Source organism: Plecotus auritus, assembly GCF_963455305.1.
Source record: "Plecotus auritus genome assembly, chromosome: 12".
Classification (NCBI taxonomy): domain Eukaryota; kingdom Metazoa; phylum Chordata; class Mammalia; order Chiroptera; family Vespertilionidae; genus Plecotus; species Plecotus auritus.
This window is the reverse complement of record NC_137778.1, coordinates 29,647,761-29,917,092: the sequence shown is the minus strand read 5'-3', so window position 1 is coordinate 29,917,092 and position 269,332 is coordinate 29,647,761. Positions and strand designations below refer to the sequence as shown.

The following is a 269,332-nucleotide window of genomic DNA, read 5'->3' as shown; positions in this document are numbered from 1 at the left end:
AGTTTCGTGGGAAGAGTGGAGAGTTGGGTTATAAATATACTGAGTGTGTGGAGGGAGGGGAGATGTGGGACATTCTCCTGGAGACATCAGTGGGGTGTGTTCTGAGCTCAGGAAAAGGGCAGAGCCATAGGTGTTAATTAGAGAATTGGCTACAGCTGTCCTTTGAATTAGCCCGTAAAGGAGGCAGCACAGCTGAGTTGAAGGAGCATGGACTGGGGAGTCAGGCAGAACTGAGCTTGGATTTGAATTCATCTGCTTTGCTGGCTGTGTGACCTTGGGTGAGTGATTTAATTTCTGTGAAACTCGGTTTCCTTATCTGTAAAATGGGCATGATACTCTTCTGCCTTGCAGGGTGGATCCTTGTTCCAATTTAGATGAAATGAGATATGTAAAGTGATGAACACTGATGGGCCCATGATACATTGCTCAGCAAATGTTAAATACTACTATTACTATGATTACTGTTATTGCTACAAAGTCAAAAGATACTCACCATTCAGTAAACACAGATAGGGCTTTGCCATGTGGTCTAGGTATGAACATATAGCAGTAGACAGGCAAGATCCCGGCTCTCTAGCCTTTGTTTTCTAATGCAGAGAGTTAGAGACCAGACCAATGAATGACCAGAAGAGTGACTGGTAAGTATTTGAAGGAATTAGAGTAGGGTCATGTGGGAGAGGAGGACTGGGGTCACTTTAAGTCCACTAGTCCAGGGAGGTCTCCTGGGAGGCAGTGTTTGAGCTGAAATTTGAAGAAGAGAAGGCAGGCATGGCAGGAGGGGAAGTGCTTTCCAGCAAGGAGAGCAACAATCTCAGAGACGCTGAGTGAGAACAAAGATGGCTGGACTAGAACTAGGAAGTTAATGATATCCTGGCTGGGCTTATGGACTTTGAACCCCAGCTCTGGCAGCTGTTAATAGTGTGACTTAGCCTGGATGTACTTCAGTTTCCACATCTGTAATGTGTAACTCATAATAGTACCTCCCTCATAAGGCTGGTGGAAGGATTAAGTGAGATACACGAAAAGTGCTTAGAATAGTGCACAAAGTAAGAACTTGGTTTTTCGCCCAACTGGTGTATTCAGTGGTTGAGCATTGACCTATGAACCAAGAGGCCACGGTTTGATTCCCAGTCAGGGTACATGACTGAGTTGAGGGCTTGATCCCTGTGTGGGGTGTGCAGGAGGCAACCAATCAATGATTCTCTCTCACCGTTGATGTTTCTGTCCCTCCCTCCCCCTTCCTCTCTGAAATCAATTAAAATATATTTTAAAAAATAACTTGGTTTTTCAAAAATGAGAGGGGATTATTATACCTTGAGTCTAGTGAAAAAAGAGAGGGGGTGGTAAGGTAGGCGGCGAGGCCAGTGAAAAAAGCAAGGGCTGGATTATAGAGACCACAGTAAGTGTCTGGGTTTTATTCATAGTACAGTGGGAAACCCTTGAAAGATTTTAAGCTGTGAGTGACATGATCTGACTTTAAATTTTAAAAGATCATTCTGGCTGCTGTATGTAAAATGGATCATAGAGATTTTTTTCTTCTAAAGGTCATGTGTTATCAGGATAAGCAGATGCTCTTATTTGGGGCAGAGTGAGCATCCCCTCTGACTTGCTCCCAGAAGCATAGCACTCTGACACTGACCTACAGATATGGCCTGAGCACTTGTGCTTTGTCAGGAACTATAGTGGGCACTGGGGCTGCAGAGACAAATAAAATACAGTCCCTGTGGGTAGTGCTTGGCTTCCTTCCTGGCACACAGGAGGGGCTCCTTCCATGACAGCTACTACTCATCGTTTCTGTTGTATTTCTTACTCCTGCCCTCAGGAGCACATGGTAATGGGCGAACTGGGGCCAGAGATAATCAACTGTGGTACAACATGGCAAACAATAATAGGGATGAAAGGTAAGGGCCTTGAAGGGTGATATTACTCAGGATTAACTCCCAATAAAGAATGTGACGGAAGTTACTTAGATGGAAATGAAGGGATATTCTGAAAGAACTGGGCCTTAAAGTAGAAAGAGGTTCGGAAGACAAGGAGGAATGACTTAGGAGAAAAGAAGAGAAAGACAGGAGGGGGCTCAGCATAGACAAGATTGTAGAGATGTTGGCCATCAGTGATTTAGGCTGAGGCCCCCGTGTAACCCTGATAGTATTAATTCTCTGGAGGTAGAATAAAATAAGTATTTAGCAATAAATAATAAATAATCAAAAAACTTTAAAACCTTTGGCCCAGCAATTTCACTTGGAAATTATTAAAGACATATGCAAAAATGTATCTACAGTAGAATACTTTGTAAAAATTTAAAAAGTCATCAAAGAAAGAAAAGCCATCAAAGAATACTCATTGGTATAAAGAAATATTTGAGAAATAGTAAATGAAAAAGGAAGGTTACAAATTGTATTATAGCATACTAGAGGCCCAGTGCATGAAAATTCATGCACTGGAGGGGGGGGTCCCTCAGCCCGGCCTTCCCCCTTTCACAGTACGGGAGCCCTCAGGGGCGGGAGGCGACGCCCCATCACACCTCTGCTGCTGCCACTGCTGGCAGTGCAAGCCTCGGCTGGCCCTGGTTACCTGAGCCTCGGCTGGGTGGCTGGGCAGCTGCCATCCAAGGCTTGCCTGTGCCTCAGGCCAGCCCTGGGCGGCTTGGGGGCTGAGGGGACTGGGGGACTCCGGAGGCAGGTACGCGGAGTGGCTGGCACCTGCTGCCCCTGTGGGGCTGAGGGGACTGGGTGCCACCATCTTGTGGCTGTGGGTGCTATCATCTCTGAGGGCGTGGCAGTCAATTAGCATATTCCCTCCTTATTGGCTGTGGGTGCTGCCATCTTTGTGATGGCGTGAGGGTCAATTAGCATATTCCCTCTTTATTATATAGGATTCCTTTTAAAAATAAATTAAGATGTACACAATTTAGTTATGTACCAAGCAGAAACACATTTTTTATACAACAAGAAATTAACAAGAATGTTCATAAAAATATTTTTAATAGTCCAAAATAGGAAACAACTGTCCTGGCCAGGTAGCTCAGTTGGTTAGAGCATTGTCCCAATAAGCCAAGGTGTGGGTTCGATCCCCAGTCAGGGTTCTGACAAGAATCAACCAATGAATGCATAAATAAGTAGAACAACAAATCAGTGTTTCTCTTTCTCTTTCTCCCTTATTCTCTCTCTAAAAATAAAAAAACAAGACAAAATAGTAAACAACCCAAATAAGTGATGGTATATTCATACAATGGAATATTCTATAGCAATGAGATGAATAAACTACAACTGCATTCAACAATGTCAATGATTCTCATTAACATAACGTTAAAAATACAAAAGATCATGACTCCATTTATATGAAATTCAGCAGGCAAAGTTGATTTGTGCTCTTAGAAGTCAATAGTGGTTACTTTTTTTTAGTCATTTTTTTAATTGTGGGAAAATACACATAACATAAAATTTACCATTTTAACCATATTAAAGTGTACAATTCAGTGGCATTCTTTACAGTCACAATGTTGTGTAACCATGACCTCCATCAGTTCCAGAACTTTAAGCAGTACCCACTGAACATTCACTCTCCATTCCTCCCTGCCCCCATGATGTTACTTTTGAAGAGGAGAGAATAATTACGGGAGTGTGGGGGAAGGACATAATGAGGGACTTCTGGATATTACTAGTGTTCTAGTTTTTAAAAGTCTGGGTGGGAATTATATGGCTGTGTTCGTGAAAGTTTACCTAGCTGTACATTTATGATTTATATACTTTTTGGATGTATGTTATATCTAAGTATACATAAATGTGTAGATCAGTTGATTTATAACGCCTTTAAAAGAAAATGTTCCTTACCATCAGAGGCAAAGGGAGTGTCACACCCAACTTGGCCTGGTCCCTGGTTTGCCTCAGGGCTGATACTTCTATATCTGTCCATCGCCCTGCATGGTTTCGGACCTGCCCCCTCTCTCTGGCTGCCTTTCTTCCTGGTGGGGATGGAGGGAGTGTGTGGGGGAGAATGAGGGAGAGAGGATGTTCCAGCTCTCCTTGGCCACTGGGTGGTTGTGCTGGGAGGACTCACTCCCTGCCAGGCTGGAATTCATCTTCACGTAAAAGCTGGGGAATGTGAAAAGATAAGGTAAAGGCCAAGGGTAAGGATAAGGATAAGGATAAGGAGCAGACTGCCTGGACTGGCCTAAAGGAGCATCAGGTAGCAACCAAGGGCTTCAGGAAAGCAAATGTCCCTCTAGTCTGTCAAACCAGAGACAAGCAAGTACTCCAGAAAGAGATTTTCTTTTTTAAAATACGTCTTTATTTCAGAGAGAAGGGAGAGGGAGATAGAAACATCAATGATGAGAGAAAATCATTGATCAGCTGCCTCCTGAACTCCCCCTACTGGGGATTGAACCCACAACCTGGGCATGTGCCCTGATTGGGAATCGCACTGTGACCTCCTGATTCATGGGTCGATGCTCAACCACTGAGCCACACCAGCTGGGCCAGAAAGAGATTTTCATAAAAGAAGCCCTCTTCAATCACCCACATCCACCAAAAGAGGAAAGTACTAAGTTTTATCTACATGCAAGCTCCCTGTCCCTCTCAGGAATTCAAAATGCCTTTAAGCCACCTGGTCTTACTGGCTTTCTCATCTTTCAAATCTCAGTTTTTACCTTCATCCCCTCTAGGCACGCAGACATTACTAACCTCTTCCTCCTCTGTGCTCCCATAGCACCTTGTTTATACCTCTACTGAGCAGCCACCATATTGTGTCATAAGTCTTTGTTGCCAAACTGTGGCAACAAAGCTGGGACTAGGTCTTTTTTTTTTTTTTTAAATATATTTTATTGATTTTTTACAGAGAGGAAGGGAGAGGGATAGAGAGTTAGAAACATCGATGGGAGAGAAACATCGATCAGCTGCCTCCTGCACACTCCCTACTGGGGATGTGCCCGCAACCAAGGTACATGCCCTTGACCGGAATCGAACCTGGGACCCTTGAGTCCGCAGGCCGACGCTCCATCCACTGAGCCAAACCAGCTAAGGCTGGGACTAGGTCTTTTTGATCACTTCATCTCAACACCTATGCAGTAGATACCCTACAAACATGGATCTGATTGTTGGAAGGTGGGCCTTCTTCCTGCCTTTGACCTTTTCCCCACGTGATGTGACGGCATACATTCCTTTCCTTTTCTGTAGGCTTTTGTTCTTCAATCCTTTCCTTGGTTCCAAGATTTTTTAAATTCTTCAGATAGTTTTACATGTTCCTGCATGCACTTGCCTTGGAGCCTGTGGTGCAGGTTTATGGCCCACGTCCATGTGCAGTACAGAGCCTGCAGCCATCCCACTTCTCTCCAGTCCTTCTTTTTCGGGTACTTGTCCTGCTCTTCCTTCACAATTTCAGGAACTGAGCTTTTATTTATTTATTTTTCTAGTTTCCAAAGGCTTTATTAGTAAATATGCGTTAGAAAAGAAGGATAGGTCCTATTGCTCCCAAGTCAACGGACTGAAGAGCCAAAGGGGACTGATGCTTTGTCCACCTCTTATTCATAGATCCAGCCAAACGCACAAGACGTGTAGTCACCCATTCTTGGGGCTTAAACCATAGGCTGATTTCTCTCTCAGCGCTTTTTACTGAATCACTGCAGTGAATGATGTTTCTGCCAACCTGAATGCAAAGGTCTCCATGAATGGTGCCTGGCTTAGAACCTGCTGGATTGGTCTTCCCAAGCATCGATCTCCCTGTCTTCACCACATTCAGCCCTTCCCAGACCATGGTCACCACAGGCCCTGAGTTCACGTACTTCACCAGCCCAGGGTAGAATGGGTGGTCTTTCAGGTCAATGCGGTGCTGTTTCAGGAGCTCCTCAGAGGCCCGGTGGAACTTTATGGTGACGAGGCAGAACCCCTTCTCGAAGCACTTGATGATGATGCGCATCAGGCCGCACTGCATGCCGTCAGGCTTGATGGCGATGAAGGTGAGCTCCATGCTGGCCATGTTCTGAGAAGCGGGCTGGCTTGGCAGCTGTGCTGCACTGCGCAGCCAGAGCCCAGGAACTGAGCTTTTAGAGAGGAATGTCCCTCTCCACGGTAAAAAGTGTCAGTCCTGTACTAGCCCTTTCCTTATTTGTTGAGTCCTCACAATATGCCAGGCACTGTGCTGGCTCATGGTCTAGCAGGAGGGACAGTCACAGCCTTAGACTGGTTCATTTACTCATTGGACATCCTCAGGAAACATACAGCAAGTCATCTGATTTAGTCCTTGGTCAGGCATAGCTTCCTTAAGGAACTGACATTTCTGCCAGATGTTCAAAGTTAAGTACATGGAGGTTAAAGGGAAATGGGTAACAAAAGAGCCAAGTGAACTACATGTTTAAAGGGCCGTGAAGTATAGAGGATGGAAGGGAAAGAATGTTCAAGGATCTTAAAGACATTGCCAATATTTGAAGTGTGGAGCCAGGGGTAGGGGTCCCGATGAGGTTGAAGAAGCAGGTAGAGATGGAATAAGACAGAGCCTTGATATATGATAAGCCTGCTTTAGTTAAGAATTTTTTTTGGTTGAAAGTGACCAAAATCCACCTAAGAAAAAAGGGAAGCTTTTATTGGCTCAGAAGCTATAAGTTCAGGGCTTTCAAGATCAAAGATGTCATTGAATTTTGACACCTCTCTGTGTCTCATCTTTGCTTTCCTTTGTGAGAGCTTCATTCTAGGACTGGTCTCTGTGAAATGGTCTTCTGATCCTCCTTGTCGCACAGAAGCCGAAGACTGGAGTGGAAGGGAATGGGGGGTGAAAGGCTAACTAATGAAAGCCACTAGTCTTTCTTCCACTCTTCAAGGCCTTTAAGGTGACCTTTCCAGGCCGTGTCCAGAGGTCCGCACCTTAGACTTCTTGGGGGAGGACAGAAAGCTTGGCCTTTTAGGGAACTTATGGAGGGAGGTGGAGAATGGATAGGTGAGGGACCCTGCTCCCAGACTCCAAAGCTGTTCGTTTTCTTAAGGTTAGCAAACCCACAGTCCCCTGTCTCTTATCCTTAGGGCATTTTCTCTGCTGCATCCTCAGCCCTCCGGGGAGGCAGGATCGTCTGGGTTTGATAAGAGAAAAAAGGAGAGCGGGGACCCAGAACCTCCTCCCGACTTCCCCGCCCCTCATTCTGGCCTTCCGATCCTCTGCGCTAAGCCGGTCCTGACCTATTTGTCAGACTCGCACTGTTTCTCCCTCCCCTTCTCAAACAACCTCCACGTCCTGCCCCAACTTCTGGCTTTTACAACTCCTCCACCGTCGGCGAGCCGCCCTTCTTTTGCTTGACACACACCCTAACTAACCAGGACCAGCAAAAGAAGATTCCCATCCCGAGACCCCTTTTTACTGGGTTCCGGCGCTTCCGCCTCCGGGGCGAAGACTCCTCCCCCTCACTGTCCCAATTGTATTCCCTGCAAGAGCAGCCGGAAAAGCCTCCGCCGCTCAGAAGCTGGTACCTTCTCTCAGCCCACTGCACGCGCACCAGAATTACCGCAGCATCCTGGGCCAAGCTCCCGGCCCCAACCGGGCGGCGCGGGCTCCGGTGAGACTTCAGCACCACGGACAGCACCCCAACCGCGGCCCTTCGCCCTCGGCGCGCTCCCGCGGATCTAGGTGAGGTGGCGAGCTATGCCCACAGCATGGCCTGGCGCTCTGAGCCCAAGGCGCTGCTCCTCGGTTTCGGCCTCCTCTGGCTGTGCTCAGGTAATCACAGGTCACTGCGCTCTGTCTCACCCCGGTCAGGCTCAAAGGTGGAAGGAAGGGATTCCTAGAGATGGAGGAGTGTGCTGGGAGTTAGGGGACAGACCTTTGGGCCTGCAGGGAGGCCCTGGGGTACTACCCTGGGAGGAGGACATACCCTAAGGAATAAGTGATGCAAGGAAGAGGTAGAAACCGGGGCAGTGGTGCTGGGAAGGGTGTGGACACACAAAGGAAGGAGGGAGGGAACCCCCCCAGGCCAGCAGGAGGGCAGTCTCTGCAGCTCAGGTGCCATGTGAAACATTGTATCAAGAAATCTATCTGGTTCAGCACCCTCCTTTGTCTCTCCATCATTCCCTGTTCACCACATTGGGGTCCTGATTCTGGTCGCTCCACAGGGGCAAGGCGGAGGGGGAGAGAAGTGACTCTTCAACGCTCTCCTAGGGCAGGACAGAAGACTTGGGAGGGCATAAGCTCTGCCAGGCTAGGACCAGGGAGGAGCACTCTGAGGGGATAGGGTGTGATTGTGCAGAGCTACAGAAGGTGATAGAGTATATGAAGGGCAGGTACAAAGGAAATGTACATCCTAATGAGACTTCCACATGTGGAGGCACATCATGTGACTTGCATGCATAGATGAGCACTGATGGAGGGGAAGGGTGTGTGGTGTTCCTTTTGACCACCCTCCAAAACGGCCCCGGAATTGTAGGTATCTTCTAGGAGAAGCCATGGCAACATGGATTTCTCTTGAAACCACCCTCCGAGACCTTGCAGGAAGAGCAGGTCTCCACTGATGCTTGCAGAATGGTTTCTTAGTCTGGAGGAATCTGTGTTGGGCTGTCTGGGCAACTTGGTCAGTGATGCCAGGGAGTGACTTCTCTCTGAGGGGCCTCCATGGGGAAACCTAAGCATTTTGATGAGACCTTAGGGATGGAGCGTTGGGAAGCTACAGCCTCCTGTTTGGGCCTGGGTTGCCCCATTTGTCTAGGGAGAGTGGGATCCTGGATGGGCCTTTCTTGCCTACTTATTTCCTGCCCCTCAACCTACTGCCCAGGAGTCTGGGGTACGGACACAGAGGAGCGGCTGGTGGAGCATCTCTTGGATCCTTCCCGCTACAACAAGCTTATCCGCCCAGCTACCAATGGCTCTGAGCTGGTGACAGTACAGCTCATGGTATCACTGGCCCAGCTCATCAGTGTGGTGAGTGGTAGTGGGGGTGGGGGTCCCAAACTCTATGCTCAGCTGCTGAAATCAACACGCCAGAATGTGTTCATGTTTGTGCTTACTCCTCTGGAGTTCCCAAGGCTTGGGAGGTGTGGGAGGAAACATGGGTGGGTGTGGTGGGCTGAACACCTGGAGGGCCTTCTCAACCGCTTCTCTTCTTTCCTGTAGCATGAGCGGGAGCAGATCATGACCACCAATGTCTGGCTGACCCAGGTAGTGCTCTTCCTGCCCACACCCCTGGTCTTCTCTTTCCTCCTTTTCCCTTTCTTTTCATGTGTCTTTCCCTTCCTTTAATCTCCTGAAAAGAGGCAGAAAGGTATAGACTTTGGAGTCCTAATTAACTGGATTTGCATCTTGGTTCTTCCACTCACCAGCTCTGTAACGTGAACATGTTAAACTCTGCAAGATTCATTTTCTCATTTGTAAAATGAGGATTCTCATATCTTGGATTAGCTGTTAAAATTAAATGAGAAAGTATTTTATGATTCACATTTGCTGGGCAGAGAAGTCACTGTGGGAAGGTGATGGCTTGAAAAGCTTCCTGAAGCCAGATGGGCCCCCTCTTGTCCCTATTCTTGACCTTGAGCCCTTCCCAGGATAGAGGTTGATGTTGCCTCCCTCTCTCCCTTTCTCAGGAATGGGAGGATTATCGCCTTACTTGGAAGCCTGAGGAGTTCGACAACATGAAGAAAGTTCGACTCCCTTCCAAACACATTTGGCTCCCAGACGTGGTCCTATACAACAAGTAGGTGACCCTGGAGTAATGGGGAGGCTGGGGGAGACCATGGGAGTGCTCAGGGAAGGAAGGGGTCTTGGGGAAAGTAAGTCAGCTCATGCTGGGTATAGAGAAGATATTTTTCTTTGGCACAGATTCAGTCAATACCCAGATAGACCCAGACCAGAGATGTATAATATGGACGGCCAAGGTGACTTGGCCCATGGTCAGCCCCCTTTCAGCCAGTTAGGAGTCCCAGTGTTTGGAGCTGCAGTGGGATACAAATAAGGATTGACAGCCCTCAGTGCCTAAACTGATTCACAGTTCAATTCCCGGTCAGGTCACATGCCTGGGTTGTGGGCTCCATCCTCAGTCGGGGGCATGCAGGAGGCAGCCAATCAGTGTTTCTCTCTCATCATTGATATTTCTGTCTCTCCCTCCCTCTTGCTTCCTCTCTGAAATCAATAAAAATATATATTTTTAAAAAGGAATAGACTTTTTCCTGGAGGCTTAGGCAGGATCAGAGAACATGGAGGTCTCAGTTTCTCCTCCAGGTTCCATACCCTCTCCTGAAATAATAAATAATCCCTCTTACCCCCAAGATCCAAAACCACCAGTGGGACTATCTCTTCCTCCCACCTGCCTCTGTCCCCCCTCCATTGCTCCGGGAGCCTCATTCTGGCCTCCCTGGCTCCCCCAACTCCCCCTTCCGCATGTGAAGCAAACAACTTACACAATGCATGACAAGTAGCAGATGTGGCCCTCACTCCCTTCATCCAGTTCATCTCTGAGGCCTCACAGATCTCCTCAGAGAACACCTCTTCTCCCCACAAACCCACCCAGATACCATTCTCGCTCAATTCCTGCTCTGCCACCTTATACTCTGGACGTGGGTTTCCTCTCCTCCCAGTGAGGGCTGGGTTGGTGGGTGGGGGTGGAGGAACACTGAGGCCAGGGCTGACGTCTTCTCGTCCCTTGGCAGCGCTGATGGCATGTATGAGGTGTCCTTCTATTCCAATGCCCTGGTCTCCTATGACGGCAGCATCTTCTGGCTGCCGCCTGCCATCTACAAGAGTGCCTGCAAGATCGAGGTAAAGCACTTCCCGTTTGACCAGCAGAACTGCACCATGAAGTTCCGCTCCTGGACCTACGACCGCACCGAGATCGACCTGGTGCTCAAGAGCGACGTGGCCAGCCTGGATGACTTCACACCCAGCGGCGAGTGGGACATCGTGGCGCTGCCAGGCCGGCGCAACGAGAACCCCGACGACTCGACCTACGTGGACATCACCTATGACTTCATCATCCGCCGCAAGCCGCTCTTCTACACCATCAACCTCATCATCCCCTGCGTGCTCATCACCTCGCTGGCCATCCTCGTCTTCTACCTGCCGTCCGACTGCGGCGAGAAGATGACGCTGTGCATCTCCGTGCTGCTGGCGCTCACCGTCTTCCTGCTGCTCATCTCCAAGATCGTGCCGCCCACCTCCCTGGACGTGCCGCTGGTTGGCAAGTACCTCATGTTCACCATGGTGCTCGTCACCTTCTCCATCGTCACCAGCGTGTGCGTGCTCAACGTGCACCACCGCTCGCCCACCACGCACACCATGGCGCCCTGGGTCAAGGTGCTCTTCCTGGAGAAGCTGCCCACGCTGCTCTTCATGCAACAGCCACGCCACCATTGCGCCCGCCAACGCCTGCGCCAGAGGCGGCGCCAGCGGGAGCGCGAGGGCGCCGGAGCCCCCTTTTTCCGCGAAGCCCCGGGGGCCGACTCCTGCACGTGCTTCGTCAACCACGCGTCTGTCCAGGGCTTGGCGGGGGCCTTCGGGGCGGAGCCCGCGCCCGCAGCCGTGCCTGGGCGCTTGCGGGGGCCTTGTGGCTGTGGCCTCCGGGAGGCAGTGGACGGCGTGCGCTTCATCGCGGACCACATGCGCAGCGAGGACGAGGATCAGAGCGTGAGTGTGGGGGTGGGGGGACGGGGTACTCAGGGCGTGGGTGCTGCGGGATCTGGAAAGCAGTCGCGTGGTGTAGAGACCCGCAAAGCTGGTCGGGCGGGATGAGGGAATGCAAGTCAGCTGGGGGCTGGGGGCTTGGGTGCTGGCCAGGGTTTTGGGTTGGCTTCCGGGATGAGGCGCCGCCCAAGCTGGGGTCCTACAGGATGACCTTGCGGCTTCCTGAGGACCAGCACCCAGTGGGGAGATGCCCCATGTGGGGCATCACCAGTGTCAGGAGGGCGGCCAGGAAGGGGAGGAGGCCCTTCTGAGTTGGCAGTCGGCCTGTACCCGCTGCTCGCATTCCCAAGTCCAAGTTGTTAATCTTCAGCTCTTAGCACAAACCGAGACAGTTCTTTGTGTGCCCCACGGGAGAAGGGAAGGCAGAATTAAAGGCAGTGGAAGGAGTGTGGGGAGGTGTGGAGAGGTGGGTGTTCAGAGGTTCCAAGGGCCTGCTGGTGGAGGAGACAGTCCCAAATCAATATACTGTTTCTGCTCTTCTGGGTCCAGGGGAATGGCCTTGTGAAATATTTATGGAGGTAGGGGTAGGTAGGGGCTAGAGCTTCTGAGACTCGCCCCCCAGCTTTCTGCACAGCTGGCTTTTTCTGGCAGCTTCCCAGAAAGGGGACTCCCATGGTTTCCCAATTGGAGAGCCAAGCATGAAGAGTTGACATGCCCCTACTTTGAGTGCCCCCGCGCTCAGTCTTTGGGTACTTGGCTAGTTCCAGGCAGCTGCTCAGCTGTTGCCCTGGTGACCAGTGAGGTTTCTGCTGGGTCACTGCCATTCCAGTTTGAGGGTGAAGAAGGGCGAGCTCCTGCACTACTGTTTGGGGGAGGGGGAAGAGGACTTCAGAGCCTGGCGTTTGAGCAGGTCCTGATGGCAAAAGAGGTATTGCCCAGGCTGGAGGTGATGGGGTGGAAGCCTCCCAGCCAGCAGAGGCCAAGTAGAGGCTGCATGCGTGGGGGCGGAGGTGCAGGAATCCAGCCAGCTTCTCACAGCTCCGCCCCCTGCTGCAGTCCACGCATGTCATGTGCATTTACCCAGCAGGGTGCCGAGGATGCCGTGACCTACTTGGCTGCCTCACAGGCATCTCCAACTTAACATGTCCCAAACAGTGCTTGATCTACATCCCCACCTACTCCTCTTCTCACCTCCCATTTTAGCAAATGGCATCACCTTCCACCTGATGGGTTCAGACTAAAAACCTGGAGTGACTCTCGACTTCTGGAGTAATTCTTTAAAAATATATATTTTTATGGATTCTTTTTTAGAGGGAGAGGAAGGGAGAGGGAGAGAGAGAAACATCCATGTGAGAACACGGATCAGCTGCCTCATGCATGCTGCCTATGGGGGATCGAGCTCGCAACCTGGGCATGTAGCCTGACGCGGATCCAGCTGACAACCTTACAGTGCGCAGGATAATGCCCAGCCAACTGAGCCACACCGGTGTGTGTTTTTCCTTGTTAATCCTCATCTGAGGATATTTTTTTAAAAATGTACTTGTGTTGATTTCAGAGAGGAAGGGAGAGGGAGAGAGATAGAAACATCCATGATGAGAGAGAATCATTGATCGGCTGTCTCCGGCACGCACCTCACTGGGGTTTGAGCCCACAACCTGGGCACGTGCCCTGATTGGGAAATTGAACCATGACCTCCTGGTTCATAGGTCAGTGCTCAACCTCTGAGCCACACCAGCCATGCTCACCTGAGGATATTTGTTCCTTTGCTTTTTTCAGAGAGAATGGAAGGGAGGGAAGGAGGGAGAGAAACACTGATGTAAGAGAGACACATTGATTGGTTGCCTTCCTGCATGCACCCCCAGAGGGGGCAGAGAATGAACCCACAACCCAGGTACGTGCCCTTGACCAGGAATTGAACCTGAGACCCTTTGGTGCGCAGGTTAATGCTCCAACCACTGAGGCATGCTGGCCAAGGCTGCTTTTTTTTTTTTTTTAACCTCACCTGAAGATTTGTTTTCATTGGTTTCAGAGAGAAAGGAAGGGAGAGAGAGGGAGGGAGGAGGGAGAGAGAGGAAGAGAGAAAAAGAGAGAGAAACATTGATGTGAGAAACATGGATCGGTTGCCTTGAGTACGTGCCCCACATGGGGGTTGAACCTGAAACCTGGGCATGTGCCCTGACTGGAAACGGAGCCTGCAGTCTTTTGGTGCTTGGGATGGTGCTCCAGCCAACTGAGCTGCCCGGCCAGAGTGTAATTCTTCTATTTTTATTTACTTTGTGTCCGTCTCCTTCAGGAGATTGTAACTCACAGGATGTGTTTGTCTTGCTCTCGTTATATCCCCCGTGCCAGCATGGTGCCACATAGTAGGCATACCTGTGACATGAATGAGTCATTATTCAGCTGCTGACTAAATGAAGGTGCACAGGTGCCTTCTTCCCATCCCCCAGCCAGCTGGGCTGCAGATGAACATGTGTGCTAAGACCTAGACTCAGGCTGGAGTGGAGCAGCTCTGTCCCACAGGGGACTTTGTCTTTTTGACTAATTTGTTCACATCTGGGACTTAGTCCTCACCGTCTGGGGCCTGTGTGCTCAAGATGATACTGTTGGACGGGGCTCCCCATGCAGTCATGTAAGGAGCAGAGGGAGCCATTCATTTACTAACAACACCCATTTACTGGTACTCTGTGTCCCATGTGCTGGAATTACAAAAGTGAATCTGACGGGCCCTTGTCGTTTAGGAGCTGAAGGAAGAGGTATGGGGCGGGGGTGCGGCGCAGATATGCAAACTGGAATGGTAACACAATGCAGTGAAAATACTGTGCTAGAAATGTGTACAGAGTGTTAAAGGAACCCAGAAGGGACAAAGGTTCATTCTTATCAGGGGCATCAGGAAAGCTTTCATAGAAGAGGTGACATTTGATTTGGGCTTTGAAGGATGTATAGGAGTTCACCAGGTATAGACAGAGAGGACAGGAATTCTAGACAGAAAAGAAACCCAAAGGCATGGAGAACTGAGAGAATATGTGGGGTTTGGTAAACCTGAGGTATAGCATGGAAGAGGATAGGGGGTAGGCTCATTTGCCATGGGTGAGGCTTGACTCCAGATTTGGGAGTTTGGATAGGTCCTGAAGGCAGGGGGGCCACTGCTGGAGGCTTTTAAGCATGCTTTGGAAAGGTCACTCTGGGGTCATGAGGGAGAGGCGTGGTGTGTGTGTGTGTGTGTGTGTGTGTGTGTGTGTGTGTAAGGTGGGACCTGCTATACCCATTCCGTTCCTATCTTTCATCATGTGACTGATATACTTGGGCATCATTTGTCTCCATCCAGGTGAGCGAGGACTGGAAGTATGTCGCCATGGTGATGGACCGGCTATTCCTTTGGATCTTTGTCTTCGTCTGTGTCTTTGGTACCATCGGGATGTTCCTACAGCCTCTCTTCCAGAACTACACCACCGCCACCTTCCTCCATGCAGACCACTCAGCTCCCAGCTCCAAGTGAGCCTCCCTCACCCAGCTCCATGGCCCTTCACCCCTTTGCCCTCTGTTGCACAATAGTTTTGGGTGGAAGAGGATGAGCTATCAGGAAGAGGGGCGCTGCCCACAAAGATCCATCCTTCCACGTCTCCTGGAGCCCCTCCCCCCCACACCTGGGCCCACACACAGCCAGCTGCACCTGGAAGCTGGGCCAGCCGCTCTCCTCCTCCTGCACCAATAGTGCTGCTGGTTGAGGATGAAGGCTGAGAAAAGGAGGATGGAGAGATCAGCGACTTCCAGCCTGAGGAAAGTGTGAAGGGGAAGGGCCCAAAAAGGGGCCAGTATCTTCCACTGCCTTCCAGTCATGGGAAAGGGTGTGGAGGAGGAGGGGAGAGGGACAGGGGCTCCAACTCTGTGCTGGGCTGGCCCAACACAATGGCAGCTCAGAAGGGAGGAGCAAGAGGAGAGAGGCCTGGGTGTGACCTGATGCTTGCCTTAGCTCTGGTGAACTGCAGCTGGGCTGGGTGGGCCTCACAATGGGCACAGGTTCCTGCCCAGAGGGTTCGTCTGCTGCTGTGGTCAGACTCCTGGAGGAAGCTTGCAGCCCAGTCCCACAGCCCCAGCTCCCCTCCTCCTGGTGAGGAATTCTCCACACCCCTGGACTTCCCTTCCTTTCTTGCCCAGCCAGGTGTGATGGTCAAGACTGGGGATTGGGAGCCTCTGAGTTTTGAGTCTTTGCGTGACCTGCTTGGAGCCTGAGGTCCTGAGTATACACACTTTGTGAGAAGGGCAAGTTCACAGGCTGTTTTTTACCCCCAGTTGAACTGACTGGTTGTTTGAAGTAAATGAAGGATGCTAGCTGTAAGCAGACCCAGCTTTTTGACATTTTTTAAATGTATTTTTTATTGATTTTAGAGAGAAGGGAGAGGGACAGAGAGATAGAAACATTGATCGGCTGCCTCCTGCATACCCTACACTGGGGATCCATCCTGCAACCTGGGCATGTGCCCTGACTGGGAATCGAACCATGACCACCCGGTTCATAGGTCAACTCTCACCCACTGGGCCACAGTGGCCGGGTCAGAACCAGGCTTTTTGCTTCAGCAGAGCTGGCTGCTGGGAGCGGCCACATCAGGATGTAGGGCTGCTCCTGCTCCGCCCTACTCTTCAGGGCTCTGTTCTTCCTGCTCTCGCCTCCTCTTACCCCGCCCACCCAAACCTGAGCAAGGGTGCAGGGGACAGGACTGCTGCTGCCAGTGGCTCCCAGAAGGCATCCCATCCTGTGAGTCTGTGGAGGCTGTGTGCTGACACTACTCCCAGGGGACAGCTGGAGGCCACCTGGCCTGTTAGCACAGCAAACAGACCTCTGATGGGATCTTCTGTCCCCATCCCTGCCACGGGACTGGCTCTGATTTATGGTCCCAGCCTGTGCTCAGTGCTGGGCCAGCAGGTGGCCGGTCACAGAGGGGTCAGTCTGCCAAGTGCACAGGGGTCTGGCCCGCACACACCATGCTATTCTCAAGCCTAGCTGGACTCCTGTGCCTCCAGGCCCAGCACAGACTGGGGTGCCAGTGGGTGAGAGGAGACACACGGCAATGCAGAGCGCTGAACAGGGGTCACGTTCTGGATTCTAGTCCCAGCTCTGCCACTTAACCATCTTGAGCAGTCTCTGCCTTGTTAGGTCTCTGTTCCTCACCTATGAAATGGGGACAGTGGTGCCCTCTTTATGGGGTTGCTGAGAGGATGAAGTGATGTTTGTGAAAAAGCCCATTGCTCTCGCGGGCACAGAGTGGATGATCTATTACCGTGGAGTCAGAGAGGCAGTCATAGCTGGTGGGAATGGGGTCACCTGTCATGTCAGTCTCCCCCTAGACCAGGGGTGGGCAAACTTTTTGACTCGAGGGCCACAATGGGTTCTTAAACTGGACCGGAGGGCCAGAACTAAAGCATGGATGGAGTGTTTGTGTGAACTAATATAAATTCAAAGTAAAGGAGCGGAGGGGAGAGCAAGAGAACCGGATAGAACAGCCGGATCTGGCCCGTGGGCCGTAGTTTGCCCACGGCTGCCCTAGACCCTTGCTTACCCATTTCTCTTTCTTTTTAGTTTTTATGTACTTTTTATTTTATTTTAAAAAAATCTTTATTGTTGGGAGTATTACAGATGTCCCCCTTCCCCCCCCACCCACTGCTCCCCTCTACCCAGTTCCTGCCCCACCCCAGGCCTTCACCACCCTATTGTCTGTGTCTGTAGGTAAGATCTTTGGTTAATCTCTTCCTGCCCCCACCCCCCCACCCAGTTCCCTCTGAGATTCATCAGTCTGTTCCATGCTTCCATGACTCTGACTCTGTTTTATTCACCAGTTTATTTTGTTCATTAGATTTCTTGTTCATCTTGATTTTTAGATTTAATTGTTGATAGATATGTATTTGTTGCCATTTTATTGTTCATATTTTTTATCTTTCCTTCTTCTTCTTCTTAAATAATACCCTTCAACATCCTATATAATAAAAGTCTAATATGCAAATTGTCCCCTCGACCAGGAGTTCGACAGGGAGCGGGGCCGCTGGCCAACCTCCCGTGGCCCCTCCCCTCGGCCATCCCTGCCCCCCTATCACCCCCCCCCCCAATCAGGGGATCTCATCTGTGCATGAATTTGTGCACTGGGACTCTAGTTTCATATAATACTGGTTTGGTGGATGAATTCCTTTAGCTTTTTCTTGTTTGTGAAGCTCTTTATCTGACCCTCAATTCTAAATGCTGTGTAGTGTAATCTTGGTTGAAGGTCCTTACTATTCATCACTTTGAATATTTCTTTCCACTCCCTTCTGGCCTGCAAAGTTTCTGTTGAGAAATCAGCTGACAGTCATATGGGCACTCCCTTGTAGGTAACTAACTGCTTTTCTCTTACTTCTTTTAAGATTCTCTCTTTGTCTTTAAACTTTGGCATTTTAATTATGATGTGTCTTGGTGTGGGCCTCTTTGGGTTCTCTTGTTTGGGACTCTCTGCGCTTCCTGGACTTGTAAGTCTATTTGTTTCACCAGGTGGGGGAAATTTTCTGTCTTTATTTCTTCAAATAGGTTTTCAATATCTTGCTCTCTCTCTTTTCCTTCTAGTGGCCCCCACCCCCATAATGTGAATGTTGGTATGCTTGAAGTTGTCCCAGAGGCTCCTTACACTTTCTTCATATTTTTGGATTCTTTTTTATTTTTTCTCTTCTGATTGGGTGTTTTTTGCTTCCTCATACTCCAAATCATTGATTTGATTCTTGGAATCCTCTACTCTATTGTTGAATCCCTGTAAATTGTTCTTTATTTCACTTAGTGTATGCTTAATTTCTGACTGGTCCTTTTTCATGTCTTTGACATTCTCATTATAAGATCCTTGAGTAACCTTATAACCATGGTTTTGAACTCTGTATCTAGAAGTTTGCTTGCTTCCATTTCTTTCATTTGTGACATGTTTCTTTGTCTCTGCATTTTTAAAATATATTTTATTGATTTTTACAGAGAGGAAGGGAGAGGGATAGAGAGTTAGAAACATCGATGAGAGAGAAACATCGATCAGCTGCCTCCTGCACACCTCCTACTGGGGATGTACCCGCGACCAAGGTACATGCCCTTGACCGGAATTGAACCTGGGACCTTTCAGTCCGCAGGCTGACGCTCTATCCACTGAGCCAAATCGTTTAGAGCTGTCTCTGCATTTTGGTTGCTTCCCTGTGTTTGTTTCTATGTATTAGATAGAGCTACTATGTCTCCTGGAATTGGTGGAATGGCCTTGTGTAGTAGGTGCTGTAGGGCCCAGTGGCTCAGCCTCCCCAGTCACCTGAGTGGGCACTCTAGGCGTACCCCTGTGTGGGCTGTGTGCACATTCTTGTAGTTGAGCCTTGATTGCTGTTGGCGTCTCTGGGAGGAGTCGACCTCCAGGCCAGTGGGCTGTGAGGACCAGCTGTGAGAACAGTGGGAGAGCTGCTGTGCTAGAGCCGGGTCTTGGGTCTTTTATTGATAGGTTTGGGGCACGTGGTCACCAGCTGCAGCTTGTCTGAAGCCTGAGGAAGAACAGGCTATTCATAGGGAAAAGCTGCTGCAAACAGCTTAGGGTGAGCCTGCAAATTGGATGGGGCGGGGTCTCAGGGAATCATTAGGGCGGAGCAAACAGTGTGCTCCAGGCTGATAGAGACTCCAATATGCCTGCCAGTCAGCCCTGCAACAGGGGAGGTCCCCGCACCGGGACAATGACCCTTGCGAGCACCCCTGTTTGGGAGGACGCCGCCCGGAGTTCCTGCCCCGATGCCAGACAACCCAGTTCCTCCCCGTATGTGTCTGGGTCCCCAGCGCTGGAGCTCAGGAGAAGCCGACCGTGTAAGTTTGTGCGCCGGCCCCTCACACCTGGGATTCCACCAGCCTCGGTGTCACTCAGCCCCAATCCCTGACGGTTTTTACAGCCTGTGGTTGCGTGGACTTCTCTTCCCAGCTCTGGAACGCTGGGCTGGGGTTTGGTGTGGGGCTGGGCTGGGACCCCTTGCTCCTCACGGGCCGCCTCTGCAGAGACAATCTCCCTCTGTATTAAAAATACAGCACACATGGGTGTGAGACCAGCCGGTTCCTCGCCTCCACCCCTCCTACCAGTCCCAGAGTGCTTTCTTCGTTACTTTTCTAGTTGTGATGAGAAGTAGGCCTTCCATTCAGCCAGCTTTCGTGGTGGTTCTGCATTTTAGTTGTGATTTTGATGTGATTGTGGGAGGCGGCGAGTGCAGGCATTTATTGATAGGCTTGGGGCACGCTGTCACCAGCTGCAGCTTGTTTGAGGATTTCAGCGAAGTCTGAAGCCCAAGCCAGGACATCTTGGTTCTCCTCTACCCCATCTCTTTCTCGAACAAACCAAGTCGCCCCAAACAGGGCCTGTGTCTGGGGGAACTGAGAGCTGGAGGGAATGCTCTGGGAGTCCAGCGGGTGGGTCTCTCTGGAGCATCTTCAGGTTGGAACTGGCCTTGGCCCTGACTTCCCTTCTGGGTCAGCTGCTCCTGATGCAGGTGTGCTCAGGGCTCCCTGATGACCGAGGCCTCACTGGTGGTGTGTGCGAGGTGTCCCCAGCGCTCTCACCCGCCTGCCAGAACAGGCTTCTGGACAGCTCCCCTCAGGGGGTAGTGTCTTGGCTCCATGGAACGCACTTCTCCTAGAACAGCACATTGCTAGTTGCCAGTGTTAATGCCTGGCCTCACCTCAAACTCATAGCCCTAAGGAAACACCTGGAACCTGAAACAGCAACTGGAAAGGAACTCCGTCTGAGGGTTGGTGTCTCCCTCTGAAGGGAAGGGTGCTGGCCTGGGGCCCGCCCTGCTGGCTCTCCCAGGCTCCTGGCCCATCAGCGGCTGCTGTTGGCTGCACTCGCTTTTAGTCCTTCCCCCGTGGCTGTTGTCCAAGGAAGCCAGCAGACGGTGCTAGAGGGACTTAGAGAGCAGCTCCTCCGAATCCTCTCCACACACATAAGGAAACCGAGGCCTGGAGATCCTTTACTGCCTGACCTTGTACAAGCACCTTACTCAAATCTGCTCATCCTCATCTGTAAAATGGGGTGAGAGAGTGGGCTGGGGGCTGCAATAAGGAAGAGAGGGATCGACGTACACGAAGGGGCTAGCTAACCAGGCAGGGTCCCTGGGCAGTGCCATTCCCTCCATCTCTGGCTTCAGCCCTCTGGGGACCATCCCAGTGGGGAGGGGAGGGGAGGGCAGAGGAGGGGAGAGGAGACGAGACGCCACTCCGTGAGCCAGGTGTTAGGTATCAGTGCAGGGTCTGAACCCTCCAGGGCACCGGGAAGCTTTGGAGAACCAGGTTCTCCATCCTCGGGTCGTCTGTCCTCGTCCCTTGGTGCTGTCTGGGCAGCACCTTGCCCCTTCCTTGGTGGGGCTGTTTCTAGAGAATCAGGTGCCCGGCTCAGTGCTGGGCACGGACCCGAGGCCCCAGATCTGAAGAGGGAGGGAGACACCGGATTGCAGCCTGAGTGAGGTGGCCTGGGAGGGGGGCAGTGGGGGAACGAGTAGGGATGGTCTCCATCAGAAACGGCAAGACCACAGGTGACCTGAGAGCCGTTTCTGTCTGAAAAGAGCGCCTGCAGGCTCTCTGCTTTTGACAGTTGGCCCTGCAGCAGGGGGAAGGCAGCTTCCTGGCCGCGAGGGAGCTAATACTGGAACAGCTGGTACCAAGTTATTGAAAATGTAAAAGCAAACGAGACACGGGCAGCCCCCAGCTGGCATTTTCTGCAGAGCAAGGCTGTCTGCGGAGGAAAGGCTGTTTCCCTCTGAGGAACTAGGGGTGCCCTAGGGATCTGGGGAGCTTCGGCCCCTGTTCGGTCTCCTCCCAACTGCAGTATTAACTACTGTTTACTATGGGCCTGCTCTGTGCCACGTGCACGTGCTTCAGATGCACTGTCGTTATTCCTCACAAGCACCCTGCAGGGAAGGGGCCTGTGGACAGAAAACAGGGCTCAGACGCCCAGTGACAGCTGCTGAGCAGGGCTGGGCCCGAAACCTGACTCACGGCCCCCGAGGCGGTGCGCTCCCGCGGCTGAGGTGGGTAGAAGGAAAGTGAGGGGCTCTCAGGGTCTTTTCTGAATTCATTCCCAAGCCAGGGTGGGCCTGGGTCCAGTTGCCACCCTCTGCTTCTAGGCTGGTGTCACAGCCTCCCACTCACCCACCCAGACTAGACAGAGGACAAGCAGCCACCTGTTTTTTTTTTAATGTAAGTACAGATTTATTTGTACCCACATAACGAAGAAAAGCAGTCTTCTGACAAATGGAGGCCATTAAGATTCTTAAGTAGCTGACTTTGGGACCCACTACAATGGGAAGACTTGCTTTGTTGCCTTGAGAGGTTGGGTCTATGGACCTAACACTCAGCAGGCTTTTTCAATAGGGCCTCCTCCTCCTCTAATTCCTTATGATGTACAAGCCGGTGCTGCAGGCAGTTTGTGTTACTCTTCTGTTCCTCCAGGTACTTTCCCCTGAAGCATGAGACATTGTGTCCTTGTTGGCAGAAGCATGGTCTTCACGTAGCAGGAGCTCAGTTAATCGGCTCTCCAATTCCAGAGCAGATGCTAGAGCTTGCATGCTGGTTCCCCAGTTCTCTCTCAGGCCTCAATCCCCGGGAGGCAGGTTGTACTCTCACGTCCTCTGAGATATCATAGGAATCGCTTTCCATGTTCCCTCTTCACCTCAGCTTGATTTTCAATGCATGTGGCAACACGAGGTTCTTCTGGCCTCCCATGTAGTAACGGGCCACAGAGAGGTGGGCATCACTGATGTGCAGCTCATCGATGCCACGTGATTCATAGCAGCCCTACACGCTCAGAGAGGGGGTGCTTGGCTGCCATCGCAGCTCTAGAGAAAACCAGGCATAAACAGTTTTAATATTCATCCCAACAGGCCCAGGAGGTCAGTGTGATAGTCACATGGTTCCCAAGGGGCTGTAGGTCTAGGACACTCACTGATCTGCCCTTGGTGCCCATCTCCCCGACATGCCTTGCGTGGCCTCCCTTGTCTGTGCTCCTGGTCTAGCCCACTCCAGGCCAGACTCATTAGGAACTCAAGATTCCTTTTTTTTTTTTTTTTTTTTTTACTTAAAAAAAATCTTGATTGTTGAAAGTATTACATATGTCTCTCTTTCCCCTCCCTCCCCATTGACCTTCAGCCACCCCCCTACTCCTGCCCCAGGCCTTTACCACCCTATTGTCGGTGTCCATAGGTAGGTTATATATATTTGCATACAAGTTCTTTGTTTGATCACTTCCCAGCCACTCACCCTCCCCCACCTCCCCTCCGAGATTCTGCACTCTGTTCCATGCTTCCATGTCTCTGGATCCACTCCGTTCATATGAGTGAGATCACGTGATACTTGTCTTTCTCTGACTGGTTTATTTCACATAGTATAATACTCTCTAGGTCCCTCCATGCTGTCTCAAAGGGTAAAGAGATCCTTCATTTTAACTGCAGCATAGTATTCCTTGGTATAAATGTACCACAGCTTTTTTATCCACTTGTCTACTGATGGGCACTCGGGCTGTTTCCAGATCTTAGCTATTGTAAATTGTGCTGCTTTGAACATAGGGGTGCATACATTCTTTCTGATTGGTGTTTCAGGTTTCTTAGGATATATTCCTAGAAGTGGGATCACTGGGCCAAACGGAAGTTCCATATTTAGTTTTTTGAGGAAACTCCATACTGTTTTCCATAATGGCTGCACCAGTCTGCATTCCCACCAGCAGTGTACTAGGGTCCCCTTTCTCCACGTTCTCGCAGTCATTTGTTGACTTGTTGATGGTAGCCATTCTGACAGGTGAGGTGACAACTCATCGTCGTTTTAATTTGCATCTCTGATGATCAGTGACTTAGAGCATTTTTTCATATGTCTCTTGGCTATCTGTATGTCCACTTCGGAGAAGTGTCTGTTTAGGTCCTTTGCCCATTTTTTTTTTTTAATATATTTTATTGGTTTATTACAGAGAGGAAGGGAGAGGGATAGAGAGTTAGAAACATCGATGAGAGAGAAACATGGATCAGCTGCCTCCTGCACACCCGCTACTGGGGATGTGCCCGCAACCAAGGTACATGCCCTTGACTGGAATCGAACCCGGGACCCTTCAGTCCGCAGGCCGATGCTCTATCCACTGAGCCAAACCAGTCAGGGCTGCCCATTTTTGATTGGATTGGTGTCTTCCTTTTGTTAAGTTGTATGAGTTCCTTATATATTTTGGATATTAACCCTTTATCAGATATATCATTGTTCTCCCAGACAGTGGGCTCCCTTTTCGTTTTGTTGGTTTCTTTTGCTGTGCAGAAGCTTTTAATTTTGTAGTCCCATTTGTTTATTTTCTCCTTCATTTCCTGCCCTAGGAGATGTATCTATAAACATATTGCTATGAGAGATGTCTGAGATTTGCTGCCTATGGTTTCTTCTATGAAATTATGGTTTCCTGACTTATATTTAAGTCTTTTATTCTTGTGTATGGTATAAGTTGATGGTCTAGTTCAGGGGTGGGCAAACTTTTTGACTCGAGGGCCACAATGGGTTCTTAAACTGGACCGGAGGGCCGGAACAAAAGCATGGATGGAGTGTTTGTGTGAACTAATATAAATTCAAAGTAAAGGAGCGGAGGGGAGAGCAAGAGAACCGGATAGAACAGCCGGATCCAGCCCGTGGGCCGTAGTTTGCCCAAGGCTGGTCTAGTTTCATTTTTTTGCATGGATCTGCCCAATTTTTCCAACACCATTTATTGAAGACTATCTTGTCTCCATTGTATGTTATTGCCTCCTTTGTCAAATATTGAGCATAATGGTTTGGGTTGATTTCTGGGGTCTCTGTTCTGTTCCATTGATCTATATGCCTGTTCTTGTGCCAGTAGCAGGCTGTTTTGATTACGGAGGCTTTGTAGCATAATTTGATATCTGGTATTGTGATTCCTCCAACTTTGTTCTTCTTTCTCAAGATTGCCGCAGCTATTTGGGATCTTTTTTGGTTTCATATAAAATTTTGGAGTATTCTAGATCTGTGAAATATGCTGTTGGAATTTTAATAGGGATTGCATTGAATCTGTAGATTGCCTTGGATAGTATGGACATTTTAATGATGCTAATTCTACCAATCTATAAACGTGGTATATTCTTCCGTTTGTTTATATCTTCCTCTTTTTTCAACGTCCTGAAGTTTTCTGAGTACAAGCCTTTTACCTCCTTAGTTAAGTTTATTCCTAAGTATCTTAATTTTTTTCTTTGTTGCAATCGTAAATGGGATTATTTTTCTTTCTGAGAATTCATTATTGGTGTGTAAAAAAGCCATCGATTTTTGCGTGATTTTGTAGCCTGCTACATTGCTAAATCCATTTATTAAATCTAGTAGTTTCTTGGAGTCTTTATGGTTTTCTATGTACAATATTATCATCTGCAAATAATGAGAGTTTTACCTCCTCCTTTCCAATTGGGATGCCTTTTATTTCTTCTTCTTGTCTGGTTGCCATGGCTAGGACTCCCAGTACTGTGTTGAATAAGAGTGGTGAAAGCAGACATCCTTGTAGGAACTCAAGATTCTTGTAAAGACAAGTTGTTTCCAAAGACATCTTGTCTGTTATATTGGGGGGCAGGGAGGACCCAGGTTGGCAAATATGGGAAAATCAGAAAATGCTGGGAAAAAAGCGTCATGAGGTTAAAGACAGTAGAAGAACCTGAAGAAAAGTTCAGTGGTAATTGTGCAATTAGTGTGGTTTGTTGCCTTCCAAGTCTGTCCATTAGATGGAAATGAAATGATCAAATGGCTAGGCCTGTAGTAGAGCCGAGAGAGCGCTCCTGGGGAGGACCCTGGAGGGCAGGGCAGAGGCGGGTGCCGGGGCCTCCTCTCACAGCCCCTGCGCTCTGGGAAGGCAAGGCCATAGTCTGCGTGGAGGCCAGACCTGCTCCTGGAACACTGGTTTGATCCGGATCCAAGTCCTGGAAGAGGCATTGAATTGTGGGCCTCCTAGATGAAAGGCAGGGTGAGCAGCACTAAGGAAAATCCTGTGGTCCCGCCTGACAGGTGGGGTGGGGAGCACAGTCCCCACGCCTGGCACTAGCCTTAGGCAGGTAGGAAACTGCCCCCTTTCTCAAAGTCCCGGACACTCCCTCCCTCCAGGTGGAGCCGGGGGCTGCCTGAGAACAGGACAGCGGCGCTCGGGGTTCCCGGTACATCCCGGCAGCAGACACGCAATCCTTCCCTGCGTTTAAAGCTGTCTAGCTCAGCCAGCACCACTTCAACATGTGAGCAACACCCAGAGTTCTTCTGGTCCTTACTTAGTGTGCCCCAAACACAGACATGTCCTTGCCCCCGCCCGGCTCAGCTGCTGCATCTGTGTAATGCGTGAGGAAGGAGGCTTTGCTGTGACGGCCTCGCCCTTGTGTCCTCTGGCTTATCATTCTTCAAAGGTCAAGCATGAGTCTTGTAAAAATTCTGGACTAAATTACAGTGTGGCAAGTGGTGCATTCTCTTTGAAATTCAAGACGAAGAAATATTCTGGATGCCAGCTATGAAGTAAAAGGCAAATGGCCCTCCTCCTGATACGGCCACCCAGCCAGTCCTGGTTCAGGCGGCACATCCCTGCAGGCGAAACACCTTGTGGGGCAGGGTGTGGGAGGGAGGGGCTGTAAAAACCACCCTCCAGGAGAGGTGGAATTCTGTAGGTAATTTGTGATACTGTCCCGTGGCGTATTTTCTTACCCCGGGCTTTGAAATCTTGCCTATCAAGTCTCTGGGAACAAGACATTTAAGGGCGGGCTCTGAGGGGGGGTGGGGGGATACCTGATGTATCTCACCCCGCCCCACAAGCTCAGCTCCCAGGTAGGTGCACTGAAATGGCACCTTTCTGCAGGCGGGGGTGGCCTTTCCCCGTGTCAGAGGCAGCTACTGCTGGTGCCAGAAACCCCTCCATCCCCACTCCCACCTCCCCCAAGAAACCAAGACTTGAAGCTTTCTACCAATTCAGATTCTTTATTTACTTAGAAGGAATGTATAATGTTAGTCACGTATCAGGGAGACACATAAAAGCGGAATTTAAAAACTGACTGCAGCCTCATGGCACCCAAGTCCAGGCTCGGGCTCTGCCCACTCTGCTCTTGGAGTCACTGCTACGACCCCAAAACCCAACAGAGTCTCTTCCAAGTGAGTAAAGGAAACAGCGTCAAGCAGTGACAATTTTTACAAGTGATTACTCAAGGAATGCACAAAAGCCACAGTTCAGACAAATCAACTACAAAGATCATTTAAAAAAAGAAGGGGTGGGGAGAAGGGGGTCCTGCTTATTAAAAACAAAGATTGGACAGGAAGGTGAGAACACTCTAGGCAGGGCTCTGCCTCCTGTGTGTGTGACCCCGAGGGGCACGGGGGTACGGCCGTGCAGGGCCTGGCACAGGACTGTTTGCAGCAGACACGGGGTCAGGGTGCCTTGCTGTCTTCCTACAGCAGAAACCAAACACTGCAAGGTTGCCAGACAGGAGCCTGGGGTGAGCGGGGCTCTGGAGAACCCCGTGCTCCTGGTGAAAGAGCGGAGTCGGAGCTCTGCAGGGGGTCCCAGTGCCCAGAGGGGCCCATGTTCAGAGGCACAGTGGGCGCCACCCTCCAGCCTCAAGAACCAGGTCGGCTGCCTCGGAGGCAGGACTGACCCATGTGCCTTCAGCAGAGTCAGAGGGCCGGGGTGGGCAGGCGCCTCCCTCCCGAGGACAGCACTGCTCCCCGCCAGCTCCTCGGGACACCTGGGTGTCCCATGGAGGCGTCCTTAGTGCACCCATAAAACTTGGGTTTTCGCATTTGGTCAATTTTGGGGAACAGTAGCCACAAGGAAAGTGTGAATGTGGATGTGTCCATTGCTGAAGAGGTGGGACCGATGGGAGTTCACTGGTCAGTAGTGTGCAGGGCGAGGGAGGGTGAAAGGTCTGTGAGGCTGCTGGCTCAGCATGTTCACAGGTAAGGATAGAGGGAGCCTCTAGAGCAAGCATGTCAAACTCGTGGCCAATGGGCCGCATGCCTCGTAAACACGCGTTTGACATGCTTGCTCTAGAGGGAAGGGGCGGCTCCGGGTTGAGTGTCAGGGCCTTTGTGCTTCTCGGGAGCATGAACATCCGCCTGACATGGGCCCAGAGCCAGGCTCCAGAGAGGCTGATGGCTCTGACCACAGGCTCATTAGCTTGAGGTGTAGACCCGGGGCTCCACCTCACTCTGAAGACAACCTGCCCTTCCATCTACAACTGCAGTCCTATGTCAGCCCCTCAGATCCCCCGACAGGCAGGGAGAGAGACCTCGGCTCTGTGACCTGCCCCCCCACGACCCTCTGACTCTCCGGCAAAACAAAAGCACTTGAAAAATTACCTCTGAATCTAAATCTGTGCAACTGCAGGTTATCTGTAGCAATTACCAGTAAGACTCAACTCTCACGGCATTCTTTTAAATACCCCCACTTCACCTGCGGCTCCGTGAGCTTCCCTTGTTCAGGGAGACCTGCCAGGTGGGAGAGGGCTGTGACCACGTCACTTCCCGCCTTATTCCTGCCGAGTCCCAGCAGAGGCGCTCTGCCCTGAGGCCCTCACCCCACCGCAGGCACATTCCTAGGAGGAGGGCAGCGGGGGGCCTGCCTGAGCTCCCTGCGAATGGCCTGTCAGCCTGCAGGGCGCCTGCGCTGCACCTCCCTCAGCTGTCTCTAAGAAGCTCTGCTCCTTCCGGGGCCGCAGGGCTCCCCTCCTGCTCTACCCTCTTGGAGGAAAACGAGAAACCTGATCACAGGAAGATCTCGAAGGGGCGGAGGAGCTTGCAGAGTCCGCAAATGAAATCATCAGTCCCCGACGTGACTCACAGAGTTGGCTGGAACCTAATCAAGACCTCAAGAGGCCAGGGTCACACACTGAGGGGCAGGAAATGGAAACCCCAAACAGAACTGATGAGGAAACGGGCTGCGGGTGCGCAGTGACTGCTTCCGCGCTGGTGGAAAGGAGAGAGACCCCTTTTCTCTCCCATGTCTCTACCTCTTTGCTTTGGAGAAGAGAAGGGGCCTGGTGAGATCTGGCCTGGAATTCCCAAAGCAGGTTAAATAGGAACCCCGAGGTCTCAGTATCACCAATTGTGGTTCCGTAAAAAAAAAAAAAAAAAGAAAAAAAAAGAAAAAAAAAAGACCCCTTGACTAATATGAGGAGGAATGCTACGACCTGCCTCTCTCACCCCAGTGTGAAACGCCCGCCACCCATCAGTCCCCGGGTCACACTATACTGGGCAGAGGTGAAAATTCTTTTCCTCCTGAGGTTTGCTTATCCAGTTCCCATAGCCCATGTCCTTCAGGCCTTTTTTGAAGTAGTTCTTGGCTATCTCGTATTCACGGGCAGCTCTCTTGGCCTCACCATAGGAGAGTTTAAGTAGATCCCTGCGGCCCCGGAAGGAGCAGAGCTTCTTAAATAGGAGGAAAATGTTCTTTTTGGAGACCCGGGACAATTCATTCCGTGGCCTGGGGAAACAGAAACGTTACTCAGCCAGGACCGGAAAAGGAGGGCTGGGGGCCGCCGTGGCGGGTGGTAGCTAGGAAGCCTGGAGGTTGGCAACCACGCCGTCCCTGCGAGTCATTCTGTGCTCCCTGCTCCTTACCCGTCCACGGTGCCCCTGGTGCCATCCAGGATCTCCAGGTCATAGCCGTCAGCCAAACACCAGTTGACGCTCGTCTCCTTGGTCTTCCCGGACTGCCTTTTGGAATCATAGACGCTGACCCGGCCAACCTAGGAGTCCCAGGAGCAGCGGGAGAGAACGGATACCTCTCAGGAAAAAGGTTCTGAAGAGACCCAAGTCTCTCAGAGGGCAAAGGGCGTGAGGGCTCGGGACCTTGCCCCTCATTTATGTAGGATTCTATGTGGCTAAAACTCGGCATACTAACCCCACTTTGATGGAAATTAATTCCAGACTTAAAGGAGGAAAGCTGTTGGCATTCAAAAGGGTAAGTTCTTGGGATACCAACTAAGGCTCCCCTGGGCCACACCGGACTTTTCTGCTCTGCAAACAGATGGCTTGAAAAGGAGAAAAGGGCGAGGGAATAGCGGACAGGGCTATAGCACCTTGGGGTGGTTGACAATAAAGGGATAGCGCAGTCCATTCTCAAACGCACTCCCATCTCTCGTCACACGACAGCAAATGGCACGAGTCAGATGCCCTTGGCTGAAAAGGTAACCTGGGTATGAAAAGAAAGTACACATTTTGGCACCAGGAATTAACTGGAAAGGTTGCGGGCCGTGGAGATCAAGAAAAGGAGGACACTGGAGCTTTAGCTGCTGTGTTTCAGGGACTCATCTGGAAGAGACCTGCCTGGCACGTCCCTTACCTGGGCTTGCTGCCTAAACCATCTTCCCACCGTGACAGATGGACGCTCAGAATCAATTACTGACTCAACACACTTTGAAAAGTGGAGACACCGTGCTAACTCGTGGCAACGAAGCGTGCGGTTTGCTGAGATCGGGGCTGGAATGACAGGCTGGGCTGGCCCCCAGGATGGGCCCCTTACCCAGTGTGACTGACTTGAGGTACACGGGCTGCAGGAAGTGGGTCAACAGTGCCCCTTGCAGGCCTAGCACGTTCCAGCGGAGGATTTTGTCACTACAGGACATGGTGCGGAGTCTCTCCCCGAGCCGAATGCCGTCCCACGTGGGCACAATGTCACTGGACTCCACTGGGATCGTGCCTTCCCCTGCATGAGAGCTTGGGTCAGACCACAGCGGCCCTGGGCCAGAGCACGCTCTGCGATGGTATCCATTCCCATGGCTGTAACGAGCAGTAACCGGGAGGCTGACTCCCACACTGTCACTTCCAGCCCAGCTCTCTCTAAGTGCAGGAGTACCTCTGCCTCCTCTCTGATCCTCATCTTCCTGCGCACATCCCCCCGCCCCGGGCCTTCCCTCTCACTGCAAACAGGACCCTCCAACCCCTGCAATTGATGGCAAAACCCCGGCAGCTATGTCCCGGGGAGGAGCCTGGTCTCAGCAGAGCCCTCGTGTGGGGGAGGCGGCGTGCCACTCACCGTTCTCCACCTTGGTGCGGAGCTTGCCTTGCTTGGGGTTCTCGAAGACGGGGTAGTGGCGGTCTGTGCTCTCCACCGCGCGGTCGCTGCAGGACTTGTCAAAGAGCGCGCCATCCCCGCACGGGGCCGTGCTGCAGGACAGGCGCCCGTTAACACTCGCCCATGCGGGTGCTTCTCTCCCTTCCCTGGGATCGAGAACTGTCCCGTGAGGTGGGAGCTAGGGACTTTTAGGGAAGCCTGCCATGGGAGACGGGGGTGGGTGGGCAGAAGTGTATGTGGGAGTCATTCCATTCCAGGTCCGTACAGAGCGGAGTGGGGCCCATTGAGTTGGCTGTTCAGGGACTAGGAGAGCATTCAGCACCCCCACCGCCCCCCCGGAGCCTGGCAGGCCTGGTCCGGCGGCGACGGGCAGCACAGACCTGATGTAGAGGTGGAACGACACGGTCTTCTTGATTTGGAGCCTTTTTCCTCCCTTCGCGAGCTCAAATATGCTGTCCTTTGCCGTCTGGGGGTTGTACTTCATCAGCTCGCTGTAGAGAAACCTGCAGGAGGGAAGGCGGGTAAGAAGACGGTTGGATCCTGGGGAGCAGCTGCTTCTGTGATCTGACCTCCAGAAGGAGAAGCCTAATCTGACCCTTTCAGTTTCTCGGGTAGAAAGGCACCGGGAAACTCCACGGGGGCCTCAGCATTTCTTAGAGCCAAGTTAGCCTTTCGGGTCAGGCTCATTTCTGCCCAGAGCTCCTGCTCTGGCAGGAACAGGGGTTCCGGGCAGAACAAGCGGCTTCTCCCTGGGCCTCCCCGCCAGAGAAGGAGAGGAGGCAGCTGGCGGGCCAGGGCTGCTTAAAGGTCCTCGCACACAGAGGGGCGGCTTCCTCATCGGGAAGCGCAGGACCAGGAGGCCATTTTGTGCCTTTTTAAAAAGGCACGAAGCAGAGTGGGCCGCGAAAGCGAGAGCACGTGACAGCAGGCTGAGCAGTGGTGTAGCCTGGGACCCCGGTGCCAAGGCTGACTCTGTGGTGACAGCCTGCCCGTCGGGGGGTGTCAGAGCCGCCGGGCGGGCGGTGCTGGCCCCACCGCTCACCTGATGAAGCCCCTGCGGGAGATGATCTCCGCGTGGCAGTCGTTGACGGTCTCGCCCTTCAGGCTCAGGGAGTCTCCTTTCACACAGCGATTGCCTGGAAGGCACCAAGGACGTGGGACACTTCCAAAGGACAGGACGATGAAGAGGGGGAGGCTGCTTGTTCTTAGGGCAGCCGTGGGCAAACTACGGCCCGCGGAGCCGAAAGAGCGGAGGGTTCTCTTGCTCTCCCCTCCGCTCCTTTACTTTGAATTTATATTAGTTCACACAAACACTCCATCCATGCTTTTGTTCCGGCCCTCGGTCCAGTTTAAGAACCCATTGTGGCCCTCGAGTCAAAAAGTTTGCCCACCGCTGTCTTAGGGCCTCACTTCATCAGATCCCGACTCCCATCCTCCCTTCCCTGGGGGATGAGCATTCGCCCCCCACTCCGAATGATCTGGAGCTAAAATGCGATATAATTGTCTGTTCCCATCTTAAACTCGCCCCAGGGGACTCCAGGAGGGAAGGACAAGGACACCCTTCAGGCACCGTGGGGGGTGGGGGACAGCCTCACCGACCTGTCCCGAGGCTGACCACGACTCCCAGGTCTTTGGAGTCTTTCTTCATGATGATGGCAGCCAGGATCTTGCGGCCAAGCAAGGAGGGCTGGAAACTGTTGGTGAGCGCGTTGAAGCACCGGTGGCTCAGCATGGCTATCTGGTCGTGGAAGGTGCTGCCGGTGAGAGGGAGCTGCGGGGACAGGAGGCCGAGTCAGGGCCCCAGAGCCGGGCTGCGGCCGCCACGCCTCAGAGTGGGCGGGAGAGTGCGCTCACTCGGCAGTGAACCGTCCGGTCCCCTCGCAGGCCTAGTGTCCCATTCCACGTTCTAGGAGGCTAATATGAAAGCCCAGGAATAATTCACATACTAGCAACTGAGAGCTAACTCCACCCAGAAAGGAGCTAGCTGGGCCCCCAAAGAAGATAGCACAAAAGTAGACGTCTTAACTGTCTTTGGCTGTGCATCTGGGGACCTCGAGAGGAGGAGCATAGTTCTTCTGAGAGTGGCCCCTGTCACTGGGGTTACCTCTGTGAAACCCATGCGCTCTGCCTTCTCGTTCTCCCCAATCAGGACGCGGAGAGCGGCGTCCGCTGCCTCCTGCTTGCCTTGTTTCTTGCTGTGCGCGCAGACGGCTGGGAACCAGCGACCCCCAACTTTTGCTTGGTAAACAAACCTTTGGGTGAGAGGCAGGGGACAAAGACAAGCATCTGAACTGGCCGGCAGTTGTAGGAAACACAAGTTTTGCTTAAGATGCAGCCAACATAAGGCCCCACCCCTGCCACAGCTCTCCAAGGCAGCAGTGCCTGGGCTGTGGACGGTCCTGGGTCGCAGTGCCGTTTTGCTAGATTCAGATATAACCTGGACTGTCACTTAGGTCAGGATGCCGAGTCTGCCTTAGACCAGGGAACCAAACTTTCATGAGGAGCTGGTTTTCGATTCCTGAAGCCTTGGGATGGCTATGGGGGATGGAGAGCACCTTGACATGTGACTCTACTTACTTTAAGGGCTTGAGCAGAGCAGGGAGGTGGGCAGTACCGTTGCCGGCCCTGGCGGGCCCTCCCTTTCTGGTGGGGGTCTCACACACATAGAGGGAAGAGTAGGATGGAACAAAATGGGTGGAGCGTCTGTCAGACCAGAGATCAAGAATCCTAGCTTTCAAGCACCCTAACCTGCGGCTTGGGGACCTTGCTTTGGCTAAACCAACTGCATATGGGAAAGGCTTCGGGATCGAGGCAGGGCAGCTCAGGCGGTAACGGGAACCGAGCTTCTCGCTATTCCTTGCTCATCCAAGGCACTGAACGCCTTCACTCCTATTGTGCTGATGCCAGAGGGGGTGCAGGGCGGTGGGCTGAGGTCCAGTGAAGACAGAGACAGTGGGTTGAAAGACACTGGAGAGGGGGCGGGGCTAGCCATGTTGGGTCTCTGCCAGGTGGAGAATTGCACGACTGTTCATGTGTTTGCACATATATCATATATGTATCTATGATAAAACTTGTGAATTATGCAGTTAGAATCCTTAGAGCTGCACTGTCCAATATGGTAGATACTAGCCACAGGGGGCTATTAACTTTGATTAAAATTCAATACAATTAATAATTCAGTTCCTCAGTCACACCAGCCACATTTCAAATGCTCAATAACCACATATGGCTGGTGGGTAGCTTTTGTAAGCAAAACGCTGGGGACAAAAGCTCCGTTGGAATGAGTTAAAGTGAAGACAGAGACTACAAGTAATTGAGAGGTTTGGCTGGGAGGGGAGCAGAGAGATGATGTGGGCTCAAGGGGGAGGGGGTGCCTAAGTCGGGCATGGGCATGTCTACGGGCTGACAGAAGTCCCAGCCTGGTGCCGAGGGAGGGAGGGAACCGGAGGAGCGGACGGGAGGGAAGGGGCCCAGGCACAGCGATGGAGGAAGGCTGCTGCCCGCAGGTGGTGCAGGCAGAGGCACAGATGCAGGTAGGGAGGTGGGTTTGCTGATGGCAAGGTGAAGTACTTGTCGTATGACTATTGCTATTTTCTCAATTAAGTGTGAATTAAGATCACCACTTTAGAGTGAGGAAGAGGGATTTTGGTGGAAATCTGAAGAAAGAGGCAAAGGTCTGAAATGGTTTTCTCGAGTAGGAAAGAAAATTTAGTACAAACATGCAGTAGGAAAAAGGCTGGGAAGAGAACGGGGGTGGAGGCAAGTGGCAGTCCCACACTCAGAACCTTTCAATGGCTTTCCACTGCTCGAATGGCAAAAGCATAATGCCTCCGGGGCCCTGTGGCCTCCCCGGGGCCCTGTGGCCTCCCTGGGGCCAGGCGCCCTGTGCTGTCTGCTCCGACTATCTCCTCCGCCTAGAACCCTCCACTTCTCTCTTAATCCCCCTCACTTCTCAGCGAAGCCCTCTGCCTCTCCTGACTCAGTCAGGTCATGCATGGAGATCCTCATGCACATGCCACTCGAGCCCTTTGTCATACAAATCGAACATGAGAGCTCACATTACTTTACGTGACTATTGATTACTACCTGGCTCCTGCACTAACAAATAAGACGTACTCCACAAATACTGGTTGAATGACTAAAGTAGGGAGATCAGGTGACTACTGCCCTGGGTTACCTGAGAGAAGACAGTGCTTAGCCTAGAGGGTAACCGGAGCTGGAAAGACGAGGAAGGGATTTGGGATGGAAACTGTAGACATAACAAACAGAACTCAAGGATGGAGAGTGGTGTCACTCACTGAGCAGGAAAGACCAAGGGCAGAGACGGAGCAAAAATCAAAAGTGCTGCTTCTGAGATGTCTGCCGAGAAGTGACAAGCAAGCAGCTGGGTCGAGGAGGCTGGGGCTCTGAAAAGGTCTCCAGCATTTCGATATTAAAAGTCATAAGCCATAGCCGGTTTGGCTCAGTGGATAGAGCGTCGGCTCGTGGGTTTGATTCCAGTCAAGGGTGCATGCCTCGATCTCCAGCCTGGTCAAGTCCCATGCAGGAGGCAACCAACTGATGTGTCTCTCTCACATTGATGTTTCCGTCTCTCCCCCGTCCCTTCCACTCTCTCTAAAAATCAATGGAAAAATATCCTCTAGTGAGGATAAAAACAAACAAAAAAGGTAAAAAATTAGTGAAGGTTGCCAAGAAGGACAGAAAGGAAAAAAAGAGGACCCAGCATGATTCACATTAAGAAGGAAGTAATGTGTGTTATTGAACCAGATGTTCAATAAATGTAGCTTCTAAATTAGTATTTCCCCTCAGTGCAACCTTCCTCGACTCCCCAGGGGCCACAGTCCCGTGCATTCACCTCCAGTAAGCCCTGTGCTGTGCTTAGTGTCTGCAGCCCAGTCAGGGGCGCTCTTCATATCCTTGATTGAGTTCAGAGTGCGTTCTCAGGTTCTGAGTGAATGACTGATTTGAAGCCCTAGAAAGGACTGCGTGGAAAATTTTATAGAAGAGAAAGAGGAAATGGACTAAAACTGCCACAGATGGAGGAGGTTAAAGAAGGAGGCGTTGAGTGTGAAGGGTGTGAACGAGGAGCCCGCACCTCTCTTTTTCTGAGGTGGCTTTAACAAAGGGTGGAGCCCCATGACATATCCTAAATGCATCGTGCCCAGGAGAGGACCTTTTCTGGCCCCCTCAAGGTTGACTGTTCTAAAGTGGGGTGCACGCTGGTCAAAGTACTAGGTTGTTTTTTTTTTAAATCCCCACCCAAGGATATTTTTTTCCATTGATTTTTAAAGAGAATGGAAAGGAGGGAGAGAAAAACATCGACGTGAGAGATACATCGATTGGTTTTTCTCCTTTGATCTATTAATATGGTAAATTATGATAAATATCTGAATGTAGAATAATCTTTGCAATGCACTGACGTGCCATTTTTCACATTTTAGAATGGCAAAGATAAAAATGTTGATAATGCCATACCGGTCATGGTATAGGGGAAAAGCCATTTTTATATATGGGGTGGGGCAAAAGTAGGTTTGGAAATAATACAATAATTAATAAAATAATAATATAAGAAGAAACTCTGTGTACTCACAGCTATAAACCTACTTTTGCCCACCCTGTATTGTTAGTGTAAGCATAAACTGGTATAATTCTCACTGGAGGAAAGTTTGCCAAAATTTTGTGTGTACATAAACATGTTATTCATTGCAACATTGTTTATAATAGCAAAAGTTTGGAAACAATCCAGGTAGTCATCAATAAGGGCTGGTTGAAGAAATCATGATAAACCTGCAACATTGGAACACTGTATTTTGAAGCTATGTACAAAGAATACAAAGTAACATGGAAACTCTCCAAGGTAATACTGTTATACGTAAAAAGCAAGCTGGAGATCAATATGTATACTTCCTTGTATTTATATAAGGATACTATGAAAGGATACATAATAAAGTCATTACATGTGGGAGTGTTGGGTGGGTGTACGTGCGTGTAGGTGAGAGCTGGGCCAAAGGGAGAATGGGTGAGAATGAGCTTTATATATTTTTTTATTTTTAAATAATTTTAATTTGGATAGTCTATTACCAATTAAAAAAAAATTAAAAAAAAGTACACGACCCATGTTTGCCCAGAAATTCCTGAAAATGTGTACTGCAGACGTGTCTGCACATGTAAGCAGACATACAGTAGAAGGACAGTTACTGCAGGAGTGTTTTTAATAGTAAGACCAAAACCAACCTAATGTCATTGGAAGTTGGTTAAATAAATTATGTAAGGGTGGGTGCTTCAATAGCAACATTCTCTTTCTTAAATTAGGTAAACTACATGGGTATCTGTTTTAGAAAAGACCTTCCATATCTCTGGTTTAATAACAGCGTCTATTCAGTGAAATATTACGAAGCTGTGCAGGAGTCTGACAGATCTATACATGCTGATTTGTAATGATCTCTAAGATACACTGGTAAGGAAAGGAGTCAAGGCATGGCACAGAAGATATGTTATATACTTATTTTTAAAACAAAAAGAAAAACATGCTAATATATGCATGGAAATTTCTAGAGGGACTCAATCAGCTGGTAATAGTGTATGGGGAGTGAACCAGAAGTCTGAGTTAGAAATAATACCTTTCATTGCATACTTTTTGAATCAGCTTGAGTGATTTTCTTGAAAATTAAAATTAAAAAAAATTAAAAGGCTCATACTCATTAGAAAAGTGACTATACTCTCAGGATGGCTGATCGTCTGGGCAGGGGTGGGGAACCTTTTTCTGCCAAGGGCCATCTGGGTATTTACAACAGCGGGCCACACCAAATTATCAACTTAAACATTACGTTGCTAGGAAAAAAGCTCCTAGGTTTATTAAATTTCCAGTTCCACTCGTAACGGTTGCCTTGGCAGGGCCGGACCTGATGGTACAGCCCGTGGGCCGCATGCTCCCCACCCCGTTCCAGGGAGTCACAGAGACACGGCTGGACTTGTTTCCTTCAACTCGCTCTCCCTGCGCTCGTTCACAGCTAACGCACATCCTTTCTCCCCTGGGTTACAGGCGGACCCCACCTGTGACACCTGCTGTAGTCAGGCCAGGAACACTCACTTGGGCTCGTGAGGAGGTCCGGACTGGTCAACCAGCTTGAACTCGGCAGCAAAGCCGTGGGAGCGGGCGTACTCCAACAGGCCGCCCACCGGGTTGGTGTTCAGGTATCGGACGAGCTCGCCGATCTTCCTAACCTTGTTGGGCATCATAGATTCCAAGTTATCAAATGATTCTGTGCTGGTACCTCCGGACTGAAAGAGAATTAGCCAAACAAAGAGGAACCGTAAACAGTTAAGGAAACCGAGGGACTCCTGGGCAATCCTAAGCCGTCCTGCGGCTAAACATGACCAGTGTCTTTGGAGTCGGAAATGACCTCACCTGGTTATCAGAAGATGCCGAGTTGGTGGCCTCCTCGTGCAGGGCCTTCATGGCTTCCTCGGCAGCCATCTGCTTTGCCGCTTTCTTGCTGGGGGCACTCACAGTGGGGAAAGTATGGTTTCCCATTGCAACACAGTACTGGAACCTGGCAGGAGATGCGAGGGTTAAAATGGTTTTGATGGAAGGGCTTTACCTAGCCTTTGAAAGGCGGCCGTCCTTCAGGACTTGCAATTTCCTCGCGGCAGTCACTTCTGCCTTGAAGAGCTGGTGCCTTTCTCCCTCCTCCTGCCCCTGTCTCTCTGAGCCTGGCTGACCCCTACTCAACATTTAAGCATCAGCCTTGTTTCGCCACCTGCTCCTCTTGAACAGGTAAGTCTGCAGAGCCTCGGAGCGGGCTTGTCGGGTATGCCCAGGTCTTGTACCGATTTGTCCCACCAGGAACCCTCCAAGCCGTGCACCTCCCTAGTGCTTGGTCCCTGCTGCGCCCTTTCCATTCCCAGTCCCAGATTCTCTGCTCCACAAGCAGCAACCATGCCCTCACGGCCCCCCATCTCCCACACTGAAAACAGGCGGGAGTGACTGCTCCGTGAAATAATCTGCCATCGCGGAGGAGGCAAGGAAGAACTGCATCTCTCTCTCTCTTTGAGAAAACCTCGGCAGAGATACAAGATACAAAGATGTACTTGGGGTCATGGGCAGGGCCTTCTCTGGATAGGAGGCGGAATTCGCAGGAGCTCCCCAACTTGTGCACACACTCAAGCAATGTACTGACGGGGTTCTTCCCGGATAAGAAGGAAGTTGCTGAAGGGGTGGTGGACTGGGACTCTGCAGTCTGCAGGAAACGAGAGAAAAAAACACACAGCACAAACAGTAAGAAAACACTGGCTAGTCCACCACAGCAGAGGGAACGGGGAGGGAGAATTCTTCTGGTCAACTACACACTAAGGCAGGGGTGGGCAAACTTTTTGACTCGAGGGCCACAATGGGTTCTTAAACTGGACCGGAGGGCCGGAACAAAAGCATGGATGGAGTGTTTGTGTGAACTAATATAAATTCAAAGTAAAGGAGCGGAGGGGAGAGCAAGAGAACCCTCCACTCTTTTGGCTCCACGGGCCGGATAGAACAGCCGAACGGGCCGGATCCGACCCGCGGGCCGTAGTTTGCCCACAGCTGCACTAAGGGCTGGCTTCCAAGGGAAGAGGGCTGTGGGGATTCTTTAAGCATCACAGGAAAGGGTGAGTTAAAGGTTCTGGGTCTCTTAAAAAAAATTTTTTTTTATTGATTTCAGAGGGGGGGAGAGAGAGAAACATCAATGATGAGAGAGAATCATTATCAGCTGCCTCCTGCACGCTCCCTACTGGGGATCAAGCCCACAACCCAGGCATGTGCCCTGACCGGGAATCGAACTGTGACCTCATAGGTCGACGCTCACCCACTGAGTCACTGGGGCCTGGCGAGTCTCCTGTCCTATCTGCGAGAGGAGATTGGACTTGGTAACCTGTCATATCTCTTTCAACCACTGGTGAGGGGGTGGTGGAGGGCACAGCAGGCAGCTGACTCTGAGACACAGCATCAGTTGCTAGGCTGAGATTGCTTCTAGAAGGCCAGTTAAAGGCCTGCTCTTCACCCACAGGAAGGTAACGGGTACCCTGGCAGAGGGCGGACACCTACCTTCTCGGAGTCTTTCTCGAGGGAAGAGTAGTAGGATTCCTCTGGTCTTCCGCTGTCCTTGGCTTTCGCCTCCTCCAGCAGAATGGTCATGGCTTTCGTGGCTGCATCCTGCTTGGCCACTTTCTTGCTGCCAGCTTCAGCCGGGGGGAACTCTCGGCCGCTGATGACAACTTGGAATTTAAATCTTGATGGAAAGTGATTAGATGTGTGAACACTAGTCTAGGCCTCCCTTCTGCCCGCTCCAAAGAGATCTTCACCCTGCAATTCCTGCTACTCTAAGGGGCTTTCTGACTTGCGGAGACATGGAGGGCAGGCCAGGGACTCCTGTCCTTTGGAGGATCAGCCTGTCCCTACTCTTCAGAAACAAAGCAGCCAGTGACTCTCTCCCCATAGCTCTTTAGAGCAAACATAGCCACAGGTGACAGGAGACTAGTTCAGGGACACCCACGATCTCTCAGCAATGACTTGAGATAAAGTCTATAAAAATGATGAGCTAGAGCAGTGGTTGGCAAACTCATTAGTCAACAGAGCGGCAAACCGTGGCTCACGAGCCGCATGTGGCTTGTGAGCCGCAGTTTGCCGACCACTGAGCTAGAGTCACCATTACAGTCTTGTTAGCACCCAAGTCTTCTTCCTAAAGCAGCTGCAGCAGACTGGCCACCACAAGGGCAGGTCTAAGGCAAGCGAAAGCTCTCACAGTGCAGTCTCCCTCCCCAGACACCTACAGGCACTGGAACACCTGTCACTTCTCGGGGCCTGTTTCTGTCCCCAGCCTACCCACAGGACACACCACTCTTACGGTGTAAGTCACTCTAAAGCTCTGTTTGAAGCCTGGGATGAAAGGAATTTCCCTGTAATGTAAAAACCAAAAAGCACTTGTTCTGGGCCTCTGGACTGAGCTTAGACTTCCTTTGTTCAAGCTTTTAAATTTGTTCAGCTCTTTGCTCAATCTGGGATTTCATTTAGAAAAAGTATGTCAAATTCTTATTTCCTGGGTCTTCTGAAATATGTGAACATGGCATCCATGTTTCTTATAGCTGGAGTCCAAAGAAAGGTTGGCCACCGAACCCACTGCTTGTCCCCAACCCTGGGGACAGGGACGGAGGACGAGAGAGCATGACGGCCACCCAGTCTCTACCCCAAACTAACAAGCCAGCCCAGGCCCTGTCACTTTGGACAGACACACGCCCTCTTCCTAACAGCTCTCCTGCAATGCCATCGCCGAGTCATTAAGACGGGCACCAGGAGGGAGAACGGTGAAGCTGGGAATCCTGCCCTTAGCAAACAGCCTAGGTTAGCTCTCCCGTCCTCCCTAGCAGGTGTGCAGCCACTCAGCGCCAGTGGGTTCAGCTCTCTGCCGAGCCCTTCAGCAGCTCCCTCTGGGCCTGTCTTCCTCAATCTGCCCGCTAGCCTGCAGGAGCCAGCCAGCTGTCTGAGTGAGGTCACTTCTGATTCACAGCTCAGGAGCAGCAGCAAGTGCGAGCCCATCCATTGCACAGGGGTGTGAAATCAGAACCCCACCCGGCTGGCAGGCAGCCTTGTGCGCTCTACACCGTCCTTTCCGTGCGCAAAGGGGGCGGGGGCGGTTCGAATCCACTGCTGCTGGCAGCACAGGCCGCCCTTGCTCTTGTGTGCAGCCTGCCCCCACCCACCTGCTCCTGGACCTCCCTGGGACTTAGATGGGGAAAGCGGGAACGGCACATGAAGAGGGGGTGGCAAGGGAGTCACGTCTCCATTACCTCTGGCCTTAAGAGGCAGACATGACATTGATGCATGAAAGCTAACCATTTCCCAAGAAGCTTCATTTTAGCCAATGGGGTCAACCTTCCCTTTGCTCAGCCAGGATTCTGGCTGGTCTGAGGTCTACATTCCTTGCTTAAGATCTAGAGCAGGGGTGGGGAACGTCTGGCCCAGGGGCCTTATAAGGCCCTCAAAATCACTTGGTCTGGCCCTGCCAAGGCAACCACAGGCGGGACTCGAAATTCAGTAAATCTAGGAGCTCTTTTCATAGCGACATAATTTATATTAAGTGAATTATTTTAAGCAAATGATGCTATAAATATCCAAATGCCTTTGGCAGACAAAAGGTTCCCCAGCCCTGATCTAGAAGAAGGGCCAACAAAGTTGCGTTAGCCAGAGGGCAGAAAGGAAGAGGGAAAAGTCGGGGGCCACCACACAGCACTGCTCATGAGTCAGCCAACTGTCAGGAGCAAGAGCGCCTGACCCAACCCTAGGTACACAGAGTTCCTGGGGTCTCTTACCGAGGTTCATGGGGTGGTCCACTCTGCTCTATGAGGTTGAACTCACAGGTCTGACTAGCGAACTGAGCATATTCTAACAGCCCGCTGATGGGGTTCTTCAGCTGGCACTCTGTCAGTTTCTTGTAGGGTGAACACCGTGGCAAGCCATGACTGTAGAAGGAGGGCATCTCCATGATGGCGCGAAACTCACCTGGGGCTGTGTGGATACTATTCAAGTCATCTGGGATGTCATCGGTGGCCCACTGGCCATTCTCAAAGTCAACATACCCTGGTTTTGAGGGGCCATTGTCACAAACAGGTGGTTTCGGTTTCACTGGTTCTGGTGGGACCTGTGGACTACTTTCTGCCTTGACCTCCGGCTCCTGCCCATTCTCCATGTTTTCTGTGGCGGCTTCGTTTGAGGCATCTGGAGCGGGCGAGTTACAGGCGGGAAGCTCTTCGTCTGTTTTGGTCTCTGGGACAGCAGCCTGAGTGGCTTCGGGAACACTGTTCATATTTCTCTTCATTTGTATCCTCTCTCGCTTCTTGTCGGTCAGGTACCAGATTGGAGGGGTTGTCCCTTCCCTGTACACGTCCCCCTGCCTTTCCAAGTCAATCAGTACAGCATTGACATCGCGGGCTTTCGAGAGGCCGATATTTTTAGCCAAATTCAGGGCGGAGGACTTGAACACGTCAAACAGGTGGTTGCAGATGTCTTCCTTGATCTCGGCCATGTCTAAAGGCTCAGGGGGCTCTTCCAAGGCGGATGGGGGGTTCCTGCCGGCGGGTTCCCAACTGGGGCCTGAGTTTGGAGCTCCCTGGCTCCAACCGTCAGCTGTCGCTACTTGGCTGTGCTGGTTCAGAGCCTGAACGGAAGCTGCAATTCTCCACAAAGGGGGCGTTCCCACCTCCCTACGCAGCGCACCCCTCTTTGCCAGACAGTATAAGATGCGGTTGATTTCCTTCTTTGGGGCCTGGAGCTTCCGAGCCAGGTCATGTGCTGTGGTGGCCTTCCCCTCGCCACGCTCCTGCAAGAGCTCTAAGACCCTTTGTTCCTGATCCTGGCTGATGCTCAGCGCCTGGAAATGCGAGGAAAGCCTATCAACACCTCCCCATGGCAGAACCCCGCCACGTGCGGAAGGAGGCCAGAATCCTCTGTGGAGTACCTGGCTTCTGAGAGGCACACCCCGTGGGACACCCCAGATCTCCTGTTGCCAGCCTCTGGCAGGTGGTCCTGGAGACCTTGGCCAGGGCTCAGGGAGGAAGGGTGACGGTGGTGTCTGCTTTCCAATGAGGGGTACTTCTGGGAGCCGCCCCTTGAGAAACTCTATTTGCTGAAGCTGGAAACTCTGAGGGTAAGATCTTGGCTCTGGCTGCTGGTGTCTGCGCTTGCTGTGCTCATGGCCTTGAAATGGACCGGGGTAGTACCTGCCGAGAGAACACCCCTGCAGAACAAGAAGGTGAAAGAGGAAGTGAGTTAGGACTGCAGTGGTGAGCCTGGCCCTTCCCCCTGCGGGGTGGAGGGGAGGGGGGTGCTGCCCTGATTTCTAGTGGCTGGGGACCCAGCTAGGATGGCTTGCCCACCTCGTAAGCACTGCTGTTGACCGGCCAAAGGTAAGAGAGGAGCAGGAAGTGAGCACACAGAGCTCCCAGGAGCAGCACGGCCGCTCCAGCAACCTAACTCATTCTTTTCCCTTTGGCAGAATTTTAGGGAGCTGACAATGAATCTTCACTCAGCAAACACTTACCCTTTAAAAATAAAAACCTTTTCTTTCCAAAAGAAACAAAAAGAGCCCTAGCTGGTTTGGCTCAGTGGATAGAGCGTCCGCCTGTGGGCTGAAGGGTCCTAGGTTTGATTCCTACCAAGAGCACATGCCTGCGTTGAGGGCTTGATCTCCAGTAGGGGGCGTGCAGGAGGCAGCCAATCAATGACTCTCTCATCACTGATGTTTCTCTCTCCCTCTCCCTTCCTCTCTGAAATCAACAAAAATATATTAATAAAACAAAAAGAGAACAATAACCTAAAGTGCAAAGGGGCCAGGGGACCAGGGAGGACTGCAGCACAGACCCCTTGTGTCTAAAATCTACCCTTTGGGTGATTAGAACAAAAAAAGATGTAAGTGGAAGCCAGTCCTGTGAGGCGATGACAGAGAACCGCCGCCCCCCCCCCCCCCCCCCACAAGGGCAGCAGGAGCACACAGGTTCACTGGCTCATCACTGCCAGAATCTGGGTTTGGGGCCGATGGAGGATTCCTGAGAAAACAGACACGTGTGCTCATACCTGGCGTGGTGCTCAGTCTTGGGAGGGACACCGGACACTAGCTTCTAACCAAACCACCCGCTCACCTGGATGAGTGGAGCTGGCAGGACCATTCCTGGAGACCTCGGCCCCACACTCCCTTAGCTCCCTCCCAACAGCTGTGTCCACGGTTCCCTTCTGTGTCCTTCAGAACCCAGTTCCATGGGCACAGCCACACCATGTCCTCACCAACTGCCACATATCTACCAGAACCCCCAGCACTTGTGACCTCTCCCCCCACCACACACCAGTGCTCATCCTCTCCCCCTGGTGGGGTGGAGGTGGGAGATCCAGGGAGGGGCTGTCAGACAATACTTTGGTACCTTCCTCTGGGGCTCGCAGACGTGTGTGTGTGTGTATGGGGGGGGGGGAGAGGGAGAGAGAGGGTGTGAGGTTGAGGGGGCAACAGCTGGGATCAATGCTTCCTCATGCTCATCCCCTTGTCTGATTCTCCTGAAGGGCCAGGACCTGCAGGCTGGACCCTTTTTCAATAACCACATCCTCTGTTGCAATGAGGGGTTTAGCACCCTTGCCAAGCCCCCTCACGGTCTCCTGGCTGTGGAGTTCCCCAATGACCACCTCTCATCTAGCTTCTCACTCAGTCTCACTGTTACTCTAGCGGGGCCACCACCAAACCTCAAACCCTGAGACTCTCTTCCAGGGGTCAGCAAACCTTTTTCTGGAAAGGGTCAGACAATCATTTGTAGCACAAACCAGCCGCACACAACTTGAAAACTGTTAGGACAAGGGTCTCAGGGTCTAGGAAGCTCTAAATGTTATTTCCTGCTGGATGTTAAAATGCAGCGTAGCATTCTGCAGCTGTAACTGAGACCTGAAGACCAGCGGCAAAGGAAAATTAACATGGAACTGACCAAACAGTGTGGCTAAGCCTTTCTTTGGGGAGGCAGAGCCTGGATAGGAACCTGGCCCCTTCACTGGCTGCAAGGCAACACCCTGTGACAACCACCTCTGTGACACCCCTTGAGTTCGGGAACAAACTTCACTTACAAAACAGGCTGCCCTTGCTGACCCTGCTCTTTACTGATGGGAACTCCCGTTTGTACAGCTTCCTCTCCTTGCTTATGTGACCCCACGGCGGCTGCAGGTCAGCCAGGCCCACTCATCCCGTCCTGGTGTCACACACCTCCTCATTCAGCCTGGATGCCACGGCCCGATTCCTTCTCCACCCGAAGCCCGCTGTCCCCTTTTCCTGTTCCAAAGGCTCCACGTGGTCCTGGAGAAGGACGGTGGCTCTTGCTAATGGGGCCATAAATTCCTTCTCTTAAACGTCGTTAGGTTTTCACTGCTGTTTGGTGGTCAGTTCAGTTCAACACTGGTTCACTGTGGACTGAGCACTCTTTATGAACCCTCCTCCCACGGTTTGGTGACAGCACCAAAGGTCTCCTCTCGCCTTTTTTCCCTTATGTCTGCCCCTATCCCTTTCTTCCACCCTTACGTATTAGTCTCCAAGGTTTTAAGGGCCTCTTCTTCCTTCCCAGGTTGATTTCATCCACTCCCTCAACCTAAACTAGCCTCTTCAGAAACTGTCAAATCTATTCTCTCCAGCCACCACCTTGTCCTGAAGGTTAAAACTTGAATTTCCAAACACTAGATAATCTGTTCACTAAGATATCCTACCATTACCCCAAGTGCCGCATATTCCAACCAAATTCACCTTTCCCCTCAAGCCAGCCCCCTCTCCTGCTGTTCTTATTACTGATAATGGCACCTTCTGCTCTTGGTTACTAAGGTGAAAAAACCTGAGTCATCTTTGCTGCCTGTCTGCCTTCCTCCATCTGAAAATCAGGTAGTTGCCAAATCTTACCTTGTCTGCCACCTCCGCATTTTCCCTTAAATGTGTCATTTACAGTTCCAGCCCCTCGGTACCTCTCACCTGGGCTATGTAAGACAAGAGCCTCTAATCTTCCCATGCCTCTACATCCTAATCCAATGGGCCTGCTTCTCCCTCTGTTGCCACCTATTACAAGTCCAAACTGTCCTTACAGATCTCCTTAAATGCTGCTCTCCAGGAGACTTCTTCCGACTTCCACCTCCCTCAGCTTCCAGACTTTGAACTCCTCCTTGGCACCTGTTACACTGCTCACTTTAGCTTTTATCAGAGCTATCGGTTTTTTAAATGGCGCACATAGATTGTAGTATATCTGAAAGGCGATTAACAATATTAGGTATTCTAGAAATTATGCTCAACTCTCCCCTCCCAATATTCCCATGTAGTACTGATGGGGGTCTGCAGTCGACTCCACAGGAAGCTCCTGGGGACAAGGACTATGTGTCCGTTATCTCTGCATCCCCAGCACCTAAGAGAGCTCCTGGCACAAAGCTGATCCCGAAACCTTTGTGGAATTAATGACCATGAACAAGACATCCCCAGACACACCGTCCCTTCTTTTCTTGCTGCACACACTCCTTTCCCCAGCACACTGCTAGGGCCCAGGTGTGCGTGTATAGAGCGGGAGTCTGGCTCACAAAAGCTGAATTATGGGCATTTCAGCACTTCCCTGTTTGGTTCTTTGACTGACCTTGGTAAAAAAACTGTCTCAAAATGGCTCAAGTCAGTTCCTGGCCAAATGTTTTCTAGATCTAAAATGCTTCTACTTGGCCAAAGTCTGCAAAACCTTTTAATGTCCATCTACATAAGAAGAGGAGAGTAAATTATGACACGTTCATGCTATGGAAGAGTACTCACAATTAAAAAAAAAAAAAAGTGTTGTGATCTATTTGTATTCACCTGGAGGAAATTTAGGCATGATAGAATGTTAAATTAACCAACAAAAAAAGCAAGCTGCAGAGAACATGCATGCTAGAATGCCCCGTTTTGTAAACACAAGAAACACCCATGAATATGTGTGTGGGTGTGTGTGCACACGCTAGAATGAGTACAGAAAAAAGGATACATAAATTTGTTAACAACTGCTATTTTAGGGAAAGATTAGAGGGAGATTATTTTTTCTTGCTCGCCCTCCACAAGTTCCCTGAAAGACAAGCCACGCCAAACTACCACTTGAGAACAGGCATTTGCAGAACCACTGAATGGGAGTGAGAGCAAGAAAGTGGGAAACCACCTCAGGTCAGCCATTCTTAAATCCCTCATTGCCACTCACCCACTGTGGTCTGTGTATTATGAAAACCATGTAACAAGCCATTTAACATTCACTGCCCTATAAAATTTCACTTCAATCTAGTCCAGTGGTTCTCAACCTTTTAAAATATTTTATTGATTTTTTACAGAGAGGAAGGGAGAGGGAGAGAGAGCTAGAAACATTGATGAGAAACATCCTTCAGCTGCCTCCTGCACATGCCCCACTGGGGATGTGCCCACAACCAAGGTACATGCCCTTGACCGGAATCGAACCTGGGACCTTTCAGTCCGCAGGCCGACGCTCTATCCACTGAGCCAAACTGGTCAGGGCAGTTCTCAACCTTTCTAATGCCGCGACCCTTTAATACAGTTCCTCATGTTGTGGTGAACCCCAACCATAAAATTATTTTTGTTGCTACTTCGTAACTGTAATTTTGCTACTGTTAATGAATCGTAATGTAAATATCTGGTATTTACACAGAGAACCCTGTTGCCACCCACAGGTTGAGAACCGCTGCTGTAGAGCCTAAGACCATCGGAAAACACAGACATTTACATTACGATTCATTAACAATAGCAAAATTACAGTTACGAAGTGGCAACGAAAATAGTTTTATGGTTGGGGGTCACCACAACATGAGGAACTGTATTAAAGGGTCGCGGCATTAGAAAGGTTGAGAACCACTGATCTAGTCTCATATATTTAGGATCAAGAGATGAGCCCCCACTTTTACTACATGGGCTCCATAAAGAAATATATTGATATGTGCGAAAAACTGCTTTTCCTTAAGTGCCTATTCTTTTAAAGAAAATATAAAAAAGGAAGATATATATGTATATACATGTTTGGGTTTGTGTGTATATATATGTATGATCATGGTTATAGTTATAAGGCCATATGTGTTTCGACTTTAGTCAAAACTCAGAATTATACACTAAAAAGGGTAAGTTTTACTGTATAAATTTACCTCCACTTTTAAGATATATATAAAATGCATATACACGTATGTATGTATATACACAAGGTGGGCGAAAGTAGGTTTGCAGTTGCAATACAAATAAATAATACAAGAATAAAGCCTGGCTGGTGTTGCTTAGTGGTTGAGCACTGACCCATGAAACAAGAGGTCACTGGTTGGATTCCTAGCCGGGGCACATGCCGGGGTTGTGGGATCAATCCCCGGTTGGGGGCCCGTAGAAGGCAGCCGGATCAATGTTTCTCTCTCATTGATGTTTCTATCTCTCTACCCCTCTCCCTGAAATCAATAAAGGCATTAAGCCCTGGCCGGTATGGCTCAATGGGTAGAGCGTCAGCCCTCGGACGGAAGGGTCCCGGGTTTGATTCCGTCAAGGGTCAATGCTCTATCCACTGAGTCAAACTGCTATGGCTGTCCTTTTATCTTTGTGGTTTTTTTTTTCCCTCAGAATAAAGCGAAAGGGACGCATACAGTATATATGCAGTCTTTGCTTAGCATGATGCGTTTGCGATTCACCTATCTGTTGCATGTATCAGCCCTTCCTTGTTTTTGGCCAAGCAGCAGTCCATTACGTGGATGCATCCCACTGTGTGTGTCACCACCTGTTTAAGGACTTTTGGGTTTTCCAGTTTTTAGCGACAATGAATAAAGCTGCTATAAACTTCCTCCTACAGGTTAAGGGTGGGTTTTCATTTCCCAAACGCCTTCAGGAGGTGCAGAGGATGCCAAAACAAAGCATGTGGTCCAAGTGGGGCTCCAGGAGGGGTGCGGGCGAGCATCCGAGGTCCTAGCGGAAAGCGGGGGCGGCTTTGCCTTGACCTGGGCTCCGGCCTTGCTCTCAGCCCACAAGCCCTCTTCCTCCTGCTGCTCCACACGCGGCGGTTACCACGACAGAAAGGACGACACAGCCATTCTGCTCGGTGAGAAAACACACAACACACACACGCATACACACACACACACACACACACACACACACGAGCGCGCACACTCTCTCACACTCACACACACAGCGCGCACACAAGTCACCGACTGAAACGCGTGTGCGCGGTGGGCCCGCGGTGAACTCGGGGCCCGCCCTTACCTGCCTCAGGTCCATGGCGCCCCCCGAGGCATGTCTAGGCAGCGCGACCCTCCCCCCGGGTGGCCGTGGGTTTCCAGGGGTCAGGCTTCTGCTCGAGGCTTCGCAGGCGCGGGGGGCGTCCGGGTAGCCGGACCGTAAGCGCTCCTGGGCAGGGAGGGTGAGCTGGGCTGCGAAATGGCTCCGGTTCAATTTCACTTTCGTTTCCCCGGAAGGACAGCCCCTTTGGAAAGTTTGGTCGAGGGGCGGGGCTTGGACAGCTCGAGGGGCGGGGCTTGGGCAGCGCGGCCTGGAGCTGCTGGTTTCGCGGGGATCACAGCCTAATGCCTCCTCGCAGAACTGGGCAGGGTGCTCTCTCTTTAGGAGAACAGCAGTCAATACCGAGCTCATGATGCCCCTCACCGCCCTCTCAGGACTCCAAGGGATAAAGCAAAGGAAAACAAAGGCACCAGGAAAGAAGCGGGGCCAAGTTCAAATGGCTGACATCCCTGCGGTGCACACCTTACTCCTACTCCTTGAGTATTATAAACTGACACCAACAGGAGAAAGCTGCTATAGACTGTGTCCTGCGGGCTAAGAAGGGTGTGGTTCAGAAGGGAAGCCCTCTCCATGCATATCCCTTTAATCTTCACAACAGCTCTGCGGGGCAGGCATGATTCCCAAGTTACAGATGTGGAAACCCAGGCCTTCCAGGTCTGACCGTGGAAAACTCATGGTCACACTCGGGCTCCGCTATGACTTTCTAAAAGAGCACTGTGCTATCTAGAGGAATAATTCAGCTGATTTAATGGTCATACTTATGCACCTGCTCTCTTTTGTTCAAGATTCTATAGCTCAATTCTAGTGCTCAGCAAACCCTCACATGTGAAAAATTTCTTTTTCTGTTTAATTTTATCCCCACTACTTTTGAGATTAACAAGGCAGTCCTTTTACAGCATTATCACCAGATGTCCTTCTCCACTGTCCTCTTTTTAAAAAAAATATAATTTTTATTGATTTCAGAGAGGAAGGGAGAGGAAGAGAAAGAAACATTAAGGATGAGAGAGAATCATTGATCGGCTGTCTCCTCCATGCTCCCTCCTAGGGATGGAGCCCACACCGGGAATTGAACTGTGACCTCCTGGTTCATAAGTTGAGTCTCAACCACTGAGTCACGCTGGCCGGGCTATATATCTGCCTTTAGAGCTGTATAGTCTTCTCTGGGCAGGGAGTATGTGTTACATCCCCATATCCCCGGCATGTGACTTTCTAAATAAACTTCCTCTTATAATTGGAGTTTCTTAGTTCTGAATTCTTTCTTTGCTGAACTCAAGTATGGAGGTCTGGTAACATTCTGGTATCATTTCACCACTAACAACAACTGAAATGTCTATCAAAAATAAAATGCATAAATGGTGGCAAATGTCTATGATGGAATCCTACACAATAAAAGGCTAATATGCAAATAGACCGAACAGCGGAAAAACCGAACAACTGATCTCTATGACGTGTGCTGACCACCAAGGGGCATGCGCGGAACATGGTGGGCGTTGGCTGCAGCGGGATGGTGGAGCAGGTGAGCGGAGGCACCAGACCAAGGCGGGGTGCCGGTGGCTGTCATCGGGTGAGCCTCTGGTGGTTTCTGCAAATTCTTTGCTCCCACGCACTGTGTTTTCACCCAGCGCAGGAGCCACTGCTCGCACCTGCTGCCGATGCCCGGTGCTGGCTCTGATTGCTCGGTGCCATCAGCGAGTGTGAGTGGTGGCTGCTGGCCCCAATCATCCCTCAGGGCTTCTCCACCTCCCTGCTCGCACCCACAGCCAGCACCAGAGCCATCGGTTGCACCCACTGCCAGCTGCCAGCCCTGATCGTCCCTGAGGGCTTCTTTACCTCCCCCCCACCCCCCCACCCCCCGCCACTCTTGAGGAGTGATTGGTTGGGGCAGCAGCCGCTGCTCGCACCCGCTGATGGCATGGAGCGATTGGGGCCGGCACCAGCAGCGGGTGTGACTGGGGCTGGCGCCATTAGTGTGTGGGAGCGGGGCAGCAGGAACGGGGCTGCTGACAGACAGGAGACTGGGGGCTGCAGTGGGGGTGTGGAGGATGGGCCGAGACCCACCCCTGTGCCCACCGCAGCCTTGTGGCCCACAGTTCCTGTCAAGGTGCATGAATTTGTGCACTGGGCCCCTAGTATTATATAGCAACAAAAAAGGAAGAACCAGAACCACATGCAACAAAATGAGTAATCATCTAAACATGATATGGAGAGAAACTATAGACATATTATATGGTTCCATTTACATAAAAGTCCCAAACCAGGCAAAACTAAACTACAGTCTGCACTGCATAAAAGACAGGATGGTGGTTACCTGGAGGGAGGAAGGGGCGGGGGTTTGACTGGGAAGGAATGTACTGGGTGCTGGTAATGTTTTAGCTCTTGACTAGGGTGGTGATTCCATCTATGGTTGCTTTCCAATAGTTCATTAAGATATACACTTATGCTCTAAGCTGTACGTCACAATTTTGTAAGACGAAAAACAAGAACAAACCCTCACTACAACCATTCCAGCCTCTGTTCCCACATTCTATTTTCCATTTAAGTCAAATGAGTTATGTCTTACCTCTCCTTCCTTGCCTCCGGGCTAAACAATTCCACAGCCCTTAATCCTCCTACAAGAATGTTCCAGAAAAGTCTTAATCACTGCCGTTGTGCAGGGGAAAGCGCACTGCTGCTGCCCCATCCCTTTTAAGCAGATGGAAAATTTGTTTCCTAAGCAGAGGGTCAGATTGTTCCTTGAAAGAACAACTACTCTTGTCATTTAATCTTAGCAGCTCAAGTAACTGTGGACAGTCTTATTCATAAACATTTCAGCCACCCCTCCCCCTGCCCGCCCCAGTAATTGTTCCAGCTCCCACAGGGTTGGGAGGTAGTGACATAAACCTTTGTGCTATTCTACTGTAGGGACTTGATGCATCGGATGAAGCTCTTTACACCACAAATAACAAAATGATTAGAGAAAATTTCAGAAAATACAGACAAGCAGTCAAAATGGCCCTACTCCTTCCCTGTTAGTTCATCAGGGCCTTCCCTTCCTGTGCTCCCGGTGCATAGCGGCACCAGGTGCACGCTGGGCTCCTCTCCTGATGCGGGTGCTCACCTCCCAGGGGGTGAGTGCCTGCCGCCCCGCTATGAAGGAACCCAGGGCTATTTACTAACAACCACCCAAATGGCTGAGCATTCCCATCTAAAATGAGGTGTGCATAAAAAGCCCCTCCCTGGCAAGCAAGGCTTTCCCATAGCACTGCGCTCTGGCTCCATATGAGCGAGCCTTCAGGGCCCTGGACTCCCCCGTTATGGAGAAGGACGTTTTCATCTGGCTACTGAGCTGGTTTTAGTTTCCAATTCCTGCTATTCTTGCTTCTTCACTATAAATAACTGTTGGTCTGGCTTGTTGTGGCTCTTCTGTTTAATCGCACTGTGTGCAGGGATGAGGCTCTACAAGTCTTTTCAGTCTACAATTTCCTATAACCAGACTACTGCACATATGGGCTACATCCAATTGGATCAGCTATCTCCCTATGGTGACGCAGATGTCTGCAAACTCCTTCAACATTTGCTCGTACAGTGATCCTGCAACAGAAATGTATTGCCTGTGAATGCGAGCTACTAAACTTGCAACATATTATCAAAGAAAGTAATAAGTAACTGTTATTTTTATTTACTAGGCCATTATTTTAGAAAGGACATGCACATAAATAAACTCATGTTCTTACCTTGAGTCCTAGGAAATACATAATAAGCAATTTGTAGAGTTGCGAGGACAAATTTAATGGCTTCCTTTTTTGTTGTTTCTTTTCGCTTCTTTATCATTGGGTTTTATTCTACTGCAACAGTTACCGCTACATCAACATAATTTCAAAATCTCAGGGCCTCCCACAGTAACCCATCTGCTTTGATAAACTGTGAGGCTTTCTGCAGACAGACCAGTGAGTTGCCTAATTGGCTGAGTAGGGCTCCACAGCTGTATTTATGCTGATATATATACTCTATTGATGTTAATGATTAGACCGGCGTTTTCTTAGACTGGCTTTTGAAGTTACAAGAAACAAGAGATGCCTCAGGTATCCCCAGAAGAAACAGGTCTCCAAAAGTGGGTAAGTGCCTGTACCCCAAGTTATCTGGTAAATGAAAAAAGGAAAGTGGTATTTTATAATTACCTATAGGCACCAGGCATTGTGATAGTAGGTATCTATAATAATAAAAGCGTAATATGCTAATTAGACCAGACGACCTTCTGGACAAAGCCGGGGCTGCGAGGGAAGCCTGGGTCCCGGGTGCCTGCCGGCGGCCAGAGGGAAGCCGGTGCCGGCAGCCGGGGGAAGGAAGGCCTACTCTTGCACGAATTTCGTGTGTTGGGCCTCTAGTTATCATATATTAAGGCTATCATATTAGTAATAGTGTCAAAACAATACTACTAACAATGGCTAAAAGGCCTCTGCTGAATATTTTACATGTAAGTTTAAACAATTCATGTACACTTAGCCTCATAATAACCCCACAAGATGACCCTGCAACTTATGATTTTATGCATTAAGCCCTGACACCCTTCACCTGCCCTCCTATGCTAGGTTGGTCTGGCATATACCACCTGACTGCCCTCTAGTTTGGCTCTGACCAGCACAGAGAGGTTCTGCTACAGGCCCACATTTGGATTCTGCTGAGTCAGGGTCCAAAGGGGGGCCTCCCACTCACTTTTGCCTTCTCTCCCTCTTCTCTCTGACCCAGCCTGTGAGTGGCTGGGCTGAGTCCCACCTTCCTGCAAGGGCAATGCTCCCCTGTCCATGCTTGCAGGAAGCAGTGTCCCGCGAACAGTCCTGTTGCAGGCAGGCCTGCAGACAGCTGCTGCCCGAGTTCTGCAGTGCTTTCTAGGGAAACAGGCTGATTTTACCAACAGCTAACTGCAGAAAGCCAATTTGCCAAATGGCCAATTCTCTAAATAACCAATTTACTAAGCAACCAATATGCTGAATTAATTTTTTCTCACAGCTCTTGTCTTTGTCTTCCTTAAAAAAAAAAAAAAAGGCATTTTAGGATTAAAAAATTTTTTCCCCTTTATTGATTTTGAGAGAGAGAGGAAGGAAGAGGATAGACAGAAACATCAATGAGAGAGAAACATCATCAATTGGCTGCCTCCTGCACGGCCCCCAACGGGGATCGAGCCTAAAACCTAGGCATAAGACCTGATCGGGAATCGGGGAATGGAACCAGGGACCTTCTGGTTCAACTGCTGAGCCATACCAGCCAGGCTCGCCTTCCTTTTTTCAATTCTGCCGTCATAATAGTATTAGAGGAAACGTACGCTGCCCGTCTCCTATTGCTGTAGAGCTGGACACGGAAGTGGAGACTAGGGGACAGAAGAAGGGGTGAGGTTGAGGGGCTCTTGTAGAACTGATTCTCTGGGAACTGACCTAGAGCCATTTCCAGGTGTCTACAGTCTTCTTTCCAAAGGGAATGAACAAGGCTTTGCTATTCCTAACATCAGTCTTTTTTTGGTTAATCCTCACCCAAGGACATTTTTTTTCCATTGATATTTTTAGAGAGTGGGAGGGAGGGAGGAGGAGGAGAGAAAGAGAGAGAGAGAGAGAGGGAGGGAGGGAGGGAGGGAGGGAGGAGGAGGAGAGAAAGAGAGAGAGAGAGAGAGGGAGGGAGGGAGGGAGGGAGGAGGAGGAGAGAAAGAGAGAGAGAGAGAGGGAGGGAGGGAGGGAGGAAGGAGGGAGAGAGAAACATTGATGTGAGAGAGACACATCCACTGGTTGCCTCCTGCATGTGCCCCAAGGGGGGCCGGGGATGGAACCTGCAACCCTTTGGTGCTCGGGTCAGCGCTCTAACCACTCAGAACACTGGCCAGAGCCTAGCACATATCATTAAAAGCACTGCCTTCAGCATTGACAAGTTCACAAAAACTTGCATCTACACACATAGAGGAGAAGGCGTGTGAAGACAGTGCAGGGAGAGATCTGAAGATGCTGCCCTTGAAGACTGGAGTGATGTGGCCACAAGCCAAGTAATGCAGGCAGCACCAGAAGCTGGAAGAGGCAAGGAATGGATCTTCCCTAGACAGAGCCTCTGGAAGGAGCGCAACCCTGTGACGACACCTCAGTTTCGGCCCAGTGATACTGACTTCTGGCCTCCAGAACGTGACGGAAAAATTTCTGTTGTTTTAAGCCACCAATTTTGTCACTGCCGCTGTATGAAACTAATACACCATCCTTGACAGGCAGTGCGACCAGGGAGCTCTGAAGGCAGGGCTAGGTTAGCACAGGCCGTGCTCTGCAGCCAGGCAGGCCTGCATTTGAGGCTTTCAAAGGGAAAGGGCTGAAACAGACCAGTTGTCCTAGATGACACAAGCGCAGCTACAATTTCCACTTTTCAGTTAAGTCAAATAGTACGGCCTTCTCACCACTGGCCAGCAAAATTAGAGTTTTTATTTGAAAAAAAGGGATATTCTTAAATACAACAGACTAACATAAACCAATAGCTAATGCCATATTTAAAATGGAATAGTTAGGCATTCACACTTACCACTATTCACCATTACCACTATTATATTATTTCCTTAATTCTGAGATGTTCTCCAAACATTTATGACATTGGGATGTGAAATCATACATTTCACATATTAGTCCCCAAAAGCTATTATTAAATTGATAGCATGTTCTCATGCTCAATGGTCTTAGAGAAATATGGCATTTAACATTGTTTTGGAAAGTCTTGCATATCTGTAACACAAAACAAAAGATAAACTATTAAAAAAGGGGGAAAATCCAGATTATTTGCAGATCATAACCCTAATCAATACAAGATTACCTAAAAAACTCTTAAAACCAACATCAATCAAGGAATATGGCTGGATATAAGAGAAATATACAAAACAAAAACAAATTCCTTATATGAAAAATACTATATTCTTAATAGCAAATAAAACATTTTAAGAAAGAGAAACATCTATGTACATCTTAAGAAATGTGAAGAGCCTATAGGAAAAGTATGAAACTGCTGAGAAATAATGCCTTAAATAGGACAGACCAGCCCCAAATGTGATAGCCAAATAGTTTATAAAGCCAATTAGTGCCAAATTAAATAACAGTTTACTGCAAACTGTAATAAGGGTAAGGGAAGTAAGGAGTGGACAGCTAACAAAAATGATTAATCTAAAGTTTGAGTGCAAAAACAAACTGGCAAGAATGGCCAAAATATTTTGTTAAAAAGAGGACAGCTATACTGATTAAGTCAAGGCAGTACTGGCATAACACAGGAATGGAGCTACAGACTAACGGAGCAGCAACAATTCCCCAAAATAGACGTGTGTGTGTGTGTGTGTGTGTGTGTGTGTACACGTGTACGGATTTAATGCCTGGTACATAGGGAAAAAACACAGTAGGGAGGGAAAGAAAAGTCAGTCAATACAGAGAGCTAATTGGTTGGCTTTTTGGGATAAAATCTATTTAGAGCCTTGCCTTATATTAATAAACCAATATAAATTATAAATGGATTAAAGGATTATTTGTAAAGTATTTTAAATAAAAACACTAATAAACACAGTCAGTGTGTATGACTTGATCTGTTTCACAGCAATGGAAGACATCACAAAAGAGAAAACTGACATCTGTTCGCTGCAGTTAATGGCCAGATAGCTCAGTTGGTTAGGGCATCATCCCAATACACCAAGGTTGCAGGTTCCATTCCCGGGCAGGGCCCATACAAGAAGCAACCAATGAATGCATAGATAAGTGAAACAACAAAATGATTTTTTTTCTCTCTCTCAAATCAATAAACTAAAAAAAAAAAATTTTAATTCTGTACTTCAAAAAAGTGATGTAGAGTTTGAATATGTTCATAGTAAAAAGTTAAAAAATATTAATAAAAAGTGAAAATGGACATTGAATCACAGTTAAAACACATATACAGGACATAGTTAGTCTATAATAATAAAAGCGTAATATGCTAATTAGACTGGATGTCCAGAAGCCAGGGCTGCAAGTGAAGCTGGGGTCCCAGGTGCCAGAGGGAAGCCAGTGCCAGCAGCTGGGAGAAGAAAGGCTTACACGAATTTTGTGCATCGGACCTCTAGTACGTATATAATGTATAAAGCCCACATACTTAGACAAGATAGCACATACACAGCTCTATGGGTCAGCACTATAGTTTAACTTTTAATGCTCAGGGCCATCTTATGAAAGATACACACGATTACTGTCCCCCTATTACAGAGCAGGAAACTAAGGCAGAACAAAGCTGTAGAGGTTGTTCAAGGTAACAGTCGGAGCTTTGACTCCAAAGTGGGTGCTCTTGGCCATGGCACTGAGCTCCTCCACTAAAAGTGCAGTCAGCAAAAGGCAATCCACAAAAAAGGAAGCACAAATGCCCATCAAACATTTGGTGAGATGTCCAATTACACTAATAATTAAGGACACGAAAATGTGATACTATTACATTTTCATTAATAAAATCAGCAATTAAAGAAATGCAATTTCTCAGTGCTGGCTGGCGGTTCCATGGCTGCTTTCACAATCGAATCTTGCACTCTAGGAACCCACCTGGCCCCCTCCAAAATGTTCTCACATACGATCAGGTCACCTCCCAACTACTTTCTTTAAACCCATTAGTGTTTACCCATTGCTCTTTGGATAAAGGCCCAAGTCCATAACAAGGTCTGCAGTGTGCCCCCACTCCATGGCCACGCCTACCCTAATCACACTTCACAAAAGGCATCGTCCACCCTGTTTGCCCACTCCTGCAGCCTTGTAGGAAGCTTTCTTCATAATCCTTAGCACTAGTTGTAGTTACACATTTGTATGATCATTTAAGTTGTAATGTCTTTCTTTCCTGAGCAGAACAAGTCTTGTAACCCCATGACCCAGCACAGTGCTTTGGCTGTAGAAGGTGCTCATCAGCCCAGCCAGTGTGGCTCATGGGTTGAGCATGGACCTATGGACCAGGAGGTCACTGTTCGATTCCCAGTCAGGGCACATGCCTGGGTTTTGGGCTTGATCCCCAGTAGGGGGCATGCAGGAGGCAGCCAATCAATGATTCTGTCTCATCATTGATATTTCTATCTCCCTCTCCCACTCCCTTCCTCTCTTAAATAAAAATATCTATTTTTAAAATGTAAATACATATTGCATAAAACTTGCCCTTCAGAAGCTCAGTATGGTAATAGAAACAGTCATGTAAACAAATTAAAATATGATGTGATGAAACCACAAGATACCACTTCACAACTATCAGAATGGCTAAAATAATAACAACTCGAGATAGCTAATATTGGTCAGAATATGGAGCAACTAGAACTCCTGCACACTGCCGGTGGGAACATAAAATGGTACAAGCAACTGGAAAACCACTGGGCAGTTTCTTCTAAGGTTAAATACATAACTACCCTAGGACCCAGCACCTGATACAGAACAATGAAAAGAAATGGCATAAAAAGACATACAAGAATTGCCATAGAACCAGGGCTAGGAGAAAGGGAATGGGGAGTTGCTGTTTAACAGGTACAGAATTTCAGATTTGCAAGATGAAAAAGTTCTGGAGATGTGTCACAATGTGAATAAATGTAACACTACTGAATGGTACCTTTAACATGGTTATGATGGTAGCAATAATAAAGTTCATAGAGCTTTATTCTTAACTAGTGACCCGGCGTGTGAAATCGCGTGAGACCTGGGACTCTGGGGCTCCTTGATGGATTGCCCCAAAGAGGTAGGCTGGAGCTGGGGGCCCCGCGTCTCTGCAGTGTTCGCAGCCGTGGGACCCCCCCCCCCAAGGCCTCCTTGTGACGGCGTGAGGGCATCACGGTGTGAGGGCGTGACAACCACCTAGGCCTGTGGTCGGCAAACTGCGGCTCGCGAGCCACATGCGGCTCTTTGGCCCCTTGAGTGTGGCTCTTCCACAATACACAACGGCCTGGGCGAGTCTATTTTGAAGAAGTGGCGTTAGAAGAAGTTTAAATTTAAAAAATCTGGCTCTCAAAAGAAATTTCAATCAACGAATGAGTTTGCCGACTACTGACCTAGGCTATTATTAGTATAGATAGATAGCCTCAAACTAACTGAATGTCCATCAACTAACTGAAGAATGAATAAACTATTGAGGTATATTCATACAGAAGATATTGACACATGCAACATGGTTTAACCTCGCTGGAAGAATCCATGCACAAAAGTACAATTCCATTTACTTTAAATTTTAGAACAGGCAAAACTAACGTACGATTGACATTAGAACAGTGGTGGCCCTTGGGGATGGTGGTGACTAGAAAGGAACATGAGGGAACTTTCTGGGGTGTTGGAGATGTTTTATGCTCTTGATTTGAATGGTGATTAAATGGATAGACTATATATTTGTCAAAACTCACTGAATGGCACACATAAATGACGTGCTATTTATTGCAAAAAGAGTCAGGGAAACAATGGGGTAAGGGCTCCGGAAGAGGCTAAATTCACCATCTTGGCTACCACTCATCATCTAGGCTACACACACATTCAGCAGAACAAGAATACTTCCTTAAACCAGATCAACAGACACAGATAAACACTTTCATGCAGCAATTTATGGAAATGCTAAGAACATTAAGATCATCATGAGAAGTATACATGTAGCTGAATCTCAGTTTTGTGGAGCAAGCTTTGATATTTTGATCAATTATTTTTTAAAATATATTTTTATTGACTTCAGAGAGGAAGGGAGAGTGAGAAAGAAAGAGAAACATCAACGATGGGAGAGAATCATTGATTGGCTGCCTTCCGCACGCCCCCTCCTGAGAATTGAGCCCACAACCCAGGCATGTGCCCTCGACTGGAATCGAACCTTCAGTTCGCCGCTCTATCCACTGAGCCAAAACGGCTAGGGCTTGATCAATTATTTTAAAAAGGAAAAATATGTCATGTAGCACTAATGCAAGGATCTTTAAAATGAAATACAGATCTTTATCTAATTCAAACGGATTTTATGTAAACATTACATAATATTTCCATCAAATATCGTCATAATCTGAAATAAAACTGAAAATTAGCTTTTTAAAGTAATAGGTCAAAAAGCAAACTATAAGAGACTAGAATACAGAATGAGGAAAAAATATTTTAAAGCTTACAAGCAAAGGAAGAAAAATATAAAAACACAAAATATGTCTACATAAAAATGAAAAATATGTATGTTTGATGATAAAGCCAAAATTATATGGCAAACACCAAACTGGAAAAATATTCACAGCAAATAGTTTGTTTGTTTTTTATAATGAGCATATACTCATGTTTTTTTTAGAAAATCTGTATAATTTATAAAAATAACACAAGGGACCAGACAAAAATTTTAAACACAAAAATTAAAAAAAAAGATAAAATAGTTAATAGGCATATGCAAAGAGTTCAAACATAAACATAACAAAAATGCAAATTAAAATGAGATGCCATTTTTCAATTGATGAACATCAAAAAGATGTTCCTTTTTTAGTTAAAATACCCAGTCCTGGAAAGGCAGGGAGAGCGAGGGCCAGTGGAATGGGTGGGCATTCGGTGTATATGGGCATTCACTTTTTAGGGAAGCCAATCAGGACTAAGCACTACGGGAGGGTGGGGCCTGATGTTTGGGGGTAAATAGCAGCGTGTCACCTCAAGTCTTTACATGAGAACTTTTCTTCTGTGTTAAAAGAAACAAATGGGAATTCCCCACCTCCTTTTGTTGTTGGTGGTGGTGAGCATGAGACGAATGGCATTCAGCAAGGCACCACAATAACCAGGAAGATGGAGGTGAGTGGGAGATAAGGGTTTGGGCCTCCCTGGGAGAGCGTGAAGAGCAGTTGAAGGACAGAGTTCACTCCGGGCCACTGCCCCCCGCCCCCATCCAGCTCTGCACCCCCCAAGCAGGGCCGCTTTGCCCCGGGAGCAGTGGTGGGAGCAGCGGAAGCACCCCGAAGGGAAGCACCCCAAGCAGCTTTGGAAAAGGCAAAGTGCAGATCAGCATGTAGAACGTGGCTGCATTTGGAAACGAAGCAACAACCAAATTACATATATAATATTTTATTTTATTAGTAGCTATAACTGTACAATCCTAAGAAAAGGTCAGGAAGGAGACACACATCAAGCTATTATCAGTAGCTCTACCTCTGGAGGATGAGGTGAGCTGGATGGAGAGAGGTCTCCTTTCTTTTATACTTTTCTAACCTGAAATAATAATAATAACAATTAAAAAGAAAAATGTACTGGTACTTAAAAAGAAAAATGTTTGGAAGTGCACAAGCTTTGATCCCAAAACTCTGGTCAAAGAATGAGTTGTTATTTATGAAGGGTTTAGAACAGTGTCTGGAATATTGTAAGTGCTCAATAAAATGTTTTAAAAAAATAAATAAGGAAAAAGACTCAAACTATAGAAAAAGCCTTCATATTACAACCCATTGTAGTTTGGAAAGGTTTGAGGGAGTGTAACATCTGAAAGGGAGGAATTTCCAGGCGGCCTCTCCTGGGGCCTGACCCTCGGCCTCTGCAGGTCCAGACAGATGCACCTTGGGGAGAGGCTCTGCCCTTCCAGGATGGGCCGCGTGGTACTCGAGTTCACGGACATTTACGGGATGGGCCGCGTGGTACTCGAGTTCACGGACATTTACGGGATGGGCCGCGTGTTACCCGAGTTCACGGACATTTACGGGATGGGCCGCGTGGTACCCGAGTTCACGGACATTTACGGGATGGGCCGCGTGGTACCCGAGTTCACGGACATTTACGGGATGGGCCGCGTGGTACCCGAGTTCACGGACATTTACGGGACGGGCCGCGTGGTACCCGAGTTCACGGACATTTACGGGACGGGCCGCGTGGTACCCGAGTTCACGGACATTTACGGGACGGGCCGCGTGGTACCCGAGTTCACGGACATTTACGGGACGGGCCGCGTGGTACCCGAGTTCACGGACATTTACGGGATGGGCCGCGTGGTACCCGAGTTCACGTGTAGCGTGCCAGCACAGCCAAGGGTTCGGTGAGCCTGAGGGAGGGCCGGCGAAGGATGAAGAAAAGACAGACAAAGAGAATAAGCTGGGTCAAGGTGGATCTTCTGTGCCTGGCTAAGACCACAGAACAGGTCCACACTGCAAGCTGATGTTTTATTTTATAGTCAGAGGTAAACAAGGTAATTTACAATGTTCTTGTGAGTTTCACTTGTTTTGGCAGCACTTGCTGCACCTCCCACAGCCCATTAGCTACCCAGGAAAGATCTAGGGAGCAGTCACAAGATCAAGCTTAATTATGCTAAGAGGGCTGTGCCCTCTAAGCTGGGACTTGTTTGCGGCTTTGCCAGCAGGTCAGTCCGAGGCTTAACCCTATAACCGCTCCCTACATCTCGCCCTTCTTTTAATTTTAAGCTACTAATAATGGAACATTAAACATTAAGAACAAATTTCTGACTTAAAATATTAACAAAACAATGCCAATGCAAAACCCAATAACAAAACAATGCCAATGTAAAACCTAGACATGGTTATTAATAAAACAATGCCAATGCAACACTACAATAATAGAGAAACTACAGTAACATTTTTCTAATAAATGAAAGTTTCTTTTGCTGATTTACTCAAGAGTCCTCGGACTTGGCTGCGCAAGAGTTTGCAGAAGATTGGCAGCTAACCAATGCTAGCATGGCCAGAAACATGATTGAGGGAGTAGCTTCCACTTCTTGCTTTTCTGCCATCTGCTGGGCCTCAGTTGTTAACTTCTTCAGCTGACCCCATGTTGGCACCTCGGTCTCTTGCATAGCCTTCATCATCTTCCTTTTCCGCTTTGCTGTCATCGGGGCAACTCTCAGTCTTTTGAACGATGGGACAAGGAGCTTCTCTGGGTCCACTGCGGTGACGCAGGTAATGCTCTGGCACCCAAATTGGCTGCGCTGCTCCTTCTGGAAAGATACAAACACAACCTCTTCCCCACATCATTACTGGATCTGGTCCAAACCATTGTCCAGTTTGTGCATCCTTCCATCGGGCTAACCCTGTGGAGGCTATTGTACTGGAGGCCCTATGCCTTTCGGCTGCTGTATGACCCTCTGCATCGCAATTCAAAAAATTTAAAGTATAAAGAACATGACTGAGTTTGTTTTGAGGTGACACATAACATCCGTCTCCCCCTTTCTGTTTTAGTAATTGCATTTTAAGAGTACGATTTGCTCTTTCCACTATTGCTTGACCTTGAGGGTTGTAAGGGATACCAGTTTTATGACAAATTTGATATTGCTGACAAAAATGTTGAAAAGCAGAACTGGTGTATGCGGGTCCATTGTCTGTCTTTAGCTCTAAGGGAGGACCTAGTACCGCAAAGGCAGCTAGGCAATGATTAATTACATGCTGGGCACTCTTTCCCGTTTGGGGAGTCGCAAAGATAAAGTGGGAGCAGGTAATCTACATTAACATGTACCCATCTATGCTTACAAAATTCCGGTATGTGGGTGACATCCATTTGCCAAATTTGATTAGGTTTAAGACCCCTAGGATTAACCCCCAACGATTGTACAGGGCAATGAATTCCACACCGAGAGCATTGCTTAAAAAATTTGACGAACTTGCTCCCTAGAAATACGGAATTGTTTGCATAAGGCAGCAGAATTTTGATGATGCGAAGCATGGGAGGACTGGGATGCGTTTCATTTTTATGAGCTAAGAGAATGTCATCCATATAATGAATAATAGAAGCCTCGGGATATTTTTCCCTTATAGGATGTATGGCTGCAGCCACAAAATCCTGACATAAGGTAGGACAATTGGCCATCCCCTGAGGCAATACTTTAGCATATCTCCACCCCCATCATTCCAAATCTACCAGCGCTGTTCCCTTGCTTCCTCCAATCCTTGCTCATATTTGGGAGGAAGTGCATTGTCCAGAGGGCTCTCTCCCACAGGAGCTGTAGCCCCAGGTACTGGAAGAGGCAGCAGAGGCACCGATGGTGGAGTCGGAAGCCTTTGGCAACCTTCCCCCATCTGTCTTGATTCCCTGCCACATTCCTCCACTCCCCTTCTGGAGTGGGCTCTAGGCAGTCTCGAATCAGGGACCACAGACTGAAAGTAGAGGCAGGCATTTCCTCTGGACCTTCAGCTATATAATGATCGTGAAGTTGTTTTCCTACCTTCTCCCATGCCTCTATATTTACCTTTTTTTCCTCAGAAAACCATGGGCAGGTTTTACTCACAAAATCCAAAAAATTGAAAAGCTGTTCATACCTCACAGAACCGCCCCTTGCTTGGAGCATAGCCTTCAGCATGGATACGCAAACACTCTTTCCCTGCGATCCTGAATTTCCCATGTTTTACACCTAGCTAGTACTACACCCCTACCTTACTTACTGCGTGCGCACGCCTTGGGCCCCCTTTCACCTGACAATTGCAGTTCCCTCACACTCAGGTCCACATTGAGTGCCACTTGGGCCAAACTCAGCCCCCCGTTGGGCGCCACTTGTGCCTAACCAGCACAGCCAAGGGTTCGGTGAGCCTGAGGGAGGGCCGGCAAAGGATGAAGAAAAGACAGACCAAGAGAATAAGCTGGGTCTGTGGATCTTCTGTGCATGACTGAGACCACAGAACAGATCCACACTGCTAGCTGATGCTTTATTTTATAGTCAGAGGTAAACAAGGTAATTTACAATATTCTTGTAAGTTTCACTTGTTTTGGTAGCACTTGCTGCACCTCCCACAGCCCATTAGCTACCCAGGAAAGATCTAGGGAGCAGTCACAAGATCAAGCTTAATTATGCTAAGAGGGCTGTGCCCTCGAAGCTGGGACTTGTTTGCGGCTTTGCCAGCAGGTCAGTCCGAGGCTTAACCCTATAACCACTCCCTACATCCACGGACATTTACAGGATAGACCATGTGGTACCCGAGTTCACAGACTTTTACAGGGAGAGCAGTATCAGGTAGATCGGCAGCCTCATCAACACCATGCCAGCATTTTCTCGCTGTGGGCAGATTTTCATTCATTTGTTTAATAACACTTATTAAGCACATACTATGTGCCTGGCACTGTCCTTGGCCTTAGCGATACAGCAGTAAACAAAATGAAAATTCTTTTCCTATTATTTTCATGAAGCTGATGTTCTAGTGAGAAGACAGGCAATAAGCAAATAAATATGTCATGTCAACTGGTTGCACGGGCTATGAAGAAGAAGCATGCCAGCTAAGCACAGGAGGCGGGAACACAAAGCAAAGAGCACCTCTGTCCTTGAGGGCTCTCGGTCTAGAGAACTGACCAGTTTAGACAACGAACAAACAAATTAAACCCCGGGTTGAGTTGTGCTGAGGTGTTTATGGGAGCACAGAGAAGGGGCGACTAACTCGTTGATGGAGGCCAAGGAAGGCTTCTGGAAGGGGAGGCCTCACCTGAAACCGAAAGGAGACAGCCATTGGCATCTGGGGGGGGGGGGGCAGCCCAAAGGGCAAATGCGAAGGCATGGAAGGGACAGAGAACACGTGCGATGCCGCAACAGGACAAGTGTGTGATGGACAAACAGCAGCAGGTGGATTCCTTTCAGCTGGAAGGCTCTGGAAGGGCCTCAAAGAAGTGGATGCACATATAAACACATGCATGCCTGTAGACACACATGCTTAGTGTAGTCATCTGCTGTTTTCGCCTGCTGAGTACTTCTGTACGTCCCCATCCCATGTGGCTATAGAGAGGCAGTTTATTCCTTCGTCCCAGGAGTGGGCCTGTGACACAGACCTGTCCCATCAGTCACAGATCTTTCCCAAATATTTAATTTTGCAACAAACTAGTATCTACTTGTCCACAGTCATTAGTTTACAATGCTAGAAGACAGCGCTGAGGTCACAGGCTGGGGACTGCCAGGAGTCAGACTTTTCAGTATGTGTAGCGAAAACAGCAGGAGAGACTCAGGCTAATAAACCAAAAGGAGAGAAAGGCAGGCCCAAGAGAGTCCTCATGATTTCATTTCAGCCTCATGATCCAGCCAGGCCTGAAGCTCATCTTCGTATTTCCTAGTTCAGTGGTCGGCAAACTTCGGCTCTGCTGACTAATGAGTTTGCTGATCACTGACCTAGGCTCTCGATTCCAGTAATTACAGGCTGTTGTTGTTCCTTGTGATTAAGCCCCTACCTAGTTAAATGCTCCGAGAGGGGAAAATAGCCCGGCTGGCCTGGCTCAGTGGTTGAGCATCAACCTATGAACCAGGAGGTCATGGTTTGATTCCCAGCCAGGGCACATGCCCAGGTTGCGGGCTCAATCCCCAATGGGGGGCGTGCAGGAGGCAGCCAAGCAGTGATTCTCTCCATCATAGATGTTTCTATTTCTCTTTCCCTTTCTCTTCCTCTCTGAAATCAATTAAAAAATATACATATATATATATGGGAAAACCCATTTTTGCTCGTTAGTTTACATTGGTTTTCTGCCATTTGCAACTAGGTTAATATACCCCCTTTTGGGGAAAGCACTTTACTGTGCCTGTGGTAGTGGTGGGGTACAGAAAAAAGGGAGGATGGATTATGTCAGAGGGTTTCTCCCATCAAGCTTGATGATGGCGAAACAGGCGGCTTCCAGGCATCTGAGAGGGCATAGAAGCAGCAACAAAAGCTCTTTGGTGTGTAGGTCGCAGTCTATATGGATGGGTTCTATAAACCTTGTGAGCTCCTAATAATTCACCATACAGCCTTAAGTCATCTTCACACAGAGCCAACAGAAAATATCAAAAACACTAAAAATATCACCTATTTAAACCCACTTTGCTGTTCCCACATTAATGTACATCAGTCACAGATCTTGCCCAAATATTTAATTTTGCAACCAACTAGTATTTTGAACTCTTTACCCCTGTTACCAAACATTCATCCAGTCTTCTCCAGCTTAACTCGAGCAGCTGTGGCCATTATGGTCCAAGTCCAACAGATGTTACAGCGAAATAAACGACTGTATCTCAAGAGATCACCACAGAAGCCCAAAAGCTTAGGTCCTGTTGTTCACACATCTTAAAACTCTAATCAGTTGGTCACAGATAACAAGATCAATCTTGGTCTCAAACACAGCTTCAAATCTTTAAATCCACGCATCAGAAAGATGTTCATATTACATATAGCTGGGCTTAAGGGAGCCTTTGTGTATTAAGAAATGGGTCTCCCTCTGGCAGAAAGAACACCTTAAGATTTTTTTTTCTTCTTTCCACGGGCATTTACCAACTACCTGTTGTGTGCCCGTGGTCCCAGCACTGTGTGCCCACAGGCCTTTCCTTGTTTTTCTGGGTGAAAAGGCCAAATCTGGTTTCACATCTGGACAATGCTGGGCAAAATAAAAGATCATTTATCACTGGACAATTTGCGATATTATTTTTGCGGCAAATACTGGCCCTCTACTCTGCTTATGCCTCCCTTCCACCACCTACACAGGTCCACATTTCCAGGACTCTGGCTGCTGAAAAATAACAAGACCCAAACACAAGCCTGAGGGCCTGGGTTCGAGTTCCCGTTCTGCCATTAGCTAGTATTAGAGTCTTGGCCAATAAAAATTATTGCTCTGGATTGCTGCTTCGATTAAATCAATTAGCACCTGGAACGTGCTTGGTACAGTGTAAGGCACCTAACAAGTGCTCAATGAAAAGAAGCTACAATTAATAAGAATAAAGTGAGGCCTTAACCTCTTTCCATTTCTAAAATGTTGCGGTCTATAGTAGAGAGATTATGTGTTTTGAGATTCACCCTTCCACCTAACCTGCACCTGTCCCCCTAGCCCGCCGAGTCTGCTTTATCATATCTAGCGGAATAGCAAACATCCAAAATAGCAAAAAGTCACCCCCATTTCTCAAGCAGCTGTAACAATGGGAAACCTTCGGAGGGAGGGAGCAAGTTCAAGTGCCTGGGGGCTGTGCCCTTACTAATAATAGCTAGACACTTCAAATTCTGACAACAACCCTGCAAGGTAGATATAATTATCCTCCTTTTGTAGATAAGACCACGTAGGAGAAGAGTGGCTCACTCAATGTCACACAGCTGGTAAAGGGCGGACCGACTCCAAAGTTCATGCCCCTTTCCGCTGTGTCCCAGCACCCCCTTCCCCAGCAAGCACTCAACTGTTTGTCAAATAATGAAAAAGTGAAAAGGATATTCCAGGACCTTTGAAACGATGGGAACAAGCCTTCTTTGGTAAAGAAAGAAGTTGGCATCATCACTCACATTTGCTCGACAATTTAATGCTCCTGTGTTCTCTGCTTCCAATGTCCTATTCCAGCAAAACCGGCCTCCCTCGGCGGCCACGGCCACTGTGCAGGCCTGTATCCTCCTCTAGCTGCTCAGACTCTGCTCCCTCAGCTAATCACCCACCGTGTTTAAAATCCAACGACAGGTGTCTCCTTTTGAAAGGCAAGTTCCCCCAACTCTGACACCAACTCGCAACACCTGAGGCAGGCTTACCTTCTAATGGGCGCAAGAATCAAGCCCAGCAGATGAAGGAAGGGGAGGTGACGCAACGAGGCCTCCTGCATCAGGGCCAGACCCAAGCGGAGCGCGGCAGCCGTGACCCCGCAGTGGGCTCCCGCGGCGGCCGCCTACGCCATCCCTGCGTAAGGCATGCAAGGGCGGCGGATGTTATCCCAGGGGCGCGGCGTGGGCCTCTGCAGCGAGGACGACCCGACACAGGAAGGCGCGCACCAGGACCAGTCCCGGGCGCCTCGCAATCCAGTCACTCCCCGAGGCGAGAGGGAAGCAAGGGCCTGTGGTACCCAACTGTTGGGCACAACCTGGCACGCGCGCCCGAGCATCCGTGCGCAGCCTCTGCTGCCCACAGCCGCGCACACACACGGGCGCGCACACGGCACACGCCACCCGGGCCCAGGCGCCCGCTTCCCCGCCAGGCTGCAAGCCCAGCCGTTGCCCCCAGACCCTGCATCCCTATCCGACCCCGCATCCCTACCCGGCCCCGCGACGACCCTCGGAGGCCACGCGGGAGGCCACGCGGGAGCCTCCGCGCCACCCCTCCCATCAGTGTCCGAGCCCGGACAGGCGGCGCGAGCCGGGCGCCCGGCCCGGGGGGTGATGGCGAAGAAGGAAACAGGCCTCTTACCGGGTCTTGTAAGTCTCCGGACGCAGCCCACGGCGGAGGCTGCCACGGCCGCCCGGCGCTCCCCCCGCCCGCCCCCACCACGTCGCTCTCTGCCGTCGGACGGGAATCAAAGGCCCGGGCGCGGCTTGCTGACATCACTGGCGCGCCGCGCGTGGGAGGCGCACCACGTGATTCCTCCCTCTTTTGTTTGCGCCCTACTTAAGCTGGGATGTTGTTGCCCTGTCTGCCTTGGGTTTTTACCGATCTGTTAATGGCATTGTGGGCACGATGGGGAGTAGGTGCCTGGGTGCATTTTTGCTCAGAGCCTTGATTAAACTCCTCAGTCACTTATCACGTAGTTGGGCCAGAAGGCCTGGGAGGTCTGTGGGTACCATCAACATTATATAGATTCTATAGAGGGCCCTCAAGTACACAGAATCAGTTAATAATGCACTATACTCAGTAGTCCTTGGAAGCCCGTTTATACTAAATTAATTTATTTTAAAAGTGATGTGATGAACACACCCCCTTAACTCTCCACTTCATCACCCCAACCCAAGAACTAAAATATTAACCAGTAACTTTCATCTACTTATGAGTGGTCCCATCCTTTATCACTGTCTCCCCCTCAGAAGTAATCTCCATGATTTGCGTTCACACAAAACTTAGTCAACTCTTAACATTAATTTCGTTTCACATTTATGTGCGTTATTATTATTATTGTTAATCCTCACCCGAAAATATTTTTTCCCGTTGATTTTTAGAGAAATGGAAGGGAGGGAGGGAGGGAGGGAGGGAGCCAAAGAGAGAAACACCGTTTGGGATCCAACCTGCAACCCAGGTATATGCTCTTGACTAGGCAGGCATCAAACCGGTGACTCTTCAGTGCTCTGGCCGAGGCTCTAACCACTGAGAACACCGTCCAGGGCTGATTTTCTTCCCTTGAGCTCAAAGTACTTATCCATGCTGTTGTTATTTAGATAAACTTTAGAAGTGTGGAACTGAACGTCTGCTTTGGTCTGTCCCATGTGCTTTCTGTCCCACTTGTAGCAGAACCCCCTCTTTCTTGTGAGGAATCTATGTGCTTGGTCAGTTTAGGCTGACCCGCCCCTCTTCAAGGTGGTCTTATGACCTAGATCTAGCCAATCAGAATCCTCCTCCACTCTTCTGCCACACAGATTCGTTGATGGCTGGGCATGCAACTGAACATGCAGGGAACCAATTAGAGGCTTTCCTAGTTTTGCAGGTGGAGCCAATGAGGAAGATGGCTTTTTCTCCCAGGGTAACCTAGGGTGGTATGAGAGGAGGCCTTCCTGAGGCCATCTCACCACCCTGTGGGGAGTTACTGCCTGGAGAATGAAGCCAAGGAGGGATAAATAAGACTGACAGATGAAGCGAGCAGAACCCTAGGACATCTCTGATCCACACCCAGCTCCATTAGAACCCAGAGGCATCCTTGGCCTTCTCTCAATTTTGGGAGTCAGCAATTTCCCTTTTACTGCTTAAGTTTCTGTCATCTATATTCAAAAGAATCTTGTCTAATACAAGTATTATATTGACCTTTATCTGAATTTAATACAAACAAGGCAAAATAGAAGTGAAATGGAAGTGGAAGAAATGCTGAATTTGAGATAAAGCTTTTTGGGGAAAACAACAGACAATTTCTGAAAGCTCTTTTTTTAAGTTAAACAAAACATGATGAATACATTTCAAGGTTGAGATAATTGTGTTTTATAGTTTAACTTGAGGTTTCTTAATAAACACAAGTTTAAGTTTCTAGAACAACTTAGTAAATTGTCTCAAGAACGAAAAGCCACCTCTGATGTCTAACCCAGTGGTCGGCAAACCGCGGCTCGCGAGCCACATGCGGCTCTTTGGCCCCTTGAGTGTGGCTCTTCCACAAAATACCACGGCCTGGGCGAGTCTATTTCGAAGAAGTGGCGTGAGAAGAAGTTTAAGTTTAAAAAATTTGGCTCTCAAAAGAAATTTCAATCGTTGTCCTGTTGATATTTGGCTCTGTTGACTAATGAGTTTGCCGACCACTGGTCTAACCAATCAACCCAACCAACCAAACAGAACTCCTTAACCTTTCTTCGTTTTAAAGCAGAACAAACATCTTTTAAAATGTAAGCCTGCAGCCTGCATTTAGGGCCATTCTTTAAATTGGTAGGGGAAGAAATTAATATGGAAGTGACTGATCTATAAGCAAAATATTCTTTTATGTGAAAAAAAACTTTTCAGGAAAAATAAAAAACCCCCAAAGAGGGGAAATAATGATAGCTATACCTACAATAGATCTGCAGCGGACTGCATTCAAATGGTCCCAACGCACCATGCAGATGATTCTCTCCTCACTCGCTTGCATGTAGCCTGTGTAGAGGAAAGCCCATTGTTACTGCATTCATGGCATCCAATGTCTTGTAATGTCCCAAGGGTTAAAATACAATTCTTCTTAGGAACGTTTCAGCATTTTTGGAGAAAGATTTAAGCTAATTTGGCTGCTGGCACCAAATACTCCCCAGTGCATTTTATTTCGGGAAGAACCACTTAGTCAACATGCTACTGAAAGTAATGTGGTTATCCCAGGGAAGGACCTACCTTGTCTGGTGGCATATTTAATAAAAGTAAAACATGCTTGCCGAAACCGGTTTGGCTCAGTGGATAGAGCGTCAGCCTGCGGACTGAAGGGTCCCAGGTTCGATTCCGGTCAAGGGCATGTACCTTGGTTGCGGGCACATCCCCAGTAGGGGGTGTGCAGGAGGCGGCTGATCAATGTTTCTCTCTCATCGATGTTTCTAACTCTCTATCCCTCTCCCTTCCTCTCTGTAAAAAATCAATAAAAAATATATATATTTTTTAAAAAAAGTAAAACATGCTTTATCTACCTGTCTTCCCATCCTGAGAATGAAGGATGCTTTGCAGGGGAAGTGTGATCTGTTCCCTGTTCCACCAACCCCAACCTGAGCAGTTGTATGCGGCTTTAGAGCAGGGGCGGGGAACAGCTATTGGGATATTTATAACATTTGTGGGCCCTACAAGATTATCCACTTAAAAATTAGCCTGCTCTATTTGGTCAAACATTAATGAACTCACCCCTACTGCCTTGGCAGGGCCAGACCACATGATTTTGTGGGCCTTATGTGGCCCGAAGCCTGGACGTCCCCCACCCCTGCCTTAGAGAGTGTCCGGCTGAGGGTCCTGGCTCAGTGAAGTTTATAGATCAAATGCCAGGTGAGGGGAAATTCTCTCATGCTCATATCTTTTAGGGGGGGCTAGCTATTCTGAGAATCCTTTTTTCAATGAACTTTCCCATGACTTCATAACAAATGGGGCAAACCCCTTCATTAGGTTAGCAAAAAAAATTTACAGTTATACCTGTCTTTTAGTTTATTCCTTGTCCTCTACCCCAGCAAATACTTATGTTTACAAGCTGGCTAATAGATTTCTGTGTGATCACAGGCAAAGCTAAAGGGCTGTTGGTGCCGTCAAGGATCTGGTGGCCTAAGATCAGGCCTTTGAGTCCTGGCTCTTCTGGGTGCCAGTGCTATGACCCTCCTTGGTCAAATCCTGAAATCGCCAGAACCTCAGTTTTCACATCTATGGAATGGGACAATAATATGATTGGTAGGAAAGGGCTTTGGAAATCAAAAGGGGCTAGATAAAAATGCTGTTTTTTTAAAAAAAACAAAAAAACCCACATAGCATTCTGAACTGTTTCTGAAACATCCCTTCATTTGTTAGAACTTATACACCTAATTAGCAAAATACATACTATTTGCACAAAGCTGTCACTTCTATGCAGACTCAACAGAGCAGCTGGTTTTCTTAAAGAAATCATCGCCACAACAAACCTCGTTAGTGGAAGGTACAAATGCACAGTTTTAGACTTCCACAGGTAAGTCTATGCCTTTGGAACGAGGTGTAAGCCAAAGGCCTTCCTCGGTGCCTGATGCGAATAAGCTACCTGGTAGCGAAGAGCCCTCCTTTCTGGAGAGAAATCTCACAGCGAGCTGCTCTTTTCCTGGTGTTGGCGGTTTTTCTCACCCACCTTGGAGGTTGTGATCAGAGCTCCCCCTGCAGTTGACTACAGCTCTGGCACCTGCTGCGGGCTGGTGCGGTGCGGCTGTCTCTGAGGACATATTTGGCCCCTAGATCGCCTCCCTGGATCATGCGGGTCTTTTTCTTTAAATGCTGGCATCCCAAAGTGGCTGAGCATTTGGCCCAACTATAAAACAGGTCATTTTGCTAATAGCTGCCTTCCCCCCCTTCAGCTTGGGAAGAAGAATTGAGGCTTTAAGATGCCATTTAAAATACCGAGACTTGTGTTAATATATAGGAATAAACAAAAGAAATGTAAGCACTCTATGAAGAAAATGGTAAAATATTACTGAATGACAATAAAAATAAAACATTCACGGATAGGATGACGCACTATCACGTCAGTTGCAGTAGGAATACATCTCCCGGCTCCCTCTCTTTGGATACTCAAAGCACTGATCCCGCGAGTCCTGCTTCCTTCTCTTCCATCTGCCCACTTCTCTCTCTCACCAATTCTAATTTATTCCAAGTCCTTCTTATTTCTCTCCTGGATTTATGAAACCGCCTCTTAACTGTTGCTCCTTTCCAAAACATCTTTCCACAACTGCAGCGAAGTTTAGCTTTAGAAAATGCGTGTCTAACAGTGAAAAAAGAGATAGAGGAAAACACAAACAAGTGGAAGCATATGCCGTGTTCCTGGATTGGAAGAATTAACATCCTTAAAATGTTCATACTACCCAAAGCAATCTGTAGATTCAGTGTAATCCCTATTAAAATACTAACAGCACTTAGAAGAAATAGTCCAAAAATGTATACGGAACCCAGAAAGTCCCCAATAGCCTCAGCAATCTTGAGAAGAAGAACAAAGTTGGAGGGAATCACAATACTGGATATCAAACCACACTACAAAGCATTGTATTCAACCACAAAGAAGAATGACACCTTGGCATTTGTGACAACATGGATGGACCCTGAGGGCACTATGCTCAGTAAAATAAGTTATACAGAAAGAAAAACACCGTATCATTGCACTTATGTAGAATTAAAAAAACCAAACACACTAAACTCATAGGTACCGAGAACAGACTGGTGATTGCCAGAGGCAGGGTGTGAGTGTGGGTGGGGACAAAATGGGTTAAGGGAATCAAAAGGTACAAACCTGTACTTATAAATCTATCACGGAGATATAATGCACAGTATTTCAACTATTGTTAATAATATTGTGTTGCGTATTTGATTGCTGCTAACAGAGTAAGTCTTTAAAGTTCTCACCACAAGAAAAAAAATCCTATAATTATGTATGGTGATAGATGTTAACTAGACTTATGGTTTTGCAGTATATAAATGATTGAATCATAATGTTGTACACCTGAAACTAATATAATGTTGTATGTTGATTATACCTCAGTAAAATAAATTATTTGAAAAATATCCTACTCTTTATATATATATATATATATATTTTTAAAAAAATACATTTTATTGATTTTTTACAGAGAGGAAGGGAAAGAGACAGAGAGCTAGAAACATCGATGAGAGAGAAACATCGATCAGCTGCCTCCTGCACACCCCCCACTGGGGATGTGCCCGCAACCAAGGCACATGCCCTTGACCGGAATCAAACCTGGAACCCCTCAGTCCGCAGGCAGACACTCTATCCACGAGCCAAACCAGTTAGGGCACTATATATATATTTTTATTGATTTCAGGGAGGAAGGGAGAGGGAGAGAGAGATAGAAACATCAGTGATGAGAGAGAATCATTGATTGGCTGCCTCCTGCCCACCCCCTACTGGGGATCGAGCCTGCAACCCGGTCGTGCCCTTGACCAAATTCTAACCCAGGACCCTTCAGTCCACAGGCCGATGCTCTATCCACTGAGCCAAACTGGCCAGGGCAAAAATATCCTATTCTTCATCAAACTTTCTATATATTTAGATCAGCCTAGACTCAGGTTTCCTATTTTATTCAATGAGTTGTAATCATTATTTTGGTGCTTAATTGTTGTTAGATTTGCCCACTGGGAGTGCCTGCAAGCTGCCTTTCAAATCTTTTGACATGCTCCACCATTCTTTTAGCCAATTTCTCGTTCTGGTAGACATATGAGTCTTTTTTATTTTTCTGAAAGACTGAATTAGGTACATACAGAATTCAAGTTAGTTATATTTGCTCTAAGGACGGCATTTTGAGTTAAAATGAAATATCCTCCCAGAATTTTAAATCATGCGGCGTGAACAGATACAAATGAGAGTCCCAATTTATCAATGAGAGCGTCTGTTCTATCAGGAGAAATGAACCCGTTCCCCGTGTTCTCCATCAGGAGACTATCATTAGAAGAAGCCTTTGAATGGTATTTTTTTAGTGACTCAGTTTTCAGGTTCTCATTAAAAAAAAAAAAAAAATCTGTGTATTTGTTGTTCTGTGAAAAGTTATTAATAGTTCTGCAAATTCTCTGCTGCCCTGAGCGGACAGATTGTGTGTTTAAAGAGTCTACTCAGGCATTTGAGAACGAGCACCTCCCTCCACTGGGCACAGACCTGTCTCTTTATGAACTCCCCAGGCCAGGCGCTGCCATGGCTACACCCTGTACCTGCCTGATCCCAGACTGGAGCCTGGATTGTGATAGGTGCTCAGCGTTGCCAGTTGGATGACCAGGTGGTCACGCTCTGTGTCTTGCTTCTGCCCACAGGATGGCAGCATTTAGTCGAGGCTTCCGCCCCACCAGTGGCCGGACTGTCTGGGAATGGGAAAGTACCTGGTTTCCTCCTGACATGAAGAAACCTCCTCCTAGGAGGGAAACACATGAAATCATGCACCATGTTACCTGCCCACCCCTCTTCAATGTGCTTCCTGGAAGATGACTTCTTGGAAGTGAATTTCGTGAAGTTTTGGGACCCCAGGCATCCATCCCAAAAGGACTGTCTATGTTAAGAGTTTGTGTTAGCTGAAAGCGATCAAGGAGGCTGGAATCACCAGCTCATTTCACCTACGAGTCCTTAGGTGCAAAGAATTGTTGTTGCTATTTAAAGAGGAAGGAGGAAAGCGAAACTATTGAGCACGTGGTGCATGTCACGTTCTTTAAACCAGCCACTCTCATATGGGGGCTGGCCCCGCCCACAGGGCTTCTGAGTCAGTAGGTCTGGGGTGGGGGCCTGAGGTTTTGCATTTAACAAGTTCCCAGGTGTTGCTGATGCTGTCCAGGGAACCACTGCTTTAAAACAACCACATTGCCCGGCCAGGGTGGCTCAGTGGTTGAGCGTAGACCCGTGAACCAAGAGGCCACCAGTTTGATTCCCGGCCAGGGCACACGCCCTGGTTGCTGGGCTCGATCCCCAGGAAGGGGCATGCAGGAGCAGGTGATGTTTCTCTCTCTCTATCCTTTTCCCTTCCTCTCTCTAAAAATCAATTAAAAAGCATATCTAAAAACTGTTTAAAAAAAACAATCACTTTGAATCCTCAGCAGCCCTTTCTCGTATTATTGTCTTCATTTGCAGGTGAGAAAACTGAACTTCAGAAGCTTGAATAACTCGCCTAATGGTACACATAGTAGATGGAAGACTGGAATGTGAACCCCCGTCAGTCTGACTCCAAACCCGGGCTCTTCCGCTGCATGGTTCTGTAAGAAAAAGGGAATGAACCTGAACTATTGGTGGTGGTGGTGGTGGGGCGGGTTCTGTAAATCGTGCGACTCCAAAAATATGCAACAATGTCCAATGGCAGTGTGATGCTTGTAACTGTTTAGAGTATAGCAACAACAATTCATCCGTGCAATTCCTCTGGGATGAAAGCAATGAAGGAACCTGCCCAGCTGGAATGAACAGGTGCACTTGAGTCTGAAGGGACACAGCACTTTGCCCTATTCATTTAAAATCAAAATGTCCTCGGAAACGCAATATTGATGTGATAGGTATTTTAATCACCAAACTCCAGCTTTGAAACTAGAATAGGATGTGAAAATAAGGCAGAAGTAAGTGATTATAGGACCCATTAGCTTGCCGGTGGGGAGGACGGACACCGTTCGTCTGTGGAAATAAACGAGGAAATCAAAGCTGGTGGGCCTTCTCTGGGAGTGGATCAGCAGATGAGTGAGCTGGCTCCAGGCTCCAGCAATTGTTGAGTCCCTGATGTGTCCGCCTAGGACAGTGGTCGGCAAACTCATTAGTCAACAGAGCCAAATATCAACAGTACAACGATTGAAATTTCTTTTGAGAGCCGAAAACCGACTTCTGGGCATGGGCCACGAAGTTTCAATCACACTGTACGTGCGCACCTGCACGTGGTATTTTGTGGAAGAGCCACACTCAAGGGGCCAGCGAGCCGCAGTTTGCCGACCACTGGCCTAGGATGTGTTGAGAATCTGTTTTGCATTTATTACTCGGGCACCAATTGCCTCCAACTCTCTTCCCCCAATTTTATGTAAAACATTAAACCTGATATCTCGGATTTTATTCTAAATATTTGTGGAGAAGGGGTGGGACATGGAGGAAGAGGATATAAAGAGAAAGACGACTTTGGCTAAAGCTGAGGCTGCCAGTCTGGCTGAATCAAGTGGTCCCCTCCCTTTGATGGCTCCTATTTCTCCTCTGCAGTCACGTCTCACCTGTCTGGTCCAAATGGAACAGGTATGCTCATGCTGGGCTTTCTAAAAAAAAAAAAAAAAAAAAAAAAAAAAAAAAAAAAAAAAAAATTAAAAAAATATGTATATATGTATATATTTGTATTGCTTTCAGAGAGGAAGGGAGAGGGAGAGAGAGAGAGAGAAACATCAATGATGAGACAGAATCATTGATCGGCCGCCTCCTGCACGTCCCCTACTGGGGATCGAATCTGCAACCTGGGCATGTGCCTTGATCGGGAATCAACCACTGAGCCACGCTGGCCAGACATGCCGGGCTTTTAAATGCAGCCAAAGAAGACTTAGTAGTAGCCCATGGAGGGGCAGAGGTGGGCAAGCTGGGGGCCTTTACACTTGGAGAGGATACGGCCATGCTGCCCACTCCCAGCCACCTCCAGGTGAGTCTCGCCTGCTACCTGAAGCAGTGATTCTCTCAAGAAAAACTCATTTGTGTAATCTGTTTGATCTGAACTCCCAGAGCCTGGCCCACACCTGAGGGCTCCTGAATGTTTCCTCCTCCTTCCTTCCCCAAAGGGGTTATAAGCAAACACCTGCAGGAAAGAAGTGCCTCTGTTTGGGGGCAGGGTGGTTCTCTGAGAAGTGGGGTCACCTGCAGGGCGCTGGGAACAGGGAGTGAGGAGAGAGCCCATGTGCCCCGTGGAGCATCACCCACCCTCCCAGCCTGCCCCACGGCCCCCGAGGGTCCCAGGGCAAGGGCTGGGGTTCAGTCCCTTCACCCTCACTCCATGCACTTCCCAGGGAATCTGAGCTCCCCAGGGAACATAGAGGCTCCTGGGGAACAGAATGCTGTCAAAGAGAGACTATAAACTGAAAAGCTTATACCAGACAAAGAAAAAAATAATGCTTGAATATATCACTTGACACCAGAAGGTTGTGGGTTCGATTCCCAGTCAGGGCACGTGCCTAGTTTGAAGGAAAGGAACATTAGCAGGAAAAGGAAGATGAAAATGTATAACCCCTGAGCCAGAAGCATCCTAGCGCTTTTGGTGAGAGAAGAGGGGAGATTGTTGAAAACGGAGAGCACCGTGCAGCGGCTGTTTCACAGACTGACCTCGTTTGGGGAGAAAGAGGAGGAAGAAGGAGCCTTTTCACAGCACAGGATATGGAGGCACCAGTGGGAGGAAATCAGTCTCTGTGCCTGGCCTACCCCTAACGAAGGGGGCGGCCCAGGAGCCAGAGCCTTAGCGGGGAGCTCAGTGCTGCGGCCTGAGGACCAGAGTGTGTGGTGGCTGCAAGGGGCGGGGTGCCAGGGAATCAGGAATGAGGGGCTGCTGCTTCCCCGGGACCCCCTGGTTTTCCCGAATGTTCTGTGCTTCCCTTTGAATGTTCTTAAGAAATGCAGACCTCCGTAAAATTAGATTGGGAGGAGGTATTTGTCAATGCGCATTGCTTGTTGATTGGGAGGATTGTCACGAATGTGCTTTTGAGGCAGTAAAGCCTCTTTTTAATCACATGGCGTGATGTGCTTTAGACCCGGGAGTGAGATGAGCCACGTGAGCTGCATTCTTGATTTGCAGCCCCCGGGGACAGGGTGTTGGGATTTCCAGCTCTCTTTATGTTATGCCGATAGAGTCCGCTGCAGCCAGGCACGGCAGCGACTAGAAAGACCTGCATCCGATGGAAAGAAGCGATGGCTGAGCGAGCCAGCTCCCGCAGTAAAGCACAGAGCTTGGAAAGAAGCCACCACACCCGCAGCTGAGCCCACCCCCCAGGTTCTGTGGGAGGTGACCCCGTGTGCGACTGCATGTTGTCTTCACAGCAACCCTCCAGCAGGAGTGCTGTTGGTGTTCCCATCTTACAGATGAGGAAACTGAGGCTCAGAGTTCTTTCTCAGAGAAGGTAACCAGTTAGCAGGAACCTAAGTCAGTGTAAGAACCCGGTCTGGCTGACTACACCCAGGTGTTGGTACTTAGGTGGTTCTTGATTCAACAAGACATCCTTGTCCTCTGTGAAACCCTGCAAGGATTGCTCTCTGCTGTCCCTTCTCAGCTGTGAGGAGGGTCTGCCATGTGCTCAAGGTTACAGTTCTCTGGAGCTGAAAGCTCTGCTCCTAACTGAAGATGTGTGCGTGTCGGCTCTGGCTGGGTGGCTCCATTGGTTAGAGTGTGGTGGTGATAGGCCACGGTTTCAGGTTCAATTCCTGGTCAGGGCACATGCAAGAAGCAACCAATGAACACATAAATAAGTGAAGCAACAAAGCTTTGTTTCTCTCTCTCTTTTACCCTCTCTCTAAAATCTACACTAATAAAAGAGAAATATGCAAATTGACCGTACCTCAGTGACACCCACGGGCCATCAATCAGGAGTGAGCATGCAAATTAACCCAACAAAGATGGCGGGTTAATTTGCATACGCAGGCGCGGAGCAAAGACTGAAGGCTCTGGCCCGAGCGAAGACTGAAGACTGAAGACTGAAGACGAAGAGGCTTGGCTTCTCCACTGCGGCTGGAGCGAAGGCCTGGGCCCTGGGTGCCGGAGGAAAACCGGTGCCGGCAGCCAGGGGAAGGAAGGCCTATTGCACAAATCTTTGTGCAATGGGCCTCTAGTCGATATATAAAAAATAAAGACATGGACATCGTTTGTGGGCATCTCTTGTTTTTTAAAGTCCAAATCAGCCTGGGCCTTCCAGTGGTTGTGCTTCAGCTTTGTCCTGCTTTCCAGGATGTTGGGTCTGACCTGAGGGTCCTGAGTGTTCCCCTACTTACCTTGGATGCTAGGTTGCTCTTTCTGCCAACCAGTTGGACCAGAGGGAAAACCATGCATATTTTGGGTGCTGCTTTATTAACAACTGTTTTTTAAAAAAAACCAAAACTATGAAGTATAGCAGATATACAAAAGAGTGTGATGCATACATCTTTCTACAGGTTAAAGAATAATAAGAAAATGAATGTCTGTGTCTTATCCACGCAGATGGAAATCTAGAGAATGTTCAGGAGCTTAGAAATCCCCCAATATCCCTTCCTAATCTATCCCCGTCTCTTCCCCATGACACACCAATGTCTGTATCGTTAAGCAGGATATTGTTTAGTTCTGCCTGGTTCTGAACATCATATCACAGGCACATACAACATGCGTTCTTCCTTGGCTTGCTTCTTTCCTCAGTGTTATGTGACTGGGAGTCATTCTGCTGATGCACCTGGCTGAACTTCATGGTTTCATTTTCACTGCTGCATCATATCCTACTCCATGACTATCCATAATTTACCTACTCATTCTATTCTTGATTTGTGTTGGTTCAAGTGCCATTTTGTTGATTTCTTTGTTTCACAAATAATACTGGGTCATTGGATATGCACATGCTTAACTTTTCTAAATAATGCCTAATTGTTGCCCAGCTGGTGTGGCTCAGGGATTGAGCATTGACCTATGAGCCAGGAGGTCACGGTTCCATTCCTGGTCAGGGCACATGCCCCAGTTGCAGGCTGGATTCCCAGTGTAGGGCGTGCAGGAGGCAGCAGATCAATGATTCTCTTTCATCATTGGTGTTTCTCTCTCTCTCCCCTTCTCTCTTCTTCTCTGAAATAAATAAAAATATATTTTAAAAAAATGCCAAATTGTTTTCCAAAGTGGTTGCACCAATTTATATTTCCACTAGCAGTGGGTGAGAGTTCCAGTGGCTCCACATACTAACAACGCTTAGCATTATCTGATTTTCAGATTTTTTTCTGTCACTCTAGTAGTGGGTGCGAAATAGTAACTTGTGATTTGTTTGCATTTCCTTGATTACTTATGAAGTTGACCACCTTTTCATGTTCATGGACATTTGTGGTTCCTTTTCTGTGGACTTCCTGTTCCTGTCTTTTGCCTGTTTCTGCCTCCTCCTTCCCCACTTGGCTTGCTTGACTTCATAAGTATAGGAGTTGTAACTCACTTCCCACTTGCAAAAAAATATGGAATAAAAGGTCTTCATTTTAATAGACTCAAATTTGTCAATCATGGTTTGAGCTTTTGGAGTCTTGTTTAAGAAATATTTTCTATTGTCTTCTGGAAATGTTGCACTTTTTCTTTACATTTATGTGTTGAATCTAATCAGGATTAATTTTGTGTATCATTGTTTCAATGCTATTCATTGAATGGTCCATTTTTCCCCAACTGATTTGCAAAGCCAGCTCTATAAGAAACCAAGTTTCTGTAAATATATGAGTCTGTCAGCTCTCTGTTGTGTTCCATTGTTCAATTGTCTACCTCTCCCCACATAAGAGTACATTGTCTTAGTTACTAGTTTTCTGACAAACATTTTTTAGTTATGGTTAAGTCCTTCCACCTTTTTCTGCTTTAGAAGTGTCAAGGCCTCTTTTTGTTTCTTTTTAAAAATCAGTTTTACAGTCAGTGTGTCAATTTCCACAAAAAAAAACCCCTATTTGGATTTTGATTGGCATTGATTAAATTTGTAGATTAGCTTGAGGGAGAAGAAACATATTTATAATCCTGAACATGAATATTTCCCCATTTTATTTATTGCCCTTTAATAATATTTTATCATTTTCTCTGTAAAGCTTTAGTATGCCTTTTGTTAGTTTTTTTTTTTTGCTAAATTTTAATATTTTTGCATGCTATAATAAATGGTTTTACTTTTTAGCTTCTTATTGATAGAGTATAGAAATGTAATTAATTTTTATCTATTGAATTTGTATCCAGTAACTATAGTCTCATTAATTCTAATAATTTATCTTCAGATGCTTTTGGGTAAACAAGCAGACAATCATATCAGTTGCAAATAATGACAAAATTTTCTTCCTTTTTGATCCTTTGCCTCCTGTTTTTCTACCCATACTGCACTGTTCGGGCCTCCACTGCTGAGGTGGTAATAGCAGGCATCTGGATTTCACCATGAAGGATGTTTTAGGAAGATAATATTTTGTAGATGCCACTTATTGGGTTAAGGAAGTTCCCTTTTGCATTAATTTCCTATTACTGCATAACGATTACCACAAATTTAATGGCGAAAAACAACACACATCTATTATCTTGATTTCCATGGGTCAGAAATGTGGGCACAGCTTAGCAGGGTCATTGGCTCAGTCTTACAAGGGTGTGTGAAGGCTCCATTAGAGAAGGGTCTTTTCCCCAAGGTCATTCATTGTTGACAGAATTCATTTCCTTGCAGCTGTGCGACTCAGGGCCCTGACTTCTTACTGGCTTCCCTCCGCCCCTAGAGGCTGCCCACAGTTCCCTGTGCCATGACCCTCTCCAAAGGCAGTTCACAACTTGTCTGTTCGCCTTTTTTTTTTTTTTTTTTTTTTTTTGATAACACTCACCCTTTTCCACTGATTTGTAGAGGGAGTGGAAGGGGTGGGGGCGGGGGAGAGAAAGAGAGAGAGAGAGAGAGAGAGAGAAACATTGGTTGCTCCCACACTTTCCCCGCCTGGAATTGAGCCTGCAGCCAAGGTATCTGAGGTACGTGCCCTTGATGGGAATGAACCTGGGACCCTTCAGTCCATGGGCTGATGTTCTATCCACTGAGCAAAACTGGTTAGGGCTCTGTTTGCTTCTTCAAAGTCAGCAAGAGACTCGGCTCCACTAAGAGAATCTTCTACAACAAACCCTAACGATGAAAATGCTCTTTCCTCACCTTGGCCATACTCTACTGGCTAGAAGCAAGTTGCAGGTTCTGCCCACACTCAAGGGAGAGCGGTATACGAAGTCTGAATTTTTGGGTGATTCCATCCCACCTTCTATGCCTAGTTTGTTCAGTTTTCTTAAAAAAAAAAATAAAATTAGCCAATGTTGAATTAATTAATCTTTTAAAAATCGATTATTATTAAATTAATTTTCTCCTTTGAGAAAATGTTCATTCATCATTTGTTTTTTAACTTCCAAAGGAATTTTTGTTACACTTTTTTGCTTTACTGATTTTTAGTATACTAATATATTGCTTTGTAGTCAGAGAGTGCTGTTTGTACGGTACCAGTCCTTTAAGATTTGCTGAACTGGCTTCGTGGCCCATTAAGTGGTCAATTTTTATGAATGTTCTGTGTACTTGGAAAAAATGTGTACTCTAAATTTTGTGATGATTAATTATGTTATTCCAATTTTTGTCCTTTTGTATTTTTTGGCCTGCTTTATCTTAATCAGAAAGATGTGTTAAAATTCCCTACTATGCTTGTGGGTTTGTCTCTGTTTCCTTGTAGTTCCATGGGTGTTTTTGTGTTTTGAACTTTTAAATGTCAGAACTACCGAGTGGGATTTAATGTTCACGCCGGCTGCTCCCCTAGGACAGCACACGCGGGCACAGAAGTTTGCTCCCGCTCCTTCGGGACCCTTTATGTGGCACGTGGCAGAAAGCCCACCTCCAAATGGCTTAACTAGAAAGCAGAGTTACTGGCTCAGGTCATTAGATTCAGTGGCTCCAAGGATGTCACCAAGGTCCCCGTTTCTTCCTTCCTCTCCCCTCTGTTTTCTGTGGTCTTGGCTTCAACCTCATGTTCTGCATGGTGGCCCCCTGTCAACTCCACCCCCCCCCCCCCCTCACGAAACAAATGGTCACATCAGTTCCTGACAAAACCCTTACACCATAGCTTCCTGGAAAAGACCGTCTTTTCTGGTCGCTGCTGCCCAAGCTCCGGGATTCCTTTGCTCGTGTTGGCCGGATGCGGGCCACGCGTCCCCGGTTGAGGGTGACAGGGCTCTCTAAGTGGCGTAAGCCTGCCACGAACCTCCCTAGGTCTGCAAGTAGGATTAGTCCTACCCAAATGCAGAGTGGAGGTGGGCGAGCGGGAACTCAGGCACACTGTTGCCTGGGCATTGGAGGAGTGGGTGCTGTGGAGGTCATAAGGAAATCCTCTGTAGCTTTCTCTCACTACAGCCTCGAAGCGAGCACGGAGGATGTCAGACGTTCAGACAAAGCTGGATGCTCATTTTCTCATTCAAACCCAAACTAAACAGGGTCCCAGGCTCCCAAATTTGTGAGTCAAGTAAACATGGCATTGTCATTCTTAGAAAAAAAAAAATCCTTCAGGAAATCCTACGTGTAAATCAGCATCCCTACATTCCAAAGTTCTGACTGAGCCATGGATCTACCTTCTCGTTCCAAGAGGTGGGAGGTGAAGAGGGTGTTGGCGGAAAGGGCAACTGAATCACGGGGCACAGGAGCACACAGAAGACCTGACATCTCCCCCATGAGTGAGTGGGGTGTGGGTGCCCCGTTGCTGAACGTGTTCTTTCTTGAGAAATACTTGATTCTCTTAGCGATACCCCACTGCTGGAAGTGGGAGGCAGAGCAGATTTGGAAAGCAGCTTTACCTAAGGAAAGAGGAAATTGCCTGTAGGCAGCGCTAACATTTGTGTTTTCCACCTTTCCTTCTCCAGGGGACAGGATTGCATCTTAAGAAATGCTATGGAGTGTGACTTGTCCCCAGAAAAAATAAAGGGAACATTTCAAATTCATGCTACAGAAAAAAAAAGATTAAGCTAATTTGGGCAAATCTTTATGTACTATTTTCAGTAGTGACTGAAATAAAGATTAATAACCTTGACCACCATTAGCATAATCCACTGTAATGCTGGCTATAAAATTACATTATTTTAATAATGTGATTTAATGTTTCCTAACCAGTGTGTGTTTTTTTGTTTGTTTTTTAGATTTGCAAGCTCCAAATTCTTTAAACCAAAGGCAGGTAAATTTGAAAATGATCAATGCCTCTGGAATATAAAAGACATGACACATTAATTTAGCCTTTTACAATATGCACATCTTTGTTTTCAGTGAGAGGCTGATGAGTTGTGTATGTGCGGGGGGAAGAAGGGGCCTTTATTTTTATCTAACATTTGCAAAATCTATGAATCTAGGAAGAACATGGCGAGGCTCTGGGCAGGCCTCAGCTTCCACACCACCACAGAAGGATTCTCAACACGGCACACAACGCTCCGTCCACTTTCTGCTCTAATTGTCTCCTTGGTTTTGGGCCAATCACTTCCCTTGGCCTTCCATTGCCTATGTGTAAAGTAAGGGACATGACATACAGAAGGGCGTTTCCCCAGGGGCTGGAGAAGGCTCATGCCCCTGGAGTGGCTGGATTTCTGTCTGAACTGCAGGGGTGGTCTCACTCAGGGGCCCTGAACTTCGCAGAATTGTTCAGTTCAGAGGACCGGGCCGCCGTTGCGTTCTAAGGTCCTGCTTTGCCAGCGATCCCCGCCATGCATCATGCAACAATGGGCCAAGTGTTCTTGAAGACTGAAGGCAGCATTTCATTTCACGGTTAAATGTAGTGAGAAAAAGATCAATGCGAGTAGCCTGGCAGGTCACCCTAACTGTTTCTGTGTTAGGTTTAGTGAGACACCTGCCAGCAAGGACGTGTTTGATCTGAACGTTGGTTGCCTGATGGGATCGGTCGGGATGGCCCTCCCCGTCCTTGCCCAGAGCAGAGGCCAAGGAAAGACACGGAGCCCAGACACAGCGCCGGCCAGGAGAAGGCAGGAGGCGGCGGCAGCGAGCAGAGAAATACCGAGTGAATAATAACCCGGCAGCGTTGTTTGCCAATAAGTGTGGAGCCTGAATGCAAATCAGCACAGGTTCCTGGGGCCAGAACCGGAGAGAAACGAGGGCAAGATGAAAAGGAATGGAGCTTCAAGCAAATCGCCATCTTTATAAAAACCTTGCTCCCCTCCCCTCGACTCTCCCTTCTCTCACCACCCCTCGCCAACTCAGGGGAGGGTAAACATTTTGGGGAGCACTTGCCAGGCTGGGAGCTGGGGGTGGGGGTTTCACCTCAGCAAGCTCTGGGTCAGTGCTCAGCTCTAGGTGCCCTGAGAACGCCCTGGGGGGCTTCAGGACCATGCCCAGGAGCCACCTCGCCTCTGCCTGCTGAGTCTGCAGGGGTTGAGGGCACTGGCTTGGGTGTTTTCAAAAGCTTCTGAGCTGATTCTAGGGTGAAGCAAAGGCTAAGCGCTTCTGCCCAGATGAATGAAACGACTGTGGTGTTCAACTGCCTGATCCGTGATGCGAACATGGCTGCGAGTCTGCCTTCGCACACATCGGCGTGTCTGTACCTCCTTGCTGATGAGCAGCTGCTCATCTTAGGAACAGTTCTCACTTTCTCTCTCGGTTGTCAAAACTGAGTTCGGGATTAAACCCGATCATGTGTCTGTGTGTTGACAGGGCCAGTCTCCTGAGCCAACTGCCTCAGCTCCAGGGCATTCTGGCCTCGCTAAGGAGGTCACTGTTCCCAGGGGCCTTTGTCTCCAGTCTCAATAAAGATTTCCTCCTTTAAAATTCCTGTTTGCACAACTGTAGACACAGAGAGGGAAGGAGATCGAAGCCACTTGCATTTTTGGTGTTGGGTTTGAGTCTGTTCCCTTCTTGGATGCCAACCTATTGCATCAGCATTGGCTAGAACATGTTTTCAATGCCCTTTCTCTCTAGCTGCAGTTCAAGAAGGAGTGGTGAAGGCCCTAGACTCAGCCCACCCTCGATGACACCTCCCACACTTTTCACAGAGAAGATGCGGTCTCCCACCCAGACCTCAGAACCAGCCAGCCAGCCCACCACCCACATTCCCAACACCCCAAGCCTGGGTCTCGACCACACGTGGTCAACACAGTCTCGGCCTTACTCATCCAAAGGTGACAAACAATAGAAGTTGAGCCACCAAGTTTCTATTCACTCTTGAAATGTGCTGAGAACATAGGTTGAATTTTCTCCAGCTCAGTTCTCCCATTTGAATAATGGGAATAACATTGTCACTCAGCTCATAGGGTGACAACTAACTTATTGACAGTGGAGGTCCTTGAATGAAAGGTATAGTTTGTAAGTACTAAATATTATTATTTAGCAATCACTGTGTTGGTAAATGTATCCATTCATAAGAGATTTTTGGAAGAGAGCTTTAAGGAATGAACAGCAGCAGACATGTAGCTAAATATATTTTTGAAAATATTTTTGGGTCTACTAACTTAGAAAATGTTAGGTATTGTTTCTGAAAGCACCTAAATTGCATTCTTCTTCACATTATTATTATTATTTCTAGAGCTACAGAAAAATTCTTCAGGAAAAGTGAGGGTATGGGATTTTAATTCCGGGGACTTGATTTCCCTCCCCTTGGCCAGGAATGTGGCTGCAGCCATGGGGACAGCTGGAGAGACCTGTTGACTTTCTGGTCCCCTCTGACATCTTGCAGTGTCTTTTCTGATTGACACTGTGAATGGCCATTGCCACTGGGGCAGGGAGCTAGAGAGAAGATTGAGTTGGTTCAAAGCATGCCTCTTTGAGCTCCTGAGCAGAGCAATGGAAACCTGGTGACACCCCCTGGAGTCCTGAGGGCTTCTGACCAGAGGGGTTGGTCCCTTACAAGCTGTCAGCACAGAAAGAGAAGACCTTTGGCTAACAGAGAGCCCGATTGATACAGGTGATTGTATTACTGTGGAAAGGCAGCGTGCAGGAGCCTAGCAAGTTCACTGGGGCCCCCTGCTGGTCTTGTAAGACAGGCTCCCACCTGGTCCAGGGAAGGAACGCCCCACTTGTCCTCCTGGGTGCGCTACTGGGAAGAAGCAATGCTTACAGCTGATTGAAACCCCATTCCCTTGAATTGAGTCTGCCTCATGCTGACAAAACCATGCACAGCATGGAAAGGGAAGGCCCTTCTGATGCTGATGTATGAAAGCAATCAGTCACTAGACTGAACAAAATTTCCGCTGTTGGGTTATGGGGACCGCAAAAATGGATTATAATGAAATTACCAAGTCACTTTGACCACTTTTGTTGATGCACTCCCGCCAAGGGGAATCAAAGTTGCTGGAACAGAAAAAAAAAAGTTTCCCAAAGGAAAAACCAGTTTCCTCTTTGTTGACCTGAGAAAGTGTACCACAACTCCATTGAAAACCTTCAGGCACATGACTTTTTTTTTTTTTTAATATCCTTTACCTTTTTAATAAAAAGTAAAAAACAAACAAAAAAATACATCGATGTCCTGAATAGAACCCCTCTATGTAAAGGTCTCACTAAACAAATAAACATAGAACCAGACAAAAGAAATGGAGCTGCGAATAGCAATAGAATATATTATGAAGCGCTTATATATGTATGTATATGTCATATATGAATGTGCGGGTATATGTGTGTGCACCTAGGTATGTACACATATGTAAATATTTGCCTACATACGTCACACACACATATTTATACTGACCTCTTTAGATTGAAGTCCAAGGCACTTTTTACAATGAACAGGTTAAAGCCATTAACTTAGAACATAACTGTTTCTGGGTACATATCGATTTATGGCGCCAATATCACAGTTCGCAATATCTCCTCGCTCAGCTCGGAGTGTCTCCGGTTGGTGTAAAGGGTACGAGAATTGGCTTAAGAAGAGATTGGGAATGTTTCTAGATGCTTAGACTCACTCCTCTTGCTAGTTTCATTAGGGAGGCGGGTTCCCGCTCCTGGGATGCTGGTCCCCAGGGAAGGAGCACTATGTCCGCGCTGTGATGGGCAGACCTTCTCGGACCTGCGCTGCGGGGCCGGCGATATTCTGAGGGCCCGGCCAGCACTGGCTAAAACGAAAACCCTGAAAGAGGGCTGTGAGGGGGCTCAAGGCTATGAAGTGAGCATTTAAAAAACTAAACTGGAGGAAGACCTGCTCTTTGTACCCACCACCTAACCTAAACGACCTCAAGTGGAATTCTAAGGTGCATTTGTTTTTATCTTTACGATCACACGGGACCTTAACATCATCAAATCATTCTGCAAAAGGAAGGAACGGTTTGATTTTCTGACTATTAGTGCTGTTGGTTACCATTGCTGTGTGGTAAGGCCAGTGCTTCTCAATATTTAAAGTGTGTATGGATCACCGGGGGATCCTGTTCAAAGGCCGAATTTGATTAAGTGGGGCTGGCGTGGGGCCTCAGATTCTGCATTCCTAACAAGTTCCCGGATGAGGCTACTACCGCTGGTCTGTGGACCACACTTTGAGGAGCAATGGTTAGCATACAGCCATATACCTGAATTCTTGTCGGGGGGTGGGGGGGCCTGCTTTCCCCAAATGAGGAATTTGTGTTGGTTTCCTTGGTCTAGATGGAATAATAACTTTGAGGGGGAAAGATCAGAATATATTCACTTACTATGCATGCAAAAGTCTTGGTCTGAGGAGCGCTAGAAGGGAAAGCAAAAAAAAAAAAAAAAAAGACATTTCAGTCCTATTTAGTAGCAGAAAAATAGAAAGAGACAAGTCAATTACCCCCAGTACATTCATCAGTCAATTATGAAACAGAATAAACTAATCCCTATTACCCAGTGAGCGAGTAACCGGCTAAAAACAGGTGCCCTGGAGTTCTGATGGCTTTGATGGAGCTCAGCCTAACGTGTAACTGAGAAGCAGCGCAGATGCTGAGTGAATGTCGTCCAATCAGAACAAAATGTGTGTTAAGTTAGGTCTCAGCTGCACACGCAGGTGGAAGCTGGGCATTTAGAGATTTGCCCGTCAGATGACACGAATAACTGATATCAGCGAGGCCCAAGCCTTAACTACATTTAAGCTCAAATACCTGGAGCTCTGAGAGCGTCCCGGGAGAAAGCCCGCTGCCTGGCACTATCAGTATACCTGTGTGGGTTTGCGGAATTTGGGAAAGGAAGAGGTAAGCACACCCAGGTAAGTCTACCCTGACGCTACTTGGTTTGCAAGGTTATCCCAAAGGGATGCTAACAAGGAAGGGTCCTCCGTGGGGGAGGCCCATTGCTTCCGGGAAACCTTCGTTCTGGAACCCACACACCGTATTTCCATCGAGTCCCCCCGTCATTCAAAGGAGGGAAGTGAGAAATTCTCTGTGTGTCTCAACTGCCATGTCAGAGAAGGAGGGCAATGGACTTCGTAGGTGCTTAAGTAGAGACTTTCCCCCAATTTTTCCAATAAAGGAAAACATCTGGATCGAACTCTCTTTCCTCCCAGCTGGAGTCAACGAGTCGGAAAGGAAGCCTGGCTCCTTGCGGATCTTTCTGCACAGGGCCTACCCCCTTCCCTCTTTCCCCGAGGAGCCGAGCGCCACATTGTGGATAAACAGTGGGGACCTCGCTCCCTCCAAAGGTGCCCCCAACTCAGGAAAACACATCTGCACATTGGGCTCAGAGTGAGCCCCGTGGAGGCGGGACTCCCATCCAGCTTTCACCCTGACATAGAGAAACCCACAATGCCTAGGATTTTGAGTCTCTTGTGTCACAGGAGAACACGACTCTTCCTGATGCCCGATTCTGACACAGCCAAAGGAAACACTGGCTGAGTGTGAGGCATAGCATTCACATCACGGGGCATTGACATAGAAAGAGCCTGCACTCGTATGAAACCGGCTTTGCACAGCTACTAAAGGAGTAATGGCTTTTAAAAAATCTCTTCTGGAATGGCTTGATAGAATTTAGGGTAGAATTATTCATCTAAGCCTGCAATAATGTTCTCTGGTTTCTAATAGTCAGGTCTCAGAGAATTAGACTATGGCAGTTCTGTAGGCTGAGGGCCTGGTTCTGGGGTTCGGGCAATCACTCGCAGTGATGTGTACTCAGAAACAGTCATTGGGAGAGCAGGCTGACACTTGACCTGCCAAAGACTAGTTTGATACAAAATGTTAATGGAAAGTTACAATATATTTTGTAATATAGCAATATATTTCATATTTAAAATAAACTGATATGCTTTCTCCTATCATTAAAAAATAGCAAGCAGTACAGAGAGGCAAGATGCAAATTCATATTGAAGCTCATCTGATTCTGAATATAAACACTTCAGTTTCTGAGTTTGCCATGAAAATGTTTCCTCCACGAACATCCTGTCATTCTCTTCTGTCGCTCGCTTCTGGTCAGTGCAGAAGGAGAGTCTGGGACCAAAACTGAGTTGCTGTGCCATTAAACGCGGTGTCCGATGAAGGTGAATCGGTCTTGGTTGAGATTCAAAAACTGAAATAATATGACACGGTTAGAGAATGTCATTTATTCCCTGTCCTTCTGTGAATCTGGATGTGGGCTGTTCCAATCAGATTCATATTGATTTGTCATTGATTTTTTTTTTTTTGGCTATAAATTCAGCATCTCTTTGGGATCCTAACTTCAGGTTGATATTAAATTTTGTGCTTTTCCTCCATCAGCTTGGTTGGTCCCAACGTCTCTTTTGTTTGTTTCAACACACGGTCCGGGTCCAAGATGACCGCTTCCAGAATGCGATTCTCAGGGGTGTCAATCAGTGTCTCAGGGCACTTGGCACCTAGATTGGAGGTCATACGTTGAAGATTGGATAATGGTTTTTGTTCAGAGGGAACTCCAGTTCGTGTTTGGGCGCTTCCAGTAATAGTGTAAGAAAAAAAAGATCACAGTTATTTTCCCCTAGTCTATGTAAGAATATACCATTGCACTGAATACTTTTTAATACGCTTCAGTCTATGCCAGTAAATATCTACATCTTACTTGTCTGACAGGAGTTGAACGTTAATTTCTACTAGCGCAACCTGGCACAAGCCTTCTGGACGAAGAGCACTCACCTATGTTCTATGCCAGAGGCAGACAGTGACTATTGCTATCCTGGGACACTCCTTTCTTAGGGGGATCAACAGCCGCGTTCCCATGATTACTTTGGTGGCAGTAGAGAAGGAAGGGAGACTGTCCAGAGCGTCATCAAGCTGTCTGACTGCAGGGGGTGGGAAGGGGCTGTTCCGTGCCTACCAGGAGACCACCAGGTAGCTGTCTAAGGTACTGAAACCGGACGCAGCGGAGTCCATAGGGACAGCAAAAACGACCACTCATGATCCTTCATCTGCTTCCCAGCAACTTCCAGGGAGGTAGAAACACTGGATGGAACTGGGGACGTAATTTAGGATTTAAAAGCAGTAACTTACAAAGAGTAGTAACCTACTGGTAGTGCAAGGCTTTCATCATGTCCCAGTGGTGGTGCTGTGATGGTGGTGCAACACTGACTCTTAAATGGGATGCCCTGTTTGTCGGGGTGCACTCTGAAGAGCAGAGAGGTCCTGGAGCTGTGTGCTCCCCCTCTGTTTCTCCCTGCCTCGTGGATAGATAATTACTTTTTGGTAACTACTGGTTGCCTTCAGATGTAACATCAAAGTGTGGACTGGAGAGATTTGGTCTGGCTTGCTGTTGATGGCAATAGTGATTCCATTTTTTTAAAAAAAATCTATTGAATACCTGGTACTTAATAACATTAACTAGTATCTTCATTTTAAGTACAGATAAACTGAGGTATGATATGGTTATATTAATTGGCCAAAGATGGGGATCCAGTGTTGGAATTTTATTCTGATTCGGAATCTCTAGTTTTCTTCTTTTCCAGGATCACTCATTTACAAGGAAATTACTGAAATCTAAGGAGGGGGGGAATCCTCAAATATATGAAAGTCGCCATTTTTCCATGCGGTTCCTTCTTATCCTTAAATAGAAAATAGCTTGCAGTTGCTCGGCACTTTGGGATTTACTTGCACGTACATTTCCCCCACCTCCTAAGTTATGCAATAGTTGTTACACCACAGGTCCTTGCTGAGGTCACTAGTGATGGTGACTCAGGGCCTTACGCCTCTGGCTCACTTGGATTATATTAAGCATTTCTGGAGATATGAACTCATGAAGTTACATATTATGAGGATTGCAAGAGCAGCTCATAGATACCTTATGACAATTTATTCATGATGATTCATGTGGCCTTTGAGCCAAAGGTGATTTTTATTTGGACTTCAATCTAAGGAGGAGCGAGCCCCTCGTCCGGTATGATTTACCAACTGATGCTATATCCTGAAGTTCCACTGAGATTCGTGGTCTCAAAGTATCACAGTACATCCCTGACTTTACAGTACATGAGGCTATAATATGGCTTAAGCGATGGGGAGGGGGGTGGCCCTGTGTTTTTTTTTTTCAAGTGTCTAGATATTTTAGGGAACATTAGGGTACTTTGACCTGTCACTAAGTTATCGCGAAGGTTATAGTAGGGACTTTGCACTGGGTCAGCCTTCCAGGAGCGGACAGAACTCAACCAGTTGAGCATTGGAGGTTATCGGAATGCAGTTTTTACAAAGAGCCAATTCTTGAGCAGGTAATTAAACCTCCTCCACCATCAAACTTGAAAATAAGGAACAAGAGGGCGTGGTATGAGAGTCCACCTGCCCTCTTTCCCCCTCTGACTGTGATGCTGAAGCAAAGTGGGATTAGCCAAAAGACTGGCTGTAGGAGGAATACCTGGGTAACATACCCTGGATCATCCTTACCTAAGTCATCGAGGGTTGATTGTACTTGCAGGAGAATGGGTAACTTCCCACATAAAGCTGATTACTAGCACAGAGAAGCAGCCTTCCATTTACCACTGTAGGATCAACATGCAGATTTGATCACTTTTTCTTGGGGGGGGGGATATTAAGTATTCTTTTGCCAACAATAAAATCCATACATAGCAATTGCACTACCAATAGGTCCAGGCATGCTCCGAATGCCCATGTGTTTCTAGAATGCCAGTAGCTACTGCTACTGGAAATAACTCCAACCACACCCTTTACTAGGGTTGCTAGCTTGGTCTTCAGCGCTTCACTAAGTGTACAACATTCATGATGGATTCTAGAAGATTCGTCCACAGACTGGGATGGGTCAATGATAGTCTGTGCATACTTTTGGGCAGGGGGAATGGCAGTGGAATCTTGCACATCATTTATTTGAAATGAAGAATAAATTGCTATTTGTGTGCCGTGTGTGTGTGCGCGCACACACACACACACACACACAGCGTTGAGCAGAGTGGAAAGGGTGAATAGGAGAGAATAGCTGAGGGCTGTAGGTTAAATGATCAGGGTTGGCACCCTCAGCTTGGCCTGTCCGTGGTCTTCACTTTGTGAAATGGAACTGATGCTTTAAAGAGACTGCACGGGCATTTCATCTGTTTACACATCGGGTTATCTGTGCAGCGGAACCATCACTGAACACAGGGGCACCGTTCTTGGGACACAAAAATGGGGAGAGATCTTTCAGAGAGTCAAGAGTTAAAACATAAAAAGCCAACAGCAAGGGCGGCATCTGGGCTGTGCCAAACAACCAACGAAAACGTTCAAATGGATTATCAGAATGAACACGAGACCGTTAAAGGAACAGCAACACCAATTAAAATAGGTGAAAAAAGAAAAAAAGTTTAGCAAGAGTGGCCTTAGTTTGCCCTGGCTCAGTTAATTGGAGTGTCATCCGTACATCAAAAAGGTTGTGGGCTCAATCCCTGGTCCGGGCTCATATGGGAGACAATTGATCAATGTCTCTCTCTCACATCGATGTTCCTCTCTCTCTCTCTCTCTCTCTCTCTCTCTCTCTCTCTCTCTCTCTCTCTCACTTCCGTTCTCTCTAAAAATCAATAAAAACATATCCTCAGGTGAGGATTAAAAAAAAAAAAAAAGAATGGCCTTAGTTCTAGAGTCATCTACCTCTTATTGGTTCCCTTGTCCTTAGGAGACCAGGCCAGCACAAAGTGAAGGCCAGCAGGGCAACCATACTCCAGGACACCCTTTTGTTTTACCCTAAACAGATAAAATACTCCATGCAGCACCACATACCTCCCCACAAGCAGAAGTCAAAGACCTCAGAATGAGAACGTGATGAGTGACACGACGGCTTTCACATGACAAATGTGATGTGTGGTTAGGTCACGGAGCACTGGGAAGATTTTTGCTTCCCGCAGGCCCCCTCCTCACAATGCCTGTCCCTATACTGGATAGTAATGTTTCTGAAGTCTCTGGGAGCTGGCGAGATATTAGAATAGTTTTTGCACCAAGGTTAACATGGCACAGTTGGAACAGGCTACTGACAAATCCATGTCATCTCACCTGACCCACAAGGTTCCCTAAGGGCTCCCTTTATTCTCATAATTTCATGTGGAGGTGATTTCAGGTCAGGTAGAAGGGACCGCATGGGGCACTTGATCGCTTTGTACTTCTAACATCTGGACCTGGAGACCTGTTGCAGGACAAACCTCACTGAGCAAATCCCCAGACAATACGTCTATTTACTCAGGTGTCATTGGGTTGCATCTGCCTGTGCCTGTGTAGACCCCATCCCCAGCCCCCACATGCACACCCCTGGTCACGTGCTCCATAGGAACAGGACTCGTTTGGATATAAGAAGGAAACTCTGCAAAGCTTGGCATCACCTCAAACCCAGCCACCCGGTGCACTTCCAGGATGAAGCAACCTGTATTGTGTCTGAAGGGACCTGCCTCTTCTGTGAAGCTCAGCATGTGGCCAACGCCAGCAAGCTCCCTGAACGGAACGCACCCACACTGGGACCCAGACCAACTCAACACACATTTAGAGAGTGCCTACTGTGTGCAGGGGAAGGTACCAGGCCCCTTTTCATTTGGGTCAAGTTCAAACAAGAAAATACCTGGGTTGAATGGTGTGTGTGTGGGTGTGTGTGTGTGTGTGTGTGTGCGCACTCTTGCAAACACACAGGTTTATATGGGTATTGATACTGGATGGAAAATCTGGCTTTTTATTTTCCTGGGTGTTCTTTTCCTTTTTCTTTTTCCATCTCAATTGGGCTTTATGATTGTATAAGCTATGGGCGGGAAGAATGACTGTTTTGGCAAGCCGTGGGCAGCTCTCTTTTCCTTTTGCCATCCAGCGGCTTCCTCAGACAAAAGGAAAAGAGAGAGGTGTGCTCGAGGACCCCAGTGGTGAGGAGCCCACTCCCCAAGCCTCACACGCCCCCTCCCGCAGCGGGACCCTCTTCTGGGCGGTTCACGGTTGGCCGCCTCAGTGCATGGGACTCGCGCTCCCGCTGTGAACACCTGAGATTGAGCGTGGATTTCTGTTCTCCACCAGCTCTGCAGCAAGGGCCCTGCCAGAGGTGTCGCTTCCTGTCATCTCAGCTTCCTGCTTCCAAGTAGAGGCACCTAAACAGAGATTAGATTTCTGGTTTCAAGGCATATCGAACCAAGCACGCTGAATGAGCATGAGTTAGTTAAGTAGCTCGGACTCTCTTCTTTACATTCCCTGGTCTCCGTGTTCCTTGACGGCAAAGGGACCAGGAGAGAGTTGATTTGCATCTTAAGACCTATGGGTAATGCTTCTGGAGTGGGGAGGTTTATTTAGCAACTGCTTGAACTCGTGTATGGGGTCGGGAAGGAGGTGGAGCTGACCCCGATCGGGCTGTCGGAGAGTGGGGTGTGGGTGGTGCCCACTGCCACGCTGACGCCCCGGGCCTCGATGATGGCTGAGAGCAGCTGTTGCTGCTGCTGGCGCAGCGTGTCCGCGATGAGCACGGGCAGGGAATTGAAGCTGGCGGTGAGGTGCTCCAGCTTGGACTCCAGGCTCCCAATCTGCTTCTCCAGGTCCTCGCTCCGATCGTTGAGCTCTGTGATTAAGTCATACATGACGTTCTGCATCTGGAGGAGAGGCAGAGGGACGAGAGACAGGAGACGACAGGTCATCACTAAGCAATCTGCAGTGGCAAACGTGGAAAACTCCTCCAGATTCCAAAAGGAGTAACTTCCACCCCAGCCATGCCCGACCTGGCCAAGCCAGTGGCAGCTTACTTTCCTGGAGACACGGAGACTCAAGGGGAATGCTGGATTCCCTTCCTCCCATTACAAAAGTAATGCATATCCAAATAATAAAAGGGTAATATGCAAATTGACTCTAAGGGTGGAACGACCAGAATGACCGCTCGACCAGTCACTATGGGACACACTGACCCCCTCTTGGTCTCTTTCCCCAGCTGGCAGCTCCCATTGCCCAATGGCGAATGGGGAACTGGGGGTGAGTGGCAGGGGATGCGGGTGGTGCCAGGCCAAGGCCCCTGCCCCACCAGTTGCCCCCACACACAGAGGGCGACCTGCGGCGAGGGCAGGGCCGGCGAGCAGGTGGGAACGGCCGACCTCTTGGTTCCTGCCCCTGGCCAGCAGGCTCCAATCGTCTGATGATGAATGGGGAACCGGGGGTGGGTGGTGATGGGGGGGGCGGGGCTGGCTGCCGGCAGCCGGGGAAGATGGCCCTGATCACAGGCCAGGCCTAGGGACCGTACCTGTGCATGAATTTCGTGCGCCGGGCCTCTAGTTCAGCCGTGGGCAAACTACGGCCCGCGGGCCGGATCCGGCTGTTCTATCCAGTTCTCTTGCTCTCCCCTTTGCTCCTTTACTTTGAATTTATATTAGTTCACACAAACACTCCATCCATGCTTTTGTTCTGGCCCTCCGGTCCAGTTTAAGAACCCATTGTGGCCCTCGAGTCAAAAAGTTTGCCCACCCCTGCTCTAGTTAATTACAAAAAGACTAGAGGCCCGATGCACAAAATTCGTGCAAGAGTAGGCCTTCCTTCCCTGAGCTGCCAGCACTGGCTTCCCTCTCGCACCCGGGACCCAGGCTTCCCTCGCAGCCCCAGCTTCGTCATATTATGCTTTTATTATTATAGATATTAGAGAATATGTATAATGGGAAAGAAGCAGCACTTTTTTCTTAACTGGAGAGTTCTCATGTTAATACACCCAACCTTTTAGTTCATATGGTGCTGGCCCCTGGTGATTAAAGTGATGCCACTGGTGGGGAGCGGACAGTGCAAGACTTGGGAGCAAGGTTCCTGGGTGTCTCCACACTCCCAGGTGCTCCTGAGGCGGCAAGGGCCGAGGGCCAGCTTGCCGGTCGCTCTGTGTCCCTCCCGCCAGGTACCGCAGCTCTCGGGGCTCCTGGTCATCTGCCAGTGACATCCTGATCCTATTTCATCAGAAATTTCAAATTACTCTGAAAGATGCAGAAACACTGGTGCCCTCAGGGGCCCAGGGAGTAGGAAATAAGGTGAGAGAGAGAGAGAAAAGGAGTAGAGGAAGGTGGCAAATATGAGAAACCAGAGAGAAGATGGGGGAAAGGGAGACTGAAAGCATAACACCTTCCCAGACGGCACCCAGAGGGAGCCGTCGGAGGGGGGATGAAGGCAGGGCTGCCCTCGCGAGCAGGACCCTGTCCTGGACGCCCTCGGAGGAGAGGGCGGCTTTGGAAGTGACAGTGCTTCCTCCATTCACTAGCAGGAAAGCACCTCCTCAGGTGCCCGCCTTCCCAGAAGGTGCAAAACCACAGACACATCTGACCGCAGGGCACCCCAATGAGCTGGGCTGCGTCCGGCCCTGGGCCTCGGCCCCAGCGCTGCCCGTCGCCTACTCTCTGACCTTGGGAGAGTCGGTCGCTTTGTTCCTTTGGATCTTGGGTTCCTCATTCACGTTCCTCATCAGAACTACCATTCGCAAACCCTTTACTAGGATAGTTTACGAAGCATTTTCACAGATCTCATTTGATCACTTCTGCCTCGGAGGTTAGGAATTGTTTTTACATCCCAGCTGAGGGAGTGGAAGGTAGCAGAGAGCCCAAGGCCTCCCAGCCCTGCCACCCTGCATTCAACACCACAGCCACCTGGCGTTCCTCAGCTGGAGGGGAGCAAAGGGCAGGGCTGGGCGCTGGGGAGCTGGGAGGGAGCCGAAGCACAGAAAGGAAAGGGAGAGAACACAGCACTATCTTCTCCCCTGTGCGTTGCCTGGTGACTGGAGGCCAGGGAATGTGGACAAATGGGAAACATGCTGAGCTGCTGCCAGGACCTCGGGGGAGTCCCCCGGGGAAAAGACACAGCCTGGATGGCTGCCAGGATTCTCCTCTCCAGGTCTCACAGGGCGCCTGCCCTGCAGCCGTCTGCCTTGACCCTCTCCTCTACACCCCTTCTTTCCAGGTAACTCACTTCCAGATTATTCACGTTTACTTCCCCACCCCATGCACATGAGCCTCTTTCCAGTTCACTGAGGTCTTGCTTCACCCGGTCTGTCTGTGCTGGCCCCACCTCCGTGAGAGGCTGCAGGTGGCGCTGAGGAAAGCAGGCTTGAAAGCCTGATTTGCCTGATGGTCCCAGGAGAACTCCTACGAGGTGAGAGGTGAGGCAGGAAGCATTGCTGCTTCTAGAAGAAATATCCTGGGGCCCGATGTTGGGCCATTCCTGCATGGCCCAAGCCCTATTGGCCCTACAAGACCCTCTTCCTGGCCACAGCGGATTGGTCCCAGGGTGGACACATAGCCCAAACCAGCCAGTCATCTCATCTCTGTGGGAGTTTAGCATGAAGATCCACAGGCAGCCGATTGCCTTTGCCTGTGGCTAGAACCAGAAGACTTACTCTCTGGTCAGGGGCCTGCCACGGTCTGCTGGGGAGACAGGGGGCAGAGGAAGCTGTCAGGGGCGAGGGGCGGGGGAGAAAAAGAGAGAGAACTGAAGTGGGCACTTGGACAGGAGAGAGCAGAAAGGGTAGGAGGGCTTTCCAGGGCGGGCTCCCGTTAGCTCCTTCCTCCAGCCTGACCACATGCCTGCTTTGAGGTTCTGCCTGGAATGAGCCTTCCTTGTAACTTTATAACAAATGCCTCCATTTGAAAACTGAATCCTAGTGGGTTTCTGGTACGGGACACACCCAAGACCCCAGGGAGCTCCCTCCAGCCCTCCACATGCCCCCTCCTCCAGGCTCTCAGGAGCCCTGCACGCCACCTCTGCACCCTCCAGAGGCACACAGGCCTGTGGCTTCTCCCTGTACAAGCCACGCATTCCCTGGTCGGAGCCCCCCACTCCCCTGGGGCCTGGGAGGCCCTTTCTCTGGCTGGATCCCTTCTTTGAACAAGGCGCCTGCACGTGGTGCAACAGCCTGCCATTTCTCTGATTGCACCCTCTTTTCAAAGGGTGTTTAATTTGCCGGAGGGAGTTTCTCTTGCTTAGCCGGGGAACATGTGCCATTATGGTAATTGACATCTGCTGGAATATCCTGCTAGTCTGGCCCTGGGCTGTACACCTGATCTATAATTTCTGTCAGGAGTCAGTGAGAGGGCCTGCAAGGGGTGGCGGGGGGACGAGGGGGGAGGACAGAGGTGGGGAGGCCCTCTGTTCAATGGTGCCCATACTCAGCCGCACCAGTGATTTGCAAGAGGAGCGAGTTTCTTTACAGTATTTACAGCAGTTCAGGGCCAGAAACGCATCTAGCCCTGGGGTTCTCAAGGGCGGATCTCGTTTTTTAGCATCTTAACATTCATCATAGGCTATTTGCCTCTTGAGAAGTAAAGAAATGCACCCCACCCCAACATGGGGCGAGCAAAGCTGGGCTAGAAGGACCGGAGGATGCAAGAACATGCATGTCCAACGATACCAGCAAACCGGAAGGATTTTCCCAGGTGGGACCTCGGCAGCATGGTGGCCATCATCGCCCATCGGTTCTCATCCGTGTGCTTTTCCCTGTGCAAACTGGAGCTCATCTTAGGAGCCCTCAGGGTACAGCTAATAAATAAAGCAACGCACTTTATGAGAGGGAGAGGTCGGCTAATTAATTCCAAGCCAAGACAAAGCTGAGAGATTGAACTTAAGAAACAGATGCCAGGTTTTAAAAGGCATCAAGACGCACGAGTAGACTGCAGATGGGAAGGGCTTGAACCTAGACTGTTTCTTACCGGAGGAGGCACTGCCCTTTGCCTCCCTTGTCCTGCACTCTGCAGTGTGGACGTCAGCCACGCCGGGGAAGTCTAAACGCCCGCGTCTGAGAACTCTTTAGGACGGCTTCAGGTTTTGCCACTCACCTTGGAAAGGTCCACCAGGGTGTTGGCTTGGTCGCTCAGCTTTCTCTGCTCCATCTTGACGCTCCTCAGTCTGCGGGAAAGAGTTGGAACGGCCGCGGTCTTCAAGTGCATGTGAAGGTTTAGCCCCACCAGCAGATTCCACTTTCCCATCAGTTCATCTGGTTTTGGAACCCAGCACGGGAACCTCGAACATGGGTGACGACTGACCAGAATCAAGGGCTTGTCAGGTCCCCAGAAAGCAGATTCTGGTCTCCATGCATGCTTGCCTTTCGTCACTTTGGCTTCTCACTACGCCCAGATCATTTTCTGGCATCTGTGCCTTTGTCTACCCAGCAATGGAGAACCTTTGTTTCTGCCAAGGGCCATTTGGATATTTATAACATCATTTGCGGGCCATACAAAATGATCCACTTAAAAATTAGGCTGCTCTATTTGGTCAAACATTTAATTAACTCACCCCTCATGCCTTGGCAGGGCCAGACCAAATGATTTTGCTGGCCTTATGCGGCCTGAGGGCCGGACGTTCCCCACCCCTGGTCTAGGCTATGCCTTCCACCTTGAACGCCCTACTCTCGGCCTTCCAGGGTTTCCCCAGAACTTCTAGGTCAGAATAACTGTTTTCATCCTCTATTTTATCACTATGCTTAAAAAAATATGTCTCTTAGAGGAAGCACTGACCACAATTTGTTCTGCTTCGAGTTGCAATGTGGTGTGTGTGTGTGTGTGTGTGTGTGTGTGTGTGTGTGTGAACTGTGAGAACGCTTAGAGCCTCTTACTCTAATTTTCATCTTCCATGGCAGCCTGCCCAATGTCTGGCAGTGGCAGGTGCACCAAATGAATAAACAGACTGGCCTGGGTCCCCTTTATCGCCCCAGGGCTCACTGAGTGGGACAGAATGGATTTCTCCTATCCTCTGAGCACACAAGGAGGGACTGACCGAGCTGGCGGGCCCCACCGCTCCTAATTTGGCCGTCTCATGGCCCAGCTTCCCCGCATACTCACTGGTGGATAGCTTGGAGGAACTTCCTCTGGTGTTTCCTGACTTTGGCATGGTCAATCTTCTTTAGCAGCTTTGTGTGTTTATAGATGAGCCACGTTTCCCGGAGGACATTGGCTGCAGCATTCTTGATCTAAGGAAAAGTAAATAAAGCAGGTTGCTCTCTGGCTCATTTTCCTAATTTCACATGAGCCATTTTTCTGTGTGCTGATATAGTCTATCCTATAAGGAAACGACTCTGCAATGATCTAATTCCTTAATCAAATCATGACCTCTTAGGATGGGTGATTAACATTCATCTCTTACTAATCCTATGCTGGATGCAGTGCACTGGAGCCTGAAGTTGGGGGGTGTTTCTTGCTCTTTCTTAATTATTTCGGGACTGCCTCTGACTGCTGTTGCTGGTGCTATATTTAGACAAGCTGTGTTAACAAGACCTGGGGGCCTGGGGCACCTTTTGAACAGATAAATATATACTGTTGCTGCTCTCGCACACGGAGTTCCAGTTCTGAGACTCCCATGGTGCATTGCTTGCATTCGGAGAGTAAACAGAGTTCCTATCAGCTGGAGATTTTTAAGGGCCTTTGAGGAAAAGTATTTCCCATCAAACGGAGCCATAGGTGTCAGCAAATCCATTGTTTCCTTTCCCAAATGGCCAGAAACATTTACACCGCAATTTTACATGTAACCGTAATTGGCATGAAACTGAACGAATTGAAAGCAGTATCTGAAAATTGGTTGAAGACATTTAGGCGTGAAAACAGAGCTGCCTCTTTCCCTACCCTGGCTCCTTCACTGTGCACTGCGATCACACGTTTCAACATACGACGCTGTCATCGACTGACATGGAAACCACTGATGTCACCCGGCCCGAGACTGAGCTGAGGCATATCAATGGCATCCAGATGGCTGGGGACAAAGTTTTAGTGCAAACACAGATATCTTCAGCCATTAGTAACAAGAGCAAGGGGAAACATCTCTTATGAAGCACAAGCTCAACAGATTTTTGGTTAACCGTTCCCATTTCTGACAGCCACGCACATTGGCACAGGCCCCTGTACAGGCCCAGGGCCTGGAATGCGCAGGCCAGCCTAGGAGAAATCAGGTTACTAGCCAGAAAGCGTTTTAATAAAACTGGGGAGTCCAGGCTCACTTCTGCAGACTGACATCAACAGATGGGACGTTGTTAAAATACTGGGACATGTGGGAAGGCCTAGGAAACATTGTTTTGCAGGCTGAAAAGTTTTGTGTGTATGTGTTTTAAAAATTTATTACTAAGGCTGGATTACATTTTTCATTGGCGCAGAAGTGATGTTCTTAAAAGAACAGCTAAGTCTTCTCAGAAATGTCTCAGTGACATAAATATGGCTTTTTTCGTTCAATAAAAATCCACTATGACAACAGTTTTAATGAGTTAATTGCCCAACTTTGGTAATTTCTTGCTTGGAAGGAAGCAGGTCATGGTGAGTATACTAGTAAGCTGGAAAGTGAGTGTCCAGGTGACCGGGGGAGGTAGGGGGAAGGTGGGGAGGGGGTGGAAGAGGGGTGGTCTCTGGGGTTCTGTCCAGGCCGCAGAGAAGGGAACCCCTTCTCTCTGCATAGAGCAGTCTTCAGTAGGAAGAGGCCATTTGGCACATGATCTCCTCAGTTTCCCTGGGTGCTGAGCCTCCACGGAAAGCCTCTCAGGAACACCCTGCCCTGGCATCGAGGAGACCAGCAGAGCCCTAGCTCCAAGTCTCCTCCTCCCGTGGAGTTAAGGAAGAAAAGTGCCATGGGCCTCTGACAATTGTCTCTGTGTCCATGTGGAACGAACATTTGCATTTGAAAAGCCTGCAGGTGGATTCTGGTTCCAGCAGTTAGTCAGCAGTTGAGGATTAAATGCTTAAATACCTGTAAGAGGGGAAAAAGAAGTCCTTTCTTTAAGGTTGATAGGAGGCCCAGAGGAAGCCACGATGGTGGTGCTGATGGCCTGAGGCTATACGGCACCAGGCACAGGTCTGAGTACCTCATGTGGGTGAACTCAATCCTCACAACCACCCCCTCAGGCAGATACTAATATCATCCCCATCTTACAGATGAGGAAACCGAGACACAGACCGAGACCATGAAGTTCTAAATGGCAAACTGAGTCAAAATGGATTTGTGTTACATATACAAACTGATATCAGTTATTATCATCTAGCCCAAACCCCTATTTAAAAGGAAACCGCTTTAGCCCAGCGGGTGGGGCTCAGCGGTTGAGTGTTGACTCAGGAACCAAGAGGTTGCCAGTTCGATTCCTGGTGAGGGCACACGCCCGGGTTAAGGGTTCGAGCCCCAGTACAGGGTGTGCAGGAGGCAGCTGATCAATGATTCTCTCTCAACGTTAATGTTACTATCCCCCCCTTCCCCCTCTCTCTCTAAAAAACTCAATAAAACATATTTAAAAAAAAAATAAAAGGAAACAGCTTCAGAGATAGGCTTTGAGGGCCAGAATCACACAGCTAGCAAATGGCAAAGTCAAAACAAGAGCCGGGCCCAAGAGGAGCAGAAGGTTTTCATGTGGTCTGAAGAAAGACCTGACTAGATTTTATCTCTACACAAACAAAATTATTTCCTGTTTTCCAGGACCAAGGAATTGGAAAGGACATTAGAAGATTTTTTAATCATCTTGGCCTCCACTTAGCAATATGACAGAACAGGGAGTCCGTGTCCTACACTTAACTTCAGCCCAAATGTGAGGGACTGAAGTCACAGCGCAGCCCGGGCGGCTGAGAGAACCAGTCGCATCATCTTTATGGGTCTGAACAGGAGGCCCCTGTGTATTCGGGAAACTGATGCTAAAGGCAAGCTTTGGTGCTGGCTCTGAAATGAATTGCCAGCAAACAGCCTGGCACAAAGCTAAGCAGATCAATATCTGCAAGAGAAAAAGAAATAGGCTTTTAACTGCTCTGTGCGTTCCCAGGTTGACAGTAACTGCTACTGTGACCAGGGTCTCCCTTCAATTCACCTGGCAGATGAGTATCGTTAGGATGGGGAGCAGCTGAGATCACGTGCCTTTCTTGAGGTTCGCTGAGCCCCTGATGGGGCTTGGGTGCCCCCTGAGCTCTCCTGGCAGATGGGGGCACCAGGGCCAGAGGTGCTCCTGGGGGTGGGATGGGTCAGGGCACTGGGAGACCCTAAGTAAGGTCGGCCACGATCAGATGGGGTCAGGAATGGTTAGAAGAGGGCCTTTGTGTGTGGAAGGGGGGCTGTTCTGTTCCCCGAATCCATAAGCCTATGAATTGATGGTTTTCTCTCCATAGGTTCTCCACCAAAAAAAAAAAAAAAGTATGCTTTCATTCTGATGAATGCCAGATGGGCTCAGTGACCTACATGCTTTAGGAAGAGCTTTAAGACTAATGGGGTTGAGCATCCAAAGAAGATCTTGCAAGTAACAGTGACGGCAACATTTACTGAGCACTTACTGTATGCCAGGCTCTGTGCGAAACACTTCGTGTCTGCAGTGTTTTATTCGCTCTCAGGAAAACCTCACAAGTGGGTGCAATCATTATCTCCTCCTTGGACCTGTTACTAAATCTCTCTGAGACTCGATTTTCCCATTCATTCCTTCAAAAAACCTTTGCCAAGACACTGTTCTAGGAAGTGAGAATACCAAGATGCACAACCCCATAACATGCAAGCCCTCGTGGAGTTTATCATCTTGTGGAATCAGTATATAGTTTGTAATATAATATCGGAGAAAAACACAGCAGGGAGCTATCTAGAGGGGATGCAAGTGCCACAGATCTGCAAGATGGGGTTGTCGTGTTGATTAAATGAGAAGACACTCCAAACGCGTAGCATAGAGCCTGGCCAGAGCGCTCTTCAATGTAGCTTCATGAATACCCGCTCCCCCAAGTAAAGGTCAGCTGCTTTCTCTCCACTCCCTCCGAACAAGAGAGAACATTAAACAGAACACAGAATTCTGTCCCTCGAGCTCTTGGCCGTATCATCCTAGTCCATGGCTGGCTCTGGCCACCCCTCTGCCAGGGTAACCTGCCACTCAGTATTCCAGAGGGATCGTAGGTTGCAGAAGGAACACGAGACAGGGATGAGAGAGGCACCTTGTTGGACTCCCCATGCCTCCAGAAGCCACAGGCAGACCTGGGCGCTCCACTGGGGGACATCTTTAGCATGCCCGCTATGCTGCCAGGAATCCTGCTGAGGGAAAGGGTGTCCATGGGGAGGCTGGAGAAGAGGAAGGGAGGTGGGAAGGTCAGGCTGCGAGTTAAGTGCCTTAACTTTAAGAAGTACTCAAGTTGCATTTAGATGAACCGAGGGCTGATGAACATCACAATCTGAGAACCTAAAGCCAGCTCCATTGGACACATGGCTGGGGAGCAAGGCCAGCCCTCTTCCCCCTCTCGAACCCCTCCCCCTTCACCCTCAGCCACACGGACTTCCTGCAGCTGCCATCTCTTTCATCTCCCTCCTCTTCCCTCTCTCCTTCCTTCCCATCCCTTCTCAGGCCTCCCTGTCCATCTCACCTGGAAGCGGGCCTGAACTGGGGCTCCACCCCCATGGCTGGCAGGAAATTGGGGCAGGAGCGAGAAGAGATGTATTTCTGTGGTTCAAAGTTGGAGTCTGAAGCTCCCATAGCAGCTTGGTAATGAATGGTGGCTATTTCTATAATGCTATTCATGGGACGCTCAGTGAGTTTGGAGGTAAACCGGCTTTTCTCTCTAGCAGGCGCGGAGCCCGAACCACCATGCTGAGTTCCAAGGAGCTGACGGCTCTGGAAAACCCACTGGGTGATGGCTGGAGAGCTGCCCGCAGGCCTGAGGACGAACTGCAGCCCCGGCTAGGACCCGGCTAGCTGTGATGGCCGGGCCACCGTTGCCCTCACTGGGCTGGAAAGGCAGGTTCCTAAGGATGCTCCCAGCTCAAAAGCTGTTTCTATGACTACTGTCCCATCCTTGTCTGGGACAGAACCCTTGTGGGTAACAGAACATACAGTCCCCTTCTGAGGAGAATTAGTATTCCTGACAACGGCACCATCGATCAGCTAATAAATTTTAAAGAGATTAAGACCGGTTATGGGAATCCACTCTGGGGACCAACCAGTTGTCAGGCACGAATCTAGTGTCCCTGAACCGACCTTCTGTACCCAGTACAACAATGACGACTTGTCTTTTCCTATGAAAGACCTGACCGTGAGTAAATCTTTGAATCAGAAAAAAAAATAAATAAATAATAATTCTGCTTTTCCCAGCAGGCTTGTGATAACACTCTGACCTATGCTCATAATTAAAAGTTTTCTTTCGCACTGTTCAGTAGGTACACAGGGATTACTGAAGGTTTCTGAGCAGAGCTAAGCCTTGGAGTCTAAGGAGATCCAGGGGGAGGCAAAGTAGAGGATGGCCTGGTTAGAGCGGTGATGGTGCAAGACCGAGGTGATGGAGGCTTTAGGTATGGCGGGGCAGAGGCCCCGGAGAGGCCGGCGGGCATGAACAGCCGTGGCCATGGCAAGGTCAAATCAGGCTCGGAAACTGCTGGCTGCCCTGTGGGTCCAGATGGTACTAGTTTTTCAGGCCTGGGGAAGAGTGACGTCATTAGCTGACCAGGGAAGTCAGGAGAGGGAACTAATTAGGGAAGATCTGGGTATGGTTTCATGGGGGGAAAGGTACTTGGATGAAGTATTGGGAGCAAGAACCCCTTGTGGGAAGGATAAAGAGACACAGTCCTCAGCCAGTGGCACACGCCGGAGACAGGAAGAGAAGGTGTGGCAAACACAACGGCTCCTGTCCATGGTGCCTCTGAAGCCAAATGTGTACCCCTAGGCAGCGTATCTTGCCTTTAGAAAGGAGAGGTGCTCTGTGAGGGCAGGCAGTAAGGATGAGGGCAGGGACCAGTCCCCCCAGAACACGAAGGGTGGCGGCCAGCAGCTGACCTGTGATGGATATGTTTAGTTACATAACACAGAGAGATGGGGACCTGGAGCGTCGAGTGGGAGAAAAGATGGGGAGCCAGCATCTTCTTCACAGTCGCTCTGTGTGTCATTTACATACATGGTATCTAATGGCCTAGCGGTTGGCAATACTTTATAATTACAGAATAACCATGGCAGTAACCTGCAAAGTCCGTGTGAGAAGACCCGAGGGCATAAAGACAGACAGGATGCTGCATCAGGGTGACAAGTTATACAAGTGAAGGAAGAAGAGCCGTGGGATTCGGGAGAACCAGAAATGGAGTTCTTTCTCCCCACCAACAAACACATAAAAATCGTGTGACTCTCATGGCAAAGACAGGATGATCAAACCCTGGAACAAGCTGAGTATTTTTATGATTAACAGGTTACAGTTCTCTTTTTGTTTTCTTTGGTTTTTGTTTTTGTTTTGCTTAGGTGGTTGAGGAATGAAGGTTGCATGTACTTGTAAGAGGTGGCTTTTAACTGTGAAATTGAACTGTCCACTCCTCAGAGTCACAGCTGGTTCCTCCCACAGCTGGATGCTTCTCTGAGATCTTAGGAATAGACTGAGCCTCGCGTCGCTTTGACCCATGAGCCACTCCGGCTGGACACGCGGGGCCATTTGGAGGGGACAGAGGACAGACGAGGTGACCCCAGGGAGACGAAGGTGGGCTTCTCTGAGCAGGCCAGGCATGCAGCCCATCTCCTCACTCAAGGTTGTCACAGAGCCTGTGGGAGTCCCAGCCCCTCCAGCTTTGAAAATACCTCTCAGTCAGACCATTGCTTTTGTGTTGCTTGGTTCCCTGGGAAAAGATACTGGACATGAAAGGGACATCTCAACAGATTAAGAGTTTTCAGAGAAGCGAGACGTTATTCGATTAAAACGGTGCCTTGCGCTCATGAGCGAGCAATAAATATTTGTTGGTTTGATTCTCAGGCCTACTTTTCAAGGAGAAAGTGGACTGACTTGAGGAGGATGGTGGAGAATTGTTTCTGAAAGATTGAAATTAGCCACCATAATCTCATCTCCTTTGCAACTGTGCTGCAGAAGAATTGTTTATTTTCCTGTCATGGGAGGGAGCTGGCTTCCCTTGGCTTTATTTTCCTCTAGAGTCTGATATACGGAGTGAAAAATGGAGGACAAAGGGATAGCATGAAATACAGAGTATACCCTTGGTTTCCAAAAGCAAACCAGAGCAGAGAGACTGTCTCAGCTTCTGAGGAGGTTTTAGAGGCAAAACTCTTTGGCAGTGACTCCTGCACTAAATTGTTTCAGGGAAATAGATGCAATATATTTGAGTAGAGGTGTTCCGATCTCCTTTGTGATTTGCTCCGTGCCAGGCATGGCTTCTGCTTGTGTTACAATCACGGGGCTGAACGAGAGCAGCCGGGTCCCAGGGTTGTGGGTGAAGCCCAGATGGCCTACCCTTGGGTACAATCTTGCCATGTTGATGTTATGAGTTACGTTTTTTTTTTTTGTACAATGGACAGCTCAGGCCCACCATGTACCATATACAGTAAATCCTCACTTAACACTGTCGACAGGTTCTTAGAAATGCGACAAAATGACATGTAACAAAATCAATGTGCTTGGCCGGAGTGGCTCAGTGGTTGAGCATTGAACTATGAACCAGGAGGTCACGGTTTGATTCCTGGTCAGGGCACATGCCTGGGTGTGGGCTCAATCTCCAGTAGGGGGCGTGCAGGAGGTAGCCAATCAATGATTCTCTCTCATCATTGATGTTTTTCTCTCTCTCTCTCCCTCTCCCTTCCTCTCTGAAATCAATAAAATATATTAAAAAACAACAACACCAAAATCAATGTTACCTTAGCACAAACAAGAATTAAGTCCCTATGACATTACAGCGACATTATAACAAAACATCATCATCCAAGGACCTGCTGTACAACCATCTGTATGTCACCAACATAAGAGTATTTGCCTGTACCCGTTCCTTTTAACATCTGTGGAGGCTCTTAGAGAATCCGATACATGTAATCAAAGACCAAACAATCATGCACCATAAATAATTCTGCCGAGAAACTGGAGAGGCCTTGGCAACAGCGCACCCGCCCCTGCCTTCCCCGGGAGCTTGCTCATCCTTGGCCATCCTCCTCTCTCTTTGTTCTCCCCTCCTGCCTTTGTCTCTATTTCTAACACATCTTTCCTGGGCTGCGACATTGGTCACTGACGTTTTTCTCTTGCTTTCAAAACCTAAATCAGCCTGGCTGGCATGGCTCAGTGGTTGAGGGTCAACCTATGAACCAGGAGGTCACAGTTCGATTCCCAGTCAGGGCCCATGCCTGGGTTGCGGGCTTGATCCCCAGTGTGAGGCGTGCAGGAGGCAGCCGATCAAAGCTTCTCTCTCATCCTTGATGTTTCTATCTCCCTCTCCCTCTTCCTTCCTTTCTAAAATTAATAAAATTATTTTTTAAAAAATCAAAATTCGGTTGGGCCTTCTAACCCACTTCAGTCCTAAATGAGAAGCACCTGCTATGGCGGCCAAGCCCGCACAAAGGGTTTGGATTCTCGCTCCTCTCAGAAAGAGGAGATGCTGCAGGGACTCCTTCGTTCAGCAGGCAGCTCTACAGAACGCTCCATCAGCGCTGTCATGACACGGACGGCGCCCGCCTGCCTGCTTCTGTCTCTTCTAAACGGGCCTTTTCTTCCCGGATGATGCAGTGGGGTGTTAGACTCAGTGCTCTCCCCCTTCCTGCACATTTCCAGTGTTCATCCTACTAAACCATTCGCACAGGGTACAAGTGAGAAACGTTAGCCAGAAAACCCAAAAGGGGGCAGAGCCGGATACTGACATTGTTCGGGAATGTGAGCTCTCCAGCGATGATCATCTTTAATGACATTTTTTAAAAGGATTGGATTTAGATACAGTTCCAATTTCGCGTTTAAGGCTCTCGACTGCCCTTCCTAATGAGGCTCATGAAAATATTTGAGCATAAACAAAACCATTGCCTCACGCTGGGTGATTTATTCAATTACCACGAGGCAAGGGAGCGGGTGGCACCACTGTGCGCTTTGGATTTAACTATCGGCAAAGTGATTTGGTTGCCTGAACCATGCGCAGCCATTTAACAGAAGGCAGGACCTGGAGTGCTGAGCATTTGCCACACATTTGGTGGAGGCTGTTCGCAGGGGCCTGAGGCTCCCTCTAGCCTCCACGGCAAGGAGTCGGCCTGGTCTACACCACGTGACCTCTGCCGTTCTGCCCAGCTTCCGGGCGGGTCTAAGGGCCCCAGGGAGGCGTGGGCAGCGGCGCTTTACCCGTTTGGTGAGCTGAGTGTCCATCATGAAGTTGTGCACGTGCTTCTCCGCTTTGGTGAGCTCCAGCTTCCGGGCCACCACGGCCACCACCAGGGCAGTGCAGCCCGCACCCTGTGGGGGACAGCAAGAGGGCCGGGGAGAGAGCACATCATTACGAGGCAAGGTTCAGGCGGGAGACTCAGCGTTCCCCGAGACCACTGTGGGGTCCCGGGAGCGGAGCGGGGACCTGAGCTCTATGGCCGGTCAAAGGCACCAAACCCGCCCGGCCCTGCTTCCTGCCCCATGAGAAGGTCGGCATCGCTTAGCTGCAGAGACGGACTCTTCATAAAACTCGCTGGTTCTTAAGGGAGCAGGACTCCCCATGGGGCTGAAGCTCTTGGGGAGCTTAACGTCCAATCATGCGGCCGCCTGCCAGGCTGTGCAGGGAACGCGGCGGGGCTGGCCCACTCAGGCCCCTCTCCCTCATGCGTGTCCCAATCCCCCTGCCGCTTCCAGGCCACACCCACGCTGGAGCCCGGCTGCTGCTGGCAGAGAGTTTTCCTGAAAATAACCTAACAAAGAGGGGACACATCCCCCCTGGGTCGCCTCCCAGGGGAACACTGGTTGGCCGGAGTCTGTTCTCTCCACTCTGCTTGCTCCTCAGGTGGGGCTTTTTCCCTGAAGATCTGAGCTCTGACTCAGCACAAGGAAGTAATTCTTTCTTGCTTTCCCTACCAGTGGTCGGCAAACTGCGGCTCGCGAGCCACATGCGGCTCCGAGCTGCGGTTTGCCACTCTGTTGACTAATGAGTTTGCCGACCACTGCGTAAGGCATTAACCTTACCCAGAAGTTTTGACTTCAGGTTAAAGACATTAGTACATTATTAAAATGTTTTTTAAGTGTTTTTCCCTAAGGTAGTGGTTGGCAAACTCATTAGTCAACAGAGCGGCAAGCCGCGGATCGCAAGCCGCAGTTTGCCGACCACTGCCCCAGGCGGCTCGTGAATCCACCGTCATGCGGAGATTTTTAAAGCTGCCGACAATCTTTGCCTCCAACCAGGCTTTTAAGGGAACTCACGGGGGGCCTCAGTATTCTGCAGAGCAGCTTTCCTATTCTGCCCAGGTAGGTCCATTGCAGGGGTAGAGGGAAGGGTGAGTAAAAGCAGCAGGTTCCCCAGGACGCATGCTCGCTCCTAACCCGCCGGGCGCATGCTTGCCTGTCTGAGCTCACTCCTCCCCTGCAGCCACCACCCTCTTCCTGCAACCGGCCAGGACCGGCCCGACCTCCACGCCTGGAAGGAGATGGATGACAAGCTCAGCAAAGCCAACAGCTAATCCTCGGCTGCAGCAATAGAGTTGCCACAGAGGCCAGCGTAGCAGTGAGGTTCAAGGACTGAAGGGCTCCGTCAGTGACAGTTCTGGCTCACTGGTCTAACAGACTGTGTGAGAAATGGTGAAGACTGTTCTCAAAGGTACACGATCTGTGCCCGAGTTGGGAGGAATGGGTATGGGTAGGTCAGTGCCTACTGTCTCCGTTACCATCTTTCTTCCCTTGTCTACAGATTGGCAAAGGCTAGGGTAAGGTTTTGGCATGGCTGAAGTTGGCAAAGCTTTCCCGTAGCTTTGCACCAGGTTCCCATGAAAACAATCTCTTGTTTCTTGGTACATTTGGTCATCTGGTCAGCCACCCATTGGCCACCCATTTATAGCACAACAAACGGAGCCTTTCTTTTCTGACCTCAATTTCCTCTCTTGTTCAGGGACGGCTGTGTTTCCTTGGCCTCTGTAACTTAGAAGAGACTCTGTGCCCACTGTTCAAAGGATATGTAAGGGCAGTTGGACAGCCTGGTCTGTAGCTGTAATCAAGTCAGCCAGGCCTCCAAACGCAAAAAAAAAAAAAAAAAAAATAGCTTAAAAGAAGCCGTCCTAGAGGGCATAGGTGTGCTCCGTTCCGTTCAACCAGATCAAGTATAATCACTCTCCTTCATATGGAGTTCCAAAGATACTTTGGGGCTGAAGGCCAAAACGAGGGATATACTAGTATCATGGTGGTAAAAATGGAACATCGGATGGAGAAAGCTCTCCCAGGCTCCACCCTCCCTCCTCTCCCTGGGACCAGGCAAAACTCGATTTAAATCACCCCTGAGAGCTGGGGGCAGAACAAGCCTGAAGGAGTTGCCCTGCTCAGGTTCCACTTAGGGAATTTCATCAAAACCACCTCTCCTCCTCCTTCCCGAAGTTCCAGGGTCAGGGCGGAGTGCTCCGTGGTCTTGCCACAGCTCACAGTACAGCAGCTTGAATGCCGGGGGCTTCTAATGAGAAGCTCGAGTGTTTTCACCAGGAAACATACACTGTATATGATTAAGATGAATTCCTGCATGGAGGCAGGAGGGTGAACTAGATGATGTTTCCCAGTTTCTTTCTGTTTAAAAATGTCAAGACTCCCTTATAGATGTCTCTCTGGAGGATGCTGGGCTCTTAACCCCTAGTTCTAACTTGAATAGAGAGCAGTGCTGGCTAGTCCCAGCTTTATTTTTCTTTTAGAAAATCCATCATCTGGATGTAATTAAGGAAGTAGCCAATAAGGAAGCCTAACTTGGTCATTTCCATTAAGAAGCAGCCTTGTAAAGATGGGGCCAGACATCCGCAGCCTTCGGAAGGTGGTGGGCAGTGTGCTGAAATCCACATTGTAGTCCTCTCCAGAGAGAGAGGGGGGGGGGGAAGAGAGAGAGAGAGAGAGAGGTGAGGGGGAAGGGAAGGGGAAGTGAAGGAAAGAGAGGGGATGCAGAGAGAGAGAGAAAGAGAGAGAGCGAGCCAGCTGGAGTAGAAACCGAGATGGGGAAGAAGTTGTGCTCCATCCTAAACAGCATGGGACAGAGAGGGAAGGAGGAAAGGAAGAAGCAGAGGCATCATGGGCCCATGGACTGAGAAAGGAAGACTGGAAGAACAAGGAGCCTAAGGCTGGAGTACAGTTAATAGCCAACTTTGGCTCTTCAGGGGGAATAAAGGAAGTGTTAGGGGACCCCCTCCCTGCTGTTGCGCTCACCTCTAAGTGGTATAATGATCACCTGTGTTCCTCTGGGGATCATGAGCCTTTTTACTCACAGCTTTTTCCGTTACAGCTTATCAGTCTGATGTCCCCACAGTGGCAGCCTGGGAATCCTTGTGGGATGCGGCAGTATTGTGGGTTGGTATTAAGAGACAAATTGCCAAGGACTTGGCTGATTTTGGGGTGTGGCAGTGCATGCTGTCCTAGTGTGGAATCTCAGAACTGGCTGGCGGACAGAGGGGGCGTGTGAGGAGAGGATGGACGGGGGCAGACAGAAAAGGACCAGCAGCTGCTGGTATGACTTCCATGGGGTCAGACTGTGGAGATAATCCATGACTCAGCCCGTTGCCTTCAGATGCGCCAAGCCCCGAATCACAGTTGACACCAGCTGGATTCCCTGGGCCGTCTCTAACTCCTATTTCCACGGGAGGATGGGAGGAGGAGGTAGGGTCCACCTCTAATGAGATCACACTGTCCAGGGTATGTGCTGAGCAGGAGCACAGGAGTGAGCGAGCAGAGACAGAGAGTGGCTGGCAGGGGGTGAACAGGCCTAACTCATCCATGGATTTGGACCCAAATCAGAGACCCAGGCTCCTCTACACGGCTCCTCCCACTTCTTGTTTCCAAGACACATTTTCCAGCTGGAAAACCTTAGGCTCTGGAAAAACAAGTATCCCAAGGGGAAAAGTATGAGGTGTTCTTCACTGAAGGAGCAGAAAAGAAAAGAAAACATAAATGAAAGTGACAAATGGAGGAGGGAAGCCTGGAGGATGTGCAGTTGGATTCTATTTCTGCCACAGATTCCATGTAACAACTAAAATAACATCAATTGGTTTGAAACCAAGGTGTTTTAGGGAGAGGCTCATCTAAAACTGACATTAAGCAGATGTCTCGCTGAGCCCTCTCTTCCCTCCTCCCCAAATGACTCAATTTGTTCTACCTTGTGCTTCATCACCGCTTTCCTCTGCAGTTCAAAGGAGCGTCCCCCATGCAGCCTTGGGGGACGCTCAGGGTCCCCGGCGGACCCCCTGGGAGCTTCGGTCTATTTGTCCAGAACGTATGAAAGGCCCACAGAGTGAGTCCGGTTTTAGAAAATGGCTCCATTGAACCAGGGCTCCTACCAAGCAGTCTTGGGGGGCCCAAAGGTTTCCCCGATGCCTGCAGAACCACACCGCCTCCGAGGGCCTCGCTGTAAGGTGTGCTGTGATTTCCAAGTCCGGAGACTAAAGTACGGAGAGCTTTCTGTCTGCGTGGGAACGGTCATCGTAAAATTCTCGGTGGACTCCGATAAACCTGCGTTTGCAGTTGAAGTCTTTCAAGCGCACGAGGGCTGTGCCAACAATGTCAAGTTGCTCAGACAATTATATACCCTGCTTAATGGTTGATAATTACCCCGTTATGGGATTGCCAAGAGAAAACAATGATTAAGACTATTTACAGCCCGCACACACAAATCTTTCCTTTCCCTTCCCAAGCAGGCCTTGTCTTGGCCTGCCTGGTGTCCATGGTAACCAAACAGGAAGCCGTACCTTTCGTTAAGGCACTTGCAATAATAATCCCGAGATGCACACAATGATGCACACAATGCTGGGAGGTGGGGAGGGGGAAGGGGGCGAGAGGACTTTCAGCAACCAGAAGCCCGGGAAAGGAGTGACTCAGCTAGAAAGGTCACATTTGTTAGAAAAATGACCCTGGGGCTCCACACGGTGGCTGACCCCCGAGTGAGGCCACGGACTTTAATTTGGGTAAAAACCCTGGGATGAATGGAGGACGCCTCCCCGCTCCTGTGTAGAGAGAGGTGTAGGATTGTGCATCAGGGTCCATGCAAAAGGAGAAGATGGCAGTTGTGTTGTGTTTTTAATATGGGAGGTGCTATGGGTTCCTTCTGGTCCGTTCGTTCTTCCCACTTTGATCACAACTGTCTCCGCGAGAAGCAAACGCTCCCCTCCAGGGGGCTGCTGCGGAACTAACTGGAGCGAACGCGGATGCTGAGGGCCACCCTCTAAGGAGAAGGCCAAGGCCGGGAGGGGCCAAGGGCCCGCCTGCCACTCAGCTTTGTCAGAAGCCAGGAGGTGCCTGCCAGAGGGAAGGAAGCAGGGAAATGGCGGTGAGGGGGCCGCTTCTTGGATGGGGCGCAGCTCCTTGCTGAGAGGGAGAATGGCTGGTATTTAAAAATAACAGAGGCTCCCAGCAGGTCCCTGCACCTCCGGCCACCCACCCCTCCGCCTGCCTGCTTGCTCCGTGCGCCCTGGCTCCGCGCCCACAGCCCAGGAGGGGCTCTAAGACAGGAGAGCGCTGGCCTCCAGTCCTTTCTGGAGGAACGGATCGCTCCCTGGTTTCCTGGTGACAGCTGGCGCGGCGCCAGGCAGACTCCTACTACCAACGGGAGGGACTCGTTCCAAGGCCTCACACGCACCCAGGATTTACCAGCCCTGTGCTAGACCTCTGCCGTTCACTGCCGTGCAGGAGGGCCCGCCTGCTGGTGTGCACCTGGCCTGGATTTCAGTGGCAAAGGGAGAGGACTGTGCCCAGTGGTGACATGGCAGCCCGGGCCCTCCTGCTCACAGGGCCATTGCCCAGGCCTCTCTCTGCGCTCCGCTGCCTTGACATGTGATCAGTCCCAGGAGGCCCCCAGGCTGCGGTGGGTGGGAGTGGGCAGCCCCCGCCTCTGGCGAGGAGTTAATCCCTTTCCACTGCAGAAAGAAAGCCCTTTTCATTTCCGAAGGTGGGTCGTTTTTCCTCCTGGGAGAATGAATGGAACCTGAGGGGCTCTGAAAGGAAGGCTCTCCCCGGGTGAATAACAGGGCTGCAGAGAAGGCTCCCCTGGGGAGGGCTGGGCAACCACCCACAGAGGCCTAGGACAGCTGCCAGCATCCTGTCCACCCTCACCCCCCACCACGACCCCCATGGTGCCCAGGCTGAGGGGTGCTTTCTTCTCTGGAGCCTGTGTCTAGGATTCTAGGAAGGAGGCCCAGGAGCAGGGGCTGCCTGGCCTGGACATAAAGCTCAACCAGGCCAAGGAGGCTCATCCCCTGGCCAGGGAAGGCAGGGTGGAGGCCCGGGAGGCGAGGACCCGCCGATCCCGACGGCGTGTGCAGCTCCTCATGCTGACAGAGCATGTTCACCTAGAGCATCGCCATCCCTGGGAGGGCAGGGCGGGCCTTCCGTCCTCGCTCTGCCCTCGGGGGGGCTGAGGCCCAGCAGGCTGAGTGCCCTGCGCAGAGTCCACTCTGAGCCTGACTCCCCCTCAGGTCCTCCACACACGGTGCCTCGAGGGCCCTGTGATGGGCAAGGGTGTGTGTTGGGTGGGGGTGGCGGGCGATGGATGCAGCCCAGCTGCTGGGCACCTGCAGGGGATGGGGATGGAGTCACAGTCCCGCTGATGCCAGAGCTGGGAGAGACCTGGCACTGGGGGCCCAGTGCCCCAACAGGCAGATGTGGGAACCAAAGTCTGGAGAAGTCGAGGGCTTCTCCCCACCAGTGGCACCCAGTCCAATTCAGGCCCCGTGTGGCCTCTCCGCGCGTTCCCCATCCCTGCCTCCCTGAGCTCAGCTACGTTTAGCAGACGCCACGCCAGGTCTGGGGGCAGGAAGGACAATTAGCTGCAAGCCTTGATGCTCACTGTGGGGAGCACACTGGGCTGTCGGGTGGTAGAGGGTCAGACCCATGGTCAGCTTCACCCAGCCCATTTTTTTTTTGGGGGGGGGGGGGCATGGACGGAAGTGGGGACTGTGAAGAGACTATCAACTGTCAGGAACCAGGACCTGTCCCTGTCCCTGCCTTGGAAAAGGAAACACGAGCGTGAGAAACCATTGGATTCACATCTGCCTCTGTGTGCACAGACATGCACGCTGGTCTGTGAACGAGCAGCCGCCCCGCACCCTGACCGGAAAGGCCCCGCTGTGCTCGCAAAGAAGGGCTCTCGCTCGGAGGGCGGGGAAGGGGGACGGGCAGAGGCAGGTACTCACCATGATGCCGGTGAGGAGGCACACACCTTTCCCACAGTATGTGTGGGGCACCATGTCCCCATAACCAATGGAAAGGAATGTGATGGAGATGAGCCACATGGCACCCAGAAAGTTACTAGTTACGTCCTGCTGGTCATGGTACCTGCCAAGGGGAAGACAGGAGTTAGTTGGAGGAACTGCCATTGCCGAGAGCACGGGCTGCGGGCAAATCCTCAGGGGAAGGAGGCGAGACGGTTGGCTGAGGCGGAAGCAGCAGCGATGGCGACACGGAGATCTCTTTAGCGACTGCAGGTGCCAGGACTCTGCCCGCCCAGGTCCTGCCTGCAGCTCCCGCTCCCCCAGCCCCCACGGGCTTGCCCCAGAGGTAAATGCTGGGTCACGGTTTGTACCAGATTGGAGACGTCCCTTTGGTGCTGGTAACATAGCTTTGAATGAAATCATGAGGTAATAAAATTTAGATTTTTCCCTTTCAACCGACAGTCTAAATGCATGTGGATGTGATTAATTTGAAAGCACAAGCTCCTGAACAGGGAAAATGTAAAAAAATAAAAAATAAATCACCAAACATATTTAGCAATTTCCTGAAGGTTGATGGATCCCTAAGACTGGCACCTCCCGGGGCCTGGAGGGGGGCCCTGGTGGGTTCTCAAGAGCTGTTTCCTGGGGTGCTGGGCTCTCTGCTGAGGGGTGTCTATACCTCCAGGGCCTCGGGGCTGCCCCGCCCGGAAGGAGCCAACTGGAAACATATCACACCATTCCCTCTGCCCGGTGCCCAGTCCACCCATCCTTTTCCTCCCTCCCTCCACCCCAAACACCAAGGCCCCCTGTAGTCAGGCTCTGTGCCAAGTGCTGAAATACGGAGATCAACAGGACGCATCCTCTGCCTCGGGGCTCTCAGCCCAGGGGAGGGTCTGTGGGAAATGCAGACATTTACAGGAAGGTCAGTGAGTGAGTAGACGAGGCGTCTGGAGACAGGAGGGAAAGGCCAATGACCTTGGTCCCAAACACAGGAGGGTTAGTCTAAGGCTTCTGCTCCCTGGCAGGCCGGGGAGGGTTCCAGGCGGACCGAAGGCCTTCGGAAAGCCCAGGGGCTGACTTGAGTGTGGGGCTGGCTTTCTCAAAATGCTCTCCCACAGGATCCGCCTGAGTGACACACCAGGGACCCTGCATTTTATCCTGCAGGGACATCGCTCCTGGATGGAATCTCCCCACAAGGCTCTGGGTGGCCACCGGATGGGAAAGTTGAGGTGGGTCTGGAGGCCACACCAACCCGGTTGGAGAGAGCAGAAAGCCACTTAGGAACTCTGATCCTCAGGCTGAGTTACCAAGGCGCATACGTGGGTCAATGCACGGGGCGTGCTGGGGACGGGGTCCGGCGGAGGGAGGCCTCCAGAGAGCGTTAGCTACTGTGGCCAGTGCCCTCCCTGCCCCCGCAGGGCCTGGGGCCAGGTGGGTCGTTAGCAAATGTTGCTTTTCCTCCCTCTCCCCTAGGTCGGTGTGCAGGGAAGGCTGCGGGCACAGGTGCATCTGGAGATGGCCTGGCGGGGGCAGAGCTCTGCTGGTCAGAAGGAAGATGGTGGGCACGTGAGTCCAGAACCCAAAGGGACAGAGTGACCAACACCATTTCTCAGCTCCTTCTGTGCTAGTGGGAGTCCGGCAGCACAACCTATCATGTGACTGGCACTTTGTACACAAACACTCTCATTCTCACAACATCCTGTAAAATATTTTTAAAAAATGGGTTTTTATTGATTTCAGAGAGAGGAAGGGAGAGGGAGAGAGAGAAACATCAGGGATGAGAGAGAACCATCGACCACCTGCCTCCTGCACGCTCCCTACTGGGGATTGAGCCTGCAACCCAGGCATGTGACCTGACCGGGACTCCAACCGTGACCTCCTGGCTCACAGGTCGATGCTCATCCACCGAGCCAGGCCGGCAGGGCCCGTGTATTTTCACGGTGAGTAACCGGGAGCACAGAAACTCTGGGTGACTTGCCCGAGGACACACAGGAAGTAAGCAAAGCGAAGCCCAGGCTCTTTGCCCCGCTCCACACGCATGAGAGAGGCGGAAGCAGCTGCTGAGTGCCTTGGGGAATGGTGAGGCGGTTTTAGCAAGCAGAGGGCGCCGGGCGCCAGGAGCAGGCGATGAGATGGCTTTGGAGACCAGGGGTCCGCATTTGGAAGGCCTTGAATTCCAGGAGGAGAGGTTGGGATTTTGTCTTAGAGATCTGGCTCCTGAGCATATGAATGACAAAACGACACGGGCTGCTGGGGAGAGCGGTCTGCAGGTGGGGAGCAGGATGTTTAAAAAGGTGGGACACAGAGGCGGGGTAGCCAGGGCAAAGCAGGAGCGCGGTGCCAGGAGGGAGGTGCAGGTGCAGCCCTAATTTGAGTCACCACCAGCCCCAGACGGCGGGGGCATTAGCCTTTCCGTAGCTGCCCTCACAGGACAGGCAAGCCTGGAACCCCAGGGACCTCTGAAGAGCAGACATCCCCCCTCCCCCCAAAGCTCACTGGTGAGACACCTTCCCTGCCCTCTCCTACCTGCTCCACTCACTGCCCAGCGAGGTTCTGTGGCTATCCCGAGGGCACCCTGCTCCTGCCAGTTGCCTCATTTCCCCGGGATGGGGCCTACCCCTACTCATCTGGTCACACTGGAGCAATGTAGATGGTGATACCAGACTTTTAAATATATATATATTTTTATTGATTTCAGAGAAGAAGGGAGAGGGGGAGATAGAAGCATCAATGATGAGAATCAATGATTGGCTGCCTCCTGCAGGCCCCACACTGGGGATGGAGCCCACAACCCAGGCATGTGCCCTGACCAGGCATCGAACTGTGACCTCCTGGTTCATAGGTCCGATGCTCAACCACTGAGCCACGCTGGCTGGGCGGTACCTGACTTTGATCTCCAAGATGGAGTGCGCCCTTCCCCTGACTTAAGGTGCCAGCCCTATCCCAGCTCTGACATGGTTTTGGAGGGGCAGCTGCCCTGCTCATCCCATTCCCCACAGCCCAGGGCTCTGCCAGGCCCTCAGGCCACTACAGTCCCCTCCACTCCCAGCATGCTCTGGGCTGGGAGGGATGGTGGCCGACCCTGGCTTGCAGGGCCTGTGCTGAGGTGTGATGGGACATCCCTCCCTGGAGGGGTGGACTTCGGAGCCTGTGAGACCACCAGACTCAGTGACAGCTGAGTGTGGGGGCCCAGAAGCGGGGAGACTTAAAGGTAACTCCATGCCACAAGCCAGCAGCACGTAAACACATGTTGCAGAGTCAGAGTCGGGCATCAGCGCATCAGATGCATTTCTTGGAAGAAGTCTTGGGTCAGAATGGCGAGGTGGGGATGGTGGGTGGGGAGGAGGTGAGCAGCTGGTCTAGGGCTCGGCTCGCCTGCCTTCAAGCCCCAGCTCCACCTTAAGTAATTCCATGGCTGTGGGCAAAGGGACGTAACCTTTCTGTGACCGGTTTCCTTATCTGCTGATGGGAGGATTAAGGAACATAATCCACAGTGCTCAGCCCAGAGGAGGTGCACTAAATGTCAGCAGAGCTCAGAGTGGGATTAGCATACGGCAGCAAGTCATCTGTCTCTCTCTAAGGTTGATGTTTGATTTACTGCTTTACTTTTCTCTAATTTCCCAGTCCTTTTGGGTTTCCTTTTCGTTCACCATATGAAATCCGACTGGTGCTAACTATGTGTGCTGAGGAGAGAAGAAGTAGATCTTGAGCTTGTCACTCACTCATTGTAACACTTCACCCATCTCTGTCCTCGGGAGGGGGCTCTAGAACAGCGGTCGCCAACCGGTAGTCTGCAGACCACTGGGGGTCCGTGAGGTCCGAAAGGTTGGCGACCGCTGCTCCAGAAGATGCCGAATCAGACAGACACCCTACACTCCCGTGACTTGGGGCATCGTCATAGACGCAAGACTCACATGCGACTCGCCAAGCAGGAAGTGATGAGCGAGAGAGCAGGCCTGGTGATTCATACTGTGGGAGTGGGGAGGAGGTAGAAATTATATCCAAACCTATTCACAATTTTAGAGTGGTTTACACTTGTCACAAATTCACATACAAATTTCATGCTATTTTTTTACAATTGAGAATTTTTGGGGAAAAATAGTTCCTTGTTTTTCATTAAGGGCTAAGAAGGAAAAGGCGTAGTTTTTTTTTGGGGGGGGGTCGGTTATTATGCTTATTCATTTATCATTAGGGTGTAGACTATGGTTTTTCACTTTTTAATATTATAAAAGAAATGTATGATGGTATAAAGATGACAGATTAAACACACATGCTGCTTTTGCCCCTTCTCAAATCCCTCTACAACTAACCTTGTTAGTTCCCTGCTTTTAAAAATCAGCAGAGACCCAGGAATCCCCAGACAGCTGAGTAACGTCTCTAGCATTCAAGACACACGCCAAATCAGTCACTTAAACAAAGAAACAGAACTCTGGATCAGATACAGATCATTCGCAGAGAACGCTTGAAAAATCCTATAATTAACATTGTAAGAGAGATAAAACAAGGTATTGGGCCCGTGAGACAAGCATGGCATGCTATACCAAAAATTCTTCCTGAAGAGCTGGAAGATAAATTGAGGAAGGCTCCCAAAAGATAGAGACAGAAATGAAAAGAGGCGAGAAAATAGAAAATTAGTCTACCAACTCAAATATTAATAGCGTCAGAAAGAGAGAACCGGACAAAAAGGAGGAGGAAAAGGAGACAGAGAATGAAGGAGAAGAAAAGAAGTAAATACATAATTTTTTTAAATTTCCCATAAGCGAAGGACACAAGTTTCTAGATCAAGAGCCCACCATCCCTAGCAAAGTGGATGAAAATAGAGTCACACCAAGACACATTATTGTGAAATTTCAGAACACCAGGGAAAGGAGGTGATTCTATGGAGCTTCTAGGGAGAGGGAGGAAGAGGGAGAGGGAGAGGGAGAGGGAGAGGGAGAGGGAGAGGGAGAGGGAGAGGGAGAGGGAGAAGGAGAGGGAGAGGGAGAGGGAGAGGTCAAATACAAAGAATCAGAAATCTGAGTGACTTTGGACTTTTTTACAGCAACACTGGAAGCTAGAGGGCCATGGAATAGCCTTCAAAATTCTGAAGAAAAATGATCTCCAAACAAGAATTCTACACCATGGAAGCCAGAATCCCAAACCAGCCAAAGTGATCAGTTAAGTCTGAGAGTGGAATGAAGACACTTTCAGATGTGCAAGGCTCTCCAAGATTTGCCTCCTCTGTCCCCTTCCTCAGAAGCCACAGGAGGGTGCGCGTCACCCAAACAAAGGAGTAAGCCCCAAAGAAGGAAGCCCCGGGGTGGAGGGCACAGGAGACAGGCGGTGGAAAGAGGCCCAGGGTGAAGGCCATGCGCCAGGCACAGAGGGCCACCAGTCCAGACGGGAGCAAGTCCGAAGCTCGGGAGACATTTCTGCAGGAAGATGCATGGCTAGAAAACCTGATGTGCCTAAACATCTGGAGAAGAGAAGAGACAACCGCCAGAGTTTGGAGTTAAATTAGGGATCAATACATAGAAAAGTGAGCAAATGAACAAACATGACGATTAACCAGAATAAAATAAAACTTCTGCAGGAAAAAGAGAAGTTATCATCCTTGACGACAAAGGCTCAACTATGATTAGAGTCAAATTGGTGTTGACCGAGTAATGCAAATAGTGATTACTGATCTAACCAAAATTATGATATAATTATGAAAGGAGAATGGGGGACAGGACGAGTTCAAGAGGCAGAAAGGAAGCCAACTCCTCATCTTCCCGGGAGGGGAGGGAATAGATAATGCTAAAACTCACGCATCGAAAAGTAGCAATACAAGCCCGTTATTCAGAGACATGGAGGTAAACAATTAGCAAAAGGAGGTAAAAAGATTAGTTATCTGTGGCTGTACAACAAGTTGCCCCAGGACTTAGCAGCTTAAATATCCTTTGCTATTTCACCGTGGCGTTGGGTCGGGAACTCAGAGGCAGCCTGCATGGGTACCTCTGGCTCAAGGTCTCCTAGGAGACTGTAGTCAAGCTCTGGAGAAGGGTAAATGGGAAGGACAATTGACTCTAAAGTGCACGCATGTCTATAACTTCCATAATACAAACATAAAATCAAGCCTGAGAGAAAGAAACCAAAAACACATGTCATGTGAAACAAAGCTAGGAAGCACGGAAATAAAATAAGCACTCCCCACCCAAAGCCCTCCCCTTCCCCCCAGAGATCATCAATATCCTTAATGTTATGCTTTTCATGACCTTGTTTTTCTTCAGATGGTAGTGTTTCCACACGGGTGTGTCCACCTCAACCACAACCACGTGAGTGAGCTCAGACACAGAAACCCTTTACGTTGAGCCCTGAGGTGAGGTCACACCCCTGTGTGACAGCTTGACTACAATCCCCCTGAGAGACCTTGAGCCAGAGGTCCCCCTGCACGATGCCCCTGAGTTCTTGACCCTTAGCAACTGTGAGATAGCAAATGTTTTTGGCTGTTTGTGTTATTGATCTTAGAGAGAGGAAGGGAGGGAGCGAGAAAGAGAGAGAGAAACTCCGGATGTGAGAGAGAAACATCGATTGGTTGCCTCCTGCATACACCCTGATCGGGGACCGAACCGCAACCTGGGTATGTGCCCTGACTAGGAATCAAACCTGCCACCTTTTGCTGTACCCAGTGATGCTCCAACCCCCTGAGCCACCCAGCCAGGGCTATTAGAGTCCTCTTGGTAACCTGTTCTAAGTATCACCTCGGCGCTTAACACATAATAGTTGTTCCGTAAATACTATCTGGAATGAATACGGCCTGCTGTTGCTTTCCCTGCCTCCCCGGGAAAGTGATGCTTGCTTCAGTAACTCAGTGAAGCATGTTAAGATCTCTTCGGCAGATAAACTTTTGTCCAAGTGGCTGCCAGATATCACAGGCTGGGAGTCAGTTCTCGCTATTAAGAGGAACTCAGCTTCTTGACAGTAGCTGCGATCTAACTCTTTTCCCATGAATCTCAGCGATGTGAGGTCTCTAGCTACTTGTTCTGGGGCTGGTTTGTTTGTTGGAAGTCTTCAGGAATCCAGCCAGGCCTTCTGCAGGACTCTAGCCAAGTGGACAGCTTTGTCTTCACCTTCCAGTCACCCCCCAGCGCCACACAGTCAAACCGGGGCCCCTGCTAAGGTGGGGTATTGCCATGGAGTCCTGGGCTTTACGCCCACTCCCACCTCTCCCTTTGCCCAGTCCTTGAACATAACCAGCTCCTAAAGATCAAGTGCCCGCAGTGCACCAGGGCAGGCGAGTCCCGCTCCGGGGGGAAAGGGACATTCCTTAAGGGCCTAATAAAGGTTAGTTTAGGATTTCAGACTTTTTTGAAGTGTGTGCAAGAGTACCACTGACATTCAAAGTTAGCTGAGGAGGAAACGGCTATGGTGACTTCAGAGCTACTACTGCGTGTTTCGGCTAATCAAGACAAAAACAACAAAAAAAGTCCTTTCTTTTCTTAAAAACAACTTCCTGTATAAACGACCTAGAACGTGAGATAAATGGCTCTGAGGACTCAGGACTGACCGCATGTGGACTCAGGCATGGCCCGCATGCCCACGGTGAGACAGGCGTAGTGGAAGTCACTCCTCGCCGCTTCGTTCCAGTGGCTGTGCCCTCTATTGGGTGCTGGCTTTGGATTTAGGAAAGTAAGGACGTCTGCTTCTACCGGGAAGTTCAAGGCAATAGCCCTGGATCTTGCTTGCCAAGGCCAATCTAAGCCTAGTCTTTTCTATCCGGCCCCAGAGCTAACAGCCTGGGTGCGAGGCCTCAGCAACTTTTAAAAGGGGGGGAAAGCCGCCATCACCAAAACACGACAGTTCTAAAAAGCAGGCTGCACCTCGCCCCAGACAGACATGGGGTTCTCTTCCTGCGAGCACAGCTGGGGTCGGCTTCTCTCACGGAGGCGGGGGCACGCGTGCACGGTCAGATGTAGAAGAGTCAGGACATCTGGCGGGTGTCACACATCTGGATGCAATGTCTCACAGGCCATGGTGCGAAGTCTAAACAAGACACCAGCTCACCTTTTTTTTTTTTTTTTTTTTTTAGTGTGTGTCTCTGTTCTCTTGTTTAGCGAAGATGTTTTGTTCTAAGTCTCCACTTCACAAATGGATACGCCGTTAGAGGGGAGCCAGCTGCCGTCCCTTCCACAGCCCATTCTCTTCAGCAAAGCGAGCGCTGGCAGCCTCTCGAAGGGTTATTGAGTTAAAAACCAGATGGCTCATCTGGCAAACCCTTCGGAGTCCGTTTCTCTCTTCGCAATGTTTCCTTTCTACTTATTAAAAATATTTCCATGTTTCCTGATTTGGAAACAATTAATAAAAATGCATGAACACGGAGAACAACAATATGTTTGGAAGAAACCCTGTTCCCACGGGAAGCGTGTCTTCCACGGGACTGGGAGGTGGCGCGGCGGCGGGAGGGGCGGGTTCAGACCCCAGTCCTGCCGCTGACCCGCGTGGCCTGGGCCGGGGGCTCACTGCTCCACGCCCCGGGCTTTCCTTCTGCGTGAAACCTCTCATGGGATCGCGCTGGTGGTTAAAGGAGGTGACACACATAAGACCAGGCATAGCACCTAGCGCATATTTGGGGTTTAATAAATGAGATTATTCAGCTAATAACTACACGTGAGGCCCTACTATGCGCTAGACTTCACGGACCTTACAGTACAGTGAAGGAGGCCTACAGCAAGCAACACGAAAGGAAAAAAAAAAAAAAGAAAGAAAGAAGGGAAAGAAGGCTGAGATGAGTGCCCAGGAGGGATGTGGGTGCACTCAGCAGGGACCTCCTCTGAGGATGCACCACTTACACCACCCAGGACTACAAGGGGTGGGCTGGGGTGGAGGCGCTCCAGGTGGAGGGACTAGCTTGGGAGGAGGCCAGGGGGAGTGGAACGCCCGTGGAGGCAGAGGGACCACGGGGGGTGGGGGGGAGGTAAGGAGGTGCTTCACAAAGCCTCAGCACTGGGCTGCCATGAGTGGAGCTGAGTGAACACCCCGGCTGTTGGCCTGCACGGTCGCCTGCACCCCTGGGCCCTCGCTTTCCCTCTGCCCCTCCTCTATTTTTCTTCCTGTCACCTCTCTGTCTGTCTTCTCTCTCGTCCTTCTTTGGACGCTGCCCTCGCCTCTCCTCGCTCTCCTCTCCAATTTCCCTTTCACCGGCTCAGCCTGTCTCCTTCCCTCCTGTGAGGACGACAGTGGGAGCCCCACCGGAGGGGCTGACAGTCCCGGTGGGGACCCTAGTCTTTGCTTCAGGTTGGTTTTGCTTAGCCAGCAAGCTTGCATATGGCACCTACCAGGGGCCAGCTATCAACGGCATAAGATGCAGCCCCGAGGGAAGGCAGCACCTATGATGTGAAGTGGGAGGGCTGCGCCGAGTAGGAACACACATCCTCGTCCTCCCGGAGCCACAGACCACAGCGCCCTGCTCTTCTGGGGACCATGTGCCCCTCGGGTTTCACTGTCACCACCAGACTCTGAAACAGGCCCGACCTCCCCTCTGAGCTTCAGACCCGCACAGCTGTCCGCCCGCGTGGAACATCTCCGGGGGATAGCAGGCCAATGAAGCTCAACTTACCCTACACTGAACCCTGCTCATTACCTGCCCCTTCCCAGGTCCCCTCCACACCCGCCCCTCTTCTTCCTGCATCTCCTTTGTGGGGACAAGACCACCATCTAGCCATGTCAGGACACTGGGCATTTTCCTCCAACTCCCTCCACCATCACCCCACATCCCATGAGGCAGTCCTATCAATCTGGGCTCCTCCAGCTCTTTCTACCCTGTCCCCAGTGGAAGCAGCATTCGGTCCCCTGGACATCACTACAGCCGTGTCCCCAACTGGCCTCCTTGTCTCACGGTCATCCCAGTGTCCCCCTCAAACCACCCCCCCCCCCGCCCCTGCAGCCAGGGGAATCTTTCCAAAACACAAGACCCTCCCCTGCTCAAAGCCCGCCAGTGGCTCCCCCTAGCCTAGGGTGGGGCGGGCAGGGTGCTCCCAGCCTCAGTGGGGCGACACTGCAGTATACAAACCCTCTCTCCAGGACAGACGGCAGTGGAAGATGAACGTTTGTGAACGATCACTGTTTGGGGTCAGGGGCGTTTCAAGGCTGCCCCGAGATTACATCGCTCTCGCTCTCCTGCAAACGGATTTGCTTTCTGGGTGGCAAGGAGGGGTGGCTGCCAGCTGGCCCCATGGGAACGATCTATAACCTGGGCACACCCACTGCGCAAGCCAGGTGTCTGAGGGCCAACTCGCCCGCGTCACCGGATTAAAAGAAACACGGAACTAGGTAAGGCTGGGGACTGTTGGCTTGATGAAGGGATACATCAAAACTCTTTCCACTGGTGAAAGAGGCCTGGCCTCTGCCTGTCCTTCTAACCTGAGTGTCCCTGACCTCATGGCAAACAACTGCCGATCCTCTCTCCCACGCCGTTCTTCTCCCACCACTGACCTCTGCTCATGCTGGCCCCTCTGCCTCGAGTCTCCTCTGGCCCCCAAATCACCTCCTCCAGAAAGCCTTCTAGATCAAGCATGTCAAACTCAAAGGCTAACATGGGCCAAATAAACGAGGCCTGTGGCCCGTGGGCCGCGAGATTGACATGCTTGTTCGACATCAAAGGCTCTTTGCAGAGTTCCCCGAGCCCCCTGTTCCTCTCTGTCCCCTCCCACCACGAGGACCGATCATGTGCTTCTTCCCGGGGCTCACACTTCTGCACGGCAGGTGCCAGCCCAGGTGGCCAGGCGCTTGGAGGAAGCTCAGCGGACGTGCTGAAGGGGGCAGGGTGGGTGGAAGGGCTTTAAGCCTGGTCTCATCTCACACTCCTCTTAGGGCCTCTGCTTTCCCTCACAGCCGCTGTCTTTGATTTTCATTCAGCTCCACCTGACAGGGGCCTCAGCCTGCCGCTGGTGAGCTTTTCCCTCCCGACCGAGGCTTTTCCAACATCCATCATCAGCCACAGAGCGTGACTCGGAAGCAACGGGGCATCACAGTTCCTAGTTTTTCAGATCCAGAGACAAGAATAACTGGTTGGAACTCATGCAAAATATTTCCTCAAAGGCCTGAGAGATGATCTCTTTCTCATCTCATTTTATTTCTGGGACTGCTTCTGGGAGGCAGGTAGGACGATAGACATTTAGGCCTATTTGAAGCGATAACAACCATCATCATTTGTCAAGCATCAGCCATGCGCCACATGGACCACGCCTGCTGCGCATGATCTCATTTCATCCTCACAATAACAAGATCAGGGCTGTCCTTTCCCGTTTTCTTGAGTGGGAAACACAGGCTCAGCCAGATTAGGGAACTTGCACAAAATGAAACATCCACCCAGGGAGAGAGCCTGTGTGCATGCGAGCTTGGGCTTGGCTGATTGCACATCCCCGTCTTTGACCCTATGACACCCTTGAGGAGGTGCCGGCTCAGCAAGGCCGAGTGGAGAGAGGGCTGGGGCGCCGCCCTTCCTCGTGTATCTGATCCCGGATCAGTATGCGATCCCGGATCTGTATGTGATCCCGGATGTATGTGATCCCAGATCTGTAGGTGATCCTGGATCTGTACTGCAGCGAGCCAGCCTCACAGGAGTCAGCCACAGCCAGGGCTGCCCTGAGCAGCACGTTGATGGTGCGCAGTGCAGCTCCGGGAGTGCCATTCACCGTGACTTCCGTGTGAATGGCGCCCCCTGGAGGGCAGTGCTGCGTAGCGGTGGTCCTGGCTGCGCCTGGAGGGGAGAGAGGGTATTTTCCTCCTCTCGGCCATGCTTTCTAAAGGGAATTCAAGGCAGGCAGCTCCCCGGGTGAGCAAATGTTGAAGCTGGCACAGAGCTCCGGCCCCATCTGGGCGGTGTGAGTGTGGGAGACGGGTGGGGGCCGTCCTGTGACCAAGAACAAAGAGAAAGAGGCTGGGAAAAGCTCCCTGGGAAGGAGTTTCCTTGACACTGTATTCTAGTGGGGCTTCCAGGGCAGGACGTGGGCACTCTGGTGGCATGGCTTCCCCTGCCCCTGAGAAGAGGGGGAGCCCAAGAGGAATCCGGACTCAGGGTGCGTGGGAAGAATTCCGACTCAGCCGAGGCAGCCACTGGATCTGGGACATGGCTGCAGGGCTCGGGGGCGGGGGGACGGGGGGCACTGCTGGGTGCTCCCTGGCCCGAGCAGCCTGCACGTGGAGTGCGCTTGCCTCTAACCTCTAACCTTTCCACAGGCCTGGGCGTCCAGGCGGCACACTTCCCTGGACTTCGGGAATGGCCTTTGGCCATGTGAAGGGTGACAAAGTCTGGGGCAGGCAGGGTCTCAGGGACTGGTCCAGGCCCACCGCTCACACAGCCAAACCACCCAGACCTTGGTGTATCTGATTAACCAGAAAGTCCTGTTACACATCCGAAATCATGCTAATTCTGAAGCCCAGTAGTAGGATGGAGAAAAGAATGGAGCCAGCCAGCACACACCCAGCTTTCCGCCCCAGGGGGCTTTGCACCGAAGGAACTTCTGAGCCTCCAGAGCTGGCATGCCCCGAGGTCTTGGAGCAGCAGCTGGAAGGAAAGGCCGTGTATGGGGCTCAGGCTGGGGGACCTCCGCACCCCTCCCTGCTCATCTCCACAGCCCAGAGCGGAAGGAAGGGGTGCAGCTGGGGCCAGACCGCCCCCAGCATCAGCATCACTTTTTTTCTGCCTCTTGAACGGAGAGATTCTTACTGGAGGAAAAGAAGGAGCAAGACAAAGAAGAGATGACCCATCTGGAGAGCTCTTCTTGTCTGCAGGGCCTGCAGAGAATGGCAGGAAGTCCCCTAGTGTCAGCCGCCCCCTCAGAGCTCTGGGCCACAGGAGCTTCCGGCCCTGCCCGCTCTGAGGGCTGTGACTCTCCAGCACTTGTCCTTCCCCGTTGCCCACCCAGGACGGAGAGCAGGCAGGTGGGGAGCGGCAGCCCCATCCTGAGGCTCTCAGAGGCCTCGATGGAAGGCCACGATGTCCAGAAGGCTTCCCTGTGAGAATGGGGGTTCTCCCAGGGAGCATCAGCCCAGAGGCCAGGACTCCCCGCCACCTCTGGGCCTTTCTGGGGAGGGAGAGAACAGCACGGACACAGGTCCAAGGCCTGGGCAGGAGGCGCTCTGCCTGTTGGGTCCGCTTTGTCTCTGGGAGTCCCCGAGTCCTGGGCTACCTCTACCTGACCAACCTTTCAGGTAAGGAAACGGAGGCCGGGAGGAGCACCCTGGGCCCAAGGTCACTGTGCTTCTCACCCCGTGCTGCCTCTGTATACCCCGTGAGGCACCGGTCACGTCGGCCCGGCCGGGGCAGTGGCCCCAGGAGAAAGACCCTCACCTGGGAGCTCAGACTCTCCCACTTGCTGTGTGACTCTGGACAAGTTGCTTCCCTTCTCTGGGCCTTCGTTTCCTCATCTGTAACATGTGAGGATTTGGTTACGTAAGCTCTAGCGCCCCTTCCAGTTCTAAGGTCGGTGTCTCTCTGCTCACGCTCTACTGCCTGCCTCCTCCTCCCAGGCAGCTTCGCAGACGGCAGGCCTTTGGCACCCCACCGGGAAGAAGATGAGGTGAGACTTAGGCTCAGGTGGGAACCCCCTAGCAGCTGTCACTCAGGGCCAGCCACACCTTGGGGAGCCACAGCAGGTGACCACCAAGCTATACAGAACCTCCGGTGGACTCTAGCCAAGACTTCTGACCACAGAACACCTGTAATTCCTCAATCAGCACAGGAGAGGGTGAGCTGGCGCCTCCGCCATTATACAGCAATCAGCATGGCTCTTCGGTCACCACGCAAGCCAATGCATCTGCCGGTCTGTCTCTCTCCTCCCCGGCTGCGCGCCCCCCCCCCCCCCCCCCCCCCAGAGAAGCCTCTGGAGGCTCCTACATCCCAGGGTCCCAGTCCTGGCTCTGTTTTACAGGAAGCAGCCATCACAGAAGGCACTTGTTACACGTTGCCAGGCAACAAAATGCTGCCTGCACACGGCAACCCACCTCTGACACTTCATAGGACTGAAACCAGCAGATGAGAGGAGGCTGCCAGAACAAAGGAGAAGCGTCGGGAGGGGAAACGCTGGAACGCAAAATGAAAGAGCCCAGACAGTTGCAGAAAGTGCCAAAAAGCAAACAGATGGGGAGAAACCCTGACTCACTGACAGGAGGGAGACAGAGAAGGAGCCATGGAGGCAAGTCCTCGGGTGTCAAGTCCTCAAAAGGCCTCTTATTTGTTTTTCGGTCAAATGTGTCACGATTAGAGTGGAGCTGTGGATAAAGAAGGTGATGGATATGATAAGGATGATGGTTCTCCTCGCTAAACACTTGTCTCTGAGCTTCTGCTTTTATCTGATGAATGGTTTTATTAAAAACACCCTCAAGCAATGGCACAATTCTCCACAGACTTTCCAAGAAACACAGTTATTCTCTGAAACAAAGATCGCCACTGCCATCCTCATCATTCACTCACCCAAATGCAGGCCATTCATTCGCTTGTTAGCTTAAGCGACCGTGGGCTCTGGAATTTGCAAGCACCGAGTGGGTCAACGAGAATCAGAGCCAGCCTTGGGGATCTCAGGCTGGACGACACCCCAGCCGGCCGCCAAGGGAACGTGAGAGGGAGGTTTGGGGACAGCAGGGGCGTGACCCTGGTGGAGGCCTCTCCCTCTCCGGGCAGGAGCCCTGGGCCAGCAGTGAGATTCTGCCTCACTTACCTCCATTCCCTAGTTTCTAAAATAGGAAAATGACTCCTGCCCTGCCCACGTCACAGAGAGCTGGGCCCCGGAGGAGAAGCTGCGTCGATTGTAAAGCTGCGAACTAGAAGATAGTTTTCCTTATTTATTAAAAAATCATCACTAACCTCCTCCAAGCGCTGGGAACTCGAGAAGATGGCCTGTTACAGACCTACCATCTGCTGGGGGCCAGCAAGCAAACAGCAACCTCCCACAAGGGTGAGCGAGTGACCCCGCGGCCCTTGGCGTCAGGGTTTCCATCCGCGAAATGGCGATAAGACTGCAAAGGCGTGTGGAAGGGTTAAGTGGGATGATGGATGCAAGAAGCACTGAAATGCACTTAATACGGGATGGCTCCTCCTCAGGTTGGAGGTCATCCTTCCCCAGGCTTTCAAGACCCTGGCTCAGAGTCTCCCCAGCCTCCAGGCGTTGCCTAATTTGGCCGCAGGGACAGTCTGGCAACCTTCAGGAGAGAACAGTCTAATTTCTGAAATAATGAAAAGCCTCAAGATGCATGTATTCCCTAAGCAAAAGGCAACGTTTCAATTATAAATAAGAACAAAACAAATGAAGAATGCTGGTAACTAAGTGGGAGCAATTTCATATGTTAAACTTGACAAAGTAATACAAAGCTATTGCCCAATTAACTGTGTTCACATTTACGTGACTCTGTATGTAGGAAAATAGTTGTTTACTTTATTAATTTTGACATGTACTTTCTCAGAAAAGGCCTAGCCAGTCTCTAACCCTGCCCCTCCCCATAAAACTGACGTGGCATTCAAGGAAATGGGCTGTTCCTACCTGCACCCACTAATGGGAAGTGGCTCCCAATGTAAAATTACTGGTTTGCGCCCTGGCCAGTGTGGCTCAGTTGGTTGGGCGCCGTCCATGCACTAGAGCAAGCATGTCAAATTCAAAGGCTAACACGGGCCACATAAACGAGGCATGTGGCCCGTGGGCCAAGAGTTTGACATGCTTGCACTAGAGGGTTGCAGGTTCGATTCCTGGTCAGGGCACAGACCTGAGTTGTGGGTTTAATCCCTGGTCAGGGCATGTGTGAGAGGCAACTGATTGATGTTTCTCTCTCACATCGATGTTCCTCTCTCTCCCTCCCTTTCTTTCTCTCTGAAAACAAATCAATTTTTAAAATTACTGGTTTTCTATACCACCAAACACAACTTCTGTCTAGGAACCAGATAGCATACCCTCAAACAAATTACAAAATGACATCATAGCCCAAAATAAAAGAAAAACTTTTTTTTTTTTTTTGCGCATTATGCTTTCTCCTTTAACCCCTACACAGTTACATAAGACAACTCCCCAATTTAACAGATACCCCAAGAGTCCTATGGCAGGCAGCTAGGGTCCTGGGGTCCCAGGCCTGCACTGCCCTGCAAGTCAGGGGGTGGGGCCAATCCCTGAGCCTTGCTGAGTCGCCATGTCCTAATTCCCAAAATGTGGACTCGGGACTCTGTTCTGCCCGGTCACTCCCAGGGCCATTGGGAGAAACAGAGGAGCAGTGTTGTATTGAATGGTTTCCCCGGCTTCTCATGCCTTCTCTTGTCCGAATTTCACAGCCCGCCTAGGAAAGCGCGTAAGACAGGCTCTCCCGCCAACTTGCAGGTCAAAAGAACGAGGCCCAGGGAAGGAGAAGACCCAGTGTTTGTCAAGGACCAGCTACAGTCACAGCCGTTTGATTTATTCAGTGGAGCGTAAGTGCCTGCCCACGGTCATGCGGCTGGTCCATAGAGCTAGAAGGTTTTTAAGGCGCTGGAACGTATGTAGTGGTAGCATAATTTGAAGCCAGAGAAGTGGCTTCTGTAGCCTGATGTAAGATGACAGGAATCTACATTAAGAGGGAGCAGGAAGAGATGACTTTAGAGATATCCTATATAATAAAAGGCTAACATGCAAATCGACCGAACAGCGGAACGAGCAGTCGCTACGATGTGCACTGACCACCAGGGGGAAGACGCTCAACATAGGAGCTGCCCCCTGGTGGTCAGTGTGCTCCCACGGGGGAGCGCCAGGCTCACGGCTGGCGAGCGCAGCGGTGGTGGCAGGAGCCTCTCCCACCTTTGCAGCAGTGCTAAGCCGTCAGTAGGACGTCCCCCGTGGGCTCCTGGACTGCGAGAGGGCACAGGCTGGGCTGAGGGACCCCCACAAGTGCACGAATTTTGTGCACCGGGCCTCTAGTTATAGAATAAGAACCACGGGACTTGATGCCTGAATAGAAGGCTGAATGGAGTTGGGTATGGGTACGAGAATGGTCAGTGGTTTTGAGCCTAAGAGACAGTTAGGGCCCAATAGTCCTTGTCCCCTTCTTCGTTGATAAAAGAACCCAGGAGTGAGCAATGGTTGCCAACAATAAAGATTACATTTTTCCCAAGCATGTAAATGCCCAAGGAATTAAATGGAAACAACATGTGTTACTTTCAGGAGATGTCTTTCAGGAAAAAGAGCACACCTTATTGTGCCCCTTCCTCCTTCCTTCCGGCTAGCAGGTAGATGGGATGGCTGGGGCTCCCGCAGCCTCCTGAACTGGGAAGGAGAAGCCATGTTCCCAGGCCGGCAGGGCAGCGAGGGAGGACGGACCTGGGCCCACCCCGGAGGCCGCGGAGCTCCGTACCTGCTTTGGACGGACCCTTTTCCAGTCTTTGTTTGCGCAACAAAGAAACTTCTGTTTGGTTTAAGCCACTGCTATTTTGGGTTTCCTGTCACTTGCAGCCAAAAAAACAAATACTAACTGATAAAATTCCTGAGAAAAAGAAGGCAAAAACAGAGAGGCAGAGAGAAATTAGGGGCAGCACCATGAGGATGAACACAGGCTTGGCGCACGGGGTATTCCGTGCACGAGAAGGTGCATACACAGCTCAGCCTGGCGCCTGGGCTGTATCGGAGAGTCTACATGGCCACTGCCAGTCTTCTAAGTCACCTTTGTCTCCTGCCCGGCCTGCAGCAATGGCCCCCTAACTCATCCTCCTCGTAGTGTTCTGACTCACTTCCAACGGCTTCTCCACAAATACACCAGGCGATCCCCTCTGTCCCCAGGTCCTGCACATGACCGTCCACTGTACTCTCCTCTGCGGACTCCACACACCCTGCTGTCCATCAGCTCGGCATCTCTGGGCCCGCTGGGCCCTCTTCCCGGAAAGCCTTCCCTCTCTGTCTGTAAAAGGCTCAGCTCGTCTTACCCTTCGCGTCTCGGCCGAAACTCTAGAGAGACCTTCTGAGCAGGTCCCAGGTGTGTAGGGTCCCTCTCCAGCCCCATACTTTTTAAAAAATCACTTGCAACCATGTTTTTTAACTTCTTCACAGATTTGAAATGACACACTCATTTGTTTCTTGACTGAACGGCCTTCCCAGATAGACGATAAGCCCCATGAGGAAAAAACAAACCTGTAGTTTATTCTCGGCAGCGTATTTAATTCCTAACGATATTGGCTGGCAAATAGTAGGGCTTAATAACTATTAATAACACTATTGCTATTTTGCAAGCTCTTCATAATTGAGCACTGCACCCCAGGGAAGAGGCCTGGCTCCACATGTTGGCTGTGGTGTGGTGGAGTCTCTGTGAGAGGCTGCGTTCTCCGGGGCAGGCGTGACGGGGGGAAATGGCAGAGCATGGCCAGCTAAAGGAAGCAGAAGCTGGTGGCACAGAAGGTGATGGGGAGGGACCAGCCGGAGGGGCAGGGGAGGCCATCTCAATACCCGGTGCTCAGGCGAACCCTGCTGAAGACCTGCAAGGGCTGACAACCACTGCTTTCAGCAGCAGGAAAACGGAGGCAGAGAAATGACCCTCCCCTCCCGCCCCCCAGGCCAGAACCCTGCCCCTTCCTAAAGCTGGACACGAGTCTCTTGACACTTCCTTCCTGGTAGAGTTCTCTCTGTTCCCCACATGGCTTAACACCCTTCTGTCCTTAATTCAGCCGTGGCTCCTATGGGTGGGGGGCCATGTGGAGTGGGGGTGCCAGTCACCCCCCACGGGGCTCTGGCTAAGCGGGTTCTTTGCGGTCGTATTGAGGAAAATTTAACAATAGAGCATGTGGCCCTAGCATGAGGGCTGGCGAAGAGCCTAGCCTAACCAGAGCTGGGCCCTGGGCCTTCGTCCCCAACTCCCAGGCCATTATGCCTGCTCTGGGAGAACCGTTACCCTTCCTGTGGGCCCCTTACCCCTCCCGGGGCCCCTTACCCTTCCTGTGGGCCACGCTCCTTCCTGCATTAAAAGGAGAACAATGCTGAGAAAGTGGGAAGTTGCCTAACACTTGGGCACCATGTCCACTTTGTGTGACACAGGAGACCAGGGAGGCGGGTGGGCAGGGTGATGGCGTCTGACAGGGTCCTGTGAGGACTTGTGGAAGGATGGAGACCATTCGTTTGGAGACGAGAAAACCTGTCCTCAAACTTTAAGGGACCTGCCGTGGAAGAGGGGATCCCAGCCTGCTTCACTGGGCGCCCATCGCACGCCAAATGCTTCACCCCGTGCTAGGGACTTTCTGTGAATGATCCCATTTCCCGATGTCCTGAGGCCAGCTTGGCCAGGGTCACCTGCTGGTAAGAGCATGGTGAGACCCCACGTCCATACCTGCCTAGATGGCAATGGCTAACCCGCCAGCCCATGTGGTGGCCCCTCTGATGTGGGGGTGGCAGCGCCTCTCAGACCTGTCTCCCCAGGTCTGGACCAGCCTGCGGGGGCTTGGTTAGCAGGCTGCTCCCGTGAGCCTCTTGGGAGAAGGCAATGACCAGGCATGCTAGGGTTGGTAGGTCCCCAGGGCCACCAATCTCAAACCACCAGGAAACTATGGTTGTGCCTAAACTCCCGGGCAGTGCGCAGAGCAGGGTAGCAGGCCTCGAGGCAGAGGGGAGTGTGTGTGTGTGGAGGGGAGGGGTACTCAATGAGGTGCCATTGGAGTATGGCATACTCTCGCCCATACTCCCTCCCCGCCAAGTCTCCAGATGAAGGAGTTGGGACTTAATGGAAGGAGAAAAGCTTGTGAAAAAGTCCTTCAGTGGCTGGGCTGTGCGAGGTGGGAGTGTGGGCTCCACACCAGCCAGGGCGGTGGAGGGAGCCCACGCGAGACAGCCGAGGCCACCGAGCAGGTGAGAAGGCCTGTGGGGGAAGGTCGAGTCCCTTCCTGGCAGATGCCTGCCCTGGAGACGCAGGGCACAACGGGATCACCTGGTGCAAAGAAAACATCCCAAAGCTGACATCAGTGGATTTCCTGCCTTGACCAATGTCCACCATAAATAGATGTGGCTGGTGTGGCGACAGGAACCCCTCCCTTTTCCTTATCTCAGCGCTCTCCAGAACCCCACCCTCGTAGGACTGTGGCACTGCCCCCTCCCCGTGGTGCAGCCCTTTCCACTGGTCCCACGGGATGAGAAGTCAGCCCAGATGCCCTTAGGCATCCGTGGTAAGAGACAAGCAACTTCTCTGTGGTCCATCCAGCATGGCACGTAGCTGCGTACCACCCTTGGCAGATGGGGAGATGGCCATTCCAGCCGTCTGTGTAGGGCTTGATTCTCTCGGGATCCCTGGTGGGGAAGGTTGGATAACCCTCACCAGCTGGAGGAAGAACCCGTGGTGGGGAAGGTTGGATAACCCCCCACGCCCCAGCTGCATCTACCGAAGGCCGAGCTCCTGAAGCAGAAAGCACTGTTGGTCACTTCCCAGCTGACAGAGTGGGGAGAAACCCAAGGTTTCATGTCATACAGACGGGAGTGACTTGGGGGTTGACCTGACTGGGAAAATGGAACGGCTTCGCAGCGCAATATGGAGTTCCTTTTGCACGACACTGTCCCAGACTTGGTGCTTCAGAATGGTAATTTTACGGAAACGTTCCTCATATTCCCAATTCTTGATTCTCCTAAGAGGTGTCAGTCATTCATTAAAATATAGCCCTGGCCGGTGTTGCTAAGTGGTTAGAGCGTCGGCCCACACACAGCAGGGTATGGGGTTTGAGTCCCTGTCAGGGGCATCTATCTGGGTTGGGGGAGCAACCAATCTCTCTCTCTCTCTCCCCCTCTTCCTCTCTCTGTCTCCCTCCCTTCCACTCTTTATTAAAAAACAAAGGAAAAAATATCCTCAGGTGAGGAATAATAATAATAATAATAATAAAAGGAATATGTTATTCATTAATATAAATCAAAGAAACTTGTCACAAACGAATAGTTTCCATGCTTAAGTGTCACTGAGCACAAAGTTACTGCAAACGAGAAGGAGGAAAGAAGTGTTGGGTCAGAAACAACAGAGAAAGGGAAAGTGGGCTGTGCGGGCGCAGGGGTGGGAAGGGTGAAACCTGCGCAGGTAGAGACTGGCAGGCTCTAGGGCCCTGGAGCAGAGCATCTCGCAGGATTGAGCCTGAACTCCCAGCGGCTGGCCCCGCCCCAGGACCACCCACCCCCTCATTCGTACTCCCCAGCCCGCTGCCCCCCCCCCCCTCGACGGAGGGAGCCTCCCCCAGCCTCGAACCAGCCGCCTCTGGACCGTGGCTGTGCGGAAACCCCGTGGGACATACGGTTTTCTCCCGACCGCTGGGCCACCAGAGCCGGGCCGGCCCCAAATGGGTGCTGCAGAGCTGCCGCCAGCGCCCTTCACCTGCAACATTCCGCCTGCCTGGACGCTGGTCCACCAGGGCTCTAAGTGACACACGGCGGGGGGCGCCCCTCCCTATGCTGGCTCTCCTGTCCTCTAAGGCCACACTGGCTGCTGGGACCTTTCATTGCGCTTTTCAGAGAGAATTATTTGTAAAAACTATGCCATTGATCATTACTTTCCAAGCCCTGTTGATACAAAACATGAGTTCCTGTGGAAGATGAAAAGCAGGGCTTTGTGGGGGGGGAGGGGGGAGGAGAAAATAACCCTTTCCATTCAAAAACAAACAAAACAAATACATATATCTGGTCACTGTAGAAAATACAGTGCAATGTAACCAAAAAAATCACATGTAGCCTCCCACAGAGAAAACAACGTAGTATTTACAGTTCTTTTCCAAGCACTTTCTATGCATATTATAATATTTACATATTTTAAACGGACAACATCCTACATAATACTATTTCGTACGCTCCTTTTTCAAATATCACATCACTATCTTCCTACCTTATTATAGTCTTCAAAAGGCTGCTTTTTTAAAAAACTGTTTCCGAACTACCCATCGTACGGATACGCTATAATTCCTTTCACCATTTAAATCCTGGACAGTTACTAGGTTTCTGATCCTCCACTGCTGGAGACAGCATCATGCTGAAGAATCTGGACAGAAATCGATTATTGCGTTAGAATAGCTCCCTAGAAGAATCACTGGGTTAAAGTCACAGACTTGTACGGGTTGGCATGGCCAACTGGTGAAGTTTCCCAGACAGGTGGTGCTGGTTTCCTTCCTGCCAGCTATGGGAGAAACCCCACCCCCAACCCCCACACCACCATCATACAACCTTTTAAGCACTGAGTTATATTTCCTGGAGAAAAGGTCACCCTCCTTGCAGTTTTAACTTATAGTTCTTTGATTAGTGAGGCTAGGTATATGTTTCATTTTCTTTTGTTTTTTGTTTTTTTTGTTGTTGTTGTTGCTAAGCTTCACCTGAAGATAATTTTTCCATTGATTTTTAGAGAGAGTGGAAGGGAGGGGGTGGGGAGAGAGAGAAACATCAATCTGAGAGATTGGTTGCTTCCTGCACGGAGCCCATACCAGGCCGGGGATGAACCTGCAACTGAGGTACCTGCCCTTGACCAGGAATCGAACCAGAGACCCTTCAGTGCACAGGCTGATGCTCTAACCACTGAGCACTCTGGCCAGGGCTTCATTTTATGGCCTTTTTGTATTTCTTCCATTGTGGTTGTCTATTTTTAGCCTTTTTTTTCTTCTGAGAAGTTGAGTTTTTCTGATTGGTGTCTAAGACAGCTTTGTATAATAGGGATATTTACTTTTTGTCATGTTTACAGCAAATATTTTTCCTAGTGTAACATCTACTTTTTACATAAGTTTATGTTTCTGGACAGAAACCTAAAATGGTATATATGATGTTATCAACTACACCAGGCTTTTCCTTCGTGTTTTTTTCTCTTCTCACATTTTATGCTTACCAATTCTTACCCATCTCAGAATTGATTAAATATTCACTTTGTTTTCTAGAGCTTGTTCATAGTTCTTCTTTTATATCTGACTCCAACTGGAATTTATTTTGGTGGCTAGTGAGAGATGGGGTTCTAATTTGATTTTTAACCCAAATATCCTACCTCCCCATTAACATTTATTGAATAATCTATTGCTTCCTCATTGGTTTTTTTTCTCATATGTTGGGTTCTTACATTCTAGGGTTTATTTCAGAGTTTTCCATTAGGTTTCATTGATCTGCCATTACTGATTTTTCAGTAGTGCCACAGGGACTTCATTACTTGAGTTTTATAACACATTTTAACATCAAGTGGATCAAGTTCCCCTTGGTGTTCTTCTCTTAAAAAAAAAAAAAAAAAGTGAAGTGCCCTGGCTGGTGTGGCTCAGTTGGTTGGGCATCGTCCCATGCACGGAGAGGTCATGGGCTTGATTTCCAGTCAGAGCACATGCCTGGGTTTCGGTCTCTATCCCTAGAGGGGACATGCAGGAGGCAGCCGATCAGAGTTTCCATCTCTCCCTTCCTCTTTGTCTAAAATCAATAAAAACATATTTTCAGGGGAAAAAAAGTGCTCTTCTCCCTTAAAGTTTCTAATATTGTTCATGTTTCCTTTTTTTCTTGATTAGATTTATTAGACATCGGTATGGTTTAGATTTATAAGTTCTGTTCTTCCGTTTTTAAATCCATTAATTCCTGTTTTTGTGTTATAAACTTAATCTGCTCTCCTAAAGTTTGTTTAGTTCTTTTAATGAATTCAATTTATTGTCATGCTTTTTTTTTTTTTTAACTGAAAAACTTTAAGGATATTTTTCATCTGAATACAACTTTGGTCATACCCTAAGTTTTGACATACAGAGTTGACATTGTAATCTTTTTTTTTTTCCTTTCTAAATACATTTTTATTGATTTCAGAGAGGAAGGGAGAGGGACCGAAAGAAGCATCAATGATGAGAATCACTAATCAGCTGCCTCCTACACGCCCCCTACTGGGGATCAAGAGGCCAAGACTCGGCACCTACCCTGACTGAGAATCAAACCAATGGAACCTTGACCTTTTGGTTCCATTGAGCCACACCAGTTGGGCTCATTGTAATCTTTTAAATAGTAGTTTGAATAATTCTCTTTTGACCAAGTTGTAATTGAGAAGATTGCTTTAAAAATTCCCCCCAAAAGTTTTTTTAGCTGGAGTTTTATGACCTTGTAGTAGAGAATATATCTGAATTGTTTTCTTCTGATGTTTTGAAATATGTGGCTAAGCAGTTAACTGACTTTTGTCAGTGTTCCATGGTGCTTAAAAAGGAGATGAATTATTTTATAGGCCACAAAGTTCAATATTTATCAGTTAATTAAAACATTTTATAATTTAGATTCTCAACCTCCTTATTTATTCTTACATAAAAGTTTGAAGTTTTACTGTTTAGTCTTTTTATTTCTATTAAAAATGGTTCCTTTGGATCATTTAATGGTTTTTGCTTTGAATTCAACTTGATTTAAAATGGTGATTTCTACTCAGTTGCCCTTATCTAATAAATCTTTGTTATTCATTTATTTTTCTTGGTTCTTCCATTTAGGGTACCTCTTTGGTAAACAGCATGAAATTAAATTTTGCTTTTAAGTCCTACTTAAGTAAGAGGCATTGTCTTCTAATGGGAGGAAAACTCAATTTTGTTGATTGTTATAAATGTTAAGTTTGGTTTTCTCTCATTGTTTCATGCATTCTGTTTTTAAATTCTTCCTTCCTGCTTCCTTTATTTTTTCTGTCTGATGTTTGTGTGTCTCACACATTCTCGGGGTAGATAAAAGCGAGGCTTTCAGGCAGGGTGCTGGGGCCTCAGGTCTGCCGCTCTGTGACCCTGGCTCTGTGACCCAAAGCACATTGCTTAACCTCTCTGTGCCTCAGTTTTCCCACATGTGGAATGGAGATAATAATAGCCCCTGTACCTCACAGAGCTGTGGTATGGATTAAGTGAAATAACACCTGGCTGGTGCTATTGTTATCAATACTGTTATACTTTAAAAATTCTATCTGTAGTCTAAAAGTGATTTAAATTATATTGCTGTAATTATTAAAATCTAATGATAAGGCTATTTAAATTCTCTTCTGCCTAAGATGAGGACTTTAGCATGCTTTTACTAATCCTTTCTAACCTTCTCTCTCAACTTTTTAATTAGAGGGTTTGCAACCCTCTAATTACTATGGAATTACTGTTTTTATTTCATGCTGTTACTCTTTCCAGAATCTACTTTCTCTAGAATTTGGTCTTGCAACCATGCTTAAATGTTGTCTGGATTTTGTACCTGATTTCCATGCTGTCCACCTGTCTTTCTTGCACCCTGTTCCATTCTGGAGATCTTAACTGGGATTCACTCCTCGGTCAACTGGTAGGCAAACTCCCCCAAAAGTGTAGGTTGTTTACCTTCTGAGTCCACAAAACTCCAAGAATGACAGTGTTTTTTTTTCTTGTTTCCTCATGTGAATGGCAATAAAACTAATGTCTCCTGGGATTTAGGGTTCCTGAGGAAAAGTCTGCATTGTGTTGCCTGCGTGCTTCTAGATTGCTTAACCTGATGATTCAGTACATTTTCCAGACCCCCCCCCCCACCTGCTTCTAACGGAAAACGGAAAGCCTTTCTGATCTGCCTGATCTTCACCTCCCCACTACCCCTCAGCTGGCCAATTCTGGAAAAGTTTTCTTCACGCATGTTCTTGATTATGCTTTTATCCAAATAATTCTGGTTTCTTCCTCCAAAAATAACTCTAATTCTTGGACCTGGTCTTAATTCGATAGCCTTCCGTTTTGTCCCATTAACCCTCTTCTCTCCTGTCTTTGTTCCCGTCTTCTACATTCAGAGAGAACTTTTGAGTTGGTCCTCCACATCCCATGTTCTTAAAAACTCAGGGCCCCCGATGTGGGTTTTCTTTCTGCTAGAACAAGTTTCGTTTTCTGGAGCCCTGTGCTTGTGTGAAACAGACACGCTTTCTTTTCACATCTCCCCACCCTTCTCCATCACAGAGACCACATCTGCTCGCACCCTGTGAGGGAGGCCCAAGAATCTTCGGAGGTTGCTTGTTGTTCCTCATAATTAAACATTCTTCTTCATCTCCAGGATGATTTTTCTCGTTCTTAATGCTGCAGATCTGTTTCTAAGGCCTCATTGGGATCCCCTCCCCTTGTGTCCTCTCTCCCTTCCTCACCCTCCTCCCGCCCCCTGCCGTGAAATTCATCTTTGAATTGCAGTGATCTGTCCGGAGCTGGCACGGGGCAGCAGGATTGCCATAGGCAGCTCCTCTGCCCTACAGGGTGCTGACTTCCTTCTCCAACTGGAGGGCAGGGTTTCTGGGTCTAGCAGGCTTCATCCAACACGGCAGGATACAATCCTCATTAACTAGTCCCCTGACACTCCAAACCAGTGGTTTGTGACCTTTAAAATCATAGGTTCCTACTAGTCAAATTTTTTGAGCATGCACTCTCCCCTTGCTACATGTATGTTCATCATCAATTACACCCACGTATTACTGTCTACCTGCATATTAAAATATTAGCAGTGCTAATTTTTTAGGTAAAAATAACTGTAACTAGAAGTTCTGATCATTTCTTCCCCTTCTGCGTTCCCCGCCTGGGGTCCACATCGGAGGTCGTGCCTCAGATACAAGAGGCCATGAGAAACTACAGTCCTCAGCCCCTGGATCTCGGGACTCTTCTCACAAGCCCTACTTGGGGCTCACATACCGCACCCCCCCCCCCCCAGCCCATGACATGTGCTGCATCCCGTAGATGGTCTCCCTACTGCTTCCTGGGAGTTGAAGGCCCTGCTAGAGGCGGGAGGAGTTTGTGGGAGGAGGGAGGCTTTTGCTCCCAGCCTTCTGGTTGGTGCAGAGCTGAGTGTCTGAGATGGAGGCAGAGGAGAGTGGAAGGAAACCTCTTTTGATCTCCCTTATGACGGGGGCAGCTCTGTTTTAATGAGAGAAAGAATGGGCCACTGATTGTTTTTCTCCAGTTCTAGGGGCCAGGTCTCCAGAATCAAACTTCTCATTCCAATGCAAATATTCAGAAAAAGATGGAAATTCATAACCTCATCACCAGAGACCTGGTGACAGGCTAGAGAGCCGGAGACAGCCCACGTGTACCACTTCAAGCCTCAGCGGGGGACAATCCACAGGGAACCCATTCAAGAGGCTGTTAGGCCATTTACAAAACTGGGCTCAGCCCACTTCATCAGTGTCCGGGGAGGCCCTGCTGCTCCTCCAGGAGAGAGAAACACACACCTGGGAGCTGGCCGACCTCTCCTCGGGGCGTGCCAGGAAGGTCACTCACCCCCCTTCCCCCCCGCCCCGCTGCCGCCTTGGGACCGGGGCTGTGGAAGGTCCCTCCACCAGCAAGGCGGCTCGGCGTGTGACAGTGTTTAATGAGGAGGTTCCTTCGATAGGCTCTGGGCGGCCTGTGGGAGGCGGGCAGGCGGCCAGGAGAATCCCAGAGTGCCACGGCTGTCAGGCCTCGGAAGCCATGATGTAATGCCTCGCTGGGGTCCAAGCAAAACAAGCCTCTTGTTGTCAGTGCCTTCCCAGCAACCAGCTGCTGCCCTCCCAACAGCGGGCTGTTCTGGGTAATTACTAAGTCCCCTCCCTTCCTGGAAGGAGGAACTGTGAAAAACCTTTATCGTCGCATCAAAGCCAGCCCAAGACACGAGAAATGTCTTTCAAAATGCGACTCGCTGATGCGGGATCTCCATAGCAACTTCAGAAGAGTGAGTATACAACCAGGCTGCAGGCTGAGGGAAGCCGCCGGGAATGTGAACTGGCCCTGCGCCGGGTGCAGGCGGGAGTTGTCCGGGAACCTGTCGTGCTGTGATGTGACCTTGGGCAAGTCATTGACCGTCTCTGAAGTCGAAGGTGACAGAATCTTGATCAGATCAGGCTGAGAGAGATTGAGGTCATGTTGCCCACATCACCCTCCCACCCCAGTCCGATGCGCTGGTCCCCCAAAGCAGCCCCTCTTCCCGTCTCTGTCCAGTCTTGGGTTGATAAGTTCCTGTCTCGAGGTTCCTGCTCATCTTGCTTATTATTTGACACTGGGTAAGGACAATGGTCATGTAAGCTTGACTCTAAAAGAACTTGCTTGGTCTTTTTAAGAGAAGCAGTACAACTCTATGCGTTGACGTATTAAGGGTGACTACCAGGATCCATGCAAATCACACAGGAGGTTTGAGCAAGCCAACATAGCAAAAATAACCTCTCAAGTGAGCATATCTCCCTTTTATCTCAAGATCCTCATACTATCTAATAAAGACAGAGTATGCAAATTGACCATCACTCCACGACAAAGATGGTGGCACCCACAGCCAATAAGGAGGGAATATGCAAATGGATGCAACAAAGATGGCAGCAGCCGGGCCAGGACGTTCCGCCCTGCCCTGGCCGCTCCGGGCCTCTGGGCAGCGTGTGCGTGCAGGCGCGGAGCGGCTGGGGTGGGGCAGGACACCTGCTATGGGGGGGAGCAGGGGGTGGAGGGAGCTACAGGAGGGCGGCAGGGCCAGAGCGAAGGCGAGAGGCAGCTCCGGCCAGAGTGAAGGCCGGGATCCCGGTGCCGGAGAGAAGCCGGTGCTGGCAGCCAGGGGAAGGAAGGCCTATTCTTGCATGAACCTTCGTGCATCGGGCCTCTAGTTTTAAAATAAGAACATTAAAGCCAGAGATGCTACATGACGTTCCAAAGGTCTTGCAAGTACTTAGAAACAGGTTCTAACCTAGGTGTTCAGACACAACATGAGAAATCAGGTGAAAATGAATACCCAGGGTCGGCCTGAAATGGGGAGGAGTCACCAGGAGCTAGTCCTCCCCTTGAGCTTGGCGGCGGCAGCTCCGAAGGGCTGTTAGAGCCCGGATCTATGAGGCCATGTGCCCCTTCTCTCCTACCAGCTGCTTCCCTGAGTCACTGCCCAACCACCAGCCTCCTTAAAACAGTGTTTCCCGAAGTATGTTCCACCAGTACAGGGCTTCTCACATTGTAAGGTGCGTGCAGATCACCCGGTGAACTTGTTAAAATGCAAATTCCATTCAGTAGTTCTGAGGTGAGGCCTGAGAGTCTGCATCCTAACAAGCTCCCAGGGCTGCCGCTGCTGCTGGTCTGGGGCCCAAACTTTTGCGTAGTGAAGCATCAACAGTGTTACCTGTTGAAAAGGGTTCCTGGGCAAATACTTTTGAGAAAATCTGGGCTAAACCACATCAAACCAGTTTCATTGCTGCAGGACTTCTCAGAGCCTTCAAAATGTGAGCATCGTTCATCTCCAACAGGAAGAAATAATTCAAAAGTTGCAGTGTTATACCTGAGAAAGGCTAACGATGTCACCAGAGTGTGTCGATACATTTTGGTTTACCAAGATGGAACAGCGAATGAGTCATATTGTACATGCGTCTCCCCCAGCTTACCTCCGTTGCAATATTTCCACGTTGCAGTTCGCATTCAGCCTAGCCGGGCCCGCCCCTTTCCCACATGCCCACGTCCTCCCTCAGGCATACACATTCTGCCCCCCCCCCCCCCCCCCGCTCCTCCTCCCTCCCCTACCCCATGAGGGCTCCGTGCTCGGAAGACAGGGGCTGAGTGGAGAGCACGACCCGCCGGAATACCTTTCACAGACGCGCACGGTCCAGGCGGCGATGATCCACAGCGAGATGCTGAACACCAGCAGCACGGTGCCGGGGCAGATGGTCATGAGCGTCTTCATGACGAAGCGCGTGTTGAAGTTGATCTTGTTGAGGGCCCCGATGCTGCGCGACGAGGCGTCGGTGAAGAGCTTGCTGTGCAGCAGCATGACGCGCGCGATCAGGTACAGGCGCAGGAACATGGGGATGGACAGGATGATGTCCACGTCGGCCTCCGCCCGCGAGGGCGTGTAGGAGAAGGCCAGGCGAGCCGTCCAGAAGAACTTGTACTCGCCGGGGATGGGGTGGATGGCGCACACCAGCATCTCCAGGCTGATGTAGAGGATGCGCTCGTAGGTCATGGCTATCCGCCAGTCATCCGCACCGTTGTCGATCACGAAGAGCTGCGGGAGCAGAGAGCCCGTTAGTGTGGCCAAGACAGAGCCCCCGGGGCGTGAAGGAGGACGGGCAGCTGGCCCGCCTCAGGGCCCTCTCCGGAGCCCTCGCTTGTGTGGTGAGCGCCCTGGAGGGGGAGTGGGGAGACCTGGCTGAGAAATGCCCCCATTTCTGCAAATTGCTTCCCAAGGTCCCGTCCTGCTAGAAGCTGCCCCCAAACTGGCTATTTCACGAGGAGAAGGAAGAAGAGCTCGTTTGTATTCAAACCAGGTCCCTGCCCAGCGGTGTGGCTCAGTGGCTGAGGATGAATCCATGCACCCCGGGGTTTGATTCCCGGTCAGGGCACATGCGCGGGTTGAGGGCTCCCTCCCCAGTAGGGGGAGTGCAGGAGGCAATCCATCCACGTTTCTCTCTCACACCAATGTTTTTCTCTCTCTCTCTCCTTCTTCCTTCCTCTCTCTCTAAAATCAATTTTTAAATTATTTTTAAAATAAATAAATGAATAAAACCAGGTCCCTAAGTTCCTGCCAAGCCCTGAGCTAAGCCCTGGAGGGGAACCTGGAGATGAGAAGTTACGTCTCTGCCATGAGTGAGCTGGCGCAGGCTGGCACAGACTCCTCCGCCCAGTCGGAGAGGGACCCCGTGTTTGGGGCAGGGCGTTGCCCTGGCACAGAGCAGCAGGCGCTAATGGTGTGGGTCTGGATCCTGATCGTCACACTCACTAGCTCTGCCACCTGGGGTACCACCTCTCTGAAGCTCTCGGCGCCTTGGGGTGCCTTATGGGGACAGTGATAATACCTGTGGCTGCACGGTGGTCACCGCGAGCCTGCAATGGGTTCGTATATACAGAGTGCATGGAATCCTGCCTGGCACCCAGTACATGCTCTGTACGTCGGAGCTATTATTATTTTTAGCTTTACCAATGGGTGGGATCTCCGCCTTTCTATAAAAGAAGGGCTGGACTCAGGGATGTCTAAGCTTCCTTCCAGCCCTAACCTTCATGAAGCTGAAACAAGCATTTACGGAGCACCTGCTGTGTGCCCAGCCCTGGCGTGCGCTGGGCTCACATACGGGGAAGGGCCCAGACTTGGCTCTCCAGGAGGTCCCCTGGGTGGGACTCAGGATTGAACAACACAGTTCTGAGCGTGAGAATCATGGAGGGAACTATGGGAGCAACTGGCTGAGGGGCTCCCCGTGGCTCAGGTGGCTCTAATTAGGAAGGTGTGATCTAGAAACAGGAGCAGGTACCCCACACAGTACGGGGCCTAGATTCCCCATCCTCCTGCCCCGGTGCAGCTAAGCCCGGGTGTCCCCAGACACAGGTGTCCACCATCTGTGGAAGAGAAAGGACCTACTGGCTGCTCCTCACTGCCGCCAACAGGCCACGCCATGGCAACGTAACTGCTGGACAAACTCTTCAAACACAAAGTGAAAACCACGACCCACCCTATCGATTATAAAGAATTGCATCAGGTTACTATAGCAACTGGGTTCACTCTGGGCTGGACCCGAAGCAAGGAGTCGCCGATTCCTCTGAGTCCCCGATGGGGAATGAGATGGTAAGCCATCCAAGTTAAAGGGCGGATGCGTCATCACTGCCTGACCTGACAGGAAGGTTCTGGATCAGGGTGGTGTCGACACTGCCCCTCAGGCACCCTGCTTCTGTTTCAGTTTCCTGGTGCAACGTGGGCGGGGCAACGGGCAGAGTGGGGCTAGAGGCTGGTGAGCTAGACTGAGGTCTCACACTTCCAGATCAGCTGTGTGACCTGAGGTGGGTCACAGGACTTCTCTGCGCCTGTTTCCACATCTCCATCACGGGACTATTGACCTTGGCCCTGCTCACTCATGGGATTAGCAGTAGGATCCAACATCACAGATAATAAGAGGGAATGTGCTTTACCAACTATTCTGAAAATGGGAGGGGTTATTAAGCCGCCGCCCTGGGGACAATTCATCAACCGTGTGTGGAGGGGTGTTTGGGTGGGATTGGGGGTGTATGAATGGCAGATAGCCAGTTTGTGTTGCAGATTAAGAGCTTCTGCTCAGTGGGGCTCCCGTGCAGGGATTTGTGGGTCTGCAGGGTGGGCAATATGTGCCAGAAGATTCTATTGCTGTCCCATATGAGACCATGCTGTGCCTGCTCCCACCTGACCCTTGGAAGCCCAGCTCTCTAAGCATATCAGATGACAGACACCCCACCCTGCTGTGTCCCACTCAGCATCTAAATCACAAATCTCAGCTGTGCAAGTATTCCCGTTTACTGGGTTTTTGGCTGTCTCTCCCCCTAGAGCAGTGGCTCTCGGCCTGGCTGCATCCTAGAATCACTTGGAGAACGTGTTTCAAATACCCATGCCTGGGCCACCCAGATGAAGCAAACCTGGATCTCTGGGCATAAGGCCCTGGCACTGGGTTTTTTCTTAACGCTCCCCAGCTGATGCTAAAGTGTGACCTGGATTGGGACTCACCAGTCACAGCTGAACTTGCAAAAGGACAGGGACTGTGTCTTCTTTGTTCTGTGATATCCCGAGTGCCCAGCCCAGATCTTAATACGTAGGAGGTGTTCAATAAACGCTTGTCTAGTGAATGAATAACCGCCACTGACTGTGTGTTTCTAGACGTCTAAGCTCCCTCTCTTGGGCTCCGTTTCCTCCTCTAAGGAATGAGGGGTGGATCTGAGGAGGTGTCTGCTGCTCTAAGGTGCCTTTTTTTTTTTTTAATCCTCACCTGAGGATATGCTTATTGATTTTAGAAAGAGGGAAGGGGGAGGGAGGGGGGAAAGACAGACAGAGAGAGAGAGAGAGAGAGAGAGAGAGAGAGAGAGAGAGAGAGAGAGAGAGAGAGAGAAACATCAATGTGAAGTACACACTCGATTGGAGATCGAACCCAAAACCTAGGTCTGTGTCCTGACCGGGAATCAAACCGGCAGCATTTTGGTGTACAGGATGACACTCCAACCAACGGAGCCACACTGGCCAGGGCCATGATTCTGTAGTCTTATATGGCCCATCTGGCTTGGTACCTCCCACATGTATGTTCTCGGGGTACTGCACTCTACGGAGACAGGACCCACGCCTGGCTCGTCTCTCCTCTCTCCAGTGCCTGAGACTGTGCCTGGCCCACAGGGGGCAGTCAGTAGAATTCTAGTGAATAAAGTAGGGAATCTGACTGTGTCATATAAAGAAAACTCATTCCTAAGCCTATGACCAGTGAAGTTCCTGACGACTCAGCTTATGCCATGGGAAGGGCATCTTCCTATTCCCAAAGAGGGGTCCCACCTGGAATAAGTTGTCCCAGGTGATCTTCTGGAATAAATTGTCCCACCTCAGCCTTAGGAAGTTCTGGAGTTCATCTAGAACCAGGATCTCGAGTAGCGCTGCACCAGAGGAGTGAGGGGGGCTGTGCAAGCAGCTCCAAGAAGGGGCTGTCCCCTACATTTGGTCTCAGCCACCCTCCCAGCCCTGGTTCTACAGCAGCCCGACTCTTTGCCCTGATGAATTTTGGAAGAGAACCAAGGTGACGCGGACAGGATCTGGCATGTTCTGGGCCAGTGGTCGGCAAACTGCGGCTCGCGAGCCACATGCGGCTCTTTGGCCCCTTGAGTGTGGCTCTTCCACAAAATACCACAGCCTGGGCGAGTCTATTTTGAAGAAGTGGCATTAGAAGAAGTTTAAGTTTAAAAAATTAGGCTCTCAAAAGAAATTTCAATTGTTGTACTGTTGATATTTGGCTCTGATGACTAATGAGTTTGCCGACCACTGTTCTGGGCTCTCATGGAGCAGAAGCCCCAGAGGCCTGGGCCTGGCAAACAAGGTTCCTCTGGACCTGGCCTGCGTTTGCCCCTTGCGTGCTGGCTTCCCTGGGTGGGAAGGAAAGCCACATTCTCCAGGTTTCTGAGTCTTCCTACCTCCTGAGCCTAAAGCAGTGATTTCATGCAGGGGGGGTAAGGTCAGCCTGAAGATGCTTCGGTGCCGGGGCTCATGGTCTCCTGCAAGTCCCACACTTCCCCAGACAGTGCCCTGGACAGAGCTGGCGCCAGACCTCATCCTCCTGCCCCTTACCTGAGAGCCGGTAGGATTTCAGTCCAAGAGTGGGAAGGAGATTTTATATGATAGAACAATTCCAAACTTCGCTCCAAGGAGCTTATAATTAGAAAGGAGAACCAACTCAATTCAATTCAACGCAACTCAATAAAAACAATTAATAAGAACAAACTAGCCCTTGAAATTTGCTAAGAGAGTACATCTTGTGTTCTCACACACAGACAAGGTAATGATGTGGAGTGATGGATGTGTTCATTAACTTGATTGTGCTGATCAAGTACTGCACAATGTATATGCATGTGAAATTATCACATTGCACACTTTAAATATATACAGTTTTATTTGTCAGTTAGACCTCAATAAGAAAGAACCAACTAGGTGAGGACCCTGTGGTGGTATCAATACGAATCAGACTCATCTCCCACGAATCAGCTCATAATTTCAAGTAGCTCCCCTTAGGCCCGTCTTGGGAAGCTTTTCGGGGACATGGGGGTTCAGGAGCCTGGAAGGCCTGGATCAGACACACCTGGTGTGGTGGCTCATCCAAGTGGCCACAGCGTCCTCCCATCGGTGTGTTTGCTTCTTCACAGGTGACTGCCTCTCCTGGCAAGAGGTTCAGTGTATTGAATCTGAACTTGGTCGCGTGCCCTGCGTTGGCCAATGGGACATTAGAACATGGGATGCGGCAGAGGTTCGAAAAATGCCACTGCAGTGGAGCTCACTGTAGACACGTGGCCCAGTTTCCGGCCAGGCATGCGAGTGAGGCCATCGCTGACTAGCTGCATGGCAGAAGCGCACCTCATGTGAGAACAACAGAACGACGGAGCTGAGCCCAGCCAGGTGGCTGACCCACATCATGAGCTAAATGACTATTGTTTTAAGCCAGTGGTTGGCAAACTACGGCTCGCGAGCTACATGCGGCTCTTTGGCCCCTTGCGTGTGGCTCTTCCACAAAATACCACGGCCTGGGCGAGTCTATTTTGAAGAAGTGGCGTTAGAAAAAGTTTAAGTTTAAAAAATTTGGCTTTCAAAAGAATTTTCAATCGTTGTACTGTTGATATTTGGCTCTGTTGACTAATGAGTTTGCCGACCACTGTTTTAAGCCATTAATTCTCAGGGTACTTTGTTATATAACAAAATGCATGTCTAACAGCACCGAAAAGTTGCTGGTTCGATTCCTGGTCAGTGTACACATCTGGGTTTCAGATTTGATTCCCAGTCTGGGAATGTCCCCCTCCCCCCACTCTCTCTCTCTCTCTCTCTGCATGTTCTCAAGTGAGGGTTAAAAAAACAGCAATGGCCCTAACCAGTTTGGCTCAGTGGATAGAGCGTGGGCCTGCAGACTGAAGGGTCCCAGGTTCGATTCCGGTCAAGGGCATGTACCTTGGTTGCGGGCACATCCCCAGTGTGGGGTGCGCAGGAGGCAGCTGATCGATGTTTCTCTCTCATCGATGTTTCTAACTCTCTATCCCTCTCCCATCCTCTCTGTAAAAAATCAATAAAATATATTAAAAAAATAAAAATACAGCAACAAACAAAACACTAATGCATACCAAAACTAGCTCATGCACTTACTCAGCACGTGTATTAGACGAGTTGGGTGACTGGACCAACATTTCCCTTTTAGCTTCTCACGCCTTAGCCTCCAGAAGGAACTTCCACCTTCACACTCCCACCCTCACACTGTTGATTAGTCAGGGCTGGTCAGTCTTTCTCAAGGAACTGGGTAACTAGATGGGGAGGAGGTCATGATCAACAGGCATGCCAGCTGCCCCACCCAGTGGCCACAGCACTTTGTATATTAAAGGGTTGAAAAAGTTACTTTGCAGGCCATTGAATGACTTTGCATGCAAAGTGTTTCTCGCACGTGAGGAAGTCGGTTGGTAGATTGAACCAGGGAACAAAGGCACAACAGAACTTATTGCATGCAGGGAGTCAAGGAGCAGTGAATCTTGCTGAGAAATTCTGGGGGAAATTGATTAGCTGGCAGCTAGCAAAGAGGTCAGTTGTGGGCATTCCTTCCTTGAATAGCTGACTAGAGGCATCAAAGAAAACAAGTTCAGTTATTTAAGGATTCTCCAGACACCCTGGAATTATAGCTGTGGCACATGGGTGTGTAACATGTTCTCTCTCTCTCTCTCTCTCTCTCTCTCTCTCTCTCTCTCTCTCTCTTTCCCCCCCTTCCCTCCCTCCCTCCCTCTCATCTTCTGGGCCCTTCTATCTGCACCTCCACCTCAGCCAGACCAGGTCTGAATGCTTCCCTTTTAGAGTTTCTCACAGCGCCCTGTGGGGGCCAACTCTGAAGGGCCACCTGTCTGGTCACCTCAAGACAGGTCAGTTCAAGTGGGATTTCTGGAGTCCACCATGCGTTAGCTTCAGGGCCAGGGACAGGCTGTCTTGACAGGGAGACAGCTCTCCCGGAGCCTCCAGTGTCACCCTGATGGAGGCTGAGCCCCAGACCCACACTGCCTGGCATTCTCCGTGGAGGGAGGCACACAGGAAACCCGCCTTGCTTTCCTCCTTTCCTGGTAAATCGGTTTGGAGTTGATTCATTGGATTCACTCGTTTTCCCCATTCCATTTTGAAAGCCCGTGGCCTTTCAGGTTCTTTATTTAAGCAATTTCTTTAATTAAAATGTTCTTGGCTATTAGGAGAGATCCTGCTTAGACAATGTGGCCAATCTGAAAAACTTTCATTCTTGTGCAACTACGAATTTTTTCAAATTACAGGAGAGAAAAATGGAAAAGGCCTTTTGTGTTCTCTATTGTTCTCTCTCTGTGAGAGAAAAACTCCAGGGAACATTTCCATCATTAATATACATGTATATGTGTGTGTGTATGTGTGCAGAAAAAATCAAAAGGAAAAAAATTAAAGATTTTCTAGAAATCCAGTAACAATATATTTATTTTTTCAAACTCCCTGGAGCATATATTCTGCATGTACACGATTACTACAGCGGTTTCCATGGAAACGACATCAAAAGTCCTGTAATACCTAATTAGGTTTCCCTGAGGACAAGAGCTGATTGCCAGTGATGCAATGAACTCCTGGGTTTGCAGCCATGGTTAACATGAAATTTCCAGTCAGCAAATGCACCTGGAACCAGCTGAGAAAAAGGGGGCGGCGGGGGAGGGGCAAAGGTAGAAAAAGGTCCCTCTAAAGGAGGCCAGCAAGTAAGCGGGCTGTCACAAAAAAGGTGATGATTCTACCACCAACACTCAGAGGCCTGGGGTCCAGGCTGGCCAGCTCTGTGACTTTCTAAACATGCTTTTATTTTTCATATTTTTTAAATTGATTTCAGAGAGGAAGGGAGAGGGAGAGAGAGAGAGAAACATCAGTGATGCGAGAGAATCATTGATCGGTTGCCTCCTGCCCGCCGCACACTAGGTATCGAGCCCGCAACCCGGGAATCGAACCGTGACCTCCTGGTTCATAGGTTGACACTCAACCACTGTAGCCACGCCAGCAGGGCAGCTCTGTGACTTTCTAAGAAGAAAGCCTCGCCATCTGAAACTGCTGGGGTTTGCTGAGCCAAATGGCGCTTGGCCATGTGGCTCTTCATGCCCCTGGCAGAGTTCACCTGTGGCCTCCTGTGGTGTGCAGGAGACCCCGCGGGGACTCTTGAGTCCGAAGTTTGTTTGGGACAGCCAGAGACCGGTGGTGACCCCAAACCCTTCCCTGTCCCCAGTTCTTAGGGAATGAAAGCCAAGTTATGGCATTTGAGGAAGCCAGTGTTTTTCTCTCACATAACGAGCATTTCTTGATCCCTGACCATGGCACCACTTGGGGACATAGCACTCTGCCTCTGACCCTCTCTGTGTGGGCAAGTCTGGTTTCCGTGTTCTCCTCCGGCAGAGATCTCCCTCTTCTTAGAAGGCCACAGTCCTATCAGATGAGGCTGCTCTTGTGACGTCCTTGAATCTTAATGACCTCCTGAAGATCTTTTCTCCAAATATGGCACATTGGGGTTAGGGTTTCAACATATGAATTTGGGATAAAATAGTCTGCCTGTTACCGTAAACTGCCTGCCTAAAGGCTATAGGTGTATCCCAAATTGAATAAAAGGATGGCAAGGCCGGAGCCCAGGCGGAGTCCTTCCTCCTGAGCTGGGCTCCTGCCTGGTCCCCCAATATTTCCAAATTATTTTTTGTCTCGTCTCTTTCATTTGCGTGCAGCCCCTCTTCCAGAACCCGAACCCTGAACCACGCAGAACGTGGGTTCATTCACAAATCCATAGTAGAGTCCTCACGTGTCAAAATTACCCCACAGCCCAACTACAGGCCAAGCCCGGTGATAGTGCACACACTGTCTCACTGAAACCTTAAAACCTTCCACAGGAAGTGATATTACGCCCATTTTTCACATGAAGAAACGAACATGCAGAGAGGTTAAATCCTCTTGCCAGGGCCCTGCAGCATCCACTGTGCTCGCAGGCCCCAGGTCCTCTCACTGCCAAGCAGAACCATCTGCTGGGGACCAGCCAGTTTGGACTTTACTTGGTTTTATTCTTAAAAAAAAAAAAAAACACCTCAAGCTCACTCTTCAAAATGCTCCTGTTTCAGAAGCGTCTTCACTGACCACAGAACCAATATATAAGTCAGTGGGCTGGGTCTGCACCGCCTAGGGGTTAGCAATCCAGATTGGTCTGTTTGTGGAACTAAGACAGCTGCTTTCCTGTCACAGACAGATTATCCAGGTACCATCTCTCCCAAGCCCCTCGCCCCACGCCCTCGGGGTAGACCGGCTGTTGGAGCTCCCACTGGGGAAGGAACCGTCTTTGCTTAGGAGCCACCTACATACCGAAGCGTATTTGCTAAGGAAGATATTCCTTTTGGGTGAAGTTGGGGTGGGGCCAGAGGAGACCAACACGGGGCTTCACTGATCTGCCCCAGAAATGAACAGGAATATTGGGGGTTGGGCACTGAGAAGGGGAAATGGCTGAGGAGCACCTGGGGCCAGTCCCGAGACAGGAGGGAGGATGGAGTCCACTCAGAAGCAGCAGAATAGTCATTCGACTTTCAAGAACAAGAGTATGAGAAGTTCAATGCCGTGTTGTTTATTGTGCCATCAGCAACATCACCGCTTCCCCTTGCCTTCAACCCACAGAGAGTCCCCTAACCCCAAGGCCTTGATCATGGGTCCTATGGGGATGAAGGGACAGGCTCTAAGGGGCATATTATTATTCCCATTATACAGATAGACTGAGCCTCAAAGAGATTAAGTAATTTGCTGAAGGCCATACAATTCATAAGGGGCAGGCTCTAAAGCCAGGGAAGATATGTGTCAAAGTCCACAGTCTTGACCACTGTGTCCCGGTCCCAGGCTGTGCGAGGTGGTTTGCCCACCTCAGGCTGGGCCAGTGGGTGTTTCTGGGTGTCTACGTGCCGTGGCAGGTCGGGCAGGTGTGGGCATCTGCTAAGTCTTGGGGGAGAAGAACGGTTTTCTCAACAGGAAGTGTCTGGTAAGTTTTTATTTCGTTTTGACATGATGGGTCCTGTTGAATGTTTGTGGGGTAACAGTGTGATCTCTGGGGCTGCCAGACCCCTGACCCACTGTACCCCCAGCCTGTTTGCCACAGCAGAGGGTTTCTCGAACTCTGGCTCAGAGGGCGTTTTGGCAACCAAAATTAAGGAGGTTTCTGGGTCTTGCAACAACCTGGGGTGCTGAAGAACCGGGTCCAGACCAGGTGTTAGTGGTGGGTGGGGACTACTGGCTGTTCTCCTGCTGACTAAAGTGCCCTTCAGTTCATGCTCAAGGACCAGCTGACACCCTCAGAGGAGCTCCCGGCCCGCAGCGGAGGGGGCCCTGCAAACAGCAACGTCAGCCCCCTGGCTGTTCCCACCTGCGGCGTGGTCCAAAGCGCCTTTCTTACATGAACCCTCCGACGGTGGTTTCCCCGGCTTCCTAGATGAACCAACGTCCCCAACATTGCACAGCAAGTGAGTGGTGGTGACGGGATTTGACCCCAGAGGCCCCACCCCCCCATGCTCAGCTATTAAGCCGCTTGCACTCCCTGCCGAAGCAGGCCTGCCCACCTGCTGGTCGGTGCCCAGGGCCAGGCGCCCACACTGCCACGGGGCTCTTTGAAGAAACAGGCCGCCCAAAGGCATGCGTACATGGTGGCAGAGAGTCTGAAAACGTGACACGTTAAGGAGACAAAACTACATCGGTGTGACTGTCAAGATAAACATTTCAATTGCTCGCCATTTCTATGGTTCTCCCAAGGCAGAGTCGTCTTTTGCAGCAGAGGCGCAGGATAGAGGAAGAAACCAAAGAATATCCAGAAGGAAACTGCTAATAGAAACTGCTAAGAATCAAAGAAAACAAAGCAACCTGGATACACGCCAACGGAAAACGGTTGACTACAGAATGGTACTCACGCGGTGGGACATTATTGGCTGTTTTTTAAAATGGAGTGAATCTATCTGTATTGACTTAGAAAATGTTCATGATATGTATTAAGTAAAAAGAGAAAACTGCAGGGTAATTGGTATAGTGTGATTCCTCTTTTAAAACAAAACAAACACCAACATGTTAAGAAAATCCCTATATGTGTACATATAGGTTCGTGTGTTTTTGGGTGGACACGCACACATACGGAAGGCGGTGAAGCCTTCTGGCTAATCACTAACTGCTTAGTGCCAGAACCTCTGGGGACGTGGAGGTGGGGATCAGGGAAACTATTGATTAACTCTCTTCTGAAAAATTAGAACACATCTCTGTGTTACAACAAGCCCATATTGCTTTTGTAATTTTGAAAAACCCAATAAAGTATTTTTTTTTCCCCAAAAGAATTGTCCTGGGGAAAGCCTCTATGGAACTTAATGGGGGTGTTTCAGGCGCAGCCATTCTTGGAGGAACAATGATCTCCGGAGTCCTCTGCCCACTCTGTAATTCTCTATGCGGAGCTTCAAAGCCCGCAGGAGGCGCCACCCCGGGATTCTGTGAGCAGAGCTCGGCTGGGAGATGTTAATTGCTGGGCTCATCTCACAAGGCTCCCCCCCACCAAGGCCCATTTCATTACCTGTTCCCTAGCCCTTCTGAAATACAGTTTGACTGTACAAAAATTGAACAAAAACACTAATTTCAAGGCCCACCTCCCGTGCACATTTACATTGCAGGCACGGAAAGCCATGTTCATCAGCAGAAGGCTCGCTGGGACTTGGCCACAGCATGCCCTGGGCAGTGCCAGACGCCCTGGGTTACCACGGAGATAAGGATGCAAGTTTCTGCCCAACTGGGAGTTAGAAGTCCAGAGAAGTAAACAAAGATAAGGCTGTGAAAGTGACCAGCTTGGCAATGCAGGGCAGAGAAAGGATGATGGCCACTTGTAATTCAGGGTCCTGTGACAGTGGGTGCTTCTGGGTGTCTACGTGCCGTGGCAGGTGCCACGTGCATCGTCGGTGCCCACCCCTGGGACTGCTCTGGACCCAGACACGGCTCCTGCACTGCCCCCTCCCCACTTGAGGTCGTGCTCCATCCCTCCTCTGGCCACACCTCTCCCCATGGAGCCAGGAGCCCTGTCCACGCCCCACCTTGTAATCCATCCTTCAAATATCCAGGACCCCAAATGGCCTATCGAGCCTGCTTCCCAAGGCTCCGGCACCTCTTCCCGGATCGGTCCTGCAATAGGCAGACCATGGCTGCCTGGAGGGGTAGCCTTAAGCCTGAAGGTGGCCAAGGTGCAGCTGGGGGAGGGGTTGGCTAGACCTTGGGCCTGCGGGCTGAGGAATCCACAAGAGTCTCGGGAATACAGGATGCGCCAGGGCAGGAAAGGTGGCACCTGCTAGGGGCTGAGAGATGGGGCTCGGGTGCCTCCAGCTGAGGCTAGCCCAGGCCTGAAGATATCGGGGGACGGGGGTGGGGGGGTCCTGTCCCCAATCCTTTGACTGTCTAGCACATATGTATACAGCAGCAGCAGCAGCTATATTTTCTAGATGGTTCCAAGGTCAGACAAAGAAAACCCTGATATTCCTGCTCAGACAGCCTGTCTACCTCCCTCCCCTTCTATGCAGTCCGGGGCCCCAGGCTTGCTCTGAAGGGACTTCCGCAGAACACTGGTCTCGCAGGAAGTGCCATAGAAAGGGGGCCCAGGTCAATGTTTGGGAAACGTCTCAGGGAGATGCAGCCGGCTCCGTCACATGTTAAAGGTTCTGAGAACTCCTAAAGGGAAGAAAACCAGTCAGCTCTGAAGTGTAATTTCTCCAACTTATCTGACCATGACTCTTCTTTTGGAAGAGCAGCTGCTAATGTTTGGAGGGAAACTGGGGAGCAGAGTGTGGGGCGTTCACCGTAACAGACCCTGGAGCTCAGCCTTGGGCATCTGTGCTTTATTAGAACCAAGCAGCCATCCTGAAAGGCACCAGCTCCTCCATGGGCTCTGCCGGGCATCTGGGAGCCACCCCACCGTCACGTCAGCCAGCGCGGTCCCATCGCCCCCTGGGCCAGGCACATCCACATGCCTCGTGGGTATCTTATTGAACAAGCATACGATGCTTACTAGCGTTATTCTCAGTGCTTTACAAATACCAACTCCTTTAATCCTCTGAACAGTGCTGTGTGGTGGGCCTTATTATTTTCCCCATCCTATATAATGAAGATGTAATATGCAAATGGTCCTTACGCTGTGAAGTGTAACAACCAACCATGTAACGACCAGATCACGGATGGGCAGGAGGGTGGGGCAGCGAGCTACAAGTGGGCGGTGGAGAGCTACAGGAGGGGGCAGGGCAGCAAGCTACGAGGCGGGGGGTGGGGGGGAGCTAAAGGAGGGTGGGGCAGCGGGCAGAGAGCTACTGGAGGGTGGCAGAGAGCTTCTGGTGAGCTACTGGCGCATGGATTAGTGCGCAGGCTACTAGTTTAAAGATAAAGACACAGAGGCACGATGCGGTTAAGTGAGTTGCCCAAGGCCACACAAGCTGGTAAGTGGTAGAGCCAGGCAGTCTGGCTCCAGAGTCCATGTGTATTAGTTTCCTGTTGCTGCTGTAACAAATTAGCACAAAATTAATAACTTAAAAAAAATACAAATTTATTCTCTTCCAGTTCTGGAGGCCAGAAGTCTGAACTCAGTCTGACTATATCAAGGTTTTCAGGAGGGCTGATTTGGGGGGGACCCCAAGGGGGAGTTAGTTTCTTTCTCGTTTCCAGCCTCCAGAGGTGCCTGCATTCCTAGCCTCCCAGCCCTTCCTCCCATCACTCCAACCTCTGACTTCATTTGTCACATCTCCTGTGTCCTCTTCTGCGGTCACATCTCCCTTTGCCTCACTTTTAGAAGGACACCTGTGACTGCAGTGAGGACCTGCTCAGACAATCCAGGAATCTGACCATGTCTGCAAAGGTCCTTTTGCCATAGAAGGTAACAGCCACAGATTTCGGGGGTTGGGGCCTGGATATTTGGGCGGCCATTATCACCCAATCACACCATGCTTTTTAGCATTGTGCGATGTTAGTTTAACTTTCCCAACAATTCTGGGGGGATGCTGTCATTATCCCTACCTTCCAGATGAGAAGACTGGGCTCCAGGAAGTCACACGAGCGACCAAGGGTCACCCAGATGATAAGCAGCCCGGCTGAGAGAGCCATGGGAGACCTCCTCCTGCCCCTCTGCTCCCGCTGCTGGAGGGGGCACAGGACAGGAGGGGCCTCGGGCCTTCTGAAGCAGGTGCTGCCTTTGTTCCCCGCAAGCCCACACCCTGGGGCATCCTGAGCCCACGGGAAACCTCCTGGGAGCTATGGATTTGCCTTCCCCAGAACAAGACCTGCGTAGGCACCGCATTTGGCAGATAGTTTCAGGGAGGTAACAGGCCCCAGGTTACAAGCGCTCGCCCTAGAAAGCAGGATCCCAAAGAGGTGTTTGCACACCCGTGTTCATAGCAACATTGTTCCCAACAGCCAAAAGGCGGAAGTAACCCGTGTCTGTCAATGGATGAATGGATAAGTACAATGTGGTATGCACCTACAATGGATGACTAGTATTACTCGGCCTTGAAAAGGAACAATGTTCTGACACATGCTATAACCTTGTGTTATGCTAAGTAAAATAAGCCAGTTAGTAAAACGTCACAGACTGTATGATTCCACTTGTAGGAGGTACCTAGAGTAGACAAATTCATAGAACGGTTGTTGCCAGGGGCTGGTAGAGGAGGAGATGGGGAGCAGAGCTTCTGTTTTGCAAGATGAAAGCAGTTCTGGAGCTTGGTTGCACTACAGTGTGAGTGTACCTAACATTACTGAAATGTCCACTTAATATGGTTAGGATGGGCCCTGGCCAGTGTTGCTCAGTGGTTAGAGGTCGGCCCAAGCACCAAAAGGTCACAGGTGGGCCATATATTTCTCTCTCTCTCTCTCTCTCTCTCTCTCTCTCTCTCTCCTCCCCCCCCTTTCCACTCTCTCTAAAAAACAATAGGAAAAATATTATCGGATGAGGATTAACAACAACAACAAATTGCTAAGATGGTACATTTTATGTTATGTGTATTTTATCACAATTTTTTACAGAAAACGCTCACTTTAAACTGTGAGCTCTTGCAGGGCAGGGATCAGTCTCGCCCCTTCTGTGGCTGGTGCAAGCAGGGGCTCAACAGATGTCTGCCTGTGACCACTGAACAGGCCGGACAGGTGACTGTCCTGCTGCCCCGGCGGAGGGTGGGCACTTCCAGAAGCCCTGCACACTGGCAATGACACAACTCCCCCAAGCTTCGTTAAAACACAGAAACAGTAAAAGCACTGAGAACTGAGAGTGGGTGAGGCAGACAGGACGAGAACAAATGCAGTCGCAGCTGTGGTAAAGAACGGGTGGCCGTCACCCATTCTTAAAAGGGGTCTCGAAAGCCCTGGCTGGTGTGGCTCTGTGGCTGGAGCATCAGCCCGTGCCCTGGAAGGTTACAGGTTCGATCCCCGCAGGGAGGCACCTGGTCGATGCTCCTCTCTCACATTGCTATTTCTCTCCCTTCCTTCCTCTCTCGCTAAAATCAACGTATCCTCAGATAAGGATTTTTAAAAAAATTTTTTAACAAAAAGGAATCTCAAAAGGGAACGAAAGACCCTGATGTTAATTTTACAAATAACTTGAGGCCCCTCTAACTCGAGCTTGACTCCGTGCCTCTCCCGTGGCTTAAAGTGACCGTGCGTCCTTCGTTTGCTAAACGAGTGGGGTGATGAGATTTCTTACACTTCTCTGCTGTGTGCATGAAGTCAGGAGGAAGAGCCAAACCGCTTCCAAGAGCTGACTTGCATGCCTTTGGGCATGATGCCAACCCCTCAGCCATCACCTCCTCTGCCAACCTGTCTGTAATATCCTGTCTATGAGAGCAGCCTTCCACCGAGCCAGGGAGGTGGCAAAGGAAACAAGGTAATGGCAAGAACACCCTAGCCAGGGTGGCAGGCGGCCCCTGTGCCATAATCCATGGAGAGTGACACCACCGAGGGTTCAGAATGGAGAGTGGGTGGAGGCAGCGGGCCAGAGGATAAATCCTGTCACCGTTGTGGCAAAATGGGTGACGCTCACTGTGGGAATCTTCAAAGGGAACAAAGGGCTCTCATGTTGCTAATGGGTGCCCCTTGGCAGAGGGTCAGGTGACTCATGCAGCGCCGTGGCCGGGCTAGTCCCTCCCTGTCCCGCTCTGCCATGCTCCTCTACCCGCGCCCGTTCCCCTCCTTCAGCGGGGATTGTACTAAATGGCCTTTCCACCAGCAACAGAAGGAGGCGGGCTCTCCGTGGAGCCGGTCTATAAATACAGGGCAACAATCGGAACCAGCAAGCCCTGCAGGAAACGGCTGGGACCTGCCCTCCCCGGGCAGAGTCTGGAAGATGTTCGCAGGGATTTCCGCATCTGTGCTCCCCCATTACCATCCCAGATGGGTGATAGCAAACTGATGAGCTTATTCCTGTAATATCCACGAGCCATGGTTCTCTTTAAAAGGAAAGGGAATTCGCATGTTCTGTTATCGCCATCCTTCATTCCAGTTTAACTGGTCCCTCAGAGGCTTTAACTATAGCGAGAGGGGTTTTGGTTACAGAGACTGTCAAACCCTGGGGGAGAGGAGGGCGATACACACACACACACAGAGAGAGAGAGAGAGAGAGAGAGAGAGAGAGAGAGAGAGAGAGAGAGAGAGAGATATGTTGGAGACATTGCCCCCCGGGACGTGTTTTCCCTGCCCACCTGGGGAAATCTGTATGGTCCTGAAGCCCTTCCTAGGCTGTTTGGACGAACTACCTTCCCTTGCCTGTGATCCAGGTAGAAGTTTCACGCTTTTCTACCCCTGAAAAGACGGCAGAACTAAAAGGAGGTTTCTCTGCGCACACTCCCTCCTTCAGCCAGGTCTCCGGCAGCGACTTCCCGTGTCCATCACTTTCATTCCCAGCCAGCCCCAGGGGAGTCCCTGAGCGCTGGTCTGTGGTCCTGCACCAGGAGCAGGAAGCCTCGGACCCAAAACCATGGCACTCAGGAACGTTCCCACCACAACACCTGGAAGCCAACCTTCTCCTTCCCAACAGATGCGGACAGTCAATCCAGAAAGAAAGGGCTATTTAAAAGCTGCAGTACATCCTGTGCCAAGTGAGGTGTCAGACAGCAAACCAGTGGGTGAAAAGTCGTAGAGCCGCGAATAAAGCGGTGTGACGAGGCGCGCGCAACTCTGAGGCCCTTTCTGCCCACGGCAAAGGCCCGAGGCGGGGGCAGCATGGCAGCCTCTCGGCCGGGGGCGGCGGGGGGGGGGGGGGGCACCCAGATGTCTGCTCCTTGCCTAGAGGCTGGCGTTGAAAAGCCCACGCCTAGATGTCCATGCCTGCACCTTCCAGCAAAGGAGGTGGGTGGTCATGGGGAGAAGAGAGCAGCCAGTGCGGGTGGCAGACCCCAACGCAGCCCGCAGACAAAACCACCGGGCGTGGGAACTGACAGACCCCGTCGGAAAGTTACAATCCGCAAAAGGACTACCTTTAATGAGCGTTATCAATGCAAACTTTGAATTCTCAACAAATCATGAATAATACTTTTCATGGAGAAAGAAAACAAGTCCATTTTAAGTCTTATAACTTAATTCAAGGTGCTGGAGACTATTATCCAACTGTTGAGGGGGAAAAAAAAAAAAGCAGAAATTGAGCATAAAATGCCTCTAGTGAAATACCTATAAGACCGGCCGGAGCAGTAACTTAGCTGACTTCATCCGGGAACGCCCAAGACCGGACGTTAAGATCTGGCCTGCACCAGATCCCCGGGTCAGCACGCTGCAGGGAGCCATCACAGGTTCTCTCGTGTCAGCTCCATGTGATGGGGGCGGGCCCAGAGTGCTCTGTGAGGATTCTGGGAAGACACCTGAGCTCATCTACAAAGAATGCTGGGATCGACTAGTCATGTCTGCTCTGGGCCCTCTGGGACCCCGCGGCACACCTGTCATGGGTCAGCCAGCCCTGCTCTGAAGAGGCAGGGAGGTTGTTCCTTGACCTTCTAGAGAGCTCCGAGGGCCCGCGGCTGTGTGACAAGGGAGGCCTTTTCTTCACGGTCAGCGGCCAGGGCGGGGCCTCCCCCAGCTGGAGGGCTCCTTAGGTAGCCGCTACTTAGATTACGGAGGCAGGCGTCACCTTCGCCCGATCCTATTTCTCACAGAACATTCTAGGAACTGCTGCCAATGAAACCTGGTCAGAGGATGACATCCTCGTGTGCGCAGGGGGACAGGGGGCCACAGAGCCCGAGTGCTGGTCTCCGTGGTCCCAGGACACTCGTGCAGCTATTGGCTAAACCAAAACGGAAGTTCTGGCGTGCGGTCCCCTGTGTGACCTGGGGAGCCACGTCCCCTCTCCCGCTGGCTTCTGAGGAAAGAACTGGCCGCCTTGGTCGGCTGACCACCTGCACGAAAGCACTTTGTAAACGTAAGAGGGGACATGAGGGCATTCGAGGGAGCCACCGTGTCAGTGACAGTGGCAAATCCCTGCCTACTGGCCACATCATGAGAGGCTTCTCTGAGCGGCTCTGGAAGGCCGGGGCATTCAGAGGGGCAGGGGCCTGGAATGCCCCAAAGAGCTCACTAAAGAGAAACAGTCCTGTAAGCAGAGGACGGTTTTACACGCGAGAGGCATAGACAGGGCTGCATGCAGGCGCCGGAGCGAGGCTCCGGAAGGAGAAGTCAGCTCCAGCTCGGGAAGTCGGGGCGGCCTCCCAGCATGGGACAGCTCAGGTGCAGAGACGAGTAGGCGTCCGCCAACTGAGTGAGTTGGAGAAGGGCACTCCGGGGAGGCGTGGCACGGGCAAAGGCCCAGAGATGCAGGACAGTGGGCACAGAACTCCAGGGGGACCGGCACAGTGTTCAAGGAGGAAATGGCACAGGTGTGGCTCCGAGCAGGGCAGGGCCAGCTTCCAGGGGGCCCTGGATGCCACGCTGGGGAGTCTAGACTATACGCTAAGGACAGTGAGGAGCCGCTGAAGGTTTTCAGCCAAGGACAAGGTCCGACGTGTGTGTCCGCTGGATTTCTCGGCAGCAATGTAGGTGGGATGGGGTGATGGGGGGAGGGCGAGGAGGCAGGGGTACTGGTTAGAGACTGCTCTGGCTGTCCACATGAGACCTGGTGTGGGAAGATGAGTGGAGACAGCAGCCGCTGCAGTTAAAAGGTGTTCTCTCTTGGAAGATATACACTCAGCAATGATGGAGAAAGAACTCATAAATTCTTGGAGATCCCAGCCTCCCAGGACGCTTTTCCTGTTCTCCATGTCTGAATTCCTGCCTCTTTTCCTGGTCACCATAGCTCCTTGAATTACATTTCAGCGTATCTTCTCCCACCCCATCTGAGGTCAGGTTAAGGGCAAAGCTGGCAATCTATACATTTCTGTGTTCCCCATCAGCCCAGCACAGTGCCTGACACCTAACCATACACACACACACACACACACACACACACACACTAGTGGCCCGGTGCACAAATTTGTGCACAGATAGGGTCAGGCCAGCCTTCCCCAATCAGGGTGGGGCCAGACGGGGGGAGGAGCCATGGGCAGTTGGTTGGCTGGGCCCGCCCCCTGGTCGAACTCCCGGTTGAACTTGCAGTCTAACTCCTGGTCAAGGGGACAATTTGCATATTAGCCTTTTATTATGTAGGATAATTTCATGCATACATAATGCTTAGATCTAATTTTTAATTGGATGAATTTAGGTGCATGGACTTCTCGGGCTCCAATTCATCTGGCTGCAAAGGCCCACAGTGAACTGGTTGTAAATTTGTGGTCTGGGAGACAGGCATGATTCAGAACTCATCGTGCCCATAAAGCAGCAGGTTCTGAAGTGTCTGAGGCTGGAAGCCGGGGGCTGGGGGGGGGGGGGGGGGGAGGGGAACCCTCCCGCCAGACTCAACCCACACACAGCCCAGCATGATGGCCCCACAGGTTGGTGTGCACAGCAGACCCTTGCCCAGGTGTGCTTGGGGCTCCTGGGAATTGTCCACCGTGGGGCAGGAAATGAGGCAGCGCCGGAAGACGGGACACGGCCTTTTTGATTGTGTGGTTTGCTTTTGTGATAAATGAAAGGGTTTTTCAAATGGAGCTGGTGGAATTGAAACAATCACTAAACCAGAAAATGGAAAGGCATTGGGGAGCTGGGACTTGAGTCGGCCAGTCTCTGTGTGCCTGTGGGGACAGGGAGTGCCCGGCTTCCTCAGGAGCCCGGGGCAGATTATTACCTACAAAAGCCAGCCCTCAGACACTGCCATCTCACCCCTCACGAGGACGTCCCAGGAGAGGAGGGAGAAAGGCCCCCTGGGTAATCCACCTTATCCCTTCCCCTAGGACAGAAGGCAGAGAGAGCCTGCAATGGGGTCACTTAAAGCTCAGGTGAATGGCCGCCATATCACCGTGAACATTGGGACAAGGATATCCTACTTCCTGGAGAAGTAAAAGAGGGTGGGAAGAACCTGAACTTTGGAGTCAGGCAGAATAGGGGTCACGTGATCTCTCCTCCCCTGACCAGCTATCTGATCTTGGGCAATTTAATGAGCCCCTCTGAGCCTCACTTTCTTGAGAAGATACAATGTAGCACACAGAGGAAGGAGCTTATGTTAACAGAAATAAATCTCACAGCCCTAGCTGGTTTGGCTCAGTGGATAGAGCGTTGGCCTACGGACTGAAGGGTCCCGGGTTCAATTCCAGTCAAGGGCATGTACCTTGGTTGCAGGCACATCCCCAGTAGGAGGTGTGCAGGAGGCAGCTAACTGGTGTTTCTCTCTCATCGATGTTTCTAACTCTCTATCCCTCTCCCTTCCTCTCTGTAAAAAATCAATAAAATATATTTTAAAAAATTAAAAAAAAATAAAGAAATCTCACAGCATCAGAATCATCACCTCAAAGAGGTCTTTCTTGGAACCCCAGCCCTAGTTAATTCCCCTCCATCATCACTGCCCCGTTGGCTCACTGTCCTCGTCTGCAGGTACACTGACCTGTCTGATTCTTGACTTGTGATTCTCCCTGCTCCGCCCCGCTAACCTGGAAGCTCTATGAGGGCAGGGATCCTACCTGTCTTGTTCCTTCTTGCATCCCCAGGACGGGAACAGTGTAAGCACCCTTTAAATCGGGGGCAAACTGAACAGGGAACACAGTGCCCGGCATACGGTCGATGCTACAGGGATGGTGGTCAGTACGGCCAGGCACCTGGAGGGCCTAGCGGCCTGGAGCCCAGCCCTGGCCTGGAGCAAGTCTTTGTAACTTGCTGCGTGGACGCGGGGGAGTCTCTTCCCCTGTGGCCTCAGTTCCCTTTCTGTCCGATGAGGACGATGATCGCGGAGGCCCTCTCCAGTCCTCCCTGGCTCTAGTGGCCTCTGATTCTCACAGGGGCTCTGAACCGAACAGGACCAAGGGAAGGCCAGGCCCGTCACCGGAGCTGTGTGAGACATGCTCAGCCCCAGGGCCACCTACAAAATGAGTACAATTCTGGGGAAGAGGTGGGAGAGACGAGTCCGCCAGGTCCCATCCCTCACTCCTCCCCGCCCCCCCGCCCCCGGCCTCTGCTGTCTGGCTGGCGGGTACACCAAGACTCGCCTTTTAGCCTTAGACCTGGTTTGAAAACATAGGAAGGAAGGAGGGTCAGAGGATGGAAGGGAGGAAGGAAGAAAGGGGGACTGGTGGGCATGGACATGTGCCAGGCCCCATCCAGGTCCTCTGGTAGGTACTGGCTGATCTGATCCTCACACAGCCTGGGTGACATCCTCATCCTCATTCCCAGGCCAGGAGGACATGGTAGTAATACCCACAGACGCAGCGAGAGACAACGCAGGGAACAGCAGAGCCTTTGACTCGAAGACTCCCACTCTAAAGAAGTTGGTGGAGTTCAGACCCCAGGACTCTCGTCCAAGGCTGTTACTCAGGATACACCCCCAGTGTGGTTTATGGCAAGAAGACACTAATTCAGGGGCAGCCTCTACCGGTAGCACCGTAGCCCTAGCGGGAGAATAAAAGCAGTGAAAGGCGCGAACATTCCCAGCCTTTCCTAGGGGTGACAGAGGCGCAGCCTGAGCCCCTCCGAGCACTCTCCTTTTTTATCCTCACCACAGCGAAGCAGCGCTGACACCCTCCCCACTTTGCAGATGGGGAGCCTGGCGCTTAGAGAGGCAAAGCAACTGAAGTGCCTGAGGTCACGCAGCTAGGCAGAGACGGAGCCAAAATTCAAACCCTGGCCTCTAGTTCCAGGCGGTGGGTCCCACCACCTCTCCACACCCTGGGCCGACTGGTGAGATAAACTTAGTTATATGACGTTGCCATTTACTGTATTTGTGTTACATTAATATAATATTTTCCATAGACGCATATGCAAAGTATCTATATATATAAAAGGCTACTATGCAAAGTGTCCCCTTGGGAGTTCTGCTGAGAGACGATTGGGCGGGGGGGGGGGGGGGGGGGGGGTCGATCACTCGCTATGATGTGCACTGACCACCAGGGGGCGGCGTGGAACAAAGGAAGGCCCCGGTCACCGGCCAGGCCTAGGGACCTTACCCTTGCAGGAATTTCGTGCGCCGGGCCTCTAATGCCATATCTAATGATTTATACCAATACAGTGCTTACACGATGATCAAACCCAGATGAAAAGAGGTGAGTGTCTCCAATTCAGCCAGCACTGACACCAAATGGATGAGGACAGTCTCTGGGGTTAGTCAAAGGCTCAAGGTCACTGTCACTGGTGACTGCACAGCGGTGCTAGGATCTGCCACGCGGTAGCCAGGGAGCCTGCATGGACTGTCCATGCAAACCACCCAGATGGTATAGCCAGAGTCTCCGGGGAACGTGAACAGGTTGACCTGCTTTTGGAGCCCAGGCACTCCAAGCTCATAAAGTGAAGGTGCCAGGGGTCGCATCGCCTCCCTGCAGAGGGTCGTGTAGGAATTCAGCGGTAAATGCCCTAAGGGGTGGCAAGCGAAAGGGCTTCACGCCTAAAGACAAAGAGATCCTCCACCATCTCCCAGGGACACTCAGTACCCTGGGGATGGGGAGACGTGGCTGATAGCAAGCAGGTCATGGCCTGGAGCTGCCTGGTCAGCATGGCGGCCTCACCCCTCCAGGGATCAGGCAGCAAAGCATAGGACCTTGGGAGGGCTGAGATGCCTTCTATAGTTGACCTTAAAACCACTTTGCATGCTTGGGTGTTTGGGGCTCTGCTCCTCAGATCGGAGACAGCCCCCTGCCTTGTTTCTGGATAATTCTGGGCATGCCCCTTGACCTGTCAGCCCGTTGGCTGCCTCATCGGTGAACAGTCTAGTCATGTGACTCCCCGTGGGAAGCAGCGTTGCAGAGTCCTGACAGATGTAAAGGACGCTGACTTACTATTTTGGCCCCCAGATCATCACTGGCATTGTGCTGTTTGGATGGCTTTATTGGCTGTGTTCTTACAGAAGGAACCATATAAGAAACAAAAAGAGGGCCTCTTCCCTTCCTGTCCCTGACCCAGCCCAGGGCAGGTCACTGCTATGCCTGGAATCATGAGTAATCCCCCACCCTCAGGAGAAGATGCTGTGAGTTCCTTCGGTCGTGGGTGGGTCTTTACTGAATCCCCACTGGGCATCGAATGAGGGCCCTGTGTGCTGGCGGTACCTCCCCTACCCCCCACCCCCCACCCTCACCCCACCCCCGTCCTCAAAGAGCCGTGTCCTCTACCACAGGATACACACACAGGAGCCAGAGTTGGCTTGGGGGGTAGGGGAGGGGGGTCTGACTCGCCTTCACCCAGGAGATGAGTGCTCAGGGCCAGGGTCTGTCCTGGGACCCAGTGCAGAGCTCCAGAGCTGGGCTGTTACGCTGGCCAGGACACAGGACCCACCAGGAGAGCAGCCCCCCCCCCCCCCCCCAGCCCTGCGCAGAGCAACTTCGGGCCCGTGTGACGACAGCCAGTCTCAGAATTCCGTCCCCAGACTCTGGGCTTCACCAGGAGATGCCCGTTAGGGAGAAACAGATCACGACTCCACCCACAACGCCGTCCTGGGCCCAAGCTGGTCAGGGAATCCAGCCTCCGGCCTCCTCTCCTTGAGATTCTAGGGGAGCCCAGGAGCAGGGCGATGGGGGAGACCCCACTCCGCAGCGGGGAGGCCCTTCTGCTTTCCGGGGAGGGCCCTGCTTCTTGGCGAACTCCCTCCGACCAAAGAGAACCATTTATCTCGGCAAAGTGGGAGAAGGCCCTTCACATTCTGAAATGAGGTGTCAGCAGGCAGTGACAGCGAAGGCCCGGAGATTCCCCCAGAGTCACTTCTTATTCTTTTCTCACCACATCATTAGGGGACAACTCTGCAGCATCTGCAGAATCTATTCACTGGAAGAAAACAGATCAATGAGAACGCCGGCCCAGAGAGGCCGTGCCGATGACCGAGCCAGCGCACGCGTTCCTGCCCTGAGCCCGCGCCCACAGGACCCAGGTGCTCGCTCCCAGCCCTGGAAGAAGAGCTGCCGAGATGCAGTTTCCCTGGATATCTCTTCCTTACCTTTTGTGCAGGCAGAACAGAATCTCTCCCTGAGAGTGACGTACCTTACACTTCACACAAGTGCAACGTTCCCACCTATTTTAAGTGCACTCGCCTGCGAAAGTGATAGCAAAAAACCCAGGAAGGACAGGCAAGATGGTGGAGGCAGGGCTTTTCCCACGGCTGGCAGCGCTGGCCAACAGCGGCAGGACCCGGGAGAGGTTCCCGAGCGGAGCTTGAAGAGCTGGCACCCCGGAGGATGTGCGATCCAGGTACGGAGCACTCCCCCTCCAGCGCTCGCTTTACCCCGGCAGCTCCCAGGTGCGCGGAGAAGGCTCAGGGCAGCGCGGTGGGAAGGCCCAGAAGAGGAGGGGGCCACACCTGTGAGGGGGCGAATGAGACCCCCGCTCCATGGTTCATGCGCTTGTTGATGGATCCTGCCGTGATCAGCAGCCACTGGGTGCCCAGCACAGCAGTGAGGGTGGGATGGAATGAAAACAGCAGCGCAACCAAGAGCCGCTACCACCGTGAGCTCCCGCCCGGGGTCCCGGCTCTGCCCAGTGCGTTCTGTGCGCTGTCTCGTCGAACGGCCACAGCAACCCCTCAAGGGAAGTCCTAATAGGATTCTGCTTTACAGATGAGGAAACTGAGGCAGGGAAGCTTACGCAACTAGCCCCAGGTTTTATAGCGAATAAGAGGCAGAGCTGGGGTCTGTCCCAGACCCTCTGGACGCCCTCGAGAGAGGGACCCATGGCCCGTGTGTACTTTCTGAGCTTGCCGAGCCAGCAGGCCCTGCCCTGCGCCCGGAGCCCACTCCCCCGCCGGGAAGGAGCACTCACATCCGTGCAGGGAGGGGCCTGGGCGAGATGGAGTCCATCCTCAGTGACCACAGGGCAGCTGGCCCGGGCCAGCCCCGCAGAGCACGGAGCCCAGCCACACGGCGGGGCCTTGAAGGCTCGGGGGTTCAGCGTTATCTAGAAGCCCCTGAAGGGTGAGAGTAGGTGGGGAGAGGATGACCTACTCCACGTCGAGTTGTAGGAAGACTGCCAGCTGCAGATGAATATTTATCACCGAAGAATACAAGGCAAAACACAGTCCCTGGAATATTACAGGAAAAAAACGGGATCCGTTTACTGAAACCCTCCAGCCGGACTCAACCCCAGGAACCCGGAACTTGCCCGAGGCCCTCCCTGCGGACAGGCGTGCACCGGCCCAGGTGACGAGGAGGACAGGGGTCCTCGTCCACCCTGCAGGTTCCCTGCGGCTGCCACCCCGACGCTCCTCCTCGGCCTCAGCCTCGAGACTTTTCCCTCAGCCATGCCGCCCTGTTGGGAGGGACAGCCTGCCTGTGTCGTGCGGACCCTCGTTTACATGACGAGTCACCGCCCTGTCCTCTCTCAGGCCCGCCAAGGCCAGAAAGTGCCTCTTGCTGGGAACAGAGCGCTCACGGCGGGGCCTCTGCTCCGGCTGTGTGCGCGGGGCTTCGGTCCGAGGCCAGGCCTGTGATATGGCTCAGACATTCCCTGGGACCCGACCCGCCGTGAGCCCGAGGGCCCGCCTCCCCTGTGCAGACTCCTAGAGACTGCGGTGGTTCGGGGACCAGCAGGGACATTTGTGATCACCAGCAAGGCGCACGGATGGGTTAGGGGGCATCCAGCAGGCCCCAGGCAGCGGCAAGCCTGTTGCCAGAATCACATCAGGGCTGCGGAAAGGCCGGCAGCTCCGAGCGGGCTGCTCCCGCAGACGTGGGTCCGAACGATGTTTCTGACAGCAAAACCCTCTGAGCTGCAGGTCAGAATTGACGCCTGTCGCGCGGAAGCCAGGGCATCATGACTGGCTCGCAGTGTGAGCCTTGCCGACTCTCCTCAACACCTGTCTGCCCTGACACAGGTGGATTGCTTCAAACAGGAAAACCCACAGCCTGTCAGGCTCCCCCACAGGCCTCCGCGCAGCCGGGAGTGAGCTTTTGTCTTCTGAACGCGTATTTCACGGTTCGAACCCCAGGCGTGTTGAGTCCTGCTTTTCAGTATGTTCAACCAAGTGGGGCCCGGGCAATGTGCCAGGGGGTAACGAGGCCCCGCGGCGGTGCACAGCTGTTCCCACAGCTGGCAGATATGCCACAGCTACCAGCAACGTGGGCCACCATGGAGCAAGGGAGCGGAGCGGGTAAGCCAAGGCAGGGGGGCCGGGAGACACCAGCCATTTGGCTAGAGGGGATGGGGGGACACATCTGCCAGGACTCACACCAAGGCGATGGATACAATTCATTTCTGCGGATAGACATGCAAAAGGGCTTGACAGACACAGGATGGGAACATGCCCCGACCCCAAAGGGGACACTCCTCTGTGCACCTTCATGCTGCTCTGCACACAGCCGGGACTCTAGGGAACGGCCAGGAAGAAACGAGCGAGACAGGCCGTGGGGCAGGGCCCAAGTGCCAAGTCCCGGGGGTGGGAGGGGCGTGTCGGGGCTCTGTCAAAGGAGAGACTGTGCTCATCATGGTGGGGCGGGAGCATGGCGGGGCTGTGAATTGGCTCAGAGCAATGACTCCCACCCTGTACTGGACTTTAGCATCAATCACCTGGGGAGCTTGGAAAACCCCTGGACCCAGTGCCGCCCCAGAGCAATTGCACCCCAGGCTCCGGGCTGGGGCTCGGACCCCGGTATCCCTGGTGATTCCAGTGCACAGCCCCGGGCGAGAGCCACTGGCTCAGTCTCCGCACCGTCATTCACCAGAGAAGCCTGTCCGGTCAGTACTGACTAAGACGGTGCTGCGAGGGGATCCAGCCTGCGTGAGCACCTTCCGCCTCCCCTCCCCCACGGGAGTCGGCTGTCCGGAGGCCGTTCTGCCTGGATTTGCCTGGTTTTCTAGGGTGCCCTGCAGAGTGGGGTGGGTTTTAGACCAGGGAGCTGCAGTTTGAATGCCAGCCTTGCCACTGGCCAGCTGCATGCCGACCTAATAGTCAGGCCTCACTTTCCTCATCTGCACACAGGGAACCTGGCAGGCAGAATAATGGCCCCTCAAAACGTCCACATCTTAATGCCCAGAACCTGTGACTAGGTTACGTCATGTGACCACGAGGAATGAAGGATGCAGATGGAATTGCAGTGTCGAATCAGCCGGCTTTCCCAGGGAAATGATCCCGGGTTATCGGGAGGCACAGAGCAATCACGTGGGCTCCTCCCTGTGGAAGAGGAGGCAAGAGGGGTCCGTGCGAGAGGGAAGCGAAGCGAGAAAGGCTTGGCTAGCTGGCTGCTGCGGGCTTTGCAGCTGGAAGAGCAGACAGCTTCTAAAAGCGAGAAGGCAAGGATCTCCATTCTCCCCTAGAGCCTCCCGAAAGGAATGCAGCTCCGCTGACACCTTGATTTTGGCTTAGTAAGACTCATTTTAGCCCGGCTGGTGTGGCTCAGGGGTTGAGCGTCAACCTATAAGCCAGGCGGTCACGATTCGATTCCCGGTCGGGGCACATGCCCAGGTTGCGGGCTCCATCCCCAGTGGTGGTGGGGGGGGGGGGGTGCAGGAGGCAGCCAATCAATGGTTCTCTCTCATCATTGATGTTTCTATCTCTCTCTTCCTCTCCCTTCCTCTCTGAAATCAATAAAAATATATTTTTTAAATAAACACACTAATTTTGGACTTCTGGCCTCCAGAACTGAAAGATAATAAATTTGTGTTGTTGGAAGCCACTAAGTCGGTGGTAAATTGTTACAGCAGCAACAGGAAATGAATACAGGACGGATGGGAATAAATCGGGGAGAGCGTGAAGATTGCATGAGATAAATTCTGTGAACCATGTAGCACAGTTCCTAGTGCTTTGCTGCTATTATTATTTTCAGCATCACCCTCCTGTCAGGGAGCTGCCAGCTGTGGTCCGCGCACCTGCCCACTCTCTGCCCACCATCCCAGATCCACTCCTGGCTCCTGAGGCGGCTGAGTGGCCCCAGGCCTCATGCGCCAGCAATAAGCCTGGTTTCGTGACCTGCGCCCGAGCTGGTAGGAAGCAGCCAGTCCTTCCTGAGCAGGGCAGCAGGCTCCCTAGGGCCCTGTGATGCCCATTAACGTGGCACGCACCGTGTTTCTGCTTCCTGACTGTTGGTGAGAAACAACAGGAAATGGGGCGGTGGGCAGGGGGCGGGGGGAAGGGTGGGAAGGGAGGCCCCCAGGGAGTATTCCTGACCACCAGCTGAGAAAGGACCGTGGGAATGGTCAACAAGGGCCTCAGAAACGTCATCTAACGGGGCTACAGGTGTCCGACGGCTGCCTCCAGCAGGTAAGAGCTGGAGCACCGTGCCATGCGCGCAGGGCTTGGGTTGGCGATGTGATCAGCCTGGCAAGGGGGGTCCTAGGTTAAATATGACCAAGCCCCTGTGGTGCCAGGCTCTCGTGGGCCCTTCACCAGCTCCCTCAGCTGATGTTCTCAGAGCTCCTGTGTGGCCACTGGATCCCATTGCACAGGGGAGACGTCTCAGGGGCGTTCCGTGATTTGCCTGAGTCACCTGTCAGCAGCAGACCTGGATTCAAACGCTTGACTCTGAATCTCAAATGCTCCCCTCTGGCCCAGCTGGTGTGGCTCAGTGGTTGAGCGTTGACCTAGGAACCAGGAGGTCCCAGGTGGATCCCAGTCAGGGCACATGCCCAGTTTGTGGGCTCGACCCCCAGCAGGGGGGCGTGTAGAAGGCAGCCGATCAGTAATTCTCTCGCATCGTTGATGTTTCTATCTCTCTCTCCCTCTCTGAAATCAATAAAAATATACTTTTTAAAAAATAATAATAAAATGCTCCACTCTGTACCATATTTCACTTTCTTCTCAGAAACTCCCAGTTAATATTTCAGTTCCCACTGACTTAATCCTAAGAACAGGAGAACACGGCTAGCACAGCCTATTCATCTGGATTTCCACCTTGCAATGTGCCAGCCATAAAAATGTAGAAGCTTCCAGAACTGCAAACAGCTAGAAAGGGACTGGAAGGAAATTGGATGCCAGATGAATAAATCTTGTGTCCGCTCAGGGTTGCCGAGACGGCACTTCTGCATCATGGTCGTAAACCTTGGGTTTCCTGCGGCCCTGAAGTGGACAGGCAGGGGCAGGAAGACATGTCCACTGCCCACCACGGGTGCCCGAGGACTCCCACCAAATTAGAATATTGCACCAGCCCTGGGGACTAAATTTATCCCGCAGACTCATCCAGATCAGAATGTTCTCTGCTACAAGAGGTCCTGTCCCTCATTGTCCTCCTCTTTCTCTTTTTCCAGAGCCAGGCAGTATCGGCGATAAAACTCTTTTCGGCTTGAAAGCCGCACACACGGAGCCAGCCCCCGGCAACAGACACCACGGGTCCAGATATGAAAGAGAGGAAAGATTGAAGCGAGCCAGAAAGGAGAGCCAGGTGGGAACAAGCAGGGTCAGGTGATGCTGAAAAGAGGCCCAGAGGAGCGAGAACGGTCTCGGGGCAGCTGCTGGGAAGCTGTCCTGCTGGAGCCAGCGGCAGCATGAGCCACCGGCGGATGCTTCCTGTGCGACGTCAGCTGCTTCTGTACACGCCGCGGGCAGCTCATCTACCTCCCCTGCACTTGCACCTGTCAAGCCCACTCCACGCTGAGAAGCCCCCTCCCGTCTTGGGTGACATCACTGCTCCCTCAGGCAGCAGCCAAGCCTTGGGGACAGGGGCCCAGCCTGCCAGCCCCCTCCCCAAACCTGCAGGGGGCATGCTGCAGGCCCAGGAAGAACCACACGCCCTACTTGGGGGGGGCTCGGCCCCCCTGACCGCTTGGGAACGGAGTATTTTTTGGGGGTGGGGAGGCTGCGTTTGGGAACAATAAGAAAAGATCAACATTGTAAAATCATGAGGTTCTCATGAAGGCTCAGGGCAGCTCCCTGCTAACCATCTAGAAAGATCCGACGGAGCAAGACAAGCTGGGCTCCTTGCAGGCCCCGGTCCCGGTGGCTCCTGTTCCATCCATGAGCTCACAGAGCTCAGCGGCTGGGGCCGGGAGGGGAGCTTTCTCATTCCTCTCCCTGTTTGCTGTTGTGGTTAATCCTCACCTGAGGATATTTTCTCCATGGTGTTTTCAGAGAGAGCAGAAGGAGGGGGAGAGACAGAGAGAAACATTGATGGGTTGCCGCCCCCATGTGCCCCGACCAGGGATCAAGCCTGCAACCGAGGCCCGTGCCCTTGACCAGAATCAAACCCAGGACCCTTCATTCCACAGGCTGACGCTCTATCCACTGAGCCAAACAGTCTGGGCTCCGTCCTCTCACTCTGGAACGAGGGTGCACCAGGCGGCTGTCATTCCTACCACTAAAGACCCCCTGAGGAGGGAGCTTTTCTCAACATTTCTTCCAGCCCAACCGACCCTGGGCTTTAAAGTCAACCCCGGCGCCCAAATTGGGGAGGGGGTGGGCCTCCGCCATCACCTCCACCACTCTCCCCACCCGGCCCACCGCTTGGTCTTACTATTGACTAGTGATGTCTCCTCAATCCTACGTAAAACGCTTTACCAACACGACTTGGGGTTCAGCCCCCGGACTTCCCTGTCCCCCATCAGATTGCCATCCCTGAGCCCCTCCTGACAGTTACGCAGCTACTGCTAGAGACATGGACCCCTGATCCCTTCGGCTCCAACGGGCCAGGACCTGACCCCGGCCTCCCTTTTCATTCTCGCTTCTCATCAACGTCTGTATGGCCAACTGTGTCCCTCCCACCCCCCAGAAGCTCTGCGCTTCCCCGGCACCGCCCCCCCACCATCTGCTCCAGCAGATCCCTTCCCCTGAAGCACCCTCACCCTGCCTGCACCTTCGAGAGCTCTGCCCAGCCGCCAGGGCCCATCTCCAAGCGCCTGCGTGGCAGGGCCTTGTTCCCACCCAAGGGAAGCTCTTCCCTGTGCCAGCCGCACCCCTGCTCCACAGCTCAGCTCAGCACTTGGCAGCCGCGGCGGAGCCTGAGTGCTTATCTCCCCGTTAGATCACAGGCCCGTTTGGGGCAGGGACCTCGCCAACCCCGAGGTGCCTGGCTCCGAACAGACCTTCAATAGCTCTGTGTCCAATGAAAGAATCACCTTTTGTCCAGTCCTCAGGGGAGGTGGACAACAGTGGTTATTTCTAACAGCAGCAGGAAGACAAATATCACCCTGCCCACCTCACCCCCACCCCCATTCCACACACACACCCAGTGGTGGTCATTTCTCTTTGCTCTCAAATCAATAAGGTTTCCAACACATTCTAGCAAGAGGCACCGGAGAGAGAGCCCGGAGGAGCCTTGGGGAGCACTCAGCTCCCTACCCAGGTTGCACAAATGAGGGAAGTGAGGTGAGTGAGGGGCAGGGCCTGGGGTCACTAACACAGAAGACGCGTCAGGGGCCTGCCTCGTGTTACTGAGCTCAGAGGTCCGGTTGCTCTGCACCTGATGGACAGCTCCATGGTGACTTGTCACTGACCTCTGGTTTGTGGGCGTGGTCCGTGGTGCCACAGGTCAGCAGTCACAGCCACCGCCAGCAGTGGCTGAGAGTGGCTCTGGGAATGCTGAAGCCACAGGGACACGTGGCCACGCAGCAACACTCTCCTAAGACACAGCCTGTCGGAGCAATGTTGCGACAGCCCAGCTCTGCCGGGTGGGCAAGCGCCCACTTCACCCTTCCTTTCCACAGACAGGGTGCAGCGCAGAGATGGGGTCCCTCTGTTCTGAACTGCGCCAGAGCGTGGGAGGGAGGGAGGGAGGGAGCGTGTAACCACAGTCCCAGGGGAGGCCACAACGTGTTTAGAATGAGAAAGACTTGCAAATCTTTGAATTTCCTTCCTCCATCCCTCCTGTCTCTCATCCAGCAAAAGGAAGTTGACTTCCCAGATTCTCTTTCTGGTTCCGCATCTGGAGTGAGGCTTTGGATGGAGCTGTCATCCTCAGACCCACCCAGTGTGGGAGGACAGGAAGCTGGAGGCCCAGACACGTGTTGCTGAGTGAGAGGCTAAAAAACCCGACAGACGGAACGAAGGGCTGAAATGGATGCGGGGAAACCAACAGAGACGAAGGGAAGGGGCAGCTCTTGCCCGAAAACGCCAGCTTACAAGCAAGGGTGGGAGATGGGCGGGGCCCGTGGCTCAGCAGCTCTGGGAAGAATGCAGAGGGTTTAGTAAACATCTGATCAATGTCAACTAACAGGCTGCTGTGCCAGCCGGGGGCACCTGCTGGCTTCGGCTGCAGGGAGGGAATGAAACAGCAGGGAGGTGGCCCTCCGTACGGACCCCCTCACCTCCCTGGTAGAGCAGTGGGGCCAGGGCGGAGACAGGGCTCCTAATGATGCCAGGGAACTTGGGGTGTTTCATCTGGGGAGACTTGAGTGTGAGATTGCTGGCCCCTCACCACAGGGACAGTCAGAAAAAGGAGGAAATGAAGGTGGGGAGACACAGGGGGCTGCCAAGGTCTGGCCGGCCCAGGCCACCTGCAGCCCAAAGCTCAGTGTCTGAGGGGAGCAGGTCAGACAGCCTTGGTTGCAGGTGGAGTCAGGTGTGGTCCTGAGGGCCAGGTTACTGGCAGGGACATGTGGCTCCAGGCGAGCAGTGAGTGAGCCAGCCCTACCGAGAGCAGGAGGAGAAAGAAAAAGACAGCGTGGGGCCAGCCAGGCAGCCAGGGCTCATAGGAGACCAGCCCAGCAAGGATCAGGGGCGAAGGCAGGGGAACCAGAGCCGTGTCCAGTGCTGATGGCTTGAGCTGCTACCCTGAGACGGCAACCCCAGCTCCTGACAGTGCTGGGCCCCCCGCTGGGGCCAGACCTGGGCCCAATGGGGGACAGCAGGGAGACCAGGATAAGAAGGGGCTTTCTAACGGGCAGAGGAGCCTTCAGCGGGCAGAGCACAGGCTGCGGTCTCGTCAGGAGGTGTGGCTGGGAGGAAGGCACAGGTGCTGGGGTTGGACGGACAAGGTCTCGGTGGCTCTTCAGCCCTCGCTCCGTCATCTTCACCCTTCCCGCCCTGTTTTGAAGGGCGTCCCCGGGGCTCAGCCCAACTTCCAGGGGTGCTCAGGGACGGCAGGAATGGAGGTAGGAGAGACGGTTTGGGGATGGAACTCTATCCCCAAAGCAGCGAAGCCTCATGGGCTTGGAAACCGTGGGCCTGGCCTGAGTCCAGCTCTGCCTCTCGCCGGCCATGTGACCTCGGCCACGTCGCAGAATCCACCTCACAGGACGGCTGTGAGGACTCGGTGAGGCCATAAAGTAAAGAGATCGACAAATGGCTCATAAAGCCATTCTCCAAATCCACAGTTGGAATCAGAAGCCAGGCCTGATGGGAGAGTACCAGGAGGGGGTACAGGTGAGTTCCGGGGCTGAGCAGTGGGGTCCGCTGACAGGAGATTAGTATGAAGAAAGTCCATCATGGGCCTCAGTGGGCCCCCACACCCAATAGCCATCCCATGACAGGTCACCTAAGAAATGACCAAGTCCATTCTGGGACGGACGGTGGTGATGACTCCACCGCAGAGAGGGTGTACTTGCTCCCACTGAATCGTATACTTAAGAAATGGTTAACACGGTAAATGTCATCTTACGTCTATTTTACCACAATTTAAAAAAACATTTAATGACAAAGTCACAACGTGGCCCCAAGTCTACTGATCACAACCCCAGTGTCCATCCCACCACCAGACAGGTCTGTATCAGGGATGTGCTCAGAGGAAATGGAACTCTGAATTGCAGTGAATTTTTTACTTCAAAGATAAACATCCGTATCTTTTCCAGTGATTGGGCTTGGGAGATGTTGAGCAGTGGTGATTTTGCTCCCTTTTCTCTTAAACACAGGAAAATGGCATTTTACCAGATTCCTATCGAACAGACTAGAACTATCAAAATGTTCTTGGTGGCACAGTGCAATAATAATGGTGAAGAATCCTCCAACACTAACAATTAACAGTGCCTTCCGACTTCCCAGAACCTCAGGGAGCCACTTATCTGGAGCCCAGATTTGGAATCACTGAGCTCCCACGACGTATGTACAAGCCCCTTATTGGCTCAGCCGGGGTGGCCATGAAGATGGCTAAGAGGGGCCCTCCCGGGGCTTATCAGGGAGCCCGGTGTTTCTTCATCAGGTGCCCCGGAACCCCCGCGGGGCATTCAAAACACACCTCCCCAGCAGTGGGCTCGCTAGCCTGCGGCCGACATCACAGATGATTCTGATGCCCACCTCATCTGCTGCCCTGGGGACAAGAGCACCATTTACAAAGAGTAACAACAACAATTCAAAATAGGATGGATTGACAGAAAAAGGGACGCCGTCTACGCCGGCACGCTCAGGGAGACAGAATATTCTGCTAAGGTGACACTTGTTCCCCAGAGACTTTGGGAGTCTGTATTCAGGGAAGGAGGTTGGAACTCAGCACGGAGGAAGGGCACTCGGACACTGACTTTAATTATCCTAAAAGCTTTAAGATGCCAGACCAGCTTATAGTGACAAGAGTCTTTAAAGAAAAGTCACCTCTTTAAACTTTAAGAGGTTGGAACCTAAGAACTCTCTTTTTGATTATTTACTGTTTCAAGTTCAAGGTGAAATCCAGGGGACAGCCCGCTCCCTTACTGGACAGAGAGGCCAGGCAGTTAGGAGAAGGAACAAGGTTGCTTGGACAGCCCCTCCCCCGCCATAAGGGCTTCCTGAATACAAACTGTATTGGTCATTGTTAGCACAAAATATTCACAGTGACTCTCCCTCCATTTTTCCCTCCTTATCATTGAGCATCCTTCAGACGAGGGGTCCTGGACACAATCAGAGGCCCCTGAGAGAATCTGGTCCAAACTGCCCACTTTACAGATGACAAAACTGAGGTGGAGAGAGAAGTTCGTCCAAGCTCACACGGTGACTGGTATCCCGGACGGACCAGCCACAGGCCCCTCGTACCAGGGGGAGGTGGCAGAGGCTTCTGCCCACGGGCAGGACAGGCATTCACGCAGAGCCTGTTCATTCACTCAGCTGCCCGTGCCGGGAGGGGGATTTCTCGTGTCCCCGAATTAGAGCAGAAACTTCTTGAGAGGTGTGCCACCCCCTCACTTCACGGGGCCCAGGGCGAGGGCAGTGTGTGGTTTCCAAGGCAACACACGGGGAGGGGGAGGGGTGTGTGGATTCCACCGCCCAGGGCCACTCTGAGCCTCAGGGGAGGAGAGTGGGAAGTGAGGAGACACCTACTTCCCATTCACAAACACTGACTCCTCCCAGGGCCAGAGGACACCTAGAACACCCTGGACTCCTGGAGCCAAGGAAGCTTCCAGGGGACTTGGCCGCACCCATTTGCCTGGAAGCCAGTAAAGCCGCAGCCGGCTGACCCCTGAGCCTCCGGGGAGGAGAGTGGGGCCAGGCCTGGCCCCCCTGGCCGGCGAGTCTGACCACGCGGGGCGGCGGTGTTCACACCTGTTATCAGACACTGCACACGGCCTGTGGAGGAGCATGGCACAGGATGCCATTTCCAAGCGACGAACAGAAAGCCACTACAGGCCGCGGAGAAGCCCGGCGTCGCCACCACCTGCACGCAGGCCCACAGCTCCGGGCGCGAGGCCTAGAGGCCCGGTGACAGCACAGGAGCTGTCACACCTACAAGGAAGGGCACGGGGGGGGGGGGGGGGGGGAGGAGCCCTCTTTGAGGCAGAAAGCGTTAAACCCACATGTTTAAATATTTAGCAAATAAGACCAAAATGTCACCCAGAGACTGCCAGGCTGGCGTGGTAACCACGGCCATCCACGGCCATCCTCGGCCATCCACGGCCATCCTCGGCCATCCATGGCCATCCTCGGCCATCCACGGCCATCCACGGCCATCCTCGACCATCCACGGCCATCCACGGCCATCCTCGGCCATCCACGGCCATCCACGGCCATCCTCGGCCATCCTCGGCCATCCACGGCCATCCACGGCCATCCTCGGCCATCCACGGCCATCCTCGGCCATCCACGGCCATCCTCGGCCATCCTCGGTCATCTTTGGCCATCCTCGGCCATCCACGGCCATCCCCGGCCAGCAGCAGATCCACGAGTGAAGAGGTGCTGGGCTGAGGCTGGCCGACGAGAGGGGACGAGGCGGTGGTGGGGAGGGCCACGCCGGGCATGGCCAGCTCGCAGGGACAGCCCACCGAGACCCGAGAGCCCTTATGAGGCAAGAGCTCAGGCCGGAAGCCAGGGCCTCCAGACGAGTCAGCCACAGCTCAGCTGTCTCCCCTGTGACGAGGGGAGGGTAAACGCGCCTGCCTGTCCCAGGTTCGTCATCTATTCATTTGTTCCCACCTACTGAGTACCTGCTGTGTGCAAGGTTTTCTCTCCCGCGGTCCCCACCATGGTCATGGCCCAGGGGCGGGCCAGGCAGTCCCACACAAGACATGCAGGGTCAGGGGCAGTGCCAAGGGCGCTTTGCTCAGGGAGTGGGGTACCCGGAACAGCTCCACGAGGAGGAAATATCTATGCCGAAACCTGAAGGTCTGGGAGGCGACATCAGGCAGCAGAAAGGTCTGATAACATATGTGAAAACCCTCCAGAACATACGAAGCACCAGACAAGGTAAGGAGGCGGCATCACCACTGAGCAGTTGCTAACGTGCATCTGCTCAGAAAACCTGTGAAGGGTCATCTGACAAGGACTCCAGGTGTTCAGGGTCAAGGTGGGGGCTGCAGCCAAGGCTGAGCAGCTCCTCCCCCCCCCTCCTTCCTCCTTTCTTTCCAGCCTCGCCAGGTGCAGGCGGGCTGGTAGGAGGGTGAGAGGTGCCCTCAGCCGATGCACAGTGGTCCCCCGGGCACTGTTCCCTGGAACACACTCCCCGTTTCCAGCCTCCTGCGTTTGCGGAGATCTGTCCAGGGAGCGTTCGTTAGAGTGGATGGAGCAGGAGATGGACAGGAGCTTGGCAGAGGCGGCCGCCATCTGGAATTTTCCTGTCAATCTCTACACCCCTAGGTGCCTGGAGCTCCCTCCTCACCTCTGGGCAGCGTGCCTGGGTGAAGGGGCTGGTGTCCTCAGACCAAGCAGGCTGGCGGGGCCGTCTGCCTGGAGGTCTCCAGATCTCAGGGGTCCCAATCTGTTCAGCTCACAAAGAAGGCCTTGGCCATTGGCCCATCTTTGACCCAGTGAAGGCGATTCAAATTCATCAGCCAACCAGCCAGAGACAAGCTTAGGAAATGTCTACCAGCGGCCGACAAGGGTGGAGACCCCAGCCTCGCGAGGTTTAGGCGGCGGCACCTCCCCTGAGGACAAACACACCTCCCTTCTGTTCTCTCTCCACTCCTCTCAGTCTCCCAAACACAGACACCGCCCATCATGGCCCTGACTAGCCTGGGTCACCGTGAATCAAGGTCTAGGGCCAGCAGCTTCCAAAGGCAGAGGTAGGGTGTGAGTGACTTCTGAAGTCTCCGGCACCCCTGCTCAGGACCTGGTCCCAGAGGTGCCCCCAAAGCCTGCCACAGCTCCTGCCCCAGGGCTGTTGTTTATCTCAAGACTTCTGCCGGGATACCCCTCCCGCCCTGCTTGCCAGGCAAACACGGCCTCATCTAAGCGAAGGTGCTTTGCGTATATTATCTCATCTGATCTGCACAACAACCCTTTGTGATGGGTACTATTATTAGTCCCATTTTGCAGGAAGGAAATAGACTAAGAGGGATTCAGAAACTCGCTAAAGGTCACGCCATAACACACTACAATGTGTCAACGAGCTGGATTTGAACCCAAGCCAGACCCCTCTAAAGTCCATGGTCTCAGCCACCTGCTATCCTGCCCTCCAGGGTGGCACCAGAGGCATCATCAGAGCCAGAGAGTCACAGCAGGTTGACAGCTCCTTGGAGAAGCAAAGTGCTGTCAGGGTTTCTAACACCGAGAACCGGCTCCTGCCCCATAAGTAGACATTGAATGAACGAGCCAGAAGGGTACTCAGAGTAGGGGGAGGGAGGATACTGGGGAGCAAAAAGAGTTCCGTGTTTTACGAGTTGAGCCAGGGATGTGCCAACGGCATCGAAAACGTGAGCCTGCCGCCTGGGAGGCTGCCACTGCCCATCTGGGAGTTGGTGATCGCCAAACCACAGGAATAAATGGGCTCTCCAAGAGAGAGTAAGGTTTTCCACGTCTTGGTAAATTTTTAAAAAATGCCTTATTGCCTGACTGGCGTGGCTCAATGGCTGAGCATCAATCAACCTATGAACCAGGAGGTCACGGTTCAATTCCTGATCAGGGCACATGCCCGGGTTGCGGGCTTGATCCCCAGTGTGGGGCGCACAGGAGGCAGCCGATCAATGATTCTCTCTCACCATTCATGTTTCTATCTCTCTCTCCCTCTCCCTTCCTCTCTGAAATCAATTTTAAAAATTAAAAATGCATGTGTGTGTGTGTGTGTGTGTGTGTGTGTGTGTGTGTTTTCATTTCTTTCCAGGACACACTGGCAGGAGAATAACAGATGCCTGAGCCTTTGGAAGCTCCATGCTGCGTGCTCCATGCCCCACCCCAGTGAGACAAGAGGAGACTGAGCAGAGCCCCCGGCCACCTTTGGGCGCCCCTTTTCCCTGTTCCAGAGCCGGCTGGATGCTCCAGAGAACCCGTTCCTCTGAGTGGGAGGGCAGATCTCCTAAAACCTCCTGCTACCCACCCAGGGACAGCCTCCCCCAAGAGACAGTGACTCCCTGTCGTGGGCAGGCCCACAGAGGCAGAGGGGTTCACAATGCATGGGGAGGGGCACCCCCCGTCCCCTCTGAGAGCCTGCCAAGCCGAGGTTCTCCGACTTAAAGCCAGAGTTTGGTTGGGAGTTACCCGGTACTGTTTCAGAATTTTTCTCCCTCAAAAACACACAAGTTGTCCAAACTAACAAAGAGGAATACTGTTCTAGACGGTGCCCCAGCATCTGTGCGCAGGGCCAAGGCCTGGGGCTGGAGGTGAGCATCTGGGTCAGAGTTGGGGGAGGTGAAGAGACGGTCATCCGGTCCCTGCTAAAATTTAGCCAAGTGACCAGCAACTGGTAAGGATGAGCGAAGTGCCGAGCAGATCCTTAGCACAGCCCCCGCCAGCACCCACGAGGCAGTGAGCACACCCTGCCCGCCCGCCTCACACCAGAGGAGCAGCAGCGGGCCGTTCCCCACGGAAGGGGCTTTCCAGGGGCTCCGCTCTGGATAAGAGCCGGCAGTCCGCCCTCTTTCCGGAAGCAGGTCTCCCGCTGGCCGCACACCACACCTCAACCAGAGAATTACAGAACTGGGGGGCTTAGGAGCCCCAATGAACAGATGAGGAAACTGAGGCCCAAGACCACAGCGCTAAATAATGGTCTACATTGCTTTTAAGACCAGGTACCTTGAACCCAGGACCCTTTCATGCAACACATGCGCTGCACACACCAGCTGTTTGTCAGACACTGTGAGTCCCGAGAAATGAAAAGATTGATGGCATCCTAGTCCCCGAGGTGGGGGAGAAAAGGACGGAACAAAAACTTACAGGAGAGCCGGGTGAGGTGCATACAGTGGGTGTAGGTGCAGGAGCAAGCCCTCCCTGCCCCCACCACAGCCCCCAGGACAACCTGGGCCCAAACCTCTCCCATTTCCCTCCAGAAAGAACTTGACTGGAAGGTCAGAGGCCCAGAGGGAGCCACAGACTGGAGACTTCCCATGAGACCATGGGGCACGTCAGATGTGGGACTGGGCAACGGAGCTGAGTGCAGGCAGGCTTGGGCCAGCATGGAGAGCAAGCCCAGCCCCCCGCCAGCACCAGGCAGACGTGACGGTGACCATCTGGTGGGCCCAGCTTGCACATGAGCAGGCCCAGCTGGGAGCAGTGGGGCAGAGAAGGGACTGAAGTTTTCATTTCGTGAAAGTCCTCTCTGTACTGTCTGCTGTTACCAAGGCTCTTCAGGGATCAGCAAAGTGGGCGATAGGGCTCCCCCACTTCAGAGGAGGCCCCTGCGGCCGAGAGAAGTTGTTACTGGACTCCGGTCATTCAGGCTGAAGCGTCTGAGCCAGGAGTCCCAGCCACTGGTCCCACTTTGCTTCTCCCAACTGTGAGTGCCAGGCCAAGGTGAACGCCTGAAATAGCATCTTCTACTGCCCAATGTTAGGACAAAGCAAAGATTGGCCGTGAGTGGAGGGCGGGACCAAGGGTGCCCAGCTAGGTGCTGGCCTGTCACCACATGGCCCTGCCACAGGCCACAGCGGAGGTCACAGCTGCCGTTGGGCCAGATCGGGGCTGAGAGCTAAGCTGCAGACCCTGAACTGGGAACAAGGACCCTGAGAGAGTCAGGGAGGGACACCCGGCCCTTCCAATCCCAAGCCTGGAGTGGAGAGGAAGCCGTCAGGCTCAGGGACCATAGTGTGGGGCTGTGGCTGGGAACTGCTCTCCTTCCCCCGCCCTCAAGCTGCATGGTTAGCTGGTCTTTGCGATTCTGCCATTTTCTTTGGTCTGTGTGACACCTCCCACACAGGTCAGGGTGGCCTATGGTAAGACAGACTCCCTGCAGATGAGGGCATGGGGGCTGAGAGGGGCTGAGGGGCTCCCAGCTCCGTGGCTGGTTTGGGGAAGCCCAGCCTGACTCCTGGTTCTCCTCGGTTCCTGCCTCTGTCCCTCCTGCCTACACTCCCGGCTCCTTCCTGGGGCTGGCTGGACAATGGTCTGGGTTAAAGGCCACACGCTTGGTCCTCTTCAGGCTCCATGAAGGAAGCTGCTTGGTGGCATCTGAGACCGTCAGCCCACAGAACATAGCATCGCTCTGAGCACCTGTGACCTCCAGAGACAAAACAGTCCCAGCCTCTGGATCAGGGGCATCTGGTCAGCGACAGCCTGGAGCCCTGCCCAGGGGGGCTGGCGCCGAGGCCTCTGCGCCCAGGCCAGCCACAGCAGCCCCCTACGTTCAGCAGGAAAGCAGCCCTGCTCCCTGGGGGGAGGCGCTCACACCCACATCTGCCTGTGCAGCCCATCGGCCCGACCACGATGAGCAACAAAAGGTTACTTGGGTTGCTGAGCATTCTCACACACGCTCCTCACTCCATCCGCACGCAACCTGTAAAAGGCAGACTCGAACCCTCGTGTTCCAGGCGAAGAAAGATTCACCTGTTCCAACCCAGAAAGGTCACAGGGCTGGCCACACACACCGTGAGAAGAGATCATGGCTGAGCCCTGACCCCAGATGTTCTGACTCTGAGTTCTGGTCTTTGTCAATCTCTTGCTGCTGCCCAGAGGTGGATCTATCTGTGCTCCTCCAGCCGAAGGACCGGGGTTACACCCAGATTCACATGTGGGACCAAGAACATCTGGATGCCCAGGTCCCGCAGAGCAGGTCATCCTGAAGGGCCGTGAGCGGGGAGACCCACTGTCACAGAAGATGTCACAGATCTGCTCGCTCCTGCCTGCCCTCTCCAGCCCAGGGCGAACAATGTTCCCAACTGGAAGTGTACCCCAGGGGCCCGGCCAATATTTCTCTGGGTGCCAAGTCACTCCTGGGCACCAACCTGGACAGGGTAAAGTCTACAGCACATGGAAATGCAGGTTCCTGGTGGTATTCGGGGCAGTGTGCGTGCGTGCGTGTGTGTGTGTGTGTGTGTGTGTGTGTGTGTGTGGTGTGTAGGAGGTCACGAGACAGGTCTGTCTCCCTGGGGGGGATTCTGTGACTCAAGTTCAGAAAGGATCCAGCGAGAGTGAAAAGTCAAAGCAACGCATAGGGTTCTCAGATGAAGAGAGGCTCACATGTCCCAACAGTGCAGTGGTACTAAATGAGTGTTCCGAGCAGACGGCCCCCTAAATCAGAGCCACGTTTGCCTCTGGGATCCCCCAATGAAGATGATGTCGCCGTTGTTCTAAAGCCACAGGACAGCCTCACAGTCCCCTCTGCCGTGAGGGTCCAAACCAACAGAAGAGCCACGATTTTGGACACCGTCTTATGACATCACCCGAGTAGCTGCTTAGGGGGTGAACTTGGGGTGAGGACAGGCTCAGCCTGCCCAAAGAAATGGCCACTGCCTGACGGGTAAGGGCCCAGGGCACCTACCTGGACTTCACGTGTGTGATAGGCGATGATCAAACCCAAGAGGATGATGGTGGACAGACTGATAAGGCATTTCAGGGCCAACGAAAACATGGAATCCTGCAGGAGAAACAGAGAGAGAATTACCGAGGGCCAGGAATGGGGCGGCTCGTTTTACTCCGAGGCCATGTAAAGCGGGAGCCCTGGGGGCAGAGGAGAGACTGTCACCAGAAACTGCCTTAGGCTGGGCCCTGAGCCGCTCCATCTCAGCAGCTGCTCCCAGCCCGTCCTCTGTTCTCAAGGGTTAAATCATGGCTGTCTCCCTGGATGATCACTGCTTGGGTGTGATGTATTACCTTTGTTATATGTGACTAGAGTCAGTTTGATGTGTTGTTTAGAATTTTTGCCTCCATGCTCATAAGTCATTTGAACATAATTTTTTTTTTTTTTTTTTGCTGCTGCTGCTGCTGCTGTGATATGGTTTGGGCATCAACACTGTGCCAGCTTAGTCCTCTCTTTTCTCTTCACAAACCTGAGCCAGAGGATTCCTGCGGTCCTTCTATCTCTGACCATGCAGGATTTTTTCAGGAATGAATTAGAATGTCTTGGCAGCTGCTCTCATCTCCTGTTTTAGGTCAAGGGCAGGGAGGAAGGGAAGGGTGGCAGAAGAGCAACTGAAGAGAGAAGGGGGCTGAGCACATGAACAACTAGGGGTCCTGGGCAGGAGAAGGGCCCTGAGGGGCCTCCCTGCGGAGGATGGGGGAGGAGGTTGGCTACGTGGCCTTCGCTGCAGCCTTCCAGCCCCAGGGGAGCTTAGAGGACCCCCGTGGTTGGGAACACAAGCTCTGGGGACAGCCCGTTGGTCCAAACCCTGTCACAGCCACTAGCTAAGTGACCTCAGGCTGCCCGGCTGCCGCGTGAGCCTCGCGGGGATAACCTACCTCGTGCGGCTGCTGTGAAAAAGAACGACGTGTGCATGTAAAGGGCTGGACCAGTGCCTGGCTGCGTAAAGGCCAGTACCACTGTCATTTACTTTGCTTCCTCTACAAATGCAGGGCGACTCTGTGCCTTCCTGGGCGTCTGAAAGCCTGGGAGTAGAGACGGCTTCCAAGCCCAAAGGAAGACAGGAGCGCAGCCTGAGCAAAGGCAGCAGGGGGAGGCCGGTGCCCTGGCGTCCGAGAGATGGACGCCACACAAGAAATAGCCCCTGTGCTCCCAGGGCTGGGGTCAGAGCAGCGCCCTATTTCATGGAGCACCTTACAGTTTACAAGGTGCTTTCACATACCCGTTCTCATCCATCCTCACCACAGCCCTGGCCTCTATCCCAACTCAACAGACACCCCGGCAAATGCTCAGAGAGGCTTGTGCCGGGTTCACAGCCGAGGCCTCTGACTCCCGGGGGAGCACTCCCACAAGCCCTCAGGCCCTCTCTCCAATGGGAAACAGCAGAAATGCTCTCTGAGAAGTGTCCCCCAGGACTGCTTACGACAATAACGGAAGGTATTTCAAAGGTAGGATGTGATTAACTGCCTGGTGAAACCTCCAGTAAACCCGGGGTGGGCGGGGGATCAAGAGAGGGAGACATCACTGTTCAGAAAGCTTTCAGAGAGCCCGGCTGGTGTGGCTCAGGGGTTGAGCATTGACCTGTGAACCAGGAGATCAAGGTTCAATTCCTGGTCAGTGCATATGCCCAGGTTGCAGGCTCAATCCCCAGTGTGGGGCGTGCAGGAGGCAGCCAATCAATGATTCTCTCTCATCATTGATGTTTGTATTTCTCTTTCTCTCTCCCTTTCCCTTCTGCTCTGAAATCAATAATTTAAAAAAAATTTTTTAAGAAAGCTTTCAGAGTGACAGGGGGCTGGGGGCTGCAGGGATGGGTAGTGTTGTCCAATAGGGCAACCAGAGGCACGCCCAAACCCACGCTCCCACTGCCCTCTGCAGGCCGAGACGGAATGAAAACAACCCTCCCTTGTGTCTGTCCATCTACCAGTCATTTATCTGATACAGTTCCTGGGGCCCACGTTATGCCAGGCAAGAACTAGCACTTGGGAACCCAAGGGAGAACTAAGGAGGTCGTTCATTCATTCATTGTTTCTTTCATTCATAACCATTTCAACCAATTCTCATTTCTTGAGCAACTACTACATGCCCAACAGTGTACTAGATGCTCTAAGATATTTACAGAGAGGCCCTGCCCACCAGAAGCTACCCATGTGGCTTATACACGAACGCTAACTTCCTACACCGTGTGGGCTTGTCCAGCTCTGGGGAAGGGTCTCCATTGTGCGCTGCCCAGACAATGATCTAAACATAAGCCGCTGCCATGGTCCACAAGTTAATGAAGAGCAGCCTGCAGTCATCACTCAGCCCACGTGTACGGGGGCTGGTGGTGTGCGGCTCCCATTATGGGCACGAAGCAAAACAGACCACAGTTCCAGTCCTGGAGAAGGTTCTGGTCTTCGAAAGCACCACTTGATGCCTGACACATGACCCAAGCCAGAGGCCTGGATGGGACTGAAAGATCGGACATTGAGGTCAGGGACACGTGGGCTGTTGTAGGGTGAGACAGAACTCCTTACAAGAAGCAACTGGGGATAGCTCACAACGTTTCTGAGTCAGGAGTGACCATAACTTTCTTCTCAAAGGAGCCTGAAGGCGTCTGGGGAGCATCAAGCCTCCGGGGAGGGGTGTGGGATCAGCCGCACATTTCAACCTCTAATTTATTTCTTTTGGCAGAAATGAACTGAAATCATTATCCAAGTCTATTTCTATCATTTTTAGAGGAAGAGGTGAAGGGGGCCAGATGGTGTCTCCTTTCCTTTCAGCCTCTTCCTTTTGTTCTACAACTGAAAGCCTTTACGTAAGAGGCAACTCCTACCTGCTCCATGGTTTTGAATGGTGCAACCTCCTTGGCCAGCTCCAGCCCCGTAGGGAGATGAGGTGTGCAGTGGGTCAGCCGCACACTTGCTACTTTACAGATTTCCTTGCATTCTCTATCACATGTCAATAAAAATAGACCACCAACCATTCTTAATAGCTGGGAAACATGTCAAATAATTCTGGCTGAACTAGAAATGTTTTCTTTTTGGATAAATATTTAATTACCATCTTTTCTTTGCTGCCTGAACTCCAATGAAGCTTGAAATTGATATGGTTCTTGGGTGATGACAGCGACTCGGGGCTGGCTAATTAGTTGCCATACACTAGGCCCTGGGGGCACCTGGCGCACCTGCTCTGCCCCACTCACTCCCATCCGAGGGCCAAAAGAGACCGACAGGGCTGGAAGGGAGTCCTACAGCCAACTGGTCAACCCCTGTCCCCTGCAGCTCAGAACTTTTCAACAACAGAATAATAACCCTTAATACACATGAATGCTTAGGAATTCTATCTCAACAGATAAGAGTCATTTTTAAGCCATTTATTCCTCAATGCCCAAAAATAGTAGGGTGGGTAGGTAAATTCGAGAATAGCCAGAACACTATGCAGCCACCTAAAGGCATTTCTATAGAGAATATTTGAAGACATGAGGAAAGGTTCAGGATGTAATATCAAGTGAAAAAACCCAGGCCCCAAAACTGAATATATGGTATATTTCCAATTAGTTTTCAATTTTTTACTTTTAATGTAAAAAAAAAATGGTGAAAATACGGTACCATGCTCTAAAGTGGTAGGCAGGGTGCTCGACTCACAGCACACGTCTGTACGCTCCTACCAGGGAGAGATGGAGAGTCTAGGAAACACACTGATACCATATCACCGCTGATGCTTGAATACAGTAGGTGTTTAATAAGTGCTTCCTGCATCCTAGCTGGTTTGGCTTAATGGATAGAGCATTGGCCTGCGGACTGAAGGGTCCTGGGTTTGATTCCAGTCAAGGGTCAAACCCAGTAGGGGGTATGCAGGAGGCAATCAATCAATGATTCCCTCTCATTATTGATGTTTCTATCTCTCTCTCCCTCTCCCTTCCTGTCTGAAATCAATACAAATATTTTTTAAAAATAAAGAAGTACTTCCTGAAATTACTTAGTAATAGTACTTTTATTTTTACCTAACATTTACTGAGTCCTGACTGTGTACCAAGTCCCAGGCAATGCCTACTACACAATTGAACTTCCGTCCACACCCTACAGACGAGGTCACAGTCTCCATTTTACTAATAAAGAAATAAATAAAATGACTTCTCCAAGGTCACACAACTAGCCCAGATTTTAGCTCTATGCCAGATTCTCTTCTATATACCACGCTTCTCCCCTTCCTTCAAACAAACTAAGCTTCTGTGTGACATAGTGAATTCCCATCATTCTAGTGGAGGCTGGCTATAAGCCATCAGGGGTGCCACCGAGTGGGAGGGTGAACCCTAAGACACCCCCATTCATGTGGTCCCTGTTCTGCTCCAGGCCATCAGCCAGCCCTTCACAGATCTGTGATTTCTCATCGATGACAACATCTGTGATAAAGAACTAACTACCGTTGGGCTTTCCACGCAAGGTGAGCATCACCAATCCACTTTTACAGAGGAGGATACCGAGGCTCCGAGAAATTAATTTGTCCAAGGATGTGCCAACAAATGGCAAAGGCAGGACTGATGAAGCTGGGATGACTCCAGATCTGCCTGCCTCCCGGTTCCATGCTGCGCACACCAACACCCCCACCAACACCCCACCGTGCCCCCTGGCCCCCCGTGTCTGCAGTGAGGCCCTCAGACTGCCCCAGGCCTTCCTCCCCCGAAGCTGTGCAGAATGACGGAGTGTGTTCCCGGCTTCTGAGCCAGCCGTATAAATTGCTCTCCTGCCTGCCCGTGGCTTCCAAAGACTGGCCAGAACTGTAATGATTATGGTAGATCTTCCCAGAGACACTGAAGTCTTAAATGTGTTTTATTGCTTGGAACATTTGAAAAGAACAGAAAGCTGTGCTTGCAGGCGGAGTCCTGAGAGGCACGGAACAGAAGTGAAATAGCATCTTAACCGAGAAAAGCATGTGCAGGTGCCTTCCCCAACCACGCTGATACCCCCACAGTGTGTGTGTGAGCACGTATGTGGTCCATTCATGATTTTTGTCCCTGGCTGGAACCCCGAAAGGGAAAAAGGTGATTCCATGAAAGTCAGTATTTACTGAATTAAGAGCTACGTTTTGTGCATTCAATTGGGAAATAATGGATTTAGAAATCTTTTCTGTTTGGTGAGGTCAGCTTTTCCTTCAATTTCATGGAGAGGCTCCAAAATTGATGGATACTCGGCATCAGCTTAATACTGTGACTTGGTAATGGTTGTCCTAATTAGACACTCTTGCTAATTAATGTTATGCAAATTAAAACCAGCCCCTCGGCCCCTGGCAGTTCAGACCGCCATCCTGGTTGCTGTTCCCTGTGGAGAGGGGGCTCCTGCCTCCACCTGGGCTCCCACAGCAGCGTCAAGCCCCTGCCTTCTTCCCCGCTCTCACGATCACTCCTCCTCAGCCACTCACTGCACCTTCGCCCTCCTGCTCATCTCTTCCTCAGCCTCAGCCTCTCAACATCAACGGCCTGGTGTGAGGACAGCCATGGCATCCTCAGAGTGACTGCCCAGCCCGGCTCTTTCCAGAAGTCAGTCACCAGAATCCTATCTTGGTCACCGTGGTCCAGAGTGGAATCACTCAGACCCTCTGCATCCGTAGACTGCGCAACTTGAGAGCAGGGGACACAGGGGAAGCTGTCACAGTGGGAGGGGAGACAGGGCCTGGGGCCTCGGAAGGATCTCCGGAAGGCCTGAGAAGAAACAAGTTCCAAGAACCAAGATGCTTCGTAACCATGACGGCTCTGGAGTGTGGCCCTGGGCCCTCCGGGAAAATGCCTGGCTTTGGATAAGCCGCTTCACCCTTCTAGGCCTTGGTCCCCCCCAAGAAAATTCGACTCTTGGCACAAATAGTCCCTGAAGTTCAGCTAAGCCGATAGCGCTGGCACACACGGGCCACGACATGCACACTGGTCACAGGGACACGCACACCGTCCTTCCCTTTCCTGCTCTTTTCTTTCCCACGCACTTCTGCGCACGATGAACTTGTGAGTGCGGAACCGTCAGCAGCAAAACTCACTCCTCAAACAGAACACGGTGGCTCACTCGATTGCCGTGGTCCCTTTCTCAATTAGGTGGGATTTAAGGTCAGAACACCGAAACCCAAGTCAGAACACCACATCTGTGCTGCTCACTAACCGTGTGACCCTGGCCCTGTCACTTACCCTCCAGGGCCTGCTTCCTTCTCTGCAGCCAGGTCTAACAGGGCAGCCTCACCTTCCTCACGGGCGTTGGAGGATGAAATAGAATAATGCACGTGAAAAAAACGTACTCTTTTCCACACAAAGAAAACCCCACCTTCCTGTGTCGCCGATCACCCTTTCTCTTGCTGCACAGATGTCAGTGCCGGTGAGGAGTCGGGGCTGAATGAATGCACCTCCGATGTCAGCATGCTAGGGTTGCGACAATTTACAAAGGTGCTCCCAGCCTTTCAGAAGGACACCTTTGGCAGCCTTCCGTGGGCCGAGCATCCATTCCCATATACATATTTACTGAGCATCTACTCTGCCCAGGCCCTGTGCCGGGTGCTTGCAAAATGCCAGGGATTCCCTCAGCCCCCATCGGCGCCTACGGAGCCTGAATCCCACCAGGCAGGCGAAGGGGCAGGGGAGCAGGGCCTGGAGGAGGACTGGGCTGGGACAGTCAGAAATGGGCGGGAAGCCCAGGCTGAGAGAGAAGACCTGTAAGTGGCTCCTGAATGACCAGCGCGTGACCAGAGGAGGTGACCCTAGAGAAGTAGCTGAAGCTGAACTTGACTCTACACCTTTTTTTTTTTAAGAGATGAAGGAAGAGAGAGCGAGAGGGGGGCGGGGAGAGAGAGAGAGAAGGAGAAACATCAATGATGAGAGAGAATCATTGATCAGCTGCCTCCTGCACGCCCCATACTGGGGATGGAGCCCACAACCCGGGCATGTGCCCTGACCGGGAATCGAACCGTGACCTCCTGGTTCATAGGTTGACGCTCAACCACTGAGCCATGCTGGCCAGGCCTGACCCTACATCTTGGGTCAGGCACTAACCCAAGATGCTACTCATGGAGGCCACAGGCTCTCCGCACCAGCTGCACAGAGGAGGGGTCTAAGGCGTTCTCCTGCTCTGTGCCCACTGAGTGGGCGCCAAGCCTGGCTACTCCCCGCCGTGTGAGTGAGGGCAGGTCTTTACCAGGTCCCAGGGACCGGAGAGGGGGCTGAACATCCCTGCTGCCTTTCCTACATCTGAGTCACCTTACAGGGAGCTTCTGCGCCGGCTCCCGCCCCACCCACGGCTGGGGAATGCACGAGGCATGTTCCCAGTGCGGGAAGCCACGGTGAGACCACCCACGCTATCCGCTGTGTCCCAGACGCCGCCTGGGACATCCGGAGCCAGCTGACAATGACCAGGAGGGGTGCTGACCTCTGCCCTTGGGAGACTGCTTCTCGGAGCCCCATCCTCAGTCCCCTCATCTAAGCTGGGAGCTCTGTTCCTTGCCGAGATGCTACACAGGGTGAGCTCAGCACCAAGAACCCCACTCTTCTGGCCTAGGCCACCCCCCTCCCCCTCCCCAACAGACCTCGCCTGGTGTCACCGTGTCAGCCACTGTCCCTGCTGGGGTGGCCACAGCACTATCACCCTCTAAGCCCCAGTTACCCACTGATGTTCGCTGTCACTCACCCACCAAGATGGAAGCCCCCGAGGGTAGGATTCTTCCATGTCATTTGTCCACCTCTACATTCCCGCATCTAGGATTGCCTGGTGCAGAGCAGGTCAAGAAATGTTAGTTGAAGATTGACTATGTGAGTGAAGGGAGTGAAATTTTGAGATGTGTCAGGCAGCTAGGCACTTCCATCCTGAAATTCCAAATGTATGAACACTAACGGGCCCTGATGGAAATAACAGCTTAATGTGTTTACCGCGGGCCAGGCGCTGCGGCCATTGTTTCATCCTCAGAAGAACCCCATTAGAGGCCCCAGGAGCTGTCCTGAGCAAGGAAGAGGCGGAGGCCAGATTCAAACCCAGGCAACTCAGACTCCAGGTCGTGCCCTCGCCACCCAGCAAGCCTCACGACACACGGATGTCAGTCATTGGAACTACAGCTCTGCAGGCCCAGCCTTCCAGGGCTCAACGAATGCCCATCGCGCCTGCTCCCTGACGAGGCCCCAGCGGCGTCTCCATTAACCCTGAGGTCAGGGCTGGGGTCTGCATCACAACTGTAAGTGTGGCCTGGCCTGGCCAGGCCTGGGGTGGGGACAGGCAGGAAATGTTGGGGAGTGAAGGAAGCCGATGGTCTCCAAATAAAACTCACCGTCAGGTTGGCCTGGGGCCCTGCTCTGCGGCCCTCTACTCTGTCACTCCCAGAGGAGACGGGACCTGATGGGTGAGGGCCATCACGCAGCTAATAACAAGGTCATTTGGGTCTGCTGACGTTCAGTGACGCTAGCACGATGACCAGGATGCCAATCAAGAGGACATGATCCTCTGTGGGCCCTGGCTCTCCCATGGCGTGATGCCTCAGGAAGGAGAAAAGGTCATCGGGAGACCAGGCTACCAAAATATCAAGCCAGACAGGCCCCCCTCTGGCCACACACATAACTCAGTTCCAGCGATGGTTTCCTTCACAAGGTCTGAGCAGAGAGGAGCTGGTCTCCCATGCATTCTCTGCTGCATGCTTGCTGATCATTTGTTTTCCTGCCCCCACTTACAGCACTGGCAAAGATCCCAGGGGATTCCGGCCCATGTTTTAGCCCGTGCTTGCCATGTGCCAGGAACTGTGCTAAGTGTGGGACAGAGAAACACACAAGATGAGGTCCTTCTGAAGGCCGCTGGGTGCTTGCTGCTCCTAAGGTAGTGAAAGTGGCCCTCCTGAGGCGCTTCCGGACACAAAGTAAGCACTTAACCAAGGTTTACGGGGTGAATGATGTGGAAGGATAAATATAGCCTCAGACTTTCGAGCTCTATTCCAAGACAGAATGAAACCAGAAGGGGCTGTCTCTCCCCGCCACACTGGGGAGTACGAGGGTGGGATGGAAGCTGGCCAGGCACCCACAACCCAGGCCACTCTAGAACTGAGGGGTGGGGTGGAAGCTGGCCAGGCACCCACAACACAGGCCACTCTAGAACTGAGGGGCTGTGGCCTCATCCCAGAGCAATGAAGTCAGAACCTCTGCAGGTGAGGCCTGGGCACTCACATTTCAAAATACTTCAGTGATTCTCATACGCAGGCCAGAGGTGAGCATCGCTGCTCTCGGGGCAGGAGAAAGAAGCCCAGAAGGTCGGGGCCGCCATCCACCATCACAGCCTTGCGAGATGCTGTTGAACAGGCAGTCAAGCATAAGCAGCGGAGCTCGGGAATCTTGGAGCTAAAAGGCAACTTAAAAGCTATCTAATCATGGCCAGTCAGCAATCACATCCCTCTGCAGCCTTCTCCGCCTTTGATGAATGAACGCCTGTCACTATGCATCTCATTCTGAAGGTCCCAACCCACACCTGCATCTCCGGAGAGGCACATACCGAAGGTCTCCCATCGCGGCCCCAGAATCCATCCTGGCAGCTAGGGGTCCTGAGTGACAAGGAACCACCTCACCTTAACTCAGCCCCACGCTGGTGTGGCAGAGCCCTGCCAGAAGGCTGCTCCATTTGCCATCACCACGAGGGGTTCTCCTTACAAGGATCCACTGCTTCCCTCGCCAAGACCACCGCCCCGCATTTCCTCCGCTTGCAGAAGGCTCCATCCTCTTAAATATTCTAGAATGTGTGAAACAAATAATTGTGCTTTCTGATGGCTTACTTTTAAGTCATTTTATTTTCTCTTATTAAAACCCACCTGACCCCAAACCAATAAAACCACAGGAAAGCATTTTTGCACTGCAGAAAGCTGTCCATGCTCACTGGGCCTCTGGCTAGAACTGAACCAGCCCAGGCCTGGACTCCTCTCTCCCCATCCTGCCCCATGACACACACCTGCCTCCCAGCTTCTCTGCAGGAGTTGTGATCACCCAGTGGCAGCAGACTGGGTAAATGCCCCTTCTGATGGGGTAACTTGAAATAAGAGTGCCGATTCGCTCACCGGATAGCCACAGGGAAACCTGTGTTGGTTTTAAAGACACAAGGTGAGGCCTATAGACCACCCCACCCTCCGTCTCAGCCTCATCACCTCCTCCAATTGGTCCTCCCTCTTTCTCCCCGCAGCCCCTGCCTCTGCCTGCACCGAGGGCTGCTGCTGCCGAGACCTCACCTGTACCTCCAACCTCCTCAGAGAATTCCAGGGGGGGACCTCTCTTTCCACCCCCCGCCTGCTGCCTGGAGGCACACCCATATTCATCCCCACACACGGGGCAAAACCATCTGCTGAGCCTGGCAGTGTTTGGGGCAAATGAAAACTTAAAGCTGCACAGAAATTCCATATGGTGAGAAAAACAGTCGCCTGGGCGGCCCCACAGACACCTCTGAAGGCTGCTTCGGAGCCTCCCTGATGAAGAACAGCCCTGTCTGTGTTTCCCCTGCCACGTTCCCCGGCTTCCTGGAGAGCGTTCTGCGGACAGCATCCCCTTCCTTCGGCTTCCACACCCACACGCCTGCCAACAAACGTGAGACAGCAAGTGCTCCACCCAACACATGGGCTTCGCTGAAGGGGCCTCCTAGGCTGTCTGGTCCCACTTCCCCGCTCTGTAGGCAAGGACACCAGGGGCCAGTGAGGGCTCTGTCTTACCCAAGGCCACGGGCAGTGACAGCAAGGGCTGATGCTGCCCTGCCTCGTCGGAGGGCGGGGCCGGCCTTGTTCCCATTCTGCCTGTTCATGCGCTGGACGGTCCTGAAAGGGGCGGGACCCTGCCTGATTGCTTCCCAACCCTTTTGCAAACACTCCATCCAGGCTTGGGGAACGCACATTTCTGATACGGCTCATTCAAGGGCAAATCAGAAATAATAGTTACCTGCTCCAGATTCTCTATCTTCTTTTTGCTTAAAAATATAAAAGCTTCCACATAAATAAAGGGAAATGGTCTGGAAAAATAACCAGTTGGCATGGAACAACTGGCATTTCAGAGCTGCATGAGAAGTGGAAATACCGTGTTTTCTTTGTGTGTATGTTTTGTTCTTTGTTTTATTCAGAAACTCAGCACAGCCCGAGTTGTTAACTCCTAGACATTTGGCACAGGCTGTTCAATTGTTTGGATGTGATGGACGATGTTGACAGAAGTGGTGGAGCCCAAACACGGGCTATTAATAGGACAAGCCTGGCACTTCGATGTCTCTCTTTCCTTCACTAGCTCTCTGGCACCAAACTCTTGCCAACCTGCCCACCTTTTGCTCTGAGGTGCCGTCAGTTCCAGCAATGAGGCACCCGGCAAGCCACGTCTCCTGCCCACGTCCAAGCAAGCTCATCCCTGCACCTAGAAGAAGGCCCAGGCCCCAGGCCCAGGTGGGCTGCCTGCCTGCAGAGCCTCAAGGGAGTCACGGGGCCTAAAGGTGCCTCCCACAGTGCAGAAGCCGGTTACCCACAGCCTAGGGGAGTCGGGAATCTCTCCTTCTCCATGTATTTGTCTCATCCACGTCCTTCCTCCAAGGACCTGGAGCAGTCCCCATCTCAAGGCAGGAGATCATCCACCCAACAGTGCAAGTTAGAGCTATTTATTTATTTTTATTTTTATTGGTTTTAGAGAGGGAGAGGAGGAGGGAGAGAGAGATAGAAACATCAATGATGAGAGAGAATCATTGATCAGCTGCCTCCTGCACGGCCTCCACTGGGGACTGAGCCTGCAACCTGGGCATGTGCCCTGACTGGGAATTGAACCATGACCTCCTGGTTCATAGGTCAGCAGTCAACCATGGAGCTGTGCCAACCGGGCAAGTTAAAGCTATTTCAAGGCAGGAGGACCCCCGTCATTCCCTAAGGGAGGATGCTTCTGGGAATTCTCTCCAGATTCAAACTCTCCACAGATTTACTGAGGACCTAGGGCATGTCAGACCCTGAGCCTACTCATTTTCATATAGGATCTCACTCAAGCCTCACAGCAAGGGGTTACTGTCCCCTCTGGCAAACGAGGAAACTGAGGCACGGAGTGATTGTGCAGTTTGCTGAGATCCCATAGCTAGTACGTGCAGGAGTCGTCTGATTCCGAGCCCAGGGTCAGAAGAGACCGGGCAAAGTCCTGCTGGACCTGAGCCCTGTGCTCCGCATGGATGGGGTCCCTGTGCTGCCGCTCCCCTGAAGCCGGAGCTGCAGGTCCCCGCCCTCTGAGCTGCATTTGTTTCCCCAGACACGGCGCTTCCTGGGCCTGGCCAGCGGTCCTCTGCCTGCGCTGGGCCAGCCACCGGGGAAGCCAGGCCAAAGACCACAGCTAGACCGGCTCGGCTTCATCGCCAGCTTTCACATCCATTAGATGAGAGTAAAAACCCGTCCTTCCTTCCAGGGTTCTTGGGAGGAAGACCAGGTAATGAATGTGGAAATGCTCTACCACCAAGGGTTCCCAGGAGCTGAAAACGGTCTCTGCGTGGGGTGACCGTGCACCCTGCTTTGCCTGGGGGGGTCCAGCGATGCCTGTTGTCTGGTGTAATGATGAATTTGAGCAGTAATTATTCATGTAATACTCTCAAAAGTATCCCAGTTCAGGCAACGAATCACATGATCACCCTATATACATAGCATCTGCTACCGTGGGGTCAGGGAACGGAGGCCCCTCCCTGCCCTTCTGGCCCCAAGTCTCCCAGCGTCCACACCCCCTTGGGGCTCCGCGCTGCCATCGGCAGACCTTTTGGCAGGGCCCTGCTCCGAGGCTCATGGACGGGCCTCTTTCTGCTGGGTCGCAGAGATTATTAGGAGACACTATTTTTAGCAGGGCAGTGTCGCAGTGCCTGGATTAATTGCAATTATACTTCACTCCTGTAAGGGTTATTCCATCAATTACAGACCATCCCATGTGCCTCGCCTGCCTTAACCCTTGTGGCTCGAATTTCTCAGAACAAAGCAGCTATTCCCATGGAGAAGATCAAATACCACAATATACTTGATACTGAATCCTTATGTCCCGGGTGTCGGTTTTGAGTTTTCCTGTTTAGGAAGCATTTCCTTGTGCGGTTTCCTATTTGATCCCTTGGAAGTCGCGAGAGCCGCTCCCATTCAGCGAATGGAAAAACTGAGGCTCGGTGTCCTTAAGCAGCTATCCAAGGTCACACAGCTAGGAACCCCAATTCTTCTAATAATTGTGTTGACAAAACATTGTCTTCTTTACAGATCGATAAGTATGACCGGCATGGGAGCCCTTTGGCCTGTGACCCCAGGCTCCAGTGGTCTGACACAGCCCTCGGCCAGGCATAGGGGACGGTATCTGCGGGGACTGGAGGCGGGCCCGCCAATGCAAGGCATCCGTGATGCGTGTTTGCAGGCAGATAGACCTATGGTTTGCACATTTCAAGTGACCTACCGACAGAAGGAAAAAGAAACTCCGAGAGAGCATGTCCACATCTGAATGTATGTCCATAACAAGAAGACCCAGAACCTTCCTTCTTCCGTATGCAGCGGGGAGAGCCGTGGAAGGCACCTCTTGCTAGTGAGGCAATGGCTGGACCCCCACGGGCCCCATCTGGGTGCCTCAGTATTGAGATGGGAGAAGCCAGAGGGACCGTGGCTTCTACTTGGAGAGGCTTTATGTAGGCTCCCGCCCCATATCTGCTGGGCCCTGCACTGATCCCAGAACGTGGTAAGCAGCACTTAGAATTAGGGGGGAATCTGAGCCACCTTTAATTTTCTCTTTCCACTGACTAAGCCAGGCGTCCTCAAACTACAGCCCATGGGCCACATGCGGCCCGCCAAGGACATTTATCCGGCCCGCCGGGTGCCACTGCCTGTCCTGCTTAGCAGCCTACTCGCCCCGGGCCCGCAGTGCGCATAGGAATTTGTTCATAGTTTTTTTTTTTAAACTATAGTCCGGCCCTCCAACGGTCTGAGGGACAGTGAACTGGCCCCCTGTTTAAAAAGTTTGAGGACCCCTGGAGCCTTTGTTTAGAACAGCGGTCGCCAACCTTTCGGATCTCACGGACCACCATGGTCCACAGACCACCGGTTGGCGACCGCTGGTTTAGAACCCGTTGTTTGATCATTTCGATAGAACAGCTGTGTTCCTAGGAAACAGAAGCCCAGGCCACTCCTCCTCTGGACCCCTCAGCCGGCAGCAGCTCTAGGACCAAGCACCAGTGCTGAACAGGTAGCAGAACAAGCCTGCTTCCACCCACAGCATCGCCGAGGCCTCCTGCAGAAGTGGCTCCTGGGCGTCCCAGGCAACCACGCTGACAACACGCTGAGCTTGGAAAACCCGGGCCGAGCTAAGGAAAACCACTGCCTGACCCAAAGGCACTGACAACTCTCCACACAGATGCCCCTGGCCTCCGGCCGTGACTCCAACAAATTAGCTGCCTCTTTTCACCTGGGGCCAGGTAGATGGCGGGTTGGGCAGAGGGGAATGAATTGTTTCACTGAAGATGCCCCACTAGGCCAGGGCTGGGAGCCAGGGGGGAGCCGGGGGAGCTGCGGCCAGGGGAACGGTGTTCCTGCAGGAGCTACAGGGGGTCAGGAGTGCACGTTCTTCCTGGAGGACTCATCCTCTGCCTCCAGCTGCCACCAGCTGCGGAGTGTGCTGGGACAGCCGGGAGGCATGTGTCTGGCGGCCGGAGGTGGATAGACAAGTACAGAACAAAGGGCGTGGGGGCCAAAAAGAGAGGCAGCCGTGGGGATGAAGATCGCCAGGGCTGAGACAGGCCTTAGAGTCTCCTCTTGGCCGAGGTCCCCCAGCTGCTCGGTCCAGATCTAGAACCTACAGCTAGAATCCAGCTCCCAGACCCCTGCAGTCTGACCTTCCGACAGAAGGAAAAAGAAACTCCGACAGAGCACGTCCACATCTGAACGCATGCCCATAACAAGAAGACCCAGAACCGGTTCCACGCCATGGGGATTGCACACTGGTTGCTATGAGGCTCCGATTGTGCTGCCCCTCTGCCTAAAGCCTTCCTATGGCTTCTGAGGCCTCTAGGATAAAGGTGGACCCCTAAGCAAGGCACCTGCATGATCTGACCCCTGCCCACTTCTTTTTTTTTTAATCCACACACGAGGATATTTTTTCCATTGATTTTTAGAGAGAGTGGAAGGGAGAGGGAGAGACAGAGAGAAACACCGATGTGAGAGAGACGCAGCGATTGGTTGCCTCCCGCATGGCCCCCGACCAGGACCGGGAGCCTGCAACTGAGGTACGTGCCCTTGACCAGAATTGAACCCAGGACCCTTCCGTCCGCAGGCCGACACTCTAACCACTGAGCCAAACCGGCTAGGGCCCCTGCCCACTTCTCCAGCCCCACTCAAACCACAGAGTCGAGCCACAATGAGTTACATTCATCTGCCCTCCAACATGCACTGCGCTCTGACGTCGCTGGGCCTTTGCACATGCTCAGTGGGAAGCAGTGGCCTTCCGCTCTTGGTCTGTCACCTTCCCCGTCAGCCTTCACGACCCAAATGGGCTCGCACTGCTCTCACTGCCACCTCCTCTGAGCTTCCTCCCCCGGGCGCATCGGGCGTCCCTGGAGGACAGTGTAGCAGCATTAAGTATCTGTTTCCCAGTCTCTGCACATGGAGCTCTTTGAGGGCAGGAACGAGGTCTTTTTCATCTTTGAGGTTTCCCCACCCCCAGCACCTAGCAGAGTGCAAAAACCCCATTAATGTTTGCGGAATTAATTAGCAAATTAAGAAGTGAGCGAACCCCCGGGCAGCATTGGCAGTGCCTGTTTATGTCCCCGTGGAGCTACTTAACCTGCGGAAGGGCCAGCAGCACCCGGAATACTCCTGACTCTCCCTTTTCTTTCTCATCTCCCTCCTTCCCCGGTGGGGGGGTGGGGGGGAGGTAGGGTCACAAGCCACCACCAAGAGTCACGTGAGGTGGTGTCTCTCCTAGGAAAACAGCAGCCGAGACCCAGAGGCCCTGAGTAACGCCTCCAGCTGACCCGGACACAGGTCACCGCATGGGGATGGCAGAGCGGCCAGGCCGGTAACCGAGTTCACTTATCCATGAAATGAGCCTGTCCACCTGTGGCCACTGCGTCTAGTAAAGTGGATTAACAGCCTCTACCAAGCAGGGCATGGTCGTGCACACCCCCCTCACTGCTCCCCGGAAGGGGAGCAGCCAGTCTCCACAAAACCCCTTGGGGACTAAGCCATGTGACACTATAGACCACTTGCCTTCTACATTCTGTTTTCCCTACACACGGTCTGAACAGGCTACGTCACCCGATGATAACCACGGAGCATCACCAACTAGTAGGGAGGGTAAAGGTGCCTCAGGCGGCGAGACTATAGCAGGGACTTGGCCTGGTGGAGGCTAGAGGGGTGACCAAGGGCTGGCCCGACCACGGAGACTACTCCCCAGGGAGGGTCCCCAGGCTCGGACCCCAGCGTGGCCCAGGACTCTCTGCCACGTGCCTGAGGCAGAGCTGGCCGGCAGAGCATTGCACCTTTCCGAAGCAGCCCCCAGCCACCCCCAGAGCATTCCGGGGGCCCTGGCCACCCGGGGGAGTGTTTTGAACGATGAAGTGCAGAGACAAACACAGACGGGACAAGGTGCCGGGAGCCACATACCAGAGCTGCCTCTCTGAGCTGGGCGCGGCTCTGCGGGCCTGGGGGAGGCCTTGGGCGGGTGGTCCCAGGCTGGGAGGGATGCACGGGGAGGCAGGGATTTCAAAGCCTCGGCCTGAGGACCTGGCAGGGAAGGTGCTGGGAATTATACTGCTCGGTTTGGTTTGTCTATGTGTCTCCTGCAATTTATCTAGTATTTCCTGAAAGGTCACTGGGTGGTGATTTCAATATTGTAAAATTTGTTGAGATGCTCTAAAAGAAATGTACAAATTTCACAGATTTATGACGGCTTAGAGAGAATATCTTTTATTAAAGGCATCTATTCTGAGTGCACTTTGGATAGGATTTGGCAACGGATCGGTTAGCGATCCAAAAGGCCTTGTGCTATTAAAAGATTCATTGTGTGTTTTTGGGTGGCAAGAGAAATAGAAATCAAAGGCATTCTCAAAGACGTGGCTTGCGGATGGAGGAGAAAGTGGCGTGTGAAATCACAGCGTGCTTGGTCGCCTTCCCCGTGCCCCCAGCTGGGAGCTGGGTAAGGAAGATGCCGGCTGGAAGCAGGGGCTCCCACCCCCCGACACCCCACAGAACCCTTCTCACGCCCTCTCACGGCTCCTCCTTCGCCACACTCAGCCGTGGTCGTTCACAGGAAAAGGAGCAGGGAGCCACGCCTGAGGGGAGAGTCCTCCCCGTGGACCGACCGCGGGGCTCCTGCGAGCCAGCACCTCTCCCTCAGCCCGGCCAGGATGCTCCGTCTCTGCACATGGCAGAGTCATTTCCGTCCTGTCAGCCCATGATGCACAGCTTCCTGCCAGGACAGCGCAGGACTCGGGGAAATGTGTCTCCCCTCACAGCCTCCGCTTCAGCCTCTGCCTCAAACGGAGCCAAAGAAGAAGGCCCTCCCTCACTCTGTCCCCACCAACACCCTCCTCTGAGCCCCCCAAAATCCGGCCACCAAACCCAGACTGAGGGTACCACGTGCCAGCATCTTGGGCCTCTGCCTCCCTGCGGCCTTTGTAGAGACCAACCCTCCCAATCCCAAAGCCACCAAGGGGAGCCTCGTGGGAGCTGACCATGGGGTTCCCCTCCCAGAAACCCCCTCTAATCCTGAGCCGGCTCCCTGGGCCCCCACCAGGGCTGGGGGGTGAGGAAGGGGCTCTTCCGATAAAAAGATGGGCCACTGGCGACCACTTCGGGGTCAGCACCCAGCAAACCTACCAGGAAGCAGAAATGAAAATGCTCCCACTCCCTCCAGACCCCAGAATAAATGGAGTGAGAGGCAGGGAAACAAATAAAAAAAATAATCATCTCCATTCGCTGCGTCCTCCCAGGTGTCTGCATTATCCCCTTTCCTCCCCTATAAACCCTGCCACCGTGGTTCCCAACTCTGCTGCTCATTAGTATCACCAGGGGAGGTGGGGTTTTTTTGAGAATTTTATGAGTTTGAGTTTAAATGAACCGAACGAATGACATGCTGGGAAGCAAGATCTCCGATGCTCCTGCGCCTGGCGAGTCTAAAACTTCTGAGCGTGAGATCGGAAGGTCAGAAGCTGGAAGCCAAACGCCAGCATTTTCTTAAGATCCCAGGGGTTTCCAAAGGGCAGCAAAGCTTGGGAACCACTGAGGTAGGGGTTATCATCACCCCGTTGTACTAACGAGGAAAGTGGCACTCCGAGAGGTCAAGTCACTTGCCTACAGTCACACAGCTTAGGAGCAATGGAATCAGCATTTCCGTTCCCACCTCTGTGGCTCCACCATGCAGCCCCCTCACTCCCAGCTTCCTGCAGAAAGTCAGCCCCACCATGTACCGCTCTCTCCCTCCACCCCCGCTCCTTCCTCCTCTGACAATTCCACTTCCTTTCTCTCCGGGAAGAAGCTCTGGCCTAAGAGGATCCTGAGAGGCTGGCCAGGGGTGGGTGAGCGTGCACCCTGGGTGCTGAGGGCGGGGCGGGGGCGGGGGGTTGGTGATCTGCTTCTCACTGGCTGTGTGACTTGGGCCAAGTCACTTCCCCTCTCTGAACCTCGGATCCCTCCCCTTCCAGCCCTGTCCTCCACCAAGCAAAGAATTCCCAGGGCTGCTCTGGGGGTGGCCCCATTCTTGGGTCTGGAAGGGTGCGAGTGTGGGAACAGCTGTGGTCTTACCCCAGGCCTCAGAGTCCACACACAGTTCAGGCACTCACAGACGCCTGCTCTCAGGGCGGCCTGGCCGGGCCAGAGAGGCCAATGCACCTGCTGAACATATGGGACGAGGAGAGTCGCCCCAGGGGCAGCACCCCACAACTGCCCTGCCTGCCCGTCCTGGCCAAGACCCCCTGAGCAGGCCTGGAGCTAGTCTGTCAGCTCCACCGCACCCAGCCCTCCTCCATCTGCTTCCACCTCTGCTACCGTAAGACCCTTAAGGGAAGGGGCGGGGCTGGAGTCAACAGAGGCAGTGAAGCATCATGGGAAAATGGACTTTGGAGCCAGAAGACCTGACTAATGCCCTGTTTTGCCACTTACTGGCCCATGTGACCAACTCTCGATGTATTCATCTATAAAAGAGAGAAACCGTGACTTCATAAAGCTATAGTAAACTCTGAGGTGACGCGTGTAACAAGGGGCTTAGCACAGGGCCTGACGTTTAAGGGGGGACCTCAGGAAAGTAGGGCTCTGAGGCTTTGTATGTCCACGGTCCCAGCACCTCGCGAGCCGTGGCCCACAGAGCTAAGCGCTTCCTACGTGCACTGAACCCCAGCCTGTGTGCAGCCTCGACAGTCTGCTCAGCTTCCCCAGAAGCTAAATTTCCCTGTGTACCCTCCACCAGGGCTGGTCCCTGCATCCGCCACACGGAACGTCCCCTTCCCCAGAACAGAAGCTGCCCCACCCAGAGCCTCCTGGAGCAGCCAGGGGCCACCCCCACCCCCAGGCCAGCCCACCTCCACAGCTGCCTCCTGAGCCAACCTGCCCAGGCCTCCAGGCAGCACCCACCAGGGTCAGGCCCCAAGTGCCCTCATCAAATTCAGTCCTAAGATTAGCAAGGGCCCAGGAAGGCAGGGAGGGAAAGACAGAGGTGGAGCCCGCTTCACAGCCAGAGGCTAAAACCCTTCAAAGCAACCGTGAGAACTGCCCAGAGACACCCAGGCCAGGTGAGGAGCCCTCTCCTCCCGCGTCCCTCTCCATCCGCACAGCCCATTAGCCAGAGGAGACGGCACTTGGCCATCGTTACAGCTCCAGGCGGCACTTAACTAAGTCCACCATCGCGGTGAGACAGACATTGGAGAAATAATGACCCCGGGGACTCCTCAGGAAAAGCTGCCTGTACACGAGGGGCGGCTGGGAGAGTTAATGAAGCCAGTTCCACATGAGAGGCGAGCACGGGGCGCCTGGGTGACGCAGGGCTAGCAGGGAAAGGCTGGGGGTGACCGCCCCCCCCAAGGACCAGGAGAGGGTGGGGAAGGAGGAGGGAATGGGTGTTCCCATTACACAGATCTGGGCAGGCATCCTCATCGCCTCGCCTTCCCTCCCCAACCCTCCTCCAGCCCCTTCATTATGCAAATGAAGGGACTACACACATTTGCATAATTCATGCGTTATTAGTATGTGCTCTTGGCAGGCTTTTGGACTTCATAAAGCAATTTTGCTATCTTTAACGGAGACTAGGAGTCAATAGGAGAGATTTTCTGTTCTTCTCTCATTAAACAAAAAACAGTCTAAATCTCAAGTTGAGGAGGGCGTTGTTAAAGAAACAAAGGGGCCCTAGTGGGTTTGGCTCAGTGGACTGAGCATCAGCCTGTGGACTGAAGGGTCCAGGGTTGGATTCCAGTCAAAGGCACATGCCCGGGTTGTGGGCTCAATCCCCAGTAGGGGGCATGCAGGAGGCAGCCACTCAATGATTCTCTCTCATCATTGATGTTTCTATCTCCTCTTCCTCTCCCTTCCTCTCTGAAATCAATTTTTTAAAAAAAGGGCGGGGGGGGGGGGGGACTTCCAATCAGACACTTTGGCTAAGAGAACATAAAGGGCCCGGTGCCGGACACTGTGTGGTCATACATCGTACCAGCTGTGCCTTTTGCACGCTCAGACCACGGGGCGGGCTCGTCCTCAGTGAGACCAAGAAGGGGAGACAGCGGACGTTATGTTGAGGGCATTGTGGGTTCCTGAGCGAGTCGGTAACAGCAAAATCTCCCCCCACCCCCCGACGCCCATGCTTGTGTCACTTTTCTGTATTTTACAAAGTGCTTTCACTCCACTCTTACTCCGGCCCCACAGCAAGCCTATCCGGTGGGGAAGCAACAGTTTTACCCCCACTTTAGAGAGCAGGAAGCCGGGTCCCCGAGGGTAAAAGCTCCTCGCCTGAGACCAAACGCAGGCTCTCCTTATTCTTTCCACTGCCCCGGGGATGGCCAGTGACCGCCACTCCTCCACCTTCTGTGCCCAGGACAGACATCACAAGTCGATCACAGAACTCCTCCCTGCAAGCTGCGAGTGCACTCAGAACCCTTCTCCATGCAGCCCTTCCGGCATCTCCCACCAATTGTTCAGAATGGACACCCAGATAACAGCGGTCTGCTGCTCCTGCACTACATCCTGCCACCTCCTCGCCACCCAGCCCACACTGTGACGGGCCATGAGCTCCTGGGATGTGCCTATGGCCTAAGCGTGGCCAGGCTGCTCAGCCAGGAGCCCCCGAGAGCCACACATCAGCCCACTCGCTGGCCCCAAATGGGCTCCAAATGGAACCAGACACACCTGCTTCTGGGAGCAGATCCCGAAGAGCCCCCCACTGCCCTCAGTCCCAAAGGCCTCTGCTCTCCGCACTGCAGGGCCCACCACTGAGGCCCACCTTCCCCAGACCAAGTGCGCGTCAGAGAGAGCAGGGACCCCGGGCGTCTGCTGCAGACCCAGGCTTGCTGCTACCTGGCAAGGAGCCCGCCAAGGGCTTCAGGAAGAACAGGGGCCAAACACCACCGGACCCCCAGCCCACACTGCCCCGGGCCCAGTGCCCCCACCAGCCCCAGGCCGCTCTCCTCCCTCTGCATCCACTCAGCCGCTCCAGTCTAGTGATGCTCCCACAACCTTTCCACCTGGACCCAGCCCGCAACCCCGCCAGGAAACCTTCTCAATCACGGTAGCAAAGCCCTAAGATGCTCGTGGCGACCCTCGTCACTTCCTTGGTACGCAGGTGGACAAGTGTGAACGCCCCAGATCGCCGCCTTCCCCAAGCCCCTCCCAGCTCCCGAGCCCCAGGCCAGCACTGGCTCCGTTTCCCCAGTTGAGGGGGAGCAGGGTGGCACGGCGCCCACACCAGCTGGCACCAGCACCCTGGCTGTGGGGGGCTTTCCTTCTGGAACCCACAGGGCTCAGTGCTGGCCTCCCGAGCCTGAGGGAGATGGACTGCACCACCCTCTTCCTGCCACGTCCGAACGGCCTGGGCCGTGCCTCCCAGCCCGCGCTCCCAGCCATCACCTCCACTGCCTGCAGCTGCTCACCACCACTCTATGCACCCCCCTTCCCAGGCTGTCTCCTGGGCCCCTGTCACGGTCCACTGCCGTCACAAAGGCTCCGCTCCGGGTCACCTCTGCTTCCTCCCAGGGCCCAGTGAGCTGCCCTCCTGGCTCTTTTCCGGATGACATTGGGCAGGGCCACGCCAGGGGGAGGAGCAGGGCCACATCAAAGCAGGGCCACGCCAAGGGCAGGGCCACGCCAGGGGCAGGGCCATGCCAGGGGCAGGAGCAGGGCCACACCAAAGGCAGGGCCATGCCAGGGGCAGGAGCAGGGCCACACCAAGGGCAGGGCCACGCCAGGGGCAGGGGCAGGGCCATGCCAAGGGCAGGGGCACACCGGGTCAGGGCCACGCCAGGGCAGGGCCACACCAGGTCAGGGCCATGCCAGGGCAGGGCCACGTCAGGGCAGGGCCACGCCAAGGGCAGAGCCACACCAGGTCAGGGCCACGCCAAGGGTAAGGGGGGTGCATCTATCCCAAGCGGAGGAGGGTTTTACCACTGACCTAATTTACAAGAGCCAGTGAACCGTGATAATGAAACGCAGACCAACGTTTAGATGGTTTTACTTACTTTCACCCTCTCCAGACAGTGTCTCCCCTCAGTGTCCCCTCAGGGGCAGACCACTCCCCAGCCTGCCTGGGAGCCGCTGCCCTCAGCCGCTGCAGCCAGTTCCCACGGGCTGTGGCTGGGTCACGCTCGGGAGAGGAGGGAGCGAAGGGCCACAGGACATGCAGCCGGGGCAGAGCGTGGGCGGCGCCAAAGCACCCCTTCTCTGCACGACCACAGCTGGGGAATGCAGGCCTTGGGGCTGCCCCTGAGGGCGGTTCTGCCCTCACTGCCTACTGGCCCTACTAAAGGGCAACGCGTGTCAACTAAGTACTCGCCGCCATCTATCCACCCAGACCCGTCACCCTGTGAGAGCCCACACATCTGGTGGGGGAGGGGCGGAGCCAGTGGGACAGCGGGTGCCAGATCCCACGTCCAGGGCTCCGTCCCCCTTGGAGCCTGCGCTGGGCCAGGTCCGGGCCAGAGCCCGGGGCAGAGATGGGCCAGGCTCCAGGAGGGAGGCCCCGCGCGAGGACCGGGCTGGGCCGGCCGTGCTGACCAAGGCCTGCGCACCACCCTGGCGTTGCCCGCGGTGCAGCTGTGTTTTGAGACGTTCACTCCCAGTTAGCGAGTGCGGATTGCTCGTGGGCTCCACACAAACAGAAGACCCCCAACATCGCCCGGGGCCTCCGACAGCCTCCTGGGACTCCCTGAACCCCTCAAATCTAGGACGAGCTCACCTCCTCAACCGTTTCCCAGGTCTCCACTCCTTTCAAGGCAACACCTGCCCCCTGTCTTGTCAGTTAAAAGTAGGGGCCAGCCCTGGCCAGGGGCTCATTGGCTGGAAGGTCATCCGTAGACAAAAGACCACGGTTTGGGTCTCGGGCAGGCACGTTCCTAGGTTGCGGGGTTGGTCCCCGATCGGGGTGCGTCCAGGCAGCAACCTCTCCACGTTTCTCTCTCTCCCTTCCTCCCTCTCTAAACATCAATTTTAAAAACTGAGAGAAGACAGTGGCCCTTTGTTGAGCTAAGAACATGACACTGTGTTCTTACTTAATCCTCTCGCACAGCCACTCGGTGAGCTAAGCATCACTGCCCCCATCTCACACACGCAGACGCCGGGGTCCGGGAGCCCAGGCAGCGTGCCCGCTGCACCGCCCGTCACCGCAGAGCAATGCTGCGAGCCCAAGCATCGCTGGCTCCAACCGCTGCTGCCATCCCTCCCGGATCCTGGGAAACGAGCAGGAAGAGGGTGTATCCCATCTCCCGCGGGCCTGGCAGGAGGCCAGCGCTGAGCCCTGTGGGTTCCAGAAGGAAAGCCCCCAGCCAGGGCGGCTGGTGCAGGCGCTGTGCCACCCGCTCTCGGGGACTGGCAGGCTGCGCGAGCGCTCACAGCCCCCCATCCTCCCGGCAAGGGCTGTTCTGGGGTTTTCTTTCCAGCTGAGCAGTAAGGGGATTGGGCCACAGTAAGGGGACTGGGCCACGGCACCCGAGGTGACCTTCACACACAACCTAGCTATCCAGGGCAGAGACGTGTGAAACCCAACACATCCCCTGCTTCGGAAGCCCCAGCGGCCCCACAGCTTCCCTCCCCGTTGCCTCCAGCCTGGCCAAGCCTTCACCTCTCTAGAGCCACTGCAGGAACCTCCCACCCAGCCTCCCCGCTCGGAGCTCCTCCAGTTAGAACCCACCCTCCGCAGGGACTGGCCCCCCAGCCGCGCTGCTCCGACCCAGAAACACAAACCCCTTGGCCTGGGTGCAAAGCCGGTGAGCAGCGCGCCGCCGATGCACTGTTCTTCCCAGCACTTCCAGGAAACCCTCGCTCCTTCCCTTCCTGGGGACACCTGGCACTCTCCAGCTTTGGGCCTCTGCCCAGACTGTCCCTTCAGCTTGGAGTCCTTCCCTTTTGCCTCATGAAACCCCACTTCCACGAGGCCCAGCTTCAACCCCAGCTCCTCTCCGAAGGCTCTGGACAGGAAGGTCACAGAGGTGCCCCTCGTCAGCACGCGGGTCGCCGTCCGCCTCGCCGCGAGTGGTGGCAGCCCGGCCGCCCCCTCTGCCATGCACTGTCCATCCGTGCGCCCATCCTTTCCGAGGCCAGCGCCCGGCACAGAACGGGTGTCGGTGAAGGTTTGCCTGCAGAGTGTCCTTGGCACTTGAGCACGTGGGTGCAGACCCTTCCCCGCCGGCCAGTCTTGAGCTCAGAACAACAATTTACACCCTGAGGTGGTCACGGGGAATCCTGGCCCGCTCACCCCAAAAGGATCCCAGCGAGGCCAGGCTGACCCTCACCCAGCTGTCTCCCACTCGCATGCACAGAAATAACAGCCCTCATTTTCCGGCAAATTCCATCTTCCCAAATGGAGACGTTAGCTCCACGGGGTCCAGGGAACACAAAACCAGAAGAAGATGGAGAGGCCTGGGAACAGGCACGTGGCCTCACAGGGGCAGAGAAACCCCCGGCTCTCCCTCTCCCACAGTCATCTTGCAGTGCCCGGCAGAACAAGCACCCCGGGCTGCCTCCCATCGACAGCACGTCACAGCTGACAAAGCACCCTCCCCACGCACGCTCCCGCTTGGGCTGCACCACAGCCCGCCACTGGGGAGCCACCACGGTCTCATTTGCAGGTGACGGCCCGGGAGGAAAGGCGCAGGGACTGGAACTCAGGTCTCCTGACTCCCGGCCCAGAGCCCTGGATGCACACCAGGCTGCCTCTGAGCTGAGGGTGGGGGGAAGGCAGGGATTAGAACGCACCCTGAAGCTGATAACCAGCCTCGCTGTGTTCTTGTTTGTCCTCAGAACGAGCCAGCGAGAATGAGTCATCGAAAGCAGGGTTTCCCAAGTTCGGTGCTAACGACATTCGACATTCGGGGGCCGGATAATTCTTTGCTGTGGGGACTGTCCTGTGAGTCGTAGAGTGTTCAGCAGCACCCTGGAAACCACCCTTACCCGCTACCTGGGAATGAACTTCCAAAACCCCAGCCTCACTGCAGGTGACCTGGGTGTGGTGCAGCAGCCGGGTCAGCAGGGCCGGCCCAGGCTTGGTGCTCGGTGCCTCCCTCCCAGAGGCTGGGCCGACCCCTGCCCAGCAACAACCTTCCCCGAGCTGTGGCAGCCAAAAAACGTCTGCAGGCATTGCTAAACGTCTCCCTGGGATCAAGAGCACCCCAACTGCGGCCCCCGATCAAAAGCATAGTTAGATTCCCAGGTCTCATGAGAAGTGGGGGAGCCCTCCTACTGATGCTGCTCACAGGCACCCTCACCCCAATGCAGCTCAGACGCTGCCTCTGCACCCGCTCCTCCACTCGGGGGCAGAACCGCAGGCATTTCCTGCCTTCACCGCAGGAGTGAGGGTGGAAGGGGGCAGCAGTATTGGTGCTAAGGTTAACGTTAACATCACTTCACAAAAGTCCTGCAAGGCAGGCACCATCACCGCCCCCCCCCCCCTCAGCAGATGGGCACATGGACTCAAAGATGAGGTCACAGAGTCCCACAGCCAATCAGGCACAGCGTCCAGATCTGGAGCCAAGTCAGAAGGCTCAGGCTGCCAGAGCAGGTGACCCTGACCCTCATCCTCCAGGCCCAGGTCCAAGCACCACACCCTGGTAGGGAGAAGACCTTCAAGGCCATACCTGCACCCTTGCCCCACTCTCCTCCAGCCACAGAGGAAACAGGTGCAGTGGCTCCCTGGGATGGTCCCCCACAGCCCTGGACTGGTGAACCCGAGGCTGGGGGTCCCCGGGGGCTGGTCCTCTCCTGCTCCCCACTGTGAGGCTTGGAGAAGGTCTCTGCATCCTCTCCACGCTGCAGCAGTTACCCCTCCCCCCGCACCCCCGCAGAGTTGGCGTGCTGGAGGATTCACAACGCATGTCTTCTGGTTTTGTCTTGTTTCAGGAACTTCCAATCCAATCAGGTACCAGCCTTACTTGGGGAGCTTCTGACCCTGTGTAACTCTTTCTAGTCACCAAACTGCTCTGAGGTGGACCCCAAGCAGGGAGGTAGGACCTTGAAATGTGAACGGACCCAGAAAGACCCTAGCGATTGCCAGTGACCTTCAGAGAGGGAACACCTTTGGTGCTGGAAACACTGAGAACTTATTAGAATTTTTTCTTTTAAACGTGGCCAGCTATCCCACGGACTCTGGACAGGGAGGGGAGCCATCCAGGGCCCAGGCAGAAACTGTCCATGCCCAGGCCTTTGACCTCCCATGATCTCTGGGGCATGAGCTACCCACATTATATTGAAACTGACACCCCTCACCCCTGACGAGTCCGACCTTAAACTCCCGTCTTCTCCCCAAAACGGCTTCTCCCACCGTCTTCTCCATCCCAGTGAGCTCCATCCTTACATTTGCTTGGGCCAAAAGCTTGGCCTCAGCCTTGATTTCCCCTTTCTCTCCCCTTCCCTCCGCCGCCCCCCCCCCCCACCACATGCCATGTCCAGTTCATCAGGAATGCCTTCCTTCGGAATATCCCAAGGACCCGGCCACTTCTCACCCTCTCACTGCTCCCACCCATCAGCTTTATGAATTCCAAATACAGATCCGGTATTTCCAATGGAGATTTACTCCCCACCTGTCCTGTCAGGTACACACCGGACTACAGAGGCATAGTATGAAAAACAAGGTAAACCATCTCAATGATGTTTCACATTGATTGGATGTTGAAATGGTGATATTTGTACTAGTGTGGATTAAATAAAAAACATTAACATTAATGTCACATTTCTCTTTTCACTTTCTTGCATTACGACTGGACAATTTAACATTCCAGGGGCAGCTCTGGCTGGGGTAGCTCAGTTGGGTGGGCACCATCCTGTGCACCTAAAGGTTGCTGGTTGGATTCCCAGTTGGGGTGCAACCCCAGATGGTGGGCTTGATCCCCAGTAGGGGGCTTGCAGGAGGCAGCCAGTTGATGTTTAGCTATCACACCAATGTTTCTCTCTCTCTCTCTCTCTCTCTCTCCCCCCCCTCTCTCTCTCTCTCCCCCTCTCTCTTCCTCTCTCTCTAAAAAAAAATCAATTAAAAATCTTCAATAAAAATAAAATTCCAGATGCAGCTCACATTCCATTTCTATTGCACAGAGCTGACCGGACCTTGCCAGACAGAGTCTGGACTCAGAGCCTTCACGTCCCTATTTCCTCTTCCCCCCAGTGCCCACTCCAACCCCCCGCCCCCCACAAAGATCTTTCTTCAAATATCACCTCCTCAGTGAGGCCTTCCCTGGACACATTTAAAATCACTGCCCTCCTATCCAAGTTTTACTTTTCATCATAGCATTGCTCACCATCTAACATAACATATAATTAACGTACATCGCTCATTGTCAGCTCTACCTACTAAAATGTAAGTTCCCGGAGGCCACGGATTTCTATCTTTTGTGGGCTTTTGTTCTGCTGTGTCTGGGGTGCCTAGAATAGGCCTCACACATAATGGGCGCTCGATAACTATTTGTTGAATGAACAAAGTTATCTATCTACTTCCTGCCTGGGCTCCCTGCATGGCTGGAAATTTCTCAAGAGCCGTGCCAGGCACACAGGAGGTGCTTGATGGATGGCTGTTGAGTGGCAGGCTGACCTGCCGCCAGGATCGCTGGGGAAACAGAGGCCACTTAGCTGAGTCATCCTGTGGAAGGCAAAGGCAAGCACCAGGGTCCTTGGATTGTCACTGTGTCTCCTCCCCCGCCACCCTGGCTCCTCTCTCCTCAGCCCCAGGAAAGCTACCCCCACAGCGGCGGGTACTTCAGGGGAAGGTACATTTCCTTTCCTTCCCATCAATTTTTATTCTCCCAGTGAGAAGACAAACCTGTTTCCCATCCACCAGAAGGCCCTGAGCCACACTCCTTACATTATAGTAATTAACTCCCTGCTGATACGAGGGTTCAGGAGCGGACAGGCCTCATGCCAAGGGCTGGCCTGCAGGGAGGAGGCAGCAAAGCAGGCAGGGATGCTGGCCAGAGGGGCCAAGTCTCTGTCTCTCTGTCTCTCTGTTTCTCTCTCTCTCCTGTCTCCTGGTAGTGAGAAATCCCCTTAGCCACAATGCATCTTTTCAGGTTTCGCTCACCTCCCCCAGCCCACCTCTCTGAAATGCACCCAATGAACAGCAGAGTGCTGTTCAGCTTGGGTGTCACAGCTTTCTCCCCGTCACTCCTGAACTCCAGCCGATCCCCACGACCCCCCTGCGAGATGGCCAGTGGAGGAATTACCCTCATCCTCAACCTCACTTGTTCCCATTTTCCAGGTGACAGAACAGAGGCCCAGACACCGAGGTTCCCCACTCCTAGCCCACGGCCGTTCTCTTCACCACAATCTTTCCTGGTGCTCACCATGAGCCCCAAACCATGCCAATGCTTTCCATGCCATGGTGTCTCATTTAGCCCTCACAACTGCCCCCACGAGGGAGTTAGGATTTGCCCCCCAGGAAAATAAAATCAAAGCGTTGAAGGAACTTGTCCAAAGCCACACAGGCAGCAAGCCTCAATCTGTTGTTAAATCCTGTTCTCCTAACACCCGGCTCTACTGTGCACGTGTAAGAGGCAGAGGGGCTGGGAGACAGATACAAGGGAAGAGGAAAGAAGTGGAGGCGAGATGGACCTGCCGGAATCAAGGGCAGGGGGACAGGCAGAGGAATGGGAGACTGTCTCAGGTTTGTGGGTTGAACCCAGGCCCCATGCCTGTGTCTCCTATAAAACTCATCATGCCTGTCGTTCTTGTTCAACACCTGCCTCCCCATCCACCTGTGAGCGCCATGTCTTGCTCAGTGTTGAACCCCAGAGCCAACCAGAACACCTGTTGGGAAACAGAGGTGGATTGGGGGTGGACGGGGGGTGGTGGGGGGAGTGGATGGGGTCCTGGGATAGACGTGGAAAGGGGGACACTAAAGCACTAGAGTTTGCATGAAACGAGACTGGGGGGCAGAAACACGGGCCATATGGGCCCCGGAGACACCTGCTGGCCAGACCAGCAAACAGATGGTCAGGGAGCTCAATCTAGCCTTCTGGGCGTGGAGTTTAGAGTCAGACAATGAGAAAATTAACCATAGAGGCAGCCCGCATTAACCAAGCCCTTCACCAGGAGTTCAGTGCTGGGTCTTGTCTCCTTTGCTCTTCACAACACACATCCCCATGAGGGTGAAACCATCATCCTAGTCCCAGATCTGGAGACTGAGGCTCACAGCGCTCAACTTCCTCATCTCCTAACTCTCCTTGCACAGCCAGGACGCCGCAGACCTGGGACAAGAACACCAAAGCACATGCTGCTGGCTGCTCGGCTGGCCCTGCAGAGCCCACGGGAGACCAGCCTCGGCCCAGGGCCCAGTCCTCCCTGTCAACATACCCAGGACTCCTCTGTGTCTAAACTGACAGTCTCTCTCCTCCCTCCAGGGCTCCAATCATCTACGGAGGCTAGGTGAGGCTGGCAGGCATCTAGGGTGGCATAGTAAGGCGGGAGGGTGCGGGGGCGGGAAGCAAGGTGGAGAGAGCAAGAACAGCCTTTTGGCTCAAAAGAGCCCAGGTCAGGAGGTGATCTGCAAAATCATGTCTGTTGCACAGGGCATGGGGCTTTGAAGACGCTCCTGGGTTCGAATCCCAACTCTGCCGTTTCCTGGCTGTGAGAGGGAGATTGTTGTGAGAATTAAGTGAGATGAGATGTGTGAAAGCGCACAGTAGGCCCTTATTAAATGTCCGTGTTCTTCCCCTCCCCTATCCATCCCTCTTTTCAGTCCTGAATAAGGCTCGGTGCTGCCTTGGAGTCATTTTTATGGAAAGGGAAAGAAGTTTCCATGTTATGAGCGCGGCACGGTCTCCCGAGCAGCGGGTGGCAAAGTTATATATGATCCCATCTACCCACGAGGAAACCCTCATGACTCAACCTCCATCCTGGGCTCGCTCTTGGCTCAAATCCATTTCATGTCACTCCTGGGAAACCTAATCTTCCCATTGCTGGCACACAGACTGGGTGGACCCAGTCTGGCATCTGATGCCAAAATGCCCTCCCCCATGGCCCAGCACCATTAACTCCCCCAGGAGCAGGGCAATGCCAAGTCCAGCCTGGAGCTGGGGGCAGGGGAGCATGGGTCCAGCTATGGGGAACTTCGTATGATCCCATGGCCACTGAGCTCTCAGAAATAGCCACCAAGGCAACACCTGCCAGGGGCCAGCATGGACCAGAGAGCCCTGGGGCTGTCGGCGCCACAGTGAATCCTCCACCTGCCCCGTCAGCAAGAGGAGTTAGAACCCCCCTTTTCCAGTAAAAAGGCCGCTGCTCGGGGCCACACGGCTAAGCAGTGCACAGCTAGGACTTGAACCCGGGTCTGTGTTGAGAGCCGGAGCTCTTTTAGGAAGAGCGGAGAGCAAACACGCTGTTGAGGACAGGCCCCTGTAGCTGGCTTGATCCTCAAGGGCTCAGACCTTTGCATTCCTGGGATGCAGGTGGGGCCTGCCGCAGAGCTGGTGCTCAGTGGGAATTCCTGGATGCCAGCTGCACCCTTGCCACTTACAACGCTGAGTGGCTGTGGACAAGTCACATAACTTCTCTGGGCCTTGGGGGTCCTATAAGCAGAGGATGGCTCAGAACTGGGAGGCGTATCCAGGGGCCCTGCCCACCCAGCTGGCACAACTGGTGGGCCTGTCATGTTTGGCCATTCCGGAAGGTATAGTGCCACACTGGGCCAGCTATGCCCCCAGCTGCCCCCAGGGGAGGCCTCCTCTGGGTCATCCCAGCAGCGCCATCCAGCTCTGCGCCCCTCCAACGGCAGTATCAGAACCCAGAGCAGCACGCTCACCCCAGCCCTCGCCTCGGAGGCAGGTACCGTCACCTGTCGGCGGCGCTGGGCACTCCCACATGTGGGAGCTATTCGGGGACGCGCTGAGCAAGCCAACATCCTATCCGGCGGGAGCCAGGAAAGAGAGAAAATGGCTAAGCCCCGATTTGTTAAAGCAGAAATCTTCTTAAAAAGAAGAAAAGGCTCTGCAAAAACCCTTGCCGGAGGAACCTCGTCCGGGTGCAGGCAGGTGCCGGCTCTGCAAAGGCGCAAGGAAGAACTGCCCTTTGTCGGCGGTCTGGAATATGCCAGCCACTGGGCTGGCCACTTGCCCAACCATTATCCGCTTAAGTCTCACCAGACTGGTGAATGCCGCTGTCTCCGTTTACAAATGGGGACACTGAGGCTCGGAGAGTTTGAGCAGTGACCTTGCGGTTACCCAGCATCAAGGGGCGGGGCCAGGATTAGCGCCAGGGCAGTCTCTCCCTCCAGCAGATCTCTTGCCTCAAGCTAAACACCAAAACAAGAGCTCCGGGCAGGCACAGCCCATTCAGTCCCTGAGGGATGTCCTCTGAGGCAGCCTCCCTGTTCATTTGACACCGAGCACCATCCTGTCCTTTAAGAAAAATGCCCAACAAGCCGACTCGAAAATAACAGATGCCAATTTGCATATTATTTCACACATCATTTGCATGTTGTTCATGTAGTGCCTGTCACCTGGGCTCTACTCAGAATACAACTCTGGTTACCTTTCGGCCAGGCCTTGGGCAGAAGAAAACGAATGGCCTCCACGCCAGGCTAGCCCTGATCCCCTGGCCCTTCCCTCTCCCACCCACGGCTCTTTGCGCCCCTTAGTGTCCGTGGGAGAGTTACCACCTGCAAAGGAAGGACAGAAAGAACCTGATTCTCAAGCCCCCACAGCCTTTGGGATTCGAGAAGGTGCCCTTCGGCAAGCCTTGAAGGCAAGTGTGTTCTCCTGAAGACACAGGAAAGCCCTGGCATTTCTTGTCCTCCCTGGCCTGTCCCGGGACCGCTTCCTGGCGGCCCTGCCCCAGTGTCCCGGGCTCCCGGCCTCTCTGCCTGGCCACCATGTGTCCCCTGACTGTCCTCAAGGTCTCGTGGCCTCTGGCCTGGCTTCATGGGCTTATTTCTGTTCTCCTTCCACCTGTCCCATTCCCGCGTCCACACCCCATGAGCTGTGCCCAGGCCACAGACCGCTGACTCTGAGTGTAGAATAACGGGGTCCCATGAGGTAAGGAGGCTCCAGAAGCCCAGGCCAGACCGCTCTACCCTCCAAAGCACAGCCTGTCTCGGTCTCAATGTGCTGACTCACCCGCGGGCCCCACCCAGAAACATGAGCGGCGCCTTGCCCAGGTGAGGACACTCGATGTTATGAGAAAGGGGGCACGTAACACATGTGCTCACCTCTTCCAGAGCCCCTGGAACCACCTGAGAGGAGGGCTGGCCTGTGCATGCGTGCCCTCTATGGTGCTCGGGCGGCTGCGGGGAGCATCTTCTAAGCACTAAAGCAACAGCTGGCAGACCTCAAGGGTCCCTGTGCACCCAGCTCTGGACTGGGTGCTGTGCCATGGCAGGGGCTAGGATTCTCTATGAACATCTGGGAAATGGGCTTCAACTTCAGTAAACTCCCTGAGGACCCGCCACTGGTCTGCAACCGAGGCCACGTTTGAACCCAGAGCCCAAGTCCTCAACCACCAAGGCAGGCTGGCTGCGCCAACTAAGATCACCAATTAGAGAAGAACAGAAGCAGGTCTCCAGGGCCTGAGGGTGCAGACCTCTGAGCCCCCAACAATTACAGATATCAACCAACTGTGAAATCACCCCGTGCCCTCGCCCTGGGCATGAGTGGCTTGCTCCCTGCTCAGAACCTCCCGGGATGACACCCCCCTTCCCCCCAATAACTTTCCCAGGCTCCTCTTCCCTCCCATCCTGCCCCTGTGCCCATGACAGGAACAGCCCAGCTCCATTCCCTACCCACGCTGCCCCCTGCCCAGGCTCCCAACGTGCTCATATTCACTAAGGCCCCTGACAGTGACGCTCCCATCCTGGTCTGTCTAATCTTCAGGGACCACCCACCCTCCTTCAGGGAGCCTCCCCAGTGTTCCAAATCGTGGGCTCCTTCCTCAGTGCTCCCAACACCAACACCAGGAACCGCAGCCCACCTGGTGGGTGGTCCCCAGGTGCAGGCCTGACGCGCCTCACGAACATGAGTTTGAGGACTACGGCTACCGTCTCTGCGATGGAGCATGACAAACGCATGCTCAGTGGAACCAGGAAGCTTTGGAGCGGCGGAGAGCCCAGCACCGGGGTCTGGCCTCATTTTTAAGCTGGAGAGACCAAGGCCCAGAGCGGTAAACGGGCTGACAACGGCCCCACAACACGTCAGAAGCAAGAGGTGGAAGCACCCGCTCAGAGCTCCTTCAGAGCAGAGACGGGCTTTTCTTGAGCACTAACTGCCCGTGACCGAGCTCAACAGAGCCTCATGCCCGGGCAGCGGGAAACTGGGACTCAAGGATGAAGAAGAAAATTCGAGAACCAGGGATGGCCAAGCCCTTGGAGGTTCCCTCACTCAGATCCCAGCAGAGGTCCATGGTTGGGGCTTGGAACAGGGAGGCAAGCCCTGCCCTGGAGACTTGAGCTCTGGTTCTAGAAGCGTCTCTCCTGAGATGGGCAGCCGGGGTAAGCGACTCAACCCGTTTGTGGCTCAGTTTTCCTGTCTGTGAGATACTGCTGATCGCATGGACTCCCGGGGCCTGAGGAACAGCAGCATGAAGATACCTTGTGGATGGAAATGCTGAGCCCGTGGGGTCCCCCCATAAGCAGTCCTGCAGCCAGTGCTGGGGGAGAGGCCCAGAGCTGTGTGCACAAGTGTCCCGCTCCGCTTGGGGCCGGCTGGCTCACAGGGGCAGGGCTGTGGGGCTGTGGGGTTGTGGGGAAGCCCGCAGCAGCCCAGGCCTTCGAGGGATGGACTCTCGTTCCCTCTGCAGTGCTCACACCTCGCCCTCCCAGCTTGCGCAGCGCTGCCCCAGGGCAGGCGGTGTCACCAGACCTCCGGGTGGGGACACACCCTGAGCACTGGCCATGGGCCTGTCCGCAATCCCCCAGAGCGCCCCTGGCCCTGGCCACCCCCCAGGACATTGTCTTTGCTGGGTTCCTGTACTGGTCTCCCCCACCCTCCATCAAGCTCTATCTCTTGGGAAAGTTCCTTCTGTCCCAACATTTCACATCGCTGGTCTCTGGCCCATGAACTCTCGAGGGTGAAGCTGGTGTAGAATGTCTCAGACGGTCCCTGTCACCCCGCAGCCTTCCTGGGCCCAGTGCAGAGTAGACCCTGCCCCAGCCCTGCCCCACTCCTTCCTCGGCTGAGCTCTGGGGGTGGAATGATAGGGTGGCAGAGGGGCACCTCAACCCATGGGCCACCCGGGACTTTCCTCACCAGAAAAAAGGCAGGAGAATTCTCCTCCCCACAGCTCCTGAGAACAGCATGGTCCTAGAATTCCCCACCCTCATTATTTAAAGAGAAATAGGTGCTTTCTTCTTTCTCTCTCTCCCTTTGGGGTTTTGAAAGAAAGAAGAAAAACAGCTACGAATGAACAGCCCAGTCTGCCTGCCACCGAGTGGAGTAAGGCGGGTTTCACCATATACAGCCGCCCCCTCGCCACCCCTCCTCTCACTCTCGCTCACACTCCGTCTCTCCTCCAAATGTGCGTTACAAACAGCGGCAACCAAACCAAAGCTTTCTGTTCTGATCTTACATTTCCATCCGGGCCTCAGCCTCCCCACAGAGGTGACTCAAATCGCGTCTCATTGTGTTCTCTTCGCCTTGTGGTATGTAGAGCAGGTCCTTGGACCAGGCCTCGCAGGGAGACCCCCTGAGGGGGAACAGCCACCCCAGCTCGCTCACTAGCCCAGCAGCAGATACAGACCCCCGCGGGGATGCCAGCGCCCCGGCAGGCCACGCCGCCTGTGGGGAAGGGAAGTCCAGGCGCAGGATGAAGTCTTTCCCCGGGACAGTTATAAATAGTGTGATGACAGGCAAAGGAGAAACATATATAAAAGTTATCTGTCCCCTCTGTGGGTTACAAAGGGTTGATTCATGGCACACTGTCCACACGGTTATAAATAAAGTGGCCACCACCCTGGACGGGCCTTGTTCTCGCCTTCCCAGAGCTACACTTGCCTCCTTAGGCCAAGACACTCATTGTGACCCACGAAGACACAATGTTTTCGGAGCGGGGGGCGAAGGGGAGGCGGGCATGGTGCTTGAAGCCAGGGATCCTACTCCACCTTCAGGCTACAGGCTGGGATGGATCGCTGACCCCTATGAGCTGGCCCTGAGGGGCCCCACCCCTCCGTGAAGAGTGAATGGCCGGGAGCCACCCTCCCCTGGGCATGCAGAGAAGCCAGTCCTTTTCAGGGGGGCTTCCCACTAAGTGGACTGAGGATGGAGGTGTCACTGGAGGTGAGAAAGACAGCCAGGCCTGGGAGAGACAGGACAGCCAGGTAGGACTGCCACACCAGCTCCTGTGCCACGGCCTGGGTGACCCCGCAACAAAGCCAGGCAGGGGGAGCGGGCAGAGCAGAGGGCCAGGAAGTTGGTGGAACGGGCAGGGGTGGGCACAGGGTGGGGCCGAGAACCTGCTCTGCCTAGGAAGTGAAACTCAGATAAATTGTGAGGCCGGGGGTGGAGAGCCGTTTGAGGTTGTGAAAACTGGAAACCGAGAGCCACCTGCTGCACCAGCATTTCCCCACCCCCCTGAGATGACTCATGAGGCCCCTGAGAAACAAGGCCCGCCCGGGACTGGCCAGCTGGACAGACTGAACAGGGGTCCAGCCCAGCCACCAGGAGGTCCAGGAGGCCAGAGCCTGGGGCGGAGGGGAGGGCAGGCCGAGCCTGGCCCAGCCCCAGCTCTCTCCCAACCCCATAGAGAAAACACAGCCGGCAGAGTGAGGCAACGGAGTGGGCGTGCCTCAAACCAGCGCTGGGAGAAAATACAGAATCCCAGGAAGGACTCCCCGAATCCTCACTGCCCTCCTCCTAGCTGACACTAACATGCTAGAGACACTGTCACCGCGATTTCTCAACAGGCTCTCCGGACCTGGCCATGTCATGATGTGTGAGCCCTCAGGTGACCTATTACCAACCAACCAACAAACAAACCTGGCTGCCTCATTCAGCTCAGGGGTCCAGAACCACTAGGAGCCAGGTCGGGCCATCCTGTGGGTGTGGCCTCACAAGAATGAACCGCTCTCCGGCTACCTGAGCCCCACCTCAGCCCATCTTCCTTCCCCGACTTCACGGGGGCGGGGAGGGGGGGCTGGTGAAGGAAGAACCAGGACGGCTCTGACCCTATTTCTTACCTCCTCTCACTGGCTCCCTTTTGCATTAACTTTGGATGTGCTCAGGGACATGCCATGTTCATCTCAAGAAAGCCAGGCCTCATGGCGGATTTCTCCACGAGGAACAGATATCGGTCAAACACAGACACACAGGAAGGCCACTGCTCCATGGATAAAAGCAGAGAACTTCCGAAAGCAGCTCAGGCCCAAGGTTGGTAGTCTTCAGTCACATGGGGACGGAGGGGGGGACTTCCCTCTCCCCAGAGGCCTTTGAGTGGGAACTGCCACCATCAGTGCAGAATTACCCAACCTGACGGCTGCCTGGGGTTCCCATCCTCCTGCTTCCAGACACACGAAGCCAACCAGACGCGCAAGTTCTCCAGCAAAAGAAACCATCACCCGTCCCACCCCCAGGCCCACTAACAACTCTGGGTTCCCCCTGTTGGTGGTTCTTCCCTCTCACCCAAGCCCCCATGTCACAATAGAGCCAGTGTCCCCCACGAGGCCAGGGAACAGACGCCCACCTCCCCTACAACAGACGCACGTGCAGAGATGGGTCCAGTGAGAAGACTAGCCCCTTCTCAGAACGTCTCCCTCCGAGATACAACGTCTCGACTCCATTGACAAGTCTTCATTCCCAAGCGGTGAAGGCCCCAACTAAATCTGGAGCCGGACTAGGGTAACAGGAAGAAGACCTTCCTTTTCCTCTCATCAGCACCATCGTTATTAACAACAACAACAGGCCCTGGTTATTGAGCAGGCACTGCACGGAGCGCCCCACACCTAGCCTAACCCACTTCTCCCCACTTGGCGGCTGGGAGGCAGGCGTGCAGAAGCTACATGGCTTGTCCAAGATCACACAACCGGGAGTGGCAGAGCTGGGACTCAAACTTCAGTCTGAGTCAAACAATCCTACTTGCCCACAGGAGAAGAGAGGGGTAGCTACCTCACCCACTCCTGGGTCCGCAAGGCCCGACAGAGGAGACACCCAGAGGGTCCCCGTTTCATAATGACTCCATGTATGGGCGGACAGACAGAGGGGCTGATGAATGAGTGAGCCCTGCTACTCATAACCGGTACCCACCCCAGGTGCACAGGAAGTGGCCGCCTCACCAGCTGAGGCGAGCAAGGCCTTCCCAGTTGCTGCCCGCTCTGTGCTGCCAATAACCAGGGGGTCCGCATCTTCGAAAGGGGACAGCCTGGCCCCTGGGATCACTTCACCCCAGAGCCTGCTTTCTCCGACTCTGGGGAAGCCCCTCTCCCTGAACACTCCCTCGGCATGGCACCTGCTCCCGGCCCTTTGCTGCGCAGCAGCCACCCCTCCCCCCATTGCATCAAAAGACAAATGTGCACCCACGGACCCCACTGGGAGCTGTCGCTAGGAAGAGCTGACCATGGGGGTCATTGAAGAGGAGGTGCTGTCTTCCCCTCACCCCCAGCACTTGGGCCTTCATCCGTTTCCCAGCAGGGGTTCCGGGTCCCCAGGGGGTGACTGGAAGGAGCCAGGGCTGTGCTCAGGGTGGCTGCCGAGCCTGCTGGGGGTGGCAGCCCCCTCTCCCTGCGGCCAGAAGGGAAGTCGGCAGTGAGCAGAAGGACCTGCAGACTCCGAGGCTCATTACAGGGAATGACTAAGTGACTGCGATTCCAGGGGAAACCCCACTCGCTTCTGCGCGCTGAGGGTTTCAAATCCTTGAGCATTTAGATGGAGGCAGCTTCTAGGAGCTGCTCAGCTGGGAGCCCCTGCGAGCAGCCAGGTTCTTGGGGAGAACCCTCCACCTGGGAGTCTTGGCACCGGCTCTGCCCCAGCCCTTTCCAGAATGGCCCCGTCGGCCCTTCCCCTGTGAGAGCTCCAGGCTGGGAATGGGGAAATCCGATCAGCACCTCCTAGGTTTTAGCGGCTGGATTTCAACAAGGAATGTGACAGTCTCGCAGCAGCTGTGCTCAGCCTGAAACAAGCTCTATTTGAAACCTCCAACAGCTGAGCCCCTTCCAGCTCCAGGCAGCCTGCTCAGCCACCCCCTGCCCAAAATGACAAATAAGTGAGAAATGCAGCAACAAGGAGGCGCATGCACACACACACACACACACACACACACACACACACTCACACACCAACAAATTGGGGGTGAGGGATAAATGGGAAAAATCCACTTGCCCCACGACTCCCCAGGTCTCCAAGCCTTTGAGCCCACAGCAGGCAGAGCATGAACAAACCCACCTTCCTCAATGCCCACCGCCTTGGAGGACGTGATTTCCAAGCCCCCCCGTGAGGGAACCCCATCCTCCATCTCCAGCTGGACCGAGGCTGGAGCAGCGGGCCAGCTCCCCCACTCAAGTGGGCGCTGCCGGCTCCATCAGCGCGCACTCACACACACACACACACAGCCTCATTTACCCCAAGAGAAGCTGGGGCGGGAGGGGAGGACCGGGCTGCGCGGGGAGCGGGTTCTCAGGGATGCCTGGGAAGCCTTGTCATCCCATCCGAAGGAGAGGCGCTACCCACCCCCCCCCCAGGCTGGTGCCAAGGCGGTGCCCATCTGCTCTGCCCGGGGAACACCTGTAGCCATTTTATCAGGGCTGTTTATAAGCAGCAGCAGGTTTATTCTGAGTCCTCTTTCCTGAGGGAAGAACCGCTAATTTCCTCCACCTGTATTTTTATCCCAGGCCCCCAGGAGACTCGGTCACAGGTGCTTTTGGATTTTGCCCTAAGTCTCTCAGGGATGAGGAGGGAAACAGAAACTTGGGGAGAGAGAGAGCAGACAGAGAGAGAAGGGACTGGCAGGGCATCCCTACCCCCCACCCAGACATTTATTTCTTTTTTATCCTCGGGAAAATGGAGTGGAGCAAGGAGGGGAGGAGAGGAGGGAAGTCGCAGGAACTGGCAAGCACGTCAAGGCAGAGTGTAATTAATTGGTGCGTTAAGCTGCTGGGTTATGCGTTAGTGCCGGTGAGCCGGGCGGGGCGGCAGGGGGGCGGGAGGGTGATTTCTCAAAAGGGATTCTTTAATCCTCCCCAACACCGAGTCTGCAAATGAGACACAGTACATGGGGATGTCCCCCCACCGAGAAAACCAGGAATGAATTCTCCCATGATTAAGAAGGAAAACCACGGGAAGTTAGAGTGTTCAATATAATTGAGCAACCGCCTCTCCCCCCACCACCACCTCTCTCCCCAGTCAACCTCTCAATCATTCTCTCTCTCTACCTATATATTCCTTTTGTTCAAGGTATAAAGAGAAACCGCAGCCCCTACCTTTGAGTACAAACCCCAAGAGAGCTCGGTCTCTATCACCATAACAACAATTCCAAACATCCCAAAAATCAGAGCATAGTCACTCAGTCGCTTTCTCTTTTCAAACAGGGCCCTCCTGTGTCCCAGCTTATAGCCAATGTTTTGGTTTTTCCGCTTGTTGGCTTTGGGGAAGGTGGTGCTGCTGGGGGTGGTGCCGGCGTGCTGGTGGTTATGGGTGGCATTGGGGTGATGGAGCAGGGTCTGGTGGGCATGGTTGTCCTCCCGGGAGGAGATGATGATCTCCGGGGGGTTGCTAGGGCTGAAGAGCTGGAGGGGTTGGCCCTCGGGCTCAGCCTCGATGAGGTTCCTCCGGGAGGCGCTGAGGCGGCTGAGGGGCTTCATGACCCCGCCACTGTACTTGCAGGAGCTCATGGCGATCTCCGTGAAGGGATTGCTGTCCCGCCGGTGCACCAGGGGGCTGGCCTGCCGGTGCCGGCTGCCTCCACCGGGCCCACTTGTGGCTGTGGAACTTGGAGAGTGGCCAAGCAAGTGGTCATTGAGATTGAGCTGGCTGCCTTGCCTGGAGGAAGGGTGGAGGATGGCGGTGGAGTTGGACAAAGGGGGGGCCCTGAAAGCGGTGGGAGAGGAGTGGAGCAGGCCAGGGTGCACGGGCTGGCTCTGGAGTTGGGCGAGCTGAGACAAGGGATGCGGTGGCTGCTGCTGCTGCTGCTGCTGCTGCTGCAGAGGCTGAGGCTGAGGCTGCAACAGGGGTCCCGGGGGCTGCTGGGGGGCTGCTGGTGGTGCTGGCGCTGGTGGCGGCTGCTGCTGCTGCTGCTGCTGCTCATCCCCGGAGGATGGACAGGGGCACTTGGGGTCTTCATCCAAGTCCCCCACCCCCGAGTCATGGAAGTGCCCAGAAGTGTCCATCTTGGGGCCTGGCTGGATTCCCTGCAGCACAACCCCCCACCCCAAAGCCACCGTTGCTCCAGAGATGTCCTCAAAGAGTGCCAGGCATCCACACTCCCACCAGAGTGTCTTGGCTCCAGTCCTCTCTGTGGCTTGCTCCGGCTCTCTGGGGCTGCTAGGAGTCCAGGCGCTGCCAGTCAAGAATGCATTGTACTGGGCAGGAAGGGAGGGCAGCTGGGGCGCTTGGAGAGAGCAGAAGAGGGGGAAAGAACTCTGTCTCAGGAGGTGGTCCTCTAGAAGCATGCGAGGCCAGGCTCAGCTTCACTCCGCGCTGGCTCAATAGCTTTGCTCTCCTCCTCCTGCCACTGTTATAGGGTAAGCCCAGCCCACTTATTAGCAGCTGGTCTCATTGGCTTGGCTTAACTCTCCCACCACCTCCTAACTCCGCCCCCCTCGTACGCTCCTCCCAGGAGGCGGGGCCTGCCGCCCTCCGCTCCCAGCCCCGCAGCCGCACTGGGCTGGCTGGGAACTGTAGTTTGCGCTCCCCTCCGGGTAGTGGAGCCGCTGTCCCCTTTCCTCCTACAGGTAGAAACCGGGAGCCCAGGACGGTGTACGCGCACGCGGGCAGTGGGGAGGAGGAGCAGAGAGCCTCCTACGGCGGGGAGGGGCGGGGGGGAAGCCGTGCACCCTGTTTCGCGGGCAGGAAGCAGGGAAGACAGTTATTAGTGGCCAGGATCCACGATAGGTTGTCTCACACATATTGTCCACTTACATCCTCCAAACACCCTCGGAGGTGAGCATTATGCTCCTACTTTACACACGGATGCTCAGAGACATTGAGTAACAACTATGAGGTCAAAGAAGCGGAGGGGCCCTAACCGGTTTGGCTCAGTGGATAGAGCATCAGCCTAAGACTCCAGGGTCCCAGGTTCGATTCCGGTCAGGTGCATGTATCTTGGTTGTGGGCACATCCCCAGTAGGGGGTGTGCAGGAGGCAGCTGATGTCTCTCTCTCATCCATGTTTCTAACTCTCTCTCCCTCTCCCTTCCTCTCTGTAAAAAAATCAATAAAATATATTTTTAAAAAAGAAAAAAAGCAGAGGGGACCCACGCTCTCCTGACTCCAGGTGGATAAGCTCACCTACTGAACCCCTGCAGTAGGTGTGCACGTGCCTCTGCTATTTCCAACCCTCACATCAACGCTATGAAAATATCATTCTCTTTTTGCAGACAAAAACTGTGAAAACAAAACAGAAAATCGCTCAGATGTCACCAGCTTGTAATTAAGGGTGCTATGACTTGAACCCTGGTCAGTCTGACCCGGCACCTCCTATACCATCTCCCAGGTTGCCTTCCCACGATGGTGCTCAGCACAGTGGTTGCTCCGTAAATGTTGTCTAAATGATGGGTGGAAAAGAGTCAGAGGAAAGCGGTGGAGGAGGAACCGGACTCCCCAAGGCAGGATGTGTGAAGTGGACCCCGGCTCCAGCTGGGCGTGGAGTCACCAGAGGGTCTGGCAGGAAGACTGAAGACCCCCATGGTCACGCCCCAGCTGATCTGCCCCATGGGGCTCTGAGTCAGAGTTGGGAACAGCTGCTGGCTTCCCAGGTGCAGAACCATCATCAAGTATTTATTAAGCTCCCACTGTGTGCAAGAGAGCTTGAAAGAGATGGGGCCAGAGCTGAATTCGTTTCCATTTCTATCCGCAGCAGTCCTGCTTCTCCATCGCCCCTATGCCTCTGGCCAGCTGCTCCCTGGGTAGGAAAGGGGAAGAGTAGGAGCCACGCAGGCACACATGCATGCACACACACAGAGATACATGCATGCAGGTACATGCATGTTCATAGGTGTGCATACAATGGCCCTCAAATATACATTGGCCCACATACATGCACACAGTCAGTGAGCTTCTAAAACAGCTCCCCTGAATGGTGAGCAGCAAATGGCCAGACCAGGAAGGGGTAAAGCTCCCCTCAAACCAGCCCGTAGTACCCTCTGTATACCAGTTCTCACCTCTTCAACCCCCTATCAGCCCTGATGATTGAGAGGTAAATATTACAGGCACACAACCCCAGAAACCTGAATAATTGCAATAACTCACACATAATAATCTTGATTACTGTTATTATTATCAATGACATGATCATTCCTTCTCCCACTACAAGTCACAGCGCTGGGGCTTAGACACAAGCCTGGGGTCCCATGTATTTTCCAATGACCATATTACCCGTCCCCCCCCCCCACACACACACACACCCTCTAGCACGCCCTGCCTTTCCTCCCCTTCCCTTCCGTCTTCTTGGTTTCCCTCCCTCCATTCCCAAACAGAGTCAACTTTTTGGTTTCAATGCTCCTTATCACATACTTACTAGCAGGCTTTATGATTTCTTAATAAATTCTTGTTACTGTATTGTTCATAGCAGACATGTGCTGTTAGTATTGGTTCTGAGTGCCAGGGCAGCATCTGGGCTGTGACAGACTCCAGGCCTGGGCATTTCTGTGCCCACTCCACCACCATAACCTGCCTCAGCCAGGCCAGGGCAGCCTCTGCCTCCAGGTCTCATGGCTGTGCCAGCTGATCCCAACGGGGAATGTTAGAGCAGGTCCCATGGATGGGGATGAGAAACAGCTGGGGATGGAGGGAGAGAGAGCAAACTATGCCTGAGCCAGAGATCAACTGGCGATTCACCTAGAAACGGGCTGGATCTTGACAGCTAATGCCACTGAAGCAGCTCATGCCCCCGGACACAGCCGCCCCGTTGGAGCGGGAAGAGAACAATGTCATGGTTAGAACTTGGGCTCTAGAGTCAGACTGCCCAAGCTGGAGCCCCTCTCTGCTACGCAATAGCTGTGTGACCACAGGCGGGATCCTCAGCTTCCCACTCTATGAAATGGGAGCATTAGGGTCCCTTACCTCAAGGGGACCGGGAGGATTAGAAGCATGCCAGTGTGCGTGGACTCTCCCTCAGGCTCATACATGGTGACCTTGAAGCCCTCAGTGGTGTGCTGGAGCTGGCTGGTACTGGCTCATAAAAGCCAACTGCACACATCTCTTCCAAGTCCCAGATCCATTGACTGTTACAATGATAGCTTGAAATCAGTGATGGTGGGACTATTTACACCACAGGCATTGGCAAACACTTCACAGCAGGGTTGGCCTTTCCTGGTGAGCCAGTTGTTAAACACTTAATGGCTGTTAAACATTTACCACACACTTTGCCTCTTACCCCATATTATCACACACAAATGTGCACTCCGTCCTCCTCTAACCACCGTCCAAACACTTCCTCTCCTCCTCCCTCTCACGAGCACAACAAGCTTTGCCACTTGTTTGCTCTGTGACCTTGGGCCGATTGCTTAATCTCTCAGGATTTTAACTTCCTCAGCTCCAGTGAATTAGCACAAACCAAGTACTTTGTCCCTGTAAAGTGCTGAGCGGGTTAGTAAATCAGCTGGGAGCCACTCAACAGCAGGGCCTGATCATGTCAGGTTTTCCATCCTGCCGTACAGACCCACTGCGCTCACATCTCTGCCCACTTTTACTGCAGGTCCAGTCCTCACTGTTGGGAATTCCCCAGGGCTCTCCCTAGCCCCTAGCTAAAACCATGGCTTCAAAACACCAATGAATTGGAGTCATCACCCATTTTGGGGTTTTTTTGGTTTTTTGGTTGTTGTTGTTGTTTTATATTTTATTGATTTTTTACAGAGAGGAAGGGAGAGGGATAGAGAGTTAGAAACATCGATGAGAGAGAGACATCGATCAGCTGCCTCCTGCACACCCCCTACTGGGGATGTGCCCGCAACCAAGGTACATGTCCTTGACCAGAATCGAACCCGGGACCCTTCAGTCCGCAGGCCGACGCTCTATCCACTGAGCCAAACCGGTTAGGGCATCATCACCCATTTTGTAGATGAGGAAACTGAGACATTAGACAGATTAAAAACTTCCCCACAGGTACTAACTAGTAACTAGTGTCATAGAAAGAATCAAATCCAGATCTGTCTGACCACCCCCGCCCCCTGGCCCGAGCACTTTTCTGAAATGCAGATCAATAGGATTCAGACTTATTGGTACTTATTAACATTGCCATGTGACTCACACAGCCAGCCCTCAGGAGCTTATGATCTCACTGTAGAGACGAGCTATACTCGCCTGGGGTGATAAAGAACCACAACAGAGAGTCCCAAAGTGCGGTATAGACAATAGAGTTCATTGAATGCAGAGGGTAGGTAATGAAGGCTTTATGGAGGTGGTGGAATTGGAGCCACACCTTGAAGGATGGGCTTTTCCTTCCCACGAATCAGGTCTCTTCAGTCTATAAAGATGAAGGCTAAGGGGGTGTGGTGGAGTTTCTTAGCTCGGAGAGTACAGGGAAGGTGAACAAGGGCATGCTCACCAAACCCAGTAAAGCGAAGGTAGCCTTTGGCCATATCAGCTCCACTTGGACCCTGCCCTCCTTTCCACACTCATTCCTCACCACATCCTTCTTGAAGCTCCAAAAACACCAGCTTCTTATAGTTCCTCCGATAAACCATGCTATCTCATACCTCTATGCTTTTGCTCATGCTGTTCCTCTGCCTGGCATGCCCTTCCCCTACATCTTCACCTACACATTTCTTTTTTGCCTTCAAGATATATCATGGGTTTTCTTTCTGGGAAGCCTCCCTTAAGTTCCTCAAGTCCCAATTAGGGGTGCTTCTTCTATATTTTCAGTACTTGATGCTCACCTCTATCCCTACCTGTATCAAACAGTATGACTGTTATCTCTGTGTGTCCTTTCCCCCCTAAACCAGTGGTCAGCAAACTCATTAGTCAACAGAGCCAAATATCAACAGTACAATTGAAATTTCTTTTGAGAGCCAAATTTTTTAAACTTAAACTTCTTCTAATGCCACTTCTTCAAAATAGACTCGCCCAGGCCGTGGTATTTTGTGAAAGAGCCACACTCAAGGGGCCAAAGAGCCGCATGTGGCTCACGAGCCGCAGTTTGCCAACCATGGGCCTAGACTAGAACCAACTTGAGGGCAGAAATGATGTCTGTTCCATCGCTGTATCTCCAGTTCTTGCAGAGAGCCTACCCTAGCATCTGAGAGATGCTTAATAAAGACTAATTGAACTGAACTGAAGTTGAAACCTGGGAGTGGTTATTTAAAGGCAAATAAGAGGAAGTAGTAGTACTTTCCACAACAAATAATAACCACAATTTCCCCATCAGTAAAATGAATGATATAGAAAAGTTGATTCCTAGAACCACTCGGCTTTAAAATCCCATAATCTGCCCTAATCAGTTTGGTTCAGTGGATAGAGCCTCAGCCTGCGGACCAAAGGGTCCCAGGTTCAATTCCGGACAAGGGCATGTACCTTGGTTGCAGGCTCTTCCCTGGCCTGGGCCCTGATCAAGGCTTGTGCAGGAGGCAACCAATCAATGTGTTTCTCTCACATCAATGTTTCTCTCTGTCTTGCCCTCTCTCTTCCGCTCTCCCTAAAAATCAATGGAAAAATATCCTTGAGTGAGGATTAACAAAAAAAATAATAATAATAAACGAAAGAAATAGGCCTAAGAAAAAACAAGGCCTTTTAAAAAATAAAATCCCATAATCTGTGATCTGTGGAACTTGTTGCCCCCAAAGATAGAACTGGCTGAAAAGTAATGGTTTAAGAAAAGTAATGATTTGTGGTTTATATGGCTCTTTTTCCCACTAGGCTATGAACTCTGTATCCCCAGAACTGAGCAGGGTGCCTGGTCATGGAAACACCCATTAAAGGCTTATTGGGTGGATGGATGGATGAGTGGATGGGTAGATGAGTGGATGGATGAATGGATCAGTGGATGAGTGTGTGGGTATATGGGTGGGTGGGTGGGTAAGTGGATGGATGGATGGATGGATGGATGGATGGATGGATGAGTGGATGGATAGATGAGTAGGTGAGTGGATGGATCAGGGATACGTGTGTGGGTGTATAAGTGAGTGGATGGGTACGTGGGTGGGTGGATGGATGGATAAATAAGTAGATGGATGGGTGGATGAGTGAATGGGTAGATAAGTAGATGGGTAAAAGGGTGGTTGGGTAGATGAGTGGGTGGATGAATGGATCAGTGGATGAGTGTGTGGGTATATGGGTGGGTGGGTAAGTGGATGGATGGATGGATGAATGAATGGATGGATGGATGGATGAGTGGATGAGTGCATGGGTGAGTGGGTAGATAAATGGGTGGGTGAATTAACTTTAATAATAAAAGCAACCCCTGTGTTTGCATAGCACTCTATAGTGTTCCAACTACTTCCACATAAAATGCTCCATTTGCCCCTCCTGGCCGCCTGGAAGGGAGGCCAGAAAGGTTCTATTGCTCCAGCCCTTACACTCTCACCCCCAATAAACGAAAGTTTAAAAAGGTTTAAGTAACTCAATCAATATCCCCAATTAGTTTGTCACTTTAGACCTGGATCTGTCTGACCTCTAGATTGTGCTCTTTCCCAGCTGTGCAGCCTGGCACGCCACCCCACCCCTCGCTCCGTGTTCAAGCCCGCTAGAGTTAGCGCCGCCCCCACCCCGAGCCTTCCAGCCACCCTTCCTCTGCTCTTTCTCCCCAGTTCGACATTGCCTCTCTCTTCGGAATCCCCTTCCCACTGGATCTCTCTGGGGACGTTTCTCACCTCTTGCCTTGTACTGGAGTTGTCTGCGCATATGTCTTTCTCTCCTGCTTTGAACTTACACCATAAGCTCCTTGGTGACAGGAGCTTATGGTGTAAATTGTGGAACACATACACGCAGCGCTGCACCTCAACCTGCACCCGAACTGGGCATTGAGTCAGTGAGTGACTGAGTGAGAGAGAGTTCAGGGCACTTGGACCTGGGCACATTGATCGACCCTCACCTACACTGCTGGCCACAAGGAGCACCAATGGGTAAGTGTAGGTCTCCGGTCCATGCTGCTTTTGTCTGACTCCCTGAATGTCCAGACCCTAGTTTGAGGCCTTTCATAACTACGAGTAAATCTCACCCACCCTTCCCCAAACCACGACAGAACGAGTGAGGCAGGCCGACAGCACACCCCATCTGCCTCCAGGCCACACACCATCAACTGGGAGCCACCTCCAGGTGCCGAGGCTTCCTGAGCTTCCCCTATCACCGCCAGTACCTGGCTTTGCTGGAGAAAAGAACAAAATTCTGTGTCTTGTCGGGGCCTTTCTATAAAGGGGGCATACAGCCCAACATCCTCCACCTGGCACTTTCACTGAGGGACTGCTCTGTGCGTATGTGGTTCCAACAAGCCAGTGGGCTAAGGTTAGTAGCCGCATTCTATAGATGAAGAAACGGAGTTCAGCTCCAGAGAAGATAACTGGCTTGTTCTAGAGGAGGTAAGAGGCCACACTAAACAGGTCTGTCCACTCACGCAAGGGTCACCCTCTCCACTTAGCCACCGCCACTGGGTAAAAGAATACCTCCTGCCCTCCATTCCTGTTCAGGTTCGTCATAAAACCCCCTCGGGCAAAAGGAATGGGTGAGATTTCACAAGAACAGCTCTCTGGAGAACTGTCTGGAAGAAGGGTGACGATTCTGCTCCTAAGACTCTGTGGTCGGCCAGGCAGGCAGGTTCTGGGCATGGAGAGACGACGCAGTGGAGCAGCCAGGCGAGGGGGGGTGGGGGCCGGGAGTGCCTTGGGCTTGGAATCCGGCCCATCTGGTTTAGAGTTGCCATTTTCCTGCCAGCGACCACTCTGAGCCTATTGAACTGGACCCATTGGTGCTGTTTGTAAAAATCAAGATACATTTTTAAATGCTTCTCCTGACCCCTTCTCCATGGCTTTGGTGAGAGAACTTGCTATCCTAGCCAGATGGGTCCGTCTAGATGGGAATGTTTATTTATTGGAGGGGTCAAGGGTGACATGAAAGGTGCTGAAACCATGACTGAAAAGAAGGCTGGGGAAATGGGCTCAAGATGCTACCATTCTGTCACCACGGTGTTCTCCAGGCTCACAAGGAGCTGGTAGAGGTGCACACACTGCAAACTGTCGATGGGCAGGTGCAAGAGCCTTAGTGGACCTTGGTGGCTGAGGGAGGGCCCCGTAGACACCTGCTTGGCCAGAGCTCAGCATCTGAGCCCGACCTCACCCTGTCTGCTCAGGGCTGAGTCGGTGGAGAGAGCCCATCACCTGCTTGTCCTGGGTCAGGGGCGTGTCCACTCCCAGCCCCGCCCAGTAGTGTAGACCATGGCGCCCTTCCCCCCACCAGGGAGTCAGCCTCATGAGGATGGGATTTTGTCTCTTTTGTTCACTTCTGAATTCCTGGTGCCTAAAAGAGTGCCTGGCACAGTGCGTGCTCTCAATTCGGAGTTACTGAATCAGTCAGCTTCCTGGCCCCCGGCAGAGGAAAAAAAATGACCTCTAACAATTCTGAGCTTCCCAAGGAAGGGCTCAGAGCCTGGGCAGCCACGAGAGAAGCAAAGATCCCTCTGTGGCCCTGGGTGACCCACCCTCCTACAGTGAGGGTAGCAGGTGACCGACAGTCCCAGGGCCTGGCTGGTGGCGTGGGCCCAAGCCCCTGAGCCAGCCCTGCGCTGCCAGTCCTTCCCCAACTGCGGCTGGCCAATGACAGCTCCAGCGGGAAGGTCCTGGTGGCTCCTGCCTAGCTGGCTGGTGCTCGCCCACCGACCACCTGACACAGCAACCTGTGGTGGGTTTGTGAGGAGTGTGGCGACCTCTGCTGGTGGTATATGCACATAGCTCTGCACTCCAGGCTCCTTGGGGGCCACGAAGGGAGATCACCAACAGAGTCTGCGCCAGCCTTAACTTTCTGCCTCCTTCTCTGGAGGCTCAGGGACCACATCTGGTGCCAGGACTCACCTTTGTTAACATTTTGCAAAGGTAGCTCCTAATTGGCAGCTTCCTTGAGTTTTCCACCATTGGGAAAGAAAAGACTACCCCCGTCAGCAGCCCTCGGTGAGGCAGCCTAGTCTTTGAATGAGAGGGCTCAAAGGGACCACAGAGATGCCTCGGGACCCATTCTTCTTCTTTTTAATATATGTTTATTGATTTCAGAGAGGGAGAGAGAGATAGAGACATCAGTGATGAGGGAGAATCATGAATTGGCTGCCTCCTGCCCGCCCCCAACTGGATTGAGCCCGCAACCTGGGCATGTGCCCTTGACCGGAATCGAACCTGGGACCCTTCAGTCCGCAGTCCGATGCTCTATCCACTGAGCCAAACCAGCTAGGGCGGGACCCATTCTTATTAGCAAGAGAAGAAGAACTGTCAGAGATGGCAGGTGACCTGCCCAAACTCACATGTGAGTTAAGGACAAAACTGACACCCAAACCAGGGTCCCCTTTCAAGGGGCCTCGCATCTCTCAGTTGCTGTTGTACACCCAACAGCACAGCTCACCACATCCTCTCCTCCTGCTATCTCCCCACATCATCCAATACAAGCCCCCTGCTACATGTCCACTCCATGTCAGTTGTTGCATGAGAAAAAGTTCCCTCTCTTTGCCTCATCCACAGGCATACTCAGCACCCAAGCCCTGGTGCCCCGCACTCTGAGGTGAGGATTGCAAAAGGGCTCACCTCCCTTCCTGTCTTTGTCTTCCCTTCTCTCCCGGTAGAGGGGAAAGTGAGGGTTGCTATGGACACGCCACTGGGGCTCTCCCTCCTCAGGAATAAGCCACGCTGCCCTCCCTGCTGGAGTCCCAGTCTCTAATTGCCAAGCCTTGGAGGCAGCAGGATGCCTCGCAGGAAGTACCAGGCAGCCGGGAAAACCAGGGATTCGATGGGCTGAGGGGAAGGAGAGAGTGACAAGATGGAAATCACCCAGAATTGGAAGCAACAAGGAGGTAGGTTGACAAAAACCAATGTCGATTTAGCCAGAATTGGAAAAGCAATAGTGTCTTATCAGACACTTCATCACTGCGGCCAGCATATCGCCGGCAGGACGCTAAAGGGAGGCGAGGGGGGAGGCCCGCCGCTGCGGATATGAGCAGTGCCCACAGGAAAGACCTCGGCAGACCTTCTGCTGTTACATAAGAACAACCATGTGCCCGGGGACTTTCCTGAGCTGGACTCCTGGCCACCCTGCTGCCCTGTGGGCAGAAGCGCCCCAATTCCCCACTGTGACACAGCCCCCCATTTATCCTCAAAGGGGATTAGATCATTATCACCACTACTAGTATCCCCAACATGAACACAGAGCACAGCCCGCCCTCCCCCGTTAGGCTACCACCATACGACCATAGAACTATCACCTCGAATCCTAACCCATTCATGAGGACCAAAGCCAATCACCTCTATGAACGTCCCCTCCAAGAGACCAGGTAGGACACGGTCACTGCCACGCTTACTCCCACCATGAGACCAGAGCTTGTTTCCCACCCCCGGGCTCTCCACCATGAAGTCAGAACATTGTCGCCCCTATACGTGCCCCACTGCTGCCCACCTGCACAGCAGAGCAGGTCACCACGACCGAGACCACAAGACTCCCTCCACACAGCCACAGACTCAGGGCCAAGTGGACAGCAAGGTCCGATGTGAAACACACTTTCTCTGTTTTCTCTGGGAAGGACACTCCAGAGCCCCCAGTGGCCACAATGAACCTTTAAAGAGAGGGCCTACAGGAAAGTGTGCTGGGCCCTACTGGTCACTGAACGTACGTGTGGTGGAGGGGTAACTTCTGGAGGCTTTGCCTGTCTCAGCACGACCATGAGGAGGGCTGTATTCACATAGTTAGCTTTTCTCTGCCCTGACCCTCCCCACATGCAGTAATCCTGGAGGTGGTGAGACTAGACTAGGGAAGCCCATCTCCATCCCAAAAGATTCCTGAGATAGCTATAGCTGTAGATGTAGATGTTGATATAGACATACATACACACATACGCATGCTATGTGTATAAACACTGAGTGGCCAGATCATTATGATCTCTGAGACCCGGTGCATAAATTCGTGCATGGGTGGGGTCCGGCCAGCCTGGCCAGGGGGAGGGGACATGGACAGTTGGCCGGCCTGCCTGCTGGTCGAACTCCTGGTCGAGGGGACAATTTGCATATTAGCCTTTTATTATATAGGATATACACTGAGTGGCCAGATTATTATGCGTTCAGAGATCATAATAATCTGGCCACTCAGTGTATGTGTGTATACATGTATAAATGTATAAAGAGATTGATAAAGAAAGGTGGAGAGAGGTGATCAAATCCCCACATTTGCCAATATGTCTCTTATTTTTAATTTCTATCATTAAATATAATGAAGCAGAACAGAAAATTGTTCCTCCCCAAGACCCTGCCATGGAAACTCCAAGGCTTAGCCTGGAAAGAGGGCCACAAAGTCATGCCAGGAAGTGGGTACAGGGCAGTCAGCTGAGCTCACTCTAACACCCACTGTATAACAGGTGGAACTCCAGCCCACACCTCAGCGACACCACCAATCGCTACTCATCCTGGACCATGGGGCACTCAAAGAAAGTCCTTATCACTGACACGGGGGCCAGAATGCTGAGGGTCTGCTGGACTAGACAGGAGGATTCCAGGCCACTGCTGGCCTAACATTTATTGCAGCGAGGAAATCCCCTGTGGGGAGAGCCACAGCCCAGCCTGGGACTCCACCTTCCACTCCAGATTCTCTAGCACAGCGGTTCTCAACCTGTGGGTCACGACCCCCAAACGACCCTTTCACAGGGGTCACCTAAGACCATCGTAAAACACATATTTTTGATGGTCTTAGGAACAGCCTCTATTCGTCTCCAGGCGGGTCCGCCCACTTGCAGATACGCCCAATACGAGTACCCGGCGTGATGACATCATCACACCAACCCCATCACATACACCCCGTACAAATACAGGTGTATGTGACAGGGTTGGCACCATAATGTACTTATGCGGACCAGTCACACATGTGTAGAGAGCAGCTACTGTGTAGAAAGCAACCGCTGTATTGAAAGCAGCTACTGTGTTGAAAGCAGCAGTATTGGAGGTAAAATGACACTTCATGAATTATAATTCCTGGGTAAATGTAAAATCATGTACTGTAAAATCATCAACTACTGCAAAAAAAAAAAAAAAAATCTGTACCATGGGAACTTAATCTGGATGCTGATCGGTCTTTTTATATTCAGCTGTGGTTGATGTGAATATTACCCCCTTGTGATAGTAACAGATATGTAAAAAAAACAACACAGAGAATGATAAATCATAGGAAACTTTAATGAACTGTATTGACTGAACTATGCCATGTATCATCTTTTGTATTATTAAAGCTATTGTTATATATTATTTTCATTAGCAAACCATCCCATGACAATGGATTGTGTAGAGAAGAACGTTAAGAAAAGAAAATATAGTGAGGATTTTTTACAGTATAGTTTTACCTCAATAATTACAGCAGGAATTGAAAAACCGCAATGTGTTATTTGTTGTGAAATTCTATCAGCCAAATCTATGAAGCCAAACAAACTAAAACGCCATTTTGATAGCAAGCATCCGAGCTTTGCCAGCAAGGATACCAACTATTTTAGGAGCAAAGCTGATGGACTCAAGAAAGCCAGACTTGACACTGGTGGTAAGTACCACAAACAAAACGTAGCAGCCATTGAAGCTTCATATTTGGTGGCACTCAGAATAGCCAGAGCTATGAAACCTCAACCATGGCTGAGGATTTACTGTTGCCAGTGGCCAAAGACATTGTTCGAGTTATGATCAGAGACAAATTTGTTACGAAATTGAGTGCAATTTCCTTGTCTAAGGACACTGTCCGCAGAAGAATACATGACATGTCTGCTGATATTCTTGATCAGGTAATCCAGGAAATTAAATCTGCTCCACTTCCAATATTTAGTATCCAGCTTGATGAATCTACAGACGTTGCAAACTGTTCACAGTTACTGGTTTACATGAGGTATATTAATGATGGCGACTTTAAAGATGAGTTTCTTTTTTGCAAACCTCTTGAAACGACAACTACTGCACGTGATGTATTTGACACAGTTGGTTCATTTCTGAAAGAGCATAAGATCTCTTGGGAAAAGGTTTGTGGTGTTTGCACAGATGGTGCTCCAGCTATGCTAGGATGTCGATCTGGATTTCAACGTTTGGTACTGAATGAGTCACCAAAAGTCATCGGAACTCACTGTATGATTCATCGGCAAATATTAGCAACGAAGACGCTGCCACAAGAGTTACAAGAAGTAATGAAAAGCGTCATAAGTTCTGACAATTTTGTAAAGGCGAGCACTTTAAACAGTCGACTGTTTTCACAACTGTGCAACAAGTTGGATGCGCCAAACAATGCTCTGCTATTTCACACTGAAGTGAGATGGTTGTCGAGAGGAAAAGTTTTAAAATGTGTTTTTGAGCTTCGTGATGAACTCAAAACATTTTTTAATCAGAAAGCAAGACCGCAGTTCAAAGCACTTTTCAGCGATAAAAGTGAACTGCAGAAAATAGCTTACTTGGTTGACATCTTTACCATCTTGAATGAGTTAAATTTATCACTGCAAGGACCAAATGCAACATGCCTGGATTTGTCTGAAAAGATCTGATCATTGCAAATGAAACTTCAGCTTTGGCAAAAAAAATTGGATGAAAATAAAATTTACATGTTGCCTACCTTATCTGCTTTCTTTGAGGAACTTGACATTGAACCAGACAAAAGGATTACGATGATAATTTCTGTGAAAGAACACTTGCACATGCTTGCAGACGAAATTTCATCGTACTTTCCAAATCTACCTGACACCCCATTTGCACTTGTCAGAAGCCCATTCACAGTCAAAGTTGAAGATGTTCCTGAGACAGCACAAGAGGAGTTCATTGAACTTATTAACAGCGATGCAGCGAGAACTGATTTCTCTACAATACCAGTTACAAAATTCTGGATCAAGTGTTTGCAGTCTTATCCTGATCTGTCTGAGACTGTGTTGCACCTTCTTCTTCCATTTCCAACAACATATCTTTGTGAAATAGGGTTTTCCAGCTTGTTGGTTATCAAGTCTAAATACAGAAGTAGACTTGTTGTAGAAGATGGTCTTCGTTGTGCTCTTGCAAAGACTGCCGAGAATTTCTGATCTGGTGAGAAAGAAGCAATCTCAACCTTCGCACTGACGTTGGCTTTTTACGCATACTGTCGCAAAATGTAGCAATGTAGTTTACTGTTGTTATATTAAGACTGTTACCCATGCTACACCATGCTTCAAGACAAAATTTCATTTAATTATAATTAGAAATAAATATTTCACAATATATAATTACATATTGTTTTTATGATTAATCACTATGCTATAATTATGTTCAATTTATAACAATGAAAATACATCCTGCATATCAGATATTTACATTACGATTCATAACAGTAGCAAAATTACAGTTATGAAGTAGCAACGAAAATAATTCTATGGTTGGGGGTCACCACAACATGAGGAACTGTATTAAAGGGTCGCGCCATTAGGAAGGTTGAGAACCACTGCTCTAGCAAGTTTTGCCAATAAAAGAGAGCCACTGGCCCTAGCCAGTTTGGCTCAGTGGATAGAGTGTGGGCCTGCAGACTGAAGGGTCCCAGGTTCAGTTCTGGTCAAGGGCACATGCCCAGTTTGTGGGCTCAATCCCCAGTAGGGGGCGTGTAGGAGGCAGCCAATCAATGATTCTCTCTCATCATTGATGTTTCTCTCTCTCCCTCTTCCTTCCTCTCTGAAATCAATAAAAAATATATTTTAAAAAAAATTTTTAAAAGAGAGCTACTGAAGAAGTGGGGAGCCCTCCATTTTCAAAAAATGCCGTGAGCAGCAGCGTGGAGGGCATAGGGCCTCCACAAGACCCGGTGGAGCTCCCTGACTTAGCCTCTTCCCTCTAATGTGGGAACATCTTTCCTGCTCAGGAGTTCAGAAGGTCTCTGGAGGGTCAAGAGAAGAGAGAACAGCCCTAACCGGTTTGGCAGTGGATAGAGTGTCGGCCTGCGGACTGAAGGGTCCCAGGTTCGATTCCGGTCAAGGGCATGTACCTTGGTTGCAGGCACATTCCCAGTGGGAGGTGTGCAGGAGGCAGCTGATTGATGTTTCTCTCATCAATGTTTTTGACTCTCTATCCTTCTCCCTTTCTCTCTGTAAGAAATAAAAATATATAAAATAAAATTTAAAAAAGAGAGAAGAGAGAACATGTTATTCTGTGTTTCCAGGCTGCATGTCATTGGCTAGGGTAAAGAACACTCCCTCCATTGCCCCAGAACCAGGCCTAGACTATAGTTCAGAGCACCTACCAAGCTCCGAGCATCGGGCGACTGCTTTTCATTAATCTCATGGCACGCTGGGAGGCGGCTATGTTGTCCCCACGTTACAAAGAGAAACTGGGGCCCAGAGAGGCCTAGGAACTTGCCCAAGATGAAATAGCTGAGTTTCAGGCTCAAAGCCCAGCACCGTCGTCTTGGCTGTTTTCCCATCTGCCGTTTGGAAGCCACGCAGCAGGATGAGAATGGGACGAGGCTGTGCACCTCGGAGAGAAGGCCAAAAATAAGCCATTCTTCTAACTGCGGAGTTTTCCCCACAATTTAGAAAACCTTGCCTCTGATTGTTTCAGAAATTATGTGCCCAGAGTTGATTTTATGACAAATAGTGGCTCCAGCAATCCCTGTGGCCCCTGGTGGGAACTCCTGGGAGGCCTGGTCAGCGCTAACCCTCTTTTCTTAACACAATACAGTTTTCCTCCTGCAAACCCAGTGACAAAGCCTCCGGATGGCCCCAGGAACTGGCTAATGTGAGCCCCAGAGGGTAGGCAAGGCCATGGCTTCCTATTTGTCCCTATCACTTTCATCAGAGAAGCTTCTGAACCAGCTAGGCGGGCAGAGAAAAGGGGGGGGAAGGGATGCGAGCCTGCCCTGGCAGCCCTCAGATATTATTATTATTATTATTATTATTATTATTATTATCACCATCATCATTATCATTATTATTGATTGTAAAGAAAGGAGGGGAGAGAGAGAGGAAGAGAAACATCAATGAGAGAAACATTGATTGGTTGCCTCCCATACCCACCCCAACTGCCGGACTGGGGATTGAACCCACAACCTGGTATGTGCCCTGATGGGGATCGAACCTGCCACCTTTTGTTTCAACCACCTGAGCACACGGGCCAGGTACAGCTGCTTCTGGCACTGTGGTCCTTGACGGTGGGGCACTTCTGCATCTCCCAAGAAAGCTCAGAAAGCTATCAACTCCCCCTTGCGCAACAAAGCTCCCATTGCCCGGTGCTCTCGGACCCAGGGAGCTTGGCTGAGGGAACTTCTAGTATAGAAAGAAAGGACAAGACAGACAGCAAGAGATCCTGGGAGACCCGACTCCTGGGTTTAGGGTGGTAGGAAATTGATTTATGCTATTGGTATCAAGGCAGGAATTTTCCAGAAGAATAGAGCACCAGAAACAAGCAAGCAGCCCATATCTCCTACTTCAGGCTAGACCGGAGACAGGTTCTAACTAGAAAGATCTGGTTCCCCGCCCCCTTGAAATAATAGATGTGAAGTGCTTAGCACAGTGCTGGCATGCAGTAGGTACTCAATAAATGTTCATTCCCTTCTCTCTTCACTTTTCATCCCTCTTGTATGACGGCGTTTCGCTGACCGAACGGGGGCTTTGGCAAATAAGGAGGATCTGTTACCTGGATCAAGAATCCAAAAGCTCTCAGTTCAATGACTACAATTAATTTCAGTTCATGCTGTTGTTCAGGAGAGAAAAGAGGGTAGACACCTTTGGTTGATTTTTGTGCCACATGGGGAGGAGCTGTGAGCACAGACGTTAGCTGTGCCCTGGGGGCCTGGGCAGGGTCCAACTGAGGGAAGGAGCTGGTGTTCACTTTCACCCGAAGGACCCCTGTACCTTCTCGTCTTTGACCTCGGCAGGAGCTTGGAGAAAATGTCCAGTGGGTGGACAAAGCCCAACTCCAAGGCCAAGCTCAGTCACGCAGCCTCCAGGCTGTTCTTGGCTGGGAGGGGGTGTTAGCCCCCTTGCTTCTCCTCCAGCGCCCTGGCCAAGGCTATTTTCTGAAGCAGCTTTGTCAAGCAATGCCCTAGAAGAGAGACAAGGAGAGACGTGCATCCGTGTGGCAGTTTGTCAGCTGCACCAAAAAAGCGATGGTGGGGGAGGCAGTGGAAGGTAGTGACTCAAAGCAGGTTCGGGGATTATCTGCTGTTTTCAATTATCCACATCCCTCATCACCATGGAGAATTGAGAATTGGGTGTATTTGCCTCCCCCTCCATGCTGTTGCTGGCATGGGAAATGTGATCTGTACTTGGAGCAACTGTGGGAAAAGGACTCAGAATGGTCTCTGTATAAAATTCTCCCCGGCACTGAAATGTCATTAAATAACTCCGCACCTGGCTCCTCTTGGTCCCTTTAAAAATAGCTGGGCCTTGCCCTAACCGGTTTGGCTCAGTGGATAGAGCGTCGGCCTGCGGACTGAAGGGTCCCGGGTTCGATTCCGGTCAAGGGCATGTACCTTGGTTGCAGGCACATCCCCAGTGGGGGGTGTGCAGGAGGCAGCTGATCGATGTTTCTCTCTCATCGATGTTTCTGGCTCTCTGTCCCTCTCCCTTCCTCCCTGTGGAAAATCAATAAAATATATTTAAAAAAAAAAAAAATAGTTGGGCCTTGGCCGTTGTAGCTCAGTCGGTTGGAGCATCATCCCATACTCCAAAAGGTGTGGGTTCGATTCCCAGTCAGGGCACATACCCAAGCTGCAGGTTCGATCCCCGGTTGGGGTGCATGCAGGAGGCAACCAATCGATGTTTCTCTCTCGCCTCTCTCTCTCTCTCTCTCTCTCTCTCTCTCTCTCATGCTCTCGCTCTTGCTCTCTTTCTCTCTCCCTTCCCCTTTCTCTAAACATTCAATGAACATGTCCTCGGGTAAGGATTTAAAAAAAGAACAATAGCTGGGAGAGAAGCATATCTGGGGAGAAGAGAACAGACGAGCATCTGTGTGGTACTCAATGTTCATTTTTGGCCACAGGAACTTCCGCTCAGAGGGGTTAAGTGACTTGCCCAGGACTTGTTACAACGCAGAACAACAGAGCTGGTGCTCCAGTGCAGAGCCACCTGCCCCCCCCCTCCCCCGGCCCTCTCTCCATGAACTCAGGCTTCCCTTATAAACATGGTGGGCCCGGCTTGGACCTCCCTGTCTATATCTGCTAAGATGCTTTCAGTGGCCAGTAGGGAAAACCCAGCTCTAGAGTTTCACAGACAAGGGCATTAATTACCCCTCGCACTAAGAACTCGAGAGGGAGGACAGTCCCAGGGGCCATTGATTTGGTGGCACGTAAGTTCTTTCTGACCTTCTGCTCTGCCATCTTCAGCATGTTGGCCACTCCCTCATCATCACAAGATGGCTGCAGCACCTCCAGGCATCCCATCCTCACCCTTCACAGTCCAGAAACCATAGGGAAGCACTCCTGTCTTAGATCTCTTATTAATAATGAGAAAACGGTCCCAAAAGTTCCTAGGCTTCCCTCCACATTTGACTGGTCAGAAATGAGTGACATGCTCAGACCTAAGCCAGTCACTGGCAAAGGGTGGGTGGGATTACCATGATGGCTAGATTGAGTCGGGTCTTCCTACAAAGCAGATGTTGACCAGAGGAGTGGGGAGTCAAGGAAGCAGTGAGGCAAAGGCTGCATCTGCCACGCCAGCCAGTGGCCCAGGTGCACCTCATCATAAGGATTCTTGCCCCCATGGCAGCTCTGCATGCGGACCCTGAGGATATGTGCCAATACGGTGTCCTTGGGACTCAGATACGAAGGAGCAAAGCACCAGCTCGCACCAAAATGAGAACCACCAGCCTTATTGTGAGCTTACCTATCTAGAAGACACACATGACCGACTTCATTGGCGAGATCTAGGAGAGAAATCTCATTAAAGATATACTCTACCACCTACCGGGGAAGTAAAGCCTTTCACGAAACTTAACAGGCCACGCAGGTGAGGGAGCAGCTATCCGGCTCCGAGGTCTTTAATTTCCTGTAGGAAGCCTGATGATTATCTGTCTGGAAATGTTTCTGCTCGAGTAGGGATCTGTGAGAGCCAGAATGAAAGAGCTCTTTCTACTTTCACGCTATAAACTCAGACTCCTTAAACACAGATGCTTGTCGCGGGAGGCCTACCAAGTTCATGGTGTCCCACTACCTCTGCCCTCTCCAAATACCCTCAAAGGCAAGCTGGGGCTCCCTTAAATGGAGGAAACCTGAAGATGGGCAAGAGAGATGAGAAAGAGAAAGATAGAGAAAGGTGTAAAAAGCAAGAGAGACAGGGACCCCCGTCAGAGAAACAGAAGGAGGCAGGGTGTGGTCAGAAGACGAGAGAGAGGAGAGAGAGAGAGTGAGAGAGAGAGAGAGAGAGAGAGAGAGAGAGAGGAAGAAGGAAGAGAAAAGAAGGAAGATGGATGTGGCAAAGAAGGAGAAATGGGAGATAGAGGAACACTGAGACAAGGAAGGGAAAAAGAACCAGACAGACAAGAGACATCCAACAGTCCCTTTTTCAAAGACGTCCAACAGCCTTTCAAAAGGCTTCTTGTTGACGCTAATATTTACCACTGGGATTTCCTGGGCAATCTTCTTGCAGCTGTCACTTGCTTTCTACATGAGGACAGAAATCCAGGGGCCACACACTGTTTTTCCAGCCCAGCAGGATCCAGATGTTTCCAGTTCCTGAACCAAGCAGCACGGATAGGTCAAGGGTTCATTATTCCAAGAGGCCTTGGATAGGCATGACTTTTAGTTCAAGGTGAGGGAAGAGACAACCAGGACTCAAAGAAGTTATTCTAACTTTGTGAGTTTAGACCTTTGAACTCACCTCTGACTCACTTCTGAACTCACTTCCTGACTTCCACGGCTGAGATGAAGACATCTGTCCATAAACAATCCACTATTCTATCTACCTCCTAGCACACGTAGGCATCTCCAAAAATAACGCTCAACGTGGCCTGAGCTCCATTTCCCTGTATTTGCTGCCTAGAGAACTCATTCGTCCTTCAAGGCCCTGTTCTGATGGACCACTTCTATGAGGCCTTTCCTGACTCCCACAGTCCCAAATAGGGTCAGCTGCTTTCTCTGCTGTTTGATCTCCAGCACTTTGTAGGAACTTCCACTGAAGCACTTCTTACATGGTTATTATAATTATGCGTTTATGTTCCCCAGCATCTGGGACAATGCCAGGAGCAGGGCAGGAACTCCATAAATATTTGTAGAATTAATGAATGAGTAAATTTTAAAAATCTGCTTCCCTGGCTAGATGGTGAGCTTCTCGACTTGTATGGAATTAAACTGAATCACAGACCTTTGGAGCCACAGGGCAACTTAGACCCACCTAGTCCAGCTCTCGGGCATCAGTGTGATTAGAATCTAGTGATCACCAAGCTCTTCTCACATCCCTGGAGACACTTTCCTCATCTATGCCCATCTGTAAGCATACTAGTAGGAGGCGTTCAGTGTTTTAATTTATTTACTTTCCTGAATTTTCATAGTAAATACTTGCTCATTATAAAAAGATAGAAAAGAGCGCTAGCTGGTGTGGCTCAGTAGTTAGAGTGTTGCCCCATGCACCCAAGGGTCACGGGTTCATTTCCTGATCAAGGGCACATACCTGAGGTGTAGGTTCCATCCCGCACCCCAATAGGTGCGGGAGACAATGTGTCTCTCTCACATTGATGTTTCTCTCTCTCTCTCTCTCTACCCCCGCCCCTTCCACTCTATCTAAAAATCAATAGAAAAAATATCCTGGGGTGAAGATTAAAAAAAAGTTAGGAAAGGCTAAAAACCAATAAAAATTGTTAATATTTGTCATATTTCAGTCTTTTGCTATGCATTGTTTTCCCTATAGAGATTATAATGCGTATGCATGGATTTTACAGTAGTTGTCATTAGTGTGTACCTGGTGCTTTATGTTCTGCTTATTTCATTAAAGGAAATCTCACCGGTACATTAAATCCCATCTTATTAATACAGCAACATGATCCCACCTACTTGACATTTTAATTAGACAACATCACGCTGTCCCATCACATGTCTATAGTTTGCTCAGCCTATTCATTATTCTTGATCACTTGTCAGTTTCTGGCCATTGTTAGCATCACGGCTCCGAACCTCCAGCAAGTAGGTATGTGTGGATGGTGCTAAGGCTTCCGGGAACAGCATCATCCATGACTCTGGAAGTGCTGTATCTCAGCCAGCCAGACGGCAGCGAGGATAACAGGTGCTGGCAGGCTCTATAGGTGGCTGTGGTGGCAGTGGCGCCCCGGGTGTCTGGATGCATGTGAAGTGTGTGAGCTCGAGGGGGCCAAGGCCAGGCCTGTCTTATGGCCATGAAGTACCTGGAGCCAAGCACAGGGCCTGACACATGACAGGTGAGTGAATGAATGAATGAATGAATGAATGATGCATGGCTGGGTGAATGGATGAACTGTGCTCAGAGGTCTGGGTAGTGTCTCTGGCCTCCCTGACTGTAAAATGGAGCCCTAAGCCTCTGGGGAAATCTGACAGTAGTATGCTAGTGGCAGAAAAGCGTTCCAAGTCCTTGGACTAAACAGGCTGCCCTGCAGCCAGACCATGCCCCAGCTGAGCAGGAAATGGCGATGAATGGTGATGAGATGCTGAGTACAACACTCCCCCAACTCTCGGTGTTGTGTTTCTCCCTCATACTCCTGCCCTTGGGTGCCTCTCTGCTCTCATCTGGGGTCACTGCCAGAGGAGTCTGCTTGGGCAGATAACCTGCTGAGTGAGAGAGAACATAGCAGGAACAGCACCGTGTGCTGGCCATTCAACCGACCAAGCAGTTAGCAAGCCTGAGAGTGTCTGTCCAGTTGTTCACAAACCGTTCTCGGGCCCTTGCTGGGCCCAACACCCAAGAATTAGAGGCGAATAATAGGTGTGTCCATCTTCAAGGAGTTCACCCTCATGTCCCAAAGACCTCTGGATTTGCTTCCAAAACCATCCCCTTGGCCGGTGCCCCCCACCTCAGCCAGAGCCCTGTCACCCCCAGGTGAGACGAGCCATCCTAGCATCTGCTTCTCCCTGATCCGGGTGACCCAGCCCCATATACAGCTCGCAGCATCGTCCTCCTTTTCTCTCCACTTCTCTAGTCCAAGTCATGACACTAATACCGCCTAACTGGTCCCCTACATCCCTCCAGTCCTCAGACCCATCCCCCACGCGGCAGCAGAAAGGTCTTTGGAAAACGCAAATCTGCTCATATTGCTCCTCTGCTCCAAACTCCATGCCGGCTTCCCAGAGCTCTCGGGATAAAAGCTGAAGTCCTCCTAGTGGAGCTCCACGGCGCTGCCAAGCCAACCTCACTCTCCTCCCCTGTGTCATATGCACACTCCCTGCCCACTTTTGCACACCCGCCACACCAGCTCCTCAAAGAACCGGGGGACCTCACCGCTCAGGGCCCTCCCACGGTGGTAGTCCTCTGCCTGGACTGCCACCAGCACCCCCTCCCACCATCTTCTTTATCCGACCTCCAACTCTTCCTCATCCCTACCGTTCCCACGAAGCCATCCCTTACTTCTCAGGAAAGCCACCCTCACTCAGTCTAGGTCAGGCCCTCTGTTACTCCACTCGTGCCCGGCGCCTTTCTCCCCTGGCACCGTCTCAGGTGTAGCCAATACCTGAGGAGCGGGGACAGTACCAAGCCCGGGAAGCAGGTGGGGATGGGGATGTTTCCCACAGCCAACTTGAGCTGAGTCGTGAAGGATGATTCATGAGCAAACGGGGGGCGAAAATGAGAAGATTTGCACTCGATGAGGAGAGAGGACGCTTTGGAGAGGTGCTTTGAAGAAACTGAAAATAATCCCACCCGGCTTGAGTTCACTTAAGAGCACTTTAAGAGATACGGCTGAAGAAGTAAGTAGGAGGCTATTTTACAACCAACAAAGGTCATTGATAAAGGAATGGATCGCGTTAAAGGATTTAAGCGGGAGAGTGACCTTAAAAAGCACGCTCTGGCTACAGCGCGGAGAAAGGATAGCTGCAGTGTCTACAGGTTGGAGATAAGGAAATCCATTTGGAGGCTGCTGCAGGAGTCCAGCGGGCTAATAAGAGCCTGAAGGAAGACAATGAGGAGAGAGAGGAGGGAAAGACAGCGATCAGAGAGGCAGTTGAAGGTAGGATTGGCAGGGCTTGGTGACAAGCTATATATGGGGTTAAGAGAAAGAGTCATCCCCAAATTCCTGTGTTTAGCAGCTCAATAAAGGAACATTTTCTGAGATGAGGAATGCAGAAGGAAGACGAGATCAGGGCACGATGGTGATACACCACTTATTTGACATGCTGAGACTCCAGTGTCTGTGGGGAAAGGAAACGCACGTGCTAAGCAGGCCTAGAGCTCAGGAGAGAGGCCAGAAGGGGCTGTAGTTCAGTTCCAAAAAAGATTCGTCGCGCCCTTGAAATGAAAGGTTGGTGCTCAGAAGTGTCCACATCACAGAGGCCTCAGAGAGGAATGTGCCAGTGCCACATGGACCACAGAGAGGTTCTTGGACCATCTGCAAGTGCCCAGAAGCTTCCTGGGCAGTGATGCCTGGTCTGCGCACTGAGGGGCAATGGCGTGCTTTTGAAGGACGGTGGGATGAGGGGGGTAAGGCTGGCTGCAGCGGGAGATAATGGTCAGGTTGTGGAAGCCTAGAATGCCATGCTAGGAACTTGGAATTTAGTCAGACGTTACTGTGTAGCTATTGAAAGGTTTAATCAAAGCACTAACGTGGTCAGATGTGCAGCTACTCGTATACCCTTGGCCAAAGACCGGTCCTTCCTAAATCAGTGGAACAGAATGGAGACTCTAGAAATAGGCCCATACATGTGCAGACTGCTGATTTTCAACAAGTGTGCAAAGGCGATTTAGTAGAGAAAGGGTAGCCTTTTCAACAAATGATGCTAGGACGATTGGATATTTATCTGCATAAGATGTTAAATTTGATCCATATACAAAAAGTGACTTAAAATAGATCACAGACTTAAATGTAAAACTTAAATCTATATAACTTCTAGACGAGAATATAGGAGAAAATATTCGTGACTATGGGTTAGACTGGGGTTTTTATTGGGGTTGCATTGGATCTATGCTGAAAGCGCAATCCATACGAGAAAAAATGATAAATTGGACTTTATCAAAATTAAGAGGAATTGGCCCGGCTGGCATGGCTCAGTGGTTGAGCATTGACCTATGAACCAGGAGATCACAGTTCGATTCCCAGTGAGGGCACATGCCTGGGTTGTGGGCTTGATCCCCAGTAGGGGGCGTGCAGAAGGCAGCTGATCAATGATTCTCTCTCATCGTTGATGTTTCTATCTCTCTCTCCTTCTCCCTTCCTCTTTGGAATTAATAAAAAATATATTTTTTAAAAAAAAATTAAGAGGAATTGGAGAACCTAACGTAAGTGCACATGATGTTTGGACGGCATAAGAGTACCATGGAGTAGAGTGGCTGTTTGTTGGTTGCATACCCATTCTCTTTCCTAAAAGCGTTCCCTTTGGGTACCACCCCACTCAGACTTTGTAGCAGACACATGTTTGGGTGGGACTGACCCCCCGCCCCCCCGTTCCACAGTGGTCCCTGCCTGGCATAATGTCATCTCTTGTACCACACAACGACTTTCAGGAAGAGAAGGTAACGCCAACCAGTGCTTGAATTCTCTTGTCCAGTTCAGGTTAGTCCAACCACAGTGAGGCTTAGGGCTTTTGCTCTATGGCTGGGGGAGAAGACATTCTCTCTTTCTGCCGAAAGAGAGGGCTCCAGGCCACCAAGACAGTAGAAGCCATCTCGCCTCCGTAGGAGAAGTCTGAGAACAAAGCCAACAAATCAGAGGAGAGCAGAGCCTAGAGGTCTCATGATAAACAGCACCAGAGTCCTGATCACACCGTACCTGAAGCGAACGTGCTTCTGACACTCTCAGTCATCGCAGATAACAGATTCTCTTTATTGCTTGAGTCCATGTGAACTGATTTTCCTCTGTCACGTGCAACCAAAAGCACCCTTCCTGATACAGGTGCATGGAAGAGGGCCATCAGTGTGTCTGGCAACACTGGGGGACATCTTCCCAGCGGGGAGATCACCTGAGCTTTGGTTTCTAGGATGAGCAGGCGTTGACCAGGAAACAAGAGAGGTAAGAAAACGGAGGTTGAATCTGTCAGGCGGCTGGGTCCGTTCCTACGTGACCTCCGGGTGACCTTGCGGGCAGCCCGGCTTCCCTCTAGCCCTGCTGCTGACATCCGTTCGCTCGGTTCTCCCTCCCCACGAAATCTGTACATTCTCCTCTCCATTCACCAGGCAGCAGCTTATCGCCAGTGAGAGGAGATATTAGAGCCGACTCCTTCTGCCCAGGAAATGGAAAGAACCCAGAAGAGCTCGCTGGAGAAAACCTATTAAGCAACAAAGAACATACCCAGCTGTCGAGTCATCTTAAGAATTTTAAATCATGCAACTTGCCTTCTGAGCGGCTTTCCCTGCCTGCAAGGGCTCTCCGTTTCAAGGGGGCCTTGGAGACCTGCGGGGTCGGAAATGCTCCCAGCCTGAGCACACCTCATCCATCTCCCCTGCGTGCCTTTCTCTCGCCAGCCACAAGCCTTGAACAACAAAATCCATATAGTCATAACCTCCACCCCCCCACCCCCCTACCCCCCCGCAATGAGTACAATGACTCTTCTTTCCTTTCGAAAAGCAATCCTTTCCCTCTTGGGCCGAGATTAAAACCCAGCCTTTGAGTGGCCTATGAGCTTTGCATAGGTAAGTTTTGCTGTGCAGGGCTGTCTGGCACATCATCTCCTGGGAGCTCCATGGCAACCCGAGAACCAGGTGAGGACTCCTGGCCCCCGGCAGCAGATGAAGACCCAGAGGCTCCAAGAGACGAAATGTGGTGTTCAAGGTCACGAGGCTGACCTCTGGACCCCTGTACTGCCTCTCGTCTGACATAAGAATTCTCAGAAGATCATCTTCACTGCGCCTCCCCAGCCTGCCAGGCAAACGGCAGCAAGCCTCACAGAACAACAAAGTGTCCTGTCCTTCCAGAACCCCGGGAATCCCCTGTGGACCATGACAGGGCTCAGATGCCAACGGGAGGCCTTGGGCAATCATTCGATGTGTCTGAGCCTCAAATCCCTCCATGTGCCAGGGAGATCAGCTGCCGCCGTGGCAGCAGGGAAATCAACTGGGGTCACTGTGTTCCTCCCACGGGCTGGCATTCATCGTGGGCCAGCCGGCAAGGAGACAGACAGACACACACACACACACACACACACACACACACACACACACACGCACACACTGGCCGGGGCAGGGCCGGAGCAGGCGTGGGAGCTGAGGGGTCGAGCTGACCTAACAGCATGCTCAGCAAAAACGATAAAAAGGCCACTTATGGAGGAAGGGGTCAGGGGGAGGGCAGCTTCCTACCTGCCCCGTGGGAACCGGAGCAGAACCTCCCCAGGGCCGAAACCTGCACACCCCGCTCAAAGTTTCCACCCTTCTCACTCGGCGACCACGCTTCCTTTCCCACACTGGTACCAACGCCTGAAACCGGCCTCACCCCGAACAATAGAACCAGGAGGCCTCCTAAAATTAGCCAGCTCTGCCTCCAGCCCAGCCCAGCCCCGGTGGGCCCAGCCAGGTCTCCTGCCACTGCGCAGGGTCACGGTGGGACTTCCTGACCTGGGGAGGGGGAGCCAGCGTGGTTTTCTTCCACTGTGCGTGCCCACCCTCCTTGCCAACCTCCTCCTGGTTCAGCTGCCACAGAGGAAGCCAATGAACAAAGCTATGGGCGTGGGAAAGCTGGGCCTGGAAAAAAGATAGGAGGCTTCCCTCTGAGTAAGCGGCTGGAGACAGTGATAAGTCAGTCTGGAATGGGTGTCTGCGTGCCCAGCGCACCCAGCACGCTCTCCGGGAGTGGACATTTCCCGTCTCCAAGGTGACAAGCTCATCCCTCCCCACCCGCCCCCCACCCCGCACTCCTTGGACCTCCTACATTCTCACCACCACAACGACCTTGCTTCATACTTCCTGGGAGAAACCTGGTGCAATCTGACCTCCTGACCGCCCTCATCTGTCTGCCAACAAACCACCAGCTTACCCATACCAAGACCACCCTCTGCTTCCCTGCAGAGGAGGAAGAGGGTCCCTGCCCCATTCATGTGTCCCAATTCCATCCTCCTACAGGACAAGGCCCTGCACGTATCCTCTCCCCGCATCCATCACTTCTTTTCTACCGAATCTGTGGCAGGCAGTTAGACACGAGCTGAGCAAGGGCAATGGGCCAAGTACAGAAGGTCACGGGGGTGGACGGGCCTGAGCGCCTGGCAAAGGGCAGGTGTAGGGTGGGACCTCGCCCCCAGGGTGACCTTTCCTCCCCTAGCATCTCGCTGGTCAGCAGTTTGGATCCCCTAGAGATAACATCTAAGCTCGGTTGTATTTCAGCTCCAGGCCCAGAAAAGCAGCAAAACCAGACCAATGATCCCATGGCTGACGTGAGGACCAGCTGCATCGGATAATGACCCCTGCCTGGCACGGCCCAATCGGTGGAAACCTAGATCCTGAAAGGATACCACTGGAAGCTGCTGAGTCTTCTATTGAGGTCCTCCCCTGGGACCGCCCCTGAAATCTCCACCCTTAAAACCCACACCTCCTCCCTGCCTTTTCCACCTCCCCTTCCTCCTCCACCTCCTCCCTTCCTCCCCCCTCCAGGCACTTTACCATTAGCTCCCTCACTCCCAAGCTCCAAGGGCCCTTCCCACCGGCCTAACACCCGCCTACAACAAATCCACTCATCCCTATGTAAAGATGCTCTAGCCTCCCCTATCTTTAAAAATGCCCCCCGCAATCTCATATTCCCTTCCAGGTACTCCCCATGGCACCCCCCTCCTCCGCCCCCCGCAGCGGCTGCAGGCCCGGACTTCACCCACTCAGCCCTCATTCTCTCTACAACAGCCCCCGCTGAGACCGCTCAGGTCAGGAGACTCCTGGCTCCCGTGTTGCCAAACCCCGTGGTCACCTCCATCGGGATTTTACACGGTTGACCATTTCCTCCTCATATCACGTTCCGCTCTTCATTTCTACTCCATATTTTCCTGATTTGGCTTCCGTCCTGTCTCCAAGGCTACTCCTTCTCAGCCTCCCCCTTGCTGAGTTCTTCCTCCTTTCCTGACCTTTTAATGCGTGAGGACCTCTGGGCTTGGTCCCAGGACCCCTTCTCCTGTCGCTATAGTCTTCCTAGGTGACTACTTCCCATCCTGAGGTTTTAAATTTCATCTATATGTTTATGGCTCCCAAATCTACATTTATAGCAGCGAACCCTGGGTCTCCCCGGAATTCTAGACTCAGATATGCACTGCCGACAAGACATCTCCATGTGAAAATTTAATAAGCATCTCCAACTTTGCCTTGGGCAGAATAGAACTCTGATATGCTACTCCTGAATCCATTCCTCCCGCAGTCCTTCCCATCTCACTAAATAATACCCCCATCTACCTATTCACTTCTCTCCATTTGCACTCCCTTCACTGAAAACATAGAAATATATCCTCAGGTGAGGATTTAAAAAAAAAAAAAAATGAGTGAATTGCATGGCATGTGAATACTGTCACAATAATGCTGTTCTAGTAAAACATACACACAGAGGCACCTTCCTCTCTCAGGAGCGCAGCTCGGTGCTGGCACAGGGAGACACACAACCCCTAAGCATTCTTTTGTGTGACTGACACCTCCCTTCCCCTATGGCTTCCAGACAAAGGCCACATGCCAAGACATTGTGTCGACTGTGGCACAGCCAGTGTTAGAGATGAACCCACTTTAGTTAGAGGGCAGGGAAGATTTCAGTGGAGGAGTGCTTAGGAAAAAGAAAAGACAAATTAATTCATTTGTCAAACCCTTCCTTCCAGACACAACAACAAAATATCCTTCGCCAGCAGGCTGATTTTTCATTTTCTAGCTTCCCTTCCTTTTTCAGTCATGGAACACGGAACACTGTGGAAGTATTCATGTGTTAACAGAGTATTTGTAACTGTTGCACATGATTGTTGAGAAATATCTTCAATATTAAATCATTCACATAACCCTTAAATGTGTAAATGTGTAGGTCTAGCCCTAACTGGTTTGGCTCAGTGGATAGAGCGTCAGCCTGCGGACTCAAGGGTCCCAGGTTCAATTCTGGTCAAGGGCATGTACCTTGGTTGCGGGCACATACCCAGTGGGGAGTGTGCAGGAAGCAGCTGATCGATGTTTCTCTCTCATCGATGTTTCTAACTCTCTATCCTTCTCCCTTCCTCTCTGTAAAAAATCAATAAAACATATATTTTTTTAAAAAAATGTGTAGGTCTAGATGTTAAATGCATAAAGCTTGATACTTATTATTTACATTGGCCATCAGGTGGCTGTTGAATACTATAATTAAAAATAGCCCTAGCTGGTTTGGCTCAGCCGACAGAAGGGTCTCTGGTTCGATTCCGGACAAGGGCATGTGACCGGGTTGCGGGCTCAATCCCCAGTAGGGGCATGCAAGAGTCAGCCCATCAATGATTCTCTCTCATCGTTGATGTTTCTATCTCTCTCTACCTCTCCCTTCCTCTCTGAAATGAATAAAAAATATATATATTTTTTAAAAAAAGTTGTATTTTTTGCCCTGGCTGGTGTGCTCAATGGTTAGAGCCTCAGCCCACGCACAGAGGGTTTCAAGTTCGATTCTCAGTCAAAGGCAGGTACCTGGGTTGTACAGGTTTGATCCCCACCTGGTGCATGCAGGAGGCAATCCATCCATGTGTTTCTCTTACATCAATGTTTCTCTCTCTCTCTCTCTTTCCCACTCTCTAAAAATCAATGGAAAAAATATCCTCAGGTGAGGATTAACAACAAAAAGAAATAGTTGTGGTTTTTTTAAATCCTCACCTGAGGATACATTTTACTGATTTGAGAGAGAGGGAGGGAGAGACATGGATGTATGAGAGAAACAGTGATCGGTTACACCCCCACTGGGGATCAAACCCGAAACCTAGCTATGTGCCCTGACCGGGAATTGAATTGGCAACTTTTGGTGCATGAGACTACACTCCAACCAACCGAACCACACCAGCCAGGGCTAGTTTTATTTTTATAAAAACATGTTATAAGATTTAATTAAATGTTCATAAAATAAAACCTATTGAAAATCCATTTTAATTTTTAATGTTTTATGTACATTTACTTCAATTTACATTTTAATGAAAAACATTCCAATTCTGTGTTTTTTGCAGTGTTCTTTGTAGTTTTATCTTTTAGATCATTGGTATCCACAGTGCGCCATCTGAGCAAAATCTCAACCAAATCAATGTAAGTTATGATTTTACTAAAATAAAAACAAAAAAATTTTGTGGAAAATTATATAATAATTAAAGAATGATATTTGTCTTTATTACGTATCCAATCATCTTGCCCCATTAACAGAACACCCAGACACTCACAATAATTAAATCCAATCAATATGGATATTTTGCTAACGCTGAGTTATATTACTTTCCAATTTTGTCATTGTGAAGGTATATTTGTCAAAGTAGGAGGTTAGTTTGCTGGTTTCACTTCTAACTTTTAAATATTTGGACATGGAGTATGCAGGCCTCTCGCCCAGCCCCACGGGCTGTGCCTCCTGACTCTCACTGAGGGCGACAGAAGGAAAGCAGAACAGAGATACACGACCCAGCTGCGGAGGTGGGGCCTCTCCTGGGCCCATAGGCCCCTGCAGGCTGCACTCCCAGCCCACCTGCCGAGGAAGAAAGGGGGCCCCGTGTCCCAGCCCACCCGCCGAGGAAGAAAGGGGGGCCTGTGTCCCAGCCCACCTGCCGAGGAAGAAAGGGGGGCCTGTGTCCCAGCCCACCTGCTGAGGAAGAAAGAGGGCCCCATGTCCCAGCCCACCTGCCGAGGAAGAAAAGGGGCCCCCATGTCCCAGCCCACCTGCCGAGGAAGAAAGGGGGGCCGTAACCTGGTGAAACCACACCTCCTGGACCTAGGATCATCCTTCCCCAGAATGATGAGCCCTGCCAAGAGAGGGTGCTCTTGCTCTACGACCTCAGGCACAGCCCACCGACATTTATCCGTCTGCTAATCCCAGGGACCCTGACAGATGCAGGTCTCTGACCTCATGCTGCCTTCAGTCTAGTGGGGGAGGCGACAATATGACCACACAGATCAGCCACCCTAGCCCATCTGGCCCTGATGGATAAGCCAGGTTATACTGCTCTGGCCTCAGTCTCTCCTCCCCAGGAGGTGTGAGCGCCTCCGTGGGTCCTGCCCACACTCCCCTTCACCCAGTTTCAGTGGAGATGGGAACAGGAGTCAAATTTGGAAGTGATAAGGAGAGGGGAGATGGAGGGGAGGGGAGGAGGGGGGGAGGGAGGAAGGCATAGAGGGCGTAAATAAAATAAAATATAATAAAGAAGTAAAGAGGTAGCTGCCCCTCCACAGCCCAGTTCACAGGGACCCACACCTGTGTGGGGCACTGCCATCAGCCTCACCCCAGTTTCTGACGGAGAAAAGGGAAAAGCCACCAAGGATGGGTGCAGTACCCTCCCCCCGCCTCCCCCCGCCGCCCCGGGCCTGACTCAGCCGGAGACTGGATGAGGCAGGGGTCAGCCACTGTTCGCAAGTGTGTTCAGTGAGCAACACTTCTGAAGGTTTCAAGACAATAACTCACGAAGGGCTCTGCCCCCCAACCTCTTGCCTCTGTCTCTGTCCAGGATCACCTTTAACAAGGACATCAACGTACCCAATGCCTGTTTGTTCACCATCAACAAAGAAGATCAGACACTAGGAAGCATTATTAAGTCACAGCTGTGAAGGGCCCACAGACCTCTTTAGCGAACGCCCCCTGCTGGAAGAACGAGTCCAGGCGGCCACTGAAGACAAGCCAGCAGGAGTTGAAGAGTGGGCTGGAAGCAGTCTTGCTTGGCCAGCGAAAGAAAGCGCTTCTCCCAGATGTGGCCTCCTTGGAACTGTCCCAGAGATCCCTCACCCCTGACACATTTGTGGCCTGTACACAGATTCTATTTCATCTTCTGAAAAAAGTGGGGTAGGAAAAGAAAAATCCTATCTAATAAAAGAGTAATATGCAAATTGACCATACCTCCACTACATCCACAAGCCACGCTCATCAGCCAATCAGGAGTGAGTATGCAAATTAACCCAACCAAGATGGCTGTGGCCACGGAGAGAGCAGAAGGTTTGGGTTTCCCTGGCAATGGAGGAAGCCAAGCTTTCCGCCTGCCCTGGCCTGCCTTGGCCTCCGCTCAAGGCTACAAAGTTTCAATTGTAGAAGATAGATAAATCCCAGATACCAGGGCCTCCGCTTGGGTAGCCGGAGGCTATGGCCAGCCTGCAAACCACCACAGGCCCCTCACCCAGGCCACCCCATGCCCCAAGGGAACCCCCACCCTGATCTGGGACACGCTTCAGGGCAAACCAGCCGGCCCCCACCCGTGCACCAGGCCTCTATCCTATCTAATCCTCCTATCTAATAAAAGAATAATATGCAAATTGACCACCACTCCAACACACAAGATGACTGACCCCATGTGGACACAAGATGGCTGCCACAAGATGGCCAGCAGGGGAGGGCAGTTGGGAGGGACCAGGTCTGCAAGGGAGGGCAGTTGTGGGTGATCAGGCCAGCAGGGGAGGGCAGTTGGGAGGGACCAGGCCTGCAAGGGAGGGCAGTTGGGGGCGATCAAGTCTGCAGGGGAGGGCATTTGGGGGGGACCCAGGCCTGCAGGGGAGAGCAGTTGGGGGGACCAGGCCTGCAGGGGAGGGCAGTTAGGGGCAAACAGGCTGCCAGGGGAGAAGTTAGGCATCAATCAGGCTGTCAGTGGAGTGCTTAGGGTGTGATCAGGCTGGCAGGCAGAAGTGGTTAGGGGCAATCAGGACAGCAGGCAGGCGAGCAGTTGGGAGCCAGCAGTCCTGGATTGTGAGAGGGATGTCTGACTGCCCGTTTAGGCCTGATCCAGGTAGGATCGGGCCTAAACAGGCAGTCGGACATCCCTCGAGGCGTCCCAGATTAGAGAGGGTGCAGGCTGGGCTGAGAGACACACACCCCCCATGCACGAATTTCGTGCACCGGGCCTGTAGTACATATATAATAACTCACGAACTTCCGGTCAAGATCACCGTAGGTAAACATGGCAGTCGCCTCCTCCCACATCCTCATCAGCATTACAACTGAACTACAGAATAACCGTCATTCAGAACCTCCTGAAATCGAGCTGAATGCAAGTCCTACAACCACAGAATTAAAGAAGCCACATCCAGACTTGTTGGAGGGGAACAGTCTGGTCCCACATCCATGTGTGACGGATAAATCGAGAGGGATAGCTCGGTTTCAGAGGTCCCCCCGGGGGAGCAAGTGTTCCCAGTCCCATACCAGGCCCCCCGCCCAGGGTTCCAGTGCCAGAAATTCTCCATAACTAAACAATAAAACGTCCCCATAAATAAACATTGTCAGCATGGCCACCCCACCACTGTGTGTCTGGGACCTGAGCTAAGGCACATGATATGGCGACTGCAAGCGTGACATGGAAACGCGTGGTAGACGGTAAGGCGTGCTCATGTCTTCCCCATGGCCTTTCCTCCTGGTCAAGGGCAAGGGCAGCACACCCTCCCTGGTGCTGGCTCCGGAAGGCAGGTGAGGAGGATGACTGCCAAGCAGATCCGAGGCCTCGCCTCCCTGCCCTCCCAGCTCGCTTGGCCAATACTCCATAGCAGTGGTCGGCAAACTGCGGCTCGCGAGGCTCATGCAGCTCTTTGGCCTCTTGAGTGTGGCTCTTCCACAAAATACCACGGCCTGGGCGAGTCTATTTTGGAGAAGCGGCGTTAGAAGAAGTTTAAGTTTAAAAAATTTGGCTCTCAAAAGAAATTTCAATCGTACTGTTGATATTTGGCTCTGTTGACTAATGAGTTTGCCGACCACTGCTCCATAGGATTGACCGCATGGTTCCTGGAACATCCCGAGGTGCTAGAACAAGGCCATCCAGGCCAGCTGTCCCGAGGCCTCCGACCGTCCTGCAGGACAGCCAGCTGCTGCAGCAGGAGACCCGGGGTGCCAAAACCCCCTCGCCCAGGTCTGGATGTGCCTGGAAATTCACTAGAGCTGTCATGACAGAGGGACATTGCTGGCAATGTCTCCACTCAGCGGACACTGTCAATGCCCAGATGGAAACACCGGGGTGCAGGCAGGGCCCTTCACCCGCAGAGCCCCAGCCCAGCGTCGCAGAAGCAGCAGATCTAAATCCATACCCGACACCTCCTCGTCGCCCTGCACACCAGGATGGTTCCCTCTGGAAGTGGCCTCTGTGGCCTCCTCATCCTGGTACAGCTTGAGTCACCGTCACAGGACATGCCAGGTGGCACAGACCGGTGCCCTGGCCTCCTTACGGAAGTCCGGAAAAACCCAGGAAGCAGGGAACCAGGCCGAGGTCCCGAGGGCTCAAGCAGGGCCTTCTCTGCCACCGTCCAATAAAGGGTACCAGGCCGCTGCTCTCTCAGAGATGCAGAAGGCAGGGGGTGAGCCGGGGTGGGGCGTCGGGAGCCCTGGGGCCCAGTCCTGGCATTGCCACCACCCATTACTGTATGGCCTTGAGCAAACCACTTCCGCTCCCTGGGCCTCGGTCGCCTCGTCTACAAGGGAAGGATTTGGGGCTCCGTCACCGAGGCCTGTTACAATGCCTGCTTTCTGTGGCGTCACATGACCTCTCAGAAAGCCTTGCAAAGTCCCTGACACAGGCCTCCCCACGCGCCCTGAAACAGGAAGCCATTTAAGACACCGCCACCAGCAGGAGCAGGTCCAGCTCTCACCTCCTGGGGGAGCCCTCACTGCCCTCAGCTTTGGCTGGCTGCCCATTGGACTCACCGGAAAGAAAAAGGTTAAACCCGGAACTGTGCGGAGGGACTCAGCGCTAAACTTGGCGGTCAGGCGAGGCACTGTCCAGATCCTGAATGAGGCCGTGGAAGCGATAGCCGCCGAGGCCCATAGAATAAACGTTGCTCAAGTCCCTGTCCCCTGTTCATCAGGTCACAAGGGAACATGACAAAGGCCCCCCTTCATCACAGCTCAGCTGCAGGCCAAGGTCAGGGTCCTTGGGTCCAGGCCGCCTCACCTCCACACCAGCCAACAGAACTGGGCAAAGCACACAGCTCTCTAGCCCCTTGGGGTGCAGGCAGTGAGCTCCAGAGACAATGAACCCGGGAACAGACAGGAAAGCTTGGCCGCCTTGGAGAAGGCCCTTAGTCTTGGGGCTTCATTGTACTTGCTGTAAAATGGGGATAAAAATAATGGGGCCCTGACCGGTTTGGCTCAGTGGATAGAGCATCGGCCTGCGGACTCAAGGGTCCCGGGTTCGATTCTGGTCAGGGGCATGTGCCTTGGTTGCGGGCACGTCCCTGGTGGGGGTTGTGCAGGAGGCAGCTGATTGATGTTTCTAACTCTCTATACCTCTCCGTAAAAAAATCAATAAAATACATTTTTTTAAAAAAAGAATAATGATGGGATGGATGCAAGGGATAAAATGTACAATGCGTAGACACGTGCTGTGAAAAAAAAAAACAGCAAAAGGGCCACTCAGATGAACCGGTAAAAGTGGAAAAAGGAGAATGTGGAATTTCTGCAGTAGTAAGGGAGCCAGCTTGCAAGAGCCGATGTTTAAGTGCTCAGTCATTTTGCGAGCCAGTGACCTCACATGGGTAGCTTGCAATGATCTATTGTGGGAGCGTTTACACTAGAGAAATAGTCAAACACTAAATATCAGGGATTTCTTTTTTTCCCCCAGAGAGCCGATTGTTCAGCATTTACCAGCACACCACTGCATATACACAAGTAACGCAACCGAAGTCAGTGTGTTGTTGCTTCAAACACACCATAACTGTACTCATCCAAATGAATGCAGGTTGACTACTTTAAGACAGTTAGCTTGGGAGGTCCTATAGCTTCCTCACACTTACAAAACTTTTCCATTTCTACATTTATTGAGACTTACTACGTGCCGGCCCCAGGTGGTGGAGGACTGAGAAAGTGCACACTATGAGATGCTCTGAAATGGGGAGGTCCAAGCCCCAGGTGTGGGGTCCAAGCCCGCGCCACTGGGAAGGGCACTATAGGCAGAGAGAATGGCTAAGGCACAGAGGCTCGAATGACATGACAACTCTTTAAAATTCCTAAGAATTGGCTTTGAGGAAGTTTTAGAACTTTGAGGAAGTGTTATATTACAGGTACCACTTATTCTAGCAAAACAAAACAAAAAGAAAGAAAGACAAGTACATCCCTCACCCTGTCCCCTTCCACCAGAATGTAACACCACATTTCCTTTGACTATTTCCAAAACCCAAATCTACTTTCAGGAGGGGGAATTTGCCATCCCTGAGACCAGCTCCTCAAAACAAAGAGGATCTCCAGAAGACATCCGATGGCGGCAGCACCTCTGAAGTGTCTGAGCCCAAACTCCCAAGGTGACGACTTGAGGTTGCAGCAGGCACAGCGGTGTTCAAGGCCATTTGAATTCCCATCTCATTACTCAGGAACGCTTTACAGGAAACCCCGAGCACCAGCTTTTCTCTCCTAAGACGCGTCCACATTCTGCCTTGGAGAATGCCAAAATTTGAATTTCAAAAATGAAGGGGGCGGGGGGGATCCAAAAGCTTCCAGACAGAAAAAAGGAGGTTGCCTTTAAAGGAACAAAAGTCAAGGTGACCTGAGACTCTGCAACATTAAACACTGTCAGACAGTGAAACCAGGTCACGAATCCTAAGCCGGCCAAGTCACTGTAGAGGTAACAGCATGTCATTCACTCATTCACAGTTCAGCAAATGCATCACCCACATGCCCTTTTTGAAAAAATAAAATATATATATATATATATATATATATATATATATAGGCACATCAACTGTCTGGAGAGAAATTAAAATACAAAATTTAAAGGTGGAGAAGTTGAGGTATTATATTGTTACAGAAGACCGGAGAAAAACCAAGCCATGCTTAGAGAAAGGGAGTTACATTTTATTATGCACAGGCCCAGAGAAAAATGTGTCTTTCAAATTCTGGGCCCCCCCACAAGGAGGAAACCTTTTCTATTTATACTTTTCCTAGCTCTTTTGTCTCCCAAATTTGGAATCAGACTTCCGGGCCTTCTGGGAAAGAAGGCCTACGTGCTGGGAAGGGGCCATGAGACCATATCTCAAGGCCTGGCCTGGTGTCAGCACTGACAACTCTGTCTGGGGCATAGACCACGGCCTCTCTGGAATGGGAGTAGTCTTATGTTCCTTATTATTTAAGCAAGCAAGCGTTTACAGAAGCCAAAATAGCAGGGTTAACATTTCAAACAGCAGTTTTTATGTAAGATGGATGCTTCAATAAACTAGTAAGGACTGAAGGTGAGCAGCAAACCAGTTAAGTCTAAAAAGTAAGTTCCTGTTGTAAATGTGGTTTAAAATTGAATGGTAACCATTTATGTGAAATTCTAGTCTATGATGAAAGAAATCAAAACAGTCATTGATTTTACTTCTTTCCCCATCTCAATGCCTTTTCTTTTTCCTGCCTCATTGCACTGACTAGAACCGCCAGTGTAACGCTGGGCGGGTGATGAAAGTGGACACCTTTGCCTCCCTCGCAGTCTGAGGGAAAACGCATTTTGCGTTTCACCATGAGGTATGCTATTAGCTGCAGGGTTTCCGTAGATGCTCTTTTTCAGGTAGCTGATGTTCCAGTCTATTCCTAGTTCGCTGAGAGGTTTTTATCAAGACTGAATGTGGGATGCATATCAAATAAGTA

At 51.6% G+C, this 269,332-nt stretch overlaps 3 protein-coding genes and 1 pseudogene across 13 annotated transcripts; 1 reads left to right on the top strand and 3 right to left on the bottom strand.

Annotated features, from left to right (window-relative positions):
* Window positions 1–5,518: 5,518 nt before the first annotated feature.
* LOC308237383 (nucleoside diphosphate kinase B-like) lies at window positions 5,519–5,973 on the bottom strand (annotated as a pseudogene). The gene has a single exon. The product of its transcript is annotated as a nucleoside diphosphate kinase B-like (transcript).
* A 1,414-nt stretch (window positions 5,974–7,387) lies between these two features.
* Window positions 7,388–24,955, top strand: CHRNB2 (cholinergic receptor nicotinic beta 2 subunit). 2 transcript variants are annotated; one of them, XM_080647406.1, is made up of 7 exons: window positions 7,388–7,698; window positions 8,747–8,892; window positions 9,085–9,129; window positions 9,552–9,661; window positions 10,614–11,586; window positions 14,909–15,075; window positions 19,254–24,955. In XM_080647406.1, the coding sequence occupies exons 1-7, from the start codon at window positions 7,635–7,637 to the stop codon at window positions 19,486–19,488; spliced, it is 1,740 nt and encodes a 579-aa protein (XP_080503532.1). In that variant the 5' UTR covers window positions 7,388–7,634; the 3' UTR covers window positions 19,489–24,955. The 2 variants fall into 2 exon arrangements, with proteins under 2 accessions (XP_080503532.1, XP_080503533.1); XM_080647407.1 differs by lacking the exon at window positions 19,254–24,955 and having other exon boundaries at window positions 14,909–15,923.
* On the bottom strand, window positions 22,297–69,606 carry ADAR (adenosine deaminase RNA specific). Of its 5 annotated transcripts, XM_080647403.1 has the most exons (16): window positions 49,433–49,622; window positions 43,139–43,417; window positions 41,994–43,051; window positions 39,733–39,916; window positions 38,745–38,893; window positions 38,062–38,206; window positions 37,744–37,934; window positions 32,680–32,905; window positions 32,253–32,424; window positions 31,696–31,789; window positions 31,034–31,156; window positions 30,615–30,745; window positions 30,102–30,284; window positions 29,659–29,771; window positions 29,198–29,325; window positions 28,689–29,060 (listed from the first exon to the last, which is right to left on the bottom strand). In XM_080647403.1, the coding sequence occupies exons 1-16, from the start codon at window positions 49,445–49,447 to the stop codon at window positions 28,823–28,825; spliced, it is 3,429 nt and encodes a 1,142-aa protein (XP_080503529.1). In that variant the 5' UTR covers window positions 49,448–49,622; the 3' UTR covers window positions 28,689–28,822. The 5 variants fall into 5 exon arrangements, with proteins under 5 accessions (XP_080503530.1, XP_080503529.1, XP_080503531.1 ...); XM_080647404.1 differs by lacking the exon at window positions 28,689–29,060 and adding an exon at window positions 22,297–22,431 and having other exon boundaries at window positions 41,994–43,417; window positions 49,433–49,572; XM_080647405.1 differs by lacking the exon at window positions 49,433–49,622 and adding an exon at window positions 69,502–69,606 and having other exon boundaries at window positions 41,994–43,417.
* Window positions 69,607–96,623: 27,017 nt separating this feature from the next.
* KCNN3 (potassium calcium-activated channel subfamily N member 3) lies at window positions 96,624–231,907 on the bottom strand. Of its 5 annotated transcripts, XM_080648152.1 has the most exons (9): window positions 230,682–231,907; window positions 190,667–190,762; window positions 148,330–148,748; window positions 118,879–119,020; window positions 111,884–111,994; window positions 102,680–102,807; window positions 101,678–101,747; window positions 97,238–97,483; window positions 96,624–96,991 (listed from the first exon to the last, which is right to left on the bottom strand). In XM_080648152.1, the coding sequence occupies exons 1-9, from the start codon at window positions 231,867–231,869 to the stop codon at window positions 96,959–96,961; spliced, it is 2,433 nt and encodes an 810-aa protein (XP_080504278.1). In that variant the 5' UTR covers window positions 231,870–231,907; the 3' UTR covers window positions 96,624–96,958. The 5 variants fall into 5 exon arrangements, with proteins under 5 accessions (XP_080504278.1, XP_080504277.1, XP_080504279.1 ...); XM_080648151.1 differs by lacking the exon at window positions 96,624–96,991 and having other exon boundaries at window positions 97,044–97,483; window positions 230,682–231,880; XM_080648153.1 differs by lacking the exons at window positions 96,624–96,991; window positions 230,682–231,907 and adding an exon at window positions 229,648–229,772 and having other exon boundaries at window positions 97,044–97,483.
* Window positions 231,908–269,332: the final 37,425 nt, after the last annotated feature.

What these genes read in the sequence shown, in the direction of transcription:
- CHRNB2 (XM_080647406.1), top strand. Translation starts at nt 7,635, where the DNA reads ATGGCCTGGCGCTCTGAGCCCAAGGCGCTGCTCCTCGGTTTCGGCCTC. An exon ending in CCTCCTCTGGCTGTGCTCAG is followed by an intron (nt 7,699 to 8,746) that starts GTAATCACAGGT and finishes CCTACTGCCCAG; the next exon opens with GAGTCTGGGGTACGGACACA. An exon ending in GCGAGGACGAGGATCAGAGC is followed by an intron (nt 11,587 to 14,908) that starts GTGAGTGTGGGG and finishes GTCTCCATCCAG; the next exon opens with GTGAGCGAGGACTGGAAGTA.
- ADAR (XM_080647401.1), bottom strand. An exon ending in CGTGGTCAGCCTCGGGACAG is followed by an intron (nt 31,790 to 32,252) that starts GTCGGTGAGGCT and finishes GGTGCCTTCCAG; the next exon opens with GCAATCGCTGTGTGAAAGGA. An exon ending in TCCCGCAGGGGCTTCATCAG is followed by an intron (nt 31,157 to 31,695) that starts GTGAGCGGTGGG and finishes TCCCTCCTGCAG; the next exon opens with GTTTCTCTACAGCGAGCTGA.
- KCNN3 (XM_080648151.1), bottom strand. Translation starts at nt 231,869, where the DNA reads ATGCTTCTAGAGGACCACCTCCTGAGACAGAGTTCTTTCCCCCTCTTC. An exon ending in GCCTCCTCACCGGCATCATG is followed by an intron (nt 111,995 to 118,878) that starts GTGAGTACCTGC and finishes TGTCCCCCACAG; the next exon opens with GGTGCGGGCTGCACTGCCCT. An exon ending in TTCCTCCAAGCTATCCACCA is followed by an intron (nt 101,748 to 102,679) that starts GTGAGTATGCGG and finishes TCTTTCCCGCAG; the next exon opens with ACTGAGGAGCGTCAAGATGG.